Source organism: Eumetopias jubatus, unplaced genomic scaffold (genome assembly GCF_037043125.1).
Source record: "Eumetopias jubatus isolate StellerSeaLion01/CBP00866 unplaced genomic scaffold, mEumJub1_p1.0 scaffold_16, whole genome shotgun sequence".
NCBI lineage: Eukaryota > Metazoa > Chordata > Mammalia > Carnivora > Otariidae > Eumetopias > Eumetopias jubatus.
The window spans coordinates 74790408-75051794 of NW_028274822.1; the positions used below are offsets into that span (position 1 = coordinate 74790408).

The window sequence follows — 261387 nt, forward strand, 5'->3', positions numbered from 1 at the left end:
TTCCCACCAGCAACCACTAATCTGTTTTCTGTCCCAACGAATTTGCTCTTCTGGATGCTGATTATAAATGAAACCACACACTATGGGGCCTTCTGTGAATGGTTCCTTTCACTTAGCACAATGTTTTCAAGGTCTACCCACACTGTAGGCTGTGGTAAGTCACTCCTTCTTACTGCCAAATAATATTCCATTGGATGGACATAGCGCATTTCATTCATCCATTCGCCAGTTAATGGACCTTTAGGTTGTTTCCACTTTGGGGCTATTATGAATGCTGCTAAGAACTTTCCTGCACAAGTTTTCATGTGGAAATGGTTTAACCTTGAAGAGGTGACATGTAGCCTGAGATCTGAAGGGTAGGAGAGAGGCAGGTAAACAGCTGGGGGAAGATTGTTCTGGGCTGAGGGGACAGCAGAGGCACAGGTCTGGACAGGAGCGGACTCCAGGACCCTTGGTGTGTCCTGCAGACTTTAGAGGAATTGAAAAAGCATCTCACCACGAGCGGCACAAATCTGACCCTGCTGACCCGTGTCTGGTCTCTTCCTGAGCCCATAATCTGTATTTCTTCTGTGTAAGCGTTCACTGTCGGTTCGGGGAAACACCATGGATGGGACAAATTGAGGTGATCTCCCGCAGACCCCACAGATCAGGGGGAAGTGTAGGGTTCATGGGCAAGAGGGAGTGGAATGGAAGGATTCAAGGTGGCAGCACAATATGGAGGCAGAGGATTTGAATGACAGATCCTGGCACTGGCGTGAACGCATATATGCCCCCCCCGCCACCATCCCACAAAATGCAGCCTGGCTGCCTTGCTCCAAATATCCTCTCTCGATTTCTAGATCACCTTGGCCACCAGTGAGATCGTTTTCCCTTAAGAGCCCTTCCATTTGGTCCCCACCACCCCCAGCCTTGCAATTGACATGCATTATGTGTACATTTGACATAACATTATGTAAGTTTAAGGTGTACACTTATTGATTTGATACACTTATATATTACAAAATGATTACCACCGTGTTAGCTAACACCTCCATCAGATCACGTAATTACTATTTTCTTTTTTGTGGTGAGAACATTTAGGATCTATTCTCCTAGCAACCTTCAAGTGTAAAATGCAGTAGGAGAAACTATAATCACTTTGCATTTGTTTTTCACCTGGCTTCACCTGGATCAACCTGGCACAGGTCGCAAGGGGGCTGAGCTTGCACCGGCTCGGATGTCCCAGGAGAGGGTTCAGGGAAGGCAGTTCGCCAAGTGCTGCTACAGAGAGGGTTTTATAGGAGTGTGTTAAGAGAGCAACAGGAGGCTAAATCTGCCTACTCAGCAGGGAAAGAAGTTGAGGCTGAGGGGAGTTAGGACCATAGAGCCTAGATCTAGATCATAAAGCCACAAAGGGAACATCTGGCTCTTGAAAGTGGATTCTGGAGCTCTTTGCAGCAACCCCTTGGTCCACCAAGTACACTCCTTTCATCGTTAACAAATCTTCACAGAAGACCCAGGCTTCTTACATCTTTCTGCTCTATCGTTTTTAACATTTCACCTCATAGTCCAAAATGGTGGCTGTGGCACCAGACATCCCTTCTGCATCATAGGTCGGGGTGGGGGGTAGTAAATGGCAAAACTACTTTGACTTCCCAGTTAAATTTGCTTCTTTTAAGGAATTTTTCTTGAAGCTCCATCTAATAACTCTGACTTAAATCCCATTATATGCTCCTATCTGTAAGAAAAGCTAGGGAAGGGCGCCTGGGTGGCTCAGTTGGTTAAGCGACTGCCTTCGGCTCAGGTCATGATCCTGGAGTCCCGGGATCGAGTCCCGCATCGGGATCCCTGCTCAGCAGGGAGTCTGCTTCTCCCTCTGACCCTAAAAAGAAAAGCTAGGGAACATGCTTATATAGCCAGGAATATGGCTGAGCCCAGCAGCAGAGTGTGGCTGTTACTCAGGTAGAAGGGAAGGGTGGATAAGATGCAACTAATAGCCTCTACGGCAAGGTCTTAGTTTAGTCGCCTTCTTGGAGAGAGCTCCCCTGCCCACCCTCTCCAAAATAGCACCTTTCAGGCTAAACCTCCACTCTGATACACTCTCTGACATAACTGTATTAATTTCTTCATTAACCAACTGCCCTCCCCCACGAGAACGTAAGATACAGGAGAGCAGAAACCGTATCTGTCTTATTCATCTGGCTCAGTGTGGACGGCTGTGCAGATGTGTGGCTGACTGTTGAATAGCCTCCCCCCTCCCCCATCCTATAGAAGGACCATGGGCCTTTAATGAGATGCTGAGTACAAAGCATGAGCCCAGAGCCTGGCACGGAATGGGCTGGGACTGACTAGTGTTTGCTACACCATTTCCCTATTGCTGCCATTGGCATGGCCAGGGGACTGCATTCTGGCCAATGGAGTAGGGTCCGAGTGACATGAGCCACTGGACCCTAAGCCTCTCATGCCACCTCCATGCTCTCTCTTTCCTCAATGGCCAACGATTCAGTGGAGGCTCCTCAGGATACAGGGCGACTATAACGTAGAAGAGGTCTGGGTTTCTGGAATGACGTTGAGCCACCGAGGTTCGGGGCTGTTTGTTATAGCAGCATGTCATTAGCCTTTGCTGTGCCAGAAACCACTCCAAAATGCACCTTCAAGCAACATCTTTTGTCTCTTGATTCTTTGGGAGGCTTCTGCCTTTTCCTGTGCCAGTTTAGCTTGGGTTCATTCACATGGCTGCTTTAGGGCAGGGGGTGGGCTGGGCCGGAGAGTCCAAGATGGCCTCTCAATGTCTAGCAGTGGGCGCTGGCTGCCTAGGGAGCCACCTCTGATTGCCTCCACGTGGTCTCTCCTCCGCTAGTAGGCACAGCCTGGTGGTCCCCCATTCCAAGAGGGCAAGAGAAACGAGACCCAGCCTCGGGAGGCACCCAGCCTTAGCCAAGCCACATCCTGTGGGTCAAAGCAAGTCACGATTCGAGAGGGTGGAGAAACAGACTCCACATCCCGAGGGTAAGAGTACCAAAAGCCCATTGCCAAGGCGAGTGGACCCAGAGAGACAGGACTCCTTGGGGGATATTATTATATTGTCTACCCCAAGGAGCTCATGTCACGAGATGTGTACACCTGGCATTTCCACACCTTTCCCTCCTGTTCTTGCTCTGACCCCAAGTAACTCTGCTGTTTTGCCGGGCTCTCGTATGCACACATTCGGTGGCAACAGGGAAGTCAGTGGGAATTGACTCAGCAGGACAGAACTGCATTGACAGAGCTCAGGAGCAAAGGGAACTGCCCTCCCTGGGCTTGGCTTGGGGCCTGGAGCTCAGAGGAAAGGTCACCCGCTCCCCCTGGCAGGAGGTCTGAGTCAAAGAGCTGTTAAACAAAACAAACGAACACCCACCTCCACCACCACCGGCCACACAGATGTGACCGATTCTTTCCTTGAGAGAGAAAAGAAAAGACTTCTCTTTGTTGTTTGACATTCTGATCTCTGCAGCATGGAAACTAAAAATAATACCCAAAGGGAGAGCGCTGTATGCTTTTCCTACTGTTCTTTGCACTCACAACAGCCTGTGCCATGGACACCTAGATGAGAGAGGAAAGAGAGCTCGGGACATGAGCAGTAGGGTCAGGCTTCAGCTACTGGCCTTCAGAAACTGAAGCTCACATTTTTATGAACTTACCTTTTATGAACCCATTCATCTATATCACCCCACCTACCCCCCGACCCATCCTCCCATCTATCTCCTATCTACCCATCCAGCTACACTTCCATCTACCCATCTACCCACATACCTGCCCATCTACCTGTCTATATCCAGCCATCCACCCACCCATCCATCCACCCACCCAACCACCCATCCAACATTTATTGAGTGCCTTCTATATGCTCAGCACCATGCCAGGAATTCACTGGTGAACAAGACCCATTAGGAATCTGCCCTTATGGAGTTTATAGTCCAGAGGAGGTTCAGACAATAGCAAAGGAAACAAAACAATAAAGATTAGAATTGCTTTTTGGGTGGGCATAGTAAGCCACTATCCAGGGGATGCAATTTGAGCCCCTCTTCTCGGTCAGACGCTGCTATAAGGACACAAATACTTTCTCATTTAATTCTCATTACTACTCTATAAGGTTGTTACTATTAATATTCCTGTTTCAAAGGAAGACAAGCAAAGACTCAGACCGGTGAGGTGACAAAGTTACATAGCAGGCCGGTGACAGAGCTGGGATTGGAACCCAAGTGTGTCCACTGGTCATGGCAAAGCATTGAGTAGTGAAATCACCATTTCCGGGGCCTTCTGCCTCTGTTCATTCTGTGCCTTGCAGCCATATCAGGGCCAAGGTCTCTGGGGTCTTCCTGCACAGTCACCCTCTTGCACCTGCTCTTGGTTTGATGACTCAAGTCTCTGCAAACAGGATAAACATTAACCTGGCTTGTCTCTGCCAGGCCACAGGACAGCCACACCTCCTGCTGAGCTCATATCCCTGTCTCCCAGGGTGTCACCGGCCACCAGCTTGGGCCCTCCATGGCCATCAGCACATGGCTTGCAGCCACACAGTCTCAGAAAAGTTCCTCAGGGACATAAATGAGGATGGTACTAAAAGACTAAGTGGTGGCCACCCCCAGGCATCCTCAAAAGCATCCGACATGCATCCTGCTTCCAGTGTCCACATGGCCACAGACCTGCTGTGTGACTCTGGGCAAGTTCTGCCTCTCTCTGTACCTCGGTTCCCTGCCTGCATGCCAGTGGGGCTCAGACCCTGCTGAACTCACTCATCCTGATGTTGTTGAGAACCTACGAGGTTTCATGTTAGGCCCCGGGGAATGATGAAGCATGGACATCCAGTTACAGAGAAAAATCGTGAGGTGTCACGGGAGGGTAAAACAGGCTGCCTTGACCTAGATTAAAGGCCACGAAGGGCTCCCCGGGGAAGTGGCATTTCAGCTGAAACTTGAAGGAGGACTGACGATAACTAGGTCCAGATACAGAAAAGGGAATTCCAGGCCGAGGAACCAGCATCTGTGAAACTTCGATGTGGGAAAAAGTCCCGAACCTGGGAAACTGCAGAATGACAAGACAAGCCCAGGAAGGTCAGGGGTCTTGGGGTTCAGGTCCTTGGAGATGGCACCGGGATGGGGACCTTGAGCAGAGGGAGACGTGCAGCCACTTAGTTCCATAGGGCCCAGAAACTCACGTGACAGACACCACTTGTTGGGCTGGAGGCTGCACAGAGGGAGGTCAGGGGGGACACTGAGGTCAAGAAACGAACTTGACCTACTTCACAATGCTGTCAGAAGTGGATTCAGTAAGAGAGCTTGGGTTGGGGGGATAGGACAGGACCAGTAGCTTGAACTGGAGCCTAGAAATTCACACTATGGGAGGGCAGGGCTCAGAACTTGGTGTGAACAACTGTAAAATTCTTTTATCCTTCTACCATTGGTTAGGGCCTCCTATTGGCTCTGGGACCTGGCCTTCCGCTAGAGCTCTATCAACTGCAGGTAGCAGAGAACGTGACCTGAGAGAAGGAGATTTGTTGGCTCCTGTTTTGAACAGCCCAGGGACAGACCTTCAGGTGCGGTTTGATCCAGGGGCTTGAATGATGTGACCGGGATCCAATTTCTCTCTCCACTTCTCAGTGTCGCTTCCTCGGGGTTGGCTTCATGTAGGTCCTTCAGTCAAAACTAGTGTCGGCAGCTCTACATTCCATTCGTTCTTCATTCCTCTGAGAGCATCAGAAAGGAGGTCCCAGGCTCTTCTCTGCACCTCAAGCCATGCAACAAATGAATTGGGACCATTAAGTGTCCAGAAAGACAGAAGGCGCTAACTGCTTGGCTTAGGTCACATGCTCCACCGCGTCCAGGGGGTGAAGTCGACTCTCTTGAAAGCCCAGAGAATGAGGGGATGAGTGTGAGCAAAGGGGACCCTCACCCCTAGCAAAACGAGGGTGCTGTTGCATATAAAAGAGGGGAGGGTAGTAACCTGGATGAAAAGAGCCTCACGTTTTCACCGCATAGAGGGGCCCTGCAATCCCCCAGAGGTGAGATCCTCCTGGGGACTTCCTGGGGAGTGGAAAAGAGCTGTCGCAAGCTTGCTAAGATTTGAGACAGGAGTGACATCATTGCCAATGATGGGCTGGGCGTCAGTCAGGAAGATGAGGGAAGAGTCGGGGAGGAGCAGAGTCACCAGAAATCAGAGAGCTAGAGGAAGTGTACGCACGGGTTGAGTTCTGAGCACACAGATATGATATCGAGAACTCGGCCTGCCACCCGGAGAGGCGCTTATAACTGAGCCGGGCGGGGGGCAGGGGAGCTTGTGCTCCAACGCCCTCCCTCCCCCTCGCACCCCCAAACAGCTGAGTGGGGAGCTTCTCTCCATCACCTGCCAGTGTACAGGGGGCTTCTGTGGGATTCAAGCATCCTGGGGTGGGGGTCTGAGAAGATCAGTGGAAGATCTGGGTCTCCCTCTGGGCGGGCTGTGGGCCACTCAGGGCCTCTGCGGCGGCAGGACCCAAGTCCCAGGAGCACGAACACTGCCGGGCGCCTACAGAGCAGGCGACACAACGCGGTCTCTGGAGGCCCGAGTGCTGCCTTCCGAGCTGTCCAGCCCTGGACTCGTGAAGCCGGCACCTCCTGGGCAGCAGCTACGCTCCCAGACCTCTTTGCAGTCTGGATCCCGTCCCTTCCCAGGACCTCTGTGCCTGAGGGTGACCACGTGTCCCCGGCTCACCTGGGCCGCCTCGGTTTATAGAGTTGTCATCCCTGTGTCATTATTCACATTATTCATCATTCTCGAGGTGTCCTGGTGTGGATGATAAATCACCGTCACTTGATACACCCCTCCATTCCAAACTGGCCGCCCACTTTCTTTGTCACAGGAGCCTCGTTTGATTCTGAGAGCTCTTAAAACCTGAATCCAAACTATTAGCAATCAAAACATCCATTCCCTCCCCCGGGTTTCTTTATCCTCGGGCCCTGGAGGGGGGGGCCTGCAGGCAAAGGACAGGTGAACGATTCTTTTTAAAGCAGCAAAGGAAAGCGATTCCAATCAAAACAGTTCCGGTCCCAAGGGCCTCCCCGCATCCACCCCTCCACATTCCTGTCCTCATTTGTCCCCACAATCAACTCCCTGTTTTTAAGGTAACTTGCGTGGGGCTCTTTTTCCTGCCACAAAAGATGGGTACCTAAAATAGGCCAGGGCCTGGGCCTGTGGCCAAATTTGGATGAAAAACTGGGTCAGGCTGGGGAGGGAGCGGCAGGCTGGGGAGGGATACTCGAGGCCTGGGCTAGACAGCCCCCGCTGATGGGGCACTCCTGTGTGCCAGGCACTGAGCGGCACATTTGACACTCACGAGCTCATGCCATCCTCCGCTTGCCCAAGGAGGTGGGTAACATGATCTATAGCTGACAGAGGAGGAAACTGAGGCTCAGAGGGTCAGGATGGGGCTCTGCCATCCCAGTCTTCTGACTCCAGAGTCTGCACTTTGGGGCACGGGGCAGACTTCCAAACTATGAGAGGGTGGCTAGAATCTTCAGCCATCTGGCATTTCGAAGTGCAGCCCAGCCTGGCCCAAGCTGGAGCTCCTTGGCACAAAAGTGTCTGAAATTTCCTTCACCATTTTTTTTTTTTAAATGAGTTTAAGGAATGAGAAAGGGCCACAGGCCATGGTTTCAATTTAAACAACTTTAAGTGAAAGGAGGAATTTTTGCTTGCTTCAGGCATAGCTGGATCCAGGGGCTCATGTGATGTCCTCCCATGTGCCTGGCACTCAGTTTTCTATCTTTCCTCTTCCCTCGGGTGTTGATCTCTCTAGAAGGCAGGAGGAATGGCCACAGGCAGCCCCAAGGCTCATTGCTATGGCTTACAATCCCAAAGGAAAAGGGCTGTTTCTCCCTGTCTTTTTTTTTTTAAGATTTTATTTATTCATTTGAGAGAGAGAGAAAGTGAGAAAGCGATCACGAGCAGGGGGGAAGAGTTGAGGGACAAGCAAACTCCCCGCTGAGCAGGGAGCCCGATGCAGGACTCGATCCCAGGACCCTGAGATCATGACCTGAGCTGAAGGCAGGCACTTAATCCACTGAGCCACCTAGATGCCCCTCTCCCTATCTTTCTGTATCTATCTCTCTTCCTCCCCTTTTTTTTCCCTCCCTGATATAGGAATCCAAAGTACGGTGTGGATTGGCTCTGCTTGAATCACATGGCCATCCCAGGACCAATCACTGAGTCCGAGAGGATATGACCATGGTGTTAGGATTGGCTCAGCCTGGTCCAGGCTCTCCACCCTGTGAGGAAGGTGGTAGATTGTGATAAACAGCCTGGAGGTATCTCGTGGGGTAGGGGAGGGGAGGCATGGTTCCATCAAGGAAAGAATGCTGGTGGTCGAAAACAAAACACCCACTGTTCTTAGAAAGGAAGATACCTTCCTGGGATAACTAATTTAAAAGTTTTTAATATGCTTGTCACTTGCTTCCCTGAGGGCAGCTTTTGATTTGTACAGCCCTGAGCATCTGTTAGTCTGGGGGAGATTAGAATTTATTTCACAAAACAAAAAGAGAAAGATCGAGGTGATGTCCAGACTTTGGCATTCAAAATTAGATGATGTCCCAGACAACAGCCAGAGAGGCTCTCCAGGTTCCTCATCTTTCAGCTTATTGATAATTGTGTCAGACGACTGAGAACATAGATTTCCCATGAGGTAGACGGTCTGTTCCCTCCAACTAGAACCACCGGACCAACTCTGGGTTTAGAGAGGAGATGAGGTACATAAGCAGAAGAAAGGTCAGCCCATTTCCTGACTTCGAGGTTATGGGGAGAAGTGGCAGCTGAATGGACAAATCCTGCTCCCGTGATGCTTCTCTGCCACGGGCATCGATGATTACTATTTCAGAGCCCTTGCTGTCTCCCAGTCACTGCTCTATGCAAGAACTCACTCATTTTTTAATTTTTTTTATTTTATTTATTTGTTTGTTTTTTACGATTTTATTTATTTGACAGAGAGAGACACAGCGAGAGAGGGAACACAAGCAGGGGGAGTGGGAGAGGGAAAAGCAGGCTCCCCGCCGAGCAGGGAGCCCGATGCGGGGCTCGATCCCAGAACCCTGGGATCATGACCTTAGCCGAAGGCAGACGCTTAATGACTGAGCCACCCAGGCGCCCCTCACTCATTTTTTTAATATCCCTATGAAGTAAATACTTGTATCAGTCAGGACTCTTGATTGCTGGCAAGTTCTGTCAACTCGAATGTGTTTAAAACAAACAGGGGAAGGTATTAGATGACATATCTGGGACAGTGTGGTGATTAATTTCATGTGCCAACCTGACTCGGTCACGGGGTGCCCAGAGATTTGGTCAAACATTATTCTGAGTGTGTCTACGAGCGAGGATTCACAACTGAATCCGTAGACTGAGTGAAGCAGATGCACTCCCTAGTGTGTGTGTGTGGGGGGGAGGGCTTCCCTAATCACTCAAAAGCCTGAATAGCACAAAAAGGCTGACCCTCTCTGAGTGAGAGGGAACTCCTCCTTGAATAATTGCCTTGAGCTGGGACATCAGTCTTCTGCCTTTGGACTTGAACTGAAACCCTTGGTCTTCTTGGTTGTCAGGCCTGCTGGCTTTTGGACTGGAACTTACACTGTCAGCTCTTCTGGTCTCCCTGACTACAGAACTTGAGATTTCTCAGCCTCTATAACTGTATCAGTCTTATAATTTCATTCCACATCCATAGCTGTTGATCAATAGATTGATATATCAGAACCAATATGATGTGTCTATGTGCATGTGTGTGTCTGTGTATACAACACACACACATCCTATGGGTTCTGTTTCTCTAGAGAAACTCTAATACAGACATCCAGGACAGATTCTGTGTTGGCTTCAGGTATGGCTGGATCCAGGTGCTTTAACAATGTCAGGAGGCTCTGTCATCACTTGCCAGACCTTAGACAGGATTTCTTCCCATGGTATCCATGCTAGCGGACACTGGCAATCCTGGCTCATGTTTTCTAAACTTCACACTTTAAGAAAGAAAGAACATCTCCCTACATTCATCTGATTGGCCTCACTTGGGTCAAGTGTTTTTCCTGAGCCAATCACTGTGGCCAAGTGGATGTGCTGTGGCAGGGCACCAGGATCGACAGCACACATAGAGTAGGGGAGGAGTCCTACAAAGCAAAGTTGGCCAGACTCCAACTACAGATCAGGTGGGCACTGTTATTATGTCCATTTGTGAGATGAGGAAGCTGGCTCAGAGTATTTACGGGAATGGCCACTCACAAGCCTCAGAGCATAATTGCTAGATTCAAACCCAGGTCTGCCCATGGGCTCTAACCACTATTCCACCCTGCCCCTCACCCCTGAGTCCTCATCATAAAGCCAAAGTCCTCTGGCACGCCAATCGTTGGTCCTCATATACAGAGTTTTAAGTGCCCACCTTGTACTTGGCACAAAGTCGGGGTACAGGAAGCGTGAGTGAGCCCCTCCCGTGCCTCTGGACAGAGCCCTCAGTGCCTTGCCACACGCAGCTCTTTTCGGTATATCCCATCAGACCTTTGTCTGGATTCTTCTCCCCAGCTCAGTGACAAGGAGGGACCAAGGGACAAGCTGAGTCTGCCGGGGGTTGGTATCTGTCCGCACACATCCGTTCCCATCCACTGATGCATTTTCATTCCATTCGAGAACTGCCTATTTTGGGCAGCTCAGGAACAGGTGTTTCTTAACGACCACAGTTTACCACGGGTATTTTTAGTCCCCTCATCTTGGTAAATTGTTGGGATTTTGTTGGTGCTCTGCAGAACAGACAAAACATCTGTCCAAGCCTCATATGAGATGCCGGCAGTGGGTGAGCATAATGATTAGGCATTAGTGATCTGTTGTCGCATATCCAATTGCCCCAGAACTTGGCAGCTTAAGACAATAAACATTTACTGTCTCGCAGTATCTGCAGGTCTGGAATGCAGGAGCACCTGAGCTGGCTGGTTCTAGCTCGGGGTCTCTCAATGCAGTTGCCAACAGGATGTTAGCAGGCTGAAGTCATCTAAGGGTTTGCCCGGGGCTGGGGGACCTGCTTCCATAAGGCTCCCGCACACAGCTGCTGGCCACAGTCCCCAGGTCCTCACCGCGTGGGTCCCTCTTAAGGCTGCTGGAGTGTCCCGACAACATGGTGGCTGGCTTCCCCAGAGGGTAATGCTCAGGAGGGCAAGGAGGGAGTCCCGGGGTCCTATCCTTAGAAGTGACCCCCCGCCCCCATCACTTCCATCCTGTTCTGCTCATTAGAAGGGAGTCAAGAAGCCCAGACCATACCGAAGGGTTCCACCTTTTCAAAGGAGGATCAAAGAACGTGCAGACATATTTTTCATCTGTGTAAGCACTCTTATAGAGCATGAGGGCTCTAAAAGAGCCCCAGCTCTTTCCCCTGCCTGGATTCCCACTCTTCCCAAGTGACCTTGCAGTTCCTTCTGCTAAAGGATGGAGTATGTCCCCCCACCCCGCCCTGCCGCCCTTGATGCGGAGCTTGGTCCTTTAGCTTGCTGAGTTCAATAGGATGAGGTGGGAGCGACAAGTGCTGGTTCCCAGGCTAGGTCCCGAGAAGCTTGGACTGTTTCTGGTTGCCTTCTTGCGCTCCTGCCGTTGCTGGAAGAGGAACACAATCCCACCAGCCCACTGACCCCAGGAGCGCCCGAGAGAGACGCGGGGAACAGAACGTAGCTGCCCCGCGGAGCCCAGCCTGGCTCAGCCAACACACAGCCGACTCATGAGCTAGATAAACACTTCTCGTTCTGTGGCACCGAGATTTTTTTCTTTAGACCCCGCCTTATTAAAATGTTATTTTTCTTTCCATAATGTGACACCCTTTCCCAAGGAAGTGATAAAATTTTGCACAATCTATAGCTGTCTGTGCTTGTGTTTCGAGTTCCTTCTGCAGTAAATGGACAACCACTGGGGCATCTTCACCTGGTGAGAGTCCCCCACAGCGCTCCTTGATGAGGACTTTGGTCTTGAAGCCCCGGGCAGGCTGCAGGCACGGCAGGAGGCGGCGGCAGGGGAGAAGCAAGGGCAGGGAGGCCATCACCATGCTGGGCTTTGCACCGATTGGAAATGCAGCTCAAGGGGTCCCCGCAGAGGAGTGGAGAGCACGTCAAGTTCTGCTCTATGATGGACTTTGCTGGAGCAGAGGGCTCGAGGCAGATACCAGCATTTTCATGACAAACACGGTTGTCTTGTTGTAGCCAAATCTGGGAAGAAGGCGGTCTGCCCCATCCTAAGGCACCGAGATTTTGGGGTCATTTGTGGGCAGTGGCCTGATACATGTATGTAGGCTTGGGGGTCAGCCAGTTCTGCATCCCAGTGTCAGCTCTACCACTCACCAGGCTTGTGGCTGGGGCAAATCACTTCACTTCTCTGAGCCTCAGTGATCTCATCTGTAAGATGGGATGATGATACCACCCCTCTCAGAGGTTTTGTGATGATTAAGATCATGCCTACAAAGTGCTTAACAGAGTGTCTAGCACCGTGGTGATTGTTACTAACAAAATACTCTGGGCCTATTGTCCCAACACGAGTGTGCAGCCAAGGGTATGATTTGAGCCTTGAGCTCAAGCATCTGCTATAGCTCCCTAGTTCCAAGTTCCCGACTGATCTCAAGGCTTCTTTCCTCCTCCTCCCCTGCTCACTGGCCACTCACCCTCACTCTCTTGCCCAACAGCCAGGACAAATGCCTGATGCCTGTCTTGGACCCAGAGCTCCCGCCATGCACATCCGGTGAGCTTCTCTCCACACCGGACCCCCTCTTTGTGCTGGCTCATCTCCTGTGGGACAGTTGCAACAGTCCTTAAACCCCCTGGGTCTAGAGTCAAGCACATCGGGTGGGCTCTGAAGTCTGGCTTTACCCCTTTCCAGTTGGGCAAACTTGGGAAGTGACTAGACTTCTCTGTGCTTCTGCTGCCTTGTTTGCAAAGTGGGGATCAGGTAGCCGTGGGAACTGACCTTATCGGGGAACTGTGGGGATTTGATTTTGCACACAGGTAAAGTCATATCCCTACACCTGGCATGTTGAAAGTGCAAATAATAGTTAATAGCTCATATTCCTCTCCATAAAAATAGTTTCCCCAGCTGTGATTGAAGGGGCTGGACTTGCCCTGTAGTGTCTTAGGGTGCTGACATTGGGAGCAGATGTTAAAGGGCTCCCATGGGTGGGTGGGGGAATAAGTTGGAGAACCCCCATTTCCACTCCAACACTCTCTTATCTTCTTTGCATATTGGGGTGCCTTCTGCTAGATTACCCAGAAAACAGTTTCTTTGCTTTTAAAAAAATTGGAAGCCATTGGATCAGATCGTCTTGCTGGGCCTTTCGGGCTTTATGTTTGGGTATTTCATGGCAGGGGGCCGACACAGGGCTGAGCAGCAGGAACGAGGGGCCGCCCGCCGTGCTGCCATGCAGCCCCCCAGTGACTTCAAGGGGCCAAGGCAAAGCCGCTCTTGGGCTCCAGACATGGCGCAGTGCCCGCTCCGCTCTGCCACCCCCAGCGCACCCCCTCGCTAATGATTCTCCTCCTCCAGACCGCGCCATGCTCTGTTTCCTTTTGTATATTTTAAATCCTGCTTCTTGGCTCCCAGCCCCAGAGCCCTGGAGGAAAACAACACTGGGGGGCGGCGGGGGGGGGGGGGACGGGAATGCCTTTAAATGTAAAGATACAATGCAAACCAAGTCAACTCTATGAGCTGAAAGCCCAGCAGTGGGCATCAGCCCAGGGGGCAGCAGTTTGGGGGTGGGCTCTCTATGGCCCCCTTCCTTTTTGATCTTTTATTAAGAGCTTGTTTTGATTCTGTGGTTGCTATGTTACGGGCAGCATTTGGTGGCTGTTTCTGAGAGGCCACGTGGAAGACTGTTTGTATCAGTCCAACCCTGGAGGCAAGAACTTAGCGGGTGGCCGAGCTTCAGGTTGGGGAGGGGGTGGGGGTATAGAGCGGGTCTTTAGGAGGAAGCCAGCTGGCCACGGAATTCTGTAGCAACCACCACAGGGACCCAACCCAGGGACGTTGCCCAGAGAGAGTGCACCGACCCCAACATGCTGTGTGATCTGCAGAAAGTCTCTCCAGTTCTCTGAGTCCCAGTCTCCTGATCTGTCCAGGAAGAACAACATACGCCCAAACGGAAGTGAGGAGAGACAAATGAAATCTTGTCTAATACACGGCACCCATCATCTCCTGAAATCTTTCCAACGCCCCATGTTGCACTTGTGGAAGGGAAGACCCAAAGAAGCGCCGAGACTTGTCCAAAGCCACACAGCCCGGGACGGGAGGCTGTTCCATAATCGCCTCCACACCGTCTCTGATGCTCAGTTTTAACAGCATAACGATTATAGGAAGCACGTGCAGTTTTAACAGCATAACGACTGTAGGAAGCACGTGCATAGCTGGGCTGTCCTACATGCTGCCCCGACAGTAACATTGTATCACTCCTTCCCACAGCTCTGTAAGGCAAGAATTGCTCTTCTCATTTCTAGGAGTGAGAAAATTAGGGTTGCTTGGGCACCCCGCCCCATTATCCAGCCCAGAGGTTAGAGAGATGGGATTTGAGTCCAATAAGCCCCTTTCCAGTGTTCTCGCCACAGTGGCAGCCCTGGGGCCGCTCAAGGAGAAGTTAGAGAAAGTATTCCGCAAACACATGGGGGTTCACCGCAGTGTGGTTTATAGTAACACACACGGGAAGCAACATGAATGCCCCATCAGGATGGGACTCGGTCAGCAACTTGCATTATGTGTACACTGTAAAGCACTCCACACCAGTTACTATGAAGGATCTAAATCTACTACATGTTACAACATGATGGATATAAACATATAGTAAGAGTTGTAAAAAAATGAACTGGGGAAAAAAAAGATAACGCGGGGGTACATTAAGGCAGGGGAGGGAAGGGAATGGTTGGGGGGAGGTGTGCAGCACCGTATCTGTAACATTTTCCTTCTTATGAGAGAAACGTCTGAAAAAAGAAAGGAACAGATGTGCTTTGAGAAGTAGAAAGGACTGGATCGAATGGAGCTCCGGTAGACCGCAAAGCTTCCAAGGGCCCCTTCCGAGGAGTGGGTGCACGGGAGAAGTCCCACCCCAACCCTCAGCGCACCCCCACCCAGGAGTACAAGCTGTTGGCCTCCTTCATTTAAAGAAAACAGCTTCTGCCTCTCTGCACGTTCCCCAACTCCACACACTAGCCAGAGGGAGTGTTCTCCAGTGCCAATCAGATGGTGTCACTCCCTTGCTCAGAACCCTCCCATGGCTCCCCAGTGCCCTCAGGATCAAGCCCCAACTTCTTTCTGCGGTCACCGTGTACCTCCATACTCCCGGTGCGGCTACCTGACCAGCCTTACCTCCCACTGCTCTTCCTCCTGCGCCCCACAGATGCCCCAGTTCATGCCCGCAAAACCACCGACATTTCCCTTCCACTATTAAAGTTTTTCTCACCTGGATCATTTTGCACTCGTGACGCCCTTGTCCTGGAAAGCCCTCCCCACCTCCCCACTAGCCTTGCCCCCATGATGCCCAAAGCCAGACTCTTCACCCAGGTGCACAAGGCTGCGGGGGGGGGGGGGAGGGGGGAGCCTGAAGCTCTGTGCCAAAAAATTGGGGGATGGGCCCTTCCCCACTTCCCCTCCCTAACTTCCTGAAGTCTGTCTGCTGGTTAACAGCTTTGCATGTAAAATTGAGGGTAAAAGTCAGCTCTTTTCACTCAAAACCAAATGCATGCCCCCCCCAAACAGTTGAATAAAACAAAAGGACAAACTGACACTGTCCTCTTGTTTAGCCCACAGGCGTCCCTCTGGCTGAGCACAGGGGCACCTGCCCAGGGGCACAGCCCTCCCTGCCCACCCCTCCCCCTCCCCTCTCTCCAAGGCTTCAAGCCCAAAGACCACAGGCAGCAAATGCACCCCAAAGTCCCTTCCATTGCCTCTTTCCAGAACTAAGGGAAGGAAGCAAGAAAGTCGGGCTGCTCATGTGTGTGCGCACACACATTGGTGCAGAGAGGCACTCTCTAGACTGAAACAACTGGAACCTCCTGGTAGCCCTGAGGTTGGAGGAGCATTGAAAATTTAAAAGAGGGAAGTTAGGTTACTTTTGCAGCAACAAGGCACCCAGCTCCGAGCCCACGCTTCTGAGGCACAAATAAGCCTCGTGCACCCTGTTTTCAGATGAGAACACTGAGGCTCAGTTGCTTAAGGCACACAGCTATGAGGAGTCAGGAGTCAGTCACATCTCACCGTGCAACTGATCCCGGGGTCTGTGCTTCAGAAGGGACTACTGGGCAATTGGCACTGACTCAAGGAGGAGGAAGCGTTTCCGAAGGAGCCTGAACAATGAGTTGGCTTCAGAAGATGGGGGTGGGGTGGGCACATGTCAAGAGAGCAAGACAAGTTTTTCCTCCTGGTGCCTGATTTTCATTGGACTGACAGTCTGAATTTTCCATGGCCTTCTGCCTGGACATGACTGATCCTAAGGAGACTGTCCTATTGGTTGGTCCCTAATCTCGGGGTTTGACCATTCATTCATTCATCCATTCATTCTATAAATATCTATCAAGTCTCAAGCATGCATGTACCAAGCTTTTGGATATACGGAATGCTAAATTAGACCTGGCTCTTGCACACAAGGAGACTTGAGTCAAAGAGGGAATGGAGATGAATCAAGGAATCAGACAAAGAAATATAAGACAGCATGTGGGATTAGGCCTTCAGGAGATAGGTGAGCAGAGCAGAAAAGTGGGTGTCATCAGAGGACTGGCCTGGCCAGTAAAGCCAGGGAAGACACCGAGCTGAGGTTTGAAGACCGTGTAGGGGCTCATTAGGCCAACTGGGGACACCCTGTGGCTGGAGGGCTCATGATGGGTGCAAAGGACAAGAAAGAACTAGTGTATTTGTGTAGGAGGAGGCTGCTGACATGAAGTGGGAATTAGTCCTTGAAGGTGTTGGGAGTCAGGGACCAGGGTCTTCATCCTGAGGGCAATGGGGAGCCATTGCAGGTTAAGGAAGAGGGTGTCAAGATCGGAGCTGCATTTGGAGAAGATCCTTCTGACGGCTGTGTGGACTGTAGTGCACGGAGGGGGCACGGGGAGACCCTTAAGAAGGCTGTTGGGATTGTGTGGACAAGGGCGGGTACCAACCTGGGTCGGGGGATGGCTGACAAGTGGGTGGATTTAACGGAAGTTCAGAAGGTCGAAAGGGTGATGGAAATTCAGAAGACCAACACAGGGAAATCATACACCCTTCCCCTTCTAGGCATTTCCTTCGGGACAGTGTGGCCAAAGCTTCCTGATACCAAGTCCATCACCACTGAACTACCTCCTTATGATGGGAGCAAACCCTCGGTTTTCAGAATATGTTGCCATGCCAACCATGGCCTGGCTTCCAGCCTGCACACCCCACAGAGCCTGTGTCGGCAGCCCCAGGATGCGGGGACAAGCCAGCCAGCCAGCATCAAAGACCCAAGGGAAGAGGGGCAAGGAAAGGACTCTTCTTACAGCCGGGGTCAGGGTGCCCTGCCCATCAGCGTCTCTAGTACTGGAAGCTCCAAAGGGCAATCCCCTTACCTTCCAGAGAGGCTGCTGACCCAGGGTTAGAGAGAGCCCTGGGTTTAGACTCCAGCTTTCTCCCTTCTTACCAGTGTGGCCTCCTGCAAGCCACAGCCCCCTCTCTGAGCCTCAGTGCTCATCTGCAAAATGGGAACAACCCACAGGCTGTTGCAGGTCAGAGAGTGAGTAAAGCGGCCAGCAATCCCTGAACGCCCACCATGAACCCGGTCGTGGTACCAGCGACACTGAGGCATGTCTTAGAGCTTCCATTCTAATGGAAAACCAGCATTACATAAGTAATTACCTAGCTACCCAACTAACCATTGAGCTACCATCGTGATGAGTGTGAGGTGGGCATTTGTGGGTGGACTTGGGGGAGAGGAGAGGAGCTCAGAAGAAGAACTATGTAAGTTGGGAACACTGCATTTGCCCATGCATTCATGCAGACAGTCATTTAGGGTCGGGCTACCCCATGCCGGGCACGGAGGAAACTGGAATCGGGCCGCCCTGGTCCGGCTCCCCTCGGTGGAGATCGGAGATCCAGTACATAGAGCTCTTTTGGCAGGTCAGTGTTTCCTCCCTATTACACAGGCTACATGAGCATTTGAGGACTAACCTGGAGGAGCAGGGGATCAGGGAAAGCTTCTCCGAGGGAAGCAGGAAGGGCACCACGCATGAGCCCAGCCAATGCACCGACTGACGGGGGGTGGAGGGGGCTGTGTGGGCGCGCTGGTGGGGCAGCGTGGAGTTGTGAGCAGGACCCCCTTCCCTGTCCTCGTGAAGTCTCCAGTCCAGTTGGGAAGCAGGGCCAAACACATTGTGAATAATTACAATTGCATCTGTCATGAAGGTGAGGGGCTCATGGGAGGGCCTGACGAGCGGACCATTATATGAAGATGGAACAAGTCAGTGATAATCATGAATATAAAGTACCCACTCAGGGTGCCTGGCTGGCTCAGTTGGAAGAGCGTGCGACTCATGATCTTGGGGTCGTGAGTTCGAGCCCCATGTTGGGTATAAAGATTACTAAAAATAATAATAATTAACGTTAAAAAAAATAAAGCACCTGCTACTGTTTGAGGGGGAAAAAGGATTTGACCAATATTTAGATTGATATTTTGGACCCAAACTTCTGACTGCTGCCTTGGAAATGGCAGTGAGGTCCACCTGGCTGGTCTTTTCCTCGTTCCTGGATTAATGTAGAGAAAGGAGATCCCAATCCACTCAAGTCTGTCTTCTTTTCTTTCTTTCTTTTTTTTTTCTTTAAAGATTTTTTATTTTTTTATTTGACAGAGAGAGAGCACAAGCAGGGGGAGCGGCAGACAGAGGCAGAGGGAGAGGGAGAAGCAAGCTCGAGAGGGAGCCCAATGTGGGGCTCGATCCCAGGACCCCGGGATCATGACCTGAGCCGAAGGCAGCCGCTTAACCGTCTGAGCCACCCAGGCGCCCCTAGTCTGTCTTCTTTAAAGGAAAAAGAAAAGTAACTTCCTGCAATAACAGGTTTAGTCATAAAGTGTTCATGAACGTCTGCCTATTTTAAAGAAAGACGCAGAAAGGTAAACTTTTTGCAGAAATACAAAACCCTAGAGCAGTGATTCTCATCTTGGCCTTGCATCAGTGAAACACAGATCCCTGGCCCACGGTGAGGAGGTGAAGAGGTAAAGGAAAGAGCGAGGTGGGGAATGAAGAAAAGGTGGGGCAAAGGGAATTCAGAGCAATAGGAGGAAAAGGGAGAGGAAGGACAAAGAAGGAGGAAGCAGAGGGAGAGGGCAGGAGAGGAAGAGCGAGGCCCGGGAAGAGAACAGAGAAGCAGGAGGAAGAAGATGGGAGTGAACGAGCAAACTGGCGAGTGAATGTGCTGAAGCCCTTCCGTCCTGTGCCACCGGACGAACTCCTACTCGTCCTACAAAACCCAGCTTGAAAGACTTCTCCCAGGGGCCTTCCCTGACCTCACCCACGATATCATAGCCTCCCCCTTAGCACTTGTCACACTGGGTTCATTTACTGACTCCCTGCCTGTGGCTGGCATTGCCCCAAAGACCACGCATGACATCTCACTGAATCCTCACTGCAGCCTTATAAGCCGGCGCTGGTGTTTCCCTCATCTTAGGGGAAACTGAGGCACCGAGCGTCTACTCTAAGCCATACGTCTGAGTGGCAGGATGAGGCTTTGCTATTTGCTTCCAGGGACAGTGGGAGAGACGGTGATTTGGAAGCACCTTCCTCATGCAAAGAATTGGCGCTGAGTTTGTTTCCCCTCCCAGCAAGCTTTGGGGAGGAGAGCTGCAGAAAGGAACAGGACCGTAAGACCTGTCGCTGCTCTGTCACTGTTCAGTGAGATCTCGCTCTCCGGAGCCTCGGTTGCCCCACTGTCCTGGGAGAGGCCCTGAGGCCCCGCCCAGCTCTGGCAGCCGCTATGACTGACAGGGCTCGGCTCCAATCAGGGGCCGAACAGCTGGCCCCCTGGCGAGGGAGCCTGAGGATGACGCTCTGCTGACACCTGGTGGCTGGAGGCGGGATTGCGCCTAGGGGGTGGCCCTGGGGAGACCTGAGCGGAGGCAGAGGGGTCCACGCTTGGAGGTGTTGGCGGGGTGGGGAAAGGGACCCACAGAGCTCAGCCCCCGCTTGACAGAGAGAGGCGGCGAGGATGAAGGGGAGGGTTAGGGAAGGAACCGGGAGATAGAAACAAACAGAAACAAAGAGAAAGAGGCAGTGATAGCAGCAAAGATAAAGTCCCAAGAGAGATAAAGATAGAGATAGAGGAAAATAGAGATAGAGAGAGACAAGGAAACACAAAGACAAGTAGAAACAATCAAAGCAACAGAGGAGGAGAGTGACCCCAACCGGCCATCCTGTCCAGCCTTGTTCTTTCACTGAGGAGGACGAGGGGCTCAGAGAGTGTCCCACCCATGGTCGTGTGGACCCTGGCTATCTGTTCTGCCTTGTCAAAGCCCATTCCCCGTGTCTCCTTCCCCTTGGCAGAGTGTGTTTTGTAAAGATGGCCATGGTAATAGATCTCCTCCCATACACTGACCTTCCTCTCTTTACTGGTGGGGACTTTGTCTCCTCCCCTCCAACTTGGGTCCACCTATGTGACCCCCCCCTTCCAATAGAGTATGGAAGAAGTGATGCTGTATGACTTCTGAGGCTGTCTTAATGCCATGAAGCTTCCACCTTCCTCTGGGGACACTTGCTCTTAGAACCCAGCTACCATGCTGTGGGGAAGTGAAGTGGTTGCACGGAGTGTCCACATGTATGTGGGGGGGTTCTGATCTGAGAGCCATAGTTGAGGTCCTAGCCAACAGCCAGCACCAATACCCAGCCATGGGACTCACCCCCGGGCTTTGAGCTACCCTAGATGACTCCACTGGGAGCAGAGATGAGCTGTCCCCACTGGGTCCTGCCCAAATGACACATGTGAGTGAAACAAATGATTGTTGTTTTACCACTAAGTTTTGGGTAGGTTGATATGAAGGAATAGATGAGTGGAAACCCTCTTGGTGCCACCTACCACACATCATCATCATCATCATCATCGTCATCATCATCACCATCATCATCATGCAATCTCTCAGGACTCTGTGCTTAGCCAACTTTCAAAGTTTCCATGCCCTGAAGTGCCCATTATGCCTAAAACACTGGAACACACAATGTTCATCCCTAACTTTGCATATTCTGTTCCCTTTGCCAAGATTTTTCTCCCCAAGATTCGCCTGGAAAATGTCAACTCTTCCTTCAACAGCCCTACTTCTTTGGGAGGTGTGATGCCCCAGGCAGTCTCCCTGCCTTCTCTTGGTGTCCTTGGCCCCTTCCTCTGCCATCACTGCATTAGTGTCCTAGGGATGCCATCGCAAATTGTCCCAAACAGAGTGGCTTAAACAATAGGAATTTATTCTCTCACAATGCTGTGTGCTGGCAGTCCAAGGTCAAGGTGTCAGCAGGGTTGGCTCTCCATGAGCATATGTGCCAATCCAATATGAGACAGAGGTAGCATTGTTCCGCAGTGGGGGAAATGGACTTCTCAAGAAATGATTCCTGCACCCCAGTGGCCCAAAGTGGAAAAAGGGAGATCCGGAAAGAACCTAGATCCCTGCCACATGCTGTACACAAAAATCAGCTCCAGAAGGATTGAGAACTTACATGTGAGGAGCACAACTTGCGAACTTTCAGGAAAAAAAAAAATATTGGAGTATATATTTGTGACCTGGGGTTAGAAAGAATTTCTTAAAGAAGACAGGGGAGGTGCAGACTATAAAGGAACAGATTGATGTTAGATGACATTAAAATTTAAAACCACTACATCAAAAGATACTGAATCCAAAGTGAGAAGAAGCTGCCCTCTGGGAGTGGATATTTGTAATACAGATAACCAGCAAATGATGACCAGTTATCCGGAGAATGCCTGAGTTATCTCATTTCATCTCCACCAAAACCAGATTAGGGAGGTGCTATTTTTTCCCCAGGTACAAAGATGGGGGCTCTGAGATGCAAACTGACTTCTCTGAGGCCAGATCACTGGTCAGGGCTCTGGAACAGCCATTAGAATCCAGGCTGACCGTGATGCTAAGTGATCAAGCCCACCAAATGATGCACAGAAGGAGCAAGGAACACACAAATGCAGAAACATGTAATTAAGACTTGTCTCTGGGACGGGGTGAGATTGCAGGGTTTTTGGTTCCTCCGGCTGATCTAAGAAAACTGCCAGGCTCAAGGTGATTGCACACTAATGTGGGAATGGCAGGCAGCAGATACATTTTTAGGGACTGGAGCATCCTCCATGTGCCTCCGCGAGTGGCGGTTCTCAACCACCATGGAAAAGGGAGCTAGGAGGTCAGCCAAGCAGCCACTCATGGGGCAAAAGTGGTTGTAAGCCAGGCAAAGAAACAAAGGCTCAGAGAGGTTGGACATTATGCCCAAGGTCACACAGCCAAGTAGTTATATAGAGTCTCCGTGAGGGCTCTGCAGACTTACCCCAGCCCAGACACTGTCTGGTTCTATTTCTCTCAGTCTCTCTCTCTCTCTCTCTCTCTCTCTCTCTCTCTCTCTCTCACACACACACACACACACACAAGCACGCACGCACGCACCCAACACCCACTCCAGTTCCCATTGGAGATAAAAAGCAATGCAACACACAAATTGCAAGTCACACTTTATTCACTCGCCAGGAGGTCTGGGGTGGGGGGTCCTGGGCAGCAGACCAAGCCCCTGGGAAGGAGGAAAAGGGGGGCACTAGTTGGAGGGGTGGAAGGCGCCCCGTTGGTGCCACTGCATGTCGCGGATGCGGCGCACGGACTGCACCTGGGGTTGGGGAGCCCCAAAGTCCCCGCTGTCCTTGTAATCTCCCTTCTCCAGCAAGTACTGCAGCCCGCGATAGCCAGGGTACTGGTAGCCGACCCACCTGCAGGCCAGAGGTGAGGAGGGGGTGTGGAGGACAGAGGAGAAGCAGACGGGGAGAGAGAGAGAGAGAGAGAGAGAAGGAGAGCATCCTTAAGCCATTAGGAAGGGGGGAGTTCCCAGTCACTTCTCACTTCCTGATTGTTGAGCAGGAACGCCACTCTTCTGGCATCCAGCCTCTGCTTTCTTCCTTCTCTTGATGGGGAGCTCACTACCTACTGAAGCAACTTTGGACTGAAGGCCTGATACTGGGCTCAGAGGAAGGGGTGATCTCAAGCCCACTGAAGCCTAGAATAAGACAGGTCTCTTAACTGCCTCTCTCCATCTTCATCCCAATGCCATGCCTGGCTGTAAGGCCAAAGGAGAATAGCCTAGGTCCTAGGAACCCTCTGTAATCCCTTTGTCATGTGAAGTCATCACCATCTATGAGGGGGTCCTTCACTCTTGGGAGCACCTAATGAAAGTTACAGTTTCTTTGCCCCAAAATGTTACTAAGTCCTGGCCAACAAGGACCTGCCTGGCCAACCCCTGTGTGCACCTGCAGGTCTACCTCTTGGTCTTGTGTCCTTATATCTCTGTGCATTAGCAGTCTAGAGTTTGTAGAGTCGCTCAGACTCACCAGGCTCCTCCAACCACAGGGCCTTTGTCCATGCTGTTCTCTGTCTCGAATGACCTTCCTTCCTCTCTTTTACACCCGCACTTCCTACTCTTTCTTGGGATCTGAGTTCAAGAGTCCCTTCTTCAGGGAGGAAGTCCAGATTTGTGGTGGATTCTTAAATTATTAACTATTGACCCCAACGAGGCTGTTAGCTCTACGGAGCAGAAGCCAGGTCTCTTTAATCTACCTTGACATACTGAGCACCAAACATGATGCCTGGCACGTGGTGGCACTCAACACACTGAATAATGAATGAATAAATAAATGAAAAGGACCACGAACACAGAACTTTCACACTCTTTTAGGAGCCCGATGAACCCCAGAAAGCCAGTACATGTTGCTTAACCAGCTCTCTGGAGGGAAAGGGGGTCTTGATTTGTAACATATTCCAAGTTCTGTGGTGTAAATACTTCCACTACGGCCGATTTTTGAGCTACCGAGGATTCAACAACCAGCTCACAAAAATTCTGAAAATTGAGGAATCGGCTCTTGCAGGGTGGTACAAGCTGGCTCCAGCTCACCACTGCCCGTAGCCCATCTGCGGACCCCCAGAGAATCGAAGTTTTGCACAAGGAGAAATTCCCATGGATTATGGCCAGAGTCTATGTACCAAGGAAGTTTAATTCAATGGGAAATGACACATCCTGTTTCTAAACTCAGGGACTCATGCAGTAAAGAAACAACATTGGCTGGACTTCCTGCCACTCACAGCTCTGTTAAGACCACTCAACTCATCTCTACCCTTCCGTTCCCCCTGCCTCTGCCTCATCTGCACCCCACTAACGTTCACGGTCCTGCTCCTGGGGACTGAGGTTAAGGCCATGCCTTCTCTCCCCCAGAGGTAGGGTATTGGCCAAAAGGCAGATCTGGACGGGACCACAGGGGCTGAAAGCCACAGACAAGCGCATGATTTCCATGCCCACTTTCCAAAGGGAAGACTGAGGTCGCAAGTATACCAGATCAGCAGGGTCCAGGACAGAGCGGGACTCAGGACCCCAGCAGTCTGGGCTCCTTGGGCAGGGGGAGCCGGGGCTGGGTCTCCACTCACGTGCCACTCTGCACCCGCACTGACGACACCTTCTCCTGGTAGCCGTGGGCATGGAAACTGGGCACATCATCGTCTATGATTTCCATCTTCTTCCCCGTGAAGTTGGGGTTTTCGTAGAGGATGATCTTGTGCTCTTGGCTGTCCTGTTGATAGGGAGCGGGGAAAGTGAGTGTGGGAGAGGAGGCCAGGGTGAGCCTTCCCACCCATCCAGATGCCCCAGCATTGGGACCAGCACAATCCACCTATAGACTTCTTGCTCTGTAACCCTGCCACCCAATTGTCTCCAACAACAGCAGTTAAACACGGGCCGTTTGTTGGGGTCCCACTGGGCTGTCTTCATGTGACACTTCAGAGTCTACACTTTAAGGCACATTCAATTCTGATGTGTCATTTTCCCTCAGCTCCCTATAAAAAAAAACAAAAACAAAAACAAAAATGGCAGCCCTGATCTACACATGGGTAGGGGCCCCAAGCAAGCACGTGAGATATTTTGGCTTTCCTTCCTTGCCACACCTCCTCTCATCCTCCTGTTCCTGTGATATCTTTCTTAGTCATCCCCTTTAATCCTTTAAAGACTCTTATGCAATCTGGCAGATGAGAAAACCGAGGCTCAGAGAGGTAAAGCCACCTGCCCAGGGTCACACAGCTGGGAGCGCCAGAGCCAACGTAGGAACCCAGGTCCATGGGATGCTAAGTCCAAAGTTCTCCAATCTTCCGTCAAGCTCTGGGGAGAGCTGGCCTGCCTTGGGGAGGCTTGGGAGTGGACCCAAGCGTTACCAGGCCCTGGGCCCTCCCTAAGAGTTCGCGTTCTAGTAAAAATCAGGATCAGAGAAGCACCAGAAGGTCCCGCCGCCATGAGTTATGAACACGAGCTAACCCACCTTTTCTTCCACACCCAATCCCAGATTTTCTTTTCACAGTTAGGATGGCTACCATTCATCAAGCAATTGATCTGTGATGGGTTCTAACCCCAGGAATCTCAGGGCAGTAGATCTGAATATCTCCATTTTACAGATGGGGAAACTGAGGCCCAGGGATGTGAACGACTTATGCTAGGTCACACAGCCAGGAAGTGTGCCCCGCCCGTCAGAAGTTCGCACACTGCCGGAGGTGAAGGCTCCACCCTGGTCCCTAGAGCCCCGGATCCAAGATGGCAAAGAGAGGAGGCAGCAAGAATCGGCAGGAGGCTCACCACTTTGATGGGCCTCAGGGAGCTGAGGGAGTCCGTCCTCCGACTGCTGGTCCATGAGTCCCAGCGGGGGTACTCGCCCTTCTCGAATACAAACTGCTCACCCTTGCAGTTGGCTTGTTCATAGCCCACCCAGCTGCAGGGGAGACAGAGGGAGGGCAGGTCAGGCCAGCCCCGAAGCTTCTCCTGGCAGGACCCTGGCTAGTCGCTCGAGCTCCTGGGGCTCACACCTGCCCATCTCCCCCATCAAACTCCAGACACCTCCAAGTGATCCAGAACTCAGTTGGGAACCATCAACAATCCTTAATAAAAATATCAATATTCTATTTCTAAAAAAAAAAAAAAAAGGAAAGCAGAAGGGGGTCAAGTCAAGTCCATGTGAGAAATTCTTCCATCCAAATGTTAACATAAAAAGGCAACTGAGAATCAGATACAGTGTTTAAATGGTCAAAACGTCACTTGCAGGGGAAGACATGCTCCCGGGCGCACCAGATGCCCAGAGCGTGTCGGATAATGGAGGTCGGACGGGGCCGTTCCTTCAGCCGGGTTCTCCACACCCGCAGACTCTGACTCGAGTGACATCATTGCACTCTGCAGAATTCCCTGAGAACCTTGAGCTGTGGGGTGGGTCACCCGGGATCCCCAACCCCACCAGGATCCCTGACCTCTTGGGAGGGGGTCATGGGTGGCCACCCCTGATTCCTGAGGCTCTTGCAGAGAAGGAGAGGTCAGGGAACCACAAGGAACGGGCCCCTGTGGGCTGTGCTGAGCTATGCGCCATGAGCAGAGCAGGGTCATATCCTACCAGGTACGTCCCCTTCTCTCCGGGGTCAGGGACCCAAGGCTGCTGGCCTCCAAATGTGCCAGAGAATCTGCTGAGATCCAGTATGGCCAGGATTGGGGAAGGGGATTGGGGAAGGACATCTGGCTTTAAACCTCACAAGAGAGGGAGGACACTCCCAGAGCCAGAGATTGGCAGCTCTAGAAAAGTCCATGAGAGTCACTGTGTCATCTCCCTGCCTTGAGGAAGTGGCTGGCCTTGGGGTCAAGCTTTATCCACAGAGGAGGAAAGCCAAGGTTCAGAAAGGGAAGTTGTTGGCGCAGCGTCACACAGCCTGAAAGTGGTGGAGCCTGGATTTGAACCCAGCTGTATCTGACCCCAAAGCACAAATTCTCTCCAGAGGCTGCCAGCCACCAAATCGCACATTCCCGGGGCACAATGAGGGTAGATCCCCCCAGCTCCACAGCCCAGGTGCCTCACCCTGGTGGCGCCCAACCAGGTGAGCCCTCCCCTCCCCCTCCCCCCCACCCCCAGTACATACGGTCCAGCCTGCACCAGGACAGAGCCTGCCTTCTCCACGCCAGTTTCTTTCAGGTTCGGGCAGGGCCCGCTGAGCTCATGCGAGTGGCCCTGGAAATTCTCCTGCTCAAAGATGATGATCTGCAACAGGAGAAGAGGGTCGGACCCATCATCATGGGGAAGTGGGAAGCAGGGCATTGGGGGTGAGGAGGGGGCTCTGAGAGCCTCCGGGGATGCTGCTGGGCTCCTCCCTTGGGAGTCACCGACCCAACACGAAGTCAGACAGCCCTGGCTCTGCCAGTTACCAGCTGTGAGACCTTGAGCCAGAACTTCCCCTCACTGAGCCTCAGTTGCTCCACCTGTGAAATGGGAAATGACAGAACCTACCTCATGGGGCTGCTGGAAGGATTCAGAGAAGCGTAACGGTTCTCACACAGTGTTTGCTCCGTGTGTGGGAGGCAGACACCTGTGAATTAAGGGACGTCCTACAGAGCCCGGGTGCCTAAGTGGTAGAGCTGAGGTTGGAGTCCAAGTTTGTCTGATGCCGTTTCCATAGGGGCAGCACTTTGCAAACTCACGTGCACACAAAGCCCCTGGGATCTCGGTGAGACGTGGTTTCTGAGACAGCACGTCGCGGGGTGCGGCCCCAGATGCGGCATTTCTAACGAGCTCACGGGTGAGGTAGGGCTTCTCTTCTGCTAGAGCCAGCCCACCACCCTACACATGTAACCCCATTTCATCCCTGGCTCTGCGGGTCCCCTCTGACCTCCGCTGGGATGCTTCTTAAAGGGGCTCCACTCCCTCTGCCTCACCTGGAGCTCTCAGCAGCCCAGGGAAGGGGGTCAGCGAGATCCCCATCAGGGAGGTTGAAGGGGTCCCCCAAGAGCACTAACTAGGAGACCAGCTGCCACCTTCCCTGATTGCAGAGCACATTTGGAGGCGCAGAGGTTTTGTGGCCACACTTCCCCAAGGAGCTGCCCCGGGTGAAGAGGTAGGCCCCAGGAGGGGCAGCTGCGCCATCCCCACGGTCAGCACTGGCTGGGTAGACATGTCCCTCTCTCCCAGGCCGGGGATTAGCGAGATAAAGCCAGGACGGGGAGGCCCAACGGGGCTCCGAGACAAATTCCATGGGCTCAGTCCAGCCTTTACGGTCACTCACTTGACCACAGGAGGGTCAGGAGCCACGGGCTCTGATGTCACCCCGTCGCATCCGGCTGCACAACCTTAGGAAGCAACCTGGTTGCTTCCGGCCTCAGCTAGCCCATCTGTAAAATGGGGGAATCATGCTTCTTTTGCAGCATCCTGGGAACACTCAAGAACAGATACGTTAGGGACTCGGTGCTGATTACCCCGGCCTGGGAGACAAGGACTTGCAGCAGGGAGGACAAGGAAGGTCAGCAACCTCACGCAAGGCCTCGGAGAGCCCAGAAGCTCAGGACTAGTATTACTGCTATTGTTTTTTATCACCCCACGGGGGCTCAACATTTTACACAATATCTAATCCTCTAAACGTGCGCTGCCCAATGCACGGCCGTTAGCTACCTGTCTGCGCGACGTGCTCGATCAGTCCAAATGCAGATGCTATCACGGAGGCGACCCATCGGATTTTTGAAGATTCAGAATAGGAAGGGAAGAATCAAAAATTGCTTTCTTATAATGATTCTATTGATTCGACAAGAGGCTGTGTCGGGTTTAACGGACTAGAATACGAGAGTTAATTTCTCCTGTGCCTTCTTTGTCCTTTGTTTAGCGTGGCTGCTAGGACGGGTTAAATCGCATGCGTGGCTGGCTTTCTCTGTCTAGGGGACAGCGCGGCTCTGAACACAGCGCAGAGGCCTTTGTGCTCGTCCTCAGACTCACGCAACTCGTTCCCACTTCCGGGCCTTTGCACTCGCTGCGCCCTCCGCCTGGAATGTTCTCCCCTACCCCCGCCTGACTCACATGGCTGGTCACTCGGGTCTCCACGCTAATGCCACCTCCCTCAGAGAGGCCTCCCTGATCACCTCTGCTAACACCGCCTTGCCTCATTCATCCTGACTCTCTGCACCCCTTCCCCTGTTTCATGTTTCCTGAAACACTTCCAACTCCTCGAAGTCCTAGATTTGCTTATTTGTTGTCTGCCTTTCCTCTAGAAAGTAAGAATGGGGTTAGTGGGTGGGGGGCTGCGTCCGCTCAAGCTTCCCCAGGCTGGGGAGGCCCCATGTCAGACCAAAGGGCAATGCCAGGCCAGGGGCCCCTGAAGCAGAGGGCCACAGGAGGGAGCCAGGCGGAGGCGACCAGGTGGATGGTTGCTGGTAGAGGGTTGGGTACAGATTGGGTAGGATGAGCCCCCGGCCACTGGGCTAGGATGCCCCCCGCCAGGATCCTAGGAGGGCGGGAAGGACAAGGAAGCAAAGCGGGCAATAACAACTGGTATTAGGTGGACACACCACACGCCAGGCTGAGCTGGTTTCCTTAGCCTCTTCACACCCACCCCGCACCACGAATCCAGTTGTCCCCATCTTACCAAGGAGGGAACTGAGGTTCAGAGAGGCACGTGACTGGCCTGGGTCTCCAGGTCAGGAATCCTACCTCCCCTCCCGTTCACAGGCCCCCTCTCACACTGGACTGTGGGTCCGCCCCAGCTGTGGGGAGCCCCCCATGGGCATTGGGGTACAGGGTAAAGCAGAGACACTTAAGTCACCAACGCTGGAGGCCGGTGTCAGGAATCTCGGCGCGCCGGTCGTGGGTTTGGGAGGGGCCTTCGGAGTCAGCACCCCTGTGTGCAAGTGGGGGAGACCGAAGTCCAGAGAGGGGGAGCTTCAGGAAGAAAGATGCCAACTCGACATTCCGGAAGAGAAACGGAGTCTGGGAGAGGTGCTCTGCTTGCCCCCCTGCCCTCTCCCACCATGGTACCCACCTTGGGGTTGAGGGGCTGTGGTTTGCCCGCTTGAGTCTGGTGGTCTGAGGCCATAGTGCGTGGTCCTGTGCAGGAATGACCTGGAAGAGATTCGGGGAGTGGCTGTGAGGACCTCTCTGGGGCCTCGGCTTTCCCACCTGGGGGCCTTGGGGCCGTGCCTCTCTGGCCCTAGAGCCTGCTCTTGGTCGCCCTGGTCTCGGGTTGTCCCAGAGCAGCGGGGGTCATGAGCGGCGGTCTGAACTTCCAACCTTAGCTGCATTTCTTTGTGTCCAGGCCAGCTCCAGAGGGAAAAATGAGGTCCGCTAAGAAAGTGGTGATGAACTAGAGCTTCAGCCGGGTCCCAAGTGGGTTCCCATCACTCAGCTCCAGACAAGCAGAGCAGAACGCAGACCCATCGATATGCAGAAATGTCCTGGTCATGGTAGGCAGCAGCTGGGAGCATTTCTTAGCTGGCAAGAACGTCAGAAAAGTCTGGAAAACTGGCACTGTCTTCTTTCCTGCACGAGGGGCAGTGAACCCAAGACTGCATGTTCCCGCTGAAGACGGGAGACCTGAGCTCCTGTTCCAGAGAGAACGTCCAGCTTCCAGAAGCCCCTTCCACACTAGAGGCCAGGCCAGGACGTCCCTCAGAGAGAAGAAATTCGAATAAGCAGTTTGGGGACCAAAACCGCTCTGCTCTCCTATGTAACCAGCCTGTCACGGGGTCAGAGGCCCCGCAGCACAGCCCCAGTCATCGGCCTTCACACGCTAAAGATTAAGCTCAGTTGGCTCAACTCGGGGATGCTGGCTCCACTGTCCGTTGTCATTGCGGCCCTGGGTGGGTCATCCTCTCTGTGCTTCAGTTTCCCGTTCTGCCAAGTGGGGACAGTCATGGCACCCAACAATATCTATGAACAGGTGGTGACAATTTGAAGCCATGATGTGGGAAAAAGGCAAGCACTTGGCGGTGGCATCTGTAAATGGCAGCCACGATGGTATTATTAGGGTTATTGCCACCAACCTTCAGGGACCTTGAAATCCTCTGTTGCTGGGAGTGCCCAGAGACCTCCGGCAGCTTCTTAGCCACTGATGTTCCCCAACGCTGGACGTGTACCAGGCGCCCGGGAGTGGGGAAAGAGGGAGAGCTGGCTCACCAGCCTAGAAATGATGCTGAACCTTCACTGGTTTGATTCCTTCCACATACAAACCCTCCCTAGTTACTAGCAAAAGAAAGGTGCTCATGGACTTGTTCATACTAATAGAGAGCATTGTCCGGGTCCGCACTATGTGCCAGGTGCTGCACCAGACCACCCACGGCGAAAGAGGGTTTATGACCCATCTCCCCACTTAACAGAAAAGAAAACTGAGGCTTAGAGCATAGAAGTCTTTGCCCAAGGTCCCCGCATCAGAAGGGGGTGGCATCTGGATTCGAACCCAGGCCTCCCACGTTTTCCATCAGGGATAAGGATGAGAGGAAAAAGGCAAGGCAAGGCAAGAAAGAAAGGCATTCTTACCAGTGACACCAGCCCCCGAGAGTGCCCGTGGCGCCCAGCTGGTGGGAAGTGGCATTTATACCTTCCCCAGGAGCGCTGGTGCCAAGACGGGTGATCACTACGTCCCCACAGAAAGCAGGACGAGAATGCTGGATTAAGCCCACACCAAAGCCCGGGTCAGCAAATGCCCACAGACATTGTGTCTCTGCACAATAATGTCATTAGCTTTTGGATTCGGCCGCGCCAGGATGGTCAGGCGGCTGGGCAAGGGGATGCCCACTTTGCATGCATCAGCCATCCGGCTGCCAGGACCGGGGCCACGCTGGGTTCACTGGTGTGATCAGTTGAGCCCTGGGGGAAGGCAGACAGAGGCAAATCTCAGTGGCCCTGGGGAAAAAAAACAAGGAAAGGAGGGTGGCTTGCCAGGGTCCGGCATCCATCCATCCACCGACCCATTCATTCATTCAACAAATATTCATCAGGCATCGACTTGGTGCCAAGCTCTGTTACAGGGGGGTAGTGTCAGGGAGGGGATCCACCACAGTCTAGACGGTCCAGGAGAGCTCCCAGGAAGAGACAGAGTCCTCAGGGATGGGGACAAATCAGCTTGGGAAACCAGGCTGGGAAGAGAGTTCCAAACAGAAAGGGACCGTGTGCGGGGGCTGGTGTGTTATTTAAAGACGTGAAAGCAGGTTAATATAGCTAAAGCATAGCAGGGCCCAGGCTCGGGGCCCAAGGTGGACAGGGGCCTGATCCTGCCGGCCAAGGAGGGTAAACTTCCTCCTGAAGAGCCTGGGCTGTCCCAGCACCTGCTGTTCTTAAGTGGGTGCTCTTTGGTTTCTCCAAACCTCAGGAGCCCGGGGTCCTAAGAGCACCCACTGCCCCATGGGGCCCTGGCGTTTATGTACATTTCCTCCGGTGTGCATATCTTTCTCAAAGCCAGCCTGAGTCTTGACCAAATCCAAGATCAGGCAGGAGAGAAGGAACAGCACTGTGGCTCAGAGACCAGGTTCGAGTAAGACTTGCTCTCCCCCACCTTCCATGCCCCCGACAGACAGACAGACAAACACACACACACACACACACACACACACACACACACACTCAGCCATGCTGCTTCTGTCTGTAGCACTTCTCACCTCCTGACACGACGTTACTCATTTATTTGCCATCTTTCCAAGTAGAAGGTAAGCATCACGAGGGAAGGGCCACGGTCTGCCTGGTTTACCGTGGAACCCACAGAGTCCAGCACATGATGGTTTTCTGGGGCCGCCATAGCAAAGGACTGAGACCGAGGGGCTTAAAACAACAGAAACTTGGGGTGCCAAATAGCGTGGCCTCTATGGAAACAGTACGGTGATTCCTCAAAAAATTATCAGCGAAATTTCCCTAACCCTCAGTGATTCTGTTTATGGATATACAGCCTCCAAGAATCAAAAGCAGGGCCTCGAACAGATCCTGGGACGCCCGTGTTCACAGCACATTATCTGCAGTAGCCAAAATGTGCAAACAACCCAAATGTTCCTTGACAGATGAATGGATCAACGAAATGCATCCATAAAATGGAATACAGTTCAGCCTTAAAAAGGAAGGGAATTCGACCCGAGCTAGGGCATCCTCGAGGACAGGGTGCTAAGTGAAATATAACAGTCGCTAAATCTAAATGAGGCATGATGCCCCTGATGTGACATTCTTAGAGGAGCTAGATTTATAGAGACAGGAAGGAGAACGGTGGGTGCCAGGGGCTGGGGGAGGGAGGATCAGGGGGTTAGTGTTCAACGGGCCCAGAGTTTCAGTGTGAGACGATGAGAAAGTTCTGGAGATGGAGGGTGGTGCGGGTCACACGACAGTGTGAATGTACTTTAATGCCGCCGAACTGCACACTTCAAATGGTTAAAATGGTAAAGTTGATGTTATGTAGTATATTTTTGCACCATAAAAATAATGTCTGAAAAAGCCCATCCCCCAGAAATGTATTGTTACCCAGCTCCGGGGGCCAGAAATCTAAAATCAAGCAGGACTATGCGCCCACTGAAGGCTCTAGTGGGGGGGTGGGACCTCAACGCACTTGGCTTTTGGTGTGTCCTGAGCCATCTGCTCTTCTAGACAATGAGCTCAATCAGAGCTGGGCTCGGTCTCGTCCGTAGCCCCAGCGCCTGCCTAGACCCAGCACACAGTAGGTGCTCAGAAGGTATTTGCTGACTGGTTGAATTAATTAGTGAATAAGAAATACAGAGATGAGTGAAGGTGTCTTAGTTTGGGCGTGACTGGAAGCAGACTCTAAGACAAGGGTTCAAGGGCATGTAGTTTATTTGAGAAGTGACCCCAGGAAGAATCAGCAGGGAAGGGAAGGCAGCCAACAGGGTGTATGTATGTGTGAGCAGGTTGCCACCGGGTCTTCTTGAAATGACGTGGGGTCATGTGATTCATTCTGGTCAGTGGATTCTGAGATGTCTCAGAAGTCTGGTCATTTTATTGCATACTTTCCAGCCCCTTCTCTTCCATTCACTGAGATGCATCGTTGCAAGAAGGTGAAGCCTCTGCCAGCCTGGGTCTATGAATGACTGGGTGAAAGAGACCAGCATTAGACCAGCATTAGATATGTGACACAGGGTGAGAAATAAACCATTGATGTTAAACCACCAAGACTCGGGTGGGGGCCGTTTGTACCCAGCATAGCCTGACCAATACATGGAGAGGGAGGGCTTGACCTTCCTCTCTGCCTCACCTTGCTACAGGGACGATAGGCCTTGGTGTCCCCAAACACAGTTCACTCCTTAAACATACAGGAGCCAGAGCCAGAAGAACCTTCGAGACCCTCAAGTGGAAAAGTTCTCAACTCTACCAGAACCAGCACTCCCTTTTCGTGACGATCATTCCGTAAGAGCCCCTCTGCTTTCCTGGAATAAAATCGATCATATAATCCACCTACATATATGCTTTCAAAATAAATGCATTGTAAAATGCCCAGACTATAATATAAAGGAATAATCAAATGAAATGTGTAGTGATATGTACTTCGATATGAAAGGTTTGGACACAGCAATTATACCAGATGAAGTAAGAAAGGGATTTGAGGTGTTTGTGCTACTCCTCATAGACAGGTTTGGATAGGAAGGTAATATTGAACAGAACATGCATTTGACATGCTCACGTGCCTCTGAAGAATCATCTTGAACATAATACCATCACACATACAGACTGGGCCACCGGTAATTTATCAGTGATGCTAACTCCATGGGCAACACCACTACGGGCCCCGTGATTCTACAAAATGGGGAAGAATGCTTGGCAAAGTTCCCGCCTGAGGAGTGGGAGATGCATTCCCTGAGGCTTTCCAAGGCTGGGGTCCCAGGACAATGCCCACAGAGCCTGCTGCCCAGCTCCCAAGAGTCCTTGGGCTCCAGTCCTGCCTCCACGAGCCCGGCTCACCCCCCGGGTCCCCTCCTCCCAGTGAAGCATTGCTGCTGCTTGCATTCTCACCATACAGCCTAGTTGCCCTATGTCCTGGTTTGCACCGGCATCCTTAGGATGAACCCCCGTTACTGAGTAATTGGGAAGCCCCTGCTCCACACAACCATGGAGCCCATCTCCAGGGTCACCATTTTTTGATGATGATGTGGAAGATGAACACTTACCTAGCAGTTCCTCTGTTTAACCCGCTGTTCTCAGCCCTTCCTGCAAATTACATTCGTGTTAATACTCACAACAACCTATGAGATAGGTAGTGTTGTTTAGCCCCAAGTTACGGATGACCAAGGCACAGAGAGGCTAGGCCACTTGCCCAAGGGCACACAGCAAGTGGTTAAGCCTGGAAAGGACCCCAAGTGGTATGGATCAAGAGCCGCACTCAGTCATTCTGCCTCTAACCCCTTGACCATGCTGCCTCTAACCAGGAGACTACATTGCCTCTCGATTAAACAGCTAAAGTGATTTCCTGACCCTCGCCCTCACCCGCCTGTCACCGAGAGATACTCTTACTTTACTAACCCTCTCAAGCTCTGTGCCTGCAGAAGCTAGAATTTGAGTCTAGGTGGGAGCTAAGAGTGGCCTTTTGGAGTTAGATGGGCCTGGGGTCCAATCTCAGCTCTGTGTGACCCCAGGCTGTGTGACCCCAGCAGTCAGCTCTCCCTCTCTGAGCTCCCCGGGCCATTAGGAGGATTGAATGGGAAAATGCCTTGGAGTCCTCGCAGAGAGCAAGCCCTCCCTGACCCAGACGGTTAGTATGGGTCTGAGGCTTTGGGTAGTTGTTCAGACATCAGTGACCTCCTGGATCCCTCTGGATCTGGGTCCGGTGGCACCCCACCTCCAAAGTCAGCCCAGCTGCAGACCCCGGGCCAACCAGAGCATGGACAGCCCACGGGCGGGTGTTGGGAGGGAGATGAGCTTTGGAGGCAGAAGTGAACTTGAGTCCTAGCCCCACCCTCTAAAGCTCTGGTACTCAGGCAGTTTGCTACAGAGCTCGGGGCCTCCATTGCTCTCTCTGCACACGGGGATCTGCGTCGCCTGTCAGTAGATTAGAGATGACACCGTGAAACACCCAGCAGTGTACTCTGCACACTGATGGGGACAGTCGGGTGGCTTTTATTATTATTGTTGCTACTGTTGATTTTCTTCCCTGCCGTGTGTCCCTGCCCCTGAGGGACCCGTCACCGTGTGCGGGGCTCAGGAGCGAATGTTCTAGCATCTGCACACAGACGGCAAACCTCAGCTCTAGCACTTCTTGTATGTGCGGCCCCGGGAAGGTGAGGCTGCCTCTCTGAGCCTCAGTCTCCTCATCTGTGAAATAGGAGGAGTAACGGTGCCTGCCTTCCAAGGTCATCTTAGGGTTCAGTGACCCAGATGATGTCCAAACAGCCCTAGCACTTTGAGTAAGGACTGATTTACAAAGCAAAACAAGGTCTCTGTCTGTAAAAGGGACGAGGGGGTGAATTTTGGGGGCAGGGGGAGGTGGGAGGAGTGGGGTGTTGCCATCCTCGCTGGGGGGGGTCAACCCAGCCTTTGGCCCGCCTTTGCTGGGGGCCCCTCACCTCCCACCCCGAGCCTGACGCCCCACCCAGTTCTCCCCTACACACCAAAGTAAAAATAATTCAACGTGATTGCTCGGCTGTGCATATATATTTTTAAAAAATATACAGGCTGAAGTAACTGACAACTGCTGCATTCTTTTCAGGGTTTTCCTGAGGCCCCCTCAGGCCTCCCACACACCAGCTGCATCAGCTGCAGGGGCAGGCTGCAGGTGGCTGGGACTGGCTCTGGGCACAACAGGGGAACCAAGTCAGGGAAATACGCAGGACTGGCTCATGGAGGGGGGAAGGCTGAGGGCAGGTCCCTGGGACTGCAGGAAGCTAGCTGTCACCTGACTGGCAGAGGGGACACTCCCTCTTCTTCCCACTGGGGGCCAGAGGAGACCCCCGTTTATGGCTGGCACTGCCGTGGCAACCCCTTCAACTAGATGAAGGAACAGAGGCTCAGAGCTGTCACGGTCAGTGGCGGGAGGTGGGATGGGGTCTCGGTCCCCCATTCAAGGCCGCAGAAGACCTCTGGGATGTGGACAGAGCTTCCGACACAAGGGAAAGAGACAGTCCGGGAGATCACGCCATCGTGGCTCAGCTAGTGGCCTCCCGGCTTGTCCGCCTGCCTCCCCCATAGCCCCGTGGTCTAGACTCTGCTCCACAGCCAGAACAATCCTGTTAAGTCATGTCTCGCCTCACTCAGATGCTCCATGGCTCCCACCTACTTCAGACAAGAGTCTGTGGAGCCCTAACTACCCTGACCCCACGCCCCCTCTGACCACTCCCCCATTCTACCGCTTACTTCTTTCCAGACCGACTGCTTTCCTCGCCAAGTCTCCATCACCCAGCCACACTCCTGCTTGGGTCCTTCACACCCACTATTCCTCTGGCTGGAATGTTCTCATGGTTCACTCAGGTCTCAACTCAAATGTCACCTCCTCAGAGCAGAGTTCTCCGACCACCCCCCCATCACCTGCCATCGTAATATTGCACTTTCCTGCCCATAGCACAATTAGTGCATTCAGAATCTACTTGTTTGTCTCCTGTCTCTCTCCTAGAAGGTGAACTCCATGAGAGCAGGACTTTGTTTTGTTCCCTGCTGTGTCCTCAGGCCTTGGACAGGGCCTGGCATTTGCTGAATAAATTAATGAAAATAGACACTGACAGAGAGAGGGAGATGGAGGGGGACATGATGGATGGATGGATGGATGGGAGAGAAATAGAATGGATGGGGGCGCCTGGGTGGCTCAGTTGGTTAAGCGACTGCCTTCGGCTCAGGTCATGATCCTGGAGTCCCGGGATCGAGTCCCGCATCGGGCTCCCTGCTCGGCGGGGAGTCTGCTTCTCCCTCTGGCCCTCTTCCTTCTCATGCTCTCTCTATCTCATTCTCTCTCTCAAATAAATAAATAAAATCTTAAAAAAAAAAGAAATAGAATGGATGGATGGATGGATGGACGGATGGCTGGATGGATGGACGGACGGCTGGATGGGAGAGAGAATAGATGGATCAGTGGCAGAATGGATGGAAAGGACGGATGGATGAGCTGATGGAAGGGTGGATAGAAAGATGGGTGGGTGGAAGGATGGATAGATGAATGGACAGACTGACAGACGGAAACACAGGAATACAAACACAAAATCAGGGCAAGATGTGCATGTGATTCTGCTAAAACAACTAGAGCTTAGGGCAGGAACCCAGCTCACAGCCCCCTTGGTGGTTCTCAGAGCCCTAAAGCCCCAGTCCCCTCAAGAAGTGAACGCAGAGGAACATGGCAGGTGGGGGACCGGCCCCAGGCTTTATTGAGCAGATTCCGGGGAAGGGGGGACAGGCAGACCATCACCCTGGCCCTGGAGCCTCCTCTTCTTGCCTCTGTTGCCCCCCCAGGGCGGGCCTGGGCCACTGGGGCCTGGGCGCCCTTCAGCTGCTGAGGAAGCAGCCCCGCTTGTGCCACTTCTGGTCCCGGATGCGGCGCACGGACTGCAGCTGCGGCTGGTTGGCGTCCCACTCGTTCCAGTGGCGGTACTCGCCGCGCTCGAACACGTACTGGCGCCCGCGGTAGCCGGGGAACTCATAGCCAACCCACCTGCCGGGCACCAAGGTCCGGGTGAGGACGGTCAGCTTCCCACCTCCAGCCAGGCCAAGCCTTTTACAGCCAGCATCTGAGCACGCTCTCTGCCTGCCTAAATTCCTCCCTGGCTCCCCAGTGCCCTCCGGATGAATTCAAACTCCCTCCCCTGCTCACAGGTCCTTTGCGAACCATCTCCAGCCTCATCCCTCAACGTTCCTTCTTCACACCCCACGCTCCAACCTCTCTGACTCTACTTTCCTTGAAGCGGAGTGTCTCTGAGCCCTTACACATGCCGTTCCTTCTGCCTGGAACACTCTTCCTCGTCTTATCTTGTCCACCTCCCCTTCCATTCATATTCTTTACAGCTCAATTTATATGTCTCCTCCTCCAGGAAAGCCCTTGCTGACTCCCCTGAGCTGAATCCAGTGCATGGTGGGGACTCCCAGAGCCCCAGTGTGTCCCCCATCATAATCCTGATCACAGTGAATTGTGGATACCTGTCTACTTGCCTCCCTAGCAGACTGACATTCTTGGCGGCAGAGGCTGTGTAATTCTTGTTCTCCCCATACTCTGCACATAGAAATGCTCAGTAAAAAGTTGTTAAGTAAATTATCATCAGGGAAAGGTGGCACCTTTCAAAGCTCAACCCCAGATCTCAAGCCCATAGGGTGAGATGTAGTCACTGACAAAGGGAAGGTGATCTTAAGATTGCATTAACAGAAGTATTAAGCCTAGAAGGAAGGAGGTGATGTACTATGTACTCTCCTATGTGCTATTCAGGTCATACCCAGAGAACCACTGTGTCACTTCTTACCCTGGTAAGAAGGACCAGGATTATGGAAAGGACCTAGAAGAGCAGGGAGCGGCTGCTATGTAGGAAACACAGTGAACAGAGATTCTCTCTGGAGCCAGAGGACGGGGCAGGGACAGGAGTGGGGAATGGGTCCCTTACGTTCCGTTGATGGCCCGGATGCTCGCCACGCGATCCTGGAAGCCATGAGCCCAGAGGCTGGGCACGTCGTCGTCCACTATTTCCATCTTGCGGCCGCTGAAGGCTGGGTTCTCGAACAGGTGCAGCTTGTGATCCGGGCCATCCTGGGGGCGGGGTCACAGGGTGAGCCGGCTGCTCCCATGCTCAGAGCAGGGGTCGTGAGGTGCGGGAAAGAGTCCAGTGACCACAGAGCCCCCGAGCCCAATGCCTGAGGATTCCCAAGAGGCCTGCAGGAGGGACGGGGACTAGGGCGGTTCCTCCAGAGCCACTCTCCTTAGGAATCTCAGAGCCAGGGAGCCATGAAACCCAGAGGGGACTTTTCAGCTCTTGTGAAACTCCATCACTTAGCAGATAGGGAAACTGAGGCACAGAGAGGCCGGAAGGAGACAAAAATCAGTAACATAGGAGGATTCCCTGTTTACTAAACCAGGTTCGGATGTGGTCTTCCTAGCTTTCCTCTCAGTGTCGTCCAAGCAGGTAAATGTTACTGTGACAAGGAGAGAGGCCTGGAGCGGCCACCGAGTGTGGGGGGAGCAGGTGGGGGAGCAGAGCAACATTTAAATGTGTCACTGTGGACCGACTCCCTTCCGGGTGTTTGGGAAAGGCAAGCGAAGACCCATTTACTTGCTGAAGCTCCTTTTTGAACATGTTGCTTTGAGCACAATCCCGATCCGAGGCTGGGCCACGAGGCTCCTGGTTTGCAATAGGGTTACACAGGGAAGTGTCAATGCCGTGCTGGCGGATTCAAGATGTGAATCCTGGTGTCCCAATCTCCAGCCCCGGGACCATTCAACGGCCAACTTCCCCTCGCCCCATGCAATCTTTTAGGCCAGAGGTGAAGAGGGCCCTTCCCAAGCCAGGTCCATACCAGCCCCGCCCTCCGCTGAGCTTGTGCGGGGAGCTTGGCCGACCAGCTTCTAGGAGTTCCCCGAAGCGGGCAGGAGCTGTACTTACGATGTGCAGAGGCCGGAGGGACAGGAGGCTGTCACTGTGGTGGCTGTTGGACCAGGCATCCCAGCGAGGGTAGTCCCCCTTCTCCAGGACAAACTGCTCCCCACGGAAGGCTCTGCGCTCAAACGCCAGCCACCTGTAGGAGGAGGCCAGCCTGGGTCCCACGTCTAGCGAGGGAAGGGCCCTCAAGCTGCTGACCTTTGACCTTGAACCCTCCCTCCAACCCTACCACGGACCCCTGGTCCAGGTATTTGAGCAGCTCCTAGAACATACTGGAAGCTGAGACTCTGAGCCAGAAAAATCATCCAGGGAAACAGTATGAAGAATCTGTTTTATGTGCAGCCTCTGTGTAGGTGTTCAGGAATGTCCTTTCAATGTCTGGCACATAGTAGGCAATCCAAAGACAAATTCCTCTCCCAGCTCCTCCTCTTTATTATTACATTGTTATTATTTATGTGCATCTTTCCATTCATTTTCACAAAAACTCTGAAGTGCATGCCACCATTAAGCCCATTAGACAGATGGGAAAACTGAGGCCAGAGATGGGGAGGGAGTCACTTAACGGCCCCACAGCACATCTAGAACTGGAACCCGGACCTCCTGACGCCCAGGAGGCTCGGGGCTGCGAGGAGGGGGCTGGGGGGTCCAGGTACTCACGGCCCAGACTCCACCTGGATGGAGCCCACCTTCTCCAGCAGGCTCTCTGTCAGGCTGGGGCACTCGGCTGAGAGCTCGCATCGCTTACCCTGGAAGTTCTCCATTTCATACACGATCACCTGAAAGGGCAGCATCCTGAGCATCCCATGGGGGTCGGGCTCCCCCATCCAGCCCCCAGACCCTGGCCTGCACAGTCTCCCCTGGGGCAGGGCGGGGAGGTACCATCCCCTGGGCTCCATCCCCTCTGCCTTGGAGTGCCTCGAGCCAGCATCGGCCACGGGCTTGCGCTGCCCCCTCGTGGCCACGGAGGGGAACGCCTCCCGGAACCTCCAATTAAACCAGGGATTGCAACCAGTATCTGGCAGGAACCAGGCCCCAATCTGAGAGTGAAGTGACCTAGGGAAGGAAACGAAGCCGCCTATGGCCAGGAGGGAATGTGGGCCCCATTTTAAACTTTCCAAGAGAGGCCGGAAAACTATATTTCCCTGAATGCGAAATTTCCCTGTGGAGGACAAAGGAAAACACCCGTTGGCAACCTCTGGGTTGCCCTTCACCTGTCCCACGCCCAGAGAGAAAGAGGCTGCAAAGGAGGAGGAAGGCTTAGCCTCTCTTATCCACCTAGAAGCACAAACTGTCTTCGGAGAAGGTCCCTGGGGTACATCTGTTCTGGTCATTTTATAGAAGGCTCAGAAAGTGTAAGTCACTTGTCCCGGGCTGCACAGCAAATTAGGTAGAGGCACCAGGATTCAAAGAAGTGGGCTGGCTCCTTTCTCCCCTGTCCTGGTGGGCAGGGCATGGCCCACAGATGCCAGAGGAGCCAGGAAGGCCCGACAGAGGCACCCACCTTTGTGGTGGGCATCTGCCTCTGGGGCTTTGCAAAGGCCTTTAGAAGTCACTAGACCAGCCGTGTGCTCCCACCAATCAGGCCCAGGGCCAGGCAGGCCCCTGCTTCTTGGACTCCGTCTCAGATTAAAGCCCCCAGGGATAGCTCAGAGAGTGAAGAGCCAACAAATTCCAGCCGTTGGAATCCTCCTTGGCACCAGCTCTGGGGGCTGAGACAGGGAGCATTGCTCCCATTTTCCAGATGGGGCTGTTGAGGCCCACAGAAGCCGGGGAACTAGCCTGAGGTCAGGCAGGAGAGTCAGCACCATGTCTCCTGAGACCCCCCACCCCCGGGCCTCTGTGCCCCACTGAGTCAGGCTGCGTTTGTGCGACCAGTTCCCTTCTGCAGATGAGGACACAGAAGAGAGAAGATGCAGCACGACCGTGGTGAGCGAGGTGTCTCCCTGGCCCCTGATGGCTGGAAGGGCCGCTGCTCCTTTCTGCCTGGCAGGGAAGCTGACCCCGAGGCTCGAGAGCAGCCCCAGGCCCACAGATCCTGGGACCCCTCCCTGCCCTGTACCTTGTAGCTGCCTCCAAGGCCTCCATGGCTCTTGCCAGTTGCAGCCTGCTCCGGCGCTCCGTGCTGTTCTGCCATCTCCCCAGGAACACCTCTGGCTCCAACCAAAGGAAAATGAGTGAGTCACCAGCGCCCCCCCCCCCCCCGCCCCCGGGGCCACACTAGGTGTTGATGTGATTGAAGTCAAGGATGAGCTCCAGAGCCGGGCTGCCTATGGGATGTGGTCATCACTCACTGCATTCGGTCATTCAGTCATTCAACAAACACCCACCGAGCGCCCATCATGGCCCACAAGGACCGGGACAGTCCGTGGGCTCAGGATCCCTGTTTGATAGAGGGATATCCTGAGGCCCAGTGAGGTGAAGCCACTTCCACAAGGCACACAGTGAGGGAGCCGCCAAGATTGGGCCTGGCTCCAAAGTGCATGCCCTTCCCCTACACCCAACTGCTTCCCCCCTGAGACAGGGTTCTTCAAGTTCTGTGTGGATGCACCATCCCTGGACCTTGGCCAGAGGGTGGGCTTCAGCGGTGTCCCTCTACAGGGATCTCTCCCACCTCCACGCTCTGGGCCAGTCTTTTGTTCATTCTTTCCTCTGTCCACCAAAGATTCCATGAGCATCAGCTCAGTGCCTGGCCTGGTGCTGCGTGACCGGGATGAACAGGAGACCACAGACTGGTGGGAGATGGACAGACAGACATCTAGAGAACGCATGATGCGGGGGACTGAGTCCAGGACACCTTGGGCAGCCCAGTTTCCATACATTCGGTTATTCATTCCACATGCATTTATGAAGCACTTATTATGTACGAGCCACTTAAAGAGACACAGACAGAGAGAGACAGTTCCCCTTCATCCCTGTGGGGACCGTGACACACAACACTGGCCTTGTGGCAGTCATGACGAGGTAGTCATGGGAGGATTCTCATGATCCCCACGACACACAGATGCACAGGACTGTTCTCCAGTTTATCAGCACACACACACACACACACACGCACACATGCACACATGCACACACGCACACACGCATGCACACACGCATGCACATGCACACACTCCTGTGATCACACAGTCCCATCACACCCACCGAACACGACAGCCCCCCATCTCTCACATATGCCCCTTTCAGACACCCACAGTGGTCCACAAGGCACACACATCTACACCCCACACTCTGGCAGGCACAGCTGCGTGGCCTGTGTGCTCTGGACACAGGCCAAGTGAGGCACAGCCTGCAGGCTGCCTGTCTTGCTTATGCCCAGCCTCCACAGGACAAAGGGCCTGGTCCAGCTCCTGGAGGACTCCCAGGATCCTTGGCAACCCCCAGATTTGCTCACTCCCCTTCCTCCACTGCGCTCAGTCTTTGGAGGCCCCCTTCCCTAAGCACATGCCCAGGGGCTCCACCCTGGCTGCCTCCCTCGGACACCAGTTGGGCTTGGTGGCTGGATTGGGTCCTCCCTCTTGGCTCCAACCCTTAAGTGAATCCCCAGTTTGTGCAGAGGCCAGCCGTGCACGCCCCACGGAGATCCCCAAAGGCCTGGGCCTGCCAGGGCAGCCCTCGCTTCCCCGCCCCTGCCCGTCCCAGAATGAACCTGCTGCTGTAGCCTCGGGAAGAACAGAGGGGCCAGCACCGTCTGCAGACAATCTGCCTTTGCTAGCAGTGCCCTATTTATGGGCGCTTTTCGACGGCCCAGCACATCCCAGCCTGCTGAGGCAGCGCCCTGTCCACCCAATTCCGTTCGGGCCATTTCACTCCAATAGCGGGCCCAGGAGGCCCCAGTGCCTATGTCCCTCCACCATGACCCCTGATGGCGTCCTGGGGACAGACGGACCTCATCAGCTTTGTGGGAAGTCTGAGCACCGGCGGGCAGGGGGCATTGGGGTGTAAAGCTCTCCAGTGCCCCCCAACTCCCTTTCTGGGGCTTCCTGGAGCCATCACCTTCCTGTTTGGGCAAAGGACATCCTTGGAAGGACACCAGCTCTTAAAGCGAGGGACCCCAGAATCACTCAATTTTCCCATGGGCCACATGGCCTGAATTTTAAATCAGATCACCCTAAATATAACCCCCGAATTAGGTTTCCACGGGATGCTGTAACAGACCCAACAAAGGTTTATTTTCTTCATGTAGAAGGCATACCCCACGGACAGCTCCCATTTATTGAAGACCTACTGTTTGCAAGGCACTGCACCAGCTTCCTGAACATTATGTTTAATCTTCCCCCAGCCCTCTTGAGGGAAGGAATTGCCATCCCCATTTTATAGATGGCTCAGAAACTGAGTTCAGAGAGGTGAAGCCATTTACCCAAAGTCACACAGCAGAGAAGGAGGAGGGGTTGGCTTGCCACAGGGCCCAGATCTTAGCTTCAACAGAAATAAAGGTGATCATGATAGTCACCTAATTTGCGACCCCAAAAAACAAACAAACACAGACAAACAGAAACCAAGAAAACAATCCAAATCAAAATCCTAGGCCCGTGCATTTTCTAAGTATGATTAATGATTATCGGAAGACTAAAATGAAAAGAGCGCCAAGGAGTGAATTGTTACGGAACAGGGTTTGGTTTTGTTGTGATTTTTTGGCTAAAATCCTCCAGTCAGCCTAAAACTCAGTCCCCCCGCACCCCTGGAGATGGTGATGGGACAGTGTGGGTGGCAGCTGCCCTCTGGAAGCAGGTGGACCTGTGTGACCTTGGGTGAACTACTGGAGGTCAGCAACAACCGTAAATGGACAACCACGGAGAGATCGTGGAACAAAGCGCTTGGCTCGGGCTGCTACTTCCTTGCTTCCATTCACTGAGGATCCTGCCCACTATTGGCAGTTCAAACCCAGGGACTACCTCCTGCTGGGGACCACGGAACGCAGAGTTGGATTCGACCCCTTAACTTGGGATGCAGCCGTCACCTGCTAGGGATCTAAGGGGTAAGAAAGAGGTGGTGTGACTTCCTCGCATCAGATCCTTTAGGATCCCAAGGAACTACTGTGTGCCCAGCACCTTCACATGCCCTGTCTTCTTTCCTTCAACTCTTGCCCACTAAGGTCTCTCTCACCAACGCCCAATTTGGAGTTCCAATGCTCAGCGATATCCCACAGCTGGGAGGAGGCAGAATGAGGATTCCAGCCCACGCTGAATGGAAATCCTGCTTTGTCTCCACAGGTCCCCCTCTCCCAGGACCCCAGCTCCCCCCTTCCTGCCACGCGGCCCCCAGCTCAGCACAGACAACAGACCGACTCAGCTGGTGACGGGCATGCATGCATGGGAGAGCCCATTCATCCACACACTGACACACCAAGTTCTTCAGTGCAACTTGCATCGAAGCTTTATTTGCTATTTTCATGGTCTGAATGCAACATCTTTGTACATGCAAAGGTCATCCTGTCTAATGGCAGTTGACCAGATTCCCAACTGTTCTTCTGTGCATATGAAACCTCTTTACAGTTACAAAATATAAAAGCACTTGTAGATACCCAATACTATGTGAGGTCCAGGAAGCCCCATTTGTTTTAACGTTAAAAATATAGGTTTTTCTAGATGAATGCTCAGTCACGCGATTAGATTCTTTCTGGGATTGGATAAAGTGCCTGTCGTCCACCTTCTGTTCAGAACCCCCTTAGAGCTTGTGAATTCATAAGGCAATTGCAAGAACGCCAGCAGGCAGCAGGTGTAACTTTCCTACACACGGGACTCAAGTTTCTTTTCTACTGTGACTCAAATTTTATCTCCGGAAGGGACTCAGAAGAAATGCTAGGAAAATATATAGTGTATTTGTATGTATTTCTGCTCTCCGCCCCTTCTTACAAAGTGTTTTGAGGATCAGAATCATCTGGGAAGTGCATCACTTCTAGGATATTGGTATGATTTAGGAAACAACACAGTACAAAATATCTTCTGTAACACAATATATTACTTTTGCGAGCCCCCTATTTACAGGATCTATAAGGCTATTTGGAATGAGACCAGTAAAAAAGCTCAAATTGTTCTTTAGACAACGGCATGATTTTTGTTTGTTTGTTTGTTTGTTGTTGTTGTTTTGTCTTTTTTTGCAGACGTGATACCACTGGAGATTGTCAAAAAAAAAGGGCCGGTCTGAATCATGGAGGGAGATGTTCAGGTACCAGGTTAGAGGGTGACTATTTAAGGAGATTTAAGGGAGGGGGAGAAGCTGATTGATTTTAAGGGTTAATTTGCCAGGAACCTCAGGCTGATTTTCCAGAACACAGATTTCTGCACCCCTCCCTGCAGGAACCAATCCCAACAAAAGAAAGCAAATTCTAGAGCGGGGGGAAGCCAAAGGGGAGAGCCTGGCGAAGACCCGGCACGCTTGTGCCCACTGGCTTCCCACGTGGCTCTGCATTTCCAGAACCTCAGCTTGCCCAAAACCCCGACAGGGTTGACTTGTAGCAGCCTCTCGGCAGAGCCCGGATCCACGGCTCCCTAGGTGGCTGTAGCCCGAGGTGGACCCCCTTCCAGATGTGGAGTGGGTCCCGCCTGCTTCAAGTGGTTCGCTCCATGTCAATACGGTCCCTCTTCCCCTGTGGAATCACGATGCCCTCTTCCCCCGTGGAATCACGATGCCGTGGGAGTTTTGCTTCCACATTAGAACGCGTGGTGGAGGAAGAAAGGCACAGTTGAAGCTGCAGGAGGCTTCCCCATTTACTCCAGTGACTTGTCATGGTGTAAATTAGGGGCGAGGGAGTCCCCCCCTTGGATAGACCTTTTCTCCTGCCTCTACATTCCTCGGGCTCACCCTGAAATGCTAGTTTACACACAGGCTAAGTAATCTGGCTTCCTGTACGAAGGGACGGGACTGGGGGGTGCAGGGGGACCACAGGGATTGAGGGGGAAACACAGAACTGGAGAGCGAGAGGCAGGCTCAACAGCGTCCTCCGTGGGACACAGTCTTCCACGCCGGCCCAAGTTGCCTTTAAAAAAGCATTTAGTTTTGGAGGTGATCTGACCCCACGCCTGTGGATTTTCAGCTGTATGATTATGCCTAGCTCCTGGGGCAATCTGGGGGCATTGTGATGAAAAAATGCACAAGCGTTAAGTGGACAAGGCGGCCACCAGGGCCGAGTGCGAGCAGCTGAGCTCCCCTCTGGGGGGCGGGGGCACGCCATGGGGGTTTCCTCCACTCCCTTGCACAGCCTCCAAGCTCTGGGACCTCAGGCCTGCGTCTATTTCGATGCTTGCTCCTTAGCAATACCTAGAGTTGGCCTCACTTCCTTGGACGCACAAAGGCAAACACATTTGTCTGAGAGCACAGGACTTGGCTTGTCCCCCTGGAAGAGCTCCCATCTGATTGTCCTTTTCCCGAATCCTGGATAACCTGAGGCCGTCAGGTCTGTGTCACTCCAAACCCCCCCATGAAACAACACGAGGCTTCGGCCTCACCAGAATTTCTCTGGTGGCACCAAGGAATTCTCTGTAAAACTGATTCTTGAGGCCTCACCATGGGATTTCATAGGCCAAAGGCCTCTGTTTCATCAGGCAAGGGCCACGAAGAAGGGGATCTAGATACAGACTTATCAAAACACCAGCCATCAAAATGCTGATGTGCAAAGGGTGTGTGTGTTTGTGTGTCTGTAGACAGATTGTACATACATAGAGATTTGCTTTCTGTGCAAGACTTTCATTTAAGGAGAGCCAAAGGCCCCCAGGAAGGTGATTGGATGAGCGCAGATGACTTGATTGCATACAGACAATTAAGGCATATTAAGTTAGTTTAAAAAGAGATAAATTTCCAAAGTTGGCTCCAGGCAAACTCAAGAAACTAGCATACAAACGGCTCGCTTGGCGCCAGAAAGCACTCGGCTTAGAAAGAGGGAAAAACCAACGACAGGCTTGCCCAGCTATCTGCAAAAGTTCCAAGCATCAGCCACTTCTAACCTGGTTGCAATGAGCATAATGGGATCCAGACGTCAAGGGGAGCCTGCATGGAGAGAGTGCTTCCTGACCCACTGGGAGGGTCCGCTCTGCAGTGGAGAGGTGAGGCTGCTCTCGTCAGTTTCAAGGGGGGTGGACTTTGTATGTCCTAATCAGCAAGGAATTAAATGGATTTTTGTTTCCAAGCAAGGTGTGGGAGGTTGGGCAAAAGATCTCCAGGTTCATTTCATGTTCAAGTGTTTTTCTTCCCTGTTGGGTATACTTGGGCTAAAACATAACTAATTAAGAATTGGGGGGTTTTGCATGGTAGCTATAGTCTCACTGAACAGAGTAGGTTTATTCCTACTGTCCAAGATGGTACCAAGGGGCCCTTCCCACCTGAAGGAAAGACAGCAGCCAGGAAGAGTTGGTCAGAACATGAGGAGTGTCCTTCAAGGGGACCTATGGCCCTGGAGAGCCACCGCATCAAAATTGTTTTAAAACATTAACCAGATCTCAGGGCGCCTGGATGGCTCAGTTGGTTAAGCATCTGACTCCTGATCTTAGCTCAGGTCTTGATCTCAGGGTCATGAGTTCAAGCCCTGCGTTGGGCTCCATGCTGGGCGTGAAGCCTTCTTAAAAACAAAACAAAACAGAACATTAACTGGATCTCAAAGAAAGAAAGAAGGAAAGGAAAGAAAAATCACCCAAAGCAGCAGTTCCTGGAGGAATCAAATTTCCACCCAAGGGCCACAGATAACAGAATGACCACTACCTCGGGGAATGAAAAGGACACAAACTTATCAAGCAGGGCCAAAGCTCCGGACACAGATGCATGAGGCTTCCAGATGCAAAAGGCTGGGTGGGTGGCAGGGTCCAACAACAGCCCCTGGGTAGCCAAAGGTCAGCCAAAGTGCAGATTGGGGGAGGGGGCAGGGCTTCAGTCCCTGTCCATGGTGCTGAACCTGGAGAAACAGGATTGGCCCTCCACCCCTCACCCCCACCCCCAAGAGAAGGAAGAGATGGCAAAGGGTGAAGGAAGAAGAGATGGGGGAGACAAATGGAGACTCCTGGAGACGTGGCCAGGGAGAAGGAAGGTATGTTTTGACACCATTTGCAAATAATGGGTTTATCAAGAAAGATTTTCATGTCTTGGAAAAGTCAGTGGGGTGGGCGTGCATGTGGCCCATCCCTTCCCTCTCTAGCCTCAGAAAACTCAGCCCTGGGGCCCCTCAGCAGTCACAGGGGGCCCTATGAACTGCCCCAAGCATCTTTCTCACCAACGGGCATCTCCCAGGCAAGGTTGGCACACAGTTTATGGCAACTCCAGGCATGGCAGGTGGCCAGTCAAGCACATCTGGGATGTCTGCTGGAGTCTTGGGTTTCAGACGTGGAGGAGACTGGTGTTGAGGATTTCCAAAAAGAAAGACCACGTAGGGAGTGCCTACGACCCCCAGAGGTCTTAGAGATTCCTGGGAATGAGCTTAGAGCTAGCAAGAAAAAAAAAAAAAAAGAGGCAAAGCAAAACCTGTACTTTGTCACCTGGCATCCAGCACTTCTGTCCAGAGAAGGATTTCAGCAAGACCCTTCCCTTCCTGCATTTGGACCTAAAGGAAGCACTTGGTCAGGCAGAGTTGGCAGGGGGTAGGGTGGGGGAGTGGCAGAAGGAAGAGGGGAGAGAAACAGAAGAACCCCCTCCCTCCCATTCACGCATTTGTTCCAATTTGGAATGATGCTTCCATCTTGGGCAGTGTTCAAAAAAGACTGGAGAAGAAGATTCTCAGGGTGGGTCTGATGTTTGGGTGCGAAAGGCACTGCCATCGGGCTGCCTTTGATGAACCTTGAGGCCAAGGGACAATGGTCACTCCACAGAAATCAGAGCTCAAATGAAAAGAAATCAGGAAAATATATATACAAAGGTGACAACTGGAATTTTCTTTTAAAAAACACAGATGGGTTAAGATAACCTGAGATGATCGGATACATCAAGCCAATTATTCACACATCTTTTCTTCTGCTCTTGAACGTAAAAAACGTATACATACCAAATTTCAAAGAAAGCTGGCTGAATTATTGCTTTAACGCCTTCTAAAGCAAACCAAAGTGATGTATAATGAGCAGGTCGTCTATGCGCACAGCCCCATTGTGACGATAAATACACTTGAAACAAGAAGGTGGTATGTTTAAAAAATTGGAGCTGCTGAGTCTTGGGAGAGGGAAGGAGATGGAACTCGCCCATAAAGCAATCACAACCCCCACCCCGTGACCCTGCCTTGGGCCACAATCACGGCAGGAAACGGAGTTTCTTCTTCCTTGGCAACAGGCTTTTGAAAGGACCTGCCCTGGTGGTGGTGGGGGGTGGCGAGGGGAGAGGTGCTCTCACAATACAGGTGTTTTCCAGAACCCGGGGAGATAGTCCAGCCTCAGACTGACGGTCCCGAAGTGATGTCTACGGTGGGTAGAAATGCACAGTATTCACATAAAACACAAAGCCACCAGCATGGACAATTCTGGGCAGGCTGGCTTCATCCTCAGCCTCAAGTGTTGTCTGGGGAGACGTGCAAGGGCTTGAGGAGAGCAGGTCTTCGCACCCCAATTGGCAGTGGGGGGGGGGAGCCTGTGGAGAGGCAGGAGGCACGGGGCCGTGTTCTCCACCCCACTGGAAGGGCCCAGGGAGGGAGCCTTGTGCAGGAAGGAATGGCATCAGCGTGGCCTCATCTTCGGGTTCTGACAGTTAAGGCTTCTATTTGTTAGACGTGGCAGTGACCGTTGTCTGGAAAGGAAGGGACAGTCCTGGCGTCAGCAAGAGGAACATGGGACCCTAGGTGTCTCGGCCATCAAGCCTTTAAATCTTGTCTGGTATTCTCCAAGACGGCCATCCCCCCATCCCCACAGGCCACAGGCCACAGGCCAGGAAAGGTGACTTTTTTTTTTGGAGTCGGGTGAGGAAGGTGGCAGGTGGCCTGCTGCACCTGCAGTAGAACCCACGTGAAGTTTAGGGTCAGGTGAGGGTTCCAGCCTGTTTCCTCAAATGGATGGCTGGAAGGTTCAGAGAGATACCACATGTAGAGCACTACACACAAAAATCAACACAGGATCCCATTCCTTATCCGAAACCTTGAGCACAGATTACCTGGGAATTTAGAATTTGGGGGGGGGTGTTATTATATACACAGATACACATGCATATGTGCACACATACATATTATGAAATGCCCCCATAATATACCCGCAGCGTAACGTACAGACATCCACACAGGTCAGGTTTTGCCACTAAGCAGGTCATGAAAACGCTTTGTGGTCAGTGTTTTCTGCATCTGAGGTCTCCGGCTAAGGGGCTGGCAGGTCTCCTGGGCTGCTCACATCAGAGCCAGCTTTCAGGGGGCATGAGCCATATGCTCCTACACCTAGGACTGACCGCCAGCACTTTAGTGCCTCCTCAGTGAGCCCCGGGGACCCCTCAGTGACATGGGCGCTGTTACCCATTTTACAGATGGGGAACCTGAAGTTCCCCTGAGATATGAAGTCATTTGGGACCCACACCAGGGCATATCTAATCATTTGACTTTTTTAAAATCCTTTTTTTATTTCAAGTTAAATTTTAATCATATAGGTTGTATATGAATGTAAAAATTGGAGACATTTCAGATTAAGCTAACCCCTGATGTCCTGCCTTTCCACTCCATAAAAGGGTTTTGAGATGCAGTGAGAAGTGTGTGAGCCCAGAGCCTAGGTTATCTGGCTCCTCGACCAGGCTGCCCACCTGGGTTTTTTTCCCCTAAGAGGAAACAGATCAGCACTACCCTCTTTATTGGAACCCAGAACACCCGCACCCGTTTTCCCTTGTCTCTCCTAGGATACAACACCTCGAGTCTCTGACCCTTTTGTCTCCTGGTCCAGGTTCCTCACTGAGTCCCCACTTCATACCTGCTCAAGCTTGGTTCTCATACAGGCTTTGCCTCTTCTTGGATTTTAGCTCCTTTAACCACTGGGGAGAGGGCTCTTCCGACCTGAAACCACAAAGCCAGTGAGAGTCAACTGCGAGCCAGCCTGAGGGCTCCTTGCGGGCAGGGCTGTGAGGTACCCGACCCCGCATCCTCAGTGCCCAGGTGATGCTGAGCCGGGCACTTGCAGGTGGTAAAGATGCCATGTTAATGTGATCGATGAGCAAGGAACAGGAATTAAACAAAGCACCCAACAACAAGGAAACATAAATGAATCACGGTACGCCCATTCTATGAAATAATCTGTAGCTGTGAAGTCACACTGACACATGAATTATCTCCATCCATCCGTCACCCCAGGCATGCCTCCATCCTTCTAGTTCTCAACCCAGGTAAATGCCCATGATGGTTAATTGTATGTGTCAACTCGGCTAGGCCATGGTACCTAGATATTTGGTTGAACATTGTTCTAGATGGTTCTGTGAAGGCATTTTTAAAGACGAAATTAGTATTTAAATCAGTCGGCTTTCAGTAAAGCAGATTACCCTCCTTATTAGGGGTGGGCCTCATCTAATCAGTTGAAGACCTTAATAGAAAAAGACTGACCTCCCCAGAAGAAGAGGGAATTCTGATCACAGACTGCTTTGGGGACTCAAACTACAATATTGGTTCTTCCCTGAGTCTCTAGCCTACTGGCCTGCCCTTCAGATTTTGCACTTGGTGGTACTACCCACGATTGGGGGAGCCAGTTCCTTAAAATCAATCTCAATCTCAATTTCTAACTCTCTCTCCCTCTTCTCTCTCTCTCTCTCCCTCCCTTCCTCCCCCTGCTTCTGTGTGTGTCTGTGTATATACACATCCTATTGGTTCTGTTTCTTTGGAGAACACTGACTAACACGATGTCCATGAGACACAGATAGATGCCTTATGTTTACCAAACGGTAACACGTGACCATTTGGGGGAGGTAAGGTTTAACTTTTTTAAAGTGAAGAACACACATGCAGAAAACTACTCAAACCATAAGTGTGCAGGTCAGTGAGTCTTCTCAAAGTGAATATATTCGAGCAGCCACCATCTCAATCATGACACTCCCGAGTATTTTAGTTTTCACTTTCTTCATGGACTTTGCTGTGTTCTCAGAAGTGCTTGTAGCGAGACCATACCACCCTAACAAAAGCCATAAAGTCATGACTCTTCACAACTCTTTTCAAGAAAAAGATCGTTTTTATGAAGTGTGTGTAAAGGCCTTGGGAAAATGGCCCACATGAAACACGTAACAGGAAAAGAAGCTACATGTATGTTGTGATCTCAACTACATTTTAAAAATCAAAATGGAAGGAGAGATGGCCCGATGTCACACTGGTGGTCTTTGGGGGGTGGGATCATGGGTGACTTTGTTTTCTGCTTTATATTCTTTTTATATTTTCCAAAAATTTTTTTTAAGATTTTATTTATTTATTTGACAGAGAGAGACACAGCGAGAGAGGGAACACAAGCAGGGGGAGAGGGAGAAGCAGGCTTCCCACAGAGCAGGGAGCCGGATGCGGGGCTCGATCCCAGGATTCTGGGATCATGACTTGAGCCGAAGGCAGACGCTTAGTGACTGGGCCACCCAGGTGCCCCTATATTTTCCAAAATTTCTATGGTGAGCATATACTACTTTATTTTTTTAAATTTTATTTTATTATGTCATCACCATAGAGTACATCATTAGATTTTGATGTAGTGTTCCATGATTCACTGTTTGCATATAACACCCAGTGCTCCATGCAGAACGCGCCCTCCTTAATACCCATCGCCGAGCTCACCCATCCCCCTAGCCCCTCCCCTCTAGAACCTTCAGTTTGTTGCTCGGAGTCCATCGTCTCTCATGGTTTGTCTCCCCCTCCCACTTCCCCCCTTCATTTTCCCTTCCTTCTCCTAATGTCCTCCACGCTATTCTTTATGTTCCACAAATAAGTGAAACCATATGATAATTGACTTTCTCTGCTTGACCTATTTCACTTAGCATAGTCTTGATAGAATGGCAAAAATTGACAAGGCAAGAAACAACAAATGTTGGAGAGGTTGTGGAGAAAGGGGAACCCTCTTACACTGTTGGTGGGAATGCAAGGTGGTGCAGCCACTTTGGAAAACAGTGTGGAAGTGCCTCAAAAAATTAAAAACAGAGCTGCCCTGTGACCCAGCAATTGCACTCCCGGGCATTTACCCCGAAGATACAGATGTAGTGAAAAGAAGGGCCACATGCACCCCCATGTTCATAGCAGCAGTGTCCGCAATAGCCAAACCGCGGAAAGAGCCGAGATGCCCTTCAACAGACGAACGGATAAAGAAGATGTGGTCCATATATACGATGGAATGTTACTCAGCCGTCAGAAAGGATGAATACCCAACTTTTACATCAACATGGATGGGGGACTGGAGCATATCCTACTTTATAATCAAACACAAGTACTCACAAGATCCAACCTATGTTTGATCTCAGAGAAAGTTCCTGACCCCAACCCCCAGAGGGCTCAGGGAACAGTTGCTGACCAGCTGGGGTGGGATGGGCGGTGTGCAAGGAAGGAGAGGTCCCCTGGGCAGACAGGGCTCTGGGGTGCCCCAGGCAAGCCTCCCCCGATGGCAGGGGCACCAGACCAGGCCTCCAGAGAGGTTCCTCTGAGACCCTGGTACGGGGGCTCCTCCAGCCCCGGAGAAACACTGGAGTGCCCGGCTGACTCCAGAGCCACCCTGCAATTCCGGTATCTCCAGAGCACGAGAGGCACCGTCTCAGCTATGGCCCTGGTTTCTCGTAGCCTCTTGTGTCCTTCTGCTTCCCACAGCCCGCTCTGTGCTCTGCTACTAGGCTCTGCCTACAGACCCCCTGTGACGTCAGGCCCCCAGGCCTTTGCACATGCTGTGACTTAAGCCTGGGAACCCCTCACGCTGCCATCTTTTTTGACTTTGTGGGTCCTGGGGTGCCTGCTACAACTAGTCAACCCCACAGCCCTAACAGGGGAGCAGCCCTATACGGAGAGGAATGGGTATAGCTGGGTGCCAATAAAGCTTTATTTACACAAACAGACGGTGGGCGGAACTTGGCCCGTGGGCTACAGCTTGCCAAAACCCGCTCTGCCGCAGCACTTACAACATTACAACTTAGTGTGAATAATCCCTCGCTTTTATGTGTTAACTTGCGGTAAGAAAAGCCCGATGCAGGGCTCGATCTCAAGACCCTGAGATCGTGACTTGGGCTGAAATCAAGAATCGGACGCTCAACTGACTGAGCCACCTGGGTGCCCCAAAATCCCACTATCCTTTCTCGAACACGTCTGCAAGCCAGCTCTGCCCACACTTTCTCCTTTTGTCCTCATGACCACCCTGGAAGGTTAGAATGATGAGTCAACCCATTTTGCAGATAAGGAGACTGAGGCCCAGAGAAGCAGAGTGACCGCCCCCCCTAGGCCAAGCAGCTCGGCTGGACTAGGTCAGTAGTCTTCCCACAACACAGCCCTGGATTTCCATGTGGGACGTGGAGGGGGGTGGGGGAAGGGCAAGGCCGGCCGGCCTGATTCCCGGTCGTCTTCCCCCGACCCTGGCGTGTGTTCTTAGATCTCAGGCTGCCGAGAGTTCACGTGAACAAAGTTCTGCTGCTAGAGGGGAACACACAGCTGCAACTCCCTTTTGCATCCAGCTCTAAGACCCAGACAAGCACCTCCCAGAATTGCATCCTGAGTCCAGGGTGGAGGCCTCATCCCCAAGACCCCTCACCTGTCGTCCTTCTCCATGCTGGAGGGCAGCACGCGACTGCCCAGCTGGAAGGGGGACTTGGGGGTCTTGGGCTGGGGGGCCCAGCCTGAGGCCTCGCTGGGACTGTCGGCCTCTGGCCTCTTGTGCAGCTGAGCCTAGGGAGAGAGGAGAGAGCCGAGTCTGTTACCACCTCGGGTCTGCGGAAGGCTCCCATCTGATGGCAACCGTCACTGTTTGGCAACAACGGGGCCCCCCGGCAACTGGACCCAGGCAGGAAACACAGGGGCGGGGGAGATGCCGCCTGACTTTGGAGGCTAAGAGAAATCGGAGGCCAGGCGGGTAGTCTACACAGTTACCCTTGGCCACTAGGATCAAAGAACCACCACCAAAACCCCACACAATCCTGTCATCTCCTCTTTGATGGAAAAGCCACCATTTGTATGCTCTTGGGACGGGATGTTCTGTCTCCTTTCACTTCCCAAGAACCCCGGCATGGAGGTAACGGCCCCATCTTGCAGATGACACTCAGCTCTGCGAAGCTTCTTGGTCCTGTGTCCACAGGGATATAATGAGATTTTGACTATCACGTTCCCACAGGAAAAAGGCAGGGCAGATTTCCCCCATTTTGGGCGGGCTATGGTCAGGAATGGGATGGCAGTATGATGTTCACAGAGTTCCCCTGGGGGCCCAGGGGTGTGATGGTGGCAGGTGACAGGTGTCTCCGAGGCAACGCTGGACGGCTGCCATCACCACTGTCCACCTGACACCTCTGTGCGCCGAGCACCCGCCATTTGGTGACCAGGCCTAATGTATGTGACACACATCAGCCGGAAGTAGAGGCTGCCTTTCCCCATTTTACAGAGGAGTAGCCTCAAGGTCAAAGATCAAGCAGTGTGCCTAGAGGCACACAGTTTTCAAGACCTGGGATTCACCCTGGGTCTGCCCAACCCCAACCCCAGGGCTCCTTCCAGAATGAGTCCAGTAGCCTCCCCCGACTGTTGCTGACTGCTGAGCGTTGCCCGATGGGAGCAGGTGTGGCTGCCCCCAGGTTCAAGGAGCTCACGCTAACCGTAGCAAACGAGTTACAGGAGCCTCAACTCGACAGCGTGCGGGAGATCTGAGCGGTGTCCAGGGACCCAAGGACCGGCCTCGGGAGTTCCGTGGGGCACCCGCCTGGAGCCCACGCCTTTGCAGCCTGCTGTGCTGGGCTGCCCTGGGACACAGCATTTGTTCCAACGCTGGAAACGAAAGGCAGGAAACCCCTGGCCTAGGGCAGCGGCCGCCAGACGGTCCCATTTGCCAGGTTTATAAATCAGCCACAGGGACAGGTGTGCGTGTGCTGTTTACTGACTTTTAGGTCTTGCAAAAAATGGCAGATACTGTGGCCATGTGGGGTATTACTGGGGGAAACTGGGTGGGGCACGCATGCCGACCCCCTGCACTATTTCTGCAACTTCTTGTGAGTTGAACTGTTTCAAAACTGGAGGGGAGGGAAGGAGGGAGGGAAGGAGGGAGGGAAGGAAGGAAGGAAGGAAGGAAGGGAGGGAGGAAGAAAGGAAGGAAGGAGGGGGGAGGGAGGGAGGGAGGGAAGGAAGGGAGGAGGGGGGAGGGAAGGAGGGAAGGGGGAATGGGGGAAGGGAGGGAGGGAAGGACACATGGGGCCTGTTCTCCTCGCTGCCAAGGTTGAGGGTAGCTCTGGGTGTGAAGCTCGGTACCTTTAGCACTGCCGGGTCCATGCCTGGAAACACAGGCATCCTCTGCGGATGGCTGGTGGGGGTCCTCTCAGCCCTGGAGGGCTTCTCCTCCTCCTCATCGGACTCTTCCCTCCTGGGAGATTTCTCTTCTGTCGCAAAGAAAAGAGCACTGACGTCACTGGCAGCCACCGGACCCTCTGCACACAGTCCCTCATGCAGCCCTCGCGCCAGCCCAGCCCGGAAGTCGTCACTGGCCCGTTTTATGAATGAGGACAAACTCAGGTTCCTCATGGCTGACAACGCAGTATGACGGATGTTCTCCTGGGAGGAGGCACAGACAGACCCCCCTCCTGGCTCCTGGCTCCTTCCCAGTCAGGGAAAGAGAAGGAAGTCTTTGGCAGAGAGGCAAGGAGACAGAAACGCCTTCAGCCAGCAATGCACGGGGCTGGTGGTCTCGGAAGAGGGTGTGGAGGGCTTCGTGTGTCTCGTGGAAGGCCTGACCAGAAGCCACTTCCCTTCGCCAGAGTCCCCATTTCTGGGACTTCCCTCCATTGCCATGTTCCAGCCTCACAGGAGAGACTTTGGCGACATGGACCGTTTGTCCCCACTCCTCCGGGAGTGCGCGGTGAGGAGTTTCAGCCTCCCGGAGGCCCTGGGCCGAGCTTGGGGGCAGTGAGGAGTGCAGGGAGGACGTGGGGAGGGACGAGGAGGAACCAGGCAAGGCCTGCTCCCCTGGAGCCCCTAGGCCATGCAGGGAACTGGAGTGTGTTCAGAAGGCATACCCCCAGGCCGTCCCCAGCCCCAGGCCGGTTCCTCGAGGCTGCTGGGAACCAGAGGGCTGCTGCCACGTTCCAGCTGGGGGTACTGGTATGACTCTGTCCCCATGCTGGTTTTTATTTGCTCCAGGCAGCTGGGTGGAATTTAGCTCAGAAAACCCAAAGAGTGTGCAGAGGTCTCAATCAAGGCATTTAAACACTTCCTTTAATAATAAACATGAGGGGGGGGCGCCTGGGTGGCTCAGTCGGTTAAGTGGCTGCCTTCGGCTCAGATCATGATCTTGGGGTCCTGGGATCGAGCCCTGCATCGGGCTCCCTGCTCAGCGGGGAGTCTGCCTCTCCCTCTGTGCATGCTCTCTCTCACTCTATCGCGAATAAATAAAATCTTTAAAATAATAATAATAATAATAATAAACATGAGGTAGGAGAGGGCAAACCCCATGTGAACAAAGGCCCTGCAAGTGTTTGGGGGACACACCGCTGCATATGTGCAGAGCAGGGAGGTCACCTGCTATAGTATCCAAGAGGAGATTTTGCTTCTTAACACTCCTCCATGTGTCCCCATCCACAGACAAAGTTGAACTCCTTAGCAAGGAATCACGACTGTCCATGAGCAGGCCTCTGCCCACCCTTCCGGCACGACCCCTGCTATTCCTGGCTTGAGCAGCCCTGAACTGCTTAGAGAGACCTCTGCCACACACAGAGATGGGCCTCCCGCACACCTGCCCCTTTGAGCCCACTGTTCTGTACGGAATACCCTTCCCTGGCTGATGCCTATTGGCTCTTTGAGATTCAGTTCAGGTTTTGACATAGGACTCAGCCAAAGAAGTCCTTGAAGGAAAATGAGTAGCCTTAAAATAATTCATTGGAAACATAAAGACTGATGATAAACAGAACTGATCTTTCACCTCGAGAATCTGGGCAAAGACCCGCAAACAAACCTCAAGAAAGTATCAGTGACTTTAGTAAGGGTAAAGGCAGAAACAGCAAAAACCTATTAAGTTGTATCTCCGTCCCTGACAACCCGTGGAGCCCCAGTGAATATATCATCCTGAAAAAAATCTTTTTCACCTAATTTCTAATAAGGTCTGTAGAATCAGAGAGCACAGGCTCCTATGTAACTGCCTTCTAACATCCCACAAAGTCAAGAAGTTCTTGGTGTCTAACCTAAATCTGTCCTGCCGTTCAGTGTGGCATCTGTGGAGAAGGGAGGGCACGGTGTACCTGTTGAGTCCTTGAACATCCACACATTGTCAGCCTCCTCCTCCAAAGGACACCTGCTCTCCGACTCACTAACTCGGCTGCGCCGGAGGGAGTGGGAGATGGGAGCCCGGCGGCGGCTTCTCTTGCTGAGCTGCACCCGGGTCTTGAGGGCACTTGAGTCGAGGACTGAGGTTTGCTTTGGGAGCGGCAGGCAGGAAGAGGGAGAGAGCAAAGGGAACCATTAGTTGAGGGCGCCACCCACGGGAGCTTCCCTGACACATGAGATGCTGTCTGAGTGGTACGTGGGCCAACATCTTCACATTTTTATGGGCACCTCAACACTGTAAGCCCCCATTTCTCTGCGAAACACACCACATAGGCTGGTTACAATGATCACATGAGCCTTGAAGGCCCTGGCACAGCCCCACAGTGGACATGAATGAAAATGCCTTCTCCCCCCTGGCGACATAGGAGCATGGAAGCTAGAACAGTGCTCGGTATACAGCAGGGGCCCAATCAGTGTTTGTATGCTCACTGAATGGATAACTGAATACATCATCTAACTAAATTCTCACGGGAACCCTATTCATACGGGGCCCGGGAGCTGGGGCATCCTCGGTGCGGTCCCCCTCCATCCACAATAATTGGGGGGCAGGTAGAGGGTACAGAGCAATGCACTTGCACCAAGCCTTTGCCTACAAGCATCACACTCTGCGCAGAGGCAGGTGGACAGTCGGTGACTGAGTGACGAAAGGTGTCAGGGAGGCACACCAGCCAGGTGGGCCCAGCCAGGAGGTGGGGCAGCCCCTGGCCCAGCAATCGCCCAGGGGGATGATGGCGAAGAACTGAGAGCTCTGCGTTCAAATTCCCCTCGGTTCAAATCCTAGGTGTGTCAGCTCGAGCCGCGGACTTCACCTCCCTGAGGTGTCCCTCTTTGGAGAAAAGGGGGTCACAGGAGTACCTGCCACCCATGGTGGTCAAGAGAATTCATGAGTCCGGGGGGGGCAAGTCCTGGTTTGAGACAGCGTCTGACCAAGGCTGACACAGGCAGGAGCTGTTACAGGCCATCTCCTGTGCGCGCCTGAAATGTGGGGTCCTCCCTCTCGGGTCTGCTGTGGACAAGCTCCGTCAGCCAAGGCCTTTTCAAGGAGCGATGATGATGGGCTAATTTCAGTGAATCATTTCCCACCGGTTGGTAAGCGGCAGACACCACACTGGGCGCGGGAGGAGGGAGCTGATGTTTGTGCAGCTTCTTCTGGAAATGGTCACAATGGCAGCCAGTGGGGGGAGCTGATGGGGGGGCAGAAGTCCCAAACTGGGGGATCGCTTCTCGGATCCAGTTTTTCAGACTCAGAGAAAGGGGGAGGAAGGAGCTGGCTTGCAGGGCAGTTGGGTCTGTATCCCCAGGGTTACCCCTTGGCCACAGGCTGGGGCAGGGCCCGGATGTCTTGGTGCCTCAGCTTTCCTTTCAGCCTCCAAACGGCCCCCGCAGGAGCCCCCAGTTCCGGTGGGCAGTGCCCGTAGACTTAAGTACGTGATAAATAAGCAGCCAGACCTGCGATCGGGGACACTCGCATTTGAGTCACCCAATGGCCACGTTGGTTCTCCCATCTGCAGGATGGGGCAGGAATTTTTGCCTCCTGGGCTACTGGCCTATGAGCAGTCTCACCACTCGGGGACTGGTGGCTGTTGACACCGCCGTTGGTATTTATAATGGACCCTGAGAAAGAATGGCTTAGTGTTCTAAAAGGTAAGTCCAGCGGATTGTACCATGGCCCGGGGACATCATATAAGCACGTAAGCTACAGCCACGCTTGGCACACAGCTTGAGCTTGGCACATGTCTGTTGAATGAATACCTGAACACATCACCTAACTGAATCCTTCCAACCCACACCATGTGCATGTTTATATAATGGGGTGGCCCAAGGGAGACCAAACTTGTGTCTTTCCCCATCTCTGCCCTTAATCCAGAGGTGCCAGCAAGAGACCCCGACTGTACTTAGAAGGGGGAATTCCCTTTGAGGATCCAGAGGAAGCCCCTTCTCCCAAAGCACTGGGGGTTCCTTCTCTGGGGGGGAATCTGGGTAGCCATCCCTAAGGGTGTGGGCATGAGGCTTTACTGCCAGGAGAGTGGGTTGCTTTTAGGTTCTGCACCATTTAGACGATGCATCCACAGGACGGTGGGCTGGGGGCGGGTAGCCCTACTGTCAGGGGGCAGAATAATGGGACTTTGAGGATTGAAAAGGAAACTGTGCCTGGCCCCTGCAGGTGGGGCCCGTGCGGGAGGAAAGAGGACAGGTACTGGTCTGGAAGGGGCTAGAGCAGGATGCCACTGGGCCTGGGCGACTGGCAGCTGGGAGGCTGGTTCTGCCTGGGACCTAGAAAAGCTGAGTTCTAGGGGCTGCCCCTGGGGACCCACGTGAGGGCTATCTATGCCCGAAGGGTCCCCCTTCCCGGAGCTGCCACTACCCATTTACAGAGAGACTTGGATCCGCGGGCATCAGAGACACGTCCTGCCGAGCAAGACCTTGGTGAGAACACCCAGCAGAATGGGTCTGAGCAAAACTCCAGACTCTGCACGCCTGGAATTGCAAACCTCAGGCAGCCCACCCCCCCAACTGTCCCCCAACCCCCCAGAGATGAGGCGCCTGACTTCCTGCTTACCTAACAGGTGGGGGCTAGGATCAGTTTTAATTTGAACCCATGTGATTATATTTGAGGTCGTGGAGCCCACTGTGCTGGTTATCAGTGGGTGAGGAAGCCAAGGCTCAGAGAGGTGAAGGCATGTGCCCCAAGACACACAGCTGGTGTGTGGCAGGTGCAAGATACACGCAGACATCAGTCCCATCGCAAAGACTGTTCCCTCTGCACCCACCACAGGGGTCCCTGGCACACAGATTCTACCCCTGAGAGGGGCCACCCACTGGGAGATGCCAGAGCATCCCTTTAAGAAGAAAGGACTCTTTCCAACACACGCTCCCAGTTACGGACTTACATCAATGAAGGAGAAGTCATCCACCCTCTTCGAGGGGCAGGGGTCTGGCGGAGGCAGCCCCTCCATCCCATCGGTGGATTCCAAATCGGTGCTGGATCGGTCCACGCTGGTGCTCCGCTGGTCCCTGGAGCAGCTGTGCTGGTCCCCGGCTGAGGTGGCCTCCGTCTGGGAGGACAGTGAGGACAAGCGGCTGCTGGGGAGCTGCTTCCGGGCCGACACGGCACTGCTGTCTGGGGACGGGGACTCGGGGGCCAGACTACGAGAAAAGAAGGAAGGGAGACATCATTTGTGCAGGTGGTTGCACAGAACTGAATTTCAAGCACAGAACTGAATTTCAAGTAGAGGTGCAGAAAGCAGGTTCAGGCTGTGCTTTCTAAGACACAGGACATCTCTGTAGGGTATGTCCTTTCTGGGCAAGCCTGGCACTGTTCATGGTGCTTCCAGAACACCTGGACAGGGATGGAATGGGAGGAGCCGGTCTGGTCCCATTCCAGACCCTCCAACCCTGCCCTGGGCAGGAGGGCTGGAGACACTGGGCACACATGGCGACTGGGCCCTTGCCATGTGGCGAGTGTGAGCCCAGAGTATAGAGTCCACACTGGATTCCCACCACTTTGGAAAAAAAAAAAAAAGAGAGAGAATATAAAATACTGATGCATGTTGAACTAATAATATTTCAAATCTGGATTCACTAAAATATTGTTATTTAAATTGTTAAGATGTTTCTTTTTTACTCTTTTGAGGTGGCTCCTGGGACATCTTAAATGACCCACACCCCGTGTTTGCGGCTTGAGTTGTATTTCTGTTGGACAGCGTTGACATCGATCAAAAAATCACCAGCAGTCCCTTGTGGTAGAGCAGGAAGCAGGGGAACTTTCTGCATGGTTCCATTCATTCATGCATGCATTCAGTCAAGATTTACTGAGCACTTACTATGTGCTAGGCACTGCCACACACTGAGTCACTGAATCCTCTCCCCAGTCCTACTACGGCCACCATAATGCTATCAAGTAGGATTAGCCTCAGGAAGTTAAATATGTAAAAATAAGTCATTAAGCTAAAAAGCACCCCCCATTAAAAAGACACCAAAGTCAAGAGCATGGGAGAGCCAACCCTGAGGAAGGGCAGCCGGGCACAGGACACCACCTCCTGATAGGAGGGTGTCCCCTGGAAGCCACCCAGGCTGCACCCCTGCCCAGAGCCTATCCTGGTGCTTCACGGCGGGAGCACATCCACGCTCTGTCCGCCCTGGGATGATTTTATTACTCGGAACAGGCAGGATGTGGGGGTGCGGGGTGAGACTGAAGCAACCTCCCCCTACGCCTCCCCGCCCAGACGAGAGGGAAATACCACCGAGGAGGCAGCAGATGGCGCTGCTGGCCAGGGCTGAGGACGCGCGGCTGCTGGACGGGCCGGGGAGGGGGCGCTGCAGTACCTCCGGAGAACAAAAGGGGGCGCCCACCCCCACCAGGAGCGGCCCCAGGTCCCAGAGGCCAGCTGCGGGGGGGAACGGAGGCCCAGGAAGGGGGCAAAACCGAGACGCAGGCTTCCGGACTCAGAGTCCAGAGGGCTCTTGCAGGAAATCTTAAGTGAAGTCTAGTGACATTTAAGAACGCTCATTAACGGCACCCATGTCACGGGTTCAGCGAGAAAAGGCTTTCACGGGTACTACAAGAAACCTTTGCTTCCCTTTGTCTTCTTCGTACCCATTTTCAATTCCATCCACCTCCATCCGACTTTCACATCGTCAGCTGTGGGACATAACCCAGTAGAGGCTTGTGACGACCACTCCCGGCTGGGAGCACAGGGAAAGCAGGTGGGGGACCTGGGGCTGAGTGCACCCGATCCCTGGACATACCAACCACAGGCGAGGAAACCGAGTCACACAGAGACACGGGCCAGCACAGGGCCACGCTGGAGGCAACCCAGGTCTCTCTGACTTCAAAAGACCATGCAACCCTGACCGTGGTAGTGTGCCCACGCGATCCTGGGGCCTTAGGCTAGGGAAGACGTGAGCTGAGAACACGGCAGTGTCCACCCCATGTGTCCACGAAGCCACTCCTGTGCTCGATCCCGCCCCAGGGGGAGAAGAAACATTGTATTTTTAAAACAATGAACAGGGCCCATGAGCAGGTGCTCCTACTATGTGCCAGGAAATATGCTAATTGCCCACAGGTTCCCCTCCCAACAACCCCGTGTGGTGGGGTGCCTCAGCCTTCACCTCTGCAAGATGGGGCAACAGGATTAGACATTAACACATTTACGTACTTACAGCAGTGCTTGGCACGTACGCTCAGTAAACCCCGGCTGTTTTTACAAGCATCATTCCCTTCCTACAGAGGAGGAACGTCAACTCTGGAAGGCATATAACTCAGTTACCCAGAGTCCCATCAGCAGCTAGGGTGGAGCTGGGATTCCGAGCTGCCTGCCTCCTGTATCAGGCAGACATCTGAGGGCCCTACAAGCCATCAACTGGGGTGATGTTAAATGCAAGACACAGCTTATGAAGCAACATGTGGGGCGTGCTCCTCTGTTTATAAACACACACGGACTTACTGGAAAAAAAAAAAAAAGTCTAGACAGACGTGTAGCAAAAAGCATCAGTGCCTTCGTTAATGACCCGTGTGCTGGGGTTACAGGTAGTTTTCATTTTCTTTGTACTTCCTTTCATCATGGTCAAATACACATAACGTAAAGTTGACTATCAGTGACGTTGAGCACATTGACGGTGTGGTGCAGGCATTACCATGATATAGTTCTAGGACATCTGCCCAAAAGGAAGCCTGGTACTTAACCCCCGCCCCCCGCCCCAGCCCCTGACAACTAATCTACTCTCCGTCTCTATGGATTTACCTATTTTGGACATTTCGTATATCCTTTTAAAATAATTTTTTTGTACTTTCTCAATTTTTTTCAGACAAGAATGGATTACGCTGCTACCTACAGACGACGTGGGTTCAAGGGATACAGAAATGGGGGGGGCATGTGGGCCATGCTGCCTTCCATCCAGACGCCCCACCCTGCAGCCTGGAGCCCCGCAGGCCCTACCTCTCCCGGCTCTGGCGCTGGTCCGTCCATGTCCCATACTGGCTGTCAGCTTCCTGCACGAGGGTGTCGGTATCCTTGGCCTCGGGGGGCCGCCTGGAGAAACACTGCTTCAGCTGGTCCTGCAGAGACAAGCCAGAGGGGAGAGATTTCCATCAGGGGAAAATGCGCAGAACCTGGTGCCCCGGCTGACGCAGATCACACGGCACTGCCCCCGGCTCAAACCCGCCCCAGCTCTCTACTGTGCTCAGAGGCCGGTGCAGATGTCTGGGGTGGGCATTAGGGTGACCAACTGTCCCAATGTGCCCAAGACACCACAGGAGGCAGGACGGTCGGTGTTCAAGGCAAGCAAGCTGGGATGAAGGCGTCACCCGTGCAGGGTCCTGCTGGGCACCATGCTGCCCATCCTCAGTGCCCCTCTGTCCGCCTAGCACCGCATGAAGGACCATCTTCTCTCCATCTTGGGTCTCCCAGGACTTGTCCACCTGGTTAGGGCACTCCCTCAGCTGTCCCCCGCCCTCGGGTTCCCACCACCACCATGCTTCCAACACAGCAACCACGGAGCATTTAACTGTGCCAGCGTCGACCAAGCTGTTTGCACACCACCTCACTGAACTGAAGTTCCATGGCCATCCTTATTACAATCCCATTTTCCAGATGAGAACATTGAGGCTCAGATTGGTGAAGAGACATGTCCCAAACCAAATAGCCAGTGCATGGCGAAGCAGACCTCAAACCCGGACAGGACGCTTGGGTCCACATCCAAACCAGTAACCACTGCACCCCAGGCAACCTGGGGTCCCTCGGCTGTCACTGCCTGCTCAGTTGCTGCCTGTGCCCTTGCCCGGGGCACTTGGAAGGAGCGCTGGCACAGCATGGGCAGCCACGGAGCTCCATTAAATGTCTGAACTGCTGGCTTCCCTACCTTGCTCACTTTCGGCAAATTAAAAGCCCATTCCCTGCTCAACAACCTTCAATGGCTCCCTACTGTCCTCCAGCGGAAATCCAATAGCCCTTGTAGTTGAGCCCCAAATTTCCTCTCCAGTCCCATCCCCCACCCCACCCCAAACAAACCCTTCCTCCCACCCTCCCTGACCTCCTCACACATCCCAGCCTCTGCGGGTTTGCTTGCACCCCTCCCTCTTCCTTACCCATCCTCTTGGTCAAAACCATTACAACCCAGTGATCTCTCCCCCTGCTGAGCTCTTCCTGCCTACCCTGGACTCACTGTTGTACCAGGTAAAGTTCAACATCAAAGTTATTTACTCCACAGAAATTTACTGAGTGCTTACTATGTGCCAGGCACCAGGGAACTGGGCTTGGTGGTAGGCGGGGGGTGTCACGGCACAGACGAAGCCCCTGAGAGTCTGTAACTTAGCACGAGGTCGGGATGTTCTATCATCTCTGCTCACACTCCACGCCTTTTCGCAGCTTCTACAAACCGTTTTTGGTGGAACAAGCCTGTGTGGTCCAGGGGAACGAACCGTTTGGGGATACTTGTGTACCCCGGGATGCTCAAGGGGGTGCTGTGGGAGGGGTGTGTGCAAGGACAGGAATTCAGAATTAAACCCTCAGCCGCCTCTGATAAACGGCCACGCTCGAGGACCCCAATAACAGCTTAATGTCCAAACAACCCCAACACCACTCACTGCCCACAGAATGCTTTCTCTAGTCACCAAAAGAACACGTGTTTGTTGTACAACATTTAGAAATCCTAGAAACGCACAAAGAGAAAGCCTTTAAAAATAGCCGTCACCCCGGCTCCCCCAGCAGGGACCCAACAAGCAGCAGATCCGGGGAGACTCCCCTTCCTTCCCGGGGAGGAGCGGTGCGGGAACGCACTGCAGGGATCTGCTGGGTTTGGAGACTCCGTGCGGGGTCGGGTGCCAGAGATAGCAACGCTCGGTCACAGGCCGGGTGAGCACGGAGTGCGGCCGGAGACCGGGGACACGGGAGTGACTGCTTTTCTCTGGGGGCGCACTGAGGAGCGGGGCCCCGAGTTCTCAGCTCCTCCGGGTGGAGACTGGGAGGCCACCATTTCTGCCCTGGTCCTCCAAGGCTGTACCGAGAGCTTGCAGGGAACAAAAGCTCCTGAGAGCAAACCGGAGCAGCTTCCTTAGCCCGGACCGACAAGGGCGGGGCAATTCCGCCTCCGGCAAAGACATTTGGGAACCACAGCAACTGGCCCCTCCCCCAGAAGATCAGCACAAACAGCCAGCAAGCCAAGACCAAGTTTACCGATCAAGGAGAACGGGAGAACTCCAGCGCTAGGGGAATACTGCACATAGATTCATGGCTTTTTTTTTTTTTTTTACCATGATCCATTATTTCATCAAAGTTAATTTTTGTTGACTGTTTTTTTTATTTTTCTTTTTTCCTTTTTCAACCAACATCTTATCAATCCCTTTTTAAAAAAAAAAATTTTTTTTTATTTTTCATTTTTAGAGTCATATTTTATCCCTTCATAGTAGTTACCCTTATTTTTGGCATATATATATAAGTTGTTCTCTCTTTAAAATTTTGAGGTACAGTTTCTTCTAACAGATCAAAATATACCCTAAATCACTAGTGTATGGCTTTGTTCTAGTCTCCTGCCTGATCACATTCTCTCCCTTTTTCCTTTTTTTTTTTCTTAAATCTTCTTTCTTTTTTCAAACAACTTATCTTACCAAGTCCTTTTGTAAAATCTTTTATAATTTTCATCTTTACAGTCATCTTCCATCCCTTCATTGTATCAACCCTTATTTTGTACATATATGTCTTTCTTCCTTTAAAATTTTAGGAGGCACTTTTTTCTAACAGACCAAAATACGCCCAAAATCTAGTGTGTGGCACTGATCTATGCACTAGCCTGATCATATTTGATCATATTCTGCTTTTTTTGTATTGTTTTGTTTTTGTTTTTATCTTTTTTATTCTTTTTTTTTTTTTTCTTTTTCTCTTTCTTTTTTCTTTCTTTCCCTTTCTTTTCCCCTGGTTTCAGGTCTTTTCTGATTGGTATACAGTATATTTGCTGGGGACGTTGTAAACCTGTTAGCATTTTGTTCTCTCATTCATCTATTCTCCTCTGGACAAAATGACAAGACGAAAAAAATCACCTCAGCAAAAAGAACAAGAGGTAGTACCGTCTGCCAGGGACCTACTCAATACGGACATTAGTACGATGTCGGACCTAGAGTTCAGAATCATAACTTTAAAGATACTAGCTGGGCTTGAAAAAAGCGTGGAACTTATTAGAGAAACCCTTTCTGGAGAAATAAAAGAACTAAAATCTAACCAAATCAAAATCAAAAAGGCTATTGATGAGGTGCAATCAAAAATGGGGGCACTAAATGCTAGGATAAATGAGGCAGAAGAGAGAATCAGCGATATAGAAGACCAAATGATGGAAAATAAAGAGGCTGAGAAAAAGAGAGAGAAACAACTACAGGATCACGAGGGCAGAATTCGAGAGATAAATGATACGATAAGACGAAACAACATTAGAATAATTGGGATCCCAGAAGAAGAAGGGGGGGGCAGAAGGTATATTGGAGCAAATAATAGCAGAGAACTTCCCTAATGTGAGGAAGGAAACAGGCATTAAAATCCAGGAGGCACAGAGAACCCCTCTCAAAATCAATAATAATAGGTCAACACCCCGACATCTAATAGTAAAACTTACGAGTCTCAGAGACAAAGAGAAAATCCTGAAAGCAGCTCGGGAGAAGAGATATGTAACCTACAATGGTAGAAACATTAGATTGGCAACAGACCTATCCATAGAGACCTGGCAGGCCAGAAAGGACTGGCAAGATATCTTCAGAGCACTAAACGAGAAAAATATGCAGCCAAGAATACTATATCCAGCTAGGCTATCATTGAAAATAGAAGGAGAGATAAAAAGCTTCCAGAACAAACAAAAACTAAAGGAATTTGCAAACACGAAACCAGCCCTCCAAGAAATATTGAGAGGGGTCCTCTAAGCAAAGAGAGAACCTAAAAGCAGCAAAGAGCAGAAACGAACACAGACAACAGACAGTTAACAGTCACCTTACAGGTAATACAATGGCACTAAATTCATACCTTTCAATAGTTACCCTGAATGTAAATGGGCTAAATGCCCCAATCAAAAGACACAGGCTATCAGATTGGATTAAAAAACAAGACCCATCAATATGCTGTCTGCAAGAGACTCATTTTAGACCCAAAGACACCCCCAGATTGAAAGTGAGGGGGTGGAAAACCATTTACCATGCTAATGGACACCAAAAGAAAGCTGGGGTGGCAATCCTTATATCAGACAAACTAGATTTTAAAACAAAGACTGTAATAAGAGATGAGGAAGGACACTATATCCTACTTAAAGGGTCTATCCAACAAGAAGATCTAACAATTGTAAATATCTATGGCCCGAACATGGGAGCAGCCAATTATATAAGGCAATTAATAACAAAAGCAAAGAAACACATTGACAACAATACAATAATAGTGGGGGACTTTAACACCCCCCTGACTGAAATGGACAGATCATCTAAGCAAAAGATCAACAAGGAAATAAAGACTTTAAATGACACACTGGACCAAATGGACTTCACAGACATATTCAGAACATTCCATCCCAAAGCAACAGAATACACATTCTTCTCTAGTGCCCATGGAACATTCTCCAGAATTGATCACATCCTAGGTCACAAATCAGGTCTCAATCGGTACCAAAAGATTGGGATCATTCCCTGCATATTTTCAGACCACAATGCTTTGAAACTAGAACTCAACCACAAGAGGAAAGTCGGAAAGAACTCAAATACATGGAGGCTAAAGAGCATCCTACTAAAGAATGAATGGGTCGACCAGGAAATTAAAGAAGAATTAAAAAAATTCATGGAAACCAATGAAAATGAAAACACAACTGTTCAAAATCTTTGGGATACAGCAAAGGCAGTCCTGAGAGGAAAGTATATAGCAATACAAGCCTTTCTCAAGAAACAAGAAAGGTCTCAAATACACAACCTAACCCTACACCTAAAAGAGCTGGAGAGAGAACAGCAAATAAAGCCTAAACCCAGCAGGAGAAGAGAAATCATAAAGATCAGAGCAGAAATCAATGAACTAGAAACCAAAAGAACAGCAGAACAGATCAACGAAACTAGGAGCTGGTTCTTTGAAAGAATTAACAAGATTGATAAACCCCTGGCCAGACTGATCAAAAAGAAAAGAGAAATGACCCAAATCAACCAAATCATGAATAAAAGAGGAGAGATCACAACCAACACCAAAGAAATACAAACAATTATAAGAACATATTATGAGCAACTCTATGCCAGCAAATTAGATAACCTGGAAGAAATGGGTGCATTCCTAGAGATGTACCAACTACCAAAATTGAACCAGGAAGAAATAGAAAACCTGAACAGACCTATAACCACTAAGGAAATTGAAACAGTCATCAAAAATCTCCCAAGAAACAAAAGCCCAGGGCCAGATGGCTTCCCAGGGGAATTCTATCAGACATTTCAAGAATTAATACCTATTCTCCTGAAACTGTTCCAAAAAATAGAAATGGAAGGGAAACTTCCAAACTCATTTTATGAGGCCAGCATTACCTTGATCTCAAAACCAGACAAAGACCCCATCAAAAAAGAGAATTACAGACCAATATCCTTGATGAACATGGATGCAAAAATTCTCACCAAAATACTAGCCAATAGGATCCAACAGTACATTAAAAGGATTATTCACCATGACCAAGTGGGATTTATTCCTGCGCTGCAAGGCTGGTTCAACATCCACAAATCAATCAACGTGATACAATACATTAACAAAAGAAAGAGCAAGAATCATATGATCCTCTCAATAGATGCAGAAAAAGCATTTGACAAAGTACAACATCCTTTCTTGATCAAAACTCTTCAGAGTATAGGGATAGAGGGTACATACCTCAATATCATAAAAGCCATCTATGAAAAACCTACAGCGAATATCATTCTCAATGGGGAAAGGCTGAGAGCTTTTCCCCTAAGGTCAGGAACGCGGCAGGGATGTCCACTCTCACCACTGCTATTCAACATAGTAGTAGAAGTCCTAGCCACAGCAATCAGACAACAAAAAGAAATCAAAGGCATCCAAATCGGCAAAGAGGAAGTCAAACTCTCACTCTTTGCAGATGATATGATACTGTATGTGGAAAACCCAAAAGACTCCACCCCAAAACTGCTAGAACTCATACAGGAATTCAGTCAAGTAGCAGGATATAAAATCAATGCACAGAAATCAGTGGCATTCCTATACACCAACAACAAGACAGAAGAGAGACAAATCAAGGAGTCTATCCCATTTACAATTGCACCCAAAACCATTAGATACCTAGGAATAAATCTAACCAAAGAGGCAAAGGATCTGTACTCAGAAAACTATAAAATACTCATGAAAGAAATTGAAGAAGACACAAAGAAATGGAAAAACGTTCCATGCTCATGGATTGGGAGAATCAACATTGTGAAGATGTCAGTGCTACCTAGAGCAATCTACACATTCAATGCAATCCCCATCAAAATACCATCCACTTTTTTCAAAGAAATGGAACAAATAATCCTAAAATTTGTATGGAACCAGAAGAGACCCAGAATAGCCAGAAGAATACTGAAAAAGAAAAGCAAAGCTGGCGGCATCACAATTCCGGACTTCCAGCTCTATTACAAAGCTGTCATCATCAAGACAGTATGGTACTGGCACAAAAACAGACACATAGATCAATGGAACAGAATCGAGAGCCCAGAAATGGACCCTCAACTCTATGGTCAACTTATTTTTGACAAAGCAGGAAAGAATGTCCAATGGCAAAAAGACAGTCTCTTCAACAAATGGTGTTGGGAAAATTGGACAGCCACATGCAGAAGAATGAAACTGGACCATTTCCTTACACCACACACAAAAATAGACTCCAAATGGTTGAAAGACCTAAACGTGAGACAGGAGTCCATCCAAATCCTAAAGGAGAACACAGGTAGCAACCTTTTCGACCTTAGCCGCAGCAACTTCTTCCTAGAAACATCGCCAAAGGCACGGGAAGCCAGGGCAAAAATGAACTATTGGGATTTCATCAAGATAAAAAGCTTTTGCACAGCAAAAGAAACAGTCCACAAAACCAAAAGACAACCGACAGAATGGGAGAAAATATTTACAAATGACATATCAGATAAAGGGCTAGTATCCAAAATCTATAAAGAACTTATCAAACTCAACACCCAAAGAACAAATAATCCAATCAAGAAATGGGCAGAAGACATGAACAGACATTTCTCCAAAGAAGACATCCAAATGGCCAACAGGCACATGAAAAAGTGCTCAACATCGCTCGGCATCAGGGAAATCCAAATCAAAACCTCCATGAGATACCACCTCACACCCGTCAGAATGGCTAAAATTAACAAGTCAGGGAACGACAGATGTTGGCGGGGATGTGGAGAAAGAGGAACCCTCCTACACTGTTGGTGGGAATGCAAGCTGGTGCAACCACTCTGGAAAACAGTATGGAGGTTCCTCAAACAGTTGAAATTAGAGCTACCGTTCGATCCAGCAATTGCACTACTGGGTATTTACCACAAAGATACAAATGTAGGGACCCGAAGGGGTACGTGCACCCCAATGTTTATAGCAGCAATGTCCACCATAGCCAAACTGTGGAAAGAGCCAAGATGCCCATCGACAGATGAATGGATAAAGAAGATGTGGTATATATACACAATGGAATATTATGCAGCCATCAAAAGGAATGAGATCTTGCCATTTGCAACGACGTGGATGGAACTGGAGGGTGTTATGCTGAGTGAAATAAGTCAATCAGAGAAAGACATGTATCACATGACCTCACTGATATGAGGAATTCTTAATCTCAGGAACCAAACTGAGTGTTACTGGAGTGGTTGGGGGTGGGAGGGATGGGGTGGCTGGGTGATAGACATTGGGGAGGGTATGTGCTACGGTGAGCGCTGTGAATTGTGCAAGACTGTTGAATCACAGATCTGTACTTTTGAAACAAATAACGCAACATATTTTAAGAAAAAAGAAAAAGAAGGTAACAGGAGAGGAAGAAAAGGGGAGTATGTCAGAGGGGGAGACGAACCATGAGAGATGATGGACTCTGAAAAACAAACTGAGGGTTCTAGAGGGGAGGGGGGTAGGGGGATGGGTTAGCCTGGTGATGGGTATTGAGGAGGGCACGTTCTGCATGGAGCACTGGGTGTTATGAACAAACAATGAATCATGGAACACTGCACCAAAAACTAATGATGTAATATATGGTGATTAACATAACAATAAAAAATTAAAAAATAGCCGTCACCCACGGACAATACTCTGGCACAGTCCTGCCTGGAATTTCCCCGGGGTCACTTCATCCAGATCCTCAGCTTTAAATGGCTGAAGAAGATCCCACTGGATGGACTCAGTGCCATTCATGGGACCAATCCCCAAGCGCTGGGCATTTAGGTTGCTAAATATTTTTCGCTGTTCTAAGCAACAACGTGACGAACATCCTTGAGGCTCAAGTGACACATCTCTGTGATTATTCCCCACAAGAGAGATTCCTAAGTACAGAATCACCAGGTCAAATGGCGGCCTATTTTTAAGGCTTTGGCTCCTGATGAGCGAGCGGGCCTTGGGACAGGCTGCCCAATCGCCAAGCCCATGGGCAGTGTGTGTGTTGTGGGGGGGGCCTGTATGCACGCTTTAGGGATGAAGTCAGTCTCCACTCGGGGCAACTTGGGAGGTTTTTGCCTTGAAAGATCACCTGACATTCTCAGACGCCCGCACCCTGAACAGAATTCTCCCTGGCACCCAGGAAGGGAAGTGGTCATCTGTGCATGCTCCCAGCTAAAATACTGTTTTTCAAAGATGTCACAGAACCGGGCATTCCCTAACTTAATCCCCTACATGGGTCAGATTCAGAAACCAGAGGGTGGGGCCTCAGGGGTTCCTTCTGGTGGGCTTGGCATTGCTGCCTGAGCTTGTGCAGGGGGTTTGGATGTGTCCCCCCCAACCCCATGCTAAACTCAGCAGGAGGCACAGGGTTGACAGCTCTGGGTCACAGCTCAGGAGAAGGGGAGTGCTTGTTTGTCTCTGCTCTGCTCCTGCTGCATGGCCTGGCATTCAGGCCTCAGTCTATTAGAAAAGCAAGGGTTGTTGTGTGGCTTCAAAGAGGTCTCTGGAAATCATTCGGCTTAGGAGCCAGGAGCCAGGTGATCAGAACCATTTTTTTTTTAAGATTTTATTTATTCATTTTGAGAGAGAGAGAGAGACAGAGCATAAGCAGAGGAAGAGGAAGAAGCAGACTCTCTGCGGAGCAGGGAGCCTGATGCGGGGCTCGATCCCAGGACCCCGAGATCATGACCTGAGCCGAAGGCAGACGCTTAACCATCTGAACCACCCAGGCACCCCAATCAGAACCATTTTCATAGTCCTCTCCTCCCCGGGGGACGGTGGAATCTTTCAGTGCTCAGGGATGGAGGAAGGGAGGTCCATGTGGGGCCTCTGGAAATTGGAATGGCAAGGTGGGTAGGATGCTGAGGGTGGACTCAGGGCGGGAGGCAGGCAAGTTGCTTTCTGGCCTCTTCCGGATGGCCTGGAGGCAAGGGAGGCAGGGGCCAGACGTTAATGGTGTTCAGCAACCACAGGTGGGTTTCCATCCATCCCTCTCTGTGGGCCTTCCCGCAGAGGTTTAGGATTTGCGCACGGGGGTGTGGGACCCCCACGGGCAAGGATGCATGCCTTCTGCCTCCACCGCCTAATGCCACACTTGAGATTCCCAAGGGCAGCACCCCTGACTCCTCTCTCCCTCACTCCCCCAGTCCTTCAAAGTCTCCTTCTGGAACTTTCTGTCCAGCCTCGGCCAGCTCCGGGGTTTCCCTTCTCCCTCACTTCCGGTTCCTCCCATGACACGTCCCAAAACCAAATCTGGGCCCACAGGGTCCCTGCCAAAGCCCTTTAATATCCCACATCCCTCAGGGGGAAGTCCAAACACCTTAAAAATGGCTTGTGGGACCTTCATCAATGGGGCTCTCCCCCCCTCCCCGCCCCCTGCCCCTTCCACTAGCTGTGCCCCCCTTCATGTGCCCCAAGCCACTCACTTTCTCTCACCTCCAGACCTGCTGGAGCAGCCACCCACTACCTCCCAGCTACCCTTCAGATTTCAACTTTGATGGCTCTTCTTCCAGGAAGCCCTCCCTGAACCATCCCCTAGATCTCAAGTCTCTCTATCCGTGCTATTCAATACGGTAGCCACGAGCCACATGTGGCTATTCGAATTTAATTTAAATTTGTTCAAATTTAAAAATACAAAGAATTCAGTCCTTCAGTGGCACTGGCCACTTCAAGGGCTCCATAGCCACATGGGGCTACCACAGTGAACAGCACAACTACAGAGCATTCCTATCACTGCAGACAAGTTCTGCAGGATGGCACCTGCTGTACAACTTCCCACAATATAATAATTATAATTGACCTGTTTCTTTCCAGTCTCCCTTGGACGAGTACTGTTTCTGGAGCCAGAATGTCTGGATTCATTACTTGAATCCGCAGCTGTGTGACCCTGGGCAAGTGACTTCATCTCTCTGTGCCTTCGTGTCTGGACAAAGCAGATGTTAAGTATTTGGCCGAATGCCATACTCTTTAACACAGACCCCCTAAGTCTGGAGTAATTCAGGGGTTAGGATGATCTAAGGGAATTCATCTTATAAATGAGGCTTAAGAAAGCAAGCCGTTTATCAGCACTTTCTCCGATGAGTATCCTGGTAACCTTGTGTGCACTGCAAATTATTCATGCCTCCTCCCTCTGGCAGACCCTGGCAGCTCTTCAAATCAAGCGAGGCTTGAGCTTTGCTCCCAGGGTTAGGAGGCCTTGAGATCAACCACCAGAGGGCCCCAAAACTCTTCTAGAAACTTTCTAAAAGTCAGATTTGTAATTAGCTCAAAGGCAGGATATTCTTCCAATTCAGTTTTGCCTCAGAAGCTGCTACAAAAACCCTCACTGTCCGCAGGCAAGTAGATACCAACCGGGTCGTCTGAACACACACCTGACAAACTCACAATGAAGATGCACCCCATCTGAGGCACATGGGTGTCCCGGGGAGTCCCCCGTCTGGAACATGAGCCGGGCTCTCCTGATGTGCACGCATGATGGATATCCACCCAATGCCCACTCACACTGCAGTTGCCATTTGTCACACAAGGATAATCAAATCGTGTCCTTTAAAGCAAGAAGGGCTCTTGAGTTGATTCAGTTGACCGTTTTCATATGAGAAACTGAGGCACAGAGACAGGAACTGCTGTCTGGCTCTTAGTTCTCCCAGTGAAGCAGCACTGGGACGCCGACTTCCTGTTCCAGAGGTCCTTCCAGCCCCCAACATCCACCTGCCTCTACCTTTCCCGATGCTTTGAGAGGCTCTGAGGAGGAAGTGTCCATTACAATGGGAAAATGTACATGAGAAAGCTCTTAAAAACTTCAACAACTTGGCAGGTTTAAAAACCACTTGCTCAGACCAATAGCTCACCAAACCCCCAGCCTCCAATGGGTGACGACCTTGCGTCAGCCCAGAGCCCATAATGGGTAACTTCGTAACAGCCATGCCGGGGAGACCAGGCTAACACAGGCCTTTAAAGGGCTGTGTTTAAACACGCCGTAACACACATCCTGAAACTTAAAACATGCATAACCCTCGACTCAGGAATTCTGGTTCCAGAAATTTATCTCAAGAAAATCATTAGACACGCCTGCCAAGATCTATGAACACAGATGCTCCCTGCAGGGGAGCAAATATTGCAAAATACTGGGAATATCACTGCAAAATCCTTGGAGACATCACTGCAAAATCTTGGAAATGACCTAAACATCCAATAAGATGGGGATCGGTGAAATGCAATATGATATATCCATACAACTCAATAAACACAGCCGAAAGAATATTTACTATCAGAAAAAGATATCCATCTTATACTAGCAAATGTGAAAAAAAAAAAGTAATGCGACAGCATGTGTGTATGTGTTTTATGAGACCAGTTTTATAAAAACGCATAAATGTATAATGAGCATAAGTGAAGGAAAACCTCTGGAAGGCCCCCCAGCAAACCATTACCAGTGGCACTGTCCATGGGGAGTAACAGGCAATTACTGATGATGACTTTATGTAGCATCGGAACCTGTAGTTTTATATCCCACTATAATCAGACAGTACAATCAAAATCAAATAAAACTTATTAAATCACACCTCTAATACGATCATATTGTACACACCATGAATGGAGAACAAATCAGAAATCTTTACTTGTTAATCTGTATCAGAACCCAGCAAACTTTTTCTCTACAGGGTCAGATAGTAAATATTTGGGGCTCTGTGGGCCCAATGAGTCTCCGTCCCGATGACTCAACTCTGCCAGTTACAGACAATATGGGAGTGTGCGTGGCTGTGTTCTAATAAAACTTTATTGACAAAACAGGTGGCTGGCTGGATGTGGCCCACAGGCAGCTTGCTGATCCCTGACCTCTACCCTTTGGAGTACCAGCTGCATGAAAACGGGGACCGTTCCATCCAGTGCTGCATGCCAGCACTTAGAACAGTGCCTGGCCCATGGTAGTTGTTGAATGAATATTTGTTGGAGGAAAGTGTTTCCAAAAATAACTTTTTTTTTTTTTTTTTTTGCAGTGAATAGGTGTGAGCTTCTTAACCAGAAAAGGCGATGCAGTTAGGGAGGGGGCGGGGAAAAGAGAAAATACGGCGCCTGTATGTATTCTGGGGTGTCTGACACATCCGCCTGGGAAAGAACCCTGAGTCAGGACGGCACTCTGCTGACAGAGCAGTTTTGAGCAATTCAAGATGTGCATCCCCTCCCCAGTCGGCAACTCTACACTCCCAGCTGTGCGGGGAGGCTGGCTGGGTGACACCTGCTGGGTCTCTGCCCCTGAGGGCCTGCAGCCCTTCCTCTCTCCTGGTCAACTCCGTCTTGCACAACAGCTGAAAAGAAACAGTAACAGTAGTATCGAGGGCTGATACTCCAGAGTGCTGGCACCGTGCCCTTCATCTTGCCATCTGATGGTCCCAAACAACCCTATTTGGGAAGAATGCCATGGACCCATTTTACAGGGGAGGAGACTGAGGCCCAGGGAGGCAACCTCACATGCCCAAGGTCATGCAGTTACAAGGTGTGGTGGAGCTGGGATTTGAACCTGGGTTAGTCTGACGCCCAAAGCCCATGCTGTTGTCTCCCAGCTCTGGCTTGACATGGAGAGCTTGTCGGGTCCTCCATGGTCATTTTACAGATGAGAAAACCAAGGGCTGGAGACAGGGAGGAAATGCCTGGCCGGGCCTGGCATCCAGGTGTCACAGCTCCCTGTCTCGAGCCGGCCACCGCACAGTCCATCTCTAGTGGCGCCCATCGTGGGGTCTCAGACCCAGAAAGGGGAGAAGGAGGGGGAGGCAGCCGGTCAAGTATGGGCTGGGTCCCCCAGTTTGTCACATCCACCCTGTGCGCCCCAGTCCAGGCTCTTTTCTTAAAAGCACTGTCCATCTTATCGCAGTCTGCTCTGAACCCCGAGGTCCAGGGCCCGCTCTCCTCGCCGCATCTGCTGCCCCTCACCGCCCCTCCCCTGCGGCCACAATGACGCCCCTTCGCACCACAGGTCTGCACCCGCGCTCTCCCCTCTGCCCAGAACACCCCTCTGCCTGGCCAAGTGCTGCCCCCAAGCATCAGCTGCTGGGGCGGCTCCCTATAGCCCAAGTCCTGAGTCCCAGCTGAGTCCTCTCTCTGCGAGGCCTGACCCTGGCTGGGGGTTCCCAGCACTTGTATGATTCATGGGATGCCTGTCTGTCCCAGGACAAAAAAAATCTCCCGGACCGGGCGAGTTGCATTTCCTCACCTTTGGATTCACAGTGTTATTTGCAGTGCCTGGCACTTAGTAAGTGCTCAATAAAGCAAACGGGAGGAGAGAGGGAAGGAGGGAAGGGAAGGAGAGGAGAGGGAAAGACGGAAGAGGGAAGGCAGACAGGCCAGAAGGAACTGGATGGGGAGTGGGGCCAGGCAGAGCCCTCAGAGTGCGCCCAGTGCTATCAGCAAAACCTCACACGGTGTCCCCTCCCTGCAGGCTCCTCACAGCCCACCATGCCACCTCGGGCTACAGCACACTGCCCAACGGCGGGTGGTGGCGCCCCCCAGGGGAAGTCGGTACAACGGTTACCATGCCAGGTGCCGACCCCTCTCAATGGGCTCCAAGAACAACTGTGCAGCCATGGTCATCTGTGGCCAGGTGTGGTGGCCTGGATCGGGGCCTGGCTCAGGGGTGGGCCGGTCACCCGGCTGCAGTCCACTCGGGACACGCCACAGGCTTCACTCAGCGGGGCAGGAAGGTCTTGAGGTCATCTCTGGAGTGGGTGGCAAGCTTGGGGTGGAGGAGGGAGGGTGGAGAGAGCAAAGGACAGACATACAGACAGGCAAACGGAAGCAGAGAGAACAGCAGTGAGAACAAAGACAGACAGACACACTGGAAAGAGTGACCGAGAAGTGGAGGAGGGGGGTCCTGCCTGAACGGCGGCTCTAGACACCGCCCACAGAGAGAACAGCAGTGAGAACAAAGACAGACAGACACACTGGAAAGAGTGACCGGGAAGTGGAGGAGGGGGGTCCTGCCTGAACGGCGGCTCTAGACACCGCCCACAGACACACACCCGTTGCAGGACTCCGCCCCCTGACCCGGAGTCATGGGCCCAGCTCCTCGTCTCGGCTGTGGCTCGCCTCTCCTGACCACCTCGAGCAAATCCCTCCCTTCCCTGAGCCTCAGCCTCCTCTCTCGGGGAGTCGGTGGCCAGGGATGGAAGGTCTCAGTGGCCCTTTGCAGCCTGGCGGCTAACCTCTGCCACTTGCTGGCATCCTGTGTCCACCAAGAACCCCTGTGTGAAATGCCCACTGCTTCCCAGCGGAGAGGGCTCGGTTAAACCGTGAAACCAGTGGGCCACACCTCCAACAGTTTTGCCCCCCTAACTGATGAGGACATGATGCTCTTCAAGCTTTGAAGGCTTGAATAAAACCAGTTGTCATCAACACCCTATGGAGAAGCGAACAGTCCCTGGTGATTAGCAACCGAAACCGCAAACTTTTAGGTTGCAGATGCGAAATGAACCTACCCCACCGAGGCTCTGTTGAGCTGGGAGGCAGGACAGGTTCTAAGATTGGGCAGAGAGGGGCATATCCAGCCCTGCCTTTTGCTAGCTGTGACTGAACATCTCTGAATCTTGACTTTCCCATCTGTATGATGGGGATGGGGAGGATGCAAGGACCCCTCCTTGGGTCAGGAGGACTCTGGGAAGTGTCTGGCGAGAGCTTGCGCAGGCCCAGCATGTGGTAAGTGCTGAATGGCTGCAGGTTGGCTTGATGATGATGATGGTCATGTCCACTGGTTTGATTCCCCCAAAAGACACGTCATTTTAACAAACACTCTAACGATGTGCAATCAGGCCCTCATGAGGCCCAACAGTCCCACTCCTCAGCTGAGAGCTGAAGCTGCCTAAGCCAGACTGCAGAGTTTTTCCCTTGACCTGGACATGAGTCAGCCACTCCTCTCTGTCACAAAATGCGAGGAGCTGGACCCCAGCTCTGCCCAGCAGACCTATGGCCCTCCAGGGCCAAGCTACCCACTGGGGTGTGCAGGCTGCAAGATGATGGGTCTGGCAGAGACATGCTGTCTCCAGGGGACAAGCACATCACCGAAAGTGATAGGAACACACATTTGCAGCTGGTGCTCGGGAGGCATGGGCATGTCTGGTTTTGGCTGGGAATGCCCACAGGACTCCAGAGCAAGGGCTTCCTGAGTCTCCCGTCGGCCACCGAGGCTATACATAGAAATGACAGCTGGGCTGGGGGGGCCCAGGCTCTCGCCAGCCTCAGAGGCAGGGTTCTCCCAGACCCAAGAAGTCCAAGGGCACCCTGCTCTGATGTCAGAGGTAGGCAAGAGAGAAGTAAGAATTAATGACCACGAACACTTAAGGAGCACCAACTCTGTGCCTGGCACCAAGTCAATTTCTTACATGGATCGTCCAGTTTAATGCCCAAAATAGACACTATCAATGCCCCATTTCCCAGATGAAGAGTAACACCAGACACTTCTATGGCCCTTACTGCCTGGCCAGCTGCCACGCTTTGTCCTTCCTACAACCCTAAGAGACAGGTACTTTTAGTACCCCGCTTTCCAGACGAGGAGATGGGAGCACAGAGAGGGAAGCAACTTGCCCAGGGTCCCATGAGTGAGTGGAGACGCCCAGTTCGAACCCAGGTGGTCAGACGCCAAGGTTATGGCTTGTTCTCCTGTTGAAATGCCTGTCTGGGAGGCTTCGTGGTATAGTCCATCAGCCACTAGCCAGTGCCAGCCCGGGTTGGCTCAGAAAGTGTCTTTCAAACACAGTCCAGGCATCACCTCCTCCAGGAAGCCTCTCCTGACTGCCTCCATCTGCAGCTGGGCTCTGTCTCTCCTTGGGACCCACAGAGCCCCCCTGTGTTCATCCCACCACAGAATTTAATGCGTTGGCTGTGCTGACAGGAACACACGTTTGCAGTGTGTCCAAACTGTTTGTTTGACTGTCTCCTCCAAACTGTGAGCTCTCTGAGGGCAGGCACTGGGGTCAGTTCACCCTCAAACCCCAGTGCCCAGCTGAGACAGCACAGTGGTCAAGAAGCAACTGATAATGGATGGATGGATGGATGAATGAATCAGTGAACTCAAATGATCCCCTGTCCCCTCTCTAATGTCTATGACTGATATTACTGTTTACTCAAACTCTCTTGACATATCATAGGACTGTCAGTTTTTATATATGCCCTTAAATTTTAATTTTTATTACTTTTAGACACAAACCTTTGTTCTAAAACACCATGTTCAGGGTGCTGACAAATGGTGAAAGTGGATTTTTTTTTTTTTAAGGTGCAAAATAGGAAAGATTGATCCAGGGAAGGAAGACAATCCCCCCAAATTATCAGGAACCTTCCTGCGGGGCGGGGTGGGGGGAGGAGCATAGAACATTCTAGAAGTACTGAGATACTTTTTGCATGGAAACAAATTCAGTTTCCCTTTTAAACCTAAGCTTCTATGAATAAAAGGTGTACAGTTCTAAGGTTAAGATGGGCCCAGGGAAAAGAGAATTTGGGGTTTTTAAAAATGTGTTTAATCCAGGGGCACTGGGGTGGCACAGCCGGTTAAGCGTTCGACTCTTGGTTTCATTCGGCCCAGGTCGTGATCTCAGGGTCGTGAGATCGAGCTCCGCGTCCAGCTCTGCGCTCAGCACAGAGCCTGCTTAAGACTGTGTCTCCCTCTCCCTCTCAAATAAATAAATAAACCTTTAAAAAAAAAAGTGTTTAACTCAAATGATAGAACAGCCATAACACAGAATGCTACTTAATTCTTAAAAATAACTGTTCAAAGAGATAAGGCAGATGTAGACGTACTGATCTGAAACGCCCTCCTTGCCTACACTGGCACGTGAAGAAAGCAGGTGGAGCGGGCTCCCGTTTGTGAGGAAAAAAATATATTCTCATACATGTAAAAACACCAATATATGTGAATATTTGAAAATGTACGGACTACAGAGAAGGACACAGGAAAACTATAATAACACTTGTCTCTGGAAGGGGAACTGGGGGGTGGGGGAAGGGGAGAGAAGGGGACCTATTTTTTTATTCTACCTCTTTTTGTATTTTGTCACATTTGTGGTTAGTGATTTTTTTTAAAGATTTTTTTTTTTTTTAATTTGACAGAGAGAGAGAGACAATGAGAGCCGGAACACAAGCAGGGGGAGTGGGAGAGGGAGAAGCAGGCTTCCTGTGGAGCAGGGAGCCCGATGTGGGGCTCGATCCCAGGACCCTGGGATCATGACCTGAGCTGAAGGCAGACGCTTAACGACTGAGCCACCCAGGCGCCTCTTTAAAAAAATAAACGTTAACCATGTACAGTTCTGTATAAATATATAGTTCTCTTAGGCTTCCTAGCATTTTCTCCCCATGGACTGGCTTCCCGCCCATCCTGATTTGGCTCCTTTCAGAAGGATTCTTAAAACAATCTAAGCCAAATTTGACATTTTTTTTTTTTTTTGAAACATCACACGTCGAAACGTCCCTGTCATGTTTATTTCAGGCTGGAGCTCAACTTGTCAGGTGACAGAATTGTAGCCCTGACACATAAGTGTGAGCCTGACAAATAGGCGGGAGGCTGGGCGAGTATCTCCCCCGCCTTAGGGGCCCGAACCTTCCAGCATGGCTCCCCGGCAGCACACAGCCGCCGTCTCCTCCAGGACCTGTGCCGGTGAGCACATTCTGATGTCCCAACATTGCCCCAACACCCCTGGTGACCTGCCCAAGAGCTATGCAACACAAACACACAGGCGCGCACACACAAACTCACACACATACGCAGAAATATACGCACGTGCAAATATATACACAAATACACATACACAGATGTGCACAAGACACACAGACACACAAGCACAAAAACACAAAACATATACACACATACATACGCAGATGCGTATACACAAAAACACACAGATATATGCACAACACACACGCATACACAGAAAACACATACCATGCTAAAACACATTCAAATACATGCCCACACAAATACGCAACTACATACAAACATACAAATACACACACACACACACAGTCACACACCCTGGGATGTTCACAGCAGCACTGTTTTTGGTAACAGCAAAAACACAGTGGCCTTTCCATCAGGGCATCTGATGCGTAACCTCAGTCTATCCCTGCAAGGCAATGCCATGCTGCCATTAAAAACAATGAAGTGGAATTTTACGTGCTGATATGGAAAGATGTCCAAGCCATTATAGGTAAGGTTAAAAGGAGCAAGGGGCAGAAAAGTCTGCCTTAAATCAGCCCCTTGGCCATCCTGGGCCCCATGACTAACAAGGGTGTCCTATCCCAGGTACTCCTGGACCTCAGACAGAGCAGGGGAGAAGGCACTCCCCTGGGCTCTGGAGTAGTGGGTGACAGAGGGCTTCACGGAGGGCAGGTGACGTGACCTTGAAAAGTGGGTCCAATCTGGGCAGGTGGGGATGAACAGAGAAGGGACTGCAGGTGAGGGAACAGCCTGGGGTAAAGTGAGGCAGGAGGATGCGAAATGTCACCTTCATCAAGAGCCTATTGCGTTGCAGCACAGTGCCTGGCATGGGACAGCCCTGTCCGCCCCATCCAGCCTGCGGAGCATGCCACACAGGAGGCGGAGCACCCTCCTTGCCGAGAAGGGACTGGTGTGCAGAGAAGGGGGGTGCTCAGAGCACGGAGCACGAATGGGGCGCCTCTTCCCCTGCAGGGGGAGCCAGGCAGGAGTAGGGGCCTGGCCTGGAAGCTCGCTGTCATCAACAGGCATGGCGGCTCCTGTGTTGGACACCCAACCCTGGTGGAGGAAGAAAACCAGTCTGGCTGGGCTGACATTCCATCGCCCGGGACAGAGCCAAGGGCTCTGTTTCCTTCTGGGGCCCGGCCCAGCTTGTGGCTTTGTTCAAAGACCCTGGCCAGGGCTCAGGGTGCTGGCTGTTCTCACTCAAAGCTAGATCCGTCCCCCGCTTCCCAATCCTACCCTGGGTGAGCCAGAGGCCCTGGAAAACGCCCCCAGTCGGGGCAGAACTGCCCCCTGCAGTCTTCCTGTCTGCTCAGCACATGACTCCCTGGGTCCCCAGCTGGTGAAAGCACTCACAGCTTCCACTGTGAGCTCCGGGATGTGGGGGTCAGGCTCCGTGCCCCACTCAAAGCCGGCTGATTGGTCGGCGGCAAAACAGGGGCACACCGACAGAGCCCAGAGACCTGTTTGGGCAGGCACCACACCTTGGTGAAGCCCACAAACAAAACCACAGATCCATCCTGAAGGAGCCGGGGCCCGTGCAGGCTTCCGGGCATGCCAGAGAAGCCCTTGGGGTCAGAGCTCACTTGGCGGGGCTTAGGAAGTCCAACCTGGTGACCGTGACGCTCTCCGAGGCTGCTGAAATGTGTGTGCCATGTCCCGCCTCCGGAGGGCCTGTCTCAGGGTGGGGGTCACACCCAGGCACTCGGGCCTTTGGCTTCATCATGGGTGAGCGTGCTGGGGTCGGGTGTTGAGCAACGTGCTTCGCTGCCTCAGCCCCCAGGGGTCCCCCCACCAATGTGTGAAGTGGGTTCTAGTGTCATAGCTCCACTGGGCCCCAGATCCCGAACCCAGGGGTTTAACTTGTGCCCTCCAGTTTCTGTTTCCCAGGCTCTGGTGTCATATGAGACCGCACCAGGAAAAGCCAAGAGGCCAAGGCCCGAGAAGGGAGCAGGCAGATTAGGCCTCAGAGAAGGGGGCGGGGGTGGGGGATGGGGGAACAGCCCTGGCATAGCACGGGTAGGAGAATTTCCACCCCCTAGTCCTGCTGGGCCTGCCCTGCACCCCGACCTGCCTCCTCAGCTCAGCACAGAGAAGGGGTCATCAGGGCTCAGACAGACCTCCTAGGCCATGCCTCTTATGAGCTGTGTGCCCTTAGGTGGGTCACTGTCTCAGAGCCTCGATTTCCCCCTCTGTAAAATGGGGGTCATCACCGGGGTTGTGTCACTGGGTTAGGATATCATCCAGGGGCTCTGCTGCCAGACAGACCCTCTTGGACCAACGGTGGCTCCCTGCTGGGCCCCGTTGTCTACAAAACCACCACCAATGAGGAGAGAGGCAGAGAAAACACCATGTCCACTGCACAAGCTGTGGGATCTGAGAGGGGGCTCAGAGGTGGCCAGGAGCTTGCCCAGGACAACAAGCACTTATTTAGCACCTACTGTATGCCAGCACTCTGCTAAGGATGCCCAGGCTGCCTCAGGCATCTGCCCAAGGGAAGCTTAAAATTGAGCAGGGATGTGGACGTGTAAGTAGATCATTTAGACAGGGTGCATGCAGGAAGGGCAAATGGACTCAAATGGATGCAGCACAGAGGAAGTACATGGGGGAGGTCAGGAAGGCTTCCTGGAGGCGGTGACTCTCGAGTCAAGTCTTTCCTGAGGAGTAGGAGTTAGCCCGGGGAAGGAGAGAGGCGCTTAAGGCAAAGGGCACAGGTGTGTGATGCAACAAGGAAACTCTATGGGGCACCGTATTTATTCTTTGGGCATCAAGTCAGAAGTGAGGGGAGTGAGGCAGGGGCGGGGTCAGGCAGGGCCTTCGGGGCCTCGCTAAGGAATTTTTATCCTGGGAGTGATGTAGAAAGCCGCTGGAGGGCTTTGAGTCAGGGAGGGACAATATATACAGCAGAAATCTCATTCCAAGGTGAAGAGAACACCACAGCCGCTGTGCGTAGAATGGGCTGGAAGGGGGGCAGGAGAGGAAGCCAGGGGGCCAGTGGGGAGGATGCCCACCGCCACCGTCCTGGTGAGAGACTCCGGAGGCCTGACCCGGGGCACAGCAAAGAGATGGAGGAGCACCAAGCCTTTAAGGAAGATGTAAGGAGCTGAAACTAGCAAGACCTTGCAGGTGAGAGAGACAATCAGGATGTGCCCTGGCTTCCAGATTCAGCAGTAGACGGGGAGGTGGGGGGCGGGGGACACACGCACACGGGACTGCCACCAACAATCAGGCTGGAGAATGTGCTAAGGGTCCCCAGGGTCCGATCTCGGGGAGGGGTGAGGACGAAAGGCCCTGGGGAGGAGGCAAGATGCTGGGGAAGAGACAGGGACGAGGCAGGAAGGGGAATGCCAGGAAAGGGGAGGCAATGGGGTCTAAGGCAGAGATGGTGACATGCAGCTTGCCTCCTGCCTGATGCCTGTCTGCATCTCCAGTGAATTCCTAAGGGCATGGAGAAGCCAAGGGTTGGTTCCTCAGGCCTCTGAGCCTCTTGAGGGGCTGGGATGTTAGCTGCAAAGCATGCAAGTCACAGCGATTCAGGGAAGAGATGCTGGGTTGGCAGGTGCTTTGGGGCCACACGGACCTGGACTCCAACCCTGGCTCCCTGGCACTTAGAAGCTGTGTGGCCTTGGGTAAGTCCCTCCACTTCTCTGAGCCTCCGTGATAGCAGGGAATCACTCCCATGTCCAGCACTGATGCCGGCATTTCGTGGGCTAATGATCTATGTAAAGGGCTGGGCGCCGTGTCTGGCAAATGGTAGGTACTCAGGAAATGACTGCAATTATGATGATGCCCATAAGTCGGAATCATCTGTCTCTGGCTCAGAAACCAGCAGGAGACACAGGACCAAAGAGGCAGGATGATACAAGGAGCTCTTAGTAATGAGGTGTGTTCGGACTTTGTGGTGTATGGATCACTGCAGCACCCCAACCCCCGAGGAGCTGGCAGAGTTTATAGGAATTGCGAGATTGTTACAGCAAAGACTACCCTCCCGCTTCCAGAAAATAAGGCCTGATACTCTAAATGCTGTTCTCTGGAGGGTAAATCCAAGCAATTACGGGGGTGAGAGGCACTTGAGACACAAGACACTATGGGGAATCCTGAGGCAGGGCAGAAACCTCAGCTGCAAGCCTTTGCAAGGGTCCAGGGGCAAAAATCCCAGGAGAGCTGGAAGCTCCTGGGCTGACACCGTTCCTGGGGCTCATACCGCCTGGAGAAAGTCCGAGCTCCCTGGCTAGGCGCTTGCAGCCCCAGGACACCTGCTATGCCTGCTGCTGGCTACTCCTCCTTGCACAAATCCCGCTTCGAGAGGCTGCACTGTGTGGGACAAGCAGCACCAGCACCTGCTGTGGCCACCTACCGCCTGGAATGCCTGGCCCCACCTCTTCTGCCGGGGAACTCCTACCCTACCCTCAAAACCCCACTCTCCACAGCCCAGGGGAGCATGCAGTCCTTACTCGGAGCTCTCCTAGAGTGCTTAGGACCAGGGCGGCAGGGGTTTGCATCCGCTCTGACTACCCCACCCCAAGACAGAGCACCTCTGAGGCTGGGACCATACTGGGTTCACCTCCCTTTGCCCAGGGCCAAACCCTGGGCCCAGCACAATGTAGGGGCTCAGTGAATGTTTGAAGAAGGAGGCAGGAGAGAAGGAAGGGAAGGAGAAAGGGGAGGAGGGAGGGAAGAAGGAAGGAGAGAAGAATCAAGCACTAGGCTGTGGATAATAGAAAGAAGGTATCCAGGTACTAAGGTATCACGTTCTAATGTTCTCATCAATAAAAATGGGGACAATAGGGGCACCTGGGTGGCTCAGTCGGTTCATCGTCTGCCTTCAGCTCAGCTCATGAACTCAGGGTCCTGGGATCAAGCCCAGCATTGGGCTCCCTGCTCAGCGGGGAATCTCTCTCATCCTCTCTCTCTGCCTCCTCCCCCTTGCTCACGCTCTGTCTCTGTCTCTTTCAAATAAATAAATAAAAATCTTAAAAAAAAAAAATGGGGACAAGAGAACCCACCTCTCTAGGCTGTTAAAGATCACATGCAATAATCAGGGCAAATACCCTGGCACCCAGGAAGCCTGTCCTCCTTTTGTGCATTCGTCTGAGCACCTACTGTGCACAGGCACTGGGCATGAGGCAGGAAGGTCCCTGCCCTGGGGAAGCTGACACCCTAGCACGGGAAACAGACCAAATGCAGCACAGACTACAGATGACACCGCAAGGGGAGATGTGCGGTGGAGAAAAATAAAGCAAGGCAGGGGCGCCTGGGTGGCTCAGATGGTTAAGCGTCTGCCTTCGGCTCAGGTCATGATCCCAGGGTCCCGGGATCGGGTCCCGCGTCAGGCTCCCTGCTCCTCGGGAGCCTGCTTCTCCCTCTGCCTCTCTCTCTCTGTCTCTCATGAATAAATAAATAAAATCTTTAAAAAAAAAATAAAAATAAAAATAAAGCAAGGCAGAAGCCGAGGAGCTGCAGGCGGGGGGGGGGGCAGGGCAAGGGGGGCTGCAATTTTAAACAGGGCTGTCGAGGTCAGGGGATGTCTCTCTTCTGAGACATTTGAGCAGAGACCCAAAGGAGGTGAGGGCGACAGCCAGGGAGATGCCCAGGAGGAGGGACAGGCCAGTGAAACGGGCTGCAGACAGGCTATCACGCTGAACACTCTTTTACTACAGATGGTTTTTTTGGCATCTGGCGTGCTGATTTAGGAGTCAAGGCTGAGCATCCCCACCCCCACCCCCATTTCCCCAAATCACATTCTAAGTCTAGCATCCCCACTGCCCACTCTCAAACCTCCAGCTTCCCCAATAAAGACACGAACTGAGCACACAAGTATTAGGTCCTTACTATATTCCCAAAAGAGGGATATAAGCCACTGAGGACCCTCATGGGCTAAGGTCGGCCTGGCTCATCCAGTTCTTCCGATGCCAAATAGTCCCCGCCACACAGTGTTCTTTTACTTGCAAACACCAATTAGGCACCAACTGTCTACATGCAAGACTGTTTGCTCGGTACATTCATAAATGTCATCTCCAAATGTGAAAACCAGATCTGGGGGGCTTCCAATATTCTGTTCCCACTGTCAGTATATCCCCTTTTCCAGATGGGGAAACAGGTTCAAAGGGAGGTGACCCGCACAGGGACACACAGGAATCAAACCAGGGCAGCCCAGACTCAAGTGTGTTTCCTAGGGTAGCTTCCTAGCCTCTACTTATTTTAAGCAACATTACAGCAGAGGGAGGCTTGGCCCTGAGAACTGCTATTGTCCCCCAGATGTTTTCATTATAAATAACATTTCAGTGATCTGCTGATGAGGCCCCGGGGCAAGGCTGGGAGAGGCAGAGTGATTCTTGAAAGAAGGGCAGGCAAGGGATTTGTCTGAGCCAGCACACCTTGGGAAAACTACGTGATGTGCAAGTCCAAGTGTTCTGGTGGTGGATCTGAGGTCAGGAGGATCTGGGTTACATCCTGCCTCTGCCCCACACCAGCTGTGTGACCCTGGGCACCTCGCTTCGCCTCTCTGATCCCATGCCTGCTGGTTCTGACGACTAGAACTGTTATTCTCATTTATACTATTATTACATTCTACCAAACACTGCTGACACGGTCCTATCCGCAAGGGGCCTTCCGACCCATGAGAACTTGACGTTAGGCAGAGATCACCTTCTGAGTGTGTCACTGGGTTTTTTAACACATGCTTTGTGAAGTGGATCGTGTGCACACAGGTGCATCTGTCATGCATACCCCCGGCAAAGGATGGCTGGGCTCCCCCACCTGAGTCCTCCATCCCTGCATCAGAGCTGCCTGGGACCTCAGTTTAGGGACAAGGAATGTGCAGCCCAGGCAGGGGAAGTGGGCTGGGCAGGTGACGCAGCACATGGTGGCACTGTGCCAAGGGAACACAGAGTCTCTTGCTGCTGCTGCCCTCCTAGATGAAGCACAGGTAGGGGGTCACCAGGAACAGTCCCTCCCGATCCTATACATCCCTAGGCCACGTCCCCGGAATATGTCAGCAGGGCCTCAGTCAGGCTGGGGCCACAATGTGGCCTTGGAGAAATCGCGGTCACGGTCACTGCCCAAGGGGCAGGTTGCTGGAGGAGTCTCCTCTTTAAAACCCAGTTCTGCAGCTTGTGCTGCCGATGGGAATGGAAACAATGGATAATCTGCGGGGGGGGGGGCGCTGTGGCCACCCTCCACCCCCTCAGGCTTTCCGACACCAAAATGCCACTAGTCCAATGGTTTTTTAACTCAACCCACCCCCACTGGGGAAAAGAGCCAGTGGCTTTTTTTTTTTTTTTTTTTAATTCTTCCTCCAGCTCCCTATTTATAGCGTGTTGACAGGCGAGGGATGGTTCCCAGCAATAATTAGGGAACCCACACTAGGCTCCAGGCCTCAGGTGGGCCCTGAGGCTGTCAGGTGGCTCTGGGGACCATCGGGGTCCATGCACTGTCCCTAAAGGGAAGGGATTCCTAGCCGCACCCAGACAAAGGTGCCCAGGGTCAAGGGGGACTAGAAAGCAGGTTATAAGGGCATTTCCCCCTGAATTCAGAGGTCACAGGCCTCCCACAGGGGACACAACCTTGCTCCTCCTCTGTTCTCTCATGGAAATCATCAGATATCATTATTAGCCACAGGGGGACCTTGGCAAGGTTGCGGCTAACTAACGGTGAGTGGGGCTTACACAGGGCTTCCGGGGGAAAGAAGGAGGCTCAGAGTGGGGACCCCTGGTATGCCCAGGCCTGGATTCCAAGTCCCTTGGTCTCCCTGGGCCTCAGTTTCCTCAACTGCACAACAGAGATAATAGTCCCACTCCCTTTACTCGGCTATTGTGAAGACCATCCAAATAGTTGATTTAGGTTTGGCGAGTTTGACTCTCCTCACAGGGGAGGTACGTGACTCTCCAACCCTGTCCCAGCCCAAAGTCCATACTCTTGTTTTGCCAAACCCTAGAACTGCTTTATGAGCTTGCCCAGTGGCCTGGGGGTGAGGGAATGTCATCTGTTGAACTGGGCCCAACGGAGAGCCAGGGGCCAGGAGTCGGTAGAGAACATTTACCCAAGGGGTCACCAGCCCTTTCAAAGGAGTATCAGGTGAGCCAGACATGTGTGCATATGTATGTGGTAAGTGCAGATGAGTGTGTCCCGTGGGAGATGATGAAGCAGGGGAGGCTACCCAGAGGAGGGGGCATGTGACCGGGCCCTGGACGATGGGGGCACTGTCAAGAAGTAAAGATGAGGGGCCGGGGGCAAGGGCTTTCCAGCAAGGATCATTCTGCAAAATGGTAAAGGTAGAAAAACCTGAAGCATTTAAAAGCCTAGCTAATAGTTCCATAAAAAAGGGGGGGTGGTGGAGAGAAAGCACATGTTGTGCTTCTGTTAGCCAGGAAGACACACTCATAATGAATTCCCTCAAAAACTCTGCGATGTACTATTATTACCATTCTCATTTTACAGACAAGGAAACCGAGGTTCAGAGAGGTTAATTCACTTGCCCAAGGTCACACAGCACATAAACGGGGGCACCAGGATAAACCTGGTCCAGTCTAATCCTAAACCAAAGTTTCTAGACCACCAAACTGTCCTGTGTTTTCAGGTCTTTGCTGGGGGTTGGGGGCATATCTGCCTCAGCTGAAGTGCAAAGAAAACTGGGCTGAAGGCTGTCAGCGGTGTGAGTCAGTGGCTGTGGTTCGACCATGTCCAGGCTTAGGAATCACATCTGTCAGATGAGAAGCTGAAGCCAGATGAGCGGAGGCCAGCGTTTCACAGCCATGATCATTCACAGAAGGGAAGGAAGGGAGGGAAGGAGGGAAGGAAAGACTGACGGAGAGGGGGCTACGCTGGGCTGCCAAGGTTTTCATCTGCTACATCAGGACCCACCCTTCCTCCCTAAAACAAAACAAAACAAAACAGTTCATTTCAAAATGGGTTTTTGGATGATTTTAACACCCTCGAATAATGACAAACATCATTTCCAAATAAAAGGCAGTCCTTTCTGAATGAATGGAGTTTGCTCTTTCTTCTCACACTGGCCGCAGGTGCACATGGGCCCGGGCGGTCTTTCTGTGGCCTGCTGGAAACTCCATGAGGGAGGGGCTCATGCCAATCACCACCGTCCCCCTGGCACCTTGCCCAGTGCCTGGGACAGGGGAGAAGCTTGAAAAATATTTCATACAGTTGACCCTTGAACAACACAGGTTTAAATGAGCGGGTCCACTTATAGGCAGATTTTTTTTTTGTACACTAGAGTGCTGTAAACGTCTTTTCTTTGCCTTAATGATTTTCTTAATTACAGTCTTTTCTCTAGCTTACATTTTTAAAAAGATTTATTTATTTATTTATTTATTTTAGAGAGAAAGAGAGGACACACAAGCAGGGGGACAGGCAGAGGAAGCCGGAGAGAATCTCAAGCAGACAGACAGCCCCTCCCTTCCCCCCACCGCTGAGAACAGAGCCTGAGGCAGGGCTGGATCCCAGGACCCTGAGATCATGACCTGAGCTGAAACCAAGCGTAGGCTGCTTAACTGACCACAGTATGTATACACGCACTGCTGAAGTGAGAACAAGAACACAGCATAGGATACACGTAACATATAAAATACGTGAGAATCGACTGCTAATGTTAGCAGCAAGGCTTCCAGTCAACAGCAGGCTGTTCGTAGTTAAGTTCTGGGGGAGTCAAGGGTTATACATGGATTTTTGACTGCACAGGGAGTCGGCGCCCCTAACCCCCATGCTGTTCAAGGGTCATCTGTGGATGGATACAGGAGGAAGGCAGGAGGGCAGGGAGAAGACCAGGGCAGACCTCTCCAGCCCGTGGACCGGTGTTTGGAGACCGTATGTCCAGACGACACCAATGAGGACTCCTCCCATTGGAGGATTCCCAGTTTGAGAACCAGAGATGCTGGTAACTCTGCCTCTAAAGGGGGAGGAGGGGTGTCCCTCTTCGGTTTCCATGTGTGGCATGAGGACAGCTTGGATTTCATCCACCTGGTCTGAAGGGAGCCCACATGCACTGAGTGCGACAGACAACATCCCTCTTGTCTCGGCCCAGAACCCCACAGGCCAAGAGGGCAGCTGGTGCTGGTTCTCGGCTAGAGCTGAATATCCGTGGGGATCATGCGCTCCCTGTCGTGAGAGAACCGGTTTCCTGACCCTTCTGTGGCCTCCAAAATTTTGCTTCTGGCTTGAGAAGGCTCTGGGAAGGGATTGGATTCTGCAACTTGACACTGCTCATTTTGTCCTTCCCATGTAACTGGATATCAGCGCCACCTCAGCCCGCCCAGCATTCCAACGAATTAGAAGATCCACCGGGTTCCCTGTTGCTAGGCGACCAGAGGCTGCAGCTACAGCACGCATCCCGCCCCCTGCCGCCCACCCCCCTCCCCGGGACTTGAGTGTGGAGTTCGGGGTGCCGCAGATGTTAAAGGTCTGCCCGCGGAAATGCCTGAGAGAGAAGTTTGCAGCTCATTAATTCTTAATCTTGCACAAATCACCACCATTTTTGTGGTGCTTCCTCGAGACTCCCCTCACTGCAGTCTCCCCCTCGCCCGTCCCTATGAAGCAAGGACTATCATTACCCCATTTAAAGCCGGGGGCTGAGGCTTGAGGGGAGAAAATTAGGACACGGTAGAGCCAAGGGTTCAAATTCACGTGTACTTCTCTAAAGAGCTTGCACCGACCCCTGAACTCATGGTCTGAACAGAATCACTGGAATTAAGGTTCAGAAGGCTGGCAATTAGAAACCTACTTCAATGAACCACCTCTTTCAATAAGATAAATGTGAGGAGACGTGCATCCCCCCGATCAGCCGTGCTGAGCATCATGGGGAGGGCAGTGAGAGAAGGGATATATCACCCCAAAAACCCTGGCAGTCGGGGTTTTTCTCTGACAATAGAAGGTACATATTTTTGCTGTGAAATAGAAATATGGATCTAGACACAAAGATACATATTAACAACAGGAAGTTATAAAGAGGAAAATAAAAACCACCCACAATCCCGCCATCGAAAAGAATCACTGTTATTTTAAAATGTGGGCAAATTTACTCCCTGTCAGTTTTTAGATCGTTATTTTACAAAGTTGGGATCAGACTTCAGGGGTGATTTCCCAGGGTGATTATCTGCTTAACGTCGGATTCTTCCCACGCAGCTGAGGAACTCCTAGGCGCCAAGCCCTGTGTCTCATCTGTTTCATCGTCTCAAGAAGGGCAGAGGCTCAGAGAGGTGATGGTCTTGTAGGAAGTCACACAGCATGTTTCAGGAAGAGCCTGAAGGAGAGCTCTATTTTTCCAATTCCCCTTCGCTCTCTCCCTCCCATATGTATCTGGCCAATGTCCTGAGCAAGAGCTGAACTGTTGATAATGGCAATGACCATTTCTGGAATGCACACCTTGAAGCAGGCACAATTTCTCACGCTGATTCCCTGCTCAGGAGCCTCCCATGGCTGCCCGTCACATGCAGAACAAATCCCAACATACTCACTGTGTCCGGCTAGGCCCTCCTCACTGCCTTGCACTCCCCACCTCTCCCCCCACCCTCACCTACTGCTGGTGGCAGACAGACTCTAAGGTGCCCCCCTATAGCCCCCACTTTGTGTGACCCCCTCCCCTTAAGTGTGGACAGGACCCGTGACTGACTTCTGACCAATGGAATATAGCAAAGGGGATGGGATGTTCCTCCTGTGATTCGAGTATATAAGACTCTGTCTTGCTAGCTGCCTCGCTCTAGAGATTCTCTCCTGGCATGAGGAAGTTGTGGACCAAGCTGAGAAAACCCAGGTGGCAAGGGACTGTAGGCAGACCCCTCTAGGGGTCTCGGTCCTTCACTGCAAGGGACTGAATTCTGCCAAAGAGCAAAGAGCATGGAAGGGGATCCTTCCCCAGTTGAGCCTCCAGATGAGAATGCACCCCAGCCCCCACCATGATTACAGTCTTGTGAGACCGTAAGAAGAGAGAACCCAACTAAGCTATGCCTGGATTCCTGACCTATAAAAACCATGAGAAAACACATCTGAACTGCTGGACACCAAAAGGTTCTTGGTGGTTTCTTATACAGTGGTCGTGACTAACACAGTGCCCTCGCTCCACGACTCAGCTTCTACCTGCCCCCACCCTTTCCCTGCCCCAGCCACAGAACTCCCTGGGGTTTCTGAAGCAAGCCAAGCACGGCACACCCCCAACTTAGGGCCTTCACACGTGCTGCTTCCGGTTCTGGAATGTTCTCCCTCCACACACCTGCATGGCTCCATCTTTCATTCAGGCCTCTGCTTGGATGTCCCCTCCTGGAAGAGGGCTTCCCTGACCATCTGTATAAAGTACACATGCCCCCCATGCCTCTCCACCCCCTGACTTCTCTTTATTTTTCTTTGCAGCGCTTGCAAGCACTTGATAAATATCTTTTGTTGTTATTCTTCATTGTGCCCCTTCCCCAAGCCAACAAGAAAGGAAATTACGTGAGGGCAGGGACAGTGTCTGTCTCGTCCTCTGACGTACCGCCAGCACACGGTAGTTCCCTAAGAAGCACTGGCTGAAGAGATGACTGGTCTCATTAAAGCCTTGCAACGCCTTCAACAACTGAACAAGTGCTAAGTTATTTTTTAAGACAAGGGGAGATGAAGGCTCAGAGAGGCAATGTGACTTACTCAAGGTCACACAACAAGTAGGTAGCAGACTCAGGATCTAAGCCCAAGTCTGTTGAACCCCCACCTACACACCATACAGCCTCCCCTCCTACCTCCTAGGACCCCCACCACCACCACCACCTGCCTCCAACCCATAACCAGGGAGGCCTGCTTCTGATCAGGCTCCACTTCTTGGGAGCCAGGCTGGAGGCTACAGCCTGCCAAGCCTCCATCGTCCGACGGTCCGCCCAGGTGAGCCACATCAAGGGGGCCTCGACTCCCCCTCCTTACTTGTCACTGCCACTCTGAGTACCCCAGGAAATGAGAGTTCCTTTTATAAATATCTTCTGAGCGGCATCCCCAGAATCCCCAGCTGAGAAGAGATGAGCACAAATGCTCAGGAGGCCCCTTAAGACTATGCCTAGACTCCGTATTAATTGTTTCTCCACTGCTTCTCAGTCGAGGCCTGGGAGGTGGGGGGGGGGGGGGGGTGGGTGTACAGCTGGCTGGGACTTCTCTCTGCTTAAGCACTGAAGCTGGCATTCCCTTTCCCCCAAAGGGAAGAATAGGCAGGCCATGGAATTCTCAAGCCCCCAAAGACAGAACATCTCCCTGAGCAATCTAGCACCCTCCTGAGGTGGCCGGGTAATCACAGACTGGTCTGATACTGGCTTAGAAGCGTCTGGTCCACAGCCCGCCCAGGGTACAGCAGGACCCAAGGGTGAAGGCAGCAACACTTCGGTGGCTCGGAGAAACGCGGGCCTGAAGTTCCTTAAGAGAACTCTGGTATTTGAAAGTTGGTTTTCTGCGACAGCGTGGCAGTCTTCTGGGATGAACCAGCAGATGAGTAAGTGGATGGAGATGTCAGGTTTAGGAGATTGTGCTGTACTCGAGAATGGGTATGTGGTTGACTCAGGGCTCCTGGACAAATCCAAGAGATAAGGACAGAGTTAATCTGGAAGGGTGGCACACACTATCGAGAAGGGAACAAAATGGAGCATACATATTTATGGCCTTTCCCCGCGAAAAAGGGTACAGTCATGTGACTTGCCCTCGCCAATGAAATGTGAGCTAGAAGTGGTGTCACTTATTTCCAGGCAGAAACTTTAAGGGCCAGGGACGGCTGGCCATGCTCTCTTTCCCTCTGCCATGTGGAGGGCCATGTCCCAGGCAAGCTGCTCCATCAACCTGGGCCCTGGAGTGACAATGACATGAAACACAGACAAGGCCAATGTCAGTGGACGTGCAGGGCACTCAAGAGAGAAACCTGGTTTTCTGCTTTAAGCCCCTGAAGTTTTGGGGGGCTGTTACTGCAGCATAACCTAGCTCATCCTGACATAACAGAGGCAAACCGTTTTTAGACAAAGAGGAGAAAAAGGAACCATCGTGTACTGAACATCCGCTGCTGCACAACCATTCACTTGACAGATTTAAGAGCAGGAACTTCTGAGGCAGACAGGCCCACCTCTGCTGCTTTTAAGCTGAGACACTTAGCCATCAGTGTCTTTAACCTCTCTGGGTCTCGGTCTTCCCCACTGTCAATCATCTACCTGCTGGAACTTCCCCAGCTATCACAGGTCCTGGCAGGAGGACAAACTCTCCCAAGAACGTTTCTGCAACTTTTATTTTGCTTTGAAAGGAAATCCCTTGATGAGGGTATGACAGCTCATATGAGCAGGAGGAGGAAAGAGATTTACATAATCTGGTAACCTAGGCCCATCTTGATTCCCCAGCACATGTGCAATTTACCTATCGATGAGGGATAGGCTTGGAAAATTAGGCAGGCATATATTGGTGTCCCTGCAAGACACGGAAGAGGTGAACCTCAAATGACCTTGTTTATACCTGCCTCTGTTGAGCTCAATTACCGGCTACTGCCAACTTCCCCAACTGAGGGAAACCAAGGTAAAGTAACGACCACTCCGTGATTCCCTGACGCTTTCCTGACCACCACCCCGCAACCCCCAGAAAGACCCCGCGGGCCGGGTAAAGTAATAGGATGGAGAATTCTGGGTGTGGGAGCTGGGGTCTGTTGCTGCTATGGCTGTGGACATCCATGCCCGCCCGTCCCTGGATTTTAAAATACAGAGTAAGAATTTCATGTTGGAATCAGGAACTGTTACCCTTTAAAAGGGAAACAACAAAGATAAAAGTAGAAAGTGGTAATAGCACTGCCTTACTTGCCCCTGGCAGACATCAATAATCAATTACAGAACTGAGCCCCCACAAGCCCTGAGAGTCTGCAACAGCCCTGGCAGCCCCTGCCAGTTTAGAGTTAGCAGGTGGGCGGAAGCCTCTTTGGTACCCTGCTCTAGGCTCACCAGCAGGTTATCCCTTATCAGGATCATGGGATTACAGAGCTGAGAGGTATTTGAGAGGCCATTCTGCCTTGCATCTAGAGCACCCAGCCTCTGCTTGCTTTCCTCCAGAGACAGGAGACTCACCATTTCACATTCTCTAATGTGAAGGGAGTGTGTAGTTGGTTGTATAATCTTGAATGTCTACAGCCTCAAAAATGTACCCCAGTGACGGGACCTGTCCTTCTGCTGCTAGGGAAGAGTTTCTTGTTTGTTAAGTAAAAATCCCATTATTCACCTACGTTCTGCCTTGGAAGACACACCGAACAGAGGTGCTTCATTCCCCTACTGCAAGGACAGTCTCCCAGAGGTCAGCTGGTCGGCCCTGAGCTTCATCTTCTCCAGGATAAACACTGAGGCATCTGATGCTCTAATCAGAATACACACGAAATGTTGGCATGCAGAAGAGGCTTGGAAACCAGGGAGACCAAGACCTTGTGGTACAAATGGGGCAATGAGGCAAAAGCAGGGGCAGGATTTTCTCTGGTGCCACAGCGGGGTCCTGTTAAAAGTCAGACTAAGTACCAGGCTTCCCGACTCCTGGTCTAGGGCCATTTCCATGATGCCAAGCTCTGGGTCCACATTATCCCTTCTCCTCTGTGGGGACAGGATCAGGAATGCCACTGTCTGGCTCAGTGTGGGGAAAAAGCATGGGCTCAGCATCACCAGACCTGGGTTCAAACTCTGGTGTTTACAGGCTGTGCAATCTGGGTAAACCCTTTATGTCTCTGAGCTTTGATTTCTTCATCCAAAGAGAGAGACACACACAAGAGAAAGAGAGAGGGGGAGGGAGAGAGGAGTATATAAAGAAAGGAATGAAGTGGTAGCTACATGTAATAGGCTCAGAGAGCCCAGAGTAGCGTCATAAGAGTATCGGCTCCCCAAGATGTCCATCGACAGACAAATGGATAAAGAAGATGTGGTATATATACACAATGGAATATTATGCAGCCATCAAAAGGAATGAGATCTTGCCATTTGCAACGACGTGGATGGAACTGGAGGGTGTTATGCTGAGTGAAATAAGTCAATCAGAGGAAGACATGTATCATATGACCTCACTGATATGAGGAATTCTTAATCTCAGGAAACAAACTGAGCGTTGCTGAGGGGTGGGGGGTGGGAGGGATGGGGTGGCTGGGTGATAGACATTGGGGAAGGTATGTGCTATGGTGAGCGCTGTGAATTGTGCAAGACTGTTGAATCACAGATCTGTAATTCTGAAACAAATAATGCAAGATATGCTAAGAAAAAAGAAAAAGAAGAAGATAGCAGGAGGGGAAGAATGAAGGGGAGTAAGTCAGAAGGGGAGACGAACCATGAGAGACGATGGACTCTGAAAAACAAACTGAGGGTTCTAGAGGGGAGGGGGTGGGGGGATGGGTTAGCCTGGTGATGGGTATTAAAGAGGGCACGTTCTGCGTGGAGCACTGGGTGTTATGCACAAACAATGAATCATGGAACCCTGCATCAAAAACTAATGATGTAATGTATGGTGATTAACATAACAATAAAAAATTTAAAAAAAAAAAGTATCGGCTCCCTCCCCTTCTCCCTCCTCTAAATAAGGTCAGGGCAGTTTCCAACTCAGAGCTCAAGCAGGCTGCAGAGTTTATGGCTCTGGGACAGCACCGTGGTCATGCTCATGTGCTCAAGTCCACAGGCCTCGGTCGAATGCCGATTCTCTGGCCTCCCGGCTATGTAAACTTGAGCTGGTCATTTCACCTCCCTGAGCCTCAGTCCCCACCACTGTGAAGTGGGGTAATAAGACCTACCTCACAGGATGCCTGTAAGGATTAAAAGCATCCAAGCACCATGAAGAACCTGGAACAGCGCCTGGACAGAGCCAGCACTCAATCAATGTCATCTGCCAATAGCCTTGTTATGACTGTGGTCCAGCCCGCCCAGGGACCCAGAAGGTGCAGGACTCAAGAGGACAGATAAGAGGGCATAGCGTGCGTGGTCTATTTCTGGAGCTGATGCCCACCCGACAGCCATGGGGGGGGGGCAGAATCACCTTCTTTTGGTGGCTGCCATTTTAATGACATCTAAAAGGTCACCTTCCCCCCACTTAAGAGGCGTTATTTAGTCACACGTCTGGCTTTGATTCTTTAGACTTCAAGAGTGGGAAGGAAAATTCAAGTGTGAATGCAGAGGGAAAAACAAGCAGCCAGCACTACTAGGAGAAACACACAAAAATCCATGCAATAAAGGACTTTCCAACAAACAGCCCGAAGTGCTCGGGATCCCTCAAATCCTTGGGTATAAAGTAGAAAGGAGATGGCAGAGCCTGGGGGCTGTGTGTGTGGGGGTGTCACAAACAAATGTCTACCCGTGATGTTCCATTAACCCTTTGGCAAGTCAATGAATTTCTTCAAGACTCGGCTGTCATCCCTATAAAACTGGAATGTATATATAATGATGATTAGGATAACCACCAATACTTACAGAGGGCTTGCTGTGAGCCCTCTGTGTGTGTGTGTGTGTGTGTGTGTGTGTGTATTTTATGTATTCCCATCTTCCCTGAGAAGATATTGAGATCCAGAGATGTTAAGGCATGTGCCTGCCCCAGGATACAGAGCAGGCGAGTGGCAGATCTGCGATTCAAACTCTGGTCTGCCCAACTCCGAGCCCTGCGGCCATTCTGAGGTCCTGCCTCACAGAGCTGCCAAGTGCTCGGGGTGGCTCAGCTGCAATCTCCAACTGCCTCCCGCATCCCAGTTCAGCACAACAAGGTTATCTGAGCTTTGCTGCTCACCAAAGGAGCCCAACGTGGCTTAATATGCTGGACAACAACAGAATTAACCAAATTGCTGCTAGGTTTGCTGACGTGAGAGCCATTTCTGTTTCTGGGGTCTCCAAGGGACGATTCCGTTTCGACAAATTGATAAAGAATGCTAAGGCCAGCGCTTTTAAAAGCAATAAAGAAAATCGTATGCAGTCTTACAGGACTCTAAAGAGGGGTGGGGGAGGCAGATTTCAGGGTCTCTCTCTCTCTCATACAAACACGCACACCCCCCACCAGGAGGGTGGGGGCTGGTGAGGAGATGGACCCCACCCTCCTACAGTTCCTGAACTGCATGCCAGCCAAGCCTGTGATAAACACAGGAATCCAGCTGCCAAGCCCTCTGGCACATTCATTAATTAAACACTATGGATTCGCTCTGTTCCCGGAAACCTCCACTCATTTCAATAATGATCAGAGGCCAACCAGGCTTAGGCTGTAAAAACAGCATGCAAGGTACTCAGCCAGGTGGAGAATAGCAGAAAAAAAAAAAGCCCTACAAAACCCAAAAAGCAAAAAAACCCAGGTCCAGAGGTGAGGTTTTCTGGATTCCAGGCCTGCCTGAAAGGGGCTGCAGGACCTTAGCCAAGTCATTTCTATCTCTGGGCTCAGCCCCTTCTCTGAACAAAGAGGGGAGAGCTAGACCAGATGGAGAGTTCTTCTTCTGGAATTTCAAGGCCCTCTGGGGCCTGTCCCATCAATGGCTGGATGGGAGTGATTCACATATCTATACATGCACTTTCCTCTCCACCCAAGAAAAATAGAGGAAGGAATGCACCATTGTTGACTTCATATAAAGGCAGTTTGGACAACAGTCCCTCAGTGGCAGCCCATGTATATAATTCTAGAGGGGGAAATGAAAACGACTAGGTGCATTTCCCAAAGTGTGTTATGCAAGATATCAATCCAAGCGGAGCACTCTGTGAATCCACAGCCAACGCATACCACCGAATTCCTCCAGTTGGAGACACATTCCCCGCCCCCCACCAAGATTTAGCATTTCTGAAAAGCGGATGTCTTAAAACTGGTGTGTCCATCCACCGCCACGAGACGTCCCCATTCAGGTGAGCGGGTGAATCCATAGCACTTCTCTCGACTGGGATCCCAGACATCCAGGATGCCAATGATGGTCTCTGGAGGAAACTAATGTATATTTGCACAAATAAAAGTCCTGCGTTAAAAACATCGTTTAACCACGTGGCTCTGAAATGTACTGTCACTGGTATTCCTTGTGCACGGAACATCTATTGTGTTAAGTGTAGCAGAAAGAAATTCTGGGAACCTCTCAGACCAGAAGAGTGAGGGGAGAGACTGCAACAGAAATCCTCCATGGGGACAAGGTGGGAATGGCTGGTTGGACAGGTGTCTTCTCTGGCCCGCCCTGATACCCAGGGAACACATCTGTGAAGGTCCACTCGGACTCATGACCTTCTAAGAGATACTGTTCACATGGGTCTTGGGCAGCTTCTCGAAACATCTTACCAGTAAGAAAACCAAGGCTCCAAGAAGTGTACGAACTGGCCCCTGGTTGCCTGGAAGCCAAGTGGCTGACCTGGGATTTGATCCTGGGTCCGTCTTACCCTGAAGCCTGGGTTCTTTAGGTGACGCTGCCTGACTCAGTGGTTCTCAGGCTCTGGCAGCATCACCTGGGATGCTCTGAAGACCCCACCTTCCAGGCCAGCAGCCCAGACCAGTTACATCAGACTGTCCAGAGGTGGGGCCCCAAGCACCTGCATGTTTTGAGAACCTTAGTTCTCTTGACAGTGGTTTGCAAATCAGGAGGCTGAGAGCCTTACCGGAGTGAAGGTTTGGGAAGCCACCCACATCCCGCTTACCAATTATGTGTCTTGTTGCATCGAACTCATTTAAAACCAGTGGGGATCCAAGAGGGAGCAAGTGTGTCTGGTTTGTTTTGGGGTTGTTTTTTTTTTTTTTAAAGCTTGACTTAAATCAATTCTGGGGATAAGGCAAACGTCATTCATAACCATCTCCCCTACAATAGAAATGACAGCCACTGCCACCACCGGAATCACAACAGAGACTGACAGGTGCCTCCGAGGGCCCAGGTGTTGCACTAAAGTGGCCTCACCTCAGCCTTATCATAGAACAACCCTGGGAGCTGATGCCTCCATCACCCCCTTTCAGAGAAGAAGAATCTGAGGGACTGAGGAGCAAAATAACCAGGAGGTGGCACACTTGGGATCTGAACCTGGAACCAGTCTGCCCCACCACCCCAGGTGTCTCCGTGAGAGAAAGGATCGCATCACCCTGTTCTCAGACAGCAGGGAGGAGACCATGTCTCCACCAACCACAGGGCGCTCCCTGAGCCCGCCCCACATAAGAAACAAAAACAGGACACAGGCGCCAGGCGGGCAGGCAGCCAGGGCCGAAGGTGGCCCCCAGCACTGAATGGTTTCCTGGGATGACATCAGCCAGAACGGGTACAAATAACCCCTTCACCTGACCAGCCACACAGCGCAGGGGCGTGGAGGGTGACTTCATCACTGCCCCTCCAGAGGGAATGAGCAGCCCCGTGTGCTGGCCGCCAGGCCCCGAAGGCGGAAAAACCGAACTCAAGCCCCCCCTTAGCAGCAAAGCAGAAGGAACCCGCTCAGGCCCGGGGGGAGGGGGCGGAGATCAGGTACCACCTGTGGGCTCACCTGTGTAGCCCAGACCCCTCAGTGAGCCTCACAGGGGCCCGGCTGCAGGCAGGCCCCCTAGACTCAGCTCTCCAGGGCGGGACCACGGAGGGGAAGGCTCAGAACTTGGAGTCAGCAGCCCAGGCTCAGAACCCACACCGGCTACTGTCAGTGGCAAGCCTAGCCCTGTTTGCACATCTCCTCCTCTCTGATGGAGGGCAGTGGATATTCCCCAGCTTTCCTTTTCCTTTTTCAGCTTTAGGAAAATCTCTTAAAACACTATCACATCAGTCATTACAAAGTTATTACAAAGATCAAGAAGCAACCTGGATTTGGGGCATGGTGAGTAAGGTGTGGGGGGCTGGAGCCCTGCCACGACCCCTCTCCTCCTGGTCCCCCCCAACCCCATGAAAACCACTAGGAGAATGTGCTCTGGAAGCTTCTCCACCTCCCATACTCTGCAGGCCTGGGACACTAGGTTCTGCTTCCCCGGGGACAGGAATAGGTTTGGAGGGCGGTGGGGAGAGGGGCTCTCAGCCTAGAGGCTGGGGGCCCTGTGTTGCTGCAGGTGCCAGGGAGGGCACTGGCCGTGCCTGAGCTCTTGGGGGAGGCCCAGACACACGGGGAATCCTGCAGGGCACATCCCATCCGGACCTTGGAGATTTCTCCACCCCAACAGGATAGGCATTTATTTTTTTTAGCAATTGGCCTTTATGGGATCTTTTTAGGATGTGAAATTTTCCTAGTATGATGACTTTCTTTCTGCGCTCCTATTTCAAACATTCACATGACAGCTAATCAAGTTAAGTAATGATCACAAGCACAAGCGGCCTGAAGAGGTTTGGGATCAAACAAAACGGATTTCATTCATTCATTCATTCATTCATTCATTCATTCATTCATTCATTCATTCAAAAAGTGGTTGTTAAGTGCCAGGTCAGGCAGACTGATTGGAAGGGGCATGAAATAATTTTTGGGGGGAGGGGGCTGAGAATTTTCTAGATCTTAAGACAGGTGTGGGTTACATGGGTATGTGCATTTGTCAAAACTCATCAAGCTGGATGCTTAAGACATACACGTTTTGCTGTATGTAAATCACACCTCCAAAATATCTCTTATAATATTTTGCGTATTTATTTATAATATTCTTATAAGTGACTATGATAATACTCATATCAATACTAAGCACATCTATTTTTTTTTAAGATTTTATTATTTGAGAGAGAGCATGTGCATGCATGCACGCATGCAAGGGGAAGGGCAGAGAGGTTGGGAGAGAAAGGGAGAGAACCTCAAGAGAATCCTACAACCCTGAGATCATGACCCAAACCGAAACCAAGAGTTGGACGCTTAACGGACTGAGCCACCCAGGCACCCCAATACTAAGCACACTTAGAGCCAGCTAAGTGCCAGGCATGGTCCTCGGTGCTTGATACACATCAACCGATGCATTCGTCAGGACAACCCTGTGAAGTACTGATATTATCCCCCTTCGAGGTCAGGACACTGAGACACAGAGCCGGGAAGTAACTTGCCTCTGTCACTCAACTAGTAGGCTGCAAAGCTGGGATTTGGACAGACACTTCTGGCTCCCAAGTCTGCGCTTTACCTAACTAGCTTGGTCTGACTCTCAACAAAACAGAGAGAGGCCACTATCCTCACAGCACTTACGCTCTTAGGGGAAAGACATAACGAAGCACCCCAGCAGCTTGGCTCACGGGAGCATAAGTGCAGAGAAGTAGAAAGGAGAAGCCCCAGCCTCAGTGGGCAAGGACCCCGGCCACTAAGCATGTTCCTCCCTTCCACTCGACCCTGGAGGGTGATCACGGGGGTAGAGTGATGTCAGGCACGTGGATGCACCCAGTACTGTGCCTGGCACACAGCAGGTCCTTAACACAGGTTAGCTGTATAAATGAGCAGAGGGCAGAATCGACATCAGCTAGTAAGAAACCTTTCTCCTATTAGTTCAGAAAGGATTCCAGATTAGGTCCAGGGAAGGCTATCTGACTCCAACCCCACGTTCCCACACAAACAAAGACGGGTGAGCCCAGAGTAACTGCGAGAATCCTGGGGTCCAGAGAGATGACTTATGACACAGAGATGGGGCAGGGGCCCAAGTGGCCCAGAGGGTACCAATTAGGGATGCTGAGAACAAAACTGGAATTTCTCTAGCTGGTCAAGACAAGGTCTGACCCTCAAGTCCCTGAGACTTGACCCCTATAGGCCCCGTAACCCTATGGGGATGACACTCTGCTGTTGAACAGAGAACTCTGATTTAAATCTAGAGCCTCTCCACACCATGTTCCTAGCAAGAAAGCCCAGCTCCACTGAGCCCTATAAGTTATCCACCCAATGATTTTGGCTGGTGGCCACCCAGGAGCGTAGAGTCCATTCCTGTGTCTGTTTGTGTTCACTCATTCATCCGACCATCAGCTGTTTATGGAGTAGCATGAATGTGCCAGGTGAGTGCTGAGCTTGGAGGACCAGAAAGAGCAAACACTTCTCAGGATGGCCTTGTGGTCCAGCAAGAATCACTAGGGAGAATTTGGAAGAAAGGGCAGAGACACCTCTACTGTCAGAACAGGGGTGCTGACAATCCATGCAGCTATGCCTTTGTCATTCAGTCATGCATTCATTCACTCATTCATTCATTCATTCAAGTACAAGATGTCCGTCCGAGCAAATCTGCAGCATGCCCTCCTGTAACGACATACTGTCCTCGAGGGCTGGAACCTTCTCTGCCTTGTTCCCTGCTGGATCCCCGGGCCCCCAACTGTGCCTGGCACCCAGTAGGTGCTCAAGAAATATTTGCTGACTGAGTGAACTGCTTGAAGGAACTATTTGTTTCCACCTGGGGCTCCCGCTACACAGGCAGATTCTGGGGCCTGCCTTAGCCCCGTAAGAGCCCCACCTGAGACTCTGCTCAGAGAACCAGCACCCAAGGTGCCCTCCAAAGTCTGACTTCAGTCCTCCCGGTGGTAGCCCCTTTTGGCACCCAAGGACAGAAAACACTGCTCGAAGAAGTCAAGGCCCTTGGCCAAGGCCCATGACAGAGGAAGTAGCCACAGCAGGATTCGAACCCAGGCCTCCCATCTGTACCACCCCTGTGTTTCCTCCATCCCCCACCTGCCCCGGCCAACAGACGCCCACTGAGGCAGCACCGACCCTTCCTCATGGTTCGGCTCAGAGGAGGGATTACATTTTCCCACCGATGGCACGGAGTTGTTGAAAATCCACGGGGCTCCACATTATACAGAGCTCTGACAGCCTGTTTCTTTTTCCAGCCCTCCCCCAAAAGGCCCTGGATTTATGCATGAGGAAAGGAAAAAAAATCTCCGGCGTAGGCTATGAAAAACCTCCAACTGTTGTTCCCTCAGTTACAGAGCAGAACGCCTCTGATTAACCCTTTGTAGCCACTTCCTTCCTAATTAGCAGTGGCTGTTAATGACCCCCCCAAACATGTTAATGACCCCACGCACCAAATATGCTTCCCTCATCAAGCAGCAACTCAGGGGCGGGCAGGAGGGCTCAGAGTGGTGTGTCCTGCGAGGTGGGTGGGGGAGCCACGTGGAAGCAAAGGAGTCTGGTATCTCTGTAGGCCAGGCCCACCTGCTCTCCTTGAAGTTCCACCAGAGCCTGTCTCGCCATTCCAGGCAGGGGAACAGCCTGTGCAAAGGCCAGGAGGGGGAGGCTGGAAAGGGAGACCAGGTACGGTGAAGCACGTGTGATTACCAACCACTACCATGTGCCAGGGGCTCTGTGGGGCGTTTTACACCTGTGACAAAGGAATTATCGCTGCCCTAAGTATGACGATTCCCTTTTTATAGATGGGGAAACTGAGGCTTCGGCAAAGTCACACAGCTAGCAGGTGGGGGAGCGGGGATTTGCATCCAGGCTGACTCCACTGGGGAGGCCCTAAAAGGTCACACCACAGCCTCCACCTACAGATAGGGAAACTGGGGCCCACAGCGGATGCTATGCAGAAGAGGCTGGCTCCAGGCCGCAGAGTTTGCATATGCACCTTAATCACTTTCTGAACACTTCCCAAAGGTGGGAACTGTCTCATGATCTTTAATGCTTCACACAGAGTTTTGCAAACAGCAGGCTCAGTCAATGTCTTTCGCTCAGCTCTGAAGGTTACCAAGGTTGAGAACCACATGGCCCCTAAATGCCCCAACTTTGAATTTAGAAACCCAAGTTCCAGGTCTGGATCTGTCACTGACTTGCTGCGTGACTTTCTGTAGGTCTCTTTCCTTCTCTGGACCTTGGTTTCCCCAACATTAAAAGGGTCGGATGGAATCATCTAGATGTTCTGGCAATCAAAGCCCAGGAGCACCTTTCGGAAGAAGAACTCTATGCCCAAGTCCTGTCCCTCGGTGACCTGTTTACACTTGTTTCCAGGGCTCATATAAAAACTTTTACGGGCAATGAAACTCTGTTTACCCATCATCCACCAGGGCAGCTACCTTGGTACTGTCTCTGAACTTAGCACCAGAGGTTCTAGAACCTTCCGGGTACTTCCTGCCAAGATGTCTGCAGAGGGTGGGGGAGGCAGCTGCCTCAACACAGCCCCACATCTATCCATCCCCCTCCCTAGAGCAGAAGACAATTACCAGGAAGAAAGAACAGACTTCTAGCCACTAACTGAGGAATTACAGATGTTAAATTATAGGTGTGCCTAGGGAGGGGCCATTTCTAGAAATCAGGCTGGTGAGTGACAGGAATGTGGGCCGCCGGGTAATTTCTGGCTTTGGCAGAAAGCAAATATTTGGATGCAGAGCCTGACGACACAGGGCTGGGAATTCAACAGACCGAGAAAAGTATCTTCAAATGCTGGGGATATGCCCCAGCACCAGGCTCCTGTGACAGCTCACAACTGGAATGACAATAAAGCACCGACTGTGTGTTGAGAGCCATTCGGGGCACCCAACAAAAGTGTCATGTCATCCTCGTAACACCTTTGTCAGTAGACACGATTTGCTCCATTTTGTAGCCAAAGGAAAAAATGCTTTATCAGAGTCAAAAGATTGCCCAAAATCACATCAGGAGTCAAAGGTTATCTTACCTAAAAGTTAGGAAATTCCAAAGCCCTACCAAGGTCTTGGCTTCTCTCAGAGTCTGTTGGCTAAGGCCACGTGGTTATTGAGGGCCTTGCAGGGACCTCAAGTCACATCTCTTGGCTCCCATGTTGGACTCTTACATTCATACATCAGTGGTTCTCAACTGTGGGCGATTTTGCCCCCAAGGGACATTTGGTCAAGTCTGGAAACACTGGATAGAGGCGAGGGGTGCTGCTCAACATTCCACAATTCACAGGACAGCCCCCACCACAGAGAACGATCCAGTCCCAAGGGTCAATGGGGCCGTGATGTGAAAACCCTGGTCTACATCATGGTGCCTCTCAGGAAAGGCACATCAGGTCCCTCCACCCATGGCCTTGATTGAGAGGGACAAGAACTAAGGCATCAGCGGACCTGGGCTGGAGGCCAGGTTGTAAACTGGGTGACTTTGGGCAAGTCCTATCTTTTCCCTGAGCCTCGGTTTTATCATCTGTAAAACAGGGATGACAAAAATAACACCTACTTCATGGGGGTGCCGTGAGGGTGTGATAAAGACAGTGTGCTTTGTTCAGTGGCTGGCACGTGGGATGTGCTAAGATGTGTTACTCTATAAGCCTTAATTTCCCCACCTGTGAAATGGGACAATAGCCCCTGCCTTGGAGTGAAGCTCAAGCTTTCTTCCTCCCACACTGTTACACAGACGTCCCGTTTTCCCAGATGGCTTTGCTACAAGGTGCTAACAGCCTGGAGGGGAGGCAGCCATTCAGAGCTGCTGAACCAGCAGTAGATTTGGTGTGCGTGAGATATAAACATTTTATGTTGAGCTGCTGAGAGTTGGCAGTTTGTTACTGCAGCATGACCTGCCCTAACCTAACATGTCAAGACTATAGAAGCATAATGGCAGCTAATATTTATTACACACTTTCTAGGTTCTAAGTGCTGTGCTACGTGCTTCACAAGGAAACCAAGGCTCACAGAAGTCAAGTCACCTGTCTCAGGTCCCATGACTTGTTAGTGGCAAAGCTGGGATTCAAACTCAGATCTGCCTGAAGGGAGAGCAAAGCTCTCTTAACTGGATTGACCTAATTCCACCTGCACCTTTTTTTTTTTCTCCATCAGGAATAAGCAGCCAAGGACAGCAAATCTATGTTTAAAAGCCAAAAGTAAAAACTGTCCACAAACTTTGCAATGTTTAACTCCTGGCAGTAAGCTCTGTTTTAGGATCCTCCGTTCCATGGAGTGGGGGCAGTCTGAATGTACTCTCCTGGCCTAGACATTGATGCTGGAGGAAAGCCACTCTCGCATACGACGCTCCCAAATCGGTGCCGAGAGTTCACTGCTGTGTATGGCTCAGCCTTTATGATGAATGTTTGATGAGTTAAATGTGGGTGATGAGCACTTAGGATCCAAGAAATGGATTCCATCCCATGCCAGGAGATTCACGCCAATTCCTAAAAGGGTGCATTGCTCAAAAGCCTCTGGGACCCTAAACCCAGGCTGGCTCAGCAGCCTCCTTTACAAGCAAGAACCCGGAGGCAAAAAAAGCTTCCAGAGGCAACCCTGAAAGCTACCCTATTACAGACCTTGGGCAAGTCACTTGAGTTCTTCCCACTTCAATTCACTCATCTGTGAGAAGGAGTAAGAAATACTCCCTAGCCACTCTCAGACCATTGCTTGCAGTAGGTATAAAAGAGAAGAAAACTGGTATTCATCATCTATTGCTACGTAACAAATAGTCCCAAAACGTAGTGGCCCGAAACGACAACCATTTGTTATCTCTCCCAGTTTCTGGAAGTCAGGGATCTAGGAGGGGCTGAGCTGAGTGGTCCTGGCTCAGAGTGCCCCATGAGGTTGGACTCGAGCTGTTGGCCACAGATGCAGCCTCACCCGCAGGCTGAAGGATCCGCTTCCAAGCCCACTCACGTGGCTGGTGGCAGGTCTCACCTCCTTGCCACGTGGGCCTCTCTACGGGGCTGCCAAGCATCCTCCAGGCATGGCAGCTGGCTTCCCCCAGATACCCCCAGAGCACATGCTCCAGGAAAGGGAAAGTGTAAATCAAGGGGGCAGCCGCAGGGTCTTTGGAACTTGACCTCGGAAGTGACATTGTGACTTCTGGCTGGATTCAATCGGTCCCTCACGCAAGCCCACCTGGACTGGTGGGGGAGGCAACTTCACCATGCTGAACATCAGAAGGCAAGAATCCGTGGGGGCCACTCTGAGGCTGCCTATGTGTGCCTGAATGTGTCTTGCCAACTATTAAGCACTAATCCAAGAACAACGATGATGATGATGACAGTAACCATCTGCTGAGATCTTCCCATGCGCCAAGCACTGTGCTCTGTTCCATGGGCATCACCTCAATATAACCTCCACCACGGCCGGGGGGTGAAGTAAGATCATCATCCCCATCTTACAGAAGACAAGGCATCAAGAGACGAGGGAGACTGCCCAAAGTCACACAGCAGCTGAGAGGCAGAGCGAGGATTCAAACCCATGACTCTGGACTCTCTTAACCGACTGCGGGGTGCTGGAGCTGGCCTGCCCTGGCTGCCCAGAGACAACGGTGAACAGCTCAGGAGTCCGCTGTGAGCCTGACGGTTAACACAGCCATTACATTACAGAAACACACAATTAGGGGCGCCTGGGTGGCTCAGTCAGTTAAGCATCTGCCTTCAGCTCAGGTCATGATCTCAGGGTCCTGGGATCGAGCCCCGTGTCCGTCCAGCTCCCTGCTCAACGGGGAGCCTGCTTCTCCCTGCCTCCCTCTCTTGCTCTCGCTCTTGCTCTCTCTCAAATAAATAAACAACCTTTAAAAAAACTAATTAAATGAACGCACAATTAAACTAATCCCATCAAAAGCAAGGGTAACAAATATTCGAATCTTATCATTCCCTAATTACCACCTTCTACTATCACCTGTGGTCCCGAGGTCACAGATGTAGGTACTGAGTCTGTGTGGCGCAAGGACTACATAACAATCTGGCACTGCGCGTCCTTTCCCAGCTCTGTGTGCACTGACGGCGAGCCGGTAGCTTGCCATTGCCCCTGCTGGGAGGATTTACACCATGGGGATAGGCAGATGCTCCAAATCAGGGCTTCCCCCCCTGCCAAAGACCCAGATGTAAAGCATCTACCAGCAAACCACTGTAACTAACTCAATACACCACTTCCTCTCCTAGGGAATTATCTTGATGACTCCTTGCTAAAGACCCCATTCTTCATGAAACCCCCAAATATAACATTCCCTGTGATATGTATCAATCCAGATTTCCTTCCTGAGATGTTTGACTTCCTGATGAGGAAGCAAGCGGCACTTGTCTGAACAAAACATCTGAGATTTGAAAATGCTGAAAGAGAGAGAAAAAGGAAGAGTCCCAGAGGCCCCCCCGCCCCGGGGTCACAGAGACAGAAAGGGGTGTATTTAAACCTCAGGGACCGCACAGAAATCCACAGAAGGGAACACAAGCAGGACCCACCTCTGCAGTCACTCCCGACAGCCGAAGATGGGAAGCGACCCACATGTCCAGCCGGAGGGGTTACTGAATCACGCTGCGTGGCCATGAACAATGTTTGTTGTTGTTGTTGTTTTCCTAAAGATATGTAAAACCGCTACATTTTTGAAAGGTCAGAAAGACATGGGAGATTGGCAATTTGGTTTGAGGGAGGGAGGAAAAAAGACAGGAAGGAAATGCATTCGAATGCCAAGAGCGGTTCTCACTGCTGTTAGAATAATGGGTGGATTTTGTTTTCACTCAGTTTTTCTATACTTTCCAAAGAGGAGATGAGCGCACCCCACTTTCTTAGTTGGGGGGAGGGCAGCGGAGACTGCGTGTCTCTCCAGGTCTCCCCCAGAGGCCCCGGCCCAGCCTTTGGCCCCGGCTGGATCCATGAAGGGGCCATTGTTCCCAGGGTGACATCATTCTGTTGCCTGGAGGGTGAAAAGGAGCCCTGAGATTGAGTGCGGCCAGGCCAGCCCAAGAGAAAGTGGCCCGGCCACTCCATGCTGGCCTCAGGGGCTGCAGTGAAATCCAACACGCCAGCTGGATGCCCTAAGGGCCAGCCTGGGAGCAGGACACACGACAGAGCTCTGGACATGCCCTGGCAGGCAGCACTTGGCACTGACCTCGGGAGAGGGAGAAAGGGGTCGTGGCAGCTGGACCCTACTCCCCTCAAGGCCAGTCTCAGGAGAAATGTAACAACCTATACCTGGCAAACAGTAGGCGCTCAATAAGTGGTAGCAGCAGAGGTGAAGAGAGCCAGAGGAGTGCTCCAGGCAGAGGGAACCAGGAGGGCAAAGGCCCTGGGTCCTGGAAAGAACTCCAGACCTCCCTGGGCTGGACTTCTGGTGTCCGCTCTTAGAAGGTGTGTAGCCGGCCTCAGTTTACCCCTCTGCAAGATGGAGATGGCGCCACAAGGGGAACACAAAAATAAAGGAGAGGGGATTTCAGGAAGGCAGACACAACATCGCAGGCCTTGCCTTCTGGTGGAGGACACAGAACAAACGAGTGAGAAGAAGGAAGCACAACTGAGGAAGACATTAATGGGGGGGCGGTGCAGAGCAGAGAAACATGGCGGGGGTTCTCCCCCAGCCTCGGCTGTCAGGAAGCCTCTGTGTGGAGGGGAAGAGAGAGGGAAGGGCATTCCAGGCAGAGGGAATGGTGAGGGCAAGCCCTCTGGGTCCAAAAGGAGCTGGCATTGACTGAAGAGCAGGAGGTCAGAGTGGCGGCAGTAGAACGTGCATGGAGGACAGCAGTAAGAGCTGAGCTTGACAGGGAAGGAGAGCCAGATCTCGCACGGCCCTGAGGGCCACAGTAAGAGCTTTCTAAGTCTGGGACGAGGCAGGGGAATGACTTGACCCCTTGGGTGGCTGGATGGAGGATGGACTGGAGGGAATGGGCCCAGAATGAGGACAGTGGTAGGTTGACTAATGACCTCCAAAAAGATCCATCCACATCCTGGCCCCGGCACCTGTGAATGTGACTTTACTTGGAAGAAAGGTCTTTGCAGATGTAATGAAGTTGAGGATCTCAAGGTGAGATCATGCTGGATTATCTAGTGGACCCTAAATCCAATGACAAGTGTCCTGATAAGAGAGAGAGGACAAGGCCACGTGAAGACAGAGGCAGGGACTGGAGTGACACAGCCACAGGCCAAGGAGCACCTGGAGCCACCAGAAGCTGCAAGGGGCAGGAAGGCCTGACCACACCTGGATGGGGGGCTTCTGGCTTCCCACTGTTTCACCCACCAGGTCTGTGGTCATTTACAAAAGAAGCATTGATGAAATCGGGGCTTCTGAAGACGAGAGCCACAAACATCCCTTTCCTTTCAAAATCCCTGCCCCTTGCTAAAAAAAGGGTGGGTGTGCCTGTGTGCGTGTGTGCATGTGCGTGTGCGTGGAGTGGGGAGACGCTGGGCCCTGCTGAATATTTTAAGCATCCACTTCACTCCATAATTGACACAGAACCAAGTACTCCCACTCAGCCTCGACTGGAGGACTGAACACACAGCCCAGGTTCCAGTGTTCACACGGTGGAGCCCCCAGTGCAGGGCACAGCTGTGGGCCCTGCAAGACAGACCCATACCACAGCGAAGTCCTGGCCTCACCCACCCACTCCAGCTGTATGACACCAGGCCTGTGACTTGACCTCGCTGTGCTTCAGATTTCTCATCCATGAAACATGGGGCTATCCCCCCCATTTCCCTCAGGGACACCAGTTTCTGGCAAGTAGCAGGTGCTCGATGATGTCAGATCCCTGCCCTTCCTTCTTCCCCCGACTCTGGTGACAGGGGAAATACTCAGGCTATGGTTGACAGTCCTCCAAACCAAATTATATACAACCAGTTCTCAGCCAGGGACTGGGGGTGGGGGCCTGGTTTTGCCCGCAGGGGACACTGGGCAGCATCCAGAGTCATCTTTGGTTATCATGACTGGGAGGGTGCTCCTGGCACCTCCTGGGGAGAGGCCAGGGAGGATCCTACAATACCCAGGACAGCACCCTCCCCGCCAAAGAATGATCTGGCCCAAGACATCCATGGTGGTGAGACCGAGAAACTCTGATATAGAGCAGCAGTTTGATGGTAAGGACTGGTCTTTGCTATTCCGAGATCACTCCCTGGCTTCCAGCACGTGCGTTATGTAGTCGTGTGCTGATGTGTTTTATTACCTGTCCCCCTGGAAAGTACCTTTAGGGAGGCAAGAGCTGTGTGTATGTGTTTGCAGCCGCCTCCCCAGTGCCGGCACCCTTGGGACGCGCTCACCCCATGCAGGTGCGCTGAAAACACACGGGAATGAAGATACACAGGTAATACACACCTCGCGTTTAGCGCAGGGCTTGGCGCACGGGAAATGCCCGTGGAAGGCCGGCCAGACTCTTACTCTCTTTCCTTAGGCAACTGGTCCGGCCACCTGGGCAGGTGGGACTTAGATCCACAGGGTCCGAGCCCCAGCCCCTGAGCCCCCAGGGTGACTGGCGATGCATGCTCGCGAAGCACTTTCTGTGCGCTGGGCACTTAACAGGTGTCAGGGGTGTGCTGGTTCTTACTCGGTCCTACTGCACTACCCACCAGATTGTCCCAGGTGAAAACCCACTTTACAGATAAGGACACGGAAGCTAAAAGAGGTGATTTAATGTGCCCAAGGTCACTCGGCCAGCACATGGAGGACCTGAGACCCGATCTTGAGTCTGTCCCGTTCCAGAGCCCTCTGGGGAGCATTCCATGACCCTAGAGACCCCCACTTCCCGCTTTTATTCCAGTCTCAGCCTCTGTGGCACTGCCATTGTTCCTGGGTTCTGGAACGTTCTGTCTGGCCTCCACGTGGAATCCATCTTAGTCTGCTGGGCTTCCTTCTCAGGCTCGCTGGGCTGCAGTACAAACGTGTCCCTTCCTGCCTTTGTTGTTCAGAGACAATGCGTTTGTTTTTCCTTCTTTCCCCCTTTTATTCCTTGGACGCAGAGGCAAGCCATTAGCAAATTATTTCAAGGCTGGCTTTAGAAAACATTTCAGGGCACGCCTTTGACGGTTACTTTATGCCTGTGATGGATTCTTCCACGGTGCTCTGAGTAAATACGAGCCTGAGGCAGGACTTGGAACGGAGCAGATTTTTTGGATAAATCATGTTCAAGTCCAAGTTGTCAAGACCAAAAGCCCGCTCCCCTCCCCACCCCAGCACGGATACTCTCCTTGTCCCCAAGCTCTTAGGTAATTGTGGCTTTACAAAGTTTCCTCCTATAAAACAAATATTTTAAGTGAGGCCCCCCAGTAAAAGGGGGCGTGTGTGGGTTTTCCAGTTCACTGGGAATCTTTGAAGGAACGGCTGGAGAGAAAAGGTCTGGTTGTCGCAGCGGCGGACTTTGAAGGCACACCTAATGACATGCCAGGCACGGCCGCACATTCACAGGCACATCTGTGCCCGTGAATAATAATAATGGGGATTGGCAATGCGGAGTGATGATAATCCCCATTTCTCAGATGCGGAAGCTGAGGCTTCCCCCATCCCGTCAAGTCCGAACATCGTGGTATCCAACAGGGAGAAGGCGTTTACAAGCGCATGCATTCTCTGTAGCTGGCACTGAGCCCGGCGCTCGTTTCAACCTCCACACGATGCCATAGTTCACCCCATTTCACAGAAGAGGAAACTGAGGCTAGCTCCTAACGGGTCAAAATCCCTCGACCAGGACATGGCAGAGTCTGATTCAAGCCCTCAACCCCAACGCCAGCTGGTGCTCCCCACTCAGTAGATGCCAAATGCTAAATTCTGGGCAGGGACTGAGGCCCGGAGTTACTTAGCGCGTACGTACGTGGCTACAGGCACCGTGACACAACAGCGAGCAGAGAAGGCAAGGCCCCTGAGCAGCCTAACTTCATTCATTCCTCCAGCAAGCTGGGGAGGCAGGCCATACAGCAGCTAACACATGAGCAGGGCGACATGGCCGGGGCGATTCAAGCCAGGGCCCAGGGTCCCACGGCTCTGAGGGCGAGAGAGCTGAACGCTACCAAACCCCATGCCCTTAACTGCGCTGCCACAGAGGGGAAGAGAGGGACATTCATAGAGACAGAAACAAAGAGAGAGACACAGACGTGCACATAGAGACAGAAATAGATAGACAGAGAGACAGAAAGAATGAATAAGAGGTCCTCTCTCCCTGACCCAAGAAACCCCTTCCAGAGGTTGGTTTGGAGGAACTGTCTTATAAATTCAGGCCCCACGGATTTATCCAGGGCTAGAAAGCAGCACAGACCCACAAGAGAACATGTCACAGACCCACGTGTTTGCATCAGACTGTTCTACTTTGCTGTGTGACCCTGGGAGAGTCATCACACCTCTCTGGGGATGCTGAATCCGTGCACCTGTCAGGGCAGCTGTGAGCTTTCAGTGACCGCAAGTGTGCAGAGGGCCGGCTCAGAGCCCCGTGGACCCCGTGGCTCCAACCCTCAAAGCTGGGGCCCATCGTGACCATCAGCACGGTATCACCATGCTGAGCCCAGAGAAGGGGTTGGCCTAGCCCATCACCTGCCTTCGGGCTCTTTTGAGCTGGGCTGACACTGTCAGGTGGCAGAAGGTTCCTCTGTGAAAACAGTAAGCCCTCTCTTTGAGTTCAGCCCTGGTCAGTGAGCTGGGCTTCCCTGAAGTTATCGGGGAGGTCTGGAGAGAAAAAAGAAGGAGCTTAGCTGGAGAGAGCCTGGACTGGGGTGGGGGTGGGGTTCCAAAGCCTAGGATCCTGGCCCTGGTTTTGCCATTCACTCACTGTGCTTCCCCAGGCAGGTGCCTTTCCCTCTCTGGGCCCCGTCCCGCCTCTCTAAATCATCAGTGAGTTCCTTGAGACCGATTCTATACCATCCCCTAGCAGGACGCAAGCCAGGTTTTTAATCATTAGATTACTCATTGCACCCTGCTCTCCCAAACCCCATCGAGCTTGCCCGAGTGAGAAAGGACAGAGCCCCCCAGGACCCACGCCAAGCCCCAGGTTCACAGCCCAGCAGGTGAACCTGCCCACCCCCTTGGGTCTCCTTGGATACTCGGGAGACGACTTTGCAATTTCACTTGACGACAAGATAACAAAAGCTACAACTCAACAGGCACGTGACATGGACACTTGGCCATCCTGGGAGGGTCAGAGGAGATGAAGCAGGTGCTAACTAATCCTCCCCTAAAAATAGGGGAGCACAAGCATTCGTGTCTGGGGCCAGAGTGCTGGCGCTTCCAGATAAATCAACTGGCACGGCAAGCCCAACTCACGTGCCGGCCCCATCCTCACAGACGTGGAATACACTTCCTGACCGCTTCGGGAGACAGAGTAACTGCATCGTCTGGGGAATCACCCCCGATGCCTCTTTTCCCAGGCACGGGGAACAGGAAACGGCTGGGGCTTGATTGACAATGATTCTGGAAGAGGCAACTTCCCTGGTTGGATCTATGGGGACCCCCTCCCCCACTCCAGGGGAGCACTGGAGGGTAGGAGTTTTTACGGTTGCTTTAATACTTAAAAAAAAAAAAAAAAAACGTAATAAGCTTACAAGGTCTGGTGGCTCCGAGTCTGTCTGCCTTTTCCTCAGGGAAGAAAATCTCTGTTGGCTGCGGGCGGAGAAGCGGCGGAAAGATTCCCGACTGCGGGAGGCGAGGTGTCGGAAGGAAGAGGTGCGCTTGAAGGGGGTCCGGCTGGCGGGTTCCCCGCTCGTCCTCTCATGGCCCACCGTGGTGGTCACTAAGTTGAGGGCCTCCTGGAAGGACCTCCTCACTGTGCCCATCCACTGGGTCATGTGGGTTTGGGCCACCGTGAGTTTGTCTCCCAGGTAATCCATGGGGCCGGAGGAGGGGAGGAAGGAGGTGAGCGAGGGACAAAGCAATTTCGCACTACCAGGGTCCACTCCCTCTTTCTACTTTCTGCTCCTGCAAGTTCTGGGCTTGCTTGGAGAGAAAACCCGGCAGCCCTCTTCAGCCAAACCGGGAGGAAATCACCATCACAGAGCCAGCAGCCGGCAGCACCTGCGGGTCTCGCTGAGAATTCGGAGGCAGGTCACGGTCGGGGCCGGGAGTCCACCCGCCCGAGTTGTAAAGTCAACACGCTGGGCGGTCCCCACTCCAGCCCCAGCGGCACTCACGGGCTGCATCGGCTGCGACCGGACCGGGAGCTTGGGGAAATCGAGCAGCACTCGCTCCCGGGTGTGACGGTCCCCGTGAGGTGGGGGAGGAAGAGGCAGTGGCCCTGGGCACCCCGGTGCTCACCGTCCCTCAGGGAGGCGGCCCCTCCCGGGCGCACACAGGAAGGACCCGGCGGGCAGGCTGCCACCTGCCGCAGCCCCCAGCTGGACCCGGCTCACCTGACCCATGCCACGCAGGTTTTTCGTCCTCTGGCCAGAGACTCTAAACCTGTCGGCCGGCAGGCAGCATGCTCACTTCCGGAGGCAGCCACCAGGGCCCCCGGGTCCCCTGGCTCGGCGGCCCAGGATGACATCAGTCCCCGTCTTAGCGAGGGGCTTCGCTGCCCAGGAATGCAGGAGGGGCCTCGGGGAGGCGGCCGCCCAGGGAGCTGACGTCCGCCCCCATTTTTTTTTTCTCCCCCAAGTCCCAACTCGCTCACCGTCCCTCAGGGCTGACGGCGACTTCACGTGCCAACAGCCTACCCGCCCTGTGCCCTCACCACGGGCTGCACGTGCGTGCACTCGGGCTCGGGGATCTGGCAGCCCCGGGAGGGTCGGAACAGTTGGGAAACTGCCTCCCGGGTGACAGGCAGCATCTCGGGACCTCCTCGGCATCTCAGCTGTCAGTCTGTCTCCCTCTGCTGGCCTGTTTCTCGGTCAGGTTTTCCGTTCCCTCCCCATGTCTCAATTTCCACTTGTTCGTCCCTAAGCTTGTCTGTCTGTCTGTGTCTCTCTCCCCTTTCCAGCCTCCTCTCCCTCCCTCCCTAGAAAGCAATACCCAGCCAGGTGAAACAGCCCAGAGGTCCCCCAAGGAAGTGAACCAGGCCAGGCTGTACTGGAGTGCAGGAGGGGTTGCCATGGCAACCCCGGGGCACAGCATCTGCCCCATCCCGGGCGGGGGGGTGGGGGGGTGGGGGGGGCTGGGCACAGGGAGCAATGGGAATGATTCATGGTTTACACTCGGTCACATGAGCTCCTGGGTTTTAACTCTTGTGCAGCTAGAGTAGTTGGCACAGGGGGGTGGGATTGGGGGCACAGACAGGACAGCAGCTTCTGAGACAGGACGGGATGCTTGTCAGGAAGGGTCAGCAGCAGCTGGATAACAGAGGGGAGGCACACTTGTTGAAGGAGCTTTCCCCCTCTGGCAGGGATCCACACCCCTGTTCTACAGGTGAGGAAATGCAGGCTCAGAGACGTGGGTTCATTCACCCAAGGTCACACAGCAAAGATACCACTGGGGCATGGATGGAGGCCGCTCCAAACCCCGTTTTCTGGATCTGACATGGCACCTGGCCTGGAGTGGGAGTTCAGTAAATATTTATTGTTCGAACGCCAAGCCCAAGACTGAAACCTTGATAGGTCTGATGGCATCCCAAATGCCTTCCCCCACCCACGAGACCTCAGTTTTGAACAAATATTTGCTCCCTAGATGCTGATCAAAGGGCCTCGCTTGAGAAGGTTTTCCATGAAGGCATTTCTGACGACGCGGCTGACCCAGATCTCTTTCTACTCTGGATTTCCAGTCCTTATGGCTGTTCATTCATTCGTCCATTCACTCATTCACTTCAGTGTTCAGAGAGTACCTACTCTGGGCCAGGCATCGGGTACAGAGACTAAGAACGGGCCCTGCCACTGAGGCAGGCAGCTGTGACGGTGGCTAATATTCACGGACCGTAAAACCGAGTCCCCAGCGCCATTCTAAGTGTTCATGGGAATTAGCTCATGAATCTTCGCATGAATCCATTTGACGGAGGAGGAAGCTGAGGCTCAGAAAGGTAAAGTCATCTGCCAAGGTCATTCAATGCGGTAGGAGCTCCAAGATGGCCCCCAATCTTCCTTGCCCCTGTTATTCACACCCTGGCCTGGTCCCCTCAGAGTTGGGTCTCTGAGCCCAAGAAAATCAGGCAGGAATGACAGGGTGTGACTTCCAAAGCTAGGTCACAGAAAGTTATCAGTTTCCACTCTGCTCCCTCAGATGGTGCTGGGGGGAAGCCAGCCACCGTGTTAGGAGGACACGCAAGCCGTCCTGTGGAGAGGACTCTGTGGAGGGAATCAAGACCCCAGCCCACAGCCAGCACCCACATGCCAGTGAGTGAACCACTTTGGAAGCAGATTCCAAATCCCCAGTCAGATGACTGCTACCCTTGACTAGCACCTAATGAGGCTCCCTGAGCCAGAGCCACCCCACCCAACTGCTCCCAAATTCCGGACTCACAGAAACCACACGAGATACAAATGCCCTGAGGCAGGGCGGTATCTGGCTCATCAGGAAACCAAGGGCTGGTGCAGAATGAGTGACTGGGGAAAGAGGCTGACAAAGGGTTCTTGCAACAGCCTGCAGATCCTATATATTAGGAAGCATTACCCCATTACAGAGACGAGGAAACACGCATCAGGCAACACATTCCACCTCCATACGTGTCTCCGGCTCTGCCCACCACCCCCTATGCTCTCCAGGGTCCCAGGGCTTCTGGTCTCCAGAGTTTGCCCAATTCCTCACATGGAGTGACCATGGTCAGCTGCCTGTGGCAGGCAGGCCACTTCATGGCCCTGCTCCCTCCCTCAGCGGGCTAGGAATGGCCAGCGTGGGGGCAGACACGAGAAACAGCCGAGTCCTTCCCACCGGGCTCCAGAAAAGCCACACCAGAAATACCTAAAGAGCTGGAAAAGGACACAGCTTTTTAATGGACCATCTGGACACAGAGGTGGGAAATCTGGGAACCTTCAGGAGGGGGAAAAAAATGCTAAATCAGGGGCGCCTGGGTGGCTCAGTCGTTAGGCGTCTGCCTTCGGCTCAGGTCATGGTCCCAGGGTCCTAGGGTCAAGCCCCGCATCGGGCTCCCTGCTCGGCGGGAAGCCTGCTTCTCCCTCTCCCACTCCACCCGCATGTGTTCCCTCTCTCGCTGTGTCTCTGTCAAATAAATAAATAAAATCTTTTTAAAAAATGCTAAATCAAAGCAGTATATAAATCACCTTAAAGTGATAATACCCAGTGTTGCCCCAGCTGTGGCGAACAGGACACTTTTATCCGTAGCAGATGGAAATGGAAATTGGTATATAATTCCAAAGGGAATTTAACACCCAAGATCAAAAAAGTCTCAAAAACAATGGCCTGCCAGGTAGTGACCTACATGCGGAAGCGTGATGAGGTCTATAACTTACTTCGATATGCAGCAAAAAAAAAAAAAAAAAGGTGTACTAGGGAATGGATGGATGGCTAGACTTTTATAAAGCAAATTTAGCAAAATGGTAGCAATTATAGAATCTAGCTGGTGAGTCTATGTGAGTCCCCCATATAATTTTTCTGTACGTCTGAAAATTATGATAAAAGATTCAGGTGTGAGGATGTGCCTGCCTTTTGACCCTGTAGTTTATGATCCAATTCCATGCCCAGAAACCCATCTTTGGAAACAAGAAGGATCTACACATTTTGCTACAAGGATGTTTATTACAGTCATATATGAGATTTATATTTCTGAAAAATTAGTAGGAGCCTAATTGTCCAACCAAAGGGGACCTTGTTCAGTGCTGTGCTGAGCCATACTGTTGTGAAAGCCAAAAGGAAAAAGTCAGTAATACTGATCCTGTCTTGATTTCTAACGTTAATAGTTTGTTCATCATGGATTTTTATACTAATTTTTATTTTTTAAAAATACCACATTAAGAGGTGTCTGGGTGGCTCAGTGGTTAAGCATCCAACTCTTGATTTTGGCTCAGGTCATGATCTCAGGGTCGTGGGATCAAGCCCTGCGTCGGGCTCCATGCTCAGCGGGGAGTCTGCTTGTCCCTCTCCCTCTGCCCTTCCCCCAATCTCTTTCTCTCTCTCTCAAAAATATAAATTTAAAAAAAAAATCTAAAAACAACACCACATTAAAACCTCATTTATCTTGATTACTGATTTTTTTTCTGTGCCTCCTTAAATTTTGCAATATAGGCATGTACCTCAGTCCCCTCACCCTGGTCCCAGCCCCGGATTTGCTAAAACAATACAGGATCCCAGTTAAGGACCTGGAGCCCTGCCTCTAGCTCTTATTAGCTGCATGACGCTGAGTAAGTTACTTAACCTCTCTGATGTTAAGAGATGAAGTCATCCAACTCATCACTGCTGTTAACACCATTGCCACCATTTCCTGTGTGCCGGGCATTGTGTTAGATCATTGCATGGTACCATCGGCCCCCCACCCAAAAATGAAATGAGGTCTGGCCTATGATTATCACCCCCACTGAGGCACAGGGAAGTTCAGTGACCAGCCCAAGGGCACACAGCCATTGAGTGGTGGAGTTTGCTACCCCCCCGCCCCGGCCCCACACCTTCGACGAGGCAGAGGATGTCGTGGCCCCGCCAGATTAATTTGGATGGGGGACACGCATCCAGGAGAGCAGAGGAGACCAAGTAGCAGGCAGGACTCCGCAGTCGCACCTCCTTCCATACGGGAAGAGTGGTACGGAAGTGAGCTGAAAAGCCAGATTGCCTGCCTGCTCCCTCCTGGCTCCCTCTAGGTACAGTGTGGTCTGAAAGTGTGACTATAAAAAGCGTCGCTCCCTGAAAACTGGGACAGCACAAGCACTTTCCCCCCAGAGGGCTCTTTCTGCAAACTCTTCTGTTCTCTCCAGGAAAACTCCTGGGACATTGCTGGGCATCAAAAAGGAAAGAAAGCCATCTCCTTACATAATGAATCCCCAAAACACTGCAGACGCTGCGAAGATCCGGGAAACGAATGGGAATTTGATCCACGATGTGAGGTGGGACCTAGAGATCACCAGTTCCAGACAAGCGTGTGCAGTTCCCAGAATGAGAATGTCGGTCATTCATTCAGTCGACAAATGCTCCCTGTGCAATGACTTTGTGGGAGCTCTGTGGGGGCCCAGACGGGACCAATAGTCCCTAAGGAGCTCAGGTAGCTTGCTCTTCTCGGTCATTAAGGAGGTGGGAGGGCATTCCAATGGACCACCTCAAACTTGAAGCTACATTTTCTCCCAAGAATCTGATACAAACGTGCACGCTCTAGAGAATTCCTCAGGTAGAAGAAGCCAGAAAAGACATGAACAATTGCAACACAAGTGCCAAGGGCTGTGATGGCCAAATGTGTAACATGCTGTGGGAATACAACAGGGCTCCTAGACAGGTGGGATGTTGAGAAAACAAGAGCAAAGAGAAGATGATCATTTACTGCGGATCTGCAATTGGGAGAGGGGGTACCTGCGTGGGGTTTTGAAGGATGAGTAGGAGCCCTCCAAGAAGGGTGAAATGAAGACCAACAGATGCAAAGGCCAGGGGGCGCGACCATATTCAGTCTTGCCTCTGGGCTCTTGCACTTGCTGAGGCCTGCCTAAACCTGCCTCCCCTATTCTCCCATCTCTCCTGGACCTTCCCCTGCCCCAAGACCACCATCAGCAACTTCCGCCTTTTCCATAGCAGCCCCAGGAAGTCTCACTTACCTGACCATCTGCACATCCTGCTTCCCAAAACACTGCACATACCAGGCCTAGAAGTATGCCCACATCACACTGCTGTGGACACTAGTGCAGTGGAAATCGCAGCAACCATGAATTGATGATTTACTACATCCCAGGAACTAGCTACCCACACGTCTCATCTCATGTAACTCTCACAACAACCCTGTAGGGTGATTTCTGATATTAATTATTCTCATTTTGCAAAGAAGGACAGTGAGGTTTAAAGAGCCAAAGGGACTTGCTCAAGGTCACCAAAGTGGCAAGTGGGGCTCTGGGACTTGAACCCAGGCATGTCTGATTCTAAAGCCCTCCCTAGAGTGGAAGCCAGACTCTGCCCATACCTCTAGGACCCCTTAAAATGGCCAATTCTGCCCCCAACCCTGTGGCATGAGGGTGGTGACTATTCCACATGCTTCTCTGGGTTGTCCCCAGACCTCCTGGGGTCAAGAAGCAGGTGCAGGACTGGTCTGCTTGTAAACCAACCAGTTTCCTTGCTCGCCACCTGGCTTGCAGAATGATTCCAGGGACCCCGTGTGGGAAGGTCTGACCTGAGGACCCGGTTTAAACCTGTTTTATCTCCCCCTCAGACAGAGCAATGCTGTCAGAGAGCCAGCCGATGGCTCGGGGTCTCCCTCCAAAGCCGACATCCATTGTCTCGGAGTCATGGTTTCCCTATGGTAACGAGAAGATCATAAAGCCCAGCCCGTTCCAAAGGCTGTGGCAAAGAACCAATGAAGATCGTTCTTGCCCAGCACATAGAAGACAATAAATGGCAGCCACAAGGGGTGATATTTATTCTATTATAATTGGTATCATCCCATTGTCCAGGAGAGTCATAGGCTCTTGGAGAGTCAGAATTGGAATGGACAGGAGAGACAGACCTAGGCCAACTTTCTCATTTCCCCAAAGAAACAGGCTGAGTTGGAGGGCTGTGTCTCAGGCCCCACAGTAAATCTGTGGCAGGCACCCCCTGATTTCCCATAGGAGGCCTGGAGTTCTGGACTTTGACAGGACCCAGCTTCTCCCCGACCCCCAGCCAAACTGGACAAACTGCCATCCTGGGCTACGCCACACCGTCTCTCATTCAGCTCTTTGCACATGCTGTTCCCACTGTCTAGGACACCCTTCCACCCCTTGCTCACCTACTCGCCATCTATTGTCCTTTAGAGTTCAGCTTCGGCGCACCCTCCTCCAAGAAGCCTCCCCTGATTTCTTCATGTCCATGGGAGGCCACCTCTGGGCTCCCACCTGGCCATCTTGCCCCCACTGCATCATTAGCACACTGCGCTGGATGGAACTCAATCCACCCATCAGTCTCCCCTCTGAGTCCACAGGTGGCAGGGACGTGTCCCATGTACCCTTGATTCACAGCGCGCCATGCCCAGCAGGCAAGAGACCAGCCTACTGTGTGAAATGAAGGAACCACTGAGGCTTGAACCCGAGTCATACAACCCCCAACATCCCTCTTACTAGGCTTGTTTCCAAGGCAACAGGGAAAAGAATTCTGATATGAAAACAAAACAAAACAAAACCCAACAAACTCAGAAACGGCTTGATCTTCCAAGTCAACCTCAGATTATTTATAAACCAAGCCCGACATGATTTCCTGTGTTCCTTCACCACCTTCTTACCGGAATAGCCCTTTTTATCACCTAAGATGCCCTTAATTAACCTTGGAAGGGGAGGCGAAAAAAATCATCTGGAAAGGAAATCTTTCTGGAAACAGCCAGGGTCTCATCACCCTTCCTCATCAGGCCCTGCCCTGAGCTCAAGTGGAAAGTAGCATTCTCCACGCTGTGGGGCCCCGCCTGGCGTGGCAAGGCCTGTCTGTAATTACAGCCCCTCTTCCGAGAGCGGGCAGCTAATAAAGCTGCAGGCCCTGGCCTCCTCTAAAATGTAACGCAGGACCTCATTCACTCCACGGAGCCCCTGACGTGCAGCTGCCCTCTCCTCCAGCATCCTGGGGAGAAGGGGGTGCCCTGCTGTGGTCTTTGGTTGCCTTGCCCGGGGTTGGACGACACGTTTCTTTCCACCACAGCAGATGAGTTTCCACATTTTGGGATCCGTTAGCAAAAGAGAGCCAGGATGTTCTTGCAGAACAACAAATCAGAACTGGTGGGGGGAGGGGTACATGATGTCCTCTAAGAAACGTATTCCTGCGCAGTGAGCTTGCTGGATTTGGCTGAACTTGCCCCTCAGCAGCACCCCAAGATTTTAGGCATTGGCATGAGGCTAATAAAAGATTAGAAGAATGGGAGTGGGGGGTGCGCATGGGGGGAGCGCAGTCCGCTGAGGGTCCGACTCTTGGTTTCAGCTCAGGCCATGATCAAGGGGTCAAGGGATCAGGTTTTGCGCTCAGTGTTGCGTCTGCTTGAAATTCTCTCCCTCTCCCTCTGCTCCTCCTGCTCATGCACTCTTTCTCTCTCTCTCTCTAAAATAAATAAATAAATCTTAAAAAAAAAAATGAGTAAAAGGCCTTTCTTTCCTTGCTCTCTGTGTCCCTTCCTTCCAACTTCAGTAAGCACTGCCTTGAGCACCTGTGATGCGCCAGGTCCTGGGGGAGACGACAAGCAAAGGACAAGCCAAGACTCGACGGCCCCTAGATCCTGGAGTGGTTTTTTTTGCAGTCTGCAGCAAGTATAAGGACAAATCACAGTGGTTCTCATTTGCCAGGGCCTACTGTGCACCCTGCCACCGCCTTGACCCATGTCACCCAGGACAGATGTAATGGCCGCTGTAAGGACCCCCTAGGGGACAGGGACTCCAAATGACAAAGTCACAAGCCCGTGTCACACAGCCAGGTCTGGCTGAGCCCAGAGCCTGTGCTCTGAACCACTGGACAACCCTGCCCTGGGGAGCAGCTCTGTTTATGTCAGATGGAGGCAGGCTTGTGGGGTGCATATAGCATGGTCATGGGAGGAAAGGCTTTACCCTGTGTTTCTCCTTCCCGCTCTCCACTACACTTCCTCGGGCTTGATCAGCCATGAACCCCAAGTAAAACCTGATCGTGATGAGCACAAAGTCCCCCAAGATGGCCTCAGGGACCCCCTCCTGCCCCCAGTTCCAACAAGGGCTCAGCTGCATCCGCAGCTCTGGTGACCAGCACAGCCGGTGGCCTCAGAGGGCACTTCGTATCCCCCCCTGCTCCAGTGCAATGGTGGGGGTAGTGGGCATGCCCTGGGCTGGCACACCCAGGCTTGGGGCCCACTAGCCTCTGCCCTCAGTTGCTGGGGGTCTTCAGGCAGTGCTCCCCTCCTCTCTGGGTCCTGATTCCCCAAGGAGACTCCTCCAAGGATGTCCATTAACCTTGGAAGGGGAGGCGGGAAGGAGAAACACAGGGTAAAGCCAAGGATGCCCCAAGGCATCCTCACTGATCCAGTGATGGTGGCATACCAAGTGTTGGTGAGAATGGGGAGCATCTAAAACTCTCAGGAGGTGAGAAGCAAAATGGTGTGACCACTCGGAAAAGAGCTGGCAGTTTCTTAAAAAAGTGCCACTCTAGAAAACAGTATGGAGATCCCTAGAAAAGCTGAAAATAGAGCTACCCTACGACCCAGCAATTGCACTACTGGGTATTTACCCCAAAGATACAAATGTAGTGATCCGAAGGGGCAGCTGCACCCCAATGTTCATAACAGTAATGTCCACAATAGCCAAACTGTGGAAAGAGCCCAGATGCCCTTCAACAGATGAATGGACAAAGAAGAGGTGGTGTGTATATACAATGGAATATTATGCAGCCATCAAAAAATTGAAATCTTGCCATTTGCCATACATGGATGGAACGAGAAGATATGCTAAGGGAAATAAGTCAGTCAGAGAAAGACAATTATCATATGATCTCACTCCTATGTGGAATTTAAGAAACAAGACAGAGAGAAGGGAGGGGAAAAATAAAACAACAAAATCAGAGAGGGAGAGAAACCATAAAAGACTCTTAATCGTAAGAAACAAGAGGCGCCTGGGTGGCTCAGTCATTAAGCATCTGCCTTCGGCTCAGGTCATGTTCCCAGGGTCCTGGGATCGAGCCCAGTGTCGGGCTCCTTGCTCAGCGGGAAGCCTGCTTCTCCCTCTCCCACTCCCCCTGCTTGTGTTCCCTCTCTCGCTGTGTCTCTCTGTCAAATAAATAAATAAATAAAATCTTTAAAAAAATCGTAAGAAACAAACAGGGTTGCTGGAGGGGAGGTGGGGGGATGGGGTAACTGGGTGATGGACATTAAGGACAGTGCATGATGTAATGAGCTTGGGTATTATATAAGACTGATGAATCACTGACCTCTACCTCTGAAACCAAATGTTTTAGGTTAATTCATTGAATTTAAAATTTAAAAAAAAAGTATAACATACATACGGGCATGGGATCCAGCCATTCCACTCCTAGTATTCATTTACCCAAGAAAAATGAAAGCACGCATCCATACAGAGACTTGTGCACAAATGTTCACAGCAGCTTTGTTCCTAAGAGCCCCAAACTGGAATCAGCCCAAATGTCTACCAACAGGTGAAGGGTTATGCAAACGGGCACATCTGCACAGTGGAACGGGCCTCAGTAGTGAGAAAGGATGAGCTATCAACATCCGCTACAGTGTGGATGAATCTCAAAATACTTGTACGAAGCACGAGAGACCCTTCCAGAAAGCCCAGAGCTCTGGGCAGAATCGTCCCCCCCTATGTTTACACAGGACCGTTCTAGTTCCGAAACTAATACTAACACTCGACGTTAACTAAGTGGAATTTAAATAAAAACTTGAAACAAATGAAAAATCATAGCAAAAATATAAAAATAATCCTAAGATAAACAAAGAGGACAGTTCTGCTCCGTTAATCCAGCTCCTTCCCTCGTCCCACCGGGAAAGGTCCGATTCGTTCTGACGAAACTCCTTTCTCAAGAGGCTCTGAGTGGACACTGTCTGCTTCTAACAAGGGAGCCGCCACCTTGCCTCCCCAGGGGGCTTCCTAGGGCGCCCCAAAGTGGAAACTCCTCAGGGCGAGGCAGGGGCTGACCAGGTCTCTGTGGGAAGCGGTAACGAGCGGGGACGGGGGGCAGGGGCCCAAGTGTCGGGGAAGATCCCAGTGCCTCCCTGTTCTTACCCAAACAAGTTCTTTCCAGCATATAATAATAACTACCACCATACTACCTCCCGTCCCCCCTGCCAAGTGTTCTCATTTCGAAATGGACTTAATGAAATCCTTTAGAGGAAGGACCTCTCCGAGCAATTGAAAACGTGCACAGTAATGAGATGCCAGCAACGAGTGTCACTTTGTGGAAACCAAGTGAACAGAAACAGGTCAGCGGAGGGGGTGGCCATCACTTACACGCCTCCCGTAGGCTGAGCACAGTGTCCACCAACAGCCCCCCGATGTCCCGTCCCCTCTTGAAAAGACAAAAAATGTGGACTTCAGATCTGATCGCCAGCCAACCTGGAAAGCACGGCCCGGAGTGACTGGGCGCAAAATCTGGCCTGTCCACAGGTATGCTGTGTGACCTTGGGCAAGTCGCTGCACCTCTTTGAGCCTCAGTCTCCTGGTCTGGAAAGTAGGATGATAAGAGTAACCGCCTCAGGGGGCTTTTGTGAAGAAGAAGTGAGATGCTGCCTGGGCATTGCTCAGCACACAGTGAGCGCTCAATGAATGTTAGCCCTTATTAACTTGTCGGTGGGCCGAGGCTGGATTTGAACCCAGGCACTTTCCTGCATCTAAAGCGTAGTCAATTCACTCTTCCCCCTCATCCCCAAATCTCCCTTCCTTTCCCCCTCTGCACTCAGCAGTGACCTCACCTCTCACTTCACTGCAAGAAATCAAAGCAGGGGAAAGACCCCACCCTCTCTTGCCCCCCTGCACCCGGAAGCCCAGCCTGCCTCCCCCTCCCACTGCCACGAAAGATGGGGCTGCTTGCAGCCCAGGCCAGCCCTCCTGTTGTGCCCCAAGGCACCGCCTCTCACTAAATTCGGGAGACCATCCCTGTATCCGACTGTCCCTCATCCCCCTACCACCCCCCTGGGCCCCCCCCCTCTGCTGGGCCAGCCCCACTGGGAAAGCCTCAACATCACCCATCTTTAAAAGCCAGATGGAACCTCCTTCAATCCCACCCCCCTCTCTGCTTGGAAAACTAATGACATCTGAAATGTACAACAGAACAGAACTCTTTATCCCCAGCCCCAAATCTGCTCCCTCCTCACTGCCCACTCTCCTCAAAACTACAGCCTGCACCAGATCACTTCTTCCCCATCCCTCCATCCCACCTCAGCACCAGAGCCAAGCCCCCATCACCCCTGTCCTCCCTGCTTTACCTCCTGCCCCTCTAGGGCACCCCCACACACAACAGCCTGGGTGAGTTTTATAATCCTCCGTGTCATCATGTTAGCCCCCACTGAGGGTGCTCCCTCAGCTCCCCACCAGAACCAGAAAAAACTCCTGGCCCCCCCTCAAGGCCCCCCACCTGTTTCCCCCACTTGCTCACTAGCAGGCCAGCCATATCAGCCTCAAACCCTTCAAGCTGGTTCCCACCTCAGGGCCTTTGCATGCGCTGGTTCCCCGTGCCTGAAACACTCCTCCCCTAGGTCCCCACAAGGTGGCTCTTTCTTTCAGATCTTTGCTCAAATGCCATGCCCTCTGAGAGCCCTTTCTAGTCTCTGCCACACTATTGTTTGATGGTCTTCAGGCATTTATCGGGACTTGCTGTTCATTCATGCTCGCTGTCTCTCCCACTAGAACACACGCTCTGCTAGGGCAGAGACTTTGCTTTTCTAATTCCACGCTAATGTTCAGGGCTGAGACCAGCATCTGGCACACAGAAGACGGAGCCTGATGGCCAGGGGCCCAGGAGATGCTTGACAAATCCCTGCTGGCTAAAGCACGTCAGCCAGCAGAGACTCGACAGCAGGACTCACCTCTCAACCCCTCACTGCAGAAAACGCACTTCAAAGCCGAAATTCTGTAACTGAGCTACAGCGGTTGAAGGTCTCGTGGAGACCGTATGTAGGAACACAATCCACTGTATTACCCCGTAGCCATGGCAACTGAAATCTTCAAGTACGCTTCTCTCTCGCTTCAACTTTTTATGCAGAAATTTCTAAAGGAAATGTTCCGATTCCTTTCTCTGGTGACATTCTACGGAATAGACATCCTCCTTTGGCTCCCAGAAGAAAAAATGCAAAATGTCAGATTCCTACGAGATAAACTGGTTTGCAAAGAAAGATGATTTTCATTTTCAAAAATGTGAGTCTAATTCTGAGTGCAGGAACCAAATCCTGATAATAAATGCTACGAGAAGCAGAACAGCATATTGTTTGTGATCAAGCACTTTAACCTTGGTGAGTTCACTTAGCCATTCAACAGATATTCACTGAATGCCTACTGTGTGCCGGGCCCTGTGCTGGACTCTGGGGGTACAGCAAGTGGGTGAGACAAAGGAACATCTCCCCACCCTCATGGAGCCTCGGGTCCAAAGGGATAGACATCCGGTGGAAGAGCATTCCCAGCAAGGAAGAGCAGCGAGTAACATGGTAGAGGAGAAAGGACCGAACTGTGGGATCACGCACATCTATCTATCATTGGCTGTGTGACCCTGGGCAAGACACTACCCCTCTCTGAGCCTGTGATAAAAAGGCAGTGACAATACTTTTTGATGGGGGTGCTACAGGAACCCAATGAGATGACAAAAAAAGGGCCTTGCGTGGTGTCTGGTATACAGCAAGCACTCAGTAACGAGTAATCCCTTTTGCCTTCCAGAGGAAGAGGGAGCCAGCCCCTGGCAGTCTCTCCCATAGGGGTCTTAGGAAGGTTCTCGGGGTGTGAGGTTTTCGCAACAGAATGCCCATGCTCTAAAGGACCAGGGGACTCTGGAAGACATCTGAGATTTCACCTTTCAGAGCAAACGTGCAGAAAAGGTTAGAGGGAGAGGACACAGGGGTTAGCCATTAGCTGACTTTGTCCACCCCGTACCCGGGTGCCCCCCTGGGGCTGGAGGCCTGGGAACATTTCAGGTGGGGAGCCAGGCCGAACCGGCCAAACACCTTTTGATAGCAAAGGGGAATGCGAAGAGAACCTGCCCCCATGGGCTTCCCGTTAAATTAGCCGTGCGCTCGGTGAGGCCCGGGCCTTGGAGACTTAAAGGGAAACATCAAGATCTCTCGATTTAGACGGCGTTGGCGCTGAGGGCTACAGAGCTCATGAGGCCCAGAGATGAACCCTGAGGACCAAGAGCAGAACCCTCGTCAAGAGCCGCCTGCATCCCGTGGATTCTCAGAGCTGGAGTGAGACTCTGGCCAATGACGTGGCTTCGGAGCATCAGGCTGGAGCCCAGGCGTGAGGGCTCCGACCACATTTATGTGTGAGGGCCAGCCACCCTGTTCTCGGCTTCCAGCCCCTGTATCCACCGAACACCTCCCCAGCCCCCTCTCTCCTGGCCCACTTAGAAAACCTCTACTCAACCTTCAGATGACCCAGCGAGTCCATGGCTGGGCACTTCTCCTGCAGATGCAACCCACCAAGGGCACCAAGACACCTGCACAAGCGTGTTCATCGCGGCCTCGCTTATGGTGCGTGAAACTGGAAACGACCCACGTGTCCACCCAGAGGACACACTAAATTACAGTGCGAGGAAAAATACAGAGCTGTCAGACAGAATATTGTGCTTACAGGAAAGATCTCGTGTTTGTGAGAAAAAGAAAAATCAAGGCATGGAACACCACATATAGCACAGCTAGGTCTGATCTGTGTTAAAGACACGTGTGTTGGGGCACCTGGGTGGCCCAGTCAGTTAAGCGTCTGCCTTCGGCTCAGCTCATGATCCCAGGGTCCTGGGGTCGAGTCCCACATCAGGCTCCTGGCTCAGCGGGAGTCTGCTTCTCCCTCTGCCCCTCCCCTTGCTTGTGCTCATTCTCTCTCTCTGTCAAATAAATAAATAAAATCTTTAAAAAAAAAAAAGGTGCGTGTGTATATATGTGGGAAGACACAGAACATTTCGGAAGGACACGTCCGAAAACGGTCACCAGGTTCTGGGGGAGCAACAGCAGGCTGGAAGGGCAGGGAGCAATTTTACTTTACTATTTTGCACTGCTGGAAATGTGTTTACCGTGTGTGTGTGTATCGCTTTTTCAATTAAAAAAAACAAATGACTTATATTTTAACATTTGGACATCACTTGTCTTTTTTTTTTAAAGATTTTATTTATTTATTTGACAGATAGATAGAGAGCACAAGTAGGCAGAGTGGCAGGCAGAGGGAGAGGGAGAAGCAGGCTCTCCGCTGAGCAGGGAGCCGGACATGGGACTCGATCCCAGGACCCTAGGATCATGACCTGAGCTGAAAGCAGCCGCTTACCGGACTGAGCCACCCAGGCACCCCTGGACATCACTTGTCTTAAAACTTTTCTCCTTCTTCCTAATCTCGGCTTGGTGCGTGGAGACGTTCCAGGTATGGTGCGATCACCCGTGTGCCCATTTATGAGGGGGTCCCCCCTCCTCGGAGGCAGGGAATATGGGGGCCATGCCTCTGCACCCACACCACGAGCCCAGCACCTCATGGGCTTGAGGAACGAACAACATGGTTAATGCTCATTTATCCACCTGCATCTCCTGAACAGATTTTCATGTTTACCACGTTACTATTTATTAAGCGCTGACAACTCTAAGCTGTCTGACTGTGTTGAGTCAGTAACCCTCAAGCCCAGCCGGCTGCTGTAGATGCTGTCAGCGCTGCCCACCCGGGTTCCCTGGGCGGGCTGGGGCACCCATCCCCCCGGTTCTGGGGTGCCGACGGCCACAACAACAGACCTCGGCCAACCGGGCAAGAGCCGCCCGGCTGCTCCAAGGTGGGACTCATCTCTGTGGTGCTGTTCACCCTCCCAGACTCCTCCGGGGATCGGGCCAACTCTCAACCTCTCCACCACTAAATTCCATACACGTGAATCCCTGTCTCAAGCTCTGCTTCTCGAGAACCCAGCCTGAGATGCTGCCTCCCGGCCTCAACCGGGGCAGGCAGTTCGTAAAGCACAGTTGCTGGGAATCTGCTGAAATCCTATCTCTGGGAGTGTGCAGCCTTGGCACACGGAGTTTGAAAAAGCAACAGACACGTAGCCAAGATTGGGAAACAGAACCCTAGGCGGTGGGGGGGGCGGGTAGGGAAGGTTTATTCCACCCATTTACTTAAAGCCAAAGAGGGAGATTTGAACCCTGCTCCCTTGGACCCCAAAGCCTTGACTCTCTTCTGTGCCTGATGCTGAGCTGCTGGGGGGTTAACCTGCCTGGCCGGTGTGAGCACAAGGTGATTCTGGGGGCTGGCTCTGCATAGAACATTCTCCCAGGCTGCTCTGGCCAGGTGCGGCACTAGGATAGAAACTACTCTCATGGTCAGGAAGAGGGGTCTCGGGGGGTACTGTTCCACAGTCAGGGCCCTGGGACTCGGAGTTGTGCCTTGGTCCCACTCAAGGCCAGCCCGGCATGAAGAAAATCGGGAAGGGGCTCTCGGGCAGGCTTTCAGGGACTTCCTGTCCACCTGTGCAGATTGGAACAACAGGAAAAGTCTGCAGTGGGGCCCGGCAGGCAGGGCAGGGGGCAAATCAAGACAGGCGAGGTCCACCCAGCCAGCCTTCCCTTCTCAAGCCTTCTCAGGGACCGACACTCCTACAAAGGTCAGGGCAGCCCAGGAAGCATCTGCTGAGCACCTGCTGTATGCCTGGCCCTGTACTAAGACCTGAGGAAAGAAATGAACAAGATACAGGCCCTACCTTCCCCCAACCCCACAAAGTTTCATTTGTTCACTCATTCATTTGTTATTTATTGAGCACCAACATACATTTATTGAGCGCCTACTGTATACCAAGCCCCTAGGTTCTAGGAAGTGGGGAAACAAATAAACAAGACGTTTCTCTTTTCATTCATTCACTCACTCACTCATTCATTCCGCTGGACGTTCATCAAAAGCGTGAATGGGGGTCAAATGCTGTGTTATGTGACAAGGACACAAATACCTGGCATAGTCACGGCTCTCAGGCTCATCCACCCGTTCATTTCTTCATTCGTTCGGTACAATGAGCACTTATTGAGTGCCTGCTGTGTCAGGGGATGTGCATTAAGAGAGAACCTCTGCCCTTGACCAGCCAGTGTTCTTCCCTCCTTCATCTCTGATGAGTTCAGCTCGCCCAACAACTACTGGGCGCCTACTGAATGTCAGATCCTGGAAGGTGGATGAAGGAGACCCAAGGCTGGACTCTGGAGGAACAGAGCCCCAGGTGTTCGCACAGGGTGAATGGGGCCTTGGTTCCTCCATGGGGACCACGAGGCCCCACCTGATGGTTCCTCAAAAGCCCCAAGAGAGGCAAGCAGCTGGGAAGTGTGCAGCGTGCCCTCCTCGCGGGGCTGCCATGGGGAGCAGGGGTTACGGGGGCGGGGTGTGGGGGGCAGCACTCAGCACACAGGGAGATAAACTGCTCAAGATGAGCACCAAAGGCAAGCATGGGTGAGCGGGGACGAGATGAATCAGACACCTAAGTGAGAATTTTCAAGAACTCAAGGAATATTCTAAGTTTAGAGAAGGAAGGGAGAAAAAAAAAAGTCAGCCCACAACTTCCGACTGTGGCAAGTGCACCACCGAACTGCCAACAGCCTTGTTGATTTCCCTCGTTCCCCCCCCGCCCCCCCCCCCCGGCCCTCTCCAGCCAACTGTGTCGGGAAAACAACAGGCTTTGAATCCACCCACTCCTGGGGCCATGGGGAGGATCCTACAGGTTCACCCCTGTGAAACCCTGGCACATAGTAAGTGCTCAATAAATAACACCAAGTCACCTTTCCTTTGAAACATGGCTGCAAAAGTGCTTGGCACTCCTCCCATTGAAAGGTGGGGTCCATGTCCCCGCCCCCTGAATCTCCTTCAATCCACAGGGAACAGCAGAAGGGATGCTGTGTCCATCACAACACCACTGGGCTGCAACACCTGCTCTGGGCGCCCTGAGCCGCCGTGTTGTGGGGAAGCAAGTTGCAGTGGCCACATTCGGGTGCCCACTCAACGGTCCCAAAAAAGCCTGGCTCCCGAATCATCACAGGCCCCAGACAGCGAGATGAGAAGCCTCCGGATGATCCCTGCCCACAGCCATTCAGGGCTCCCAGCTGACCTCCAAGTATCACAGAGCAGCTGTCCCCACCGAGCCCTGCCCCATTTCCTGACCCACCACATACTATGAGCGTAATCAATAGTGGTCTGTTTCCAGCCCCATGTTTTGGAGTCTTTCCTCAAGACAACTGATTCCTGCCTATCGAGTCCCTGCCCCGAGGATCTGGCACAATCCGAGAGGATCCACTAAGCCAGAGAGGGTGGGACAACTTTATAAAGTGTAAAGTTCTGTGCACACAGGAGCCCTCCCCCCCCGCCCCGCCCCGGCCCCAGCACTGAGGACACAGGAAGGTTCTGCTGCTTTCCTGAGCCCACTGAATTTGCTGCCCTGTAACCAAGGCTGCCTGCTCCCCGGGTAGCCTGGGAGCGCCTGCAGGCTACTGGGGCTGCCCTGAACCCATCCGGCAGGTCAACGCTTTGTTCCCCGCTTAGGTCATCCCTCCAGGGGGAATGAACTAGAGGACAAAGGCTGCTTTCATGGGCCCAGGCTGCTCTCGGCAAACACGGGTGGTCAGGGGCAGAGCAGGGAGCAGGTGGGCCCCCGGCACGCCCCCCTGGGAAGGTGGCCAACAGGCCACCAAGCTGGGGCAGCACCGGGGCCCCGTCTGGGTCTTTTCCAACTGCACTTACAACAAGGACGGGGCAGAGTCCAGAGTCACACGGAATGTGAAAGATTTTTTAAAAGAGGCATGGTCAGGATTAAAGTAAAATTATAAACATAAACTGACATGGAGAAGCCTCCAAGGCAAGACAGTAGGGAATCCAATCCTAGCTCCACCACTGAGCAGCTGTGGGATCCTCTGCAAGCCACTTTACCTCTGAGCCTCAGTTTCAGCATCTGTGAAATGGGGACGATAAAAGCATCTCCCTCCCAGGACTGTCGTGAGGATAAAATAAAGCAATGCAACCTGCTTTGCCTGGTGCCCGACTGCTAGGGGCTGAACTGTGTGTGTTTCCCCAAAATCTGTACGCTGGAGCCCTAGACCCAGGACCGCAGAATGTGACTGTATTTGGGCTCAGGGCCTTTAGAGAGGGGATTACGTTAAAATGAAGCCATTTGGGGTGGGCCCCCATCCAATCTGACTGGTATCCTCCTAAGAAGAGGGAATTGGGACACACACAGAGACACCAGGGCTCCTGAGCAGAAAGGGGAGACAGCGTGAGGACACAGGGAGAGGGCAGCCCTCCGCAAGCCAAGGGCGAGGCCAGCAGGAGAAACCAGCCCTGCTGACTGACACCTGGATCTTGGGACTTTGAGCCTCCAGAACTGAGAAGAAATACATTCCTGCCATGTAAGCCCCTTGGGCTGTGGTATTTTGATACGGCCGTCCTGTCAAGTACATACACCGGCCCCACAGGAAGACATAAACAAACTATTATATGTTTATGGTATAACTGTAATATGATATGAGGTTAACATGAATGTGCTTATGTTTTATGAATATATGTTCAATACAAAATATTGACATGACATTGAACAATACATCTGCAAACAGTTTTCCCTCCCTACCTCAGAGTTTCTACATAAAATAACGGGTTTTCTTAAAAAGAAAGCAAGATGTTTCCTTTCTTTTTTTTAAGCGAGATGTTATCGGAAACAAATCTTGACGACCTTCTCATGCATATGTTACCTCCCCCTTGAGGAAATACTTACGTTGTCACCTTCAGGTTGCAAATAAAGACACCCTCAAATGTCCCACCTCTTCCAGAGGAAGAGGAACCCAAGGTCTTACTCACCCCGTGCAAGCATGTGCGGGTCCTGCCACCCCAGTGCCCTTCCCCTCTCCGGTCCTACTCAGGCGGTAAGACCCAGCTGGGGGCCCAGCCCAGAGCAAGCACTCCGTACACGTGCACAGCAAGCCGACTCTGAGACAAGCCAATGACTGCATTTCAGAGATACAGATGCTGGGCCCAGAGATGGGCAGTGACTGGCGCCAGGTCACACAGCTGGGACCACACCCCAATATCCTGGCTCCTGGGCTGCCTCCCCACGTATCAGTGCCGCCTCCAACATGGAAATCAGACATTCATTCAGTTTGAAAGTCCCAACTCCAAGTCCCTTTGTGGCTCTGGAGAAAGCCCTTTTTTTTCCTACCAGGGACAAAAGTGGGTGGCGGAACGGGTATTAGCCTGCATCAAGTTTTTCATTCCTCCATTACTAATGGTCTGAAGCCAGATTTGCTACCAAAAAAAAAAAAAAAAAGTAGGTGCAATTTCTCTCCAAGCACCAACATCCTAGGATTTAGCAAAACTGACCCAAACCCCTGTCGATCATTCAGACTCCACACCATACTCCCTTCTCCATACTGGACTGAAATAACCAGGGGTCAGGAGCTGGCTGGCTCACCCCACCAAGGCTAATGTGAGTGGCAACAGTTTTCATGACTTCTCAGGCTTCATGGGCCTTGGAACTCAAACTTTGGTAGACCTAGGGGTGCAGAGGGAGACCGTGGGCTCCAGGTGAAAATGCCCTGCCCCAGAAACCTGGTTCTGAGGCCTCCCTGCCATGCGACCCTCAGACAAGTCAGGTTTCCCTCAGCATCCCCATCTGCAACATGGAGACAATTCAGACACCTGCCTCGCTGCAAAGGGTTACACGCACTCAGGTGTTTAAAGGTTGCAGCCCTGCCTGGCTTTTAAAAAGGCCACCCCTGGGCGCCCAGGTGGCTCGGTTAAGCGGCTGCCTTCGGCTCAGGTCATGATCCTGGAGTCCCAGGATCGAGTCCCGCATCGGGCTCCCTGCTGGGCGGGGAGTCTGCTTCTCCCTCTGACCCTCCCCCCTCTCATGCTCTCTCTGTCTCATTCTCTCTCTCAAATAAATAAATAAAATATTTAAAAAATAATAAAAAATGAAAAAATAAAAAGGCCACCCCTGTTCAAGGCGATTTGTTAGAACAAGAGCGCCCTCTAGTGTCTCAATCTGGAAATCATGCTGCTACTAAGGCAGCCGTGAACATCCCGAACCACGTCCGTTCATGTAACAGCCATGGGAGGCAATGTAAAAAAGGCGAACAGCTCCCACCTATTTAGTGCCTACTGCGGGCCAGGTGCTCTCCCTACTGGTCTCCGCAATGAGATGCTCACATAATCCCCATTGAGAAAGGGGGATTTCTCATCCCCAGAGAGAACACTGAGGCTCAGCCACTCACTCAAGGTCACACAGCAGGAAAGGGGGGGATTTCAACCCAGGTCTATCCAGGTCCGTCCGACCCCGAAGCTCCATTCTTTACTGGACCCCTAGAATTGGGAGCTTGTGCACAGTAAAAAACTTTAAGGTGAATCCAGTCCAACACTTCATTATGCTAATAGAGAAACTGAGGCCCAGAGAAAGCAAGGAATTGCCTTGGGGTCACACAGCAATCACGCTTGGGACTCCTGGCTCCCAGATGTGTTTTGCCCATATGCCCACCCCTCCAGAGGTCCTACCCTGCATTTATCATTCCTTTTGGCCGTCACAGAATTGGTATGTCCCTTCCAACTGCTTGAAGCTGTGGAATGTCTGAAACTCAGCAACGGGTCCCGTGGGACAGCCAGGGCTGCCAGCCTGAAAGCACTCCATCCCAGAGCAGGCTTCATTTCAGCCGGCAGCACGTGGTCCCTAAAGGCACGGGAGGGTGGCTGAGACCCACCGAGGACCCGGGAGGGGCCCTGTAAGCCCGGGGGGAGCCCCCAGCATCACAGGGTTCTCTTTCCCTTTTACGCTGAAGGTCCTGCAGACAGACAGGGGATGGTGGTCCTGCCGGGAGGGGCCGTAACAGGTGGGGAGTCAGCAACTGTCACAATGACGGATGTGCCAGGTGAATTTTCACAAACCCTACAGTGGAAGTTAGCAGGGCCTGCGTGCGCTCTAACGGCTCTGGGAGCTTCCTCCTGGGGGCTCAGAAATGCGGGGAAGTATTTAAGCAGCTAAAGAATCTTACCATGTGGGCTTGGCATTTGAACCCTCAGTGGAGGTCCTTTAAAATGCTCACTGAAGCCTCAACTCCCGTGAGACACAGGCAGGGCAGGAATTACCCTTCCTATTGTACAGAAGGGGAAAGCAAGGCTGAGGAGAGGATGGGGAATGACATGGGGTTCTGACAGACATTCTCCACTCTCCAAGTCCAAAGCCAAGCCCTGATCTGCCTCCAAGACCCACCCACCTGCCGTTTTCCTCATGGAAGTCAGTGGGCTCCATCCTTCCAATGGTCAGGCCCTAAACCGTCAGTGTCTTCAGGGCTCTTCTCTTTCCCTCCCACACCACATCCAATCTATCAGCAAAATCCTGTGGCTTGACTTTCAAAACAGACCCAGAACCTGCCCCCTTCTCCCCATCTGCTCTGCTGCCCCTGGTCTGAGCCACCATCTCCCAGCTGTACACCTGCAGTGGCCCCTCGCCGTGCTCCCTCCTCCTGCTGGGTCCTGCTCCAGTGTGCTCCCTGCATGGCAGTGGAGGGATCCGTTCAAACCCAAGCCAGATTGTGTCACTTGAAGCGACACCCCTCCACTGCTGCGTCACCTTCCCAGCACAAGGCAAACTCCTCCTCCTTCAAGTGGCCTCAAGTCCCTGCAGACCTTACTACCAACTCTCCTCCCCTCACTCACTCTTCTACAGCCACCCTGGACTCCTTCCAGGTCCAAAGAAGTGCCTGGGCACACTCGGACCCCAGGGCCTTTGCACTGGCTACCGCCTCTTCCCTCAAGCTCCCCTGGCCTATTCCCTCCCCTCTTCCAAAGTCTCTGTTCAAATGTCACTTTCTCAGGGAGACACCCCCCCCAGCCCCACCCATCTAAGTCCTCCTGAGCCTTCTTACTTGCTTACTTCCTTCTTTCCTCAGCACCCTCTACCCCGACAGGGTATCCAGGTTCTTATGTATCATGCCCATTGTTCATTGCCTGAACCCACTAGAATGTTGATCCCTGAGGCAGCGATCTTTGCCCATCTTGTGGTTCACTGATGTGTCCCACTTAGATCAGGGCCCGGCACATGTGTTTAACTGAACTCAATCGACGGCCTATTAATCTAGGTGGCGTCAGGTGCGAACACTTATTCAAGACCTACTCTGTGCCGGCTTTGTTTGCATTGCCTCCTTGAGTCCTCGGGACACCCCAGGAGGGACATGTTATCATTAGTCCCACTCTACGGATGGCAAAACTGGCTTTCTGAGAGGTTAAGAGACTTGCCCAAAGCCCCACGCTCCGCTAGTAAGCAGCTCAGCGGGGATCAGAAGCCAGGAGAGCCTGACTCCAAGACCCTGTTCTCTGCTCTGCGACTTGGCTTCATGCTCACAGCCCGAGTCAGGTGCCAATCTCTCACGACTCAGGCTGTCCTGTGGCCCAACCCCCAGGCCCAACTCAAACAGCACAAAAATAGCCAGTTCTTCTATTTCAGCTACAAACACTGCAAGGCCAAACCAGGCCCTCGGCACACCCCGAAGGCACCCAGATCTAAGATTCAGAAGCTAGTAATAAACATAACAGGAGCAATGGTGATGGTCGACGGGCTTGTGCTGAGCGCCAGGCACCACGTTCAAGCTCAGGGCCAGCTCATCCTCACAACACCTCTGACACACTGGGTCAGTCGGGTGGTCCATCAGCCCATGTCTAGCGGGCAACCAGTAGATGCCAGGCGCTGTGCCAAGGGCTGGGGACTCAGCAGTGAACTCAGCATGTGAGCTTCGACGTCAGACTTCCCAAGTTCAAATCCCAGCTCCGCCCCTTATGGGCTTTTTAGTATCGGGCAGGTACTCAACCTCTTGGAATTTGTTTTCTCATATATGAAATAACCGTAAAACCCACCCCTAGGGGTTGTCATGAGGATTGTCAGGATGCCACCTGTGGGTGAGTCTGGAGGAAAAAGACCTGGACATGAGTACCCTTGTCTCCTAGAGGCGGTGACGAGGCTGAGTGAGGATGTAGCGACATAAGCCAGCAGCAAGGAAGCCCAAAGCAAAAAATAGCCAATCTCACCACAATGAGACATCTGGACATTTTTCCATTAAAAAAAAAAAAATCTGGTCGTGGAGTCAACTGTGGGGAGATAAAGCTTGCCGACCAACCACAGGGAGAAACAAAATGGTCTTCCGCATCACTCCATGGAGACCGGGCCATTGCACCACCGACCCTGGAGGGGAGGAAGGAGCAGGCGAGGGACCCGCACACAAAAGCACGGGGGACCGACCTTGATCTCGGCCTCCATGTCTCGTGGCGTCTTCCTGAAGAAGCTACCAGAAGTGACCTTCTGGTAGCCCCCTTTGCTGTGAGTGACACAGAGGAGAGGCAGGCGGTCAGCCACAAGTCAGCCTCCCAGGCTCGATAGGCCTGGGAAAGTCTGTGTGTGTTGGGGGGTGGGGGGTCCAGGGTGTCTCCGCCATTGTATCAGAGGTGTCTCCAACTGCCAAAGAAGCACATCTAGAAACAGAGCACCCATTCCAAGTCCAGCCGTGTGCCAAGAATACTAATGTCCCTTATCTCAGCTGATCCTCAGCACAGCCCTGCAAGGTGGGGCTGACCACCTCTACTTACAGACAGGGAAAGCGAGGCCCAGAGCAGTAATGGGACGTGCCTTTGGCGAAGCTGGGATTCCAAGCCAGGGCTCTCCTCCTCCAGAGCCCAGCATGGCCCAGTGCAACAATCTTCTCTCACCGTCCACCTTGCAAAGCTTGGTGAATAAAGAGCTTTCCTGTAGGCTGGCAAGTCACCTCAGTTTCCTCTCTGAGAAACCAGAAGAATGGGCTCCGCGAAGTAGTTAAAGTGACACACAGGGAGAGCTGGGCTCCGTTAGACACAGGCTCTGACAATTCCAGCTGGGGAACCTTGGATGAGCTGCTTAACCTCTCTGGGCCCCAGTTTCCCTGACTGCAGAACAAGGGTGATCATGAAATCTATTCATGGGCTTCTCGTGAGGACAGGATGAGACATCCATGAAAGGCACTAACCCCAGGGTATTGTAAGTGCTTGGTATGAATGGTGGTGGTGCTGATGGCCATTATTAATTATTATTCTTAATTACAGGGGTGCCTGGGTGGCTCAGTCAGTGAAGAGTGTGCCTTCGGCTTAGGTCATGATCCCAGGGTCCTGGGATCGAGCCCCGTGTCAGGCTCCCTGCTCTGCGGGGAGCCTGCTTCTCCCTCTCCCTCTGTAACCCCCCCCCCCCGGGGCTTGTGCTCTCTCTGTCAAATAAATAAATAAAATCTTTTAAAAAATTATTATTATTACCAGCACTACCACTACTGTTGTCAATGACAAGGTCAAGCAAGCAGCCTGATGTCAATGCCCCCCAAAAGGCCACCAGCCTTGGGACCGTCTGGCTAGGTTATCCCAGCAACAAAGGAGATTAAGTAACTGAAAAGAGCCATGGTGGCTCAGCCACAAGCTACAGTTACTAATGATGTGAAACAGAAACAGTCTCCATCCCCTACCTCCCAGCTGATGCTGGCTGGCGACAGGGCCTGACTGTGGGGGTGGGCAGTTTCTCCCCCCAGAAAGAACTGCAGCTATGTGGCAGACTCGGGCCGCCAACAGGAAGCCACTGACGTCCCATCAACAGATGACAAGTCTGCAGAAACCTGTGGTGGCCCACACTTGGCCCCCAGGAAGCTGACTTAGGAAAGAACCTGAAAAGTAAATAAAGATTTAAGGCTGAGCGTGCACTTGTCACGATGAGCGGGGGGGGGGGGCGGGGGGATGCACGGAAGTGTTGAATCACTATATTGTATGCCCACACCTAAGATCACACTGTGTGTCAACTAACTGGAATTTTAAATAAAAACTGAAACAGGTAAGATTTAAGGCTGAGAACGACGAAGTGGTGGGTATGGCAAATGCCTGGGAGCGCCTGCTTTCCAGCCACGAGAGAACGGCTAATAAATCAAGGCTGGTGACACGTGGGAATACTAAGCAGCCATTAAGCATCATGTCTGCAAGGTGTTTTTAAGTGGTGCGGGCTTCTCAGTGGGCAAGCACTCACTGGACCAGCCCGCAGTTAGCCCGGCCCCTGCTAAGGGTGAAACTTACAGGCAAAGTACAAGCAGGGTTTTCTCAGCCTCAGGGCTGTGGATGTTTCCGGATCACTTCCCGTGGTGGCGTTTGGGAGCTGGGTGGTCAGCCCGTGCACTCCAGGATGGTTAGCAGCATCACTGGCCTCTACCCACCAGAAGCCAGGAGCATTCCCCCATTCCCCTCAGTTGTGACAAAGAACCTCACCAGACATGTCCCCTGAAGGTCAAAACTGCCCCTGGACGCCTGGAGGAAAGTTAGTTAATTGCTTCGTTAAGAGCGTCACGCCAATTTCTTGCCTTAGATAAATGTATGGTGAGTAGAGTAAGATGCCAACACGGAGCGGGGGCAAGAAACTGGGTGAAAGCGTATCAGGAACTCCCCTACTATCTCTGCAATGTTTCTATAAATTAAAAAGTAGTCTATGGAACACTACATCAAAAACTAATGACGTAATGTATGGTGATTAACATAACATAATAAAAAAGGTATTCTAAAATTTAAAAGTAACTTTTAAAAATTAGGGTAATGAGGGTGCCTGGGCAACTCAGTGTCTTGAGTATCTGACTCTTGTTTTTGGCTCAGGTCATGATCTCAGGGTCCTGGGATCAAGGCCCATACACGACCCTATGCTCAGTGAGGAGTCAGCTTGAAGATTTTCTCTCCCCCTCTCTCTCCGCTACCCCCGCACTCTCTCTAAAATAAATAAATAAAATCTTTTGTAAAAAAAAAAAAAGGGTAATGGGACAATGAATGGGGAGGAATGCAACTCTGTGGCAGAGATGGGAAGGGAACCCCCCCGCCCCCTACCACCCCAGGCCCTGTGCCTGGGTTAGCTGGTCATTCTCGATCTGACTGTAGGTTTCCAAGAAAGAGGAAGAGCTAACATTTGCTAAGGAGCAGCTTCTAGGTTTCTGAAATAAGCTAAAAGTTTCACAGGAATGTCTCAGCAAGCAAATGAGGAAGATGGCATGTCCCCACTTCGAAGATGAGGAAGTTGAGGTCCGGTGAGGTGAAGGGGCCTGCCCAATGCCACCTGGCTCTGTTACAGTCCAGTTCTGAAGCCTGAGGATTTTCCATGTTCCCAAGCTTTCTCAGAAGCTCAACAAGCAAGAGTTTCCAGCTTAATGTTCCAGACACCGGGCTAATCCTGTTACGGGCGTGCCAGGCTGTCTTCGGCAAAGCGGAGGGACAGACTGATTATGGGTAAGTGCAAAGCCAGCAGTGAGAAGACATGGCGTCTCAATATTCCAGGATCTGGTCACCCACAGGTGGGGGCAGAGCCAGGTAAGGAGCCATGTCTCCGTCCACCTGTCCCCCACAGCTGCCCCTGTGAGCTGACAGCATCCTCCACCCTCCCACCTCCCACCAGCCAGGCTGAGCTTATGCTGGTTCCTGGGACAGGTCTTGAGCATGCCGATGGTTCTTGCCCTTTGCCACACCCACCCCAGCCTGATGCACAAGCACACATCCCCTCCCCACCAGCATCACCTGCCAGTTCCTCCCTATCCTCTGGTGCTCAGCTTCCCCGGGCGGGGGGGGGGGGGGGGGCCTCTCCCAGACCTCCCACCCTGGATGAGCCCGTGTCCTCCACAGCTCTGGGCATGACCTCATCCTAACACACATGTGGTCTTTGTTCCAATTCCTTGTGCGGGGCCTGTGTCCCCACAAGGTACAGGGACCACGTCTAGCTTGTTCACCCCTGCCTGCCGAGCATCTGACATCTGTAAGTGTGTGTTAAGTGAACCTAAGATGGTATCTGGATGCCGATGTGGCCAGTGCCCACAGCACGCTCCAAGTTCCCGGGGATGGGGATCGTAGCTCAGTCATCTCTGTGTTTCTGATTCTGATACCAATTCCAACGCGCATGTTTTTTTCCAACACTCCCCAAACAATTGTGTCCTATAATTGCAACTCCATTCTGACACCATCAGCCTGGAGGCAGCATCTGATCCCACAGGTTAAGGGCACGGTCCTGCAAGACTGCCCCCTCTTCAGACGCCAATCCCAAGTCCTGGCTGTCACCTGTGTTTCTGGCCAACTGGCTCTGGATCGGTGGTTCCCACGACCTCCTCCGAGCATTCAATTAATTTGCTGGAGCGGCTCACAGGACTCAGGGAAACATTTTACTTACCACTTCATTATAAAAGGATGGAACTTGTGAACAGCCAGATGGAAGAGATGCACAGGGCAGGGTATGGGGAGAGGGTGCAGAGCTCCCGTGTTCTTTGAGCTAGCTCATACCTCTCTGTGGATCTCCATGTGTCCACCAACCCAAAAGCATCCCCTCCTCCCCGATGTCCTTTTGGGGTTTTTATGGAGACTTCATTACATAGGCATGATTGATTAAATCATTGGCCATTGGCGATTTATTCAACCCCCAGCCCCTCTCCCTTCCCCGGAGGTCATGGGTGGGACTGAAAGTTCTAATCTTCAAATCACAGAGTTGGTTCCCCTGGCAACCAGCCCCCATCCTTAGGTGGGGTCCAAAAGTCACCTCATTAACATAACATCAAGACACCTTTATTGCTCCTTATCACTTAGGAAATCCCAGGGTTTTAGGAACTTTGTGCCAGAAACGGGAAGGAAGTCCAAATGTGTATTTCTTATTGTAAATCACAGTATCACAGCCTCCCTAACAGCAAGCCCAGAGCCTGACACACATCTGGGCACATCAAGGTCATCAGGACCCTGTGGGGGACAGAATTCAAAAACACAAATGATTATGTGTGACTTAATTTCTTCCTTCAGGCATGCTCTTCAGGATTTTTCAGGTTCTCTCCCATGTCTGTGTTATTTTTATAACTAAAAAAACGAAAATCAATAAATGTTGCCTTGCATTTAAAATGTGACCACAGGCTATGGATCAGGAGGGTCTCCTGTTTTTCAACTGCTCCAGGGGACTGGGGAGGGAGCATAGACGTTGGGGGAGAGACGGGTGTAGAACAATCATTTCCTAAAGTTGTATTTTTAGGAGCTCCGGAAAATTCCCTGGGTGAGAAGGCATCTGAAATATTTGCAAACATTTGGCAGGGGTATAAATAATATTTCCCAAGTCTTTCCCTTCTGGGCATTCTCAACCTGGTGGTAAATGTTCTGGAAAACTCCGAGACCCACTCAGGACAATTCCTGGCTAAGCCCCTCTGTTCACAGAACCCTGATGAATGTCACCTAACTCCCCATGGCCTACTGCCCCCACCCCACAGTTTCACAGATGAGGCAACAGAGGCCCAGAGAGGGGAAGCCACTTCCCTGGTCACACACAGCACGTCAGAGTCAGAACTAGATCTGAGAAAGCACGCTGTACCCCACAAAGCACTTCTGCGTGGGTTCCCTGACTTTGGCATGTCACCAGAAAAAAGTTGTGGTTTTTTTTCCCTCCCTCTGGTCTATAGAGGAGAGAACGCAACGCAAGGATTCTAACTTTTTCTTTTGCTTACTAAGTTCACCGAAAGAAAAGCGAAATCTATTCTTTCCATCTAGTAAAAGACAGGATGTTTTCACACACAAAGGTGAGAGGGATATAATGTCAGAATAAAGAATAGTCCTTGAAATCAAAGAAATATCACTTTCGGAAAAACCTCCCTAGGGCTGTCCCTGATTTTCTTGTTTTCCCGAGGACCGGAGGGGAGGCCACTTGTGACCGGCTCCCGGGGGCCAGCGATCGCCACGGTCTGGACTCTGCTCTTCTAAGCCTGCTCCACCTCCCAAACCAAACCCCCAATCCTTTCTCTGACACTCCGCCTTGAAACAACCACCATTTGGCAAGAAAAAAGAGACTCTGCTAGTCAGACAGAGCCCTGACGCCGACTCAGCATGAGGCAGGAGAAGAAAAACAAAGTACACGTCCAGCCGGCCACACTCACCCAGAGGTACCCTGAGAGCTTCAGCAAGCTGGGGCAGTAGTAATACTCCATTTCAGGCGCCCTGGGGGTATGCTGCCAGCACCGTGGGCACTTCCAGTTTTTCTCTGGAGGGGGTGGCTCTTCCCGCTCGGCTGGTCACGCCGGAGTCAAGTTCAAGGCAGCATGAATCATTCAGAGGCCGGCTGGCAGCCAGGGGACCGGCCAGATGCCCCGCTGATGGCCACGGCCACCTCTAGGGTGGGGATGTCACTGCTCAGGTCCTGTGAGCCTGGCCTGGAACATCTCAGATGGCTGGGCGGGGGGGGGGGGGGGGGCGGGCCCAGGGTCAACTCCTCCCAAACCCAGCTGAGCTGTCCGGACCCCTGGGCTCTCCCCGCCTCTGGGTGCTCTGGGCAGGGAGGGTTTCTTAATGGTGTGGCAAGAAGAGCCTGTGTGTGTGTGTGTGTGTGTGTGCGCACTTCTGTGTGTGAGTGTAACTGTGTGCAAATGTGTTTTATGAAAGGGTCTGTGTATGTGTGCGTGTGTGTGTGTGTCTCAGTGTGTGAATGTGAGAGCACGAGGGTGTGTGGTTCCTCCCCCAGACCACACACACCGAGAGGGCGCACCCCCATCCAACTCCTCACACGGAAAGGAACTAAGTCAACTCAGATGGATCCCATCAGTATACACAGCCCCTCCTGGCTCCCATCAAGTTCCTTCTGGCTCAGCTAAGCGTCTAGCCCTGGAAGGAGGGCCTGGTTGTCCCCATTTTACAGAGGGTACAGAGGGGGGAGCCTGAGGCCCAGAGAAGGCTAGGGACTTGGTCAAGGTTACACAGCAAGTTGGAAACTGAGCCAAACCTGGAGCCTGGGCCTCCCAAACACAAGTTCTGGGTTCGGTCCACATCTGTGGGTGGTGGGGGCTGCCGAGGAACAGAGAGATGGGCTCCCAGAGTCACCAGCTGCCAGCTGCAGGATGTGGGGGGTGTGTGAGGAGCATCCATTTGCAGAATAAAAATGCAAATTACAGCACATCTGAGGCCCACCCAAGGTGACCTTTCTTGGATGTTTCCTTTGAAAAAGATTGATCTTGGCAAGTCCCTCCACCTCCCCGAGGCTCAGTTACCCCTTCTGTAAAATGGGATGAATTATCCCCGCATTTCAGGGTTTGCAAGTGCAGTGAGGTATAATAACACCAAAATATCCAGCTTCATTCATACAGCATTTCCACGAGGGGCGGGGGGGGCATTATCATCCACCAGCCAGATGAGTAAACCAAGACTCCCAAGAGGCAAAGGGAGTTGCCCCAGGTGAGCGGCTACTAAGCCACAAGGCAGAGCCGGGGCCTCCTTCTCCCACCCCCAAGCCTAGGTCAGCCCCAGAGATGGGTACACAGTGACCGTACCACCCGGGAGCCGTGCCTGAGGCAGGCCTGCTCCCTCAATCCAAGGAGAGGGAGGGGTACAGCCCTTGGCAGAGGCCTTGGCTCAGAGCCAGGCTCCCGCCCTCCAGACCCCTGGGCCCATCTGCACTGCACACCAGCCCCACAGCCCAGTGCCGGGCTGAGCGGCTGACAGGAAACCCGCTTGAACACCACGGGGGAGAGCTGAGCTCAGCAGCCGAGGAAACCATGGCGTGAACTTCAAAGCTCTTCAAAAGCAGGCCTACGGTTTCATCAGTTCTTGGTACCCCACATCCGGCAGGCGATGGGTCCGGGCTGCTCACTGCCCGCCTGACCGTCAGTCGGGGGGATGGTCCCAACTGAGGGTACAGCTGGAAGGTACAGGTAGTGCCCCTGCTCACTGACTGACTGGCTGACGGTACAGCTGGAAGGCCAAGCCCCGCTCGCTGACTGACTGATTGACGGTACAGCTGGAAGGCCAGGCCCCGCTCGCTGACTGACAAGCTGACAGTACAGATGGAAGGCCAGGCCCTGCTCGCTGACTGACTGGCTGGCTGACGGTACAGATGGAAGGCCAAGCCCCACTCACTGACTGACTGATTGACGGTACAGATGGAAGGCCAGGCCCCGCTCACTGGCTGACTGGCTGATGGTAGAGTCAGAGGGTCATTCTGGCCGAGTTCTGAAAAGCACAACTGGAGGATGCAGCAGTCAGGGACACAGAGAACAGAGCACAGTTGGGGAGAGAGCAGGGCAGGGGTGGGGAGGGAGGGAGAGAGACAACGGAGCCTGGGACAGGGGTGGGAAGAAAAAAAAAAAAAAAAAAGAAGTGAAAAAGCCGGACCTGGCAAGTCTGAGATGCAGACAGAGCTGACCCAAGACCAGACAGGTGGGAATGGGCAGGCACGAAAGCTGGAGTCCCCCAAACCCCTGCTCGCGCAGCCCAGAGATGGTCACAGTCACCAGGACATGCCCCCGGGAGCAGCACCCCCCACTCTAGGCCAGAAGTAACCTATACTGAGTCTGGGTCAGTCCCTAGTAGGGGACCCATCTCCACCTAGCAGGGGGTGCTACCTGCATGCATGTGACAAAGGCACCCCCCCCATACACACACCTTGAACATCTTCCTATCCCTGGCTCCCCATCTCTCCCACCCCAGGCCCCTGCCTGCCTCTCCCCCACCTGACCCCACACCAGCCCCTCCCCCACCCCATGAGCCATGCACCCACAGGGCTTTTGCTCGTGCTGTTCCTCAGTCGGAAGCTGTCTTCCTCCCGGTGGTGAGTTGAATGGTGGCCGCCAAAAGATACGTCCACCCAGAATCTGTAAACGCAACCTTGTTTGGAAAAAGGTCTTTGCAGATGTGATCAAGTTAAAGATCTTGAGATGCGTTCATCCAGGATTACCCGGATAAGACCCTAAATCTAATAAGTATCCCTGTAAGAAACAGAAGAGAAGATGCAACCACACGGAAGACACAGACTGGGGCCAGGCGGCCACAAGCCATAGAGGGCCTGGAGCCACCAAACGCTGGAAGAGGCAAGAAGGGAGACTCCCTTAGCATCTTCAGAGGGAGCCTGGGCCTGCCGATGCCCTGATTTCAAACTTCTGGCCTCCACGGCTTTGAGAGAGAGCAAGTATTTATTGTTTTTGAGCCACTAAGGATATGGTGGGTCCTTATGGCAGGCCTAGAAAACGAGAACACTCCCCCTCCTCTTCGCGCGGTTCCCTCCTGCTGGAGCTGAGCTCTCTGGCTTCAGATCTAACCCTCCCACCCCTTCGGCAGCCCCCAGCCTGGGCTAAGAGTGGCCCCCAGATGCGGGATCCCAGAGCACCTCCTCTGGCCAAACGTGCTGCTTCTCTGTAATTCCTCCTTCAATCCCTGGTGCCCAAGGGCCCACGCCTGGGCAGCCCGTCTCCCCACATCCCAGGGCAACGCCTGGCCACAGTAGGTCCTGGGGCAGCTCATATTAACGTCACTCAACCACTCAAACACCGACTGAATGTACAACAACCATAACAGCCCTCCGGAGAGATCAGAGCTTAGCAGAAACCTCCCAAAAGGGACGGGAAGTCGTTAAAACTGCCATCAGCATTTGCACAGAGAGATGGAAAACCGGCAGCCCCCCCAGGGAGGCATGATTTTGTTTGGGCGATGGGTGGGAAGGTAGGCACACTGTGTTGTTTTATTTGAATACAGTTGCTAATGAGTAAGCCTCAGAAGAACTATGTGTAGCAAATGCAGATTCCGGGCTCCTCTAGAAATACAGGCCCGCCTCGTCCATGGGCCTGCATTCCAGTGGGGACATGGCAGAACAGCAGGGTGCTGCCTGGGGACCAGATCCACCATATTCCTCCTGCTCCCCACAATCCAGGCGTGGACCATGCCCCGGCCCTCCCAGGCATGGTCCTCCCAGGACCCTGTAGGAACAGAGCCCACTCATCTGTCACACACTCCCTGTGCACCTGCTGTGTCCAGGCTCTGTGCCAGGGGGTGGACAGAGATGGCGCTAACACGGCCCCCACCTGAGACACTAGAGGGGCCTGCTTGCTCCCCAAGCCTGTGGTCCAACAGAGTGTGCCTCGCTCCTTGGCTCGGGCTTCAGTGCCCTTAGCCATACAGCCTCCAGGTACTGCCCCAGCCAAACCCATTCCCTCAAGCATGTGTGGACCCCCAGCCTCCCAGCCGTTGCTCAGACAGGGTCTTTGGCCAGGAATGATGCCCTTTCCGTCTGCGGAAATTCGATCATCTTCCAAGCCCAACGCATGTTTCCAGGAAGCCCTCCAAGCAAGCATGAGTCACTAGCCCCCTCTCCGAGTATGTTAGGATGCTCGGTGTGGTGAGAGCCGGTCTCCTCCACGGGGCTGTGTGCTCTCCACCGGCAGGGCCTGGCACACAGCCCAGCACTTAGAAGGTGCTCTGTAACCATTCCCCGAAGGGCTGAGAACTCCCCCCTCTCCCAGCACTGGTGCCGCTGGCAAGGAAATGACGCTTGCATCTGTGTGCCCGGAACACGCCGAGAACAGACCTACTGTGTGCACAGCACCCTGTCAGCCACCGAAGGGACCCATGGAAGCCATACAAATGCCCCCGTCTTCCAGAAGCTGACAACCTCTGAAAGAATCAGGGCACAGACGGAGCAGAAGGCAGTCCAAGGGGGAAACTGAGACCCAGGGAGGGGAGAGCAGGTTGCAGAGAGGCAGCCCGGGGTGCCAAAGAAGGGTGTAGAGGCTGCAGGTGGACAAGCCCGGGTTCCAGTCCTTATCCCAGCACTAGCAAGCTGTGTGATACTGGGCTGGTTATTTAACCTCTCTGTGACCCGGTTCCCCAGTGTAAAATGGGGGTGAGGACGGTGCCTGCCCCACAGGGGCACCGGGAAGAGGAAATGAAGTAGTATGTGTAAAGTGCTCAGAGCTGGGGGCTCAAAACACCTTGGCCATGATCGGCTAGTGGCAGACTGAGTTCAGCACCGTGGCTAGTAGGAGCCCAAGCTGGGGTCAGCCCATCAAGTTGGGGGTTTATCTCCCCCCCAAAAAAGCACCTCTGAGCCCATCTGGCCAGGGCAGAACCAACCCACAGGGCGTTATCAACTGTAGGATATTTGAAATCACCTAAAACACACAACTGGGGCCAGGGGGGAGGGGGGAGGGTGGAAAGCAGAACATTCTTCATCCCTTCGCACCCAGCCTGACCTGGCAACAGCCCCTCAGGGCCCAGCGGGTTCCATCCACCGTGAGGAGGGGCAGTCCGGGTTGGGGAGAGGCAGGGAAGATGGCCATGGCCGAGGAGGGGCCCGCCCAGCACAAGGGGACAGAAGCACAAGGATGCACGCAACAACATGGCTGCGAGAACCCCCTGCTCCAGGAAAGAGCCGGACACAGCACGTGCTCTGTGATTCCACTGATGGGACAGGCCCAGAAAAGGCAAAACTATAGGGACAAAGAATAGGTCCGTAGTTGCCAGGGGCCGGGGGGTGGGGGGGCAGGGAGCGTGGAGAGTGGCTGCTAATGGGTAGGGGTTTTCTTTCAGGGGTGATGAAAATGTCCTGGGGCTGGTTGTACACCTTTATAAGTTCACTAAAAATTACTAAATTGTAGAGTTAAAATGAGTGCATTTCATGGCACACAGATTATATTTCAATAAGCTTCTGGAGAAGGAGAAAAAAAGGGGGGGCAGCGGGGAAGGGCAAATGTGTGCTCAGCAGCCCTCAGACCCCAGCTGGAGAGCTCCCTCCACACGAATTCCTGGAGCCCTGCTTGAGCACCTGCAGGAAGGTGGGGTGCAGAGCTATCTCGAGCAGGAATCTGCACTGAGACAAGCCTGGGTTCAGACCCTGACTCCAACCCTGCCCACAGCATCATCCCGGACAACATGCTTCTCCTCTCTGCGCCTCAGTTTCTTCAGACATAAAACGAGGCTGATAATAATTCCTTCCCCCGCAGGGCTGTTGTGAGGGTGAGGTGAGGTGGTGTCACAAAGGCCACTAGCAGACTGCAAGTGTGAAAGCCTTGGGGATTAATTGTGGAGCAGTGGGGACATTGAATGAGGCATGGTCCTTGCCCTCAGGGAGCTCAAAGTCTACGGGAGAGAAGCACTACAGCACTGGGGGCTAAAGGGCCTGGAGTTCACAGGAAAGGGTGCAACCTGGGAGGGCTTCTTAGAGGAGGTGGCATGGAACCAAGTCTTGAAATATGACCAAATGTTCCTCTTCTCAAGAGAATTCGTGTTCAAGGAGGAGATTCAGCATCTCTGGAAATACTTCTGCTTCAGTCAGAAATGCCATTTCTATATTCATAGGGCTCTCATTATGGGCTGCCCCTCCCCCAGACACACACATATGCCGCACTCCTTTTGGAAAGAAAATAAAAACAGAATTCTTTTTCTCCCAAAAAGTAATTTCTTCAGAAGAGAAACATCACCCATGAAGATAAGTGGGGCGGCGGAGGCTGTGCAGGCTGCAGGAGAATGTCCCCACCTCAGCCCTGATGCAAGTCTAGTGAAATAGAAACCGGCAAGGGACCTAATGGAGGACGGAGCTGAGCGACACGTGTACCAAAAACAGTGGGATGTGTTAAAAGAAAATCTAAGTGGTCGCAGAAGACTTGGCTTTTTCAGAGTGAAGGCCCCGAGGCAGAAGGGGTTAAAAACTAAAAATAACACGCAATGTTGGAACAAGATTGCCTCCATCTCGCCCTCTAGTGGTCACTTTTGAGTACTGCACAAGGAACACGGGGCCTTTCTTTCCTTTTTCAATTTTTTTTTCCCCCTAAATGGTGTCTATTTTAACGTCAGGAGGATGGCCAGGAACAAGGGACAGGGACGCAAGGAGGAGGGATGGAACAGGGCAACTGCAGCTAGAAAACCCTCTGGAGGACACTTGGGGCATTTCTGATGCCCCCAGAGTCCGACAGCCCTGGATTGAGTCCCACCTGTGGCACCTGCTCTGGGCGTGAAGCCTGCTTGATTCCCTCTCTCCCTCTCCCTCTGCCCCTCCCCACTAAAACTTCCACCTTCACATGCACATGCTCTCTAAATAAATAAATAAATAAATAAATAAATAAATAAATAAATTTTTTAGATGTGGGTGCTACTTCATTCACTCATTCCATACATATATGTTGTATGCTTCCTGTGAGCTGGGCACTGGGCTCAGAGGAGTTCCCTGCCTCCCAGAGCCTCCACTCTGATGGGGGAGGCAGACACTGGGCGATGAGAAGATACTGCATGTGACAAGGGGTGCACTGGGAGAGAACAGTGGGAGCCAGGGGTCCTTCTATAGACGTGGCACCAGGGAAGGCCCTGCTGAGGGGTGTCATTTGAGCTAGAGATGACCTAAGAAGAGGGAAATGAAGACGGAATCTGGAGGAGAGCAAACAGCATGTGCCAAGGCCCTGGGGCAGAAACACACCTGACATGCATGTTAAGGGAACATTCTGAAGGCCAGTGCTCCTTGAGTGGAGTGAGCATAGGACATGTACTGGGAGAGAGGGTCAGACAGACACACAGTCTTGTAAGCTGTCATATGGACACTGGATTGGATCCTGAGTGCAGATGGGATTTCATCCTCCAAGAAAAGGTGTGACTCTGACTTCTCTCTAGAGCACAGTAGGTGCTCGGCAAACATTTCCAGAATGAATTATAAAGTCTGCCTAGCACCCTGACTACTAACTCCTGCTTGGCGAGAGACAGCTTTCCAGTGTCTGTCTTACCTGCTCATGACAGCCTGTGTGGGACACAGAGCTGGCTTCTCTCACCCCATTTCACAGATGAGGAAGCTGAGCCTCAGGAAGCTGTGCAAAGCCACAGAGTGGCAGCAGAAAAAGATCAGATTAGAATCTGGGTCTAGTGGGGTTTATTCCTGTTTGGTGCAAGTGTGTCCGAGTCCATGTATGCAAATGCAGCTGCATGCCCTCAGGAAGGTGGAAACAGGTGTGGACCCCAGCAGCTTGGCCAAGGGAGGGTGGCCCTCTGGTGAGTCTCAAACGGTTGTGACAGGTGAAACAAGCAATCGTGACTATTAGCAGGGGAAAACGCATACGTTTGTTATTTATATTCTAACACACAATGAGAGTCAAGTCCGGATTAGCCTGCTACGGATTAGAATCATTCTCACACAACGGATTAGCATCATTCTCACACAGCGGTGTTTCGACACACTTTCTCAAGGAGGAGAAACAGAAGGACTAGAAAGATCCTCATCACCTCGCTGGGCCTCCATTTCCTCACCTGTGAGGTAACCACAATGGGTTAACACACAGAAAAGGTTAATTCGCTCCAGGACCAGGATCCCACAGCGAGGCGGCCCCAGCGCTTGCAATCCCGCGCAGTTCCACCAGGGGGCGGGCACACCAGGTCGCCGGTCTGGCTCCGGTAGGGAGGTTTTGCAAGGGCAACAGGTGTCCCATTGTTCATCAGCCTCCTGTGGACACCTGGCTGGGAGCCCTCCAACGTCTTGGTCCCCAGGAGCCCCAGCAACACAAGTGAAACAAAAATCCAGCTCCTCCTTCCATATAGGGAGCCTGCCCCCAAAAGCCCTAACCCTCTCCTCAGCTCCAAGGGATAAGTCCACTGGCCAGGGATCAATCTACGTGTTACGGTTTCCTTGCTGTGTGTGCTTGGGTCAGTCACGTCCCCTTTCTGAGCCTCAGGCTCAGCATCTCTAAAATGGGCATGTTCCTAGTACTTCAGGATATAGTGAGGTCACTTTAGCAAAAAAAAAAAAAACACACACACACACACACACACACACCAGGAAATGGCACTCGGCAAACCTCAGAAGGGCTCAAGCCTGTGTCCTTATCTATAATATGGGGACGATACATACCCATCTCTTAGAGTTCGTGAGGATTAAATGGGACAATGGAATAATGTTCATACAGTGAATAATCTTAGCACAGTGTCTGTCAGGCAGATACTCAATATATACTATATAGTCATAGTAATAGAAGCAAAGTAATAACTTAAAAAGAGACACAACTGTTCATAGTGCCTTACACACATGAATTCATCTAACCTCACTGCATTTCTTTTTTTTTAGAGAGAGAGTGTGTAAGCAGAGGGAGGAGCAGAAAGAGAGAGGGAGAGAGAGAGAGAGAATCCCAAGCAGGCTCCACGCTGAGCATGGAGCCCAATGCAGGGCTCAATCTCATGACCCTGAGATCATGACCCAAGCCAAAATCAAGAGTCAGACACCCAACCAACTGAGCCACCCAGGTGCCCCTAACCTCAGCGCATTTCTAGTAAGTAGGTTCCCTTATTACCGCTATTTTACAGATGGGGAAACTGAGGCTGAGATGTTAACCCATTCAAGGTCACATAGCTAAGTAGCAGAGTTGGGATTCAAAGCCAGGCCATCTGGCTTAAAATATGTGCTCTTTTCTGTATGCATATTACCCGTCAATTTTATAAATTATCTTCCAATGAAAGAAAAAGTAGATAAATTGGTCTTCACCAAAATTAAAAATGCTTGTGCATCAAAGAACACTATCAAGAAAGTGAAAAAACAACCCACAGATGGAAGAAAATAATTGTAAACCATACAGCTGGTAAGGGATTAGTATCCAGAATATATAAAGAACTCCTACAGCAAACTCAACAGCAACCAAAGAGAATAACCCAATTCCAAAATGGGCAAAGGACTCAAATAGACATTTCTCTAGAGAAGATACAAACACATGAAAAGATGCTCACCATCATTAGCCATTATGGAAATGCAAATCAAAACCACAATGAGATACCACTCCATATCCATTTGGATGGCTTTTAACAAAAACCAAAGCCAAAACCACAAAATGGAAAAGAGCAAGTGTTGGTGAGGATGGGGAGAAATTAGAACGCACGGGCGCCTGGGTGGCTCAGTTGGTTAAGCGACTGCCTTCGGCTCAGGTCATGATCCTGGAGTCCCTGGATCGAGTCCCGCATCGGGCTCCCCGCTCAGCGGGGAGTCTGCTTCTCCCTCTGACCCTCCCCCCTCTCATGTGCTCTCTCTCTCTCATTCTCTGTCTCAAATAAATAAATAAAATCTTTAAAAAAAAAAAAAAAAGAATGCTCGTGCATTGCTGGTGAAAATGCAAAATGGTGCAGTCGCTGTGGAAGACAGTTTAACACTTCCTCAGAGAGTTAAAGATAGAACTGCCTTACGATTCAACAATTCCACTCCTGGGCATACACACCCAAAAGGACTCAAAGCTGGGACTCAAACAGATACTTGCACACCCATGTTCACAGCAGCATTACTCACAACAGGCAAGAGGTGGAAACCACCCAAGGGTCCACTGACAGATGGATAAACGAAATGTGAACTATAGATACAACAGAACATTATTCTACCTTGAACAGAAAGGAAATTCGGACACCTGCTACAACAGGGGTGAACCTCAAAGACGTTAGTGAAATAAGCCAGGCACAAAAGGGCAAATATCGTATGGCTCCCTTTATCTGAGGTATCTAGAGTAGGCAAATTCACAGGGACAGGAAGTAGAACAGAGGGTGCCAGGGGCTGGGGGAGGCGGGATGGGGGGTTAGTGTTCACTGGGGACAGAGTTTCTGTTTGAAAGGATGAAAAAGTTCTGGAAACAGATAGTGGTTATGGCTGCACAACCCCGTGAATGTATTTAATGAAACTGAATAATATACGTAAAAACGGCTAAAATGGTGAACTTTGTTATATTTAACCACAATTTTTTTTTTTTAATGGTCTTGCTCAGATTGCAGCAACACGTTCCTACCTGGTCTCCCAGCTTCCAGCTCACACTCTCCAACCTCTAAAAAATGTCCACTAGGGGGCGCTCCAAGCCTCGCCTTCGGCAGTGTGTTAAAAAGTCCTATCTTTCGGCTCCTCTGGGCCCCTGGCAGGCCTATCACCAAGCCCTTCATTCTGACTCTGACGGGTGTTCTCACCCCCCGCTTGGCCAGCCTTCTCCTGCATCATCTCCACCACTCTCCAGGTAACCCCGCCTTGCAGCTCCCAGAAAACCCCATGTTCTCCAATGCCTCTTTATGTATGCACATGCTATTCCCCTGACCTGATTGCCTTCTTGTTGGCTAATGCCTCTTCCATCGAGTCTGTCTCTGACATTCTTCTGAATTCCTCCAGATGGTAGGATGCTTCCCTCCTCTGTGCTTACCAAAGCAGCCTGTACTTACCCAAAACCAACCTCTTTACAGTGGCCATCAAGGCAGTGTGACCTGGCCCCTGCCAACTCCCTCACTCCTCACTGTCCACTCCAGCACCAATGCCATCATCATCGTCATTAATAGTAGTATTACAAAACACAACAAGCCCCAGGACCTTTGCACTTGCTCTTCCCTCAGCCTGATGCTTTCCCTCTGATTCTTCCACATGGCCAGGTGCTCCCCTTTCAAGTCTCAGCTCAAATGTCACCTCCTCAGAAAAGCCCTTCCTAACTCCTATTAGTAATGAAATAGCTTTCAACCACCCTCTTCCCCAGCTACTCTTGATTCCCAGCACCCTATTTTATTTTCTTCATAGCACTTGGTACCATCTGATAGTCTTTCTCTTTTGAGTCTGGCTCCTTGTTTAATGTCCATCTTTTCACACTAAAGTATGAGCTCCAGGAGGGCAGGAACCACTTATGTCTTGTTCACTGCTCTACCTGAAGAACTAAGAACGGTGCAGGACACATAGTAGGTGCTCAACAAATATCTGTTGAATGAATGGGTGGATAAATGAATAACTAGTATTTATCATCCTGGATTCTATAATTACTTGTTTATAGTCTATGAATGTGAGAAATTTGAGGACAGAAATTAACTTATTTATCTTTATATCCTTAGAGCTTTGTATATATAAAGAGGATGGATGGATGGATGGATGGATGGACGGATGGATGGATGAGCAGATGAATGGGTGGGTGGTAGCTGGGTAAACATATGAATACAAAATACCCCCAACACAAAATCTCAGGCACAATTGAGCATTTGCATTTAATACCTAGGAATCAAAAATCTTCTGGTCTGGTTGGTTTTAATCCAGAAAAGGAACTTTAATCAGTTGAGACCTAAATTACTCAGCCTTCTCCAGCCCTTTCAACCCAGTGGTGACAGACAAGAAATAATTAAAAATGAAATTAGCCACAAGTTGGGATTCCTGAGCCTCCTAAGAGCACAGGGTGTCAATGAGTTTCTCACCACTCAGGCTCCACACTCACACTCCTAAAGGGGGCATGTCATCCTGCCTCGCCCAGGAAGGAAGGTCACTCTGGCCTCTGAGCCAGTTACCACCCAGCCTGTCTCTTCCACCTCAGCCTTTCTTCCCTTCTCCGAGCCCTACTTCCCAGCAGAATGGAGGCCCTGGAGGGCAGAATTGTGCCTTGCCATCCCAGAGGCCCAGCACCCCACACACATCTCACGTCACAGCGTAGACACACTGGGCAGATATTCTCTCTTGTCCCGCATCCTGGTTAGGAGGCCAAGGCTTCCTTGACAAGGATCTGACAATCCCCATTTTATTTTTCAGACTGTGTACTAAACAATACTATTTGTTGAAAGTCAAATGGCCATATTCAACGTGGCCACCTTCCATGATGGAGGCCAGAAGTCTTGAGTATTGATTGTCCCAGACTCTCTTGCTGCTTAACAGTGGCCATGTGACCCGGTTCTTGCCCATGACATGTAAGTGAAAGTCTTCTGGAGGGTGATTGGGGGAAAGCTTTTGTTTTCTTGCAGACTCAGCTAGCATGGCCCTTCTGGCTTCCCCCCACTTTTTCCTGCCAGAGAGTAGACTTAATTCTTGGACAAGTGGCAGCCATCTTGGGACCGTGAGGCACAAAGCACGAGGGAAAGCTCAAGAGACTCTAGGAGATGCTGAGCCAAGCCAACAGCTGCCCACCTCAGTACATCTTGCCATGTGTGATAAAGTAGCCCTCTTAATTAAGCCAGTGAGCCGCATTCCTGAGACATTCAATTCAAATGACATCAACACAGGCCCAACATCAAACCGGGGAATGCCAAGCAACACATCATAGGGAGAAGAGTCCATATCCTGGACAAAAAAAAAAAAAACCCATCAACTCTTTATTCACAGTTTTTAAAGCACAATCTCTGATGAGTTATTTCTAGCAGTTCATATAGACTCTTCCATTTTGTTTTGTTTTTTCCCCTTCCCACTTGAATGCTTAGTCAACCAAATGAAATGCAGAGAGAGTATCTAACCAAGACCAACAATGTATCCACTGGGGGCCACTGCACAAATTCCGTCTTATCTCAAGTTGACTGCACTCACAAGTCTTGGCATTGGAATCCCAACTGGTTTTTCCCTCCATCCTCCAGTCATTATAATGAAGTTATCGGGTTCAAGGGCTTTCAAACCTTCAAGACTGCTCTGGCGGATCCTTGAACGAAGATTGTGGCACAATAGCAGAGCTGCCAGGAGGTGGTGCCATCTTTCAAAAACAAGCATCCTGGTTTCCTCAGCAAGAGATGTAGGAAAAGTCTGAACTCGGCATTAAAACACACACCAGGGATGTCCAGGAATGACACATCAATGTTTGTAAGACTCCAGCCCGTCTCTTGGACTCTAGATCACATTCACTGCACAGAACAGTTTCACGCCCCTGAACCTTTGCCCAAGCTCTTCCCTCCATGGGGGACAAATCATCTCTTCCCAGACCACACCCATCTGGGAAACAACTGTTCATCCTTCAAGACTTCAAACAAGTGGGCCTCCTCTCTGAGAGGCTTTGAACCTTGAACAAATTAAATGAAAGAATGCCAGTAAAGCACAGGACACAGTGTCTGGCACATAGTAAGCGCTCAATGAACAGAACTGCAATTGTTTATCTACCTTCTTAAGTACCTGTGTCTTGTTTTATAACTGTAGCCCAACGCCCAGCACAGCACCAAGGACATACAGATAAATATTTGCCAAAAGAAAAGACTAAGACTCTCCCCAACACTCCATCTCAGCCAAACTGGTCTATCCAATGTTCCCCAGGCATGCCTCTTACATCACCCACCCCCATACCTTTGCATATGCTATTTCTCCTTCCCAAGTGCCCTTCCTCTCCTCCTCTTCCACCTAACTAGACCCTCCTAGACCATCTTCATACCCCTGGACTGTAACCCCAAGGGGGCTGGGAGAATCTCCAGGACCCCTCACTCAGGGCTTAGCACACAGTGGGCCCATGAGAGAATGAGCCCATCACCAAATGAGCCAGCAAATGCTGGCCAAGGGTTTGCAGATTCGGGAGAACATTCTCAAGGTTAGCAGAGGCCCGCCACCTGCCCCGTGACAGGGAACCCCCGCAGCTGGTGATTCTGTACCTTTAGTCACGGGAGGGGCCTCTGGGGCAAACTGTGACCTAAGGCCATGGTCCACAACTGAGTCACTGTATTTTATAACCCCTGCATGAGTGCAGACCAAAAGCTCATTTTCTGGGGAAAGGAGGGTACGCCCATCCATGGGTGGGTGAGGGACGAAGCCCGGCACAGGGCTCAGATTTGTCACAAGGATCCAAAGCCCTACCAAGTGTAGCCCTGAAAGCAATATGGGTGGGGGGAGGGCAGCGAGCACTAGCCAGCGAGTCAGAAAGGTGGTCTGCAGTCCTAGCTCTGTCCTGGCTGCTGTGGGACTCTCCCTGAACAAGACACCTCCCCCTGCTGGGCCTCAGCTTCCTCAACAGCAGAAAAACTTCCAAAAAAGATTGGAGGCGCTTCCCTGTTCCATCGAGCAGCTCTTCCAGAGAACGTAGAAGAAAAACAAACTGATAGCAAATAATAAACAATACAATAATAGCAGGTAACATTTAACAGGCAGTTTCTCTTTACCCGGCACTGTGCTAAGTGCTTTATAAACATCATCTCGGCTCGGCTCCAACCTGGGAGAGGTACTTAATGGCTCCGAGCCTCAGTTTTCCCATCTGTAAAATGGGGATGATACTAGTTTCCATACCACACAGGAAGCACTGTAAGCTATTAGGCATTATTACTACTATGATTTTAGGGAGGAGGAAAAGAGAGGCCCTGAGTGGTAAACTCACTTGCTCACTGCCTCTATTAAATGCCAGGACCACACCGGTCTGACCTCGTGCTCTGGGCCTGACCAGCCTGTGGGTCAGCCGGGTGTGGGCGGGGCTACGCAAATCAGCAGGGCATCGGCCCTGGCAAGTCCCAGGCATCTTTCAGAGGGCAGCCGTGGCAGAAGAGCTGGTGGCCAACCCTGGGCTAAACAAATACCACATTCTCACCCCCAGGGCTGAGGCTGTCTTGCTCCCTCATAAGCTGATACGCGGAGTGCTGCAGGCCCAGAGAGGGGCCAGCAGGGGCTGGTAGCCGGCCAGAGACACAGTCCCATGGCAAAAAGGGCCCAGGTCCAAGGCTGGAAGCAGAAGAGGCCTAGTTTCCAACCCAGCTCCCCAACATGCTGTGTGGCCTTGGGCAAGTGGCTTAACCTCTCTAAGCCTCAGCTTCCTCCTCTACAACATGGGATTCATAGTCCCTCACATGAGGAGTGGAGTGGGGATGGACAAGTCCTAAGACACAGTCTCAAAAAATGGATGTGAACCTGAACCTAAACTGGAAACCAGCAGCACAAAGCCATTAATCGAGAGCGACAGGAGGAGTAGACCCGGTTTACAGGGGAACCCCCCCGCCAAGCCCGTCAGGAAGTATGACACACAGGTCTGATTGCCTTCCAGAGGAGTAGGGGCGGCCAGCAGGACCGAGGGCTCAGGACCCCAGTCCTCACCCAGACTAAGTCAGGCCTTCTCTCTGGGCCTCAGTTTCCCCTCTTACAATGAGAGAGCTGAAGAAAAGGGAGAGAGGAGGAGGGGGAGGTAGAAGGAAAAGCCATCACTGCAGCCCCAGCATTCACTGAGGATTTCTTCTTCGGAGTGCTCAACGAGCTCATCCACTCCTCACAGAAATGCTCTTGAGGCCAGATAAGACCATTCTCATCTTACAGAAGCAGAAGAAAAAACAGGTTCACTGAGGTCCGTCAAATCACTTGCCCAAGGCCACACAGTGGCAGAGCCAGAACTGGAAGCCACTTCTCAGCCTCCAGAGCCCAACGCTGAGGTCCCCTGGAGTGAGGCTTTTGGAGCCATGGGAAAGGGAGCTGGACACCACCACCCCCTGGTGGCCACTCCTTGGAATTGCAGGTGTGAGTCCTCAAAAGCTGGGAAAGGAGGCCTCAGGCCCCCACCCTCCCCACCTGCATCGGAGAAAAGGAAATCAAGCAGGCAGCAACAGTGCAGGGGCCTCGGGGAGCCGCAAGGACGGAGCCAAGGAAGCCCCCTGGGGACTCCAAGGACAAAGGCTCCTCAATAACAGAGTGGAGGAGGCGGAGCCGGGCCACCAGGGAGGATGCCAGCAAGCAGAGACTATAAAAAGACAAGCCTTAAATGCTTTTCTCTCCGTAACCTCTGTCTTCGCATACACACACAAAAGTTCAAGTACAATCAGATAAGCTGAGTCGGTGCCGCCAGGGAGGCAATGAGAAAAGAATAAGGAAGAAATCAGTGGAAAAGAATGTTAAAAAAAAAAAAAAAAAAACAGGCAGGTTTCAGATGTGCGCACATCTGTGGCTGGGATCTGAACACCCGAGGAGGCTTTCCGGGGCCGCTCAGCAGACGGCTCGCCGAGGTCTGCATTCCTGCTCTGGCTCTCTGTGGCCCCCAGCCCCGCCGACAGCCCCGCTGACTCTGGCATAGACGTTTTCCCATCTAGAACCCTGCCAGGGGTGTCTTCTTCCCCCCCCCTGCCCTGGACCCATGTTGCAGAGGAGCAAACGGAGGTTCAGGGAAGTGAAATTTCTTGCCCGTGACCTTAAAGCCAGAAGGGATGGAACCTAGTATTTCAATGCTGGAGGATCCCAGGTCTCCAAGACATGAGACCAGGCACAAATACCCTTGAAATGCACTGAGCTTGCGATACAAATGACCTCGTGAGTAGAACTGCAGTTGCCTCATTAAAGAAATGCCTATCTTAGGCACCCCACACAGGGCCTGGGGACAAGAATAATAATAATAATGGTAATGATAACTCTCAGGAAAGCATTTGCTGTACACCCAGGACCATGCTGGACACTTGCCGCATTATCTTCTCTGAGCCCTGCAGCAGCCCTGTGAAGTAGATGCTGTCATTATCCCCATTTCACAGATGAAGAGACTGAGGCCAAACACCTGTCTGCACACAGAGCTAGGGTCTGTGCCCTGGTGATCTGGCTCCAGGACCAGCTTAGTTAAATTAACTCACCGGCACAAAAGAAACAGAAATCAGGTTTCTAGGTAAAGAAACCAAAGTACAAAGAAGTAAGTCACTAAAAGAGACTGAGAGGAGCAGTGTTGGGATTCGAACCCAGAACTTTCAGACCCCAGGGCATGTTCTTATCTGCTCCATGCCAGTCAGCTGGGGTTACCTCTCTGCATTGGGCCGGAAACCCAAGAGGGGCGAAGGCAGAGCCACCAACACCCTCCACGTCGAGATCCACCGCGCAGCCAGTCTGGCAACACCAGATTCCTTGGACAGGACCCCGCCCCCCTCGGCCTCCTTGGGCCCCTGGGCCAGCCTTGACCGTCCACACGACCGCATTCCCAGTGGTGTCTGATGCTCACCAACCCCACGCAAGTCCCCGTCCGGCTGCGCCGGCATCACTCACCACAAACGGCCCGCTCCTCTTGTCCTTGCAGAAACTGTGGCTCCTCCAGGGGCCCGAGGCTGCGGGGGACCCCTGCCAGAGTGGCTGCTCCTTGTCCGGCAGGGCATCCTCCTTCCCCAGGTCCTGTGGTGGCACCTGAGGCACAGAACACAAGCAGAGGACTTTACTGGAGCTCTCCCATTTATGGGAAGAATATGTCACAGCGAGAGAGTCCATTCTGTGCCTAAAAGGGCAAAAAGAAAATTAAGGCACCAGAAACCCCACCCCACGGCAATCCACCTTAAAGAAGGGGGTAGTATATGGGGTCTGGGTTCAGGCCAGCCTCAGCCACTTAATAACTGTGTGGCCTCAGGTTAATGCCTTAACCTCTCTGAGCCATGACCAAGTGGGGAAGACCCCTAATAACAGTACTCAGCTTCTAGGCTCAGGGGAGAACCAAGTGAGGAGTAGCGCTTGGAAAGTGTGTGACACTGTGCTGCCCCCAGGGGGCGCTCTGCACGAGTCCTGGGCACCTGGCTTGCTTCAGGCTCCTCTCCCCCACGGCTGGTACATGGGGAGCCCTCCATAAGCGCTAGCAAGCCTCATTATTGTCATTGGTAACTTTTGGTGACCTCATGTCAGACATTTCTCCAGCCTCCAAACACACATGCACAGAAGCACAAATACAGAGAGAAATGATCTAGGAACAGGGCAGTACTAGATACCCTAGTCTGAATTCTGTGGTTTTGTTCCAGCCAGTCATATATAAGGCATACACTCGCAGGCCATAAATATGGGACTCCAGAATTTGTAGTGCACATGTCTCACACTCTCCCTGCACAGATGAGGGAAGGAAGGCCCAGAGAGGGAAGGCATCTGCTTAAGAACACACAGCACAAGTAAAGAGCAAGGTTGGATTCTGGATCCCTTGCGTCACAGACTCTTTGTTTGATGCCTTACGAGACCCTCTGTGTGCCCTCCTACTCCCCTGGCTGTTCCTTCTCAGCCTCCCCGCATCTCAGAGGGATGTCTACTCATCCAGGGCCAGCCCTAGAGCCTTCTCTTTTCCTGCTCCATCTGACTCCCTCGGGGTTCTCTCGTAACACCCCCTTGCTTTAAATAAATCCCATCCGTGCACAGGCAACTTCCGATTTTGTCTGTCTATGTTGGGACCCCTGACCTGCAGATCCCACCATTCACTCCACGTCTCCCCACACTGCTCACGCTCATCTCAGCCTTCACATGCCCCAAACAGACCTCTCCATTCCTTCCCTCCAAAATTCCAAAATTCCTCCTCCCCTGCCCTGCCCCTCACCCAGCTGTGCTGGCCAAGATCCTCAGGTCGCCCTCCATTCTTTTGCTTCTCTCCACCTCATCAACAAAGCTAAGACTCTGCCTTCGAAACATGCTGCAAACCTCACATCATAAACCAAAATCAACTCAAAATAGATCAAAGCCCTCAATGCCAGAGCAAAAGCTAGAAAACTCTCAGAAGAAAATATAGGTGTAAATGTTCATGACCTTGGATTAGGCAGTGGTTTCTCAGATATGGCATCAAAAGCACAAGGGACCAAAGAAAAATAAATTGGAGCTCATCAAAATGAAAAATTTTTGTGCTTCAAAGGGCACCACGGACAAAGTGAAAAATACAACTCAGAGAGTGAGAGGAAATTTCTGCAAATCCTATGTCTGCTAAGGCACTTGTGTCCAGAATATATAAAGAGTAATTACAACTCAATAACAAAAAGAACAATAACCCAATTAAGATTGGACAAAGGATCTGAACAAAGAAGGGATACACATGGAAAGATGGGCCATGGAAAATGCAAGTCAAAACCATAATGAGATACCTTCATACCCAGGAGAATGGCTAGAATCAAAAAGACAGATAAGTGTTGGCAAAGGATGTGGAGAAATCAGCCCTCATGCACTGCTGGTAGAATGTACAATGGTGCGATTGCCTTGGAAATCAGTGGCTCCCTTATGCTCTGGCCCCAGCCCCCTGTGCCAGCTGGTGCTCTTCCAGCATCCACAGGACCAGCTCATCCCCATGATGGCCATCACTCAGGTGGCACCTTTCAGGTCCCCGCCCCAGGCGACCTTCCCCTGACCACCTCTTAGAGTCATCTCCCCATTGCCTCGTCTGTCTCCCCAGGACTTAACGACTCTCACTCACTTGGGGTCTGTTTGCCCCCTGGACCAGAGCCATCCACTGGAATATTCTGTGGTTACAGAGATCTTCTTTATCTGGGCTGACAATACACTTGCCATGAGTCATCCGTAGCTTTTGAGCGCTTGAATGTGGCTAGTGGGACCGAGGAACTGAATTTTTAATCTTGTTTAACTTTAATTTTCATTTAAAGAGCCACATGTGGCTGGTTGCTGCCTTATTACATGGCATGGCCTGATACCGTGGGCTGGTCCCTCCCAGCAGTCCGGGTGCCTAGAACAGGGCCTGGCACAGTAAGGTTAGCCCATTCATGAAATGTAGTAAATGAGTGGAGGTCTGGAGGTGCTTCTCTCTGATCCCCTCAAACCTCTTTCACATCAGGCCCTGGGCCAGCAGCTTGACCACATATTGCTTCACAATAAATCTCCAATAAACCGTGAAGCAGGCAGGATTCACATTCCACGGATGAAGAAATTTAGGCTCAGAGAGGTCTGGCAAGATGCCCAGAGTCACACAGCTAATAAGTCACAAAGCTACGGCCTGATCCCAGGTCTGCCCAATAGGCAGTCCAGGGCTATTTCCAGGGAGAAATCAAATCATAAGAGTACAAATGGTTCACCTTCCTAATAAAGAACTCCAACAACTCAAGGAAAAAAGGACCAAGGACGAGGTTCCAAAAGAACAGCGGGCAAGAACATAAGCAAGTGGGTGACCGGAAGGAAAAACAGAGCCTCATGCACGTGACAAGAGGCGGGGTGCTCATCAGGGGCATGACATCCCCAAGTGTGATAATGCACCAGGCTGCTCAAGCAGAGGGGAAACAGGGCCCTGTCATTGCTGGTGAGGATGTTACCAGGTACAGCCCCTCAGCGCTGGGCACTCGGGCAGGATCCTGCAAAATTACAACGGTGCTGGGGCGCCCGGCTGGCTCAGTCAACAATCGGCTGCCTTTGGCTCGGGTCATGATCCCAGGGTCCTGGGATCGAGCCCCACATCGGGCTCTCTGCTCGGCAGGAAGCCTGCTTCTCCCTCTCCCACTCCCCCTGCTTGTGTTCCCTCTCTCGCTGTCTCTCTCTCTCTGTCGAATAAATAAATAAAATCTTTAAAAAAAAAAATTACAACGGTGCTCCCCCTAGACATTCGCCACCCTAAGCCCATGGAAAACCTGCGCATGTGCAAAATGACGTCGGAACGTGGTTGGTAATTAGCAAAAGATCAGGAATATCACCCATCTCTACCGTACAGCAATCAGGAAGAATGAGCACTCCCTGTAGGATGAATCTGAAAGCTCTCGAAGACACATATAGGGATGTGAGCCTGGGTGGCTCAGTTGGTTAAGCGTCTGCCTTCGGCTCAGGTCATGATCCTGGGGTCCTGGGATCGAGCCCCACATCGGGCTCTCTGCTCAGCGGAGTCTGCTTCTCCCTCTGCCCCTGCTTGTGCTCTCTGTCTTTCAAATAAATAAATAAAATCTTGAAGGAAAAAAAAAAAGAACTTGTGTTCGTATTTGCTTGCATTTTCAGAAAGAAACTCTATACGAATTTGGACCAGAAAAGAAGCTGAGTGGTCCCGGGATGGGAGGAAGGCGGAGGTGGGCGTGAGGGGGACCAGGGGGTTGATACTCCATTCCTTGAAGTATTTTCGGAGCCTCTTGACAATGTCCTCTCTTTTGAAATTCAAATAAATCAGTTAATTAAATAGAACACTGCAATCCAGCACGGGACAAAATTCTGATAAATGTTTCTTAAGTGAAAAAGAAAAAGAGAGAAAGGAGGGAGGGAGGGGGGATCACTTGAAGTACAGTCGCACCCCACGCGGGGCACGTGGGCAGCACTGGCTGTGAATCAAGAAAGCCTCACCCAGGGGGGGAAACGCGTGCACCAAGATGCTCCCGGAAGCCCTGTTTGTGACACAAAGACTCAACCAACCCAAATGTCCATCAGCAAGTGTCTGGATAAAAAAAGTTTGGGCTCAGTCACTTAACAAAGTATTTTGCAGCCACTGAAAATAATAAAGTGATTACCTACATACTGGTTTGTTTTTGTTTTTTTTACTGTTAGGTTAAAAAAAAAAGCAAGTTGTAGATTTTCTGTAGAATACTGCCATGTCTCCATTAAGACAGCATGTGATTTACCTGTATCTGTACCTGGCTGGCCTTCCTTACCTGTGGAGCCATGTGCATTAGGGGCGGGATGATTCTCAGGGGCTGGGGGTTGGGGAGCCCATCTGTGCATGGTAGGATGCTGGAAGGCTGTACCCCAGACTCATCATTTAGGGGAGCTTCTCACTCTAAACTGTGTGCTTACCATAACACGTTCAACCTCACCCAAGTGTGCACTGCTTTTGCAGTAAGGAAAATACAACTACAGAGATGCAACTCTGTGGTGTAGGAAAGCCCCAGAGATCCCGAAAACGAACAGTGGCTGCCTGGGGTTGGCGGCGGGTGGGGGGGGGCGGTGTCCAGGGATACACTTTCTTATACACTCTCGTTAGGTCTGAATTTTTAACAACCAACATTTTGTACTTCTGTGTGGCTCTTATTTATTTTTTTCAAGATCAGGAACCAAAGCTGGTTGGGCAGGAAAGAAGGGAAACAGGGAGCTGGTCCAAGGCGTCCAATCCCTCGGTGAGAAAACAGATCCTCTGACAGCGAGCACTCCTGGGGCCTGCGCATCCCGGGCCGACATCCAAGGCCGGGCCGGGGGCGGCCCCCTCCACGCCGCCCTGACTCTCCCCCTGCCAGAAGGCCCCTGAGCAAGGCGCTGGCAAATGGATTAGGTGTCACATTTCCTCGTCTTGCCCCGTCTCCGCTGTGCCCACAATAACAGCCTCGTGGAACCCTTTCTGGGGCAGAGCCTCAGCAGAACCCACGGGCCGGCCCTGCGCTCGTACCCACCGGGCCTGCCCACAGAGCTGCCGGGCAGAAACTTCTGTCTACTCTGGTGAGGGATCTGAGGCCCAGGGAGGCAAAGTCACTGCTTCACACACAGCTGGTGAGCGGCAGAGTGGGGTGTGAACACGGGACCTGGAAAGCCTTGGGTGACCCTTTGTGTCATGATCTGTATCGGCATCACCCCACTGTTTCATTTCTACCAGGTCCCTGTCCAGGTTGGACCCTCTACTTTCTTTTTACAGATGAGGAAGCTGAGGCACCGGCCCTCGGTGAAGGGGTTCGCCCTTCATCACTCAGTCTAAGAAGCCGAGGTGGGTTACATCCATATGCAACCAAAGTTTCAACCCCCTGTTAGAGAATGCTCTCTTTGATGGAAAAGAGAGGCAAAAGTAAGAATTTGTGTTCATATTTGCTTGTATTTTCAGAAAGAAACTCTATGTGGATTTGCACCAGAAAAGAAGCTGAGTGGTCACAGGACGGGAGGAACGCGGAGAGAGGGGCAAGGGGATTGACCCTCAGATTTCTTCCCCATCTTCAAGGTTTCTCCTTCACCCCCGAGGAGCCTACTTGAACGCTTGGGTGTCGAGCCAGACCTGGGTTCAACCACTAGGCTGCCATTTGGTGCTGTGTGACCTGAGACAAGTCACTTAACTTCTCTGAGCCTGGGTTTTTTTCCCACCTGTACGAGACGATCACATCGGCCACTGACATTGCGGGCGCCCTGCCCTACCCAACACTCAAGGACATGCCAAAGGCGATGGTGTCCTGCTGTGGGAGGAGTTTCCTCTCCGCCACTGGGCGTGGCACCAGCCAGGATGGAAGAGTCTGGATGTTGATAGCCCCAGGAATAGCCTCAGGCGAGGGCAGAAGGGAACTGGAAAATAAATACTCCAGGTCCCTTGGCCCTGGGCCAGGACAAGTCAGGGGTGATCTATGCCACTTCCCAGAGGTATCCAGCAAGAAGAAGCCTCAGAGGCCACAGGGGAACGGTTCTCAACAGCCTCCCCCTTCCCTGCTTCACTTCTCCACCGGGATCCTGCCAGGGAGCACCTTCTAAAATAACTACCTGCGGGACACCTGGGTGGCTCAGTCCGTTAAGCGTCCGACTCTTGATTTCTCCTCAGGTCATGATCACAGGGTCGTGAGGTCGAGCCCTGTGTCGGGCTCTATGCTCCACAGGAAGTCTGTCTGTCCTTCTGCTCCTCCCCCAGCTCATGCTCTCTCTCTCTCAAATACATAAATAAATAAAATCTTAAAAAATAAAAACAAAACAACTGCTTGCAAGGGTCTGCTTCTACGGAAACCCAAACCACGACAATCCCACGGAAGAGGGATTGCCATGAGACTCACGTAAGATTGCTCCCTCACTCATTCAACAAGTATTCCTTGCATGTTCACAAAACGTCACCCATGCGGTATGCTGAATGTGACAGACAAGATAATGACCTGGAAACAACACATACAGGAGCGGACAGTGGGTGCTCCATGAACGATTATCATCATTCTGGGCCAGAGGTTTCAAACTGGTGGCACATGGACTAAATGGAGCCAGCACGTGTGAAGAACCAGCCGGGCCTGAGCGGTAGCTGCCTCCGCCCCCACCCCCCAGGAATGAGCTATTTGCCACAATCCCCACCACTCCCTAGAGGCCCACACCCAGCCTGACTCCATTCATTTACATACCCACCTGGCCCACGTGGGATGGGAGTTTGAGACCCCTGGCCTACGTGTCTAACCAACGTTTTACAAAAACCAAAACGGCCCTCCTGCTCACCTTTTGACCATCTCGAGTCCCCGACTCTCGCCAGCAGGGCCCCATTTTGGTCTCCTTGGCCTCAGAACCGTCTCCAGGGAGGCTCGACCTCCCTTTGGGCTGCTCTTGCCTCCTCTCTCTGGCTTCCTGCATGACAGACAGGCCCTCTCGGACTTTGGCAGGGGGCCCCTTCTCCGAAGAGGCCCTCTTGACAATCAGCGGCGACCTGCCACAGTCGTATGGGTGATCACCCCGCTGGACCACACTGTCCTCCTCTCCTCTCCCGATGGATTTCCTTGGGGTCCCTTTCTTCTGGGCAGTGGGAGAGGATCTAGCCAACACGCTGGCCCCACCGCTCAGATCCTCCCAGGGAGTGGGCTTTGGCTCGTCTGGGGAGTTCGGGTACTTTGCACTCTGAGGTTTACTAACCAAATCCTTTCTGTCACCCTCAGGGGTTCCCAAAACTTGTCTCCAGGGACCTGCGGGGCCAGAAGAGGCCCCTGGATACTTTTCATTAGGAGCCGAGAGTGGCAGAGCCCACAGAAGAGGGCTGAGTGTGGGGTTCGCGGCTGCCCCCGGGCCATCTGCTGGCTGCTTGCCCAAGCCAGGACTGGAACCGTGGTTTGCTTCGGCAAAACTGGCTTGTTTCCGGGGACCCTCAGCTTCAGACCTCTCCTTCAAACTCCTCCTTCTTGGGTCCACCCTGCCTTGCCGGCCGGGCCTCTCCAGAGTCGAGCCACCGGGTGCTGCGGGCGTCCCCACCGCTGACTCCTGGCCCTCCTGCTTCTTGTAGTCTGCCATCAGGGCGTCAATGTCGAGAACGCTGGATCTGTAGCCATCTTTGATGTTCCCTGGGACCCTCGCACTGACCACCTCAGGGTCCCTTCTGATGAGGAGATCACTGGCTTCCGGGTGGCTTTTGGGGGCACTGCTGGGGGGTGTACTGTTCCCACTATCCTTCCGATTGTTCTGAAAACCAGTGCCATCTTCTGGTCCCCGGCGGACCCATAAAGCATCAGCATCCACGCATCTTTCACTAGAAGGATCCAGAGTCCTGCCCCCAAGAGGTGATGGGTGGTCTGTTGGCTTCAGAGGTTTTGAACAGCTTGCGCTGTGGCGCTCTTTGCCCTTAGCCCAGTTGTTACTGCCCTTGGCCTCCAGTGGCTCGTCATGGTTAAGAGAAACCAAGGTGGATGTTAGAGGACGAGGAGAAGGAGGCGGGACTGTTTTTCTAGAATGTTCCATCAAGTTTTCAGGCCCTGACTTAACAACGCTCTTTGCTTTTTGAGTATCGGGAACCTGATATGTCACTGCAAAAAATGTCGCCCTGGGTTCCAAAGAGGACCCCTGCTTCACCGCTGGCCGAGTCGGGTCTTGGGAAGCACCTGGGCTCACCTCCTGGGTCTCCACCCTGCGGTGGGATAGCTCAGGTTTTCTTAAGGCACTGGTGGTGGGGCTCCAATGGTCTGTTCTTCTCTGCTCCACCTTCCAAGAGTTTTCTGGGGCCAGGAAGCTGAATTCATCAAACTTCACGTCGTGGGGCAATGTCCGCCGCCGCCACCTCTCGAACCTCTGGTCCAGGGGACCCACCTTCCGCATCTTGGCCTCGGGCTCCGGTGCCTGGGCCGGCCGTGGCTCACCCTCACCAGCAGCCACAGCGAGGGGTCCCTTCTGCACCCGCTCTTCTGGATGCGACCGTGCCTGGAAGTCAGACGGCTCGTCCTTACCCCTGGGAGGAGGATCCAGAAGGCACCCCCAGGGGGGACCCCTTTCTCCCACCGAGCTGCAGCCTCCTGACTTATTCCTGGCCTCATCAGGCCCTTCCTGCAGGGCCTCCCAGACGGCGGCCTGGGTGGCCCTCCCAGAGCTGGCTTGGGGGCCACAGAGCCTGGCTGAGCGCTCGCTGTTGACCTCGGGGCCCGGTTCTGAGCCTTTCTCTTCACTGGCCACCACGGTGACTTTATGCCAGTTCATGGTCACCCCACCTGTCCATTTGGGTGACAGGCAATTGCCCCCAAACGTGTCCTTCGGCTCTCGGAAGTCCGGCTTTGGCCCACTGACTTCATGAGTCCCTCGAGCTTCCCAAATCACACTGGCCCTTTGGACAGACCCCGCCTGACCTCCCAGCCTGCACTCTGGGTCAGCAGGGGTGACCTCGTGGGACTGCTGCCTCCCCTTCGGGGAGACCTGAGACCTGCCACTTCGCAGGGTCACGGCTTTTTCCTCCGACGCCGTGGAGACAGCCTCACTGTGCACACGCTTGCCCACCATGTGCACAATGTCATACTTGGGCTCGACCCTCTGGGATGGGGGAGGATTTTCAGAGCGCTGGAGGAAGGGGTTTTTATGGCGTTTTTCATCCAAAGGGTGTCCTTCCAGGAAGGGCATGTGATACTGTTTGGGTTCACCATTCGAAAGGGTGGTCCGTCCCCATTTCTCGGTATTGGTATTTTCAACCCATCTGGAGTTCTGTTTCATGAGGTTTGTGTTTTCCGGCAGGTCCTTCCCCAGCCAAGAGCTTCTCTCATGCCTGGGTCTGACTTCTGAGACATGGGCATCTGCCACATCTCTGCGGGGCATGGCCGAGGGACAGTGTCGCGACTGGTCAGCCACTGTGTGTCTCTCCACATGATGCTCAAACACTGTGGCCCACACGGTCTGGAAGCTCCCATCATCTTCTGGAGTGCTGTCAGAAGGGCTCAGAGCCCCCACCGAGCTTTTACCCCGACAGTTGCTGGGGACTTGGTTAGAACTGTCTTTCCACTCTGTCTGCCTAGACTTCTCCCGGAGTGAACCAGGCTTCCAGGGGCTTCTTGGGAGGGATGCTCCATCCACACCATGCCCTTCCTTTTGCTGAAAAAAAAAAAAAAGAGAACAATCCAACTTAAGTTAAGGGACTTGAAAGAGAAAGGAAGCGGTGAGATGATCCAAACGGCTGCTTTTAAAATCACAACTGTGAGATACCATAAAATTCCAAAGACTGAACACACCCAGTGTGGGTGAGGATGTGGGAAAATGGACAATCTTGGATACTGCTGGCAAGGACGGAAATGGGTACGACTTTTGGACGGTTCAGTATACATGCCATGATCTTAAAATACTCATTTCCTTTTAATCTGGCCAATTTCCGCCCAAGACTCTTTCTTGGCCCAGATGCCCAAGTTTGGCTAAACAAGAGCGCTTGGGGAGCACTGCTGAGAGAGAAAGCAAACGACACAGAAACAAACCTAAATGCCCAGCTGTAGGGCTCAGGCTAAATGAGCTCCAACATAATCCAGACAATGGAATGCCACAGGGTGCCTGGATCCTGAAGGGGGGTGGCTCCTAATGTCACATCTGACAACACACAAAACACTGTGGTGTGGGTGGGAGAAAAGCAGACTGTGGAACAGGGTATTTATAAAACAATACCGTTTCTAAACAACTGTGTGTGTACATGTATACACGTGTAGATAAACAGCAGAGAAAAGATAGAAATCAGACTGTGAGTAAGGGAGTGGAAAGGGGACGAAGGCATGAGGAGGAGAACATCGTTTTTCCTCTTGCACACTCAGTTCTGTTCAATTTCATAATATGCGTGAATTCCTTAAGTCATTTCTTGGTCTAGAAACAAGTCTACTTCAACAAGGTAAAGAATTAACCATCTAACCCAGCAATCCCGTTCCTGGGGAGATACCCCAAAGAAGTGAAAACAGGGGTTCAAATAAAGACTTGCACACCGATGTCTACTGAAGTATGATGTACAATCACCAAAAGGTGGAAACCACCCAAATGTCCACCAGAAGAACAGATACCCAAATTGTGGTCTATCCGTACAATGGGATAGTATGCAGGCACAAAAAGGAACAAAGTACTGATTTATGCTCCAATGGATGAACCTTCAAAGCATTATGTTGGGGCGCCTGGGTGGCTCAGTTGGTTAAGCGACTGCCTTCGGCTCAGGTCATGATCCTGGAGTCCCTGGATCGAGTCCCACATCGGGCTCCCTGCTCAGCAGGGAGTCTGCTTTTCCCTCTGACCCTCTTCCCTCTCGTGCTCTCTATCTCTCATTCTCTCTCTCAAATAAATGGATAAAATCTTAAAAAAAGAAAAAGCATTATGTTAACTGAAAGAAGCCAGACACAAAGGGATAGGTGTTTTGTGAGTCCATTTATATGGAATGTCCAGAATAGGCAAGTCTGTAGGGACAGAAAGTAGGCTCGTGGTTGCCAGAGGCCACAGGTGGGAGACGGGAAGTGAATGGCTGGCTCAGTCAGCAGAGCGTGCGACTCTCGATCTCCAGGTCATGAGTTCGAGCCCCACGCTGGGTGCAGAGATTACTTAAATTGAAAAAAATAAAAATATTTAAAAAATAAAAAAAAATTAAGAAAAAAATAAAAATAAATAAATTCTGGAACTAGATGGTGGTGGTGGTAGTACAACACTGAGAATACACTTCATGTCACTGAATTATTCACTTTAAAATGGTTAGGATGGGGGCGCCTGGGTGGCTCGGTCAGTTGAGCATCCGACTCTTGATTTCGGCTCGGGTCCTGATGTCAGGGTCCTGGGATCGAGCCCCGTTCAGCAGGGAGTTTGCTTGTCTCCCTCTTCCTCTGTCCCTTCCCCACCTCGTGCTCGCTCTCTCTCTCTCAAATAAATAAATCTTAAAAAAAATAAAATTAAAATGGTTAAGATACACACAGGGTCACAGTTTGCTAATCTCTACTGCAGATGCTGGAATGCCATTAAAGAACTGAAAATATATTTTCATTTGAAGTTTTTGTTTACATTTGATTACATAAACTTTGCATAAATAATATATAAATCCATTCCTTCTAAACAATACAAAGCTCAAGTCCTTTTTGAGACTTCAAATATCCAAATACCAGGACCCTTCCTGGATAACAGCTGTTATCAATGGGGAGCAGGATATCCGTGAAGAATTTTCCAGAACTTTCTCCTAGTATGTGTGTATGTGTGTATTTATAATTTTTATATATGTGTGTATACATACGTATAAAGACTGTTTTTAAATTTAAAAATATATGCATTGTTCTTTAAAAAATGAAGATTGTATATTTTATGTTATGTGTCTTTTACTACAATAAAAAAATTACCAAAAGAAAAATCTATTTACAGAGATCAAATCTCTGTATTAAATAAAGCAAGGGTTCCTTTATTAACTTTCATTTCTTGAAAGTTTTCTCACACATACAAAATTATAGAGAAGATAATAAATTCACCCCAACCCATTCCCTCAATTCAAGGACAACCAGCATTTTGTCCCACTTGCTTCACAGGGTCCTTTTCCTTCCTGTTCTTACCACTATACCATTTTAATGTGAATATAAGAGGCTCTACTTCAACTGGACCCTCTCTCAACGGCTTTCAAAGAAGTGACTCAGAACATCCAAGGATAAAAAGCAGGGCAAACCCCCGCCCCCAGGAGCGGTGGCACTGCCCTTCAGATCCAGCTCCCCCGGTACAAACGCTCTTGCCACCAAGCTCTGGTGTTTAAAAGTCCGCATAAGTATCTTAAAAAGTGAAACCTACACCTACCATACTACCCAGCCATTCCTAGGCATTTACCGAAGAGAAGAGGCAATAGATAGCCCTACAAAGCCTTGCCCACAAATGTTCAGAGCTCTTTTACGTGCAATAGCTCCAAAATGGGAAACAACCCAAATGTCCATCAACAGGGCAAAGAGATAAACAAATCACGGTCTACCCACACAATGGAATGCTACTCAGCGACAAGGAGGAATAAACTATTGATACACATGCACATACAACATGACACAACTCAAAGTAATTATTCTGAGTGAAAGAAGAGAGGTCCAAGAAAAAAAAAAAAAGCACTGGTTGCATTTATAGAAAAATCTAGAAAAAAATCTAGAAAATGCAAACTGATCCTTAGGAACAGAAAGTGGATTGGTGGCTGTTTGGGGGTAGGAGGAGGGGCCAGGAGTGGTTACAAAAGAAGAAACTTGCAGGTGCTGGAGATGTTCTGTATCTTGATGGTAATACATTTTCACCGAGTGCAACATGTATATGTCAAAACTCATCCATGCACACTCGAAATGGGTACAGTTTCCTGTACATCAATTATACCTCAAAAAAAGCTGCTTTAAAAAAATTAAAACCCTGCATGAGGCATCAACCACAAATGGGTTAGACCTAGTAGTTATTTTATGAGCTTCTCCTTATTAAATAAGATTAAATAAAAATACTTTTAAGCAATTCAGTTGCTGGTAGTTTCCCTCCTTCAGCTACTGCTAGGTGACAAGCCAAGGTAGTTGGGAACAGGGACCATACTGAGGGAAACTGAAGGAGTTTCTATGAACAGTTTTAACCTAAATTTTAATTTCTTAATAAAGCAGGCATTCATACTTAAGAAAGCCAGGTCCCTCTTGCTCTTTGCACAGGAAAAAAAATAAAATAAAACCTGGCAATTACATCTGTAAACAATATTTAACACTAAGGAGTGCAGAATCACAAACCCAAAAGGGACTTGAAAAGTCCCAGCATTAAAGAAAAAAAAAAATGTTTCATTCTTCATGAGAGGCTTCTGATTCTTTCCCAGGCTCTCTTTCCAGTAAGGGAAGCTATCCACTGGAAAACAAGATGTGCCAAACCCGGGGGCTCTTTACCTTTTCTCCAGGTTCCTTAGGAAGCTCGCCACTTAGCTCAGAACACTTCTCATACTTGACTTCACTGCTAGACGCTGGACTCGAAAACCTGGTACAGAGATCCACGTTACTTGTTTGGGGCCAGAATCTGTGACTCCCTCCAGCCCACACCCTGTAACTAGCTCAGGAACCCAGGGGTGAGATTAGCATTGAGACCAACAAAGCAACACCGCCTGGCTTGCTTTGAGAAAAGATGCATCCTTTCAGTTCACCAAACCCCCCACCGGCCCGGTGGGGGACGGCTTACCTTAAACACAGCATCGTTGGGGTACCAGGAGCCCCAGGCTTGAGTGAAGGGACCTGGGTCCTAGTCTGCCTATACTGTCTCCCCACTGCAGGAGCTTGGGCTGTGCCTGTGACCTCACGTGAGCCTCTGTCTCTTCATCTATAAAACGGGGATAATTAACACCTCCCCATTGTCTTTTGTAGGGCAGAGAGAAGGCTACCCAAGGCCCTAATAGCTATGTGAGGGCGTTTAGGGAAGAGTAAAGATGCCCCAGGAGGGATAATTAATGGTTGTTAGCAATCCCAAGCACAACAGAAGCCCCACCACAGACCTGCCACGGGACTCAAGGGTGGTGGGTCGTCATGGAATGTGTGGGGGCACGGGCCTGTCGCTGCCTCTCTGGGTAAGCTTGGCCAAGTCATGGTCCCTCCCTGGGCCTCAGTTTCCCCACTTGTCAAGGGGAAGAGAAAGAAAGGGTATTCTGGTGCTAGAATGTTCCCATCTCTGAAGAGCGCCCTGGAGTGGATGTCTAATGATGAATTCAGGGCTGGGGGCTACAGAGACAAGGGAGGGGAGAGAAATAAACCACTTCACCTGGTCCCACTCTACAGTCCTCCAGGGTCTGCCTCCCAGGAGGCATGAGGCCGTGGGTGTCATTCCCACACTCAAGCCTCAGTTTCCCCATCTGTCAGATGAGAATAATCCGAGGCACTGGGAGGACACGGGAAAAGGTGTGTGAGGTCCCCGGGATGGGCACCTCTTTCTCTGTTATCTTAACTCGGGCCTGGCTGCACATGACAATCACTTGGGAAGCTTTTGCAAACAACCAAGATATGAGCGTCCTCCCCAGACCAATGGAATCAGAATCTCGAGTTGGGGGGGAGGGGGGGAGGGTGCGCCAGGCCTCAGGTTTTTTTTCCAGATGATTCTCTCTCTGCTGAGAGCCACAGGTCTGACCCTGGCCCAGCTGGCTGCCCTGGTTCCCTGGGCCCAGAGGTGACCCCTGAAAGCTCCGACCTGACAAAGGTATGTCAGTGGCATGTGTATCATTAAGGAGCTGGTGGCCACACCCAGCGGCATCTCCCTGTTGAAGCCGGGAAGCCACTTGTGGGAAAGCAAAAGAGCAGGAGATAGCAGAGGCCGGGGGAGCTTAGAAAATCCTCAACTAACAGGATTCATCGTGTCATTTGGAGCTACCACATAGTGATGGCTTCCCATGGGCAGAGTGAGTCACAGCGTTATCTGTGAGCTTTTGCCTTAATCCTTCAAGGAAGGTTTCCGTTTTAAAGACAAAGAAACCAAGGTTCAAAAGGGGAAGGGACTTGCTCAAGCTATCTTGACCCATTTGATTTTACTTGGGGGCCACTCATGGAGGCTCAGGCCATAGAGTAACGTCCTCAGGGCTTCTGGAAAGGCAAGGTGAGCCAGGGACCCAGGCCGTGCTGGAGTTAAATGGGGCTCCGGACTTCCTCACGGTACTTCACCTCTCCTATCCGCCTCTGTGAAATGGGCACGATACCTCCCACCGCAAACTGTAAAGAGGAGAAAGGACAAGGAAATGGAGCTGATGGCACACACTGAATCTGGAGGGGGCCTGTGTTACCTCTCTGCACCTCAGCTCTTTGTCTGAGAAATGGAAGCTAAGGCCGCCTCCTCTTAGAGGCTGTGGGTAAATCCAGAGGGGGGCGCTGTAAGGTGCCTAGCGTGGAGCCTGGCACCCGGTTCCCTTTCCTGAGGGGCCTCTGGTAGGCGGTCTGAGGCAGCTCAGGGCTGAGTGAAGCCCGTAGAACGTTCCCACTTACAGTTTAGTCAGATCCGCTGACAACGGCCGTGCCTGGAAAGTCTTCCTCCTGATCTCCGGCTTTGCCTCCGAGCTCTCGGCAGCCCAGCCTTTGATCCGCTCCTGGACACTCACACCCACTTTCTCAGGCTCTGGGGCAGCTGACGGGGGCTCAGGGGTGGCCGGTGGGGGTCCAGATTCTGCTGCCAAGGCCAAGGTGCTCTCCTCCCCGAACAGGCTGATGCGCTTCTTGACACTGCCCCTGGGGGCCCATCCTCCCTCCAGCCGGCTTTCCCCGTCAGTTGCTCTGCTCTTGACCTCAGCAAATTCTTGGTCTTTCCCCGGTCTGGGCAAGGGGGACAGGGGCACCTTCTCCGGCTCCCTGAGCAGCTTGGCTTTCTCTTCTCCGGGATGCTGGTCATCCGTGGGGGTGCCCCTGGCTGAGCCCCCTGCAGTTCTGAGGCTGTCTGTCTCTGCCTGCTTGAAAAGCACCTTCTCCTTCTGTTCTCGGGTCTTCTTGGCTACCTCGAGGAAGTCTGAGTCTGAGTCACGAAGGCGAGGGTTTGCTCTGACCAAACACTCCATGTCCACTTTGGGCTCCGGGTCGGCCCTCTCCGGGCCCCGACATTGGACAGTGGACCCTGTGGTGGCCTCGTCGGCCACCTTCTTCAGCAAGGCCTCTTTGCTCTCAAACCGGGCCGTGAGGTCCATGGACAGAGGCCTGGGCCTCCTCATCCATGTCTTCTCAGGCGGGGTTGGGGGCGCCTTCCCCGCCGCGGCCACCCCGCCAGGGCCGGGCTTCTGAGGCTGAATGGAGTCGATGAAAATGGCCGACACAGGCCTTCTCCTCAGGCGAGGCTTGGGCTCCAGAGCGGGGTCCCCCGTGTCCTCCACACTCCTGGCCTTCCACAGAGTCTCATTTGGGCCTGTCTCCTCTTGGGGGGCAGCTGGCTTGATGTCCTGTGACAGGGAGGCCGGTCGGGGAAGGGTCCCAGGCTTTCGGGAAGGCAGGGCAGGCTTGACGGCCACCTCGGGCCGGGAGCCCAGAGCGGGCTCCTGACACACACCCGTGGTGGCCTCCCGAGCCCCCTCACCGATCCCCTTTCCCAGAGCGGGGCCAGCTTTGGTGGTCTCAAAGACAATCATGGTGCTGGATCGGGGCCGCGGGAAGGTGGCCTTGTTGAACAGAGACGAGCTTCTCCTCAGGCCCTCCCCGTTCCCCACCTCCTGCCCCACCAAGCTGGGCATCTTCTCGCTCAGGTCCCTTGCCACCACGTCCCGGGAGCGCCCACAGGGAGGAGACAGGCTAGTTGGGCCGGGCCCCAAGGATGGGACAAGGGATTTCACATCCGGGGCCGTCTCCCTGCAGAAGGGCTTGGGGGCAAGTCTGGGCAGCGGCAGTAAGCGGGCCGGGCTCCTAAGGGGGCTTTTTCCTTCCAAGAGCAGCGCTGAGGGCGCCCCAGGGGTGTCGCCAGCCTGGCAGAAGTAGGTCCGCTTCAGGGTCTCCTCCTTGGAGATCTCGCCGAGGCCTGGCACTCCTGTCAGGGAAGTTATGGAACCGACCTCGACCCGAGTCGCCATTGCTACAGCTGTGGATCCATGGGGATTAAGAACATCCAAACTAGGGAAGCAACCACTAAAAGGAAAAAAGCAAAGGAGAGGAAAAAAATAAATTTAAATCTCAGTGTCTGAGTCTAAGCAAAGCGTTTTGGGGGAATGGGCCCAGGAGGCTGGAGGCTTGGATGCTGGATGACCACTCTCCACTGACCTCACTGGGGAAGCCCGGGGCCGGCCTCTCCACCTCTCTGAACTCCGGGCCATCTCAGAAGTTTGTTCCAGCCCCAACGGTCGGAAAAGGGTGGCGACATTCTCTAGGACCTTCCCCACTCAGCTAGTCTCAAGGCCAGCTCTTAGTAAAAAGGGATTATCTTTGCTATACAGAGAAGGAAACCAGCTCAGAGAGGCCAAGGAACGGCCTGATGTCACTTAGAGAGTAAGGGGCAAAGTCGGGATTCGAACCCAGGTAGGACTCCAAACGCACACCACACACTCCCAGCAGAGGCCCCGGGGAGAGCACCCTCACCGCCCCCTCACTCTCGTTACCCCCAAGTCATTTCCCATTTCGGAGCCTGCCCACATCAGGCATCTCTGCTGACCCTCCTCACAACCCTGTACTGAGCACCAAGCACAGGGAGGGTAGGGGACCAGGCCCAGCACACACAGCTGTACCAAGAGCTGGAGTCCCTGAGGTCACAAAGTCGGTTAGTGGTCCCCAGCCCCACTGGACTGTCCCTTATCTCCATTCTCCCACAAACACCCTTCCAGATGCCTTTGAACAAAAAGCCTTTTTTTTTTTTTTCACTCCACCTGCTGTTTTTCTTGGTTTGCCTTTGGGTTCTTTTCTGTTGAACACCTATTCCGTGCTGGCTGCCTTCAGAGCCTCCGTAAGAAGAGTAACAGCTAACCAAGGGCTCACCAGGAGCGGGGCCTCGAGGTAAGCCAGGCGCTTCATATGTTTTATAAATCACATCCTCTTTATAACCCTACGAGGTGGGTGTGATGATCATCAAACCGCATTTTACAGCGGCTCTGGCGTAAGCCCCTTGCTCATCCAGCTAGGAGCTCTGTCCTCTCTTATAAATCCCGCACAACCCTGAGAGGCAGGGGTCATCACTATCATTACGAGGATGAAGAGTAAGGGACCAGAGAGGTCACCCGACTTGGCAACATCACACAGCTGAAACTCAACCTCATGTCCTCACCCCACTCAACCAGGTCTTCTTAAACATCACGTCGTATTCTTTCTGGTCTGAAAAAGTGCCAGACAAGTCACTGTTCTTGATCCTCCCTCCCCCGCCACCAGCCTGCCCCCACTTTCATGCCCATGTTCCCTGTCCCTGCAAAAGCTGCCCCCAGCCTGCCCCCATCTCGATGGACTAAAAGTAGAAGGTATTTCAGTTAAACGCGAGCCTCCTGCTTCCCTTCCTGGGGCCCCACTCTGCTGCCCCCAGCTCTGACTCACTCACCAGCCTGCAGGAAAGGAAGGCAGACAGATTTTGATATTTTCTCTTCCTTACACACTCGATGGTGCTAACAGATTTCTTCTCCCCAAAACCAGAGAATGCTGTCTAGACAGCGTTAGAGGCAACAGAGACGGAGAGATACGGAGAATCGGAGAATGGCAGAGTTGTAAGGCATATCGGGGTCCTGCCCCAAATCAGGACCGTTCCCCTTTAGAGCCAGTCCCCATGACCTCTTGGAAACCCTGCTCTGGGATCCACACACACGCACATGTAGCCCGGACATGAGACACAGGGCAATAACGAGATTCAAAAGGCAGAGAGAAAATTCCCTGGCAGAACCCGCAGCCGCCCTCCACCTCCTGGACACTCCAGGCCCACTTACCTGGGCTGGCCAGCCCTGGCTGGAGATGCGTGCCTGCCTGACAAAGCCAACGGTGTCCCGTCTCATGGCGAATGGGGCTGGTTGCACCCTCCCATGGCAGAAGCGGGTGGGGGAAGGGAGGCTCGCCCCTCCCCCACCCCCACCCCGGGACTGTTTCAGCAGGTCTGGGAGACACAGGACCACAGCCTCAGTTCTGGAAGTATGTGCACAGACAGCACAAAAGCTTTGGAGTTCCAACTGCATCCGTTAGCATCATCTCCAGCTTGGAAAACGCACACTCCTTGCGGCTTCTCAATATTATAGCAGAAAGAGGGCTGAGTCCACGCTGGGTGCTCAATAAAAATCTCCCCCGTTCCTCTGCTACATGTTTACTGAGCACCTACCACGTGCACAAAGATGAACAAGAAAAATCCCGAGTTCAGGGAACTCGCTGTCTTGTGTAAGAAACACACACACACACACACACACACACACACACACACACGCACGCACACCGAAGCAATTACAACTCTGGGTAATAAACACCATGGTATATAGAGGGGGACGTGGGGGCAGAGGAATAGTATTCACTGCTTAGGATTGGGAATGGTGATCCCAGAAAACTCCCTAGGCTGAGAAGTGATGCCAGAGAACTCCGGTGCTGGCTAATTTGGGAGCTGTTTCTCCTGGCTCAGAAGAAGTATTTGAACATTTCATCTGTTGGAGGTCCTGAAACGCCGCCTCAGGGCCTTTGCACATGCTGTGCCTGTTTCCAGGATACCCTTCTCACTCACACACAGACACAGGCCCAGCCCTCAGAACACAGCTCCAACATCTCTGCCCCTACGAATACACACACACACACACACACACACACACACACACACAACCTGGTACAATCTTCATTTTACATGTCCATGGAGCACCAGACATCCTCAGCAGGACTCATCAGTTACACGGTTGTATTGAATGCTGCATGAGCCTTCAGTCTTTCCCATCCAATGGGAAGCCCCCAGAGGGCACCCTGAGTCCCCAGAAGCGAGCACGGCGGCCTGGCCTATTGTAGCTCTGAATACATCGTTGTTGAGTATATACATAAAATAACAGTTGGTGGAATGAAGAAATAGGTGAATTAAGAGATCTTCTTCTGCTCCCCAGGCTCCTAAGATTCTAAATAAGGACAGGTACCACGAGTTTCATGACACGAAGCAATCGAGGACACAGGAGGAGTTACTCTGGCTCTGGCAAGCTGGGTAGTGGCCATTGGTCAGTTGCTACTGGATGACAGACCCCAAGAGCTGGGAAGAGCTCAGCTGGGAGCTCAACATGCCTACCTCACCAAGAGCACCCCACCCCACCCCCAGTGTCTCTGGACCACAGGGAGGTGCTCTACTGCCCTGGATAGGCCCCTGTCAGAGACACCTGCTGTGATCACATGACCCCCACACCGTCCTGCACCGTCGCCCGCTCCTCTACCCAAGCGTGGAATGAACGCTTCTCTGCACAGCTTGTCCCAGGAAGGAAGTCATCCAGAGCAACCACTGGCAAATTAGGATCGACAGTGCACACATGTCACCCTACTCTGGGATCCTTGAACCCAGCTCACTAGCCACTCTACAGGGAAGTAAAGGGGGAAAGAAGACTCTTGGTCCGTACCCCCTCTTAACCGGAACAGTGGCTCTGTTATCTGGAATCTGCATCACATCTTGGGCTTCCTCTCGAGTTTCCATTTAAAATGCCTGGCAAATACCTGGTATGTAAATATGGCTGCACCAACGAATCCACGAATTAATGAATCCATCAGTGAACAAAGGGGGGGAAAAGAGACGGGTTTGGTTTTTTTGTTTTTGGGGGGGTCTTTTTTTGAACCCCTGCAATCAACAGCTAAATAACATTCTGAAGTCTCTCCCAAACCTAGAAACACAGGACTCTCAGGGGTTCACTTAACCTGTTGTAAAAAACACAAGGAAACTGATTGAAATGTGCGCTTTAAAACCTTACTTTAAATGCATCGCATATGTCATGCTTAATTTAAGACATGTCGGTCTCTCTTCCAAAACACTTCAGAAGCTCGCTCACGCAGAGGCCAGCTGCTATGCCTTGTGTGGCCTCGCTCGCTCTTTGTAAATGTATGAGCACTACAGCCAGAGCCAAGCAAACAAGAGCTCCCTGAAGAAGGAAGGGGCGCAGAGTGCAAGCCACCTCTCTGGTCGTATCTGTATGAATCATCATGGGGGCGGGGGGCGGCATGGGGGACAGACAGGAAGCAGGGCTGACCTGGGAGGTCAGGGGGCCATGGTGGCCCAGGGGGCCACGGAGGACCCCAGTCTGATCTCCAGTAATGGGGGCAGCAATGGGTACGTCCCTGTCGCTGAACCTGCCACATCTACAGGCTGGATCTCCCTGGGTGGACCTGCAAAGTCTGAAATGCCCATTTCCTGCAGCTTTAGGCCAAGAAGCCCATTTTCCTGGGAACTGAGGCACTAAGGCCCAGAGTGGCTGAAATTCGGCAGGAGTCATTCATCAGAGCATCTGTTCGTCCATCTAGCCTTCTGACTCCCCTGCAAACCAGGCTCTGGGCTCGGTGCTGGGAGGGGGAGGGGGGTGCAGCCATGTCGCTCACAGCCTCCTCCCCCCGACAGAACCGCACAGGGAGAAGGCAGGAGAAGCACCTCCATTCAAAACCAAACAGTTTGGCAGCTTTTCTCTTCAGATTCACAGGCGTTGATTCGGTCTAACAGCTGCTGCAGATCTTTCGTAATTACACCCTTAAATCCGATCTGGGAGCTCACCAGCCATTCACTCAGCCGTCTCTGGGTGCCGCTTCCCGGGAATGCCACCATCTGCTGAGGGGTGCGAGCCAGTCCTCACGCCTTCCGGTGTCTTCCGGAATGCGACCTGGCCTCCCAAATCTGCAAAGCCACCCTGCGTGGTGCGCCGTGCCAGGAGCCAAGGGCATGCCCGTGGCCTCCCTGGAGGGCAGGGCCCCCCCACCCGCAGGGGCCCGATGGCTAATGGCACTGGAGTGAATGTGTCCTCTCCTCTCTATCGTCATGGCGACAGCCCTAGCTCGTTCGCTCGTTCATTCATCCGTTCATTCACGCCAGTACGCAATTGTGGAGCACCTACCATGTACCAGGCTCTGGGCCAGGCGCTGGGGACACAGCAGCGAAGAAAACATGTGGCAATGTCCCCTGCCCCCCGCTCCGGGAGCTGGCCGTCAAGAAGACGGGAGCAAACAACATAAATAAGCAAGAGACATAGAAAGTTAAACCAGGGACAATAAAGAGGGGAGGGGCCGGGGGGAAACTTCACAAAGAAGGGACGCGGAAAATCCGCCTCCTCGCTGACATTTCTGTCTCTGCTGGAGCCTCCCCCAATCTACCCCAGCAGCGCCGGGGGGAGGCTCTGACATGCAAGCACCATCACGCCACGCGTGTCAAAGGCCTTCCCTGAGACCCAGCAGGACCCGGATCCCCATCACCTCCTCCCTGTCCATCTGTCCGTCTCTCACACGCACACACGTACTTACTTCAGCACAATGAACCCCCGGACAGGTCACAAGACAATGCTACGCTCTTCCTCCCCCACACCTCTCCACTGCCATTGCCTACTGCCTGACTAATCCCTAGTCATCCCTCAGTCCTGAGCTCCAAAATGCCACCTCCTACAGGAAGCCTTCCCTGATGCCCCAGGGCAGCTTCTGCGGCCTCCTCTGTGCTGCGGCATCTACGTCTCGGCATTTCTGCCTGGCTCAGCACTGATCACACACGTGGTGACTGCCTACTTCATATTCCACCAGACTGGGCAGTCTGGGGTCCTGGGTCCAGTTCACAGCTGCGTCCCCAGGGTCTGACAGCAGAAGGGACATAAAGCCAGTGCGCAAAAAAGTATTTGGAGGGCGAGCATCCCTGAGAGAAGAGAATAATAGCATCCAATTAGGCATGGCTGTGGGAAAACTGATACCCTCATCTGCTCCCAGGGCCAACGTCAGTTATAGAAGCAATTTGGCAATATTCACTCTCAACTACTATTTTTTGAGGCTCCATCAAGAGTCAGGCACCAGACTACATGATTCCGTGTACCTTCTGCCTCCCCCCATTTAATACGTTCAACAACCTTGGGCTTCTCAAATTATTACCACCATTCTAGAGATGAGGAAAACACAGTTTTGAAAAATGAGCCAGATCACATGCTAAGGAGGGTCAGAGCTAGGGTTGAAATCTGCTGCCCTATAAATCAAGTGTTTTTCCCCAATATACTCACCCCCAAAGCACACATTTCTTTTTGATTCAGTAACCCTGCTTCTTTTTTCCCCCAAAGGCTCTGTCTATCTATTTGACAGAGGTGGTGGGGGAGGGAGAGGGACAAGCAGACTCCGCACTGAGCGCAGAGCCCAATACGGGGCTTGATCCCACGACCCTGAGATCATGACCTGAGCCAAAATCAAGAGTTGTACGCTCAACCGACTGAGCCCCCCAGGTGCCCCCCAGTAACCATGCTTCTTAAAAACTTATCCTATGGAAGGAATCTAAGGGAAGAGCAAGCCACCCTACAAAAAGATGTCCATTACAGTGTTACCTATGCAAACATAGCCAAAACCACCCCTACCTAGACTTAGGGTGACAACCCCTATTTGAAAAAACCCAGGACTCACATGCCATTTGAAACGTCACAAAAGTTGCAACGTCAGCAGGCAGACCAGACCTCCAGTGTCCAGCCAGCCCAGAACATCACGAGTGGCAGAAAAATCCTGTCCCGCTGCAGAAGAAGGTCCTGCTGTGACCTCCAGCTTACAGATGAGGAGGCAGTGAAGTGACCTGCCCAGGGGCAGCTAGAGTTACGCTGACCCCACACTCCTCCCTGTCAGAGTTCTTCCGAAGCCCACATGGGCTTAACTAGAATAACTGCTTTTTTTTTTTTTTTGAAGGACTTCAGATGTGCTTTTTTTATTTATTATTTATTTTTTTTTAAAGATGTTATTTATTTGACAGAGAGAGAGATACAGCGAGAGAGGGAACACAAGCAGGGGGAGTGGGAGAGGGAGAAGCAGGCTTCCCGCCGAGCAGGGAGCCCGATGTGGGGCTCGATCCCAGGACCCTGGGATCATGACCTGAGCTGAAACCAAGAGTCAGCTGCTCAACCAACTTAGCCACCCAGGCGCCCCTAGAATTACTGTTTTTTATGATGTTCAGATGTAAAGGACACTTCACACCCATTAGGATGGCGATTATAAAACACCAAAAAACAAAAACAAAAAAACGGAACACAAGCAGTGCTGGCAAGGATGTGGAAAAATTGGAAACTGTATGCACCATTGTGGGAATATAAAATCGTGCAGAGGCTGTGGAAAACAGTAGGGCAGATCCTCAAAAACCGAACACAGAATTACCATATGGCCCAGCATTCCCACCCCTGAGAGCAGGGAGCGGAACAGAGACCTGCACGCCAGTGTTCACAGCAACATTATTCACAATAGCCGGAAGGCAGAAACAGCCCAAATGTCTACCAATAGATGAATAAACAAAATGTGGTATCTCCAACACAGTGGAATATTATTCGACCTTAAAAAGGAAAGATATTCTGACGCGTGCTAAAACATGGATGAGCCTTGAGGACATTATGAGAAGTGCAGTAAGCCAGTCACAAAAACACAAATACTGCATGACCCCACTTACAGGAGGCACTAGGGCAGTCAAATTCATAGGGACAGAAAGTAGAATGGTGGGTGCCAGGCGCGGGGGTAGAAGGGAACAGGGAGTTAGTGTTTAATGGGGACGGAGTTTCAGTATGAGCTGATGAGAAAGTTCCAGAGACAGATGGTGGTGCTGGTTGCACAACAGTGTGAATGTACTTAATGCCACTGAACTATACACTTAAGAACAGTTAAGATGGTAAGTTTATGCTGTGTTTTACACTTTAAAAAAAAAAGAAGCAAGAAACTAAACACAAATGTAAAGTAAATCTACTGCATAAGCTCTAATGACCACGGGACTCAGCTCATAGGGGCCTGTGTCCTTTAGGCAAATCTCCATTAAAGGCAGTCAGCAAAGAAGACCCCGACCACAATGGGTCACAGACACAGTCGAGTGGAGGAGGGGGAGAGGAAAGACCATAAAATCTGCAGGGTGTCCTCATGGGGGCCAGAAAGTAAGGCTATAGAAGGAGTAGTCAGGGATGTCTTCCTGGAAGAGGTGACGTCTCCATGAACGTGGTAGGAGTCAGCCAAGCGGAGAAAGCCAGCTGAGGAGAGAGCATGTGCACAGGCCCCAAGCTACTGGAGAAACAGTCCTACAGCGTGAGCCTGTTCGTTGGCCCTCCTTGGGGCAACGTGGGGCTCTCTTGGGGGCAAGTCTGGGAGGCACAACTTTCTAAAACTCATGAGTTTTGTTAACCCGAGTCAGAATCACACGGGAGAATACAAAACACTGGTCTGGGAGTCAGAACTGGGTGGTTTTCCACACAGTCTGGTTGACCTGGAACAGACCAGACCCCTCGCACTGTTACAAGTGCCCAGGTGTGGAGATAAATTATTCTGTCATCCTACTTTTTTTGTAGTTAATTGTGGTAGAAATCACGTAACATAAAATTCATCATTTCATAAGTCAATCAGAGAAAGACATGTATCATATGACCTCACTGATACGAGGAATTCTGAATCTCAGGAAACAAACTGAGGGTTGCTGGAGTGGTCGGGGGTGGGAGGGATGGGGTGGCTGGGTGATAGACATTGGGGAGGGTATGTGCTACGGTGAGCGCTGTGAATTGTGCAAGACTGTTGAATCACAGATCTGTACTTCTGAAACAAATAATGCAATATATGTTAAGGAAAAAAAAGAAGAAGAAGATAGCAGGAGGGGAAGAATGAAAGGGAGTAAGTCAGAGGGGGAGACGAACCATGAGAGATGATGGACTCTGAAAAACAAACTGAGGGTTCTAGAGGGGAGGGGGGTGGGGGGATGGGTTAGCCTGGTGATGGGTATTAAAGAGGGCACGTTCTGCGTGGAGCACTGGGTGTTACGCACAAACAATGAATCATGGAACACTACATCAAAAACTAATGATGTAATGTATGGTGATTAACATAACAATAAAAAATTTTTTAAAAATTCATCATTTCAAAGCATATAACAACAGCGGCATTTGGTAAGTTCACAACACTGTGCCACCATCCCCTCTGTCTAGTTCCAGAACATTTTCATCACCCCCAAAGGAGTCCCCGAACCCCATAAGCAGTCACTCCCCACTCCCCTTCCCCCTACCCTCTGGCAACCACCACTCTTGCTTGGAGTTTGCCTCTGTGGATTTGCCACTTCTGGGTATTTCACAAAAATGGAAATCACGCAGTACACCCCTCGTCCTGGATTTGGTCTCTGTTCCTCCACTGACTTGCAATGAGAGCTTGGGCAAGTCCCTGCCTCCCTCTGAGCCTCAGTTTCCCCACTAGCAAAACAAGAGGTTGAACAAGGGGTCACTCAATTCTCTGGGATTTTAAAGATTCTGCCATTCTGACTCGGCTCAACCCCAGGCTCTTCGGGGCTGCATTAGACGCTTCTCTCTGCACTTGGCCCATCGTCCGCCATGGAACCAGCTTTCTGGATCCTGAGATGTGTGTTCTAAATCTCCATGATTCCCGGGGCGCCTGGGTGGCTCAGTCAGTTAAGCGTCTGCCTTCAGCTCAGGTCATGAGCCCAGGGTCCTGGGATCGAGTCCCACGTCGGGCTCCCTGCTCAGCGGGAGCCTGCTTCTCCCTCTCCTCCCCGTTCATGCTCTCTTCTTGTTATCTCTGTTGTGATCTCTCTCTCTCAAATAAATAAATAAAATCTTTTAAAAAATAAATAAATATATAAATCTGCATGATTCCTTATAAACAAGTGGTGCTCTGTAAAGGGTTGTTGAAGGACTAAATAAAATTCCTACCCCCCTACTGAGGAAAGTAGTTAGAGCAAAGCTTCCTACTGAGTGTGCACTATCTCTTTAAGAACTGCCTTAATTAGCATAGGCTTGACTTCTGTGTTGATTTCAAGTTCCCATGGATTCCAGTTCAGCACACCTGCCAATCCAGACTCTGGGATCCAGAGGAACAGTTTGAGGGGCCTTTCTCCAAACTTGCCTTGGAGCACCAGATATGGGTAGGACACCTTCCCACCCAAAGCATCACCCAAACTGCTTTGGCCCAACACCCCTTGGCCAGGTACAAATGCTGATCTGGAGAAGGATACAACTTATCTTTACGCCTCTATTTAAACATCCGCCTTTTCAATCCTCATTAGCCTGTTCCTTCCTACTATTTGTGCTATTTCTGGACTGGCTGAAGCACTCACTGAAGCCATTAATCAAGCTGCTTTTTTTTGTTTGTTGGTTTGTTTTTCTCTAGATCAGGGATGGGCAAACTGCAGTCTGCAGGCCACATCTGGCCCACCACCTGTTTTGGTAAATAAAGTTTTATTGTAACACACCCATGCCCATGTATTTATATATTATGTACAGCTTCTCCCAAGGTGTGAACACAGAGCTGAGGGGTTGCCACAGAGGCCATGGCCCAGAAAGCCTAAAATATTTACTATGTGGCCCTTTACAGAAAGAGTTTGTGGAGCTCTGCTCTAGATGGTGGAGAACTCAGTCCCCCAAGACTGGACTCACTCAAGGATGTGACAGTCCCCTCTTCAAAACTCTTATTTACGCTATGCTGGCTGCGACTTGCCCCTCCATTAGATCTCTTCAGGTGCTCCACATGATAATTATAGAAAACTTCACAACTACAAGTAAGCAAAAATGTTTTTAATAATCGGAAATCCTACCATCCACCAGCTGCTATTGGCATTCCCATGTACATCAGTCTGGGCATTTCCCTTGTAGATGGGAACTTTCTGTCAAAACTAAAATGGAATCAGACCTGCAATTTAGGAACCGGCTTTTTTTTTTATTTCAAAACCTATCACAAACATCTTTCACATCAATAACTGTACAACCTACACCGTCCTTGCCAATGCTTCTGCGGCATTCCATTTTGTGGGTATCTCATCATTAGATAATCCATCCCTCACTACAGATCTTTACACTGTTGCCAACCGTTGACCATTAAAACCAACATAGCAATGAACACCCACATGCACCTATTTTCCCAAGACAAAATTTTGCCTAGAAGTGGGCTGGCTGGTTCAAAGGATGCACACCTTTTTTAGAGCTTTTGATATATGCAGAATAGACTTCCGCACCTAAGGGAAACACATCCCAGGCTGACTTAATTCAAAGCTTAGGACGTCAGGGTTCTCAACCTCTCCCCCGTGACAAACCCTATAAAGCTGTCTAATGAGCAATAAACCAGGGCCCCTGGCTGGCCGTGCCCTCACTCGCAGCTTTCCTGGCTCTCATTTATGGCTAGATTATCACAGACTTGACTATAAGGTTTGCAAGGGCAATTAGAACAGCTCATAGAGAGAGGTGAGTCTGGGCCCAGCCCAGAGACTCGTCCAAACCCGGCGGCAGAAGAGGGAGCAGGAAGGAAGTCCCAGCCCTGGGACGGATGTTCACAGCAGAGGAAACTCAACCCCAAAGCTCAATTCCACACAACACACAGCACGATGCCCACTGGACTCACAAAGATGTGCACACAACACGCTCTCTCTTTACGGAGGCTGAGAAGTGCATATTGCATTTCAGAAAAATTTAAAAAATTTCCTCCAAGTACAAATAGATTTCTGGAGGAATTAGCTTATTTTGGCCCAAGAGCTGCCTTATGTGCAAAGCTCAAACCCTAGAAAGGTGTGATCATGTCTCTCCACATCCCTAAAATAAATGGCTCTCACCATCCATTGCCTTGGGCAAGGTATTCAAGGGCCCGCCAAAAATAACTAACTTGGTCTATACTGCAGGCCCTGCCTCCACTCCCAGATTCCCAAAGGGGTCCCATGACTTGAGTGTCTTTTTCACTTACTCTTTCTCTTCGGACAGCTTTTTACACACAGCACAATTTCCCTCTGCCCAACTCCCACCCACCTTTTTAGAGCACTTTAAGGGACACCTCCTCCAAGAAGCCCATGCTGATCCCCCAGGCCAAAGTGACTTCCAATCAGCTTTGGCAATGCACCTGATCCTAATGCCTTGTGTATCAGAGATAAGGCTGAGATTCTCCCTCTTTCAAGATTTAGAACCCCCACTCTACCCCATCCAGGGCATAGACCCCTCCATTCCAAGTTCTCCTTCCCCAGACCTAGTTGATGCCTGGCACAAGAAAGGCAGAATGGGATGGTGCTAGGTTCCCTAGAGGTGGAAGGGTTCTCATCATGTGAGACATGACATGGTCATAGGTTAACACTTAGGATGCTTTGATGTCCAGGTGCAGCACAGCATGAAGCTGCTGTGAATGACCTCGTGTGACAGCTGTATCCTTCTGACTCTCCTGGGTGACTTCTCGAGAAGTCCCTGAGACCGTCTCTGCCTGGTGCTACTATGACTTAAACACTTAACATTTCCATTATGCGGTAATATCCCAATTTAATAAAAGCCACCCCAAGCTCAGACCATTAGCTGCAGATTTTTAAATATTATTTTGTTTTCATTGTCTTTAATTTTACTGTTATTTTCTATTGAAGACAAGTGACGCTAGCTATTTACAACAGAGATTTTCATAAAGGTTCTTTTAAAAATTTACTTAACTTTAGGAAAAGCAAAAACTTGACAAATAAAATAATGGTAGCAGGGGTTGTGTGGATATGGCAAAAGGCCATGAGACTGAAAGTCACCAGTAAAATGGAAAGAATATAGAATTGAAGTCAAAACATGAAGGTGCAAGCTCTCAGAGGTAGCTTTCCTTCTTAAGGCTAACAAGCCAGAGACAGCTTTCCTGGTCTTTACAGCTAGAAGCATGGCCATGTGATCCAGTTCCGACCAAACAGACATAAGGGGAAATGGCTAGATTTCTAGGGAAGCTTTTGCTTTGCTGATTAAAAAAACAGGCAGATGCAGCTTACAGTGCTCCCTCCCCTTCTCCTACCTGGAACAGAGACATGATGCTTGGAGCCAGGGCAACCATCTTGAGACCAGGAGACCACAAGCACTATTTTAAGGACCGTGGCATGGAAAAGACCTTAACACAGCTGAGCCACTGCACTGACTTTGAACCCCACCCCCTGGATTTTCTTTGTTGTTATGCAAAGAATAATAATGTACTATGAAGCCATTGTGAGTTTGGGTTTCTTTCCACGGAGACAAAAGCATTCCTAAGGGACACAAGGAGTTTGGCACGAATTGGCTAAGTGGACAAGCATCTTCTAAGCCTTTGACAAGCCACTTCACCTCTCAAAGCTCAGTGTCTTCATGGGTAAATAAAGTTGCATGACACACACCTCAAAGCATTCTGATGATTAAAGGAAATAGCCCACCTCTTGGTAGATTTAGCACATAGTAGCTTTCTGTTAATGCATGATAAATGAATAAGCAAACGGGCAAACAGAATGTGAAGCCTGCTGGAGGTCTTTGTGGGGTGGTGAGATTTTTTTTTTTTTTTCAGGGGCAGGAGAAATCTGAATTCTTTAAGATGCAAAGGAATAGCTCTCTACTGCAGGAATCTGAGAGACAGCGATTCGGGAGAGTGTACCCTTACCCACTCTCAGACCATCCCCGGTTTCACAGCTGGGGAGAGGGGAAGGAAGGGCAACTGGCTAAGCAGATGCTATTCACGAGGCCGGCCTCACATCCCACAAGAGCCTGTCACCTACACCAGCCTTATGAACAACAGAGAAAGTGCCAAAACAACGTAAACACCAAAGAGCATCCCCGCAAACCAGGGTGCGAGAAATGCCTGAAGGGACTGTCAGGACCAAACGCAGGTCCCCACGGATGCCAACGGTCTCAAGTCCGTCTCTCTGGCCGCTGCACGGCACCCACCCGACCCCATGCCCATCAGCCACTCTGTCCCTGTCATACGCATGCCGTCCGCGGCAGTGAACCTGCATGGACAGCTGACATGTCCTCTGCCTGGTTTTTCCCAGGAAGGTAACTGTGCCTCCCACGCCCTTCAGGCAACCAACCGACCCCTCCTCCTCCTGGACCGGCTTCCCAGCATCCCCGTAAACCTGTCCGGGCCTGGCACCGCCAGCCTCGGGGCACAACAGACAGGCCCCACTCTTGGCACAGAACCTGGGCCTCGGTGTAGCTGAAGACATATACCTGGCCCGACTACCTAGAAGACACCCAAGGGAGCCGTTCCAAGTTCATTCAGTTGCTTGGTCCTCTAGCCTCCCGAGAGCTGGGCCCTGGGAAAGCCTGGTATTAATAATTACCATCGTTCAATCACTAACAGTAATTGAGCACTGATTTGGTGCCAGATGGCACCGTCAATGCATTTCCCCACTTAATCCACCCTCTGAGGTGGGTTGTGTGATGAGGCCCCATTTGATGGATGAAGACAGTGAGGCCTGGGGAGGATTAGCAATTTGCCCAAGGGGTGGAGCCAGAATTTGAACTCAGGCGGCCTCACTCCCCAACCTACCCAGTTAATCCCTGCAGCGTCACCAGCTGCTGTGTTCTTAGGTGCCACCCGGGTGCTGGGCACTGTGACAAGGGCTCTTCCATGCATAGTCTTTGTCAGTCCCTTCAAAGACCTCCTGGGGTCAATACTAGGGTTATCCCCATTTTACAGGTAAAGAAACTGAGGTTTCAAAGGCAAGGTGATTTGCTGAGGTCAACTGCTTAGTAAGGGAGCAGACCTGGGACTGTACTCAGGCTGTTTGTCTCCGGAGCAGGTAGGCTTTGCCAATGGCTCATTCACCCCCATGGTCTGGCACTAGGCTGGCCCGGCTCAGAGCAGGTTTCTAGGCAACACTGGGGAGCAGAACACACTTTTTCTTGAAGTGCAGTCTGATGGGGGAAGCAGATGTGGCCCCAGACATTGAGGTGAGACTGAGGCCCATGGGATAAAGAGCTGATGGTAGACAAATAATGCCCCCCAAAGATATCCAGGCCCTAACCCCCAAAACCAATGAATCTGTTACCTTACCAGCAGGAGGGACTTTGCAGGTGTGGCCAAATGAAGGCTCTTGAGATGGGGAAGGTTACCCTGGATTATCTGGATGGTTCCTGTGTCATCACAAGGGTCCCTGTAAGAGGGAGGCAAGAAGGTCAGTGTCAGAGACAGAAAATGTGATGAAAAAAACAGATCAGGGGCGCCTGGGTGGCTCAGTCGGTTGGGCAACTGCCTTCGGCTCGGGTCGTGGTCCCAGGGTCCTGGGATCGAGTCCCATGTCAGACTGTCCCCTGCTCTGTGGGGAGCCTGCTTCTCCATCTCCCTCTGCTGCTCCCCCTGCCTGTGTTCTCTCTCTGTCAAATGAATAAGTGAAATCTTAAAAAAAAAAAAAAAAAAAACAGGTCAAGGTGATGCAGGACCACAAGCCCAGGATGCAGCAGCTTCTGGAAGCCAGAAAAGGCAAGTAAAGAACCTCCAGAAGGAATGCACCTCTGACGACCCATACTAGACTTCCAACCTCCAGAATTGTAAGGTAATAAACTTGCTGCAGCCACTGAACTGTGGCCATTTGTTAGGCGGCCACAGGAAACTCATACAGAGCTCAAGCTGGCTGAGGAGAAAGGGAGGGGAGGGCTTCCTGGAGGAGGCAGCATGCAGCCGAGTGGCTGCGTGAAGAACCCCCAAAGCTCAGGCCTCCATGAGGTTCTTGGTTTGTTCCTAGGTCTACACTTGCCGTGTGGCGACTAACATTTACACTTCAGTTCATTAAAATGAAAGACAATTCTGAACTCAACGCTTCAGTCATGCTAGGGCCGGTTTTAAGTGCTCAATAGGCTGGGGAGACCAGGGACCTTAGTGGATGGCACGGACAGCGCCATACAATCCTGATACCCAGTTGCGTCAAGTGAGGCTCGGAGAGGGTGAGTGCCGGGGGCAACCTGGCACTTAGTCCTCAGAGCTAACGTCATCCTCAGCCTTGTCTCAATGACTGACTGCCCCCACCCTGGGCCCAACCCTTTTTTTTTTTTTAACTGGACCACAAATCACCCACCCGCTGTAAGGAATCGCGACCTTTAGCATCGCTGAGAAGAGTTCATTTTGACCTCCTTATCCCTCGGCCTTAAACGCCGGGTGCGCCACAAGGAGGGTGGAGGAGAGGCCTTGGTTAATCAAAGGTTCTTCTTCATGGAATGACTCATTACAGACCCGGAGCATTTGTGGTTTAGACTGAGGAATGCCACACGTTCTGGTGATGGACCGCGGGCCCCTTGAGCCCCCAGATCCATCCTCTTTATTCACTGGCATACGGGGCACTAGAAAATCTCTACCAACGGGGCCAGGATGACCAGATAAAGACGTTAGGGTAACACGGTTCCATTTCTAAGGTAACATCCACCACTTACAAGGAATTCTCTAAGAGTCATTGAGTGACAAACATAATGAGTTATAATGAGTACAATCAACTCTTTCACACTTTCAGCTGAAGGCAGCTACAAAGAGTTTCAGAGAAAGTCTTCTGACTTGGTTACAATTTCTACATTTCATACAATGAGAATAAGAACACAGTAGTTTCTATTGACTGTGTGGCTGGGTCCCCGGGAAACACTCCACAGACAAACGCTCATTTCTCCCAGCAACCTCTGGGGTAGGGAGCATTTCACCCTCCGTTTTACAGATGAGCAAACTGAGACTCAAAGACACTGATGAGGAAGCCCACTCTCTTGCTTCCTTTGCTGGGCTTCCTTCTGAGAAAAACCAGTGTGTATGCAAGAGAAGACAGGCAAGTTCAAGAAACACTGCATAACTGAAAGCACAAAGCAAAAGAGACTGAGTTGCTGACCATACGAGCGTCAGAGGGCTCGTATGTTTTCCAGGAGGGTGCAGCACACACCTTCACCTTCAACTGCTTCCGCACACAGCCCTGGATGCAGAAGGCTGCCTACAGAAGGTGCCTGCAATTCTCTGGCTCAGGGCTTGGTTTCTGGTCACGGGGGCTCACTTGGCCAGCAGGCAGCACAGCCCAGAAGTGCCAGCAAGTCAATGCCCCCCCCAAAAGACAGGCCCCCACCAACAACTGAGGGAACAGGTGTTATCAATACCCCAGCTCCCTCCCTTCTCTTGGGGGAAAACTCTGAGGTTCTGTAGTCTTGATCACATGCCCTATGTGAGGCTCCTTGCCTTTCTGTCTCATCTCCACAGGTACCCCCGCAAAGAACTACAATCATGCTCACACCCCTGCCTCAGGGGGGAACCCAACCCCAGAAGCACCCAACGGTGTTCAGCATCCCTGCCTTGCCCAGTGGTGGCCAATGGTAACAGGAACAGCACCCCACACCAACCAAATTGCCAAGCACTCCCTAGGTGCTTGGGAAAAAATTCCAAAGTGATTTCCTTCCTGGATCATTAAACCATGGCACCTCACCAAACACGGAGTCCAGAAATGAGAAGAGCCTGCTTGATTTTTAGAGCAGGAAAATGGGAAAGAGGGGATCCCAGGTGTGTCTGTGCCAGAGAGAATGATTTTCCTAACCCAGAGGTGGGATACAAGCCAGTCAGATCTCCAACTAGAATCTGGTGTTCCTGATTCATAATGTAATTTTTATGTATACATAAAAACTTATATATAAAACTATATATAAGTATGCACTGCTTATATATATTATATATAATATAGTGGCATATGTTACTATATGCATTATATACTTTCATATGCACTATATATTTTATATAATACATATCTATATAACATACAAGCCTGTACTTATTTATATGACACAGAAATTGCTTTGGCCCAAGGGTTCTATAAATGAAGGTTCTCCCAGCTACAGGAATCCTGTGCTACCTGCCCACAGGATGACACAGCAGGCATGATCTGAAACCTATCAGCCACTTGGACCTGGAATCTGGCTGGCTGGTTGGTTGGTTTTTAAGGACAGAAGGCTTAAACGACCACTTCACAAGACACAAATACACAGGTGAACACACACACACACACACACAGAGAAAAAGGTCTCCAAATGAGCAATAAGCACATGAGAAGATGCTCATCTTCACTGGTCACTGGGGAAGCAAAACCATACTCACAATGAAATACTATCCCACATCTCCCATAACGGCCAAAATGACAAGGGCTGACATTAGCAAGTGCTTTCAAGGACGCAGAAGTGGAACCGGTTTTAAACTGGCACACTTTGTTTGGTAGAGTCCACCAAAGCCGATCTGCACCTAACCCCCTGCTGGTACACACCCAACAGAAATGAGCACTCGGTCCACAGAGGACGCATACACGGATGCTCATAGCTGCTTCATTCATAATAGCCCAAACCTGGAAACCACCTAACTGTCCATCCACAGTAGACTGGATAAATAAATTCTGGTATATTCATAGAGTGGAATATAATACAGCAATGAAAAAAAAAGCGCACAAACTACTGTGACATGCAGAACATGGATAAATATCACAGACATTACGGTGAGCAAAACAAGCAGAAGCTGAAAGGGTATGTGTGACCAAGTGCACTTATATGAAGTTCAGGAAATATGCAAAGCCTCCCCATGGCGATTGAAGGGAGAACAGCAGTAATAACCTTTGAGGATTATTGACTAAAAGGGGTATAAGGGAGCATTCTGGGGGCCTAGAAACTTTCTATATCTTGATGGGAGTGGTGGTTACAAGTTATAAACATAGGTAAACATGCATCCAATTTATGGGAAAGTTATGCCTAAGAAAACAAAGCCTAAAACTTCCAGGGGCCTGCAGGTGCTCACCAAATAAAGCCACACCCCTCACCACAGCTCTGCGCAATCTGCCCCTGTACACCCCCAGGGACTTCATCTCTTGCCAACTCCTCCCCACCTTCTCTCCTGGCTCTAAACTCACTCATTCTAGAAACAGTTTGCTTTGACACGGAGGGAATCAGGATCTAGAAAGAAAGCCACCCTCCAAAGGGAAAGAGACCCGCGGGGATTTACCGATCACCTTCCCTTCTTCCTGAGTGATGTCAGTACCCACATGTGCTAATGGAGAAACAGCTTCCTGATAAGATGCCCCTTCCTCCAGGAAGTCTTCCCCACACCCCCACCCCTGCCCCAGATAGGATTCCCACAATGCTCTGCTTCTTTGTGACATTGACCCCTCTGTTTTAAGCCTGTTTATTTGTCTGCCTTGCCCCCTGAGGGCGGAGATCTGTCTGTTGCGCTCCCTGTTTTATCACCAGGGCCTAGCAAGGCGCCTGGCACTAATAGGTACACGATAAACATGTGCTGAAACACATGGATGTCTGAATGAGAAAATGAGTGATTTGAGGAAGAATAAGAAGGGGATGGAGTAAACAGTGATCCTGTGCAACCACCTCGGTGTACAGAAGGTGAAATCTGGGCCCAGAGAGGGTAAGCGGCTTATGTAAAGTCACACAGCCAGCTAGCGACATTTCCAGCATAGAACCTCCAGGAGACATTGTTGTACCCTCCTGCTACCAGATCCCCTCTCCTGGTGCTGCACCTTTCCCTCACCTCCTGCGAGAGTGGTCTGCTAACAGTTCAAGGTACACCCTTGTCCAAGAGAGCTATCCTCCAACAGGCTGGCCCATGACCCCCATCCCTGCCTGTAAGCCCCCACGAATCAGGGCATCCATAAGCCAATGACAGACTTAGATGGGACACACAAGGCTGCTTACCCTTGCCTCCAGGCAGGATTTGTTCTGTGGCTCCAGAGCTCCCCGGGGGAAACCAGGCTAAAGCTAAACCTGGCTGAGATCATACCCCCTCCTCCTTCGCTCACTCCCTCCTTCCAGGAGCTCAGCCCCAGGCAATGCACACCTCCAGCTCTGCTTCTTGGGATCCCTACCTGAGACAGAGCCCAAGGCTCTGCCTGGTGTCCAGGAGGAGGACACCAGAGATGACCTCCCGACATGCCAGGAGCCCAGCCATAAAGAGAGGCGACATCCATAAGGTAGGTGTGTGTGCGCACGCGCGCATGCGCCAAATGCAGGGAAGGCTCTACCCTCTGCTCCCAAAGCCCTTTATTCTTATCTCTAGAAGGTACGCAGAAGGACCCCATCCGAACATCCTTGCTTTCCAGCCACCAAGAGCAAAGCTCTAAAATGTCCTAGAAGCTAGAGAGTGCCCTCCACCAAGATATCCTGCCCAAACTTCAGCTCCTAGAACAGCCACCTGGGCCACGGGGAGCGGGGGAGGATATCCCATGAGTCATTGTGAGCCCCTCCCCAGAAGCCAACTTACCAGACCAGGTTGCAGAAAACACTATACCATCTCCTAAATTCGGATAAACACCACCTGCTCTCAGTTCTCCCAGACCCTACTTTGCCCAGCGTAATCACCAGTTATTAAGAGCTCAGAGGATGCCGTGTTTGGTGGATAGCATGCAGGACTGGCGGCCAGGAGCTCCCCCGTCTCCTTGCCCTGTCTGTGGCCTTCTGTATGACCGTTCAGAGCGTGGACTTCCGTAGTCAACAGCTTGGCGTCCAATCGCATCTCAACCTCTACTAGCTGTGTGGGCCAGTCGCTCCACCTCTCTGAGCCTCGGCTTCCTCATCTATAAAATGCAACCAAGGGTATGCACTCCACGTGCTTTTGTGGGGATTAATTGAGATCACACATGCAAAGTGCTTATTAGCACAATGCCTGTGGTCACCACACGTGTCAACGACTGTCCTCATCCACAGTATTAAAGTTACTCATTTAGACCGGGATGAGGTGGGAGCCTGCGGAGTTAGACCCCTGGACTTCTGCACAGATGCAGGAAAGCAGTGGGAAGCAGGGGGAAGGACAGCCTTTGTGCAAGGACAGCGTTTGTGTCGTGAAAAATACAGGGAGGCAAAGACCCCTGGAAAGTGTATACAGCAGGCGCTCAGTATACAGGCACTCTTATCATAGAGCAGAAGGTGAACCCATGAAAAGGACCTCTCTGGGTCAAAGATCCTTTTATGCCCAAAGCGGCCACTTTGTGCAAACAGCCCCAGACCCGGGGCGGAAGCAGGAACCAGTGGTCTCTCCCCATCACAGCCTCTGAGCACATGCTGTGCTTCCCATGAGCCACAGTCGCCCTCTGGCCACGCCGTGCCTGCCAGCGACTGTCACAGCAGATGATCCTGGAGCCTCACCCAAATCTGCTCGGCGCAGGTGGACAACTTCCTACCGGTGGCGTGACAACCCAGGGGCGTGTTCGACGGTCTCCCCAAGGTCCCCAGCTGCCCCCAGGGCAACCTGCTCATTAGCATATCCTAATGGTGTACCACCACCCAAATAAGCCACCTGCCCTTGCACACCTGACTCCAGCTCTGGTTCTGGGGGAGCCCGACTTAAGACACCCTGCATTCCTAGAATCAGACTCATAAGAGATGGGACGTGCTCAGAACACCCGTTCTCCCCTAAGGCGTCTGACACAATGGTGCGACATACCCCATTGTGAAATGGGTCCACAGTCCCTGACTGCCGACCAAGACCATGTGAAGTTCCACTGTTTGCACTAGCTGACTTTTTAAAAGTTGCTCTTTTCACAATTTCTTCGAAGAATGTATTGACCCAATATGAGCCAGACCCACTGCTTGGTGATGGGGCCACAGTGAAGAACTCAAAAGTAGGGGTCACCATTTAGAGCGAGCCTGGAGTTGGGAAGTAAAAAGGACAGGGAATGGGGAAGCCAACAGCCCAGGACAAAGATGGCAGCATGTGGCAAAGGAGGTGATGGGAATGGGGTCTCTGATAGCAATCACAGTTGGACTAGGTGATCAGAAAAGGCTTCCTGGAGGAGGTGACAATTCAGCTGCATGATCTAAAGGACCAGAGGGAGCCAGCCAAGGGAAGACCAAGAGGTCCAGAGTCAGAAAAGAGCTCAGGAACAGAAATTTCTGCTAGCAGGGCTAGGGCGGAGTGGGAGAAAGTGGCACGGCCTGAGTCTGGAGAAGAGGGTGTGGACAGATCTTGTAAGGCTCTGAAGCCACCAGGGGAGTGCATTTGGGGCTCTCGCAGAATCACCTTCCTCTCCCTGCTTCCCCTGCACTCTGATCTGCTTTCCCGAGTGGGAGAGCGTGGAGTTGCCTTCTGCCTGCCAGGAGGCTCCCCAAGTCCCCCAGTCCCAGGGGGAGGGCGTCTCGTATGTCACATCCTCCCTCCTGGGCGTCAGGGTGAGAACTGCTGGCTTCAAGGCAGGGAGAGGGAGAGGCGGGGAGAGCCGCTTTGAGACCGGCACCTGGCAAGGGGGCGTCTGAGCTGGAGGGAGAGTTGCCCGGAGCGGCTCACAGCACACACACTCGAATTCAAACCCTGCCTTTGGGAACTTGGCCCAGCGTTTGTCTTCCTCAGCCTCGGCTTCCTCACCTGTCACAGGGGCTAATAAACCTATCTACTTCCAAAAGCAGCTGAGAGATTTGCTAAGAACATTCATGTAAAAGCGCTCGGCACCGTTTATGCACTGCTCCCATGTTTACTGCTCTCCCACGGTGCACCAGGCGCCGGACCTGGAGCCAAGATATAGCTGTGAACAAGACGGGGCCAGCCTGGGCGCAGCAGGGGAGCCTCAAGTCAGGAACCCCAAAGACGAGATTCTCTGAGCGCACGGTTAGGGGAGCCCCTCACTCTGAGACCCTGTCCCCGGCTAAAAGCCCAGAGCCTACGGCCACGACATGAACCCTGCAGGCTAGGACTCCTGCCTCCTGGCAGAGACCCGAGCATGGGCATCCTTAGCGAGTCCAGCTCTTTAGGGGCGCCCCCGTCAGTTGCGTCAGGGTCCCAGGCCCGGCCCCCACCCCCACCCCACTGGCAATATCCCTAAAGCCCAAAGACAACCTCTCGGGAGATCAGCGGCGGGCGCGGTCAGTTATGCCAAGGGTGGCGTCTGCCAGTGCGGGCATGAATCACGTCCTGCCTGCTCCGGAGAAGGGGAGGGCCCACCAGACGCATGTCTGAGAACGCTGATGCGGTGTGGCCAGGCCAAGCGGGGGACGGGAGGAAATGGGAGCAGGCAAGAGGAGGCAGGGCAGACCCGGGACCCGACCTCCCCACACTGGTGGAAGGAACCACCCCACCGCCAGGCTCACCGTGCTTGTCCCCAGCTCTCACATCAGCTCTGGACAGAGGTTACCTTCTGGACTCCTCACCATTACCCAGCGACTACAGGTGACTGTTGAGACAGCAGGAAACTGAGGCTTACGGAGATTAACTGCCTTGTCCAAGGCCACGCATCTTGCCAAATTCCAAAGGCCAAAAGGCTGAATCACCGGCAGGAATAAAGAGAGGGGTCAATCCTGAAAACACGGAGGGATGGGTCCCCAAAGCCAGCCTGAGAGACAGACCCTGCCTGGGGCCAGCCCTGCAGCAAGGCGGTGTGACCACAGGCCTGAGCCTGTGGTCCTGGCTTGTGACTTTGGCTGTGTGTCCTGAGCCTCAGTTTCCCCACCTGGGCAAAAAAGGGTCCAGCACAGTGCCTGGTAGCGCCACTGAGCCCCGGGCCCTTCCCACAGGTGAGGAGGGAAGAGTCGGCACCCAGGCTACCACAGAAGTCTGAGGCCAGCGTACCTGACGCTGCCCCCCGCAAGGCCGAGTCACCACAGGGCCACCACGACCCCACCCCTCAAGGAAGGGCAAGGCCAGGATGTGAGCCACGCCTGCTAACACCTGAGGTGGCCCGTGCACCCCTGGGGCCGGGCTGGAGGCCGCAGTCCTGCAGGCTCAGCCCGATGCGCCCACCCCACGCTGCACCTGTCCCACACACATGAATGGGAGGGCCTGCAGCACGCTCAGGTCCAAGCAACAAGTTTCCAGGTGGCTGGGGGGCTACCAGATGCATGTATATTTGGATGGCGAACCAGGCTATATGGGGGATGCCTGGGGACAAGGCTGTTGCGACAGTGAACGGCATAAAGCTTCACTGGTCAGCTTGGCCTGGGAAGGCGGGGAGCAGTGTGCGGGATGGCGGTGGGTCTGTGTGTCCTGGTGGGTGTGCAGGAGAGGGAGGGAGCAGGTGGGGGGAGGGGCAGTCGTGGGGGCTTGCCAGCTGGGTATGCAGTTGTGGGTCTGAGTGTTTGTGTGCCCAGAGAAGGGTGTGTGTGTGTGTGTGTGTGTGTGTGGCCATGTGATGGAGCAGGGCTGTAGTTAAGAGCATGGACTCTGGAACCATCCTGCCTGGGTTTATATCCTGTGTGATCCCGGGCAAATTACGATACCTCTCTGAGCCTAGCTGCCTCATCTGTAACACAAGGATAATAATAGCACCTCTGAGGATGAAATGAGTCTGTTCCTGAAAAGCACTAGCACAGTGCCTGGCACATACTAAATGTTCAATCAAGAGCACCTCTTATTATGACTGAGGCGACAATGACATCTCTGGGTCTCCATGGTAACCGCCATGATCATGTGGGGCCATATGTGTGTGGATGTCAAGGGAGGATCGGATGAGGTATCATGTGTCTGTGGAGGTCACCTCCATCTTTACCTCATGCTCTGGGGGCCAAAATAAAAACGTATTTCCTACCCCTATCATAAAATGTATTCACCCCCAAATCAACCAATTAAAGCACAAAAGAGAAGCCAAGGTGCCATGTTTACAGCTCAAGAATGACCACCTGGGAAGCATGACACTAACAGTCTCCCCACCTCCCCCACCAGATCCTCCAGAGGCAGCAAGAAATGGCATGCAGTAGCACCCCCATCCTCAGGTACCTCACGGTCAGGGCTGGGGGCATACAGGCAGAACGCAAAGAGAAAAAAACCCAAGACAGGTGTCAATACAAACTGATGAGAGGGAAAGACGCACATCAAGAAGGTCCAATAGAGAGCACAACAGCAGGAACAGCCTATGCAAAGGTCCTGAGGCGGGAGGCCCTTGGGGGAACCAAAAATTCACAGCACCCCAGGGCCAGAGGGTACCAGGTGCATGAGCCTCTAGACATAGACCAAGAAATGTGAAAATAATCTGAATGTCCAGCCCCTGGAGACAGGTCAGGCAGACTATAGTATTCTACTGCAGCAATTTTATGCACTTGTCCCAAATGAAATTTACAGACACTGGTTGTGGGAGAAACCAGTTCATGGCACGATGGTAAGTGAAAAATAGAAAGCTGCAAAGCTGTATAGATCTGGGGTTTTCCAAAAACAAAAAAAAAGTAATAATAATAATCATAATAATAGTAGTAATCATAACCAGCGCAATCCATTTATATGAGAAACAAACGCACCCTCAAAAATACAAAAATCCCCCTGCCAAAATCTCACAGCGCTCGTCCCATGGAGATGGGCTCCTAGACGATATTGCGTCTTCCCTGCTCTTTGGCATTTACAATGTTCTATCCAAAAAAATTTTTTAATGTTTAGCCAAGAGTGAGAAAAGTTCCCTACCATCTCCTGCCCAGATCCCAAAATCCCAACGAGCTTTCTGGAGCTGTGCTTTTCTGAGGACAGCTCTTTTTTTGTTCAAATCTCAAATAAACAAAAGCCCATTTGGCAGAGGGCCCTGGTGGGTGGTCATTCACCCTGTGCACCCTCCCAGCACCAACACTGCAACTAAGACAACAGTGAGGGTTTTCACGGGGGGCCCTGTGGGCAGGGGGGCTCTGGAACTCTAAGCCTCGGGAACTCGTCCCAAATAGTTTCTTCTCCACCCAGGGACCCTCCCTTTCTTGTGGCTCAGGGTCAGCCCTCCTCCCACACTCTTGCCTTGGGCCAGTGCATCCCCCAAGAGCCCTGACCAGCCCTGAATTCCTGGGCCCTGGGAGCCCAGAATCTTCCATCTTAAAGACCACACAGTCCAAGTTCCAAGGAGACTGAGCTCTGAGAGGGGACGTGAGTTGCCCAGGGACATCCAGGAAGCTGGACCTCCTCACGAGGACCATTCATCTAACGTATATGCATTAATTAAGCACCTACTATGTGCTGGACACGGCTCTAACCACTGGGGATATGGCCATAGGGTTATGTGATAAGATTCAGGGGTTGGGGGAGCAACTCTAGCCTGGGGTTGGGGCGGGGGGGAATGAGAAGGACTCTCTGAGGAGGTGACAACTGAGCTAAGATCTAAATGAGCCTGCCACGCAAACAGCCAGGGAAAGAGTGTTCCAGAAAGAGGGCCCGGGAGGGAGGGCCAGGTAAGAAAGGTCATTTTGAAAAGCAGTGTCAGGCAGAGCCTCTCCAGAAAGGAGCATGGGTCCACTCCTACGTGGGACAGGAAGTCACTAGAGGACTTTAGTGACCCTTCTAGAAGCTCCCTCGGGGCACCCAGTGGAGAATAAATTGTGGAGGGCAAGAGTGGAGGCCAGGGACCAAAAAGTAGCAGCCTGCGGCCTCCTGGGTGGGAGATGGGGAGTGGTCTGGACCCAGTAGGTGACAGGGGGATAAAGAGGAAAGACAGTGTGACTTGAGGCCATCCACATGCAAGGGAGGAAGAGCATGAAGCCCACCCCCAACATGAAGTCAGGGGGAATCAGAGCCAAAGGGATCCCAGAAAAGTATCATTTCAACCCCCGCCCCCCCAATGCAGAAGCAGTGAGCATGCTGGGCCTACTAATCCAACACCAGCCCAAAGTGCAGGGAGTCAGAGAGACCGGGGTTCAAATCCCAATTCTACGCTCACTAGTTGCATGGCCTGGTAAGTCAGTTCCCCTCCCCGAGCCTCCGTTTTCTTGCCTGTGGAATGCGGAGAATGATGCCAAATCCAGTCGGACCTGGAAGGCCCCAGCACAGTACCCAGTGCGGAGGGGCTCCCTTCCTCTTTACGTCTGTCTTCGGGTCTGATGCCTGCCCGCGATGCCCACCTGAGTTCAATCGCCCCGAAGACCAGTTTTGAAGAACTGCCATGAAGAGTGACTTTCTTCCCAAAGGATCACATGAAGCAGAAATGAGAATCCTTCCCACTGAGGGGGTTTGGAACAGAGATACCCTAAAAATAACAAGCGCGCTCCCAATTCTGGGACTAGAGCTTGGGGCGGGGGTCTCGACTGTCCTGGGACCTGCGGACGGGACCGGGCTGGGCAGGGCAGGGCCAGCCGTGCATATCCCTCTCCTGCCCTGGGCGAGTGGAGCAAAGACGAACGCGACTCGGGGTTCAGAGGCCACGAGGTCAGGCTCAGATTCAGAAAAAAATCACTCCCCCGCCCCGTGCCTCAGTTTCCCCACTTACAAAGCAGAGAGAAGGAGCCCAGCCCTGCGGGGGTCTGGAAGCTCAGCTGCCAGGGAATGCCTGCACAGGCTGGAGCCCCGTGCTCATCCCTGGAAGCAGGATCCCTCCGCCGTCCGTGGAAAGGCACCTCTGCGGATGGACTTGCGTTAAAGATCTAGAGAGGTGAGGAAAAGCCTGGATGATCTGGGTGGGCCCTAAATGCAATCATGCGTGTCCTTGTAAGAGGAGAACTGCCTACGGGAAAGGCCAAATGACAGCCTCTGCAGAGACACTGGAAGGTGTTGAGCTGTTGGCTCTGCAGATGGAGAAAGGCCAGGGGCGGGGTGGGGGGGGGCAGCTTCTAGAAGCTGGAATGGGCAAGGAAATGGACACTCCCCCAGAGCCTCTGGAGGTGGCCGATTTCTGCTCAGTGAAACCGACTGTGAACTCCTGACCTCCAGAACAACGGCAGAATCAACTTCTGTTGTTTTGAGCCACGGTTCATGGCGGTTTGTTACAACAACCCAGAGGCCTTCACAACGTGCCAAGCCAGAAGGACTGGATCAATATTTATAGCCAGATGCGGTGCTTGGCTAAATGAGGATTTCTGCAGGTGGAGCCCAGACACGGGTGGATTTTAAGAACTCCCAGAGAGATGTCAGGGTTCATCCAGGGGTGAGAAGCACGAGTCTGGGAGCTGGAGGGCTCAAAGGCACAGCCACCCCATACGCAGGCTCCCCAGGCTCCTTCCCGGAACCGTGGCCACCTGTCACTCACGGGCCTCCCGCCAGGACCCTGAGCACTTGAGGGCAGGGGTCCCGCTCGTCACCCTTAACTCATCATCATTAGGTAACAGCCAAGTCCCGTGGATACAGAAGTGAACAAGACACAGGCCCAACAAAGACCAAGGAAGAAGGCCAGCAGCAAGCCCTGCAGCACTAGACCCCAGGGCGAGGGTCTGCCCGGGGGCCCCGGGAGACCAGAGGAGGTAGGACCAGAAGCTGCTGGAGGGAAGTGTCTACAGGGGAGACATCTGCGCTAGGTCTTGAAGGAGACACAAAATCCCACTGCAGTGGTGCCCCATCCGCAACCCTGTAGCTCCAACCGCTTCCAAAAGCCCTTAAGTCCCTGCCCGAGGGCTCCTCTCTACCCTGGGGGCCAGGGGGCCAGACAGGCCAGACGCGGCCAGGAGCTAACCCCCCAGAAGCAGCCTTCAGCCAGTGATGGAGAGGAGCTGGTGTATACATACCCCAGCTTCCCCACACCCTCAGGGTGATGACTGAGGTGCCCATTTGACACGGTCCCCGGAGGTCCCCTGTGGCGCTGAGGCCCTGTTGCCCACGGAGGTGACCTGTCGATGAACACACCCAGCAGCGGCCTCTTTTCCTGCCCTGTCCGGCTTCCCTAAACCCTGGGCAGCCTTTCCTGGGCCCACCGCCCACACAAAGCATAGGCAATGGAATCAGCAATGGAATCACTGTGTCTGGGTCCACTCTGGGGAAGCCCAAGGCCAAGCAGGTGGTGTATTCCACACGGAAGACAAAATGTGAGGAGAGGCCCATGGCACGAGAGAGGGATGTCAGCGTGACCATCCACAGCCCCGCTGCCACCGCTAGCAACCCCACGTGTCGGGCGCTGCCTTCAGCAAAACATCTCGTCCTCTCGTTACTAAAGGTGCTATCGCCATCCTCATTTACTTTCAATCAGGGAAAGTGAGGTGAGAGAGGGGAAGTCTTCATAAAAATCTAAAATGGCCTCACCGCTCTCCCCTTCACTCATTAACCTTCAGCCACACACACTTTCCTGTTCGTTGCACACGCCGCCACCACCCGCCTTCCCCCTCCCCCGGAAACTGCCTACCCCAGGACCTTTGCTGTTCCCACAGCCTGCAGCAAGGGCCTGCCTCCTCCACCTTCAGTTCTCTGCTTAAAAATCAGAATGATTCTTAAATCATTGGGAAAAAAAAAAATTGAAAGGAGACTACTTCGTGACACATAAAAATTCTATGAAAATCAAATTTCAGTGTCCATAAAGAAAATGGGAGTGGAGCCTGCACTCAGTTACATATTGTCCCTGGCGACTCGGGCAGTAAATGGCAGTCAGTTGTGATGGGGCTCATATGGTCCAAAAACCCAAAAATATTTACTATCTGGTCCTCTACAGGAGAAGCTGGTCGACCCCTACCCTAGGGTGTGGGGGTCTTGTCTGTCATTCCCATGGATGAGTCCCTGGGGCCTAAAAAGGGCTAGGCCCAAGCAGGTGCACAAAGGAGTGTATGATTAACATAAGGTCCCACCCCCAGGAGGGAGTTGAACATCACCTAGGATCGCAATGGGTGGATGGATGAATGAATGAATGAATGAATGAATGAAATGAATATATGCACCTCAATGGGAAGCCACAGGCATCATCCCTGTGGCCCAAAGTCCCTCCATGGAGTTGCAAACCAGAGTCTGACATCCCCTGGGCGGGCGTCCCTCCAACAGCACCAGCCTGGCCTTGACATTCTGTGGGCCCAGAACTCAAAAGACAGGACATGATTCATTCCACAGAGCCTTTTCACCAGGAGAGGAAGGAAACCAGCCCTCAGATCCGGAACCAAATTTAACTTCTCTGCTCCACACCCCCCACCCCCAAACACACAAACACACAGAGCATCTCTCCACCTTGCTGGGGAAGGGGTCCATCTCAGCAGCCAGGGGTGGGGGAGGTCATCAGCAATTACTAGCTCAGCTTTCTCCCGAAGAAGCCACCCCACTGCTCTCTCAAAACACAGTTGGAGAAAAATCCTCAACGGAAAGAGGGTATTCCAGAGTAATTCCTCCCTCTGGCTCTCAGCCCTGAGACAAAGGGGGAGCTAAAAAAAACAAAAAACAAAAAACAAGAGACTAAGCAGGAAATAAGGGCCTTGCCCTGCATAGGGGATTTCTGGTCCAGCAAATAAGCATCCTTATTAGCATCCTCAGTACCTGGGAGACAGCGCCTGATTTATGTGTCACGTCCCAGTGGGGGGACATTGATATGTTCACTCTGTGGAATGTTACATCTGAAACAGATATGTATTTTTATTTCCCGTGAAAAAGAAAGTTCTTTTCCATGCCAATACATATCCCCAAAGTCAGAGAAACATCAGCTCAAAGGTTCTGGAATGGTCACGATTATCCTGCCATGCCCTTTGGGCCTTGGACCGAGATTTTATCACATCCCTCCCAAATGCTCTCCGGTGGACACGTCAGTGTTTACTGTTCTTCGCCTGCTTTTTCTCCTCCAGAGCTCGGTTCTGAGTGGGGAGGATCATAGCAGCTCAGAGATACAAGGGAATTAATTCCACACTCACTAAGTTGCTAAGGCTACCTTATCACCAGCCCGCAGCTAAACCTTCTGTTGGCTGGGCAAATAATTCAGCACAGGCAGGAGTGTGGGTATAAAAGCAATGGTCCCTGTTCCGGGTCATGTTCCCTGCCCCAGAATCCCAGCTGTCTCTCGAGGACCAAAGACCATCGCATCCACGTGTGGTGAACATTCACAAGACAGAAAGTGCTGGCAGGGACCCCGCGTGCTCTTTGTCCTAGCTGTGTGACCCTGGAAAATCTGCTGCCCTCTCTGAGTCTGCGTCTCCTCCGGAGTATTGCTCCTATCCTAGCTAGCTACCTGCCAGGAGGTAAACGTGACCATCAGTCACTGCCATGCACCTTCCCAGGCTGAAGTTAGATGAACTTTTCCCAAAAGAGAATCCGATCACATCGTGCCCCCTTGCCTGGATCTTCGGAGGGGGTCAGAATTAAATCCATCCCCTTTCCATGGCTCTGTGCCTGGACCCCCAGTCTCTCTGCCCTTAGCCCCCAACACTCCCCTTGCTACTCTGGTCCCGCCACAATGGCCTCTGCCATACTCGCACAGGAAAGCCTTCGCACATGCTGTTCCCTCAGCCTGGAAGGACACTCTCTCCCCTCCCCCTCACCCCCGCCAAACACACATCCTTTAGGTCTCAGTCTTAATGGCCCTTCCTCAGTGTGGTGGGTTGAATAGTGAGCGTCCCCCCCAAATTCATGACCACCTGGAATCTTAGAAGATGACCTTACTTGGCCTTTGCAGATCTAATTAGCTCTTTACTAAGGTCACACTGGATTGGGGGGGACCCTAATCCAATGGCTGGTGTCCTTTGAAGAAGAGACAGATATACAGATAGGAGCCAAGACGCACCGAGAATTGCTAGAAGCCACCAGAAGCTGCAAGAAAGAAGGGTCTTCCCCTAGAGCCTGGGAGGGAGCTCAGCCCTGACAACACCTTGATTTTGGACTCTTGAGCCTTCAGAGTGTGAGAGAATAAATGTCTCTGTTCTAAGCCACCCAGAAAAGCCGGAGCCAAGCCCTCTGCGAAACTACCTCCACCAGACTTTCTTCAAAGCATCCGGCTCCTCTCCCCACACCCCTGCAAGGTTCTGCCCCCTCCCCCCGCCGCCAGCCCATAAACTCCTAGAGAGAAGGGATGCTGCCTGCTGGCTTTTCTGCAGCAAACAGCTTGGCTCCTGGCCCACAGTAACCATCCAGTGGTACTTTCCAAATGAGTTCATTTGACAGACGCACCAAGGGAAGCTCAGAGGTCAAGGGACTCACTCAAGGTCACACGTCAAGAAGAGGCAGGGACCAGCACCCAGACCACAGGCCTCCAGGCCAGGGATCCCAGAAGCCAAGACGCTGGGGACTTGGGCCCTGCAGCAGACGTTCTCTCTCCCTCCTGACTCCCAGAGGCCAGGCCCGCGCCCTCTGGGCCCTGCGCCAGACTGAGAGCCTCACCTCCTTGGCAGGGGCCTGTCTCAGCTCAGTGAACCTGTAGATAAACGCTTTGAACCTCTGAGGTTCTGGGGCCACCGTGGGGCAAGGGATGCCCTGGACTCGGGCTGCCCCAACACCCACGGGGCAGTGCCGGCGATGACCAGGCAAGAGAGCGGGCCTTGCCCACTGGGACCCCCACTCGCTGCCCCCCACCCCCAGGCTCCTGCCTCACACCCTCACTGCCTGACTCTGCATTTATGAAGCCTGACAGGCACACGGTCCCAGGGCTGGACGTGACATAGCACTGACTCATGGAAGACAAGTAGGTCCGGCTGGGAGAAAGTCTCTACTGGGTCTCGGCTGTACTCAACACTGGTGCAACACTTTTCAGTGCAAGGCCTCCCGCTCAAAACCCATCGGGATGGCAGCATTTATGTACTTGGAACCACGACACGTTTGGTCTCCTTTGCTTGTATTCTTTTTTTTTTTAAGATTTATTTATTTTAGAGAGAGAGAGCAAGAGCAAGCAGGAGCAGGAAGGGGCAGAGGGAAAGGAAGAGAGAATCTCAAGCAGACTCTGCACTGGCGCAGAGCCCGATGCAGGGCTCGATCTCACGACCCTGAGGTCACGACTTGAGCGGAAACCAAGAGTTGGAGTTTAACTGATTGAGCCACCCAGGTGCCCCTCCTTTGTTTGTATTCTTAAAACAAACTACTAATGGCCAGAGATGCTGGTTTTCTTGATTTATAATAATGATACAAAATATTAATATTTTGTACTATTAAAATATTAGGCGAACAATAATGTTGGAGGCACATAGACATGGCAAAATCGGGATGGTGTGTGAATGACAGAGCTTTGAGGGCCTCTGTACACACTCATTCAGCCACCCACCCATGCATTCACTCGCTCAAGCCAAGATGCAGACACACACACACACACACACACACACACACACACACACACACACAACACACACAAACACGTCCCTTGGGTAGTTCTGGGATAAATCCCTTACCTGTAGCCAGGGTCAAATAATATGTTATAGGGCCAGGTACCCATAAGAATCACCTGGATGGGGCACCACGGGGGGGGGGGGGGTTCTTTCTTTTTTTTTTTTTTTTGGAAAGATTTATGTATTTGAGATAAAGAAAGCGAGAGAGAGAGAGAGAGAGCATGGGGGGAGCAGAGGGAGAGAGAGAGAAGCAGGCTCCCCACTGAGCAGGGAGCCCAAAGCGGGACGGATCCCAGGACCCTGGGATCATGACCTGAGCCGAAGGCAGACACTTAACCACTGAGCCACCCAGGCGCCCGGGATTTCTTTTTTATTACAGATGCTCAGGCTTCATCCCAGACTTACTGAGTGTGAGCCTCCAGAGGGTGGACCCAGCAGCACCTGGATTTTTTAAAGCTTCCTGGAGGGTTTCTTCGGAGTAGCCAAGCTCCGGGTACTTAGTTGCTACTTCTTCCCCAGTGAACCAGGAGCTGGGTCCATGGTGTCTGGAGAGCATCCTGGAAGAATTAAGACCCAGGCCTAATGCATTTCTCCCCAAAACGACACATGCCAGGGCATGCCCTGAGTCCGTGAAAAACAGGTTCTTTATTATTTCCAGGCCAGCCCTCTGCGGGGCACTGGGTACGTCCTGTGAAAGTTCACCATCGGGTAAGGGAAGCCAAAATATTTCCAGAAAGCACATCATGATGCAACAGACGTTCTAACAGGAACCAAGGCCCAACAAATACAGATCCTAAGACTCTCCCACAAAAAGCAGGTGCCAGCCACATCTATTAGGATGGCTGGCATCAAAACCACAGAACAGGACAAACGTTGGTGGGGACATGGAGACGCTGGAGTCCGTGGGCATAAAATGGCGGGAATATAAAATGGCGCGAACATGAAATGGCACAGCTGCTGTGTGGACAACAGCATGGCAGTTCCCCCCGGAGAATTAAAAACAGAATTACCATGGGGTCTAGCAATCCCACGTCTGGGTATATACCCAAAAGAATTGAAAGCAAGGTCTCGAAGAGACCCAGCTACCTGGGTTCATATCGCAGTTCAACCACGTGCTAGCTAGGTGGCCTTAGGTGAGGTAACATGTCTCTCTGTGCCTCAGTTTCCTCATCTGTAAAATGGGTATAAAAACACGGGGCCATCAGGAGGATGAGGTTCACGGCATGTGTCCCACACATTGACAGCCGTATTTTCGCAGTGGTCGTGAATTCTACCGTTCCCCCCTCCATACCCTGCTGGAGCTCTGAGGTTCTCGAGGACACCCACATGAAGAATATGTGGGTCTGGGGCGATGAATCTTTGGCCTTGTGGTTTGTGTAGTACCAGGTGCCACTTATGAGTAAGGACCAGGCTATGTGTCCCATGTGGGAGGTGCCGAGGTCAAACTCAGTGAAGACAGAGGTTGATGAGGTGCTAAGTAAGATGTCCCTGCCCAGAGCCCTTTGCCCTCGGTTCTCTGGGCAACGCAGGCCAGCGCCCTGCCCTCTCGGGGCTTCAGCGACCCCTGCTCCTCCAGCCCCAGCCTCCTGTGAGTCTGAGAGCAAGAAGTCAAGCCCTTGGTCCCAACGGTCAGCACATCCGACCCCTGGGCCCCCCTGCCCGGAACCCCAGGGGTGGGGTGAGGGACGGCAGATGCCCCCAGGAGGCCATGGGGTTAGAGCATCTCTGAAACATTCAGGCCTTTCTGTTCCTGACCCACAGGCTCCAAGAGGCCAGACTTAGGAACTGCTCCCCAGGAGAAAGTTGGGGGTGGAACCGTCTACCATTCACCAGCTAGCCTCACTCAGGCCACAGGCTTCGTTTATCAAGGGCCCAGAGGGGCAGGACACAGAGTCCCTGGCCTCAGGCCAAACATTTTATTCCAAATCCCCAGAGGAGGAGCTCTGTTGGTTTCCCCTTTGTCAAAGAAACACAACCCTGATATTGCAAGGTCATCCGATAAATGCAGACACGTTTGACGTGCATACTGTGGAAACGTTATTGTTATTACACTAACAGTAATCATAGTAACACCTGCCAAAAACACACCCAGCACTAGGATGGTAAGAACGTCACAGACAGCATGTCCGTCTATCCGGACGACAGCCCGCTAAGAGGTGATTCTACAATCATTTCCATTGTACAAACACGGAAACTGAGGCCAAGGATTGGACTTGCCCAGCGTCACACAAACAGCAAGCACTGAAGACAAGCCCTTGAACCCAGGCCTGCCTGAGACAAGAGCCCACCCGCTCTGCTCCTTCCTCCTCCTCAATGCCATGGCCATGTGTTGAGCTCCTACTACGGGCCCAATCCTTAAACGGCCCTTTGAAGGAGGCACTGCCGTCACACGTGACTTGTCCAGAGGCAAGACTGGAACTCGGGTCTGTCTGTCTGCAGAGCCGTGGTCATCCTCATTGGGCTGTGACTCCAGAGGGTCTTGTCCCATTTCTGCCTCCCCCACCTCTGACTGGCAGGGTCCCCACAAGGCTTTGTCCACCCAGGGCAAGGAAGGCAGTGGGTGGCATTTCTCCTGCAAAGCCCAGCAGACCCAGGCCCAGCCAGAGGCAGGGGGCCGTGGACCAGGCTGGGGGTGGACCCTGGCATGCGGGGAACACACAGGGAAGGGGCCCAAACCCATCCCTCTACCCACCGGGGTGCTGCATGTTGAGAGCATCTTCATGTCTCTTTCAACCTGCCTGGTGGGCTCTCCGAATCACCCAAGGGAGTGTCCGAGGTTTGCAGGTGGCCAGTGGGTGTTCAGGCTGCACCTAGACAGCTTGGGAGCTTTAGCATCCCCTGAGCCTGTTCACACCGCCAGAGGGGGGCAGCATGGACAGCTCCCTCCAACAAGGATGGGGCATAGAAGGGGGAGGGGGCACTGGGAGGGTGTCCCATGGAAAGAGTATGAATTAGGAAGCAGGAGTCCTGACGTCTTGTCTCTGCTCTGCTCAGCTCCTAGCTGGCTGTGTGACCTGGAGAGAAACACTCATCCTCCTTCCATTCCCTCCCCTAGAAAGGAAAACTTCCAAAGGAGAAGGCAAGAAAATCCAGACAGCCTTGTTAGGGCCAAAATCCAATGCCTGCCCCTGGAGATTCTGCCGCCTCGCTCCACAAACAGGGCACTGCCAAATGTGGAGCCATCCTCCCCAGGGGGACACGCGGGCTCGGCATTCCCCGCCCCCACCCCTGGGCTGCAGGACGGGGAGAGGGAGGGCCGGGCTGTCAGAGGCCCCGAAGACCACAGATCGGTAAACTTGCTGGGTCCCCAGCCAGCTGCCTGGCCAGTGTGCACCGCAGGACACACGGACGCCACACTGCAGCAGGGAAGTGTGGACCGTGCAGGGAAACCCAGCCCTGCAGCTGAATCAATAACCAAAGTGCCCATTCCCCGCGAGTCAGCAGTGCCGCTGCCAAGTGCCAAGCGAGGCCAGGGAGGCCAAGGGAAATGAGCAGGGACATGGAGTACCAGTGCTGAGTCACCTCCCTCCCTGACCCTCAGTCTTCTCATCTGGGAAAAGGGATCACTACTGCCCACCTGGTGGGGTCATCCTGAGGTTGTACCATACGAAATTACGATATTCCACCCTCGTGGACCTGCAAAACCAGCACTTTGGGGTTTCAACCCAATATACAGACGGGCACAGCGTACAGCCCAGGCACAATAAATGTTGGCAAAACTGAGCCCAACAGGATGTGCTTTCCTCATCTGTGGGACGAGCATAAAACTTCTTGTTGTACCGCTCCCAAATCCCAAATATAACAAGCACGCAGCTCACCTTAGTTCATAAGGCAAGGTCCCAAGTACACCAGAGCGTGTGTGTGACAGGCTACTGATATACTTCCGTGTGTATTACATCAAATATAACTAGCCCATCGGACATCTTTAAAATGTTTAAGTTTAAAAAAAAAAAAGAGTCAACATGTGGTACATCCATACAATGGAATATTATTCAGCCACAAAAAGGAATGGAGTCCTGATATTCATGATCCGGGTGAGCCCTGAAAATGTTATGCCAAGTGAAAGAAGTCGGCCACAAAAGGCTGCACGTTGTATGACTTCACTTGCATGAAATATCCAAAACAGGCCTATCATTAGAGACAAAAAGGAGATTAGTGGTGGTATACCCATGGCTGGGGTCAATGGAGGGAAGCAGGCAATGATCCCTAACAGGTACGGGATTTCTTTACCCGGTCATAACAATGTTCTGAAATTGATCAAGGTGAAGGTTGCAGAACTCTGTGAATATCAAAACCACTGAATTGTACACTTTTTTTAAAAATTTTTTTCTTTTGGGGCCCCTGGGTGGCTCAGTCAGTTTAAGCGTCCGACTCTTGGTTTCAGCTCGGGTCATGATCTCAGGGTCATGGGATCGAGCCCCATGTTGGGCTCCAGCCCCACGTTGGGCTCTGCGCTCAGAGCAGAGTCTGCTTCAGATTCTCTCTCCCTCTCCCTCCTCTCGGCCCCTCCCCACTCATGCGCAACCTCTCACTCTCTCTCTAAAATGGGTAAAGTCTTTAAAATATTTTTTCTTTTTATATACTTTTATTTTTGTACTGAAGTCTAATTGACATAAAACATTATAATTACTTCAGGGACTCAACAAAATGATTCAATATTTGTTTGTTTGTTAATTTATTAATTGATTTTAGAGAGAGGGGGAGAGAACACAAGCAGGAGGGGCAGAGGGAGAGGGAGAATCTCAAGCCGACTCTGAGCTGAGTGCAGAGCTTAACAGGGGGCTCGATCACATGACCTGAAATCATGACCTGAGCCAAACTAAGAGTCAGGCACTCATCCGACTGAGCCACCCCGGCACCCCAATGATTTGGTATTTGTATATATTGTGAAACGATCACCGCGATAGCCCTAGCTAACATCCAACACCATAGTTACAAAAATTTTTTTTCTTCTTGTGATGAGAACTTTTAGGATCGATTCTCTTAGCAACTTTCAAATATGCCAGACGGTGTTATGAATTATAGTCACCATGCTGTATATTGCATTTCCATATGGATTTTACAGCTGGAAGTTTGTCCTTTTTGACCCTCTTCACCCACTTTACCTACCCTCCCACGCCCCACCTCTGGCAACCACCCATCTGTTCTCTGTATCTATGAGCTTGGTTTGTTTGGGTTTTTTTGTTTGGGGAGGATTTTTTAGATTCCACATATAAGTGAAATCATATGGTATTTATCTTTCTCTTATTTCATTGAGCATAATGCCCTCCAGGTCCATCCATGCCACAAATGGTGTTCTTTTTATGGCTGAATAATATCCCTTTGTCTATAGACCACATCTTCTTTATCACTCATCTATCCAAGGACCCGTAAGTTGCTTCCATACCTTACCTATTATAAATAATGTTGCAATGAACACGGGGTACCTGTATCTTTTTGAGTCAGTGTTTTGTTTCCTTCAGATAAATACCCAGAAGTGCAATTGCCGGATCATATTACCATATTTCCTTTTTTTTTTATTGACATATAATTGACACACAGTATTGTTAGTTTCAGGTGTACAACATAATGATTCAACAATTCCCTACATTACTCAGTGCTCATCACGATAAGTGTAGTCACCATCTGTTACAAAATGACATTATTACAGTCTTATTAATACTCTTTAGGCTATACTTTTTACCTCCATGACTTATATATTTTATAAGTGGAAGTTCGTACCATATTTCTATATTTAATTGTAATTTGAATTTGTACACTTTTTTTTTTAAGATTTTATTTTTAAGTCATCTCTATACCCAATGTGGAGTTCGAACTTACAAGCCTGAGATCCAGAGTCACATGCTTCACCGACTGGGCTAACCAGGCTCTTTAAATGGATGAATTGTAGGGTACATGAATTATATCTCAATAAAACTGCTGTTTAAGAAGCTGAGTCAAGGGCGCCTGGGTGGCTCAGTTGGTTAAGCAACTGTCTTCGGCTCAGGTCACGGTCCTGGAGTCCCAGGATCGAGTCCCACATCGGGCTCCTTGCTCAGCAGGGAGTCTGCTTCTCCCTCTGACCCTCTTCCCTCTCGTGCTATCTCTCATTCTCTCTATCTCAAACAAATAAAATCTTAAAAAAAAAAAAAAAGGTGAGTCAAGTTCAAGAAGAAGGTTAACTGAGGAACAGTCCAGGTGGTACAGAAATATGAACAATGCTCAAGGTGATACAAGAATGACCGGAACTTGGGAAACACTGAATCAATAAGCTGTAGGTAGGTTCAAATCCTACCTCCTGAGTGGCCCTCAGGGCTAATGACTTTGCCTCTCTGGACCTCAGTGTCCTCATCTAGAAAACAGGAACAAGAAGAGTTCCCACCTCCTGGAGCCACCATGAGAACTAAGTGAGGTATCACTGTGTCTGGCGTATCCTGGGGAATAGATAGACGGCAGCATCGTTACCTGTCACCCCCTGGCTTTGCAAAAACACGGAGGCTCACAGAGGTGATGGGACTGCCTGAGGTCACAGGCTGGGAAAACTGGGGCTCACCCTTTGAACCTCTGTGTTCCACTGTACACAGGTCCCTCCTACCCAGTCAAGAGGCCTCACCCAAGCCTGCCCCACCCAGGCTGGTAAGTCCTTTCCTGAAAGTGAGCCCAACCTGAGCCAGCCAGGGACTTGCCGATGGCCTGCCAGGTGACAGGGCCTCCGAGAGCCGCCCAGACTCTCCAGCCCAGCAAGGAAGGTGCAGGTGCACAGGCGGAGGGCAGAGGGAAAGGCAGGAGCCTAGCACAGCGTGTTCCACACAGGCTTGCTGCTATTATTATCTGGTCATCACTATTATTCACTCTCCTCGTTGTTATTTTCACCCAGATTTTCTTTGGGACACACCAGTCATTCATTGGACAAATATTTACTGAGCGCACCTACTGTATGCCAGGCACCATACTGGGGACAGGACACTGAACGAGACAAAGTCCCTGCCCCCTGAGGGTTATAGTCCCATAGGGAAGACATACATTAGAGAAAGAAATACATAATCCTCAGACTGCAGGTTGGGCTATGTACTAAGAGGGGCAGGAGTTGCGGGGGAAGGTCTTGGGGAGGGTTGTCCTCCACCTCTGGCCCCATCCTCTCTCACCTGCCAGACGACCGCCTCCTCACTGTCCTCCAGGCTTCCACCCAGCCTCAATCCTAAGTCCACTCTCCGCTCAGCAGCCAGAAGAATCTCTTTAAAACCCAAACCCACATCCTATCGTGAAGGGCCTCCACACTCACCATAAACCCCACGGCGCCCTGCGCTCTACCTCCTGCCTTGCTTCCTCTGCTCCTTTGGTTCTTCTAGCATTTCCAACTTGCTCCTACCTCAGGGCCTTTGCACTTGTCAGTCCTTCTGCCCAGAACACTGCCCCCCAGGCTCTTCAGAGAGCCCCTTTGTCGCCTTCAGGCCTCAGCTCAAAGTTAATTTCCTCAAAGAGCCAGTCCCTTATTCCCATCTAAAACAGTTACCTGGGGGCGCCTGGGTGGCTCGGTCAGTTAAGCCTCAGACTCTTGCTTTTGGCTCAGGTCATGGTCCATGGTCTCAGGGTCATGAGACTGGACTTCTCACTGGGTGTGGGGGTCTGCTTGAGATTCTGCACTGGACTTCTCACTGGGTGTAGGGTCTGCTTGAGATTCTGCACTGGACTTCTCACTGGGTGTAGGGTCTGCTTGAGATTCTCTCTCTCTCTCGCCCTCTGCCTCCCCCACCCCCGACCACTGGCACCTACGCGCTCACTCTAACAACAAAAAAAACAGACACCTGACTTTCATATCACCTTTTATTTTCACCACTGTTCTTAACCACTATCTAAAACTGTCTTGGGGCACCTGGGTGGCTCAGTCGGTTAAGCATCTGACTCTTGATTTTGGCTCCGGTCATATCTCAGGATCGTGGGATGAGCTCTGCAGCGGGCTCGTGCTGGGCATGGAGCCTGCTTACGATTCACTCTCTCGCTCTCCCTCTCCCCTTCTGTCCCGCCCCCTCTCAAAAAATAAATTAATAAATAAGTAAAATAAAAAATAAATAAAACTGTCTTATTAATGGGACCATGTACCTGCTTCACGCCACTAGAATGTCTGGCCCATAAAGGCACTGAATCCTGTTGTATCCTTAATAGAGAGGTGCCTGGAGCAGAGCCGGTGCTCAATAGTTGCATGGGATGGATGGATGGCTGGATGGATGGATGGATGAGGGGTAAATACGTGGGTGAGCGGATATATGCACACATGGATACATGGATGGGTGGGTGAATGGCCAGAAGGGTGAATGGGTAGATGGTTGGATATATGGATGCATGATGTATACACTGATGGACAGACAGATGGTGGGTAAATTAATGGGTGGGTGCATGGATGGATGGATGGACAGAAAGATGGCTGGCTGGATGGATGGATGGAAGGATGGATGGCTAGTTGGATGGGTGGATGGGTCGGTGGATAGAAAAAAAATAGATGGGTAGATATAAGGATGGACAGAAGAAGAAATGGAAAAGTAGATGGAGGGTAGATGGAAGAATCAGTGGAGGACCACATCCTTCGGGTGGTTCTGACCACGTATTCATGAGCACAGGGTCCTGAATTCAAACCTCTCATGAGTATGGTTTTCTGAAGGGGCAAAATAAAATAAAGCATGTAAAGCATTTAGCAAGTGCTCAATAAACATTAATCATATTATTTTAGTTACTGTTAAGTACTGTAATATATATCTAGGCAGTTCACATTTTGGTTGATTGTCGTGGGGTATTGTGTGTGTGTGTGTGTGTGTGTGTGTGTGTTTTGCTTGTGTTCTACAATGACTCTGGATTGTTTTTGCAACAAGAACCACCCTCTACAATAATTCTATATTGTTTTTGTAATAAGAACCACCTACACAGTTACACTTAGAGCTTAGCATCTCTCTCTAGCATCATCTTGGGTTTCAGGCCTGGTCCAGCCGCCTACCCTACAGCTACCCCCTCACACTAGACACACTCTAGAAGCTGCAATCCCCCAGGATCGTGCTACCCCTGGGAGTACTGTCAAAGAAACCTGTCTGGAGACAGTAGCACAGGAAGGGCACAGCCGGGTCAAGGAGACGCAAGCCAGCCCAAGCCAGCAGCACACAAGGCCTACAAGCCAGACTCCTTCCTCTGTGGTCCACCCCCCAAAAAACACAGTTTCTGGCTGCGAATTCAGTACCACATCCCACAACAAGAGCCAGATTACCCATTCCCAAGTTTGGGAGACATTTGGGATGTGCCATGCCGTGGGTACAATATTCGATCTGGAGAACCCCAGGGGTACCCCAGGATTCAGCAGCCAGCCTTCAGAACAGCTGAGGTGGGTGAACAGGGCCTGGGGCACCACTAATGGGGGGCAACGGACAACGAAAACAAGTAGTGGGTTTCAGGATCAGCCTCTGGGGCAGGCGCTCCAAATTACAGACATTGGCTCGGGTTATCTGCCTTGCGTACAAACAGCCCCGCATAGCACCAGCAAAATAAAAATAGTGAACCACTATGGCTGCCTATTATTGGTCACTTACTGTGTGCTGGATGTTTTATCACACAGTCAAAGGTGTGGAGCCCTGGTTAAACACCCTCTGAAGCAGGGGCCCCTGGGTGGCTCAGTCAGTTGACCTTCCGACTCTTGTTTTCGGCTCAGGTCACAATCTCAGGGTTGTGGGATCAAGCCCTGCATCAGGCTCCATGCTCAGCGTGGAGTCTGCGTGAGATTCTCTCTCTCTCTCCCTCTCCCTCTGTCCCTCCCCCTGCTCACGCTCTTTCTCTCTCTAAAATAAATAAAATCGTGTAAAAAAAAAAAAAAAAGGTATTCCCAAGCAATGCGGAAGCAGACGGCAAGACGGTAGTGTTATTAACAATTACAACTACAGTTTATTACAAGGATTCCACGTGATGATCACAGTGAGTACTTAGCACCTGGCCTGCTCAGTCAGCGTTTTTGTTACAAATGTTCTAAATGACAGCAATTGGGAGGGGGCCCTGACCGTGCACCTGGCTCTGCCCGGAGACTTCACATATTGTGGCACAACCGCCTTATAAGGGGAGACCTCCTACTAGCCCCATTTTACAAAGAAACTGAGGGTGGATCAAGTTGCCTAACTCACCCACGGTCCCAGATCACGTCCCTCCATGGGTATCACCAACCCTAAACTCACCTCTGAAAGCCAGGCCCCATTAACCCCTTCCTCTCTCTGGCCCTCCGGGTCCCCGTGACGTCCAGGTGACGCCCTAGTGTTCAGACCTTCTTAGAGGTGGCTGGCTGACCCTGCCTCTTGCTCCAGGCGGCTGAGCCCATCCTGAAACACAGACGCCGCCAAGGGAGGAGGAGGAAGGGTTCCTGGTGAGCTCATCTTACAGGGGCCACTTCCAGCCCCCTGGGACCATCCAGCTGCTTTAACTTGGACAACGCCCAGGCCTCCGTGGGGACAGGAAACATCCCTGAGTGATAAAGATCAGGACCGGCTTGTAAGAGCATCCAGATGCTTTGTGTGGGCCAATACACCCGGCCCAAGCCCCATTCTGAGCAGCCCCCATCTCTGACATGAAATGGAGCAGCACGGAGCACTCCCTGGAGGAGGTGGTCTGGGGGTCTCCCCAGCCTAGTGTCCAAATCTACCAGTTGCACACCGCAACATTCCTAGGAAGGGGCTCACCGCTCAACACCAGAAAAAAATACACACGCGTATAAAACGACAGCTAGGAGAAATTATGCATTTGCTGTGTGCCAAGTACCTCTAATCCCTTCACATGCATTAACTCACTGAATCCTCACATAGCCTCCCTTTACAGAGGAGAAACGGAGGCTCAGGGAGGGGATGGGACCTGCCTAAGGTCACACAGCTAGGAGGTCCCAGAGTCAGGACTGGAACCAAGCCAGCTGAGAAGAAAGCCAACATTCTGAAACCCAAGACATGGTGCTGACATCTTTCAATCATTGGTACAAACGCACAGTGTGACTGACAAGTCTAGAAATCATACTTCAAAATATTACCACTGGTTATCTTTAGAAGTGGGGTTATAAGAGTTTTATCTCTTCCTTTTGGGTTATCTGTATTTCTAAATGCTCCACAATGAAAAAACGTATTGTATTATAATGTAAACGTATGTAATGTAAGCGTATTATAATAAGGACAAAAAGAGGATAAAAATTATTAATTTGGAAAATGAAACAAGAGTCACTTAACAAGCAGTAATCTCAAGCCACCACATGCCAGGCGTGGAGGGGACAACCGAGTAAGGCAGGAGGACCCGCCAAGGGTCACTAACGAAGGTATGAGAACCCCACAGTACTGCAGAGAGAGGCATGCACCAGGTGGGGGCCTTACCTAACAGCGCCACCCACCCACCCACCCAACCGGACAGCACAGACAGCGACTCGCCTTTCACCCCACATTCACCAAGCTGGGAGGCAAGCATCGACATCCCCATTTCACAGATGTGAACACTGAGGCAGATTAGAAGGGCAGCCACTCCCGTGGTTGGGGACCCAACAGCCAGGGCCCCATGGCTCCAAACCTGGGCAGTGTCTTCAGGCTGCTGCTGCCGCCCATGAAAAAGCCACCTTTCAGAGGTGACTCAGGCCTTGGAACAGAACAGGGTGACACCCAGGGAGCCCCCGCGGAGGCCCAGCCGATCCCGACTGAAGCCAGGGCAGATGGCTCACACTTGGGCTGCTGGGTCAGCCCGCATGCTGGGCATTCCAAAAATTCCTCCAAAGCTTTTTGCTGCACCCCACCCCCGTTTCCAACAAAACTCCCCTTTTTGATGAGCCAAAAGAAGGAAAAGCAGAGGGGCTGTGATTAAGGCATGTGGACAAAGGCGATCCCAGGAGGCTTGAAGGTCTCTTTTCTGGAGTTAGTGCCAACAGTCACCGGCACCTGTAGCCTCTCCAAGAAGGTGGTCCGCTAGTTGCCAACACTTCCCCTCGCATCCAAACCCTGGGTGCATCATGGGAAACAGTTTGGCTGCCCAGCTGACAGAAGGCGGACCAGGAGAACGGTGCCCCCGGGGGCCCTGCTCCGCATGAGAGCCCTGAGCACACCACTCTCCGCCTCCTCTCTCTCTCCCCCGAGAGGCAGGGGCCCTCGTCCCAGGTAGTCCCAGGCAGCCCCAGGGCCCCGTACAGTCTCTGGTACACAGTGGGTGCTTAATAAATAACATAGATGAAAAGGATCAACCGTCCCAGGGGAGGAAAGGAAGCGCTATCCTGGAAATTCTCAGGGGAGGGATGGTATTTCCCACGGGGCCAGGGGAAGATGGGGAGAAGGCATCGGGCTGCCTTGAGTGTTACTATAGGGAGGCTGGGCTTGCAGGAGGCAGGCCTGAGTTCAAAGCCAGGCTCTGCCACGTCTACCTCAAGCTGAGTGCGTAAGAGGCTCTAGGAGCTACCCATCCAGTTCCCCTTCCTCGGTGAAAGAGGTCCAGAGAGGGGAAGGGGCTCACCCAAGGACACACAGCAGAGTAGCTGGTATTAGAACCCAGAGTCCTGACTTCTGGCCCAGAACTCATTCTACTACACCCCGTGTCCTCTCCCATGACCTAGGATCCCTTCACGCGCCGAGTCGAGTGCCTGGTGAGCAGGTAATCAGTTCCAGAAACAAAGGCAAGAGTTTCCAGGGCTGGGGCCTAAAATGAAAGAAACGATCGTGGGCAGCTTCCCAGGCCAAAGGGCCCCGGGAGTCCCCCACCCACCAAGTGACGGCTGGCCCAGGGCCCAGGGCAGCACTCCGCGGGCAGAGTGCCCACCAAGGCCCAGGCTTCACGCCCGGGGAAGGTCGGACGGCGCCAGTTCACAGGAGGACCTCAGTGTCCCCAACCCGCTCGCTGGCATCCCCTTCTGCTGGGAGGCCCCGCACACTCCAAGTTTCCTTCCCCCAGCAGCGTCTCACCACCGCCTGGGTAAACAGGCCGGTCCCAGAAAGGGCTTTCGTCACTGAAGACACAAAACAAAAAAGAAAAGAACTATAAACAGTCGGCTGGGACCTACAGCCTGACCCGGAGGCTTTGAAAATACAGCTGTGTCCCCAACGGGCGGGACACCACCTAATACATTCACATAGGAAGGGGCCCCGGGGCCCCCTGTCTGCCACCAGCTGCGAGGGGGGCGGGGGGGCCAGGCGCTCGGGCTCTCAGGGGCTCAGCCTCCTCATCTGTAAGATGGGAACCACACAAACACCGGTCTCCATAGGCTGAAGAAAGGATTCCGTAAAGGATGCGATAAAATAATGCACAAACCCACGTGTCCATCCGAGGAGCTGGAATATAAGCAGTCAATCCAAGCTAACTGTTACTTCTTATTATAGCTCCTGTTACTATTTCTGCTGCTACCACAAGCAAGAGAGATTTATATCGTGATTTATAGAGCAAGTCCTTGGCGTATCTTACACACATTTGTTTTAAAGACCCTAAGGTGATCTTTTTATGGGGGAAGGGTTCCCGTATTTTAAGTGCCTACTATGTGCAGGAAGCTTTATATGGTTACCTCCCCCAGTCCCACAAGGACCTCACAGGGAAAATCTTAGCATCTTCTTTCTGCAGATGAGGACTGAGGCTTAGAGAGGTCAAGCCACTTGCCCAAAGTCACACAGCAATGACGTGATGGAGAGAGGACAGAATGCTGGAATGGTCCAGTTCTGTTCTGCTTTACCACCCGGGAGGTGGCAGGGGGAGGGGGTCAGGACCCAGGGGCTGCAGTCAGGCTGCCTGGACCTGCATTCACCCTTCCCAGTAGGGACTCTGGGCATGCGACTCCCTCTCTGAGCCTCAGTTTTCTCTTCTGTCAAATGGGGGCCTGAGAATCAAATGAGACACAGATGCGCACAATGCCTAGGAGAGAATGAATACTCTCTACTTCTTGGTTTTATTTTACTATAAATAACAGCAGTGTTCTCAAAAGCCAAGTCTCAGCAAGTGGAAGAAAGGAAGCCTCAGTCATCAATCCCAAACTTCTTTTTTTTTTTAAAAAAGATTTTATTTATTTATTTTGAGAGAGAGGGAGGGAAATCATGCACAAGCAGGGGGAGGGACAGGAGGAGAGGGAGAGGGAGAGAATCCCAAGCAGGCTCCCCCCTGAGCATGGAGCCCAATGTGAGGGGTCGATCTCAAAACCCTGAGAGCATGACCTGAGCCAAAGCCAAGAGTTGGATGCTCGACTGACTGAGCGACCTGGGCGCCCCAACCCCAAACTTCTGAAGGCACAGAGGACTGGGCAGAAAACCACCAGGTTCACACAGGTCAAAGGCTATCCTTTCTTGCCTCCAGTGACATCTTGGCCCATCTGAGACTCACTTGACGGATAAGGAAATGCTCAGAGAGGTGAAGTGACCTGCCCGGGGTCACATAGGAATCCCACGCGTGGGGCACCCCAGAATCTCTACCTACTCCACCCAGCTTCCTTCAGAAACCCACCCCTCAAACCCAGCACAATCCCATTTTCCCCAGCACAGGACTGGGCACACGATCCACACAGGATCAATGTTCATCACATGAATGAATGAAAGAGTGAGTGAGTGCCCTCCACCCCTGTGCCTAGCTTGGGTGGCCTCCACGAATACTCATAACCATGGGCTCCTGAAGCCCGCCGTGCACTCCCACCACGGGCAGTGGGAACATTCCTGAAACGCAGAGCTTCCCAGGCTCCTCCCCAGCTGGACTGAGAGTGCGGAGTGGTTTATAAAGGCACTTGGTCCCTCCCCAGCAGGTAATGCCTGCCCTGGGGGAGACAATGTCAAATCAACAGGGACCGTTAACAGACAGCCCTCCAGGGGCGCCTGGGTGGCTCAGTTGGTTAAGCGACTGCCTTCGGCTCAGGTCATGATCCCAGAGTCCCAGGATCGAGCCCCGCATCCGGCTCCCTGCTCAGCGGGGAGTCTGCCTCTCCCTCTGACCCTACCCTCTCTTGTGCTCTCTCTTTCACTCTCTCTCTCTCTCTCTCTCAAATAAATAAAATAAAATCTTGGGGCGGCTGGGTGGCTCAGTTGGTTAAGCCGCTGCCTTGTGATCCCAGGGTCCTGGGATCCAGCCCCACATCGGGCTCCCTGCTCATGCAGGAAGCCTGCTTGTCCCTCTGCCTGCCGCTCCCCCTGCTTGTGCTCTCTCCCTCTCTCTCGCTATCTCTCTCTCTGTGTCAAATAAATAAATAAAATCTTAAAAAAATAAATAAATTAATTAATTAAAAAAAATAAAATCTTAAAAAAAAAAAAAAGCCCTCCAACTGCAGCAGAGGGGGGCAGAGCACTTGCTCAGAAGCAGAGGTCCTAGAAGCGTCCCTCTCCTCACCCCTTTCCCCAAGGCCCTGCGGGTTCCCAGGACCAGAAGCAACCCGCCTGGGCCTTTGCAGACTAATAACAATACGAGATAATAATGAAGATAAGGCTGAGCATGTGCATTCATCAGCACGCACTAAGTATTAGCCCAGTTAATGAGGCAGACGCTAGTTATCACTCCCAGTTTGCAGATGAGGCTACTGAGGCACAGAGGGTTTAACCGCCAGGCCCAAAGTCACACAGCAGGAGAGTGGTGACGCTGGGATTTGAGCCCAGGCAGTGGGAATACAGATCCCTCACAATATTCCCAAGGGGTACTGGGAATGTCCAATTCTGCAGAATTCCACAATCTACCCCAGTCACGCTCCAGGCACCAGCGGGCTGATCGTCCACTTGGTGCCAAGTGCCGCACAGCTTGGCCAACGGTCACAAGCACGGACCCTACATCCACTTCACAGACAGGAAAACTGAGGCTCAGAGAGGTGATGCGACTGGTGGAAGGTCACGTGACCCACGGGGGCAGAGCTGGGATTTGAATGTAAATCTGACTCCTCCCCAGCCTCCCCCTGGCCTCACTGTGCTCCCCCCTGCGCTGGCTCCAGGTACCACAGCCTGAGGAACTGTAAACCAAACCCAAAGCAAAAAACAATCAAGGGGCGCCTGGGTGGCTCAGTCAGTTAAGTGTCCGACTCTTGATTTCGGGTCAGGGTCATAGGATCGAGCCCCATGTCGGGCTCCGTGCTCAGCATGGACCCAGCTTAAGACTCTCTCTCACCCTCTCCCTCTGCCCCTCCCCCCGCCAAAATAAATAAATAAATCCTTAAAAAAAGTCAATCAAGACAATGGTGCCTCACCTTCACACCTCACATCACAGACACAAAATACCTCCTTAACCCAATATCGTGTTTGAGCTGCCCAGCAACTCTGCTGGACAGGGCACATTATTCCCATTTTCCAGATGGGGAAACCAAGGCTCACACCTGTGAACCGCCTGTTCTGGGTTATCACCTCTAACCAGGTCTCCTCGCGCAGAGAGAGCCCTGCTCTGATGTGTCCCACACAAATCAGACTCCACGATTCTCAACGCCCTCTCCGGGCGGACCCTCCCCCCAGACTCTATCCTGCCCCGTCAGAAACCTGATTGTGACAGGCTGTAGGACTGCTCGGGAAACATATACTCCTTCCCTCTCAGCCTCCAGTGGGGGAGTATGTGGCTTCCTGCCTGACGCTGGGCTCGGCCATGCAACTTGCTTTGACCAACAGAGAGCAGAAGGAACCCCGCCCGAGTTCCTAGTAGAGACTTTCTGAGGCACCACGGTCCCCACTGAGCTCCTGAGCATCTGCTGTCCACCAGAGAAAAGCTGCTGCCCATCAGCCTGGGTATCAAGTTGAGGAAGATACATGGGGCAGACACGCACCCAACTCAAAGCCTGATGTCCAGGCTGCCCCCCAAAACCCAGCCAAGTTCAGCTGAGTCATCTGCTGACCCAGGAGCATGAAACACACAGTTTGCCATTAAAAGCCACTGCAACTTGGGAGATGCTTGTTACACAGTATTAGCATAGGAAAACCAGGCTGATACAAGGCCACCTATTTCTAGAGGGAAGCAGGTGGGCAAATATCTCCCAGGACATGGCCCCCAGCAGGCTGGATTCAAACCCAAAGGCTGCAAAGTGTGCTGCCTGCAGGAACTATCACCCTCCCTACAGTCACGCCAAATACTACCTCCATGGCCACCAGTAAGACGGAGCCACCCGCTGTTCCCTCCCCCTGAAACACACCAGCAGGCTCTCTCTCCAACGGCCTCAGGAGGAATGTGAACGGTTCAACAGCTCAGGAGGGAAACGGGGCAGGCTAGATCCGCATCCCAAACCCCCTACACTCCAACAGCTCCACATCCTGGAATCTGCCCTCCAATCAGAATGCAAGGAGCGTGCAAACACACAGAACAGGGATGTCTACTACACCACTGTGTGTCCCGGCAAAAACCAAGCCATTCAAAGCCCATCCACAGGGGGTCTGTTCAATAACTAATAGCGCCTTCAGGCACTGGGGTATTATTCAGCTGTTTAAAGAGTAGGGTTCAGTCAACACATTCCGAAATGGGAAAGTACCCAGATCTATTTTTAATTTATGTGTGAAATTGTTTGTTTGATCATCGCTGTTGTTAAAAGACTATGTCTACACGTGCGGATTCATTTGTTTATTCCATGACTGTTTGCAGAGCAAACAAGTGAAGACAGATAGGGTTTCTGCCTTCTTGGAGCATAAAATCTAGAGGCAGAGGAGGGTAAGGGTAACAACTCCACTACATGTAACAAGAACAGTAACAATCAGCATACTGAGCACTGACCACGTGCCAGGTCCCTCATCCTTTACTCTGCACAGCAACCCTCAGAAGGAAGACCTGCGATTTACCCCTGGTCACTAATGAGGAAACTGGGGCTCAGAGAGGTTAAATCACCTGCCCAGGGTCACACAGCCGGTACGTGGCAAAACCAAGATTCAATGCCTTCCATGTGGCTCCAGAGTGAACATAAAAATAGCTTAGATAAATAGCAGAATGTGACAAGGGCTGGTGCGGGAAGACTCACTTGTCACTTAAAATAATATCATTTTGCCATCTTTGAAGTATTTGGTGTGTTACCTATTTCACAATACAAACATATATATGGCATACATATGTGTATCACTTCTGACTTAGTGATATAAATATCCCAACATCACGCTTTGGGGACACAATTATATTCTTTTTCTTCTCTTCTTCTTTCTTGTTTTATTTATATTCTTAATAGAGACAAGGCTACAGAGCATTTCAAAGGTCATCTAACTGAGCAATTACTGACGGAGCAGTGGTATGAAGCAGAAGTCAATCCATGATCATTTGCATACCTGTCTCCCTTGGCTTCCCTGCCACTTTTTCCTCCCATCCGATTGACCAGATTCCTGAGGAGTGGATTCCTGAGGGCAGAAGCTCCTTTGAATTGCCCACATCCCACATATGATGCTCAATAAAATATTCATCACATTGAAGGGAAAAAAATGTGTGCGTGTGTGTGTGTGCACGCACCATGTCCCCCTCAAATGAAAGTGTGTCAGTGTCCTTTTAAATGATAGGAGTTTCAATAGTGGGAGTGGATAGGACTCCCAGAGCCTCAGCTTCAGAAACTGCAAAATCAACTGTCCCCCAAACAGGCATTGCCCAGGTTTGTTGTGAAAAATCAAAAAAAAAGAACAAAGAGTTTGCCCAGAGCCTGGCACATATGAGGGGTTCAGTGAACAGTGGATATTCTGATGTGGTCTGTGCTTTACTTACATTCTCTCCAACAATCCCATTTTCCTGAGTATGAAACTGAGGTTTTAAGAGGGAAGTAGCTTGTCTGGGGTCACAGTCCTATCTGCCTACGTGGGTGGGGTAAGGAATACTGAACTCCTAGCCAGGGATCTCCCTGCCCTCTTTTTTTTTTTTTCTTTTTAATTTATTCATTTGAGAGAGAGAGCAAGAGCACGAGTTGGGGGAGGTGCAGAGGGAGAGGGAGAAGCAGGCTCCAAGCTGAGCAGGGAGCCCCACGTGGGTCTTGATCCCAGGTCCTGGGATCATGACCTGAGCTGAAGGCAGACACTTAACCAACTGAGCCACCCGGGCTCCCCCTTCCTGCCCTCTTTTATAACCTAAACCTGGCAAAACCTTCCTGCTTGGGTATTTAGGGAGTGGCAGGGGGTGTAAAGAGAAATTTTATCCCGACGGTCTTTCATTCATTCAAGTGTGCTGGGCATACCAATTAGCATGCAATTCTCCAGTTGAGCTAGGTCTTCGCCTGGGCTGCTCCTTATGCCTGGAATGTCCTCCCCTTGCCTCCTACTCATCCTTCAAGACTCAGCTCAAGTGTCACCTGTGGCTGCCCTGCCCCCCCCCACCCCACCCCGACACACACCAGGTTGGGAGAGGCGCTCCCTGCCTGAACAACAACCTGAAGACAAGCCAAAATGATAATTACCATACCCATGACTTAGAGCAGACTGGTGCACACACTCTACCTGGCACTTCCATGTACTGCTTCTCTGAATTCACGTAACAACCCTCTGAGTGAGGGGAGCAGCCCATCGTGAGCCCATTTTACAGATGAGAAAGTTGACTCTCAAGCCAAGTACGATGCCTGAGACCACATACCACAGGGTAATCCCCCAGTAATTCCTCCCACCCCGCCCCGCCCCGGGCTCCCTCCTTTCTATCCCTGTCTCCTCCTGGAAGCCTCCCTGGATTTACCCTGCTGCACAATGCTTCAGCCTCACCACCCTGAGGCTTCTCTACTCCACCTCACAGATTCCAAACATCCACAAGCTGCAAGTTGGAAGCAAGTTCAAATCCCTGCTCTGCCATGGTGACAGGCAAAGACCTTGCCCCATTACAGAGTCCTCTGTCTGGTGAAATGGGAATAATGAGCCCCACTCCCTCACACGGGAAGGTGGCGAGTGCAAGTGTGAAGTCCCAAGGATGTGGATGTTTATAACCATCCCTGGGCTGGTAGCGCAGGGGCACTCAGCAAGGTCTGCTGAACTGGACAGAATACTGGCACGATCTTCAGGCCACCTCCTCTGGGGGGGGGGTCCCTCCTCCCAAGAGACTGCTCTGCATCCAGGAAGGGTCTTCAACTACGTGGCTCTCCAAATAGCATACTGACCAACGTCCATATGCAAGCTCAGACAACCACCTCTCATCTGGATTTTTCTAGCAGCTCCTCACTGGCCTCTGAGCCGCCTCCTAAGAGCAAGACAAGCTTCCCAAAACACACATCTGACCCTCTCCCACAGAGAAACTTCCATAGCACCCCACAGCCCTGGAATAAAGTCCAAACCCCTGCGAATGGTTGACCTGGCCCCGACCAGCACCTCCGCCAACACCCCACGCTCCCTCCTGCGTTCAGGCCGTTCTGTTCCCTTTTTCTGGCCCACAACACCAACCTCTTCCCGCTGGCAAGCTCTCCAAGAAACTAAACCCCCTGACCCCCACCCCTCCCCCGGCCAGAAGGGAGGCATCACCCCCTCTGCCCATTATCAGAGCTCTCCCCTCTAGACAACTGTCTCCTTTCACCAGGCTTTACCCTTCAACGTTGGGACTGCTGGCCTCCTCTTTGACACAATGTCTTGAAATATTTATTGCATGGCATGCATACATGCATGAATGAAGCACATTTAAAATATTCCTCAGGGGTTCCTTTCTGAATTGGTCAGAGATGTACTCTGGAGAGGCCGTGAGGGAAGATATGCTCAGGACCACACAGTGGGCTGTTCCATTCTCCTGTCAAGGTCAGCCTTGAATAAAAGCCCCCAGGACCTCCAAGTGGGAGCGGGGCTGTGGGCGGGTCCTCCACCCTCAGAATCTGGGGTGAGGGTTGAAACCCCAACATCAAGAATCAGCACAGCTGCCTCAGTGGACTGCTGGAATGTAATGCCAGGAGGACAGGTCCTACAGTGTCCTGTGTCGGCCACATAGTAGGTGCTCAAGACACACACTGGTTGATGGAATGAGTGCGCTCACGTGTCCAGCTGAACCACGCACCCAGACACCGTGGTGGAACCCTGCGCTTGTCTCAGGTAACTGCACCCTTGTCAAGCACACAAATCCTCTAAAAATGATTCCCCCTAATCGGGCTCCCTGCTCCTTGGGAGCCTGCTTCTCCCTCTGCTTCTCTCTCTCTCTCTCTCTCCCCCTCTGTCTCTCATGAATGGATAAATGAAATCTTAAAAAAAAAAAACAAAACACAATTCCCCCTAGAATCACCAAGCCCGGGGCTAGTGTCTGCACCACTTCCTTGGGAACTGTCCCGGGGAGGAGATGCCAGTGTCTAGAGGTGAACACATGTTTGTCCCGGAGCCTCCATGGATTAGGAAAAGGAAAGCTGAGCCAAGGGAGAAGCCTTGTCCAAATGCCCTGGTTACTGATTAGCCAAACCCCAGAGCTTCCCTCGGCAAGGAGGATCAGAGGGGCCATAAACCCCTCTGCAGGAAAGATCGAGTTAAATGTCTCTCTAATCCTGCAGTTTAAAAAGACAGCAAGTTGCCTTTCTGGAGCTTCCCAGGGAGACCGTAAGGGAAGTGCAGGGGATGGGACCTGGGAGAGAGGCGGCCGCAGAATGAGGGCCCACTAATATTTACAGAGCCCCTACCTGTTTCATACCCATCACACCTATTAATCCAGCCAGCCACTCAGAAGAGGGAGCACTTTGACCCCCAATCCCACCCCGTTTTGCCCCGAGGGGAGCCCGGGCTCAGAGAGGCTAAGTGTTTTGCCCAAGGTCACAAAGAAGCTGCAAAGAAAAAGCTCTTTCTTTGTGCAACAGGTACAGCCCTTTCCCTTCCAAAAGGTAATGGCTGCTCCTGGCTAGAGAAAGTTCAGTCCCGGGCGGCAGGAAGCCCAGGCCACCTAAGGCGGCGCGCGGAGGTCACACACCCCGCTACAGGACGTGAGCAGGGTTTCAGGGCGCGGCGCCCCGGCTCCCAAGCGAGTGTGTGCCAACAGGGTGTGGAAAGGTCGGGGCTCGGGTGGGGGTCAGCAGGCTACTTCCTCTCCCGAGGGCCCCGCCTGTGACCCGGAGCGGCGCCACCAGCGGGATGAGGGCCATCCGAGCCTGCCCGGGAGCAGGGGGACCGAGCCTTAATCCCATCAGAGCGCCTCAGCCCTGGGGAGGCGCGCGGAGGGGAGCGCAGGCCCGGCGGGGAGGGAGCGTCCAGAGCCCCGGAGACCCGGCGCCCGAGGGGCCCCGCGCGCTGCTCTCTCCACCACCCCCGCTGCCCGCAGGATCATCTCGCCCCGGGCTCGGCCTCGCCGGGCACTCCCGCTTCCCAGTGCCCACCTCCGGGCCTCCAACCCGCACGGACGTCCAGATCCTAGCCGCTCCAGGCTGGGTACCCGATCTCCGGCGATCCCCCAGCTCCCGGCCACCAGATCTCCTCTCGGAATCCACTGCCAAGGCTCGGACAAGCGTGGGGGGGGGAGGGAGGTGGGAGGTGGGGATCAACTAGCTCCCAGTCTCCAATCACCGACCCCCGCCACCCCCAGGCTGGAGATCGAGTGGGACCTCAGGCCGCCAGTGCCCGATACACTCCTGGGATCGACTCCCAAGTCTTCAGCCTGGTGGTGCGGGATCCATTGGCTGCCCTGTGCGGGATCTTCCCGCGGGATCCACTCCCAAGTCTCGGGAGACAGATCCCCAGGCTCCCAAATCGGGATCCCCCCTCCACGCAGATCCAGAGCCGGGGGAGATCCACCGGGTCCCCACCTCTTCCTCGGCCAACTTTGCCAACTTTTCTCCCGGGGCCTCAGCCGAGCAGAAACTTGGCGGCCATCGCCCACCGCCGCCTCCCCAGCCCCTTCGCGGGCCGGGCACTGGGGGCAGACAGCCCGCCCCCACAGCCGGCGGCCGCCGCACAACCTACCCTGCAGCCGCCGCCGCCTGCCCGCGCCGCGCCGCCACCTGCCCGCAGCCCGCGGCACCTGCCCGCGCCGCCGCGGCCCGGCGCAGCCTAGCCTGCTGGGGGCGGGGCCTCGGGCGGGGAAGCGCCCCCCGTCGCCATGGGAACCGCGGCCGGCGGCGCCTGCGCGTAAGGGCCCGGGGCGGAGCGCTGCCGGCCCGACCCGCGAGCACCCGCAGGCTCTTAGGCCTGGGGACTATCCGGCGGGTCAGAGGTCGCGAGCGCGGCGGGGCCACTCCTCCCGGAAGCGCTCCGGGCCTGCGAGCCCGACCCCGCAGCGCGCGACTCGGAACGTGCTCGTGGTCCCGGCCCGCGTTCTCAGGACCACCCGACCTCGGCCGGGATCCCCCGGCAGCGGGCGCTGGCCCCCCGTCGGGCCTGCGCTCCCGAGAGCCTGAGGCAGCCGGGGAACTCAGGAGGCGCTGAGTAAAGCCTCGCCCATTGAATCGACCCGGCGGCGGGCGCCTGCCGGGGAACAGACGGGATTTGCGCGAGACGCTGGCGCCCCCTCGCGGTGGGCAGGGGCACTGCACGGCCGGGCTCGCGGGCGTGGCGGGAAGCTGTTCACTGCACCGGGGGGTGGTGCCTACCGTGTGGGACGGTACTGCCACTGTGTTGTGGTTGGGGGGCCAGGGGTATGAAGACTTTGGGACAAGTTGAGAGACTCGTAGGAATCCGCCCCTAAACAAGAAAATGCCTGTGTTGCTATCTTTCACTCATTTCATGCCATACATCTTTATTTAGCACCTACTGTATGCTGGGCACCCAGTGGTAAAGCAGCTAGCAATATTCGGGCTCTTGTGGAACATACAGACACTTAAAAAATAATTGCACAAGTAAATTGAATTGCATTGGTGACACGGCCTTCTAAGGAAATGCACTGGGCATGAATAACTGGAGGTCCTAAAATCCTGTGCATTTATTGTAAGTCAGACCTCAAAAAAGGTAAAGAGAAAACATCACACTGTGGCTTTGGGAGAATTGGTGAGAAGCTCTCTTGCCTCATCTTTCTCTTGATTTGTTGGTGTCTTTGTGCAAGGGAGGGTACCCCTGTTGCTGGAGACACACCATATCCGTTGTTTGTACAACAGTCTTTTTTTTTTTAAGATGTTATTTATTTGACAGAGAGAGACACAGGGAGAGAGGGAACACAAGCAGGGGGAGTGGGAGATGGAGAAGCAGTCTTTCCTGCCGAGCAGGGAGCCTGACGTGGGGCTCGATCCCAGGACCCTAGGATCATGACCTGAGCCGAAGGCAGACACTTAACGACTGAGCCACCCAGGTGCCCTGTACAACAGTCCTTTTGAATTGAGGACCACCACCCTCCATTTTACCAAGGAGCAGCCTAAGGCTCCCTAATTAACTAGAAAGGTGAGGTAGAGGCCTCATGCCATCTTACACCTTAGAGTAGTCTCCTTTATCATCAGGATGTGTTGAACACAATTATCAATAGGACCCGACTCGGTGACTTTTAAATATGACTACCACCCCTAGGGGTAGGAGACAGAGAATGGTTGCATTGAAAGTTAAAATCTGTCAAAATCCACGTTTCAGCACGGTTTTTACAAGACACCTGTATGTTCTAGGAGCAAAGGCGAATAATTGTTTATTGTCTGCTCCCTTCTCTAAAGTTCCTGGAAGCAGAGACTTTTGTCTCTTTTGTTCACTCCTGATTCCCCGTGTCTAGAGTGGGGCTTGGCACATAGTAAGCACTCAGTAAATATTGAGCGCAATAAATAATTGGCTTAAATGCATGAACGACCAACAGCTGATAGTGTATCATCTACCCCCTCTCCTCTCTAACCTTAAAGGAACTCCTTGTCTCTCCCAGGCAAATCTTGATTAACAGGAAGGTGTGGACTGAGGGTTCTGTTTAACCAAATGTTGCGTGTTTCTCAGCTCCCAGCCAACTTAGTACTCTACCTTGGCATCTCCTCCCTATCCCAGAATGTAAGCACCACGGAGAAGACAATCCTTCTCCTGCCACCACCCACAGAAACCCCAAGCCCGGGCATATCCCCAGCTCTGACCAACCCTCCCCAAGTCTTTGCCCCAAGAGATGTCCAGCCCCAGTCCAGCATCAGCCCTTCGGCTTCTGTCAAGCTTTGAGGGAATCCCAGACGTGCCAAACTACAACTCCCAGAGTGCTCCTGGCCTCTAGAGGGGGAAGACTTCCTGGTTCAGCCCCTCAGCCGATTGCCCCCTGCATTCCTGTATCCTCCCATCCAGGAGAGAGGCAGCCAGCACAACCCCCGGAGATTATACCCTGACCAAAGAGGTGTCAAGTTGTACATTGTTTCCAGAGCCAACACTCCCACCCCTCCTCCCAGCTCTGGCTTTTTTCTCTTCCTGGGGATTGAGGACAATGGCCCCTGGGGACTTTCCCAGGACCCCTCCTCTGTGATCTGCCCCTTCTTCCAGGAAGTCTGCCCTGATTTGGCAGCTCTACCCAATAGAACTTTCTGCAATGATGGAGATGGTTTATATCTGTCCTGTCCAACATTAGCCACAGTTGACTGCTGAGCACTTGAAATGCTGCCAGTGGGACTGAGGAACTGAATTTAAATTGTATTTAATTTTAATTAATTTAAATCTAAATAGCCACATGTGGCTACGGCGACCATATTGCACAGTATAGTTCTAGAACTCACACACTTCTTGGCAAAGACCATATTCATGCATTTTCATTAGTTCATACTTACCCATTTTGTTTCTCTTGTAACTTGCCTGCTTCTTGAGGGTGAGGGCCAGTATATTCTTTGAAATGTTTTCCCTTCCCACCAGGCCTTTGCCCATGCTGTGCCCTCTGTCTGGAACACTTCACCCGTCACCTGCCCATCGTCCGTCACAACTACATATCCTTCAGATCTTTAACATCACCTCCCCTGAGAAGCCACTTCTGATTACCATCCCTGATTACCATGCTGCGGCCTCTAAGTCTTCCACCCACCACTAAAGCACTAATCACACAGTAGTGCCCAATCACTTCCCCACCTTACTTTCTAGACTGTGAGCTCCTTAGGAGCAAAGACTAGCACAAAGTTGACACAATAAATATCCAGGGAATTCAGTGTTGAATAACTGGTGTCCCACGACGCAATCCAGTACCTGGTTCACAGCAACGACAGCATATGTTGAGCCAAGTACTTTGCCTGTGCTGGCTCCCTAAGTGCCACAGCGATCCTATTAGAGATTCTCTGTTATTACCTACTATTTACAGACTCGGCCTCTGAAGCTCAGAGAGGTAAAGTAAATCGCTTGAGATCACACAGCTAGAGTATCTCAGTCGGGGTTCCCAAGGCAAAAGTCACTTGCTCATGCTTTATTGGGAGACGGAGTCCCAGTCCCACCAAAGTGAAGGAAAGGGACACTGAAGCAGGGAAAGAGCGTGAGCCAACACAACACGTGCCTTACAGGGTTGGCCACAGCTGCTCCTGGAAACACAGCCGGGAGTCCCAGCACTCGGGGCATCTCCAGAGAAGCCATGAGAACTATTGCAGGGATGGAAGGCACAGCCCAGCTCCTGTCCGCCATTAGTCACGGGTGGGTCAAGCTACTCCTCGCTTCTGGCTTGTGTCATCTGTGCCTCCGAGCAGCCACAAGGGAAGCCAGTTCTGGAAGAAGAGGCACCAGAGCCCCCCCTGCCCCCCGCTGCCGCCAAGAGTCCGGGCCCGTCAGCTGGGATGACAGACAGCTGGGGATCTGGGGAGGCTGGTCCAACCCTCAGGCCACGTCCCTGCAGGCTGAGCTGGCCCAGTGGCTGCAGCAAGTGACCCGGGCCACCTGCAGGGGGGAGGCGAGCCGAGGCTGGAGCGCGGCCAGTGCAGCTGGGTGGCTGGGAAGGACGCAGCGGAGCACACCTGAAAAGGTGCATCTGTCAAGCCTGAGACCGCCGGTAACCGTCAGAACTGGGATTCAGATCCCGTTTGGACCAACTCCAAAGCCCTTCAGCAAATATTGATGGAAAGAAACAAATGAAGAACTGGATGACTGAGTGAGTGGAAAAATCCCTAGCAATAATCCACTCCAGATGCCTCCATTTTACGGGTAAAGAAACTGAGGTCCACAGAGGTGGAGTTGCCCTGACCAAGGTCACACCACGTGCAGGTGGCAGAGCTGGGACCTGAGCCCCAGCCTCAGGCCTCACTCATGTTTCCTGGACTTAACTTCCTGGACCGTCATGCTTCCTCAGCACCAGCTGCCATGTGCTCATTTGTCATGGCAGCATTCATAGCCAGCATTAGAGCGATGTCTCTAGTTCCCACCTGCCCAGCATCCATCCCCCATCCTCAGCTAACCTCGGTTTTCCTCCTGGAAACCACCCCATTCCCCACCTGTAGTTCATATAGTTCCAGTGGGGTGAACCTTGGGACCTGCCTACCCTATCCCCAGTCCCCAACCCTGTACTCCCAATCCTAGGGTACAGGACTTAGGTCTGGCCAATCAGAACATCCCATCTTGCTGGCCACAATAATTGGTTCATGGGTAGGCATGTGACCTGAGCTTCTCCCTTGAGAGTTCATCACAACATTTGCAGCAACTATGTGCAAAGAGAAGCTTTCTTTTCTTGGATTGCTTTCCTTTGGCCTCAGAAGGCCAGCCAGAAGCCAGCACTGCAAGAGAGAATCTGCTTGAGAGTGAAGCCAACCCCACAGAAAACAGAGCTGAGAGATGGGAGGAAAGAGAGGTCCTGAAGATATTGCTTGTTCACTTGGATCCCGCTGTGCCTGAAGCTGATCATAGAATTTTTAGTTTGGTAAGCCAATAAATTTCTCATTTCTAACTTGAGCCAGTTGGAGTTGCACCTCCATCACTTATAACAGAAGACAAGACAAGCACCTACTCTGTGCCAAGTCTTATGCCAGATGCTAAGGATAAAGATTTTCAGAGCCAGTGCCCACTTTCTGGAAGTTCACAGTCTGTAAAGAAGATCCTCAGGTCCCAGGGAAATATGTAAGTCGGTTCCCTGGACTAGAATTACCAAGGCAGAAAGGAGAACACAGTGCCAAGAATTTCAACAACTAGTGTTTAACTGTAGATCAGTTAATCCCTATTCATGCCTTCTCCTACCCAGGAAACACCATACCCTTACCCCATTCTGATTTGCCTGCTTTGCCCAGCCTATCCAGCAGCCCGGAGTGAAGGGCGGTTGATTTAAGGAACTGACTGGGAAGAAACACACACAACACACACACACACACACACACATGCACACAACTCAGACCAGCTTATCATCCACCTGGGCTTTAGTCACCAACCTGAATGTTTCCTTCATAGGGAAGGAGACATTTTACAAGGTCATAGACATATGTCCAAAGCTGGAGCCTGAGCAGGAGAGGCCACATTGGAAGCTCTTGACCTCAAGTGCGTTGAGTGTGGAGGGAAGAATCTGAAGGGGGGAGAGAAGAAAGTATTGTCCAGGGGCCATAATGAGCTTTAGGGGCCCATGAACCCCTGAAGTAACATACACATATGTGTGTGTGTGTGTGTGTACACAAGCCTGCATGGGGAATGCATTCATAGTTTCAAATCATATTTTCAAAGGAATCTGACACCTCCTAAAGGTAAGTCCGATTGGTCTAGAACATGGCCATCTTTTGTAGGTGGGTGTCTTAGTCTGCTCAGGAGGCTATAACACAGCACCACAGATTGAATGGCTTATCAACAACAAACATTTATTTCCCCCAGTTCTGGAAGCTGGGAATTCCCAGATCAAGAGGCAGCCCGATTTGGTGTCTGGGGAGAACCCACTTGCTAGTCTACACCCGGGGCTGTCTTCCTGCTGTGTCCTCACATAGCAGAGGGCAGAGGGAGCTCTCTGGGGTCTCTTTTATGAGGGCACTAATGTCTTCATGAGGGCTCCACCCGCATGACCTCCTCACCTCCCAGAGGCCCCACCTCCTAATACCATGCCCTTGGGGGTTAGGATTTCAGCATATGAATTTGGGGGGCACCCACACATTCAGCCCATTGCAATGGGAAACCAAGGCTCAGAGCCATTACTTTGCGTAAGTTCACTAGCTCACACAGCCAGCTTGTAACAGAGCCTAGACTAGAAGCAGAAATCTGGCTTAGCTGGCTGTGTAGCTCAGAGAAAGAAAAAGGTGTGCAGGTCAAGGTCCTCCCCAGTCCCAGCTGGCCCAGCAGATCTCAGCCTGGACATCCCCTGCCCCTCTGCCCCCGGGCTGTGTCAGATGCCCCTCCTCTATCCTTGTGCCCAGCATCACCCTGCACTTTCTCTTGGCCTGAAGCTGCGCCTGTTGGTTGATGGGTTGGCAAAATGTACGTCCGAAACTTGACTTAGGCTACATCATGTTCAGATACCTCTTCCTCCCCGAGCTTCCTTAAATCAACAATGGCAGCTCCCCCATCCCAGGTACAAAGGGAAAAAGCCCTGGACATGAGCCCTCCTCATACTCTGCCTAATCCATAAGCACATCCAGTTGGCTTGACCTTTGCCCTTTAACATAGATCCAGACTCCGCCCCTTTCCCCTTCCCTCTCTCTCTGCCCACCTCTCTGGTCCACCATTGTCTCTCACCTGACGGACTAAAGTTGCTGACTACTTCTCCCTTCTGCCTGGCTCTCCACCCAGCAGCCAGAGTGAACTTTTTATTTTTCTTTTTATTTTATTTAATTAATTTAATTTATATTTTTTAGAGAGGGAGAGAGGGAATGGGGAGGGCAAAGGGTGCAGAAGAGAGAATCTCAAGCAGGCTCCACACTCAGCGTGGAGCCAGATGCAGAGCCCCATCTCATGACCTGAGCTGAAATCAAGAGTTGGACGCTTAACTGATGAGCCACCCAGGTGCTCCCTGAGTAATCTTTTGAAAACACAAGACAGGTTGCCACACTCCTGCTCAGGCCTATCTGCAGATTCTGCATCTCACTCAGAAATTAAAAGCCAAAGATCTTCATTGCCGACAAGGCCCTCCATGCCCCCTGCCTTCCCCCAGCTTCTTTCCTTCCTGAAACTTGCCAAGCACATGCTCACCACAGGGCCTTTGCACCTGCACCTCCCACCGCCTGGAATATTCTTCCCCCACAAATCCACATGGCTTCCTCCTTCAGCTCCTGCCCAAAAGTCACCTTCTCGTGGCTTTCCGTGACCTCTCTGATCACTCAGCCTCTCCCTTCCCTGCTTCATTTTTCTCTATGGCATTTATTAATATCTGGTATCTTATATACTGACTTGTTTATACCCTTACTGTCTTGCTTTCCTTCTAGAGTATAAGCTCTGTGAGGACAGCAGTTTTGTCTGTTTTCCTCACTATTAAATCTGCAACACCTAGAACACTTCCTGGAACGTAACAGATACTCAATAAATATTTGTTGGACGGACGGACGGATGGATGGATGGATGGACCATATTGTTCTATCCTGTTTGTGTGTCTTGCCCACAAAACCCTAAGCTCCTAGAGGGCACAGACGGTGTTCTGTTCACTGCTGTATCCATGAAGGTCACATCGGGCTGGGCACATAAAAGTGAATGAATGAACAATCCACCCCTTTGGTTAACCGATAAGGACATGGAAACCGGGAAAAAGAAAGGGACTTGGCCGTAGGGACATACCCAAGCGCTGGCAGCCACCTCTAGCCTCCCAAGCCCCATTGCTCGCCTGCTGTGCTGACTTTGTCTCCTCTGGGACCCTGCATGCTCCCTGGCCAGATCAGGTGGGAGGGCGGACCAAGCCCTAACCGTGGACCGCCCAGGAAGCTGCTGCATATCTATCTTTTAAACTAACTATTTATTTTTTTTTTAAGATTTATTTATTTGAGAGAGAGAGCACGAGCTCAGGGGTTGGAACAGAGGCAGAGGGAGAAGCAGACTCCCTGCTGAGCAGGGAGCCCGATGCGGGGCTCGATCCCAGGACTCCAGGATCATGACCTGAGCCGAAGGCAGACGCTTAATGACTGAGCCACCCCAGGCACCCCAGAGTTCCCATCTGTACGGAAGACGAAAGGAAGGCTCAGGAAGTAAGTGGTAAACGAGGAAGCAAGGGTAAAGCAGGTACTCAAAGTCAAGCCATTGGGCTTCCAACTCTGTGCCCTGAGCCCAAAGTGAGATTAAAAGGTTAGTTTAGGGCGCATTGGGCTCCCTGCTCAGCGGGGAGTCTGCTTCTCCCTCTGCCTCTGCCCCAACCCCCCGCCCATGTTAGCTCGCTCTCTCTCTCTCTTGCTCGCTCACTCTCAAATGAATTAAAAAAAAAAATCTTTAAAATAAAAATGGGTCCCGCATCGGGCTCCCTGCTCAGCAGGGAGTCTGCTTCTCCCTCTGACCCTCCCCCTATCTCATGTGCTTTCTCTCTCATTCTCTCTGTCTCTCAAATAAATAAATAAAATCTTTAAAAAAATAAATAAAATAAAATAAAATAAAATAAAAATGGGAACTCTGATAAGAGCACCTGCCATGGAGTGGCCAGGAGGCTTACATGAAGCAAGGTGTTTCCAATGGGGCTTGGCGAGTACTCCAGAATCCCCGACTGCCATCAACAGTTAAATGCTGAGATGGAGGAGGAGAAAAGGTTCAGTCCCTTTCAAGCTTCCCGTAGGTGGATTCCAGCTAATTGGAGCCTGCCCGGATGTGGTTTCAGGTTATAATGCCTCATCTAGGTTTCTGGGCACCTGGACGGTCGGCATGATTTTCCCAGGTGACATTGAGCACATTATCTGGAGAACAAAACCCCTTTCAAGGTCAGAAACGCCTGGAGAGTCACAGGGGCAGCCAGAGAGAGGCAAAATCACGGGCCTCAGTCAGCTCTGGGCTCCCCGGCTTCCTGGCTGGAATTACACCCCTCGGGATCCTGCCAAACCCCCAGGAGAGGCCAATTTTGGTGTAGGAATAAAAAAAATCCATCCTCACTCACTCAAGGGGCTGTATCTCACCTGCTGGCTAGCAGCCACCAGGTTTTTCTAATCCTGGGAATAAAACATCTCTGCACTGTAACCCTGACCTCCCTGCCCAGGCTTCTCTCCCCCTCCCCCTGACACATGCATTCTATCCCCCTTGAACCTTGCCAATAACCCCCAGCCCCTTATCCAGCGAGGTGAGGTGGCCTCCCCAAGATCATAGTGTTGGGAAGGGAAGATGTGGTCTGGCTGCTTCTTTCTACAACATCACCCTGCTCAGTGATAAACCCAATGCTCCCTACCCCCTGGGATGTCCAGTCTGCTTTTACAGATAGAGAAACTAAGGCCCAGAGCAATGGAGTGCCTTGTCCCAGGTCACACAGCTGGGAAGTGGTAGAGTAACTGGCTAGCCTCCAAACCTAGGACTCCTGCCACATTTGAAGTGCTAGCCAGGCTTGGAGTCCCAAAGTGAAGCCCAAGGTTGAAAAGCACCGGCCCTGGGGAGTCCGTGTGGGTGCCCTTGGCTTGGTTGGCAGCTCAGCCGCTTTTGACCCTGCGTGCCCTTGAGCTGGCTCAGCCCTACTGGACTTCACCTCCGGTCATCAATAGCAGTGCTGGCTATCAGCAAACCACCTTCTCCCGCGGCCTCCTCGTCCAGCCGCCTCTATTATTATTTAGATACGACTGGGCTTTAAGTTAACTCAGTTTTTCATTAAAATACATTTCAATTCTAAATGGACAACCAGCATCACAGCAAAACATAGAACAAAACCACCACAATAAATGTAAGGAAACCGCAACCACACTCCTGAATTCTCACTCGACTTTGTTTCCTGTTCAAGGCTCCCCATCATTTTTAAAATGCGGGAGCTTGCGGGCACGTCGGGGGCTCAGTCGGTTGAGCATCCGACTCTTGGTTTCGGCTCAGGTCATGATCTCAGGGTCGTGAGATGGAGCGCTACGCCGGGCTCCACGCTCAGGGTGGAGTCGGCTTGGGATTCTCTCCCTCTCCCTCTGTCCCTCCCCCTGCTCAGGTGCACACGCTCTCTCTCTCAATAAAATAAAATCTAAATAAATAAATAAATGGGGGAGGCTGACAGATGTTTGAAAGGTGTTTAAGACTGATTAGCTCCAGGGCGCCTGGGTGGCTCAGTTGGTTGAACGACTGCCTTTGGCTCAGGTCATGATCCTGGAGGCCCGGGATCGAGTCCCGCGTTGGGCTGCCTGCTGAGCAGGGACTCTGCTTCTCCCTCTGACCCTCCCCCGCCTCATGCTCGCTCTCTCTCTCGCTCTCTCTCTCTCTCTCTCTCTCTCTCTCATTCTCTCTCTCAAATAAATAAATAAAATCTTAAAAAAAAAAAGACTGATTAGCTCCAGGGCGCTTGGCTGGCTCAGCCGGTTGAGCATCTGCCTTCAGCTCAGGTCATGATTTCGAGATCCTGGGATCGAGCCCCACATCGGGCTCCCTGATGAGCTGGGGAGCCTGCTTCTCCCTCTCGCTCTGCTTTCCGCTCTACTTGTGCTCTCTCTCTCTGTCAAATAAATAAATAAAAATCTTAAAAAAAAAAAAAAAGACTGATTAGCTCCAACAGGGACGTTCTTCTTGATGTAAAGAGAAGGAATGAAGGGAAATCGGAAACTCAGTAACTTCGGCACTTTATGATTTAGTGACATTTAAGTGATACCCTGGATATTCTCCAAGGACCGTAGCACAGTTATTCTCTGGAGGCCCTTGCCGTGCTGGGCTGTGTTTGTCAATGAGTGTATCGGAGGGGCTCAGGGGGGTGGAGGGAAGGGTGTCATGCCCAATCCTCCCAGGAGGGGTCTAGGGGTCACCAAGGGCAGAGTAGTGGGTGTTTGCTGGTCAGTGGTTGAAGCAGGGTCTTGCCTTCCCTTGGGAGCAGTTTGCACCCCCCCCCAACCTCACCCTCCCTGCCCTCTTGGGTAACTCAGCTCTCCCGCATCACTGGCACCCTTCCCTTCCTCCCCTTTCTTCCCTACCCACCTGCCCCCTTCCCTCTCTGAGAGCAAGCCAAGGGGACAGACACTGGGGAACAGGAGGTGGAGGGATGTCGTCAGGGAAGGAGAAGGTGTTTCTGCTTGTCAGTCTGGGGGCTGGAGTCTTGGCTTTGATCCGTTTACCCCCTGATTTGCCAGGGGATCTCGAGCAATCTGGGTCTCCATTTTTGGTTTTTATCTCTTGGAAGTGTCTGCTAATCCCAACTGGTATGAGCAACAAGACAACAGCTATGAATTCTACTAGTACTGCTGCAAATAATCCCACAGCCACCGCCCGGGTCACCACCATCATCATCATCACGGCCACGTACGGAGGACCTCCTGGGTACAGGGCACTCCGCAAAGTACCTTCTAGACGTCTTCTCACTTAATCCTCCCCACACCCCCTGAGATAGGTACCAGTATCAGGCTTGTTTTACAGATGAAGGATCGGAGGCTCACAGAGGGTTAAGTGCCCGGCCCAAGGTCACACAGCCGATACATATGAGAGCCAGAAATTGAACCTCTGGGGCCTCACAGCCTGTACGCCTCCCCCAGATGAAAGCATTTACTTGGGCTGTAAATGGTTGGAACATTGGTTTGTAGCTGGGACTTTCAGAGAGGCGCGGGGGCAGTCTCAGGGTAAGAGAAAGGAAATTCTCTTGGGTGATGCCATCACCAGGCCAGAGAGGCTTTCTTGGCCTCATGAGGGGGGAAGCAACAACCCCTGAGCAGAGAGGGACAGATACACGGCCTGCCTCAGAAGAAAGGTAAAAGCTGGGGCGAGGAAGACCACGGAAAGAGTAGAGGTTGGGGCTGAATGAGGCCGAGCAAGGAGATGCGAAGGAGCATGGTTAAGTATGGACCTTAATCCTGGTTCAGGTATTAGACAGATCCAGGTCCAAGTACTGCTGTCCCACATCTTAGCTGTGAGATCCCGGGCATGTCCCCTCACTTCTCCAAGGAGCCACTTAGACCAGGGCCTGGCCCGCAGCAGGTCGATGATGCTCGGTAACTATTGGAACCCTTACCCTGGGGCTCTCAAGAAGGACAGCTGCCGACTCATCAGGTCTGGGTACGAACCCCTGGCCCCTTAGCCCCTTCTAAGGGTGTCCTTGGGCTGAGTCGCCCACTCCTCTCTGAACCTCGGTGTCCTCCCTTGTCAAACACGAGGTCAGAGCACCCACCTGCAGCCCGGCAGACGCACGAGTCTGGAGGGGGCTCTCCTCCAGTCAACAAAGACCAGCTCACTCCGGTCCTCCAGGCTTGTGGCCGGGGAGTCACAAAGCACATGAGCTGGAGGATGTGTATGAATTGCCTGGCATATGACAGTGTGTGGACGGCAACCCCCCACCCTTCCCACCCACCCACACTGGCCTCCTGGGTCAGTCCGGGGGAGTCTGTTACTCTCTCTGGGCCTCTACCTTCCCACCTGTAAAGCGGGAGGAGACTGAGATGAATGGGCTCGTGAGCCTGCAGGCGCCTTCAGCACGGAGGGGGCCACCATGGAATGGTGCAGCTATCCCCGGGGAGGAGTCGGGCTTTCTCGCTCAGAGGAAACAGAGCTGTACCATCTGAGACAGCAAGTGTGTTCCCAAGTGTACGCGCCCCTCCCCCCAAATTCTGGCTCAAGTCCGGGCACACGGATGCTCACGGCAGAGGGCTGGAGTTGGTGAAACGCGGAGGGAACGGCACGCAGCAGGTGGCAGATCCGGTCACGGTCAGCTGGTCAGCTCCGTACCCCTCAATGTCATCGAGTCTCCGCACAGCAGTGGCCTTTCAACTGCCCGCCGCGCATTTTATTGCTGCTCTATTGTTGGTTCCTGTTGGAGCCCATTTGCCCACCCACCCCACCCGCCTCCCCCGCACACAGAGCTGCCACCCAGTGCTGGGGGCAGCCCTCAACCAATGGCTGGCAGAGATTGGTATGTGCAGTCCACACTTCCCTCTGCTCTCGGGAGGGATAACTCGGAGGTGCCGGGTGTACCCTGTCTCTCAGAGCCACCCTGGGGACAGCTGGCTTTGCAACACGCTCTCAACTGGCTGCCTTCTCCCCCCATCCCACTTCTTCCTCCACGGGACCACCTCCCAAGTAAACTGCCTGCACCCAAACCCTCGTCTCAGGATCAGCTTCTGGGAAACTCAAAGTTAAATGGAATAGGCATACACACAGCAACGTGCATCGACCCTAAAAGCATTATGCTTGGTGCCCAAAGTAGGAAGCAAAATGCAACATACAGAATAATGTCAATTACATAAATTAAAAATACACACTGGGATGCCTGGGTGGCTCAGTCGGTTGGGCGTCTGCCTTCGGCTCGGGTCGTGATCCCAGGGTCCTGGGATTGAGTCCCACGTCGGGCTCCTTGCTCGGCGGGGAGCCTGCTTCTCCCGCTCCTTCTTGCTCATGCTCACTATCTCTCTCTCTCAGATAAATAAATGAAATCTTTTTTTTTAAAGATTTTATTTATTCATGAAAGACAGAGAGAGAGAGAGAGAGGCAGAGGGAGAAGCAGGCTCCCAAGGGAGCTCCCAAGGTACCTTTTAGAAAAAGGTACCCCCTCTGGGGAGACGCAGCCCTTTCGGACAGTGCAAGCCTTGAGGGGCTGAGGAATGAATGAATGAGTGAATGAAGGAAGGAAGGAAACAGAGGAGGGGCCCTGCCTGGACTGGGGATGACTATGTCCCATGCAGAGCCAGAGTGTTCGAAGTTCTGTTTAAGCACTAATCTTTAGTCTAAGATTTGGGGTTATTCTACTCCCAGAACTTGTTAGGGCAAAGGCCCACCCCCTCCCCAGATACTAACACCTCCCTTTGCATCCGCAGGCAGAAAGGAGGCTGGGGACCTGGCGTCTGAACACAGGACCAGGTCCCTAACTGGGGGCTCCTTCCCCAGCTCCTGTTTCTCTCCTTCCCAGCAGCCTCCACTCCTCATCTCGCCTGTTGACTGCTAGGTCATCGATGCTCCCTGATGGCGGGCAGCGTGTGGGCAGCCCTGGGACTCTCTCGCTGGCCTGCATCTCAGCTCCTTGGCCTCATCTCTCCCGCCTGGTTCCAGTCCCACCCCTTCTCCTTTGGCACCCTCACCTACTGCTCCCGGCCTGGGGGTGACAGCTGGAACCAGAGCTGTGGGACCTTCGGGTCCCTGGATGATATTCCTGACTTTGCCTGGAAGGTAAGACCTGGGCTGGGACCTCGGGGGCTCTATCACATCCACCAGAGGGGCGGGGAGTGCGGGGGGTGGCGGGGAAGCCAAGGTCTGGCCCCCACCGCCTACCCCACACGGAGCCTCTGAGTCTGTAGGTGTGCGGTGGAGTCTGGCGATCTGCATTTTAGCAAACACCCAGGATGAGTCTGAAGGCAGCTGCAAGTCCACCCAGCACTTAGTACACATTAAGGAAAGGGTCCCCTTCTTCAGGACGCTATACTGCCATCTGCTGGAAAAGAAGTGTAATGACTATGCAAATCCATGATGATCCCAAGGCATCTCCAAGGGTTGTGCCGTGTACCACCTGCACACACCTACCTGGCCACCCTCTGAGGGCTGCTAAGTCGGCAAACCACGGCTACGGTGTTGAAAGTCTCTGTTATGAGGCACATTACCAAATTCGACAATGTGGACAAGGAGTCAGGACTCCCAGTCCAACACTTCTAAGGAAGATTATAGAGCCTAGGCAACCGGTAATTAAAAAGGTGCCTCTCCTGGTGATCCTGCCGTATAGCAGGTACTCGGTAAAGGTGGGGTATGGTGGCTGTAAATCTGGATCTTAATTCTGGCTTTACCACTTAATTAGCTGTGTGTCCTGAGGCAAATGACTCCACCTCCTTGGGCCTCGGTTTGTGTATATGCAAACTGGGGATAATAATAGCACAGATCTCTTGGGTTTTGAGGACTCAGTAGCTGGCCAATAAACAGACATACCCCTGCCCCTATCTGCCCCATTCAACACCCTCCCTCCTCTTTCTTCCTGACAGGTCTCGGCTGCAATTCTCCTTGGAGGATGGCTCTTGTTGGCCTTTAATGCAGTTCTCCTCCTCTCTTGGGCCCTGGCCCCCCAAGGGCTGTGTCCCAGAAGGGCCAGTGGCCCAATGCCAGGGGTGCAGGCAGCGGCAGGTAAACCCACTGTCACATAGTAAGCATTCCAGACATGTTTGTAGAATGAACGAATGAACGAATGAATGAACCTGTGAGCAGAGCCTGGCCTCCCATGTTGCACCTCAGAGATAAACCCTAGGATTGAAGACTTTCTGGTCCTTTAGCAAGCTAGAAATGGTGGGGAGGGAATGACATACTTAACCCTTAATACTTAATCCTGTCCTTAGCTAAACCCAGTCCTACTAGTCTGTCCCCCTTTGTTTCTCTCTCATCCATCCACTTTGTATCATCTTTACCAGGACCACCATACACAGTTGAGCAGGTTGTGCACTGCACAAGGGAGCTCAGCCGAGGGCTGAGAGATGCTGAAATCTAGCCTATGCTCCACTTGCTAAGCTGTGGAATGGCAGGGCTGCACCTCCCCAGGAGGGTTGCTTTTCTCTAACTCCCATCTAGGCTCTGGATGGTGTAGCCCAGGGCTTGATTGCAACCCTCATGCAATTAATCCCCCACCACCTCTCACCTGGATTAGAGTGACAACCACTTCACACGTCTCTCTGCTGCCACCCTTTGCCCCTTAGAGTCTGTCTGCCACGCTGGCCGAACAGGTCCTGTTAAAACTGAAATCAGATCGGGCCACTCAAACTGGTTTATCTAACCTCTAGTGACTTCCTGTTACACTCAGAGTAAAATCCACACTCCTGGTCATGGCCGATGAGGCTCTGCCTGATGAAACCCTCGTTCCCTTGCCAATCTCACCTCTTACCCCTTCTGCCAGGCTCAACCTGCTCCAGCCACATGGTTTGCTTTCTGTTCCATGATACGCCACACTTGTCCCCTTAGCCTGGGATTCTCTTTTCTCAGATCTTACATGTCTTGCTCCTCTACGTTGCTCAAGTATCACTGCCTCAGTGAGATCTTCGATGGCCTCTAGGTAAGGGAGCTCCCCCCTCTCCTGAGATTCTCCTACCTCTTACCTTGCTCTGTATTTTTCACAGCACTTACTTACCTCATCTGCCTGCTTGATTACTGTTCATCTCTCTCCACTACAACATCAGCTCCTTGAGGGCAAGGCCATGTCTGTCTTGACATCACCAGCTCCTGGCATGGTGCCTTCGCACATAATAGATGTTCACTAAATATCTGTTGAATCAATGGCTGGAGCTATAGTCCTTGTCCTAGGCTTGTGCAGTGTCTGGGGGCGGGGGGGGGGACATCAGGCAGTTACAACTCAATGGATATTTGATAAGATAGGGATGAGCACAAGATGCAAGGAAAAACTCCAGGAGGGTGGAGGATGTTAAAGAAGGCTTCCTAAAGGAGGTATCACTTGAGCTGAGTCTGGAAGCACAGCTGGGAATCGGTTAAATAAGAGTAGGGAGCTTCAGGTAATGGGAACACGGCGGGGCAAAAGGGTAGAGACACGTGAGCGAGCCATGTTCGCAGAACTGTCAGCAGACCGATGTGGCTGAAGAGCAGCAAGAGGAGCTAGGGTCATGTGATTCTCGTGCACTGAGTGTGCCCTGAAGGTGAGGAGGTGTAAAGTGTATTTCCTTACTGTCATTAGTGCCCACCACAGCACCTGTAACAGTTTTGATGAATGAATGCATGTACAGATTGGTGGGTTGGTGAATGAATGCATGCATGCATGCATGAATGAATGAATGAATGGGTGGGTAGGTAAGTAGGTGAACTGATGGATGGATCTATGGATATATTAGTGGATGACAGATGGTTGGGTGTGTGAATGGATAGGTGGGTGGATGGATGGATGGTTGGTTGAGTAGGTGGATGGGTGGGGGTTGGGTGGGTGGTGGGTGAACGGATGGGTGGGGTGCATGTGGCTAAGTGGGCAGACAGGTAGATGGATACGTGAATGAATAGGTAGAGAGGGGGATGAAGAGATGAGAGGGTTAGAATATGGTTGAAAGAATGGGTGAGTAGATGGATAGCTGGGTGGAAGACTAGTTGAGTGATGGAATAAATGGATAGATAATAAATCAATATATTAAGTGAATGGATCAATGAATCGGTGGGTCGATAGGAGGGTGGATCAGTGAGTCCTGGAATGAGGTTAGCCCAGAGACCCTTGACTGACACACTGGTGTTCCTTCCTGCTGTCTCCAGCCACTGCCACCATTATGGGCCTGCTGGTTTTCCCCATGAGCCTGACCTCCCCATTCGCCAAGCAAGCCTGCGGAGCCTCCTCTCTGTACCACGGTGGGCAGTGCCAACAGGGACTGCCATCCTCAATGCAGTCCCAGCCAGCTTCCTGCCTGTGATTGGGTGGCCCCGCATGACCAAGGTCCAGGGGAGGATCGTCCTCTTCTCCGGTGACACTGAGCAAATCATCCTCATGCCAGAAAGGAGCAAATAAAAATTTCCCAGGAGGAGCAAAAAGGGCCCACTTCAGAGTGGTATGAAATCACTGCAAGTCCACATTCAAACCTCACGTCTGCCGCCTCTGTGCTGTGTGACCTCGGGCAAATCACTTCACCTCTCTGGACCACTGCGCATTCCGTGAAATGGGAGGGGGAGGCGGGGGGGGAGGGGTGTGTGCGTGTAAAATAATGCCCACCTCATAGGGTTGTTACGAGAATTAACTTGAGATGCTCTGTGTAAATAAAGCACTTAGCACCATGTTAAGGCCCATTGTATTCAATAGACTTCAGCTTATTATGATTATAATCACACTTCACAGGACTCCTCAGGAGGAGAACTACATCTATTCGGGAAGAATGCCCGGCGGCGCCCGGCTGACTTAGCCAGTGCAACGTGCAACTCGTGATCTCAGGGTTGTTGAGTTTAAGCCCCCCGCTGGATGTAGAGTTCACTTAAAGAAATAAAAGCGTACCCAGGGCTTCAGAGTCCAAGCTGTCCCTCCAATACTGCACCTTTCAACAGGCGCGTGCATATTCCCTTTCGCGCCCCTCCATCTTTAGAACTCCTCTTTTCTTGGAGAATTTGAGAATTCTTTCTTTCCCAATCAAGTATTTAGTGAGTCCCCAAACGGACAAGAATCGTTTGTACAAAAGCGTGTCCGTGTTGGGGTGGGGATGGGGGGACCTGTCTCATCCTCCCCCCAATGTAAACAGCCCCACTGATGTGGAGCCCTCACTGTTACCTGGGGCACAAGAGGCCCTTCCGGATCCCATTCCAAGCTCTCTCTTCAGCCTCCTTCTTGTCACACAGCCAACCCCTGTGCCCCTCCCTCTGCCACACTGAATTCTGGGCTCACGGAAGGCCTCTTCACACTTCCAGCCCTTGCACACGCTCTCTCTGCCAGGGATGCTGGAGTCAGTCTTGGCTTTTCCCTATCATGACCCTTTGCCCTTCTTTGGGAACAGCACCTTAATCTTTCCTTGGGAGATGACCCCCAGGAACTCTCTGACTATCCCACGTTACGGATAAATGAGCCCTTCTAGCCAATAAAGCCTGGTGGGAGAGACTGGTTCAGAGATGGGCATTGAATCGGTGTACATCAGCATGCAGGAGAGTGGAATGATGACATGGACCCAGGTGGAGCTCTAAGGACCTCATCCGAACGCCTGGATCCAGCCACACCTGCTCCACTACCTGCAGGAGACATGGTTACAGGCAGCTCCAGGCTGGCCTCCTCCTAGCTTGGCCGCTGCGGAAAGAGAGCGTGAATGGCTCTTTTCCCAGGGAAGGAATCCGACTGGTCAGGACAGAGCCATGTGCCCCCTGGTGGGGGGCATATCAGCAGTCTCCCTAGGAGACCATGGTTGTAACGTAGGAGATACAGCTCCCCAGAACGTGGGAGAAGGTGCTGGTACTGGAACGGGGGAAGGATGCTGGGTGGGCAAAAACATTCGATACCCAGCTCCCTTTTGAAGGGGAGCTTTATTATCCCCAGTTCACAGAAGTGAAAACTGAGGCTCAGAGAGGTATAGTCACTTGCCTATGTCTGCACAGCCGACTGGGATTTGAACCCAGGTCTGTCACCCTCTATGGTGGAGGCAAAATAAGACCTGGATTTGCTCCCTCTGCCCGACCTAGCTTATTTTGATCAAACTCTTTTAGCTTTAAATGCTCAACTGAGAACATCCATAAACAACCCCCAGGAGCGACTCCATTATCTTGAAAACACACAGACTACAGAAGGCAGCTTCCATACACCTTCCGGAGAGAACAATAAAGGTGACTTGACAGCTTTTTTAGAGAAAAGTAGAGGGGCGTCTGGGTTAGTCAGTTAAGTGTCTGACTCTTGATTTTGGCTCAGGTCATGAACTCAGGGTCCTGGGGTTAAGTCCTGCAAGTGGATGCTGCCGAGTAGAGGCCCAAACTCAGCCTCCGGCCCGTCACCCACATCCTCTCTGTCGTAACCTCTCAATGGCCCCCAAGTCCCTTAATTTTCCCTTTGAACTGTTTCAGCAATGCCAAAGGGAGCAATGCTCCAGCCCCTAATGAGAAACAATTTACAGGGAGACCCCGTCCTTACTTGAGGCAGAGGGATCTCTCAGTCTTATTTTCTCTTGATCAAAACAAGGGGTGTCCGCTGTTTCAAGGAGCCTGTGTCTATAAAGGCTGGAAATCACTGTGCCCACAGGTCTGAAGAAAGCAAGCCAAGGAGACACTGGAGAATTCCTACACAGCACTGGGACGTAACAGAAAATCCCCAGGGAACCGCATGGCCCCGTGGGTCATTTGAATTCTGCTCGGGTTTGGTTTAGCAACAGATCGGCAAGCTGGCCCTTGAAAACAGATCAAATTGTGCTCCTCTCGTCTACACCTGTCCCGGGCTCACGCTCCCAATGTGCCCGGTGGCTTAAAAGCCAGAAGCATAGAGACCTGTCAGCCTTTTCCCGACTCAGCGAAATCAGATGCTAACTGCAGAGTCAGCGCGGGCTTTGCTCCTGCCAAGGACTGACAGCCTCCCCACACCTAACTGCTGTGTTCCTCTATCACTGCCTAAGAGGCCTGGGAGCTCACCCCTTCCTGAACTCTCCTCCAGGATCCATATTCTCTTAGGTTTCAAAGCCTCACCTGAGAACCTGAGCTAGGTAGATGCTGGTAACTGAGGGACACTGAAGTCTCAACCAGAAAATCATGCCCCGGAGATGCTGAGGAGCAGAGGGGTCCCCGTGAAAGAAGGGGGTCAGGGCTGCATCCAGAATAAGGGGAGGCATTATTATCCTCAGGGCACAGAGTGAAAACTAAGGCTCAGAGAGGTACAATCACTTGCCCAAGGCCACACAGCCAGGAAGGGGGCAGATCTGGGATCCGAAATCATTGCTCCCCAAACACGTGGACAGAGATATATGGGACATGATTTTTGGCGGCACCATGAGAAAGCCTTTCCCGCTTCAACTGTCCTTTATGTCCGCCAAGAAGAAAGGCTCGTTTGGTGCCAATATGTCTCTCACACCCTTTTGAACTCCTGCTACATCTCTTCTTAACAAAGAGAGGGGGATTCACGCTCAAATCCTTTTTTTTTAGGCAGCAAGCAGTATTTTGGTAAAATAATCATTTACTTTATAATTATCTTCTGTTTATATGCAAATGATACTGGCCTCCCGTGGTTAGACGTCTAAAAAGTGAGTTGGTTTAAAGAAAACTAGTAGAGCTCCCATCGTGCAGGTGGTGTGCAGACATGGTCAGAATCAGAAAGGCCAACTGCAGGTGCCCTGGGTTGGAAATGCTATTACAGAATGTGCGAGAAAAGTTGGCGGTGGATGAGTCTGCTGTCTCCCAGACTTCAGAGTATCAGAAATTGGAAGGGCCTCTTCCCAGCGTCCTTGACTGCACCCCCCTCCTCCCCTGGCTCCTGGGACCTCAGGCCTGGGAAGGAAGGACAGCAGGGGGAAGAAGGAAGGGGGCACCAGATGCAGGAATGCCTGCCAGGCATCCCGAAATGGGATGGTGAGGGCCTCCCAAACTCTTTGCACACGAGATATGCTTCTCAATTGCCTCACGGCCCCCACCACAGGCCGAAGGGCAAGGTCTCGGTGAAAACCCAATGGGCATGGTGGCTGAAGTACGGCATAAAGAGCAGCAGAAGAGCTGGAAGGGCCCGGCCACTGTGGGCTTGTTGTGAGAGACAGCATCATCCAATAGAAACCGTGGGTTTCTACCGTGAAACATGCTCTCGGCTACCAGGCAATGTGGCCGGAGAGAGGGAACCCTGGGGAGGAGGGGGGGGAGAGAGGACAAAGAACCAAGAAGGGCTAGGAGGAGGAAAAGATGGCGGAGTCCAGCCACATCTCTGCGTCCATAAACAGAGAAGCAGAGAGCACTTCTCCATCCCGCCACCGAGTCGTTAAAACGGGTCCCGGTGATCCAAGACTCGTTCTTTTCACATCTACGCAAAGCTCAAATGCACGCATTTAGGACAGTCTTGACAACAGCAGCAGTACTCTCTTAAGATTTCTTTTCCTGTAACATACATCACCAATGACCGGAAGTGAAGTTGGCGGTGTGCCCGCGACCAGGCATTTGTGCACCTGGGTCTGGGGGTGCCGGGCAGCGGGCTGCAAGCCATAGTGGGGGTGCTCCAGAAAGACAGCCATATGTACCAAGTGATGGCTGGAGTTGGGGAAATGAGACGAGGGGCTCTAAAGCCCGCTCAGAACATCAGGACTCGTCTTTGCTCTCAGAAACGTCCCCCAGGATGGAGCAGGGTTTCCCGCTAAGAAAGCCCCCATCTGCGTTGGCAAAGGACAAATCCCCACCTGCCCACTGCTGTGTGGCTTCAGACTTACTCCTGCTGGCAGTCTTCTGAGAACGTGGTGACCAGGCTTCCCCAGACTGCAAACTCAGGCTCTACTTTGCTGGCTTATTTGGAAACCCAACTTTTTCTATATAAAACCTGCAGTTTTGATGGGTGCTCATTAGACTGAATCAAGTTTTGCTTCTGCAGCTGAAAGTTAGTTGTTTCCCTTGGCCCATGTTTAGAGGCTGCGAGGGGTGGACATCCATGAGAGGTCCCCGTTGCTTGATGGCTAAGGTTCTAAATGGTAGCCCCGAGGGGGGACTGTGGATGTCAAGGGGGTCAAGCTGCTCGTCTGTGGGAGGGAACGTCAGGCATGAGAGATGAGCTCTCTCAGCAGGTGCCAACGAGGAGGTATTGACCCCGAGTCAAATGGCTGAGCATCTGGGGACCCCTCCTGTGCACTGGATCTTAGGGGATCCCCCACCTTTGAATCTGCACTCAGCCACGTGACTTACTCTGAGCCACAGAACGTAGAACAAATGCTTTCATGCCAATTCCAAGCTGAGGTCTCAAAAGGTCTTGCACACTTCTGCCTGCTCTCTTGAAAACTGCCACCATGGCCACATACACAAGCCTGAGCTG

At 52.0% G+C, this 261387-nt stretch overlaps 4 protein-coding genes across 4 annotated transcripts; 1 reads left to right on the forward strand and 3 right to left on the reverse strand.

Moving 5' to 3' along the window:
* Window positions 1–22769: 22769 nt before the first annotated feature.
* Window positions 22770–30082, reverse strand: CRYBB2 (crystallin beta B2). Its single transcript, XM_028124615.2, has 5 exons — window positions 30029–30082; window positions 27152–27270; window positions 25833–25965; window positions 24641–24783; window positions 22770–22938 (listed from the first exon to the last, which is right to left on the reverse strand). Exons 1-5 carry the CDS (start codon window positions 30080–30082, stop codon window positions 22770–22772), a joined length of 618 nt encoding a protein of 205 aa, XP_027980416.2.
* An 8351-nt stretch (window positions 30083–38433) lies between these two features.
* On the reverse strand, window positions 38434–42660 carry CRYBB3 (crystallin beta B3). The gene is made up of 5 exons (XM_028124782.2): window positions 42586–42660; window positions 41184–41302; window positions 40530–40662; window positions 39537–39679; window positions 38434–38599 (listed from the first exon to the last, which is right to left on the reverse strand). Exons 1-5 carry the CDS (start codon window positions 42658–42660, stop codon window positions 38434–38436), a joined length of 636 nt encoding a protein of 211 aa, XP_027980583.1.
* Window positions 42661–49992: 7332 nt separating this feature from the next.
* On the reverse strand, window positions 49993–183777 carry KIAA1671 (KIAA1671 ortholog). The gene is made up of 11 exons (XM_028124694.2): window positions 182198–183777; window positions 180131–180218; window positions 173520–176351; window positions 166704–166838; window positions 65841–65959; window positions 62793–63048; window positions 59817–59991; window positions 57838–57965; window positions 56144–56277; window positions 52373–52455; window positions 49993–51218 (listed from the first exon to the last, which is right to left on the reverse strand). Exons 1-10 carry the CDS (start codon window positions 183754–183756, stop codon window positions 52377–52379), a joined length of 5505 nt encoding a protein of 1834 aa, XP_027980495.1. The 5' UTR covers window positions 183757–183777; the 3' UTR covers window positions 49993–51218; window positions 52373–52376.
* Window positions 183778–252947: 69170 nt separating this feature from the next.
* Window positions 252948–256449, forward strand: LHFPL7 (LHFPL tetraspan subfamily member 7). The gene is given in 4 exon segments (XM_028124634.2): window positions 252948–253151; window positions 253952–254090; window positions 256200–256310; window positions 256313–256449. Coding segments are annotated over 4 exon segments (591 nt in total).
* Window positions 256450–261387: the final 4938 nt, after the last annotated feature.

Bases quoted from the DNA above. Each gene is read 5' to 3' on its own strand.
- CRYBB2 (XM_028124615.2), bottom strand. From the start codon at position 30,082: ATGGCCTCAGACCACCAGACTCAAGCGGGCAAACCACAGCCCCTCAAC. The intron at 27,271-30,028 runs GTGGGTACCATG...CTCCTGTTGCAG, and splicing joins CACAGCCCCTCAACCCCAAG to ATCATCATCTTTGAGCAGGA. The intron at 22,939-24,640 runs GTGAGTGGAGAC...TCTGGCCTGCAG, and splicing joins GTGCGGGTGCAGAGTGGCAC to GTGGGTCGGCTACCAGTACC.
- CRYBB3 (XM_028124782.2), bottom strand. From the start codon at position 42,660: ATGGCAGAACAGCACGGAGCGCCGGAGCAGGCTGCAACTGGCAAGAGC. The intron at 41,303-42,585 runs GTACAGGGCAGG...CTGCCCTTTCAG, and splicing joins GCCTTGGAGGCAGCTACAAG to GTGATCGTGTATGAAATGGA. The intron at 39,680-40,529 runs GTAAGTACAGCT...CCCCGCCCCCAG, and splicing joins CCCTCCGGCCTCTGCACATC to GATGGCCCGGATCACAAGCT.
- KIAA1671 (XM_028124694.2), bottom strand. From the start codon at position 183,756: ATGGCGACTCGGGTCGAGGTCGGTTCCATAACTTCCCTGACAGGAGTG. The intron at 57,966-59,816 runs GTACACCGTGCC...TCTTTGCGACAG, and splicing joins GATGTTCAAGGACTCAACAG to AAGAGAAATCTCCCAGGAGG. The intron at 56,278-57,837 runs GTACCGAGCTTC...CTCTCTCCCTAG, and splicing joins TGGACCCGGCAGTGCTAAAG to GCTCAGCTGCACAAGAGGCC.